The sequence below is a fragment of the Pelmatolapia mariae genome, linkage group LG2 (genome assembly GCF_036321145.2).
Source record: "Pelmatolapia mariae isolate MD_Pm_ZW linkage group LG2, Pm_UMD_F_2, whole genome shotgun sequence".
Taxonomy (NCBI): Eukaryota; Metazoa; Chordata; class Actinopteri; order Cichliformes; family Cichlidae; genus Pelmatolapia; species Pelmatolapia mariae.
Genome location: NC_086228.1, coordinates 8954232 through 9184583, shown reverse-complemented (window position 1 = coordinate 9184583; position 230352 = coordinate 8954232). Strand labels below are relative to the sequence as shown.

At 44.1% G+C, this 230352-nt stretch overlaps 1 protein-coding gene across 3 annotated transcripts; it reads left to right on the top strand.

The window, feature by feature from the left end:
* Positions 1–69346: 69346 nt before the first annotated feature.
* Positions 69347–207582, top strand: htr4 (5-hydroxytryptamine receptor 4). Of its 3 annotated transcripts, XM_063492689.2 has the most exons (8): positions 69460–69680; positions 108756–108834; positions 142462–142575; positions 149338–149538; positions 158860–159013; positions 163944–164545; positions 175533–175623; positions 203532–207582. In XM_063492689.2, the coding sequence occupies exons 2-7, from the start codon at positions 108779–108781 to the stop codon at positions 175594–175596; spliced, it is 1191 nt and encodes a 396-aa protein (XP_063348759.1). In that variant the 5' UTR covers positions 69460–69680; positions 108756–108778; the 3' UTR covers positions 175597–175623; positions 203532–207582. The 3 variants fall into 3 exon arrangements, with proteins under 3 accessions (XP_065325805.1, XP_063348759.1, XP_063348749.1); XM_065469733.1 differs by lacking the exons at positions 69460–69680; positions 175533–175623 and adding an exon at positions 69347–69449; XM_063492679.2 differs by lacking the exon at positions 175533–175623.
* The last annotated feature ends 22770 nt before the right edge of the window (positions 207583–230352 follow it).

The following is a 230352-nucleotide window of genomic DNA, read 5'->3' as shown; positions in this document are numbered from 1 at the left end:
GTAATGTATTTAATGAAGCCATGCAAATGTTACATTCATACTGTGAATATTTACACGTACTCCAACTACATACAGATGATAGGTACGAGAAATTTTCAGTTCTGAAGAACACACTTAAGATAAGATAAGATAAGATAAGAACTTTATTTATCCTGAGGGAAATTCTTTTGTCATGAACATGCTCACTGTGGCAGGAGGAAAGAAAAGAAAAAAAAAACGAGTGCACATGAATAGAATAAAATAAAATACAATAAAATAAACTCAAATAAAATAGAATACAATATAATACAATAAAATAAAAAATAACATACCTATCAATACAAGTGACATACGTCGCGCAATGAATAAAATAGTGTAGCAGCATATAATGGGAGAATGAGACAAACATTCAATCAACAACAAACAGATGAATAATAGTATTGCACAACTGAGTAAAAGACACATTACATTAATATTAATCCTAATTCATCTACAGATGACTCTTACACTGACTCCTACACTCTTAAAAAACTACAACCAAATGATTTTTACTGCAAGAGTCCCAGTCTGAAGACTAAAGCTGGTTTGTGTTCTCTGAGCAGCTGTGATCATCAGTGTGATGGATCCATCAGGGTCTGAATACACTGCAGCAGCTTCATGTCTGTGATGTAGTGGAGCGGAAGCCAGCGTTATGTTTAATCTGTTTCAGATAGTTCACTGCAGGAACCTTCACAAAGTGGATTCTGGATAAACCTTCAGGGCTCACATCAGCAGGTGGGATAGGTGAGAAAAGGTGAGAGCAGAAGAAAGTTCTCAAAGATCAGGAGCATCTTTTAGCAGTGACTCCTTCTGAATCATGTGCAGGAATTTATTTCCACCGAGGAATAAAAATTAAACAAACAAACTAAAAAACATCATAATTCATTTGTTTGAAAAGTAATCAGAATGTAGGCGCACCACTATTTAGCTTTTTGACAAAGTAACTAGTAATCTGTAGCCTATTACATTTAAAAGTAACATGCACCGTTTAAGGAGAGGAAGCTTACTACTCTGTGAAAACTTACCTGTGTGTTTGCAGACCTGAGTCCTGTGCTTACCTGCCCGTCTCCTCCTTCCTCTCAGGACACCTGTTGGCGATTGTTCATTGCGACCTGAATTACCCCGTCTCACCCCGCCTGCCTTCACTTGCTCACCTGCTTGGAAACCTGGAACTCTTTCCTGGAGAAAATGAGGAGAAACTCACCTGCTGCGAGGAGACTTGACCTGAGTATGAAAGCTTTAAATCTCTTGACTGTGTTCTGCGTTTGAATCTTTTTGTGTTTAAATAGAAACCTCGGCTATATTTGACATGAACATGCACCAGAGTAACAGCAAATATATGACCAGAAATTAGGAGGAGAATAAGATCACAGCATATACAGACAACTGAAGAAAACAGAAAAGGGCAACACCATCAAATCAAAAACGCCCGTCATCTGAGTGCACGTCTGCCTGAGTCACCCATAAGCAGAGCATCTCATAATGTGAGACCAAACTAGATTAAACGAGGAGTCCAGCTTCAGAGTTTTCTGTCTGGCTCTCTCTCCACCTCCATCACACCGTAAATGCCACGGCAGCTCCTCTGCAGCTCGGTGACCCACCGGTCTGTCAAAAAACATTAAAGCTGGTGTTTAACAGCACTCTGCCCCCATTTTTATTGGACTGAAACAATGTGGGGAGCAGGCATGCCCCGTGGAGGGATAGGATTTCACCAGCAGGTCACGTCCGAGCGTTCCAGCTCAACTGTAAGCCACAAAAACACCGTTTCCCATCAGCGTTTAGAGGTTACACACCATCAACCAAAACGTTTTGGGCTGTTGCTGAGTGTGTGGAGCTTTTCTGCACATCAGTATTGCACAAGCAACACACCTGCACACAACAAAAGTCAGCAATTCCCCATCAGTCAGACACAACCAGCACCTCACTGACTGTTTAAAGAAATGTGGCTGCCAGAGAGGGTGTAGACCAGGGGTCCCCAACCCCAGTCCACGAGGGCCGGTGTCCCTGCAGGTTTTAGATGTGTCCTTGATCCATCACAGCTGATTTAAATGGATAAATTACCTTCTCAACATGTCTTGAAGTTCTCCAGAGGCCTGGTAAAGAACTAATCTTGTGATTCAGGTGTGTTGACCCAGGGTGAGATCTAAAACCTGCAGGGACACCGGCCCTTGCGGACTGGGATTGGGGACCCCTGGCATAGACTGTACCTGCTGTCAGCACAGACACTGACAGACATTTGGAAAGGAAAGATCTTGGTTTTCACCCTGAATTCAGGACTTTGGTAATTTCTTTATTTTTTTCTGAATGACCTCAGGTGTAAAAATCTACATGAAGGTTTTCTGTGTATGAATGTCACATGACCTCAGAGGTTAAATCTCTGAGGAATGCGAGCATCAGTCTGGAGGTATCACTTCTCCAGACAGCAGCGGGGATGCTGATTATTACTTCACCTTCATTTCTCATCATACTCCCATCGCTGCGGAAGACGCGATGACCTGGAAATCCTTTGGCATGCTGCCGGAAACAGAACGGAGTCTGCTCAGTCTCATTCTGTACTTGTCTCTCCTCTGTGTCAGTCTTTTCTGTTTGCACACACGCTTGCTGCCAGTCAAACAGTTGAGTCGAAGCGTTCCTCTTTTTTCCTCTGACTTTAATCTGAGTGCTAATTTCTGCACTGCAGCATCCTCTGGGACTGGACGCTCCCCTCGCCCACATTTCATTTCTTGTGCAGATCGGGGGATTTCATTGGCGACCTTCTGATCATAAGCTGGCATCTGAGCCCCGAGGCCACGGCTGCTCGCTGTGTTTCTCTGTGAAATGACCCTCTCATGTTGTTTGGCTTCCTCGTCTGATTTGGACCATTTTACATCTGTCTAAACTGCATCAGATCGGCCTGTTCTGAAGTAGATTACACGGAGCCAGATGGCTTTGTGGTTCAGTGGCGTGCCCTTGTGAAGTGAACGAGCGAGGAGCAGCGGCGGGGAGGAAGAGGAGGGCGCTGAATCAAAACAGGAAAACAGCTCAAATATTTATGGAAAACACATTTTTACATGCAGCTGATTTCCATGTTTCACTCTCCGTGTTAAACTTTAGCAGCCTGCTCCCTTCATTCAAGATCTCACACATCCGTTCCCACAGATCGGTGATAAAATAGAGGGCAGTGTAAAAACTGGTAATATATTCCTGTCACCCTGAGATCAAACACAATAACTCTGATTCATTTTAAAAATCCTGCAGTTCCAAGTTAACGAGCAAACGGGTGCATTGCTGAGTGATTTGGATGGACTGACCCTTTAGATTACCCGGGGGCAGAAAGAAAAACATGAAAAATATGATTTCCCACAACAGAATATTAAAACAATCATTTGAACAATAATCTAGTTTATTTCTGGTCTGTGGATTCAGCCTCTCCTACAAACCAGGATCAAAGTGAAGATCTTGTGTCCAACATTATAACATGAAAGTAATGAATGGACTTTAAAGCTTCTATGTTAGTGCACAGACACACAGCAAGCAGGTGAAACAGATCAAACGAATCACCCTCTGAGCTTCCTGTTTCCAGCTCCGAGCAGCTTCACCGTCTGCAGATGAGGACGAGCCTGAAGCAGAGGCGGAGTGGACGCGACTGTGTTAAAGTGTCTGAGGAGCAAAGTGATCCCAAGTTTCCTGCACACATGAATTCAGTTTTGCTCTTCGGTTATCTCTGGACTCCTGATGTCTCAGACCACAGCTGTACACATCTGTAGCTCACGTGTGAACCGCGTAAGTAATGGGAGCAGAGCCGTCGCAGCAGTCCTCTGAGGGCCAAAAGCAAGTCTCTGCAGCCCGCGTCAGTACGCAGACTTACGAAAAGCATAGATTGGAGCCAGAGGCTGAGAGGATGGTGTGGACGTGACAGGACCACAGAGCGGCAGGGCGGGGTCACTCTGGAATTTATACGTCCACGCTTTATCTACGTGATGAAACTGTTTACCTTCAGACATCGTCAGGCTGGGTTTGGAGGATCCAGTCTGTCATTTAAAATCACAGACAGGTCTTTTTTTAGAGCAAACCTCAGTGTTTGGTAAGTGTTACCTGTGGTCACCGTGCAGGTCAGCTGATCAAGGAGATGCTTGCAGGGATTGCACTGCTAAAAACGGTTCACAGCTCAGCAAGTAAACTCAAACCTCAGTGTGTTTATGTGATGGAGGCCATGGGCCCACTGTTTTTACAACTATTTGCTTTTTTCTGGGTTTTTGGTTTGAACTGTGCTTCGTCTCTCAACTGTATCTGCCATCCTACAGTACATTTTACCGGGGTGTTTCTGCTTACATCTCAGGTTACTCCAAACTATTTAAGATCCAGATAAGAGATAAGAGTCTACATACAGCTCAGGGTCCTGCGGTCCAGGTGGAGCTGCTACAGGTCTGTCCAGGCTGTAAACCACCCGCAAAGGTCAGCCAAACGGCTCAGAGCTCCATCGTTTCTTTCTTACTTTCACGAAGAAACACAATAGACATGTGGATTAAACCCGGTTTAGCTGGTTAACAAAGATTTCACATGCACGTTTCAGTTAACAGTCTGGTGAAGGTAAAGTTTTTAGTTTGACCAAAAATGCATAAAGTTATCAGAACTTTTTCCTTGATTGGAAAACATGCAGGTATGATGTGATGCTAAATTTTCAAAATAAAAGCATGTACATAAAACACACGCAATAAAAAGCTATTAAAATAGTGCCTGCAGTGAAGACAAAGAGACATAGAGTGTCATTTGTGTTTTGTTTTGTGTGTGTGTGTGTTGTGTTTGTTTGTTTTTGTCTCTCTGTATGGACAGACTGCAAATCAATTTCCCACTGGGGACATAAAAGTTACCATTGACATTGAAATCTATTGAAAAAAAAAAAAAAGACACAGACACTATAGAAAGGTTAAATTAGCTTCCACCTGTAATATATTTTCCATAAAGAAATACTGACTGCTGTTTTTAGCTCAAACTCTAGACGTGCAGCTGCTGTAGATTTGACTACATTCCAGCTGTTTTTCTCAGTTTGGTCAGTATCTGCAGGTCAGCTGCAAACTGACTTTTCCTTATGAGTGAACATTTTCACACAAAAATGTGTTTCATAGGTTATTATGTTATTATCTAATAGTTCACATCAAATGTGGTCCACGAACGTAAAGTGAGAGCAAGCAGTCGTCGCGTCCTTCATGCTACAACAAACCTGAAGAGTGTGGCAGACTTCTAGATTTCTAGATGATCACCAATGCTCCACTTGGAGAGCTGATGTTAGGGCATGCTGAAGCTGTTCTGGACACTTGTGCAGGGTTTGCCTTTGACGGTCACCTGCCTGCCCATCTCCGTCTCTCAATGCATCAAATCTAAAGTGCAAATACATCAAAACCATCTGAACTCAGCAATGGAGCGAGAAATAAAATATGGTTTACATATCTACACCTCCTGAGAGGACAGTAATTTGGAAAAAAGCTGACACCGAGCTCTGAACATGTCTCCTGTCAAATCTCATAATTATATAATTACAAATCAAATTTAGCTTTAAATGCCAGCAGCTTCCTCCAAACGCACCACAGACTCATTCACTAAACTTTATAATCGACTCATATTCATTATGCATTAAAAAACCCACACTGGCTCTTTAATGTCATCCCCATTTCCCTTTAAAATCATCTGAGACTGAGAATTGGAAATCATTAGTGCATGGCCTGATTGCAGCGTAATCTCTAATCATGACCGAGGTGATGGTCTAATTTTACCCACCGACACGCAGCCCCCAGAGTCGGAGCTAAAAACCACATCTAAGTCAGATTTGGGATGAAAGTGTGAGGAATGAGACATACAGAGGTGATTCCTTCAGAGGCCGCGTGCAAAAATAAAACTCATCGTTGCACATTTCTATTTACTTCTATTGTTTTTATCTCTTCAGCGCCTGCCATGTCTGCAGCGCTCCACTGTTCATCTGTGCAGCTTAGATAACGCTTTTGCTTGGACCGAATGAAACGATCGAAATCCCTGCGACCAGCGATCCCTGGGAATTAAACACACACACACAGACATACGCACAAACACACACACTCTGAACCTAAGGCCAGCATTGTCCAGTGATGCCGGCCCTCTGCTGCACTGAGATAGTGTTCACTGTTTAATTGTCAGCGTCTGATGGATGACTGCACACGTATAAGCTGGAGCATTACACCAGAAAAGGTCAAATGCCAAACACTGTAAACAGCGGTTACATAAAGTTTAGTGTCAGTTATTCCAAACGAGAGCTCTCATGAAGCTGGCTGTCACCAAACTCTCCAAATTTAGTGTGTGGTGATGGTTTTGGAGGTTAAAAGAAAGCATCGCTGTTAACAAACAGCTCGATGACATTAATTGGGACAGTTAATACTTTTATTCTTACTTCTTCAGGTACCTGGTTACGTTAAAGTCACTGTTTCAGTGCTGAGTGCCTCATTTTAAATTAACATACAGGGAGACAGATGATCTAACAAGCCTAGGCTGTGCAATTGAGAGACACACCAAGGTAACAGGAAACAGCTGAAGCTAATCAAGCTTACAAAAACAGGGGAAGTAAACCTAAGACTACCAAAATAAAACAGGAAGTCACTAGCTAAACATAGAGATGGAGTCTTGACAACAGGGTTAAAGGTGACTTAAGGGAGGCACGACTAAATAAAAGAATCCAACAAAAGCATCTCCAAAATGTGTGCAGTATATTGTCCTCATGCTTTGGTTCACATGTTATTGACTGGATTTCACAAAGATGCCATTGAAGAGGACTCGTGCACTCATCGGGCAGCCATCAGCACCCCCTGGGAAAAAGTTTTGAACTTCATTAATCAAGAGATTTGGCACTGGTAAAGCTTCATATCATAGTGGGTTGCTGAGAGACCTGCAAAATAAAAAATGCACGAACCATATGAAGGCTGCCAAAGTCCCGAGTGTGAGAGAGGCCTGGATGATCCTTCCTGTGCAAGCCCACCAGAAGCACATTTTCAAAACTCCAGGTGACCTCGTTCTCTAGTTAACAAGATTTTCAGACTCGTCTGAGATTTTTAGGAGAGGCACCTACGGTATTAATTTGAAAAATCCTGCTTTGCTTTGTTCTCAAGTTATGCTCTTCACAAAGTGGGGTGTCCACGCCCAGTGGGGTAACAGTCTTTCAGGCTGCTGGGAGTGAGCTGATTGAAAGCTGGGACTGAGCCCACTTTGTGTGGCTGCAGCTTGGTATATTTCTACCAGCTTCCATGCAGACACACTTCATATATGCTTCATATTTTAAACGTGCTGAGTAAAATTTACAGACACACTGTGTGGAAACCTTGGTTTTTTCAGGTTTTTCTTATTAATGCCAGATTTTTTTCAGAGTTTATCTGAAGTATGTCACATTTCTCTGTTTGTTGTGCACTAAATGCCCAGATCGGTCTGCATTAACAAAACATATAATCAAGTGTTCACATGCAGTGATGAGAGGATGTGTCTAACGACACATTACCATCAAAGAACAGGACAGGTGAACCAGTTTCTCAGCATGACTAAATGACATCACAATGAAGAGTTTTATCCGAGTCCTCAGAGCAGAGCTGATTGATCTGCAGCCTCTGACAGACAGACAGCAGCTGCTCTCTCTGATACTGCCTCTGGTGTCTCGCCCTTTTCTTTTTTAACCTGCGGCTTTGTGTGTCAATAAAGAATGACTCACCTGGGCTCCCAGAAGACACAATAAACCCTCTAATCTCTCAGCGTCCTCTCTCACTTGTTTTTATGAAGATTCAGTGCAATTAAAATCAGCCTATGCAGATCCAATTTAAAGTCCAGTGTCTGTAGTCATGGTGACGGGATCAAATGTACACCGTATGCTGCCTTTATCAATAAAATCAAACTTTGAAGCACCTTTCATCCATCCATCCATTCATCCGTCCATCCGTCCATCATCCATCCATCCATCCATTCATCCGTCCATCATCCATCCATCCATCCATCCATCCATCAGTCAATCCATCCATGCATCCATCCATCAGTCAATCCATCCATCCATCCGTTCATCCATCCATCCATTCATCCATCATCCATCCATCCATCCATCCATCAATCCATCCATCAGTCAATCCATGCATCCATCCATCCATCCATCCATCTATTCATCCGTCTGTCCATCCGTCCATCCATCCATCCATCCATCCATTCGTCCATCATCTATCCATCCATCCATTCATCCGTCCATCCATCTATCCATGCATCCATCCATCCGTCCATCCATCCATGCATCCATCCATCCATTCGTCCATCATCTATCCATCCATCCATTCATCTGTTCATCCATCCATCCGTCCGTCCATCCATCCATTCGTCCATCCATCCATTTGTCCATCATCTATCCATCCATCCATTCATTCATCCGTCCATCCATCCGTCCATCCATCCAGTGGATAAAATCATGCATTGCTGGATTAAAAGACTTGAAAAGCGCTGTGTGATGGTGAGACGATTTCTGGACACATGCTCATGCTGTTTGCATTTGCATTCGCGGTCCAGCCACAATGTGTTTTTAAAAAACAGAAATATCTGTCAGATTAATGTAATAAACAAAACAACATCTGCAAGTGCTTTGGTCACTAAAGGTCTGTGAGCAACCAGCTGTGTATGTCCTCTCTACGAACACAGAGCAGCTTATTTCATGTGAGCACATGATTATGGACGGACTGTCACAATAATCAGATCATTATCATAAAGCTGTGATCACTCAGCTCAGTGAGGGAACAAACTTCAGACGAACAGAGTCCCCACTGAGTCAAAATATCCTTTTTATGTGTTTTAATTATGTTCTAATTGTTAAAAGAAGATTATGAATCAATTCTGTACATCGGGTTTAAGGAGGACATCTTTGATTTTCCATTCAGGACTGAAAGAAACAGCCTGATGGTTCTTTAATGTCAGCGTGTTGGCTGGGATCAAAGCAGTGAAGAGAGTGAAACATGTTTAACGATGCAGATGGAAAGCAGCTCTTCTGATTAACTGTGTTGCTTTGTGTGTGAGACCGTTGATTGTGTGTCACGCTGGAACGTCACTGCTCATCGTATTCTTGTTCTTCTCTTTCGTGAGGTCTTGCCACAGCCTCGGCCGGATGCGAGAACACAGAGATCCGAGAAAAGCTTTACTGAAATAACTTTATTTAAAATGCCTGTAAATGTTTCTGCGGCAGCTCAAACGGAGACGGCAGCAGGAGGAAGGTTCAAGAGTGTGGCCCTCGGGCCACGAGTTTGAGACCCCTGATTTATGGATTCTCAGCACAAACTGGGCAAAATCCACAAAGCCAGCTAACCCAGGTGTGGAAATCATTAGTCAGACCTGAGCAGGCTCAGTGTTGGTGAGGCGCTGCAGATCACAGCCTCAGTCGGTCCATAGAGTTTTGTGCTAAAGTGTTTCACAGGATCAGCATATTTTTTAATGTCTTCTTTTTATTTTTATTTCAATAACCAGCTCCACCTGTAAGAAAACAGCACCTAATTTGAGTTTGGCTGTGTTCAGCTGTAGGTTTAAGAAAACCACCGGGATATGGAGCTCTGACCACCTCCCGATTGTCTGTGGCAGCCAGAGCAAACATCACCTTCAGTGTCAAACTGACCCAACTTTCATGTTGGAGACATCCAAGAATATCCGTAGACATCCAGGCCCGAACACAGCACCAAGGGGGAGTTTTAGTCTTCCACTGTGCACTTCTGATGTGTCCCTCAGTGTCAGACTGTCAACAATGAGCTCCACTGAAACATCCTGAGGCTTTTTTAGGGGACGAATCAGCACAAACCACCCTAAATGTGTGCACTCGTTCACTGCACATGCTATTTCTGGCCACCAGCAAAATCTTCGCTGACTTCTGGGCCTGCTGGTCTGATTCTTGCAGCTTCATCATCTCCTCCAAAGTGAATTTTGTGTTGAAAGGCAGTTGTTTAGCATGTGGTCAGAACAGGACTTCCTGAAATACATGAAAGCAGTTCAGTCCTTCAACAGGAGACAAATGTAATCAGTTATGTTTTCCTTTTTCATTAGCAGAATTAAAAATCCCCTCTCCCCGTCCTTGCTGCCCAATACTGACGAGCGTTATCTCGCCCAGAAACAGCAAGGACATTATTAACCTCTGCAGCAAACCGAAAGCAAAGAGAAGGAGCAGATAAAGAGGAAACATGGCAATGAGGAGATAACGTTGTGCTACTTGGAAAGCCGTATGAATCAATGTGATAGATTACACTGAGCTTTAAAGTGATTACCCAACCACTCCACCGGGCATGATAAATACCCATAAACCCCCTCTGCCAATCTTCTGTAGAGGACTGGGAAGCATTTAAAGATGGACGGTCTGTTTCTGAGGATTTGGACAAATGAGAAAGCAGCTGCAGGGCAGTGGGAAGTTTGAAAAGCTGAAATTACACTGAGCGGGAGAGACGAGAGGAGAAAAGAGCAATGAAAGAGGACGAGATAAGAAAAGGACCCAAACGCTGTCACATGAATGAAAGATGTCACGGCAGCAAACAGCTCAGCGCTCCTTTCTTATTCCTGGTGTGTTGAAGTAGAAATGTCAGCTGTTCGTTTCTCTCTAATTTGGCTGTCTCTCCTTTTGTTTCTGTCACTGATTTTTCTAGCAGAGATCAAACTCCATCGTCTGACCTGCAGGGACGGGCGGGTCAGCTGATGCACGACAGTTAATACATCGATCAACATCACATTCCTGTCTCATACTTTATGCCATTTTTTCAGAAATTAGGTTGAAAGTAGAGTGTTGTATTTAAGGACCTGCTGATGTGCTCAGACCATCAAACATGTGTTCTCAGAGACTGTTGCATTGTGGTTTGTTTATTTTTAGAGAATCTTGTTGAGTCGGCCGGTGCTGAAAGCATTTGGTTTGCCCACCAGGATTTTCTGAAAGCTCCTGAATGAATTCATAAGGACTGAAAATGAGTCTTTCAACATCTTTACTGCTGAAACGAAGCAGCCAGAAAACCCGTCAAACAGCTGAGAATTACAGCGGCACAGACAATGAGCTGAAAAAATACTAAAAGTCAGAGAAAATGATTTATGCTTAATGTGTTTATGCTTTACTCAGAGAGGAAAGGACTGAATGATGAGCTCTGTCTTCATGGATATATGGGAGCTCGAGTGGAGAAACGCTTCCTCTGCTTTTCCGAAAACAGATGTTGGCACAGGCGTCTTATCATCGAGGCCAGCTCGGCTCTGATTTACTAATGCTAAATATCTGATTCTTTAATGATTCGAAAACATTTCAGTGGACAGCATAAAGCGATGGCACACTTTACAAACATGACTTTCATTTGAACTTCCACAGTCTGCACATCCAAGGCTATGATAGATTTAACAGATCTAACAGGTGAAACACGTTCATTTATTTTCTACTACCAAACAAAACCATAAATAAGCTGCGTGAAAGTCTCCTTGGGTCCTAAACACAGTTTTGAAGGAGACTGAAGCAGGGAGTCGTTAGACCTGGTACCAAACATGGTGGACACCTGAGAAAACACCATTACTAGTTGTTACTATTACAGATTACTCCTTACTTTTCTTAAAAGTAATACGCAGTATGTTACTTAATTACTCACCTCAATAAGTAATTAGTTATGAGACAGGGATGAAACTGTCTCATAATTATCAGTTAACAGTATAAACCTGAGGCTGCAGTTTGTTTTTGTTTTTACCTATGAACTCAAAGCAAAGATGAAACCATCCTAAACAGACTTCTGAGCGGTCGTCACGGTGATTCTACTGTAGAAACCTGCACAGGTAGAAATGAGACTGACTACTCAGCTCTGCCTCTGTTACCTCTAAAAAACTGTTGTGCTATGAAACCCCAGGCTGAGTGATTTCCTATCATTGTCTAGGTGTTTAGAAGGTGAGGGGTGGAGCTGACTGACAAACTGGATACTGCTTTCTGATTCGTTGATTGTTAGCCAGTGAACATGAAGTGGATAATGCTCCTCTGTCACTCCTTTAACGACAGTTTTTACAAAAAGGAGCCTTCTCCTTGCAACCTGAAGTCTTTTTACAACCAGCAGAGTCGCCCCCTGCTGGACATGAGGGGAGCATGCAGGTTTAGGCACTTCTGCCACAGCTTTGCTTTTCACTCCATTGGTCTTTGATACCGTCTGTCTCAGACACCTCCACCTCCACCCTGCACACATGTCATTGAAGCAGGAGGGGCTCTAAAGCCCCTCAACATGCTGCACCACTGACAGATGCTCACTTTAATAATTCAGCAGCATCGCTGTAATAAACTAAATGAAATGGCTTCTGTGCAAATGTTTACCTGACTTGGAAGGTGTTTCATCATTTCATTCTTGTTTTTGTTGTCATAAATTTTAATGAAGAGCAAGAAAGAAGAAAATATCGATGCAGTCAGAGAATTTTGTCTGAATGAAATTGAAATTGTACAGGGACACGATCCGAGTGGCAGCAGATGCTGAAGTTCCTGTTTCTGTCAGAAAAAAGGCACCGGCGTCCTGAAGCAGCCATATTTCTACATAATCACTTAATTAAGAGTCTAGAGTGGCTGCAGGTGGGTGTAGGCGACAGAAGAGACACCACGACACACAGTCCTAGAAGTTAATTTCATTAAGTCCTTTTTTAGGATGAACAATAAAGCAGATATTCTGAAAACATTTGAACTTCTTTAGTTCTGACACAGATGCACCAAATATCTGTTTAACATGGGAACCAATGAAAGCAAGTCAAACACACGTTTATGCCTGTTTGTTTATTCTGGTGCCTCAATGCTGGAAAAAACAGGTTTAGCTCCGAGTGCACTCGCCTCTATGAACACAAACTGTACAAGCGAAAGTTCCCCAGAGAAACAGAGAAGCGACCCAAACGTGAAGAAGAAAGTTCCTCCTCTAACATAATATCTGTCAGAGCATTTGCCCCAGAAGACCCAGACATCTATTCCCGCTAGGTGTGTCTATCACATATTCAAATTTCAGCAGGCTCCCCATGTGCTGCTGACGCCCTCTACCCCTCTGCCTCTGCCTCTCGTTCGACTAGGCCAAACCTCAGCAGGGAGACGGTGTAGTAATGAGGTGCCACAGAGTTCACAGAGTTTTTGAGACAAATAAGCAGCATGAAACCTCAACTCTCTCAGCCTTTTTAAGAAGTCGCTGACAGAGGGAGGCTCCAGCAGCCCAACCACACTCCTATTTTACACCGACCTGTGAACGTGTTTAGATGTTTCACATGTTTGTGACATCAGATCAGTAATCAATAATCCAAAACCACACAGTGAAAAGTGAAGCGCATCCCTGTCCATGTCCGTACCCGGAGCTTAAACCATCGACGTATCAGAATGCCCCTCGCTCCTGTCTCTATCACCGCAGACATTTATGCTCTCACAGTTGTGTGGGCCACTTCACGCTCGTAATCGTGATGTCATCAGAGATGTTCTCTGGCTGCGTCTCTGATGAGACGACATGACCAAAGTGGTCAGAACTGAGTGCAAAAGAAGAGGAAAATGAAGCCTGGTTGACCCAGATGATCCTTTAATCAGAAGCGTTTTGCATCTTTGATTCATCAGATCGGTTCATTGATTGGGATTTGGCGTCTGTGCCGACTGCTAAGAGTCAGTCATACTTCCTGGCTTGTGTAGCCACTAGGTAACAAAAGCTCAACACTGCCCCTAGCATCCTGGAGCACTTCTGTTGTGTTTTGTACATGTTTTGGAGTTTGTACGTGCTTCAGAGTTTTTACGTGTTTTGGAGTTTTTACGTGTTTTGGAGTTTGTACGTGCTTCGGAGTTTGTACGTGCTATGGAGTTTGTACGTGTTTTGGAGTTTTTATGTGTTTCGTCTCTAGGGGCCACCGTAAGTATACTTTTATTTATTCACTCCACATAAAATGTAATAAATAAATCATATAATACAAAAACCAACTATTTACATTTCAACTTTTAACTATTTAAATTTTCAGCTTTTTCCTTTTAAACAAATTTTAAGTGAAACAACACAAAACACTGCAAATCACAACACAATTAAATATAAACATGAAAAAATATGAAAACAAAAAGAAGATGCACATTCTCTGTCATATGGGCCTGCATGAATAAACTTTCTGAATCCTTTATCATCCGCAACTGAAAATAGTTGTGGATGATTACTATACCTTTCTAATGTGACGTTGTTGTCCCTGGCTCTCTTTCTCTCTCTTTCCCTCCCGCTCTGTTCCTGTGTTACCGCGAGTGTAACTACCGCCCCTCCCCCCTCTTCCCAGCGCAAGCACAAGGCTCGCATGCGGAGTGAAGCGGAAAAAAAGTGCGAGAGAGAGGGTGAGCGAAAGAAAAAAAAACCCACGGCTCGCGTCGTTCACTTCAAAGAGTTGGCTCTAAGAGCCGTTTCGTTCGCGCCCGACACAACATCCTTGAACATCCTTCAAAGGCGCCTCTTCAGAATACGTATACTCACAGTTTAATTTGCGTGCAGTTTGTCACAGTGTGCCTTCAGCCGGCATAACCCGTCTCCAAATATCACTTGCGAGCTGCTGCTGCTTTTGGGGTGACTTGCTGGAGCTGAAAGTGCCTTCATTTGAAATAATCGTGTGTCAGAGTCAATACCACAGCCTGTCTGTTGTTTGCTGCTGCGAGAATAGAGATTGACAGGTAGAGCTGGATTAAGTGTTTGTGCAGAGCGCTGAGGTGACATGAGAGGTAATTGGCATATTAGTGTCCCGAAGATAAAAAGAGCCTGACGTGTCTGAGTGTTTGGATGTGTCATTCAGTAACGTTGTTGGTTTCTCTCACTCAGAGCCTCTTTCATCTGTCTTAGCTGTGTTTTGTCTGAATTCACATCTGTCCTCAATGGTCTTAAATTTAAAAAGGTTCTCCAGAGGCTGAGATCCTCATCTAACACTCTGTTACTTCACTGGTATTCAAAGGATTTCTGTGTGTTACCAGTGAGGAAAGACAAAACACAGTTAAGACAGATGAAAGAGGCTCTGAGTGAGAGAAATGAAGAGCTTGTATAAACGCCGTCGCTGAGTGACACATGCAAACTCTCGCCTCTTTGACTGACAGGTGGACGGGGGCAGTCTAACTGCAGCTTGCTCACAAAGCTCACCGAAAACTCAGGTCTGCATCCTTCTGGTCACTCGAAAGCGGTGATGGCCAAATTGATGCAATAACCCTAACCTGTTTGATGAAGTTACACATGTGTGTGTCATACATGTTCTGTCTACATGTGAGGCGAGCAGTAAGTGTCACTGAGCGAGATCACATCTGTCTGTCTCCTCTAAACGGCCCTACATTAACGAGTCCTGATTAAACCACACATCTTTCTGCAGGCCAGACATCTGGCAACATCACAGCAGGGGCTACCAAGAAAAAGTGATCTGTCATCCTGCGACAGCTCAAGGGAACAACATGACATTTGATTTCATTTTCCTAATTTAGCTCATTAAAGCACACACACTTCACTACTGAATCCAGGTGGGCATAACAACCATTTACATGAGAATATTTTTATTTCCAGCTTCTGTCAGTGCAGGGATGTGCAGGTAGGCTCTCCTCTGTGCTGCTGTTGCTATGGGAATAATGTATCTAGAGTGAAAGACTGCACTCAGCTTATTTAGTTTAAGCCTTCAACTCTGGCAGCTCTAATCAGAGCTCTGAAGAAATGTGAAATAAATGTGGTCCAAGCACGAGGCTGTAATGTAATGCTTTTATTTTCTTAAGCCTGTCATGCTCCTCAACAGCACCTCAGTGTCTGCTCCACCCAGCCTCGGTCCATAAAATATTAACGGCTTTTAATCTATTGATTTGTGGACACAAAAACATAATTTGTGTTAACGCCACGCTGACTGAATGTGAACAGGACTATCTGCTGCTGGCTGACAGCTGACTGAGGACCCAGAAGCTCATAGCAGCAATCCAGAGTCAGCACAGCGATGGGAAGACGTAACGAAATCAGCCAGGGAGAAACCAGACTATATAACTGGAACCAGGAGGAAAGGAGTACCAGCAGGAAAACAAAGGAGTGAAGAAAGGCGAGGTAAAACTAGCAGGAAATAAAGAAATATCACTGAGACAGGAAGACCAACACCAGAAACTTATGAACGCAGGAGGATGAAGACACGAAGAACATAAAATCAAACAGGAACCACAGAGACTGGGGGGGATCGTAGCAGTAAAGTGAACTCCGAAAGAACATGACAAGGTGTAGGGACGGACTGCGGGGCTCCACAAACGCTGCGGAGGAAAAGTGGACGGAATATGCACATGCAGCAGCTCCTGATCAACTTTTAGATTACAGCTTGGCTTTAACTGCATGCTGTTACCTGTAAACTTCTCTGCTTCCCCTGCTTTATGTCTCTTATTGTTTGTCTTTACTCAGACATACTAAGCATTAGTGATGTGTCGGTAGCGAACAAAACGGCTCTTAGAGCCGAATCTTTGACGTGAACGACGCGAGCCGGCTCCTTATCGCGAGCCGTGGGGGTTTTTTTTTTCTTTCTCTCACCCTCTCTCTCGCACTTTTTTTCCGCTTCACTCCAAGCCTTGTGCTTGCGCTGGGAAGAGGGGGGAGGGGCGGTAGTTACACTCGCGGTAGCACAGGAACAGAGCGGAAGGGAGAGACAGAGAAAGAGAGCCAGGGACAACAACGTCACATTTGAAAGGTATAGTAATCATCCACAACTATTTTCAGTTGCGGATGATAAAGGATTCAGAAAGTTTATTCATGCAGGCCCATATGACAGAGAATGTGCATCTTCTTTTAATTTATATTTAATTGTGTTGTGGTTTGCAGTGTTTTGTGTTGTTTCACTTAAAATTTGTTTAAAAGGAAAAACCTGAAAATTTAAATAGTTAAAAGTTGAAATGTGAATAGTTGGTTTTTGTATTATATGATTTATTTATTACATTTTATGTGGAGTGAATAAATAAAAGTATATTTACGGTGGCCCCTAGAGACAAAGCACGTACAAACTTCAAAACACGTACGAACTCTGAAGCACGTACAAACCCTGAAGCACGTACAAACTCCAAAACACGTAAAAACTCCATAGCACGTAAAAACTCCATAGCACGTACAAACTCCAAAACACGTAAAAACTCAGAAGCACATAAAAACTCCAAAGCACGTAAAAACTCCATAGCACGTACAAACTCCAAAACACGTAAAAACTCAGAAGCACATAAAAACTCCAAAACACGTAAAAACTCCATAGCACGTACAAACTCCAAAACACGTAAAAACTCCAAAACACGTACAAAAGACAACAGAAGTGCTCCAGAATGCTAGGCGCAGCGTTGAGCTTTTGTTACCTAGTGGCTACACAAGCCAGCAAGTACCAATGACCGGATTTGGTGTGTGGTAGTAACAGGTAAATGAACTTTTTTTTTTAAATTATTTGAATGTATATGAGTGCTTGTGTATAAATACACAAACAATACACATATGCTTTCAATTGTGTAATTTACGTGATCTAGGTAGCTCTGTTTTGGAAGTTCAGTTAACGCTAGAAATGTGTTTTGGAGTTTGTATGTGTTTTGTCTCTAGTGGCCACCGCATATATTTATATATAAACATATATAAATAAAACCACTTTTTTTTTACATTAGTAATTCCTTTTGTGCATAATTTTATATTGTTGTTAATAATAAATTAATTAAAGCAACAAAACAACCTGAAGAGCCGGTTCGGCTCTTTTTAAAGAGCCGGAAATCCCATCACTACTAAGCATGCAATTACCCAGAAAGCCTCTCCTCATTCCACTAATAAACTCGCCAGGACCTCAGCGGCAGTGCAGGCCTAAACCTGCATGTGCAGGTGGAGTCTGCTCTGCCGCGGCTGTGATGTTCAGTATGGCTGAAGGAGAACCAAACAGTCGAATAAAGTGGCGCGTCTGAAGGAAAAGAAACTCTCTGCGCCTAAAACCACGAGCGTCGGTCGCGGCTCTGCTTCAGTGCAGTGCCATCTGAGGAAAAGTGCTGCTGTCACAGCTTTTACGAGCTTCAGCTGCAGACGCCGCTCTGTTTAAGCAGACACGATGACATTACTATGAATAGATGGCGTTCTTTATTACTGCAGACAGAAGTGTTTGCCATTTGAATTTAACAACTCAATTAACAAGCTCAAGTGGGAGCCTGCATCATAGAAATAAATGCCACTTGTCCTACTTATGATTATGACTAGGAGGCCGACGTGAATTGTTTTTCACAGCTGGGGGGTAGGGTGGTATTTATAGTAAATTAAACAGGGAGGGGGGCGAGGCTAATCAGTGAACTTGCTGCTGTGTTTAGTTTGGTTGGAACCTCGTAAAACAGCCTCATTACATCTCATACAGCATCATTTTTATGTCTATCATCTCCCACTGCTACCTTCCTCTACGGCGGAGATTTTAAAATCTTCACAGATTTTGCTTTTGTCAATCCTTTATTATTTATCTTCATTATTATTCTCATCTGGTTTTGTCAGGTAAGGATGGATGAGTCACCAGATCAAATCTGCCTGCAGGTAAAAATAAAATCATTGATGAGATCTCACTCTTTTTAATGCGACGGGAATAAAAACAGCAAACTGTGCTAACAAAACCAATGATCTTCGTCTGTTGGGTCATTTTTTACTTCCTGTTTACTTCCCAGGCTCAAGGAGGGACAGCCAGGGGTGAGGGGAGGAAGACAGGACAAGGAGAGAGCCAGAGATTAATAGTAACTAACACATAGTGAGTTAGTGAGTGAAATTCAGGGTCACCTGATCCAGTCCTAACTATATGCTTTAGCAAAAGGGAAAGTTTGAAGCCTCATCTTAAAAGTAGAGATAGTGTCTGTCTCCTGAATCCAAACTGGAAGCGGGTTCCACAGAAGAGGGGCCTGAAAACTGAAGGCTCTGCCTCCCATTATACTTTCAAATACTCTAGGAACAACAAGCCTGCAGTGTGAGAGCGATGCTGCAGAGAGTGATACATCTGTGTTTTCAGTTCCAAACTAAATCAGAACAAAGCTTGGGTTTGGAGATGTGGGAGATTTGAAATGAAGCAGGAGGTCTGGCAGCCATGCATCGCCGCACCCTCGTTAAAAATGGAAAATTACAATCAACTGAGAGACTTTATGTCAAACACAGATTTCCATTATCACTAAAGTGTCGTGGTCCCACGATCGCTGGTCCCGTCCCCTCTCCTCTTTCGGGGAGGCAGGTGTGTGCCTGAAGACATGTCTGCAAAGACCTGACCTCAGATCTGCCTGACCGTTGTTCAGAAGAAACAAAAGCAGTGTTAGTGATGAATACATGAGTTCAGCACTCCATAACCACACTGACAGGAGATCTGCTTGCACAAAGAACATCAAGGTAAGAAAAAGGATGCTTTTGAGTTTATTGTTCACATGCTGTGTGGATTATATGTTTCTGCATGTCAAACAAAACACACAGCAGTAATTAAACAGTGGCTTCAGAATCTTCTGTTTTATTTCAGTGTGAACGTAAACCTAGAGAGACCAACTTCATCTTCAGCAAAGACTCAGGTTTGTACTGCGACTGTTTCACCTGAAAGGGGAGAAATCGATAACGATGCTTCTCTTTCAGCAGCTTCATTGTGAATGATTTAGAAATATAAACATGCATACAAATGTATGAAACATCTCAACAACACGTTCTCTGTTAGTTCTAAGACAACATTTAAGGAACGTTTCTTTGACTTTCACAGGTGAGTAAAGAATATCCAGAAACACATCCACGGGGCAAAGGGGCAGGTGGGGGTAGCTAACATAAAGACTCAAAGGGATGCTAACTAGTGATGGGTCGGTCGCGAACGAAATGGCTCTTAGAGCCGGATCTTTGACGTGAACGACGCAAGCCGTGTTTTTTTTTTTTTTTTCTTTCTCTCACCCTCTCTCTCGCACTTTTTTTCCGCTTCACTCCGCACGCGAGCCTTGTGCTTTGCGCTGGGCAGAGGGGGGAGGGGCAGTAGTTACACTTGCAGTAGCACAGGAACAGAGCGGGAGGGAGAGAGAGAGAAAGAGAGCCAGGGACAACAACGTCACATTAGAAAGGTATAGTAATCATCCACAACTATTTTCAGTTGCGGATGATAAAGGATTCAGAAAGTTTATTCATGCAGGCCCATATGACAGAGAATATGCATCTTCTTTTTGTTTTCATATTTTAATTTATATTTAATTGTGTTGTGGTTTGTAGTGTTTTGTGTTGTTTCACTTTAAATTTGTTTAAAAGGAAAAACCTGAAAATTTAAATAGTTAAAAGTTGAAATGTGAATAGTTGGTTTTTGTATTATATGATTTATTTATTACATTTTATGTGGAGTGAATAAATAAAAGTATATTTACGGTGGCCCCTAGAGACAAAACACGTAAAAACTCCAAAACACGTACAAACTCCATAGCACGTACAAACCCCGAAGCACGTACAAAACTCCAAAACACGTACAAAACACGACAGAAGTGCTCCAGAATGCTAGGCGCAGTGTTGAGCTTTTGTTACCTAGTGGCTACACAAGCCAGCAAGTACCAATGACCGGATTTGGTGTGTGGTAGTAACAGGTAAATGAACTTTTTTTTTAAAAATTACTTGAATATATATGAGTGCTTGTGTATAAATACACAAACCATACACATATGCTTTCAATTGTGTAATTTAAGTGATCTAGGTAGCTCTGTTTTGGAAGTTCAGTTAACGCTAGAAATGTGTTTTGGAGTTTGTACGTGCTTTTTGGAGTTTGTACGTGCTTTGTCTCTAGGGGCAACCGTATACATTTATATATAAACATATATAAATAAAACCACTTTTTTTTTTAGATTAGTAATTCCTTTTGTGCATAATTTTATATTATTGTTAATAATTAATTAATTAAAGCAACAAAACAACCTGAAGAGCCGGTTCGGAGCCGAAAGAGCCGGCTCTTTTTAGTGAGCCGAGCCGAAAGAGCCGGTTCTCTAAAAAGAGCCGGAAATCCCATCACTAATGCTAACTAGTACACAGAGCAGAAAGAGGAGACACTAAAGGAAACAAACTAAATACAACACAGAGTGTGCTGAAGGGAGGAAATGACATCAAGGAAAGTAGAAACAATAAAAAGCTACAAAAAGGAAAAAGTCAAAGATAAACGACCCACAAAGAAGCTTCTCAAACCTTCTTCTCATCTTCACCCCTTCCTCCCGTTTTCCTCTGAATTTCTGATTCAGCAGCAACAATAAAGAAAAATTGCCAAAAAAAAAAAGCCTTTCGTGCCCTTCTGCACTTTTCTCATAGCAGCTCACAGAACATGGCCTTTGGTGCAAATACAAGAAGGAATGAGTGTCATCCATTTTCTGCAAAGGCTGTACTGAAACGGAGAAACCGATTGGCCCTTGTTCCTTTTCTTCCACCGCAGCCTGGCTGAAGTTGGCTGCACGTGGACTTCCTCCCAGAGAAATGTGGAAAAGTCTGGTTAAAGCTTCTTCAGCCAGGCGGAGACAAAGAAAGGATTGTTACCTGACCTGTTTCTGGTCATTTAATTTAATTATGTGATTAAGAAGAACATGGTAATGGATGAACCACAGTCAGGTCTATGAGTATTGTACGTTTCACTCTGTGCGGTTCTGGATCGGTGAATTAAACTAATTTATGATGAACGCCGGCGGCTAATTTCACTGTTAGTTATTCCTGTAACTCTAGAAATTAAGTCATAATAGGCTTAATGCAAAAGACCGATATTCAAGAAGATTTAGAGTCGAATCAGCTCTGTGCAGGTTCGTCTCCAGTTCATGTGGATCCCACACAGACATCAGCCTTGCGTCTGCTCCACCTCACGGTCCAAACTGGTCCCAGTGGAAGAGTGAAAGCTCCAATGTAATCCCACAGATGTTCACAATGTCTCCATGTTAGCTACACGTGCCTCCATGTGGGTATGACATCATCATGACATCATCATACTGTTAATCTCCACATCCTCCGCATCCCAATGGCGCTCTGCAGGACTGAGTTCTGTGTCTGTGGAGGCCGTCGGAGTGCAGTGAACTCATGGTCATGTTCTAGAAACCAGTCTGAGATGATCTGTGCTTTGAGACATGGAGCTGTTATCCATGGTCAGCGGCAGCACTCGGGCAGACTGTGGAGTTTAAAATACAGGCAGGATCGATCCATGCTTTAAACTCTGAGCAGACCAGCTTCTGTTGTCCAGGTTTGAGAGTCTGTGATCTCTGACCTCTGTCTCTATCATGTCTACATGGCTAAACGCTCTGAGTCACTGCCATGTGTTTGGCTCATAGGTATTTGCATGAATAAGCAGGTGAACAGCTGTACCAACAAAGTGCTCATGCGTTCTCTTAAAAAGCAAAAAAACATCAGTATGAATATTTGAATAAAGCAAATGTCTTTATTCATAAGACAGACTTTTCTGTTCTGAATTCTTGGTTAAGATATTTTCAGTTTCTGGTTTGGTTCTCTCGTTTATTCAGATTTGTGTGTTTGTTCTATTTTCTAGATTCTTGCTTTGGATTCTTGATCATTCTAATTTTTTGTTGTTTTTCACTCCTATTGAGCCTCTTCCTGTTTTCTAGTGTTAAGTTTTAGAATTCTTCTATTTTGCTTCACCATTACACTCTCTGGCTCAGCTCAGGGTTGGGCAGCACCGGAGCTCAGTGTAAACTAAAGTGCTAGGATTCAGCCACCGGTTTTTAATAACAGCTCAGACAAAAGACAGCACAGGGCCGTTTTATGCAGGAGGACGGTCTTACTGGACCAACAAGTAGAGAGGAACAGGGACAGATTGTACTTTGCACAGCATTTCCAGTCAGAGTTGAAAGCAGCAGCCCTCCGTGAAGAAAAGCAGTGATCTCCACGCTTCAGAGGACCGAGCTGGACAAATGACACAAACAATCCAGGGTTCAGTGGGTCTTAAAGCTCAGTTCACGATGTAACAGGGTGATCGAGGACTCTGAGCATGTCCTTTACGTACACAAGTTTGTCTGAGAGTTTGGAATTGACGGCGGGTGAATTGATGCATGGCTGCAGCTCAAACTATTAAAACTTGAACTTAAAGAAGAGCTTCATCTGCACAAACGCTGCTGTTGCAAACGTCTGTGTATACAGCAGTCGCAACACTCTGTCACGGTGCCTGACGTCCTTCAAACAGATCAGGATCTTTAACTGCAGTTTAGGTCATGGAGTGATAGCACTTACTGGAAAACACACGTAATGTGATGCGTAGCCCCGCTCACATGGACTGCACCAGACTTGGTTAATTAACTGCAAAAGACGTAACGAAGCAGCGCTCGCAAGTCTGACTGGGCTCAGCCTCCTGTGCAAAAAAATAAATAAATAAATAAAAAATGGAGGAATAAAAGCACGTAGCAATCTCTGCAGAGGGAGCACTGCCAACGCTTCAAACGCTGCCATCATCAAAACTAAACAGCGACTTCATTGAACCTCCTTTCAGCTGAAACTGCTGAGGAAAATTTCTGGCAGGGATTCAGCTCGAGTACGACAGCAAGACAGAGCAATTTAAAGAAGCTCTGAGGTCATGCTGCATGTTAAAAAGCTCAAAATGAAGAGACTAGTTACTCATATTTAAATACATTCATGGCTCCTGTTAACGTCTTTATTCTTCTGCGCTCGATGCTACAGTGAAACATGCACATGTATACAGATGTAATTAATTACATCCTATTAGTGCAGTCACCCTCTGATTATGAAAAACAAAAATCACTGCACCTAACGCCTTCAGTGAGGGGACCTGCAGGTTCTGTTCTATCGGAGCTTTAGATACCACCTCATCAAAGCTGCTGGTACTCTGTGACATCAGTATAACGTGCCAGACCGCCACTATTTAACAGCTACTGTGTGACAACATCTCCATCACACTGATGTGCGTCTTGCTGCCACGGTTTAGGTCCACCGTCCTGGTACATGCCCACCCACAGCACCCATTCACACCCGTGTTCCTCAGCATAGCAACAGACTCTGTTCCTCACTTTCAATGCTCTCAGTGACTTGCCCCCCTTCATCCTCATCGTATCCCTGGTCTCCTGACTTCAGACTGAACACCACGCATGGATGCCCGAGCCTGTGCCTAGTCTCTGGAACTTATCACTAGGGCTGGGTATCGTCACTGATTTCTAGAATCAATTAAATTCTGATTCACAAGGTCCCAATTCGATTCGATTTGAATCTGGGAAATTTTGCCTCAGACAGTCATAAATATTATCATTCTGATCACTTATCAGTACATATCCATATTTTTATATCTATAAAAAGAAAGCTGACACTTGCGAGACTTTATCAGATGTGTAAGCTTCACAGCAGATGCCTTTGTGTCAAAGTAACTGAGGATAAAACACAGAAAAACATGAAGCAGATTCTCCTGGCCTGGGTTTTTTTTTTATTTTTTTATAGCAGATAACCTTAAAAATATTCTGCAGTAGATGAAAAACGAAAGAAAACCATGAATCAACATCTGAACATTACCTGATGCTGCTGAAGTGAAGCAGAGCAAAGTTACAGAAGTTTTATTGGAGACACAGCTAAGCATTTAGCAAATTTGGCATAATTTTAAAAAGTTTAAATTTGTTCAGTATTGAACAGCAGAAATGAGGCTTTCTTGTCGGAAGTAACCCCCCCCCCCCAAAAAAAAAAAAAAAAAAAAGCTGCTGACAGCGCTGTAATAGTAGACTGGTGGGTAATAAGCAAGCGAATAATGCAGAAAACAGAGATTTTTAGATGGGAAACTGTTCCTGAGAGAGAGAGAGCTGTGCATGAAGTGTGCTTTTATTGTGGTGGAAGCAAAACAGCAAATGACGATGTTTATGTGAAGAGAAATGTGAAGCGTAGTTTGGATCTTCTTTTGCTGCTGGTTCAGTCAATATTGTTTGGAGAGAGATAAAACCTGCAGCTTCAGAATCTAGCGCAAAAAAGACGTAAACACAAAGAGCGGACCCGCCGACGCATCAAAATCACGCGTGTCCGTGTACTTGCTGTCGGGTGAGAAAGCTGACAGCTCACTGATTCTGATGCGTCGGCGGGTCCGCGCTCTGTGTTTATGTCTTTGTGCAGAATCCGTGTACCTACTCTCATTTTGTGTTTTAGCTGTTTGGTGGTTGTTGAAATTTTGTGAGGTTAAACCTGAGATTCTGCCGTTTCGGGCAAAATAAATCTCCATTTAAAAATCGATTCAGGATTTTAATGAATCGATATCATGTTATCCAAGCTAGAATCTATTTTAATCGATAAATCGATAATCAAAACCCACCCCTACTTATCACCACTACGCCTTCATCAGCTGGACCCAAATCATCTGCTCTCTTCTGTATATCACCTATAACCGTCATGTTTTATGTGTTTTACAATCTGGGATTTTAAATCTTTTCTAATACTCTTCTTGTATTTAAAAGTAGAATGGGAGGCAGAGCCTTCAGTTTTCAGGCCCCTCTTCTGTGTAACCAGCTTCCAGTTTGGATTCGGGAGACAGACACTATCTCTAGTTTTAAGATTAGACATCAAACTTCCTTTTTGCTAAAGCATATAGTTAGGGCTGGATCAGGTGACCCTGAATCCTCCCTTAGTTATGCTGCAATAGATGTAGGCTGCTGGGGGATTCCCATTATGCACTGGGTGTTTCTTCTTCACTCACTATGTGTTAATAGACCTGATCTGCATTGAATCATACTTGTTATTAATCTATGGCTCTCTTCCACAGCATGTCTTTATCCTGTCTTCCTTCTCTTCACCCCAACCGGTAATGGCAGATGGCCGCCCCTCCCTGAGCCTGGTTCTGCTGGAGGCTTCTTCCTGTTAAAAGGGAGTTTTTCCTTCCCATTGTCACCAACATGCTTGGGGTCATATGATTGTTGGGTTTTTCTCTGTATGTATTATTGTAGGGTCTACCTTTCAATATAAAGTGCCTTGAGGCGACTGTTGTTATTTGGCGCTGTAAATAAAATTGAATTGCTGTTTTGTGTTGTAAGGTGGCCTCGAGCCTCGAGTGTTTTGAAAGGGAGGGATTTATTGTTAATATTGCAGGTGAAAAACAGGCTGCTACGTCGGGCTAATAACTGTGAGTGAGATTCATTTTTATTCCCTAACAAGTGAAGTAATAAGAAGTGCGCACCACCTCCTCTCTAACCCCACAAAGTCCCAACCGCTGGATTTATCTGTGCATTCCTGTTGGCTCCGAGCTCTAATTTATCATTTTCACCGTCTGTTATCCCCTGGACCCAACCTCTGTCCAGCTCTTTAGTGCTGCTCAGCCTTCATTAATAATGCTGTCAGCCTTCATTCCCCCGCTGTGTAAGGCTCACAGAAGCCGAGTGCATTCCTCCGGAACAACAACAGAGCTTTCCAGTTAAAGCTTCAGCATGATTGTGGGGTTCTGCAGTGAATTTTAATGGTAGTATATATCACGTCTGTTGAAAGCACAGTGGAAATCATTGCATATTAACCCTCATGTGCTGGAAGTCTTCATAATCAGAAATATCTTTCTTCTACCAAATGACAAGCTTCATGTGTTTCTTGCTGTTTCTGCCCCTCCAGCCTCCTCTCTGGTTCTGTGGGCTGGGGCTGAGCTTCGGGAATGCTGTGATGATGATGATGATGATTGTGTGTTTGCTGTTATAGTGATAACCAGCTCTCATTATTCCTGGAATTGACACCAGGAAAGAAGCGCTGACGTGCCGGCCTGTGTGGTGAAGGCAGTTCTGCTGAGAGCAGCATTACAGAGACAGGCTTTCCACTCAGACCGCATCCAAAACTCCATCACTCACAACCCAAAGCTCTGGAGGGCTTCCAAAAACCATCCAGTGTCTGCACTGAATTATTTGTTGTTTGTGATCAAAGATAACAGACGAGGGTTAAACCACTGAAGATAACAGGATGATACCCAAACTGAGGGAAAGCAGAAAAGTATCCCAAAAAGAAAAGAAAAGGAATGTTCGCTGAGGGGAAATAAACCAGAATACAGGAGCATGAAATCCCAGAGCCTCGACAGGAATAACCTGGAGTGACACCTTCTCCTCTGAGAAGCGTGCTGAGGATGGAGAGCTGGGCATCTGGAGTGAAGACGTGGACATGGGGGGAGAAAGAAAGATGATGATGTGACTGAAAAATTCATGCTTTTAAAGCCAAACCCGCATTTTTGACCAGCTTTTATTTATATGTTGTGTTTTGTTATTTTATGTATTTGGGATGCACAAACACAAAAAAGAAAAACAAACTCAAACAGAAGTTTTGATCCAAGGAACCCTCAGGGCTGAAAAATGAAGCCAAAGTGGAGCCAGCCACAGCTGTACTCCTCCTAAAAAGGCCACCTGAGGCTGGTGCCAGATGTTTGCAGGCTGTTCTACTCTCTGGAGCTTCTCCCTCTTCATAACAGCTTTACCAGGGGAAATGCTTTATGCCCACTGCAGCAGTTTTGAATTAATTAGTAATTAACGGATGTCTGTGTGAAGCACCTGTACACCTGTCTATGGATGGAGTTGGTTAAACACTAAGAACTCCATCTGTGGCAACCATCTCCCCTCTGTGCATGTGTTTGGATGTGGGAGGTTGTGTGTAGCTTCCTGCAGCAGTATGAACTTCAGCTGCTCTGCCTGTTCTTGCACTTCAGTCTGTGTTTGCCTTCTGGTTGTAGCTGCTCGTCTGTCACCTGACAGCGTGCCATGCTGGCAGTAAGTGCTGCTGTTTTAGCTGAAAACATGACAAATCTGCTCGCCTGCTTTTCCTCGGTGTGCATTTCAAACCCTCTGTGAGGGTAACTTTGGATAAGAATCATGAACTGTGACATCGTGATCTATCTTCAAATATACTCTCAGTGTTTCTCCTGCCTCCTGGACTTGCTGAGCACATTGGTTACAAATTTTGATTTATTTCAGCAGACTACGAGTAAAAACTCAGATACTTTGGTACAAAATGAAGTCCTTGATCATTTTGAAGGGATGGGGGATCCATGCTACGCATATCTATAAGTGCAAACAGCCCAAAGCCCCTGCTGTTAATTTATGGCAACCAGTGTGGGAGAATATCAGCCCAGCTATGACCCAATCCAGCAGACGTAGTTCAACTCGGGAACAAAAACGGGAACCGTGCACGATGTGTCAGTAACGTGTGTGTCACTAACCTGTGATCATGCTCTGTGATTAGTTCGGTGTATTTTGTGTAATTGGTTAATGGAGAGCCTCAGAGGTTATTTTATATCAGGTGAAGGTGAATTCCATCCCATATGTTGTCAGGATGTTCATTTTTAACTCCAGCACACACCGTGTGGTGCGACACAGTTTAACGTCTCATGTTTGTTGTGTGTCAATTTAAGGCTCGTTATCTCATCTCCTCCTGCACATATGAAGCTTACACACACACACACACACATTATATCATGTGACTTGATAGTGATTCTGGAACGAGAGATGTGAAGTCTGAGATCCTTTTTAATTTAAAACACGTGAATGTCGGTCACGCTGCCCGGCCTCATCCTCTTCCTCCACAGGACAGCTTCCATCCACAGCTCTTCTGTTTCTAAATGAGCTGTCTGTCTGTATGTGGCGTGTAAATGAAGACCGACACTACCTGCTGCCTCTGATCAGGTTAGGATAAAATCTAATCTGCTGTCAGCTTCACACCAGGGCCTCAAACAGTGTGACAGTGATCATCTAATGTGACACAGTCACTACACTACACAAAATATTGCTTAGCCCAAGACCGGCGCTAATTTAACCATGTTTAATGACTACGGACATTTAGTTAGGATGCCTCCCTTTTGCATGGCTTGCTGCCACGGCAACCTGACTTCAGATAAATCACTCACTGGACGGACGGACGGACGGACGGACAGACAGATGGATTAGACAAGTGATATCTCGCCCTCCTCTGAAAGAAAACAAATAAAAAGTCTCTCAGACCTGTTTTGGAAGATGCGGAAGTGGAAGATGCAGACTCGGATCAGTGTGTAACTTTTATGAAAACTGATTCAATCCTTCCTTCGTCAGACTCATTATCTTTGAGCTTCTTCCTCACTCGTGTTATGCTGGTATTGATCTTTTTGCCTTCGTTACCTCCTGGTCATTCTGCCTCTATCTCCATCTCTTTGATCCAAAATCATAAATCCCTTTAGTGTCAGAATACCAGAGACTTCAGGTTAATCGCTGACATTTAGAAACCGCACTAACACTCCGTGTTAACACGCTCTGTGCTGTGTGACCCACGAGGTTCAGAAGTCCTCTTTCTTAAAGGACAGCAATCAAAGTGACATTTACTAGATGACAGCAGCGAGTGATGTCTGTCACCCTCCTCAGAGACATCCACGCCCCTCAGATTGCTTCTGTCCTCTCGAATAAAGGTCTCTGAGGGAGTGTGCATGCTTGTAATCAAGTTATCCTGTGAGTCACTTCTGTTAAATGTCAGAGCTGATGGACGTGCAGTCGCGTCTCATTTTACTCCCTGCTGAGGAAACTAGGCTTCATTATCAGAGCGATAACAGAGATCATTACTTATGTGACGTCTCATGCAACAGATTCATAATTACTCTTTTCCCCATACATGCCGCAGAGCCACAGCGCTGCTCCTCTGCTTCAGTCCAGACTTAATGTCTCAACCATACGTCCTCATGAACTTTGAGTCCTTTATAAGTAATCCCTATGATGGGGTCGTCCTCCGACCTCTGTCTACTTTCTGTCACTGTGAAACAAATCCAGTTTGGGTAATCTGCTCCTTTTTCCTGATGCAAAACGAATGACATCGCTATCATCCTCAGCAGCACGTGATGCTATCATCCTGCTGAGATCCTCCAGAGAAACAAATCTGGTACTGACCAGTTAGGTGACATAATTTCAGAACTGTGAGTGTCATGCTTAGCCAAAGATTCGACTCAGTGTTCCAGGTTTTACTGCAGAGGCTAAAATGTCATTCATGAGCAGGTAACTAAGACTGCTGGGGTTTGTCTATACACCGTGATCAGCTGCAGTCAAGTTTAAAGTGATAAGGCAGATTTTCTGATCAGACTCTGATGCCTGATTTGTTTCTGGGGCAGATGGCAGGCAGATGTGATTCAAGACAGGTGAAGAGCAGGCAGGTAAAAGGTACAGAGGAGCCCAGCAGCAGTTACCAGAGAACAGCTGTGAGAGCGGGATTAAATAGCACAAAACTCAAAGACAAGGGAAAAGACTCCTTAAATACCATGAGGTGATGGTGGATGCAGAACAGGTGCGAAGGCAAGCGTCTGGGAACTGGTTAGCTCCACCCACAGGTGAGCAGAACCAGCCCACAACTCCACCTGAGAGGATGAGAAAGAAAGAAGGGGGAAAGAGGAGAAACCTCAGGCCTGCCATCACTGTGATGGTGATGAAAATTTGATGCACTTCATCCATCAAATACCCCAAAATAAAAAGAAACACAACAAACTTCTGTTGACCTAATGTTAGAGTCTGTGGGTACATGCAGCCCTGTTCTGTGCCAGGAAACAGCCTGAACTCCCCTCCGTATCACACACATGCCTCCACTACCAGCAGGTTCAGGCTCAGTGGGCGAACATCCACTGGAACCAACGCAGGATTTGTGGGAGGCATAAAGACCGTAAACTCATCAGGACAAATGAGGATCATGAATGCTGCAGTTCATTCTGTTTGTCATGATTTGAGTTATGGTCAGTTTGTGAGTGCTTCAGCAGCCAGGCTGGTGGGTTAAACTGGCCAATTAGAGCACAGTCTGACACGATTCAACACTGAGTGTCACCTGAGGGAACATGTTTGGGAATAAATACAGACAAATGCACACTGATGGGCTGTTTTTGCAGACTGACCTCACCTTCATTTGTAGCCCTGCCCAAAGCACACCTGCACACTTTAAATTGTGACTTTTACTGTTTTATGGGAAACGTACTTAGCCTTCTTCTAATAATTAATCATTTCACTGAAACAATGGAGGAGATTTTTGCACATGGTTCTTTTTTTATTAATACAAAACTACCTTCATGCAGTCTTTTAGTAGAATCACTTATAAAGATCTAATAACCTGAATGCATAAGGACTGCTAACTGTGAGTGGGTTTCTGAGCTGATTGCATGAGTGGAATCAGGTGTGTCTTCGTGTTCTTCATGACACCAGGTTGTTGACTCAGCTGCTCGGTCAAATTTTTTCGAAACTTTCTCGCTGTGTTCAGTCTCCTCCAGCCGCTGATCCAGTCCCGGCCCGCTGGGACTGTTTCTGTGGCCAGGCTGCTCGTTAATCCACCAGCTGCCTGCTCCAAACGTCCCCACTGGCGCTCTGCATCAGCTCTCCTCTGGACTCGAGACTTAATTCTTCCTAAACCCTAATTAAGTTCTCCATGATTTTATTTTTTCTGAGCTCCGGCCTTGAGGTGAATTATTTCTTCAATTAAAAAACAAACAAACAAACCATTATGTAAATATCTAAATAAGTCATTCTCGTGACCAGGTTTTCTCCTCATCCAGCTGCGAGGTAAAGCTTACGCTCTGCGGTCAAATCAATCTTCTGTCTTATTTATGTTGTTTCTCGATGATTCCAACTCAAACCTCAGTGCTGTCCTTCAGGTGCCATTTAATTAAATCTGGATGATCTGCATAATTGTAAATGCTCAGATAAGCAACAGACAGCTGTACGTGAAATTTCCACCAGCAAATGATTGACAGATGCAGATAAGCTGGGTGAGAAATGGCACAGCGAGCAGCTAAAGAGGGAAAAGTAAATATGTGCTGAGCACATTTAAAGGATTTGTCCTCAAGTATTTTCTGTCCATCAAACAATGAATAAGAAAATAATCAGCAAACATATCAAAAATCATCAGAGCTCCATGTCACACCTCAAAAACAAGCTCAGGTTTTACCTGAACACATAAAAAAGAAGAAGACTCACTCAGAGTTGTGTTTTCCTGATTACATTTGAACAGTTTTTTCCTTGAGTTCCCTGCAGGTGATTTCCAGTTGGTAGAATATAAAATGAGGTGCAGGAAACAGCAAAATCATTACCAGCTGCAGAACAACAACACACAGAATCATTCTCCAACCCTGCTTCTTTAAGTCTCAGGAAAGTCTGAGGACCACCGTGTGGTAGAAAATCCTCACAGAACGACTGCGTGTGAATGTTACTGCTGCCGTCACACTGAAGGGTTTCATTGTGTTCAGAAGGCTATGCAACATCTCCTGGTTTATGCAAACCTTTCAGATTTCAGGAACCAGGGTTATTCCTGCAGAGACTGTGGTGGCCTTGGGTCATCTCACCCACACACCCGGGAAGAAATGAATCTATTTTAAATGGGAAAGAAGACAAAAGATGTTTCTACAGAGATTCAGAGAAAAAATAAAACATGGGAGGAAAAGTGTGAGAAGCAGATGAGAGCGGGGAGGACACAAAGCTGTCAGCTGTTACCCACACACTGCGCAGTTATGAGACGGACCGGGGGAGACCGGGGGAGACCGGAGGAGACTGGACACTCCTCCCAGCGTTTAGCAGCATTAGTGAGTCGTATTAAACATCCATTCACACCACAGTCTTACTGTCAGCTCAGCACTGATGTGATGGGACGCTGCAGTTCATTTTTATACGACATTTGAAGGATGACATGTTTCATGCTTGGTGAGGATCACAGAATCGATTACAGCCGGGAATAGATCAGTTTCTTTCAGCCTGGTGTGCACAGCAGTCCTTTAACATGGCTCCATGAGTCAGGCCCACTTTATACCTCCACCTCTCATGTCTCTGACTGCATTCAGGAGATATGATTACATTTACCCTGCCTGTTTGAGGTGCATAACCCAGAGGCTCCTTTCAGTTTGGTGGTCAGCTACATTCAGACTTCTAATTTCAGTCTCATTAAACCTCCTCACGTGAAGTGTGCAGTTTACAGTGGCTTTGCACATGTCAAGGATAAATGTAGAAATGCATTTCTGCCTGACAGAAAGCTCCCAACACTGCGACCTGCCATCTTTACCCAACACACTTTTCCAGTCTTTCTTTGTGACAGCATGTTTCTTGAAATCTGATGTCTAATGATGGTGACTTAAATGTTCCCTTTGGGTGGAGCGTAGGTGCAGCAGAAGCAGTTACTAACCCCTGACCCTGAGCTCTGAGTCATCATCAGCACTGACCCCAACCACAGCCCTAATCATAATCCTGGTCGCTAAATGAATATAACAAGGAGAAGTTTCAGATCCTCTCACTTGTTCTGAACACACACCTATCCTACCTGCTGATATGAGCCTGAAAGTTTACCCAGAATGCACTTCTGAAGTTTCCTGTAGTAAATGAGTAGCTTCTGCTGCTCTGCATCACAGACATGAAGCTGCTGCAGTTATTCACACTGATGCTCACAGAAAAACACCCCGCTGAGCTGAAACTCATCAGGTCTGTGTCAGCACCAAATCTGGACCCGGTCCTGTGTACTCTGTGCACCTGTACCTGAAAACATTCAAAGTGTGAAGGCAAATCTGTGCATGGCTTCACCAGTCAGCTGGGATGTGGAAAACAAAGAGTAAGAACATATGTAAGAACATTCCTCACAACATAAAGCCTCTGAATTTTATTTGGTGAGTTTGCACTTACAGCTGCAGGTGTGGCAGGTTTCTGATCACATCCCTGCAAAAATACAGTGTCATTATCTGGCCATGATTGATCTGAGATCAATGAGCTTGTAGTATTAATGCTGAGTCAGAGCACAGCATGCAGCTCAGAGAGCTCCAGCAGGCCCGTTTGCTCTTGTTGAATGATACCTTTAGTGGTTAAAGTCCAGCCCGTGTTTTCCTAATTTATGAAGCAGCATTAACCTCCTAGGACCTGGCGTCCACATATGTGGACATCACATTTTGGGTTATTTAGACCAAAATACTCAATTTTGCCCTACATGGGCCTGATATCCACTTACGAGGACATTATACTGCTACTGTTTTATCAAAATTTTAAACGAATATCCTCATATGTGGCTCTTATTTTTCTTAAAAACAAAAATAAGGTAAAAAAAAAAATTCTGGTAATTCTTTGTTTTTACATTCATCGTGCCCCAATATGCCCAAATATCAAAGAAAAATTAAAAATGCATGCCGTGGAAGAGTTCGGGTCTTAGGAGGTTAATGCAGTCTGCAACAATAACTAGCTCAGAGGTCAGCGCACAGAAACCAAAGAGCCGAGTGCCTGCGGGATAGAGTAAAGAGCAGCAGCTGGATCAGAAAACATCCTCTCATGTCTGATTAGTGGCTAACATCATATACCTGCGCTGCCACAGTACAAACACTAATGCATTATGGGTCGTCTCCGCTTGACCTAGTGACTCCTGCCAAACATTGCTGCTCACGAGTCAGTCGTCACTCGTCAACCAGCGGAGGGCCGATCTTCCTGCCGCGCACTCTGGAAGGATGGATAAGCATTTCTCATGGGGCCAACGCAGAGAGACATGAAACCATTTCATCATTTTGGGAATGATTCGTCGTACAGTTTTTATCAGTTTCACAAAAACGTACGCATTTCTACCCCATTTACTTTAATGGTGCACAGACCCAGGCCACTGCGGAGCCATCCCTCTGAACCGAACTTTATCATAGAGACATAATTTCAAACTTTGGACTTTTCTTGACTGAATCTGTGATTTCAGATTTATTGTATTTTCATAGGAGCACTTCATGTCTGTTTTGTGTTTCCTGTTTTACTTTGATAGACTCGCGTCCTGTGTTCAGTGTTTTGAGTTTTTCTTCCCCATCGTCTCGTTATGTCAGATTAGTTCCAGCTGCGTTTGCCTCCTGTCTCCCATTCCCTCGTTACTCCCTTTTGTATTTACGCCCCGTGTTTTCCTGTGCCCTTTGTTGTGTCGTACCCTCACAGTGTGTTTCCTCTGTGCTCCTGGTATTTCCCAGTTTAGTTCCCTGGTTTCTTAATTTTTTGGTTTGAGTTTCTGTATTAGAGTTTTTTTCCCAGCAATAAAGCTGCCATTTTGAGTCTGTCTACGAGTTCTGCGTTTGGGTCCTTCATCCTGGCCTGCCTCACATGACAGAGACTGCAAAATCCTCTAAAAAAATGTCTTTTTTCTTCTACATGCACGATACATACATACCCCACACTCAGTAATGATAAAAACTTTGAGCTGAATCTCTGAACAGGAAGTGAGAGAGTATATGACTTTACTCAGTTCTGCCAATATCATTATAAATCTATAAACATACATATTTATAATAGGATGTGTGCTAGACTTTCAATATAAAAGCTTCAAAATAAAAGCTGCTCGTTTAAATGATGTGAATGAAGTTGAGTTTGAAGTCTACCTTGCACTGTCCCTCAGTAGGTACAGTTATGACAATTATTGTGAAAACACAATGTCTTCAACTATATTTATTTATCTTGTTTAAGCAAGCACTTTGGTGACAGTGGGAAGGAAAAAGTCCCTCTTAACAGGAAGAAACCTCCCAGCTCAGAGACGGCTGGCCATGAGGAGTGAGGAGGGGAAGGCAGGACAAAAGCATGCTGTGAAAGAGAGCCAGAGATTAATAATCACTAATGATTAAATGCAGAGAGGCGTATAAACTGTTGGAATTGATATTTTTTATATTGTCATTTGTGCTAAAATATATAGATATATAATCATTGCCTTTATGTGTCCTAATATGGCTATCATTCTGAAGAAAAAGCCAGACAGTCAGAGGATTTATTTTCAACCTTCTAACATTTCCTTTATCTGTGTCTGTGCTAACAAAATGTGATTTCTTTATTTAGAGTGCAGCTTAGTCCAGAGATGAGCTATGTTATACATTTGGAAAGCACCGTGCTCTGTTTCTTTTAAAGTGCTGCCACTTTAAAAATGTGCATTTGAGACCTATTGCAAGTTCCTGTTTTTATAGTTTAGCAAGACGCTTATTTCTGCTTTTCTGCATACCTCATACACACAGTTTAAGTTCATTGAAAGGTCGTATGTCTATGTATAGTATGGCTGGAAACGCACACATGCACCTAAACACACCCACACACACAGAATACAGACACTGATGTTGTTCAGATATGCCTGCTTAAGAATGTCACGTGTATTTGTAATTGCATATTCATGAATGATTGCTTGCTGACAATAAAAAGGGCTGTAGCGAAGGAATCAGTTGGAGTTGCTTGGACAGGCGAGTCGCAGCACTGCTCTCCAACTCTCCCCTTGCAAGTAAAATGTACACTGGTGTCTGTGTGGTTGCTTTCAGTAACAGGTTCTGTTTACCAGCAGGGTTGACTTAAACCCAACATAAACACATTGAAGAAGAAACACCCAGTGCATCATGGGAATCTCATATTTAAGGGAGGATTCAGGGTCACCTGAACCAGCTCTAACTATATGCTTATCTGAAGCATAGCAAGTTGTTCATATGTGGCTCAAATTTCCACCTATCACACGCTTTACTTCATAAACCTCTAAAGAACGGTTGGGCCTTCGTGGAGGCTGAGTCAGGGAACAGTGTCTCCGTCTTATTTCATGGTTTTAAATGACATCCAGCCAGCTAGAAAAGTGTGCGTTTAAAGCGAAGTGGACCCAGCAGACAGAGACAGCGTGGACAGAGATTTTCATCTGTCTAAGAAAAAAAAGAAACGTGGCTTTTCTGTCTTGGCTTTGAAAATAAACGAATCTCAAATTCAACTCCTTTGTGATTTAGCAGCAGTCTGTGCGAATATAAAAGGTATTAAATGGTTTAAACCTTACAAAGTACTTCGTGTCATTTTTAATCTGTATCCTGTGTTTTTCTCATGTAGAATACCGATACACCATCTGAGCTATATGAATCATGTAAGAAAATATGCAGAATTCGTCACAGAGCAGAAAATAAAGCTGTCAGGAAATGTTTGTCTACGGCTGAATTACTCCATACAGCCGCAGCCCGGCTAAGACAGCGTCAGAAGAGGAAATGAGGGTGACAGTCGATTGGAAATCTTATTGATTTCAGCTCAGGCTTCTTTCACCAACAGGCACTTTATTACTGTTTGTTTGCAGGTGTGACGTGGGAGGAAGAATGAAGCTCGTCGGGTCATAAATTAGATGTATGTGTCATCATCCAGCAGCTCAGACACACAAACACAGCTTTGGCACCATCACAGAGGACGCGGGGAGCCTGATTTATGAGTGCACAGCACGGAGCCGATGTCACTTTGGAGTTTAATTGTGGGATTTTACACGCGTATCAGAGCTGAATTAAATTCCTTTCCTCTGACTGACTTCTTTAAATCAACCACTGCTACTATGCTGCTGGTGGAAAGTTTATCTAGCAGCTACAGTCCACTCTGCACTGATAAATATTTTACCAAACAGCCTTCGTGGCTTTCGGTAAAGAGGAGTCATTGACCAGCTCATGGATGGGGTCATATTCAAGGTCTGTGAGGAAGAGCCTGTGCTTAATGTTTAATCTGAGCTTGGGGTGCAACATTTAAGGATCGGTGGCACCAACCCGAGACCCCCTGAAGGTCTGTTTGCAGTTCAACTTGGTTGGTCGCATGCTGTGTCTCCCTCCATGCAGTCACCAACCTTCCCAATATCCTAGATCTTTCCCTCTTACAGTCTGCCTTGCTCACGTTCCTCAGATTACTGTTTCCCAGTTCAGTGTCTCTGCTCTCCTCCCTCATGGTGGAACTACTTTACCTCCGGACCACAGCTCAGACAGTCCACTCGGCTCCAGCCGACAAACCCTGCCCGGTCTGCTCTTTAAAACGGTTTTGTCTGCACTTGAGTCCTCCATCCTGCCATGGCCCACAAGATTTTATTGTGGATGATAAGATCGTAGGCAGCGGTAGAAGTAGTGCACCGTGCCCACTCCAAGCCCCCAGGCTCTTAATGTTTCCATGCAGTAACTGTCCTTCATCACTTTTTGTCTTCCTGATGTTTCAGCAGGCTCAGTCTGGCTCTCTGGTCCACTTGAGCCTTTAATGAGCACTTCTCAGATTTTGGCTAAAAGTTGTTCCCTGTTAGAGTCACAGCTGCTCCACTCTGTGTGTAAAGGGGAGGGACACGTCACCGCAGTCAGAGCTGGAGTCAGCTCTGACAGTGGCGACCTACAAAGTCAGATCAGGTCACTTAATCAGAGGGAGAAGAATTCAACAAGAACAGCCAGCAGCATTCAAACACATTCACAATGACACCTTCAGGTGCTAACAGAGATCTAGAGTACAGGTCTGAGCAACACAAAGAGAATGTGGCACATGAATGAAGCCTGCTGATAAAGTGACAGTTCCTGAGCCTGGTGGACACTGATGCAGTTTTTACAGCTGTCATTTTATTTGATTTTGTTTTCATGTTGAGCTCATCTTACTTTTACAACAAATGCAGCAACTTTTCTTCTTAAATGTCTTTAATCTTCGCTCCTGTTTCTATGCACTGATATCACCATTGGGTGAGTCCAAGTTTACTGATCTTTGAATTTATCTGATCATGGCTTCTTCTTTCTTTCATCAAAAGTTTGGAGTTTAAAAAGTTTTGGGATTATTTGAAGAATGAGCCACAGTAATTAAAAGGTGGAAGAAATAGGTCTTGATTGTTTAAAGAGAACGTGAGAATGAAAATAGGCTGAAAGAAAGCAGACAGAGTAAAAAGGTACAGCGAATCAAATCAGGCGTCTGCAAGAGGCATCACGCTGAGCTTTGTGGCAACAGTATGTAAATGTGAGTCATCAGTTCCAATCATCTCCTCCCTGTGAGGAAAAACTGGAAAATTATAAATGCAACAATTCAGCTTTCTACCTCTCGCCACCTACGTGGCACAGATGGTGTTTGCGAAGACATTCAGAGACCAAAATACTTCTGCAGCAATCAGACTTTGAGAACTTTTGGAGGAAAAAGTCAAACTAAGTTCGAAGAGGCCTCCGAGTGGAAGTCTCCTATTACCAGCACTCAGTCACACGTGAAGCTCTGGGCTCTGTCAAACTTGCCCCCCCTCCCCCTCCTCAGAGAAAATGATTGCTCCTAACTATGAAAATATTTGTGTTAGTGGGAAAAGTCGAAGCGGAGGGAGCATAATGGGTGAAACAGTAGCTGCTCTGAGACAGCGCGGTGGGCGAAATTACACCAAGGAAAGGTAAGAACAAAAGTCTGAAGCTCTGAAGAGAGCGGAGACACAAGCCATCCTGTTGGTGACCTTTCAGAGGTCACAGGAGGCTCTGCATTACTGCCTGGAAAAATGTTCAGAAATTAGGCCCTAAGTCTGCTTCTCTGTGCTCTTCATTGTCCTCAGCAGTGCCTGAAACACCTACACAGCTGTTCCTGCTTCCAGAGAGACTGTCTGCCAGCAGGCTTCACGTAAACGCATTGTCCGTCCAAGTAATCGTTTGAACATGTGACACACAACTTTCAGACACGTACTCACGCACGTCTGCAGAGGAGCGTCCGTGAGCATCCCCAGTACGATGACATTTAAAGAGCAGATGCTCTTCTATTTTAATCAGGCCCCTAACTAGAGCCCGACCTTCCTGCACGTCCTTTAATGCTGCAAAGTGAAAACCTTAAAATGTGTTGACACGATTCAGAGAATGTGCCTCGAGTTTTGCAAGTCCCGCACCCCAGAGGTGATGGATCTGGGCTGCTGGCCTCCTCCAAAATTAAAAGTTCTGTCTCATCAATGCAGGTAAAATATCCCCAGGTGAGACAAACCAGGAAGCACATTTGAAGTGAAGAGGAAACGTCAAACATTTAAAAAGCTAAAGGTCATCTGCTGATCCTGGGAGCTGTGCCGTGTGTGTTATTCACGTGACAAAGGACATGATAAAGATTTCGGATCCTCACAGAAATCATGTTTACTATGTCAAAAACGAGAGTAAATCAAAGAAAGTAAATAATGTAGATCTTTAAAATAAACATGGCTTCAACTAAATTGCAGTAAATACAAACTGAGTGTTTCAGAGGCAGTATCCTTCCCGGAGAAGACAGACAGGAAACCTGTGAGTACACACTCCCAAACAGGTGAGGTCATTTGCTTTGAGGTGGGAGGAGCCTGAGAAAGAGAAAGCAAAGGCGGGCCACCAACCTATGCTGTGATGGAAGCTGAGCACCGGTTAGCACGAGTTAGATATCTGAGCCACTTGGATCCTCTAAATAAGAAGGAAAGGAGCTTCAGTGCCCCTTTGTTACCTCCTTCAGCAGAGGAGACACTGGAGCATCCTTCATGAGAGGAGAGGAGGATGTTGTAGTTTCAGCATCTGCTCTCACATTAGGGGAGTTTAGTGTCAGCATGAACCAGCTGCTGTTTAAAAAACAACTGACAGCTCAGCTTAAAGCGCAGGTTCAGATCCTCTGACCTGTAGCCAGCAGTGTTGGGTAAGTTACTTTAAATTAGTAACTTAGTTACATTACTAGTTACTTCTATCAAAAGTAACTCAGTTACTTCAAGTTACTCGTTACTTTCAAAGTAACTAGTTACTAGGGAAAGTTTCTTTGGTTTTACTCAGAATTCTCTTGTTAATGTGTTGCTTCCGTAACTGGATACCCAGCGAGATTGCCAGTCTTCTAGCTTGCTTACTTGCCACAAGTGCACTGTGCCACCTACCAATAGAAAGGAAAAAATAATCTGTATATTTCCACGAGAGAAATCCCACGCCTGGACCGTCATTGATCGCCGACATGATTCTAGCCTACGTCACAGCATCATGTGCGCTTTTTACATCCAACACAAAAACTGCAGTCGTGGTGCTTTCGATTGTACTCAGAACTCGGAAATTCTGCCTTCTGAATAGGAAGATGTAGGCAACACCAGACTGCAGATGAGCTGCATACAGAGCTGGACTGGGACAAAAAATCGGCCCGGGCGTTTTGACTGACCGGCCCACCATTATAGGAAAAATCATAAAGCCTTTGAATGAAAACAAACGCTGTTGTGACAGTGATGTACACTGTTCTGATGGTATATATGCATCAATCTATCAATCGTTTGTTGTAAGATTCAGATAATTATTTATTAAAAGCTAGATATTTTAAATGAGAATAAGAAAGAAAAGTACTTCTTTGTGCCCCCCTCTCCCTGTTAATGCCCTACCTGGCCCCCCTGGCAAAACTTTGCTAGAGCCGCCCCTGCACAGTTACCAGCTGTCAGCTACATAGAAAAGGATCCTGGTGTTATTTGTCTCTCAGAAACAGTTCATAACTTCCCTTCAACTCATTCATGTCACCCAAAAGGTAAACCTGTTTCTCCATCACCTGTTCAGCTCTGATGATTCAGTAAGGACATCTCCTGGTTTCATCTTCATGTTTCCCTCTCACCAGATTACCAAACCGACATCATGACCAGCAGCTTTTACAGCTGTGGCTCCAGCAAACATCAGCTGATACTAGAAAGTAATATTAAATAAATTCTAACTACAGCTGACCAGCTGTTGTTTAACGCGACCTCCGCTGGTTTCTTCTTTCTGGCGCAAAGTGGGCGATAAACAAACAAGAGAGAAAAGCCGATCAGCTGATCATTGATCAGTTTCATGATTGAAGTAGAAATGGGAGAGGGAGGGGAGAGAATGAGAGAAGAAGAGGCAGCTGTGCAGCAAAGACACTGAATAACTCCAGCTTGGTCTGTTTTTCATTGTAGCTGAAGTACGGGGCAAACTGTGTTCCTTTTCACCTCAATACAAAACGCGTAATATTTTCTCTGAATACGGAACGATTCCGTTTTTTACGGGATGGTTGGCAACTCTAATAATTAACCTTATGAACAGAATAAAGTTCAGTAACATCATAGCACCCACCCAGCTGTATAGAAACCCCGTCATGCTAGCTAGTACGCAGTACGAAAAAGTCAGCACAACGAAAATAAACAACACCTAAACTTGGTTTATATCTGAGCCAGATAGACTGCAGGTCATAACTTCTTACCTGAAGTTCAGTTCACCTGACACTCAGACCGGCGGCGGCCTCGGGTCTCTGCTCCTCCTGCCTCCCCTTTCCCTCATCCACCTGCTGGCCTCCACCACTTGCTAATGTTACTGAATCTGTGGAAGCTCCGCGACAGCCACCACACGAAGTAACGAATAACGAGCCTATCTAAATCCCAGTAACGATTAACGCGTTCCTGATTTTGGCATAATAACTAGTTACCGTGCTCGTTACCACAATAATAACGTAGTTACTGTAACGCGTTACTTAATAACGCGTTAGTCCCAACACTGGTAGCCAGGTCAGCTGATTCATATCGACACATGTGTCAGCTGTATCATTCACTCAGGAAAATCAAGTTGCTCCAAGTACTGTACACCTCCACTGAGGAAGTTGCTCTAACCTGGTCTTTTTTATGATAACAAGTCTGCATAAAGTGCTGACAACTTTCTCAGTTTTGATCGCTGAGCTGCAACTTTGCTTGTAGTTCCCATAAACACAGATTGTCAGTGGCACCCAGGGACTATAATTAAAGGCACGAGCTGTGAAAATGAATGAATTACCCTCCACTTTAAATAAATCAATCTGTTTCACTTTGCAACAAATTAAAAATAATCACGTTTAAAAAGCAAATATTTAAAAGTCCAAAACCCGAGCATGAATTCTTCCTGCTGAAGCAGAGCACACAGTGGGAATAAGTGGGAAACACTTCATTCTGTCCATGCTGGAAATAAAAAGGTGACGCTAACAAAAGAGCGAGGCAGAGGTGGTGTGAAGCGAGCTTTCATTTCAGAAATGTGAGCGAGCAGAACAAAGAGTGAGGCAGCATTATGAATAAAGGAGGAGATTCAAAAAACAAAAAGACTCCGTTCACTTCTTATTGCGTGTCTCAGGGTTTTGTTTCAGACTTTTTTGATTGCAACAATAATCAAACCCGGTCAGATTCCTGCGGTTTCTCTGCAACCACAAAAGGAAATGCCGAATGAACAGCATTTCTGATAATCCACAGAGTTATTAATATTACAGTGTAAGGTGATTGCAAACAATGACAGCATGTTAAACTGTGACATGAGTGCAGAGAAAAGCAGCTGCTTCACAGATTTGATCACAGCTGTAGCGTGTTTCTGTTTCTTTAGTCATCAAACACAAAGACATCAAATATCTGCTCACACTCATCTTTCATGTAGTTGTTTTCTCACTGCAGCATTTTCTCATTTTTTCTTTAGCTCCATTAATCCTGGGATGAGACTATTTTGTCATAGAAGCTCAGTTAAAACTTCATTAACCTCCTAAGACCCGAACTCTTTCATGGCATGCCTTTCTCTTTGATATTTGGGCTAATTGGGACCTGATGAATGTAAAAACAAAGAATTACCAGATTTTTTTTAACGGATTTTTGTTTCTAAGAAAAATGAGAGTGACATACGAGGATATTCATTTAAAATTTCAGTAGAACAGTAGCAGTATAATGTCCTCGTAAGTGGATATCAGGCCCTTGTAGAGCAAAATTTAGTATTTTGGTCTAGATAACCCAAAATGTGATGTCCACATATGTGGACGCCAGGTCCTAGGAGGTTAAAATATAAATATGAAGATATCAAACATAAGCTCTCTGCAGTGCTGGGAATATATTTACTCGTTTTACTGATTTCTTAGTTTTTGCATATTTGGCACACTTAAATGTTTAAGATGAAACAAATTCTAATATTAGGCAAATATAACTCGACCAAGCACAAAATGCACTTTTTAAACAAATGTACCTGTGTTTTGTGAAACAGTCACACCCCCCGTGTTCAATCAGTCAGTACCATTTTTAGAAAGCTGAGATGACCTCACCGATATCTCTCAGTCTGAAAGGTTACAGAGACACGTGTAAGGCTGTGGGACTGCAGTGAGAGCCACACATGGAGGAAACCTGGAACAGTGCTGAACATTCCCGGGAGCGACCGACCGGTCTACCAAATTACTCCAAGAGTCCATTGACGACTCAGGAGCTCACAGAAGAACCCAGAACAACATGTGAAGACCTGCAGGCCTCACTCAGCTCAGTTAAGGTCAGAGGTCATGATTCAACCATAAGAAAGAGGCAGGGCAAAAATAGCCTCCATGGGAGAGTCCAAGGAGAAAACCACTGCTGACCAAGAAGAACACAAATGCTGGTCTCACATCTGCCAACAAACATCTGGATAATACTCAAGACTGGTGAGACAGAAGCTCAGGAGCACTCTGGGTATGCAGCAGGATGATGATGCAAGCACAGCGGCAGGTTCACCTCTGTGTGGCTCACAAAACAAATGTCGAGTAAAAGTCTGGACTTAAATCAGACCGAGATGTTTCAGCGTGACCTTAAACAGCAGTTCATGCTGGAAATCCCTCCAATGTGTTCTGCAAAGCAGAGCGAGAAGATCAAGCTTCTATCCTGTAATTATGTGCTTCAGAGAGGAGGCTACTTACTCTGTGCAACACTATGTGCTTTGTTTCTGCCTCTTCAGCTGAGCACAATCTGATTACAGCTTCTTTCTGCTAACAAGGGCGTTTTCACTAGGATTCGGCATCTGCAGCAGAATCAGGCTCAGTGATCACATGTATCACATTTACAGCATTGCATTCATTCTCTAAAGAAAAACCTGCAACATGTAACATTTCATAGCATGGACGTGTGAATTTTGCATGGCAGATTCTGAGGGGGTGAAGTTGGAACTTTTTTTCAGATAGAAGAACTTGAACTGAAACAGCGCAAAGATTTTGTCTCTCGCTGTCACAGAGGAATCCACAGAAAAAAGCTCAGTGACCTGTGGAGCCGCAGACCCTGGCAGTCACGGCAGCTTTGAGATGCAGATGAATAGTGAGTAATGAGCTGAATAGCAACAGATAAGAGGAAGAATGACAAAGTAATTAAATTCATTACACCAATGAGGGATGACACAGCAGGTTGACAGAGGAGGAAACATATGATGGTAATTTGTTTCAATACGAGCTGCAGATCTGTGCAGGTTTCTGTCTGTGGATGAGCTTCATTTATTAATGTGTGTGTGTTACATCTGCACCCTCCTGCACCAAACTCACAATACACATGACATCATCATCATTAACAACATTACACCTTTCTGATACAAGTTACACACACACACACACACACACACACACACACACACACACACACACACACCATATAAGGACCCGTTGGTGGACGCTCTGACCTGCAGCTGCCCCACATCAGAGGGGAAACAGTAAAAGTTCAACAGCCCAGAGGTTTCCCTCCTAATTCTACCAGTTTTCTATAAATTCATACGTAGCACAACTCAGAGGGTTGGACTTTTACTTTTTAACAGTGCTGTATGTATTTAATCAGGATGTTCCCCACACACGAAAAAACCTAAGCTAAAAGAATCATAGACATAGGAAATGAATAAACTAAGTACTGTGTGCTTGGGTTATGCATACTGTATTATAAAAATAGAGACTGCAGCAGCACTGCTTTTAGCTAATGGTTTTCATTTGTCAGATGGACTTGTTGGTTGGTAATCTCAGAGATTCTCGGTGGGCTTCATGTCTGTGGGAAAATGGTTCTTTGGTGGCAGGTAATCTGATGTGGATCAAACCGGAGTCCGATGAATCCCAGCTTTGCCATCCTGGAATATCCATCAGGAAATCCTGCTGACTCAGCATGTTCACTCAGTCTGCTCGTCTCATTTTCTTTTCATGACGCAGTTTCCTAATGCTGCTGTGAACTTTGACCTGACCATCTGAAGCAACCCTAGAACACTGCCCCACCAGCAGTGACGACGACCTGGCAGAGAACTGTTCCAGCCTCCAGCCTGATCCACATCAGATCACCATGACTCGGACTAAGTGACTGTCTGAGGACCCATCTTCAGATATGTTTAAGAAACTAGAGGCCGCAGGTCAGGATGAAACAGCCTGAAATCAGCTGAAACACAGCCATGATCCACAGAAGATTCTCACATGTATGCTCAAATTCACAGGCAGGGAGGCATTTAACCTTATCTGTGTGTGTGTGTGTGTGTGTGTGTGTGTGTGTGTGTGTGTGTGTGTGTGTGTGTTTCCTTCGTCTTTCTTCGTTGATTGTTGTGTTCGTGCTGTTTGTTGTCTCACATATTTTCATTCTCATGTCCAGAAGCTTGCAGCTGAAATCACACAAAACCCATGAAACAGCCTGTTGGATAAAAGGCTTTTTAATCATGACGCCGTTTCCTGAAACTTCGTAATATTTACTACAACTAAACATCCAGCAGCTACCGAATTGACTAATTGGAAACATGAGACGGTCCCTGGCAGCAGCAGGGACCCGCTGAGCTCTTTCAAATCCCTCCTGTTTCTGGTCAGATACTCCGGTTAAAGAGCTAATTATGTTTGGGAGCGGTCTTCCAGCCGCTTAACACACACCGAAACATACGCACAAGCATAGATGCACGGATTAATAAACTAATGGAGCCACAGTATGAGCAAAAACACTTTCACAGATGCTGTCAGACCATCAGCATTACTGCAGTAAATTTCCAGAAACGTCTCAATTCTGCTTTGGTTCTGTCAGATTCTCAAAGCTCAGTGTCCATTGTCTCAGTTTAAACAGATAACACCACTGTGACCTGCAGCTCAACAAATACCCTCATCACTGTTTTACTCCATGTGACACAGTAGAGTCACTGATTTGCTGGTACATCATAAAAATGAGCCAACATACTCACAGCTGATACCTGAGCCAGGTGTCCAACAGTTGTTAATATGACAGCTGAATATGGTGTTAATGATTCAAGTCAGTCCTGTTTTACATCCTTGGACATGGTGGAATAATAACAGTCTGCATGCAGAATGAAACACCAGAGTCAAACTCATGGAGCTTTACTTTACCTTTACTTTTGGATTATTTTGGACGTCAGTCTCATTTTCTTTGATTATTTTTAGCAACAGACTCTGAGGTGTGATCAAAGTTCTGTGAACTGAACTATAAAAGTTTGGCTGATCTAGAAGCCATCCTCTTCTGCTTCTGGAAGTCGCTTCATGCCCACCTGCACTTGCGTGACTTCCCCACAAACTCACCTGAACATCTGCATCTCTTCCAATGTGACCCTACTTTGATAGGGATGAAAGCTGAGTATAGAATTACAAGTGAAATTCGGAAGGGTGGGCAGGCCGGGAAGGAGTAGCAAGCCGTGGAGGCGTGGCCATCAAGACAGGCCTGCAACCAACCGGTGTCATACCTGAGATCTGATTGTAGAAGCTGCTGAGGATGCTGTGTTTGGAGATTTGGCATAGAGTGAAGCTCGTGGCTGGTGTTAGAAAAGCAGCACATCTCCAACTGACCGCTGACTTTTCCTGCTCCTTTTAATGCCTTTCTTTGCTCCTCCTCACTGTGACCTACACACAGACGTTCAGGACGACTACATCCTCAGCTTCATCCGGATCACGGTCTAAAGTGAATCCCTCTGCTGTGGCTTCTACTGTTAATCTCTGCTTCATCTAAATTTCCTAAAAATGGAGGAAATTTTCTTTAAATATGTAGATAAGATATATCTGAAACCCCTAAAAATGTTTTCTCTCACCTTGGTGCTGTGAAAGTGTCCATTCCATCATGGGTCAGTATCCGAACGTTCTCACAGCAGTACATCAGGCAAACACGGACAGAAAAGCCAGAACGTCATCAAAGAGTGAAAGCAATGTTCTGATCGCACACGATTGATCGCAGAGCATCAACTAAAAGGAACAACAAGTGTGCAGCTCCTTCTCTTTAATAACACAGTGACAGTGAGAAGGCAGAGCTGAAGGCATCAGAGAGCAACTCGGGCTTGGTATCTTGCCCAAGGATGCAGACTGGAGCAGACAGGGACCGAACCACCAACCTTCCCATTACTGGTCACCTTCTGAACTACAGATACCCACTGTGTGTGCGCGTCTGCGCGTGTGTGAACGATTTCTCGCCGCTGCAGGTCTCTTCCTGTGCGGATGTAACAGATGGATGCCAACGTGATTCCTCACCTGCACGACCAATTCCAATAAATTCAAGTGACAATGAATGACAAATGGCCATTGCAGTAATGTGGACATCTCTAACGGGTGACTGGTGTGATGAGCAGGGCATTCACAGGGCACTCAGAATGAAACAGCATAAAGAAAGAAGCACGTGACTCAAAGGAAAGAAGCGCTGAACCAGTTTTACACACATTTTAAATATGAAAAGACAATAAAACTGTGATTACCAGATGATATCTGTGGTCAGAAACAATGTCAGATTCTTATAGGTTGTATAAGATGATGTGGCCGTTTCTTGGTCCGGATGGTGTCAGCGCTGCGAGGGTGCAGAAGCTACATCATCATGGAGACGAGACACCCTGAAAAAATGAGGAGCCATCAGAGTTTTTCTCTAAACAAAAGAAGCAGCGACGCACCACGCTGCTGCACACGCTCTATAACCACAGAGGCTGCAAAGGAAAGAAGAGGTCCGTATGGTGAGTGCAGCAGCTGTTTTATTGTTATATTGTGTGAGAAGAACTGTGGAGAAACGCAGACTTAATAAGACAGAAACAACATAACACTGTGAGGAAAAGGGAGATGGCCAAACCATCTAATACCAGGTAAATTATGAGATTATTTGGCCCTGAAATGAACAGTTTGTGGCTGAGCGAGTCTGTCTGGAGGCCTGAGCAGAGATGGATGCTGGCCAGCGTCAGGCTCAGAGCCCACAGTCCATCCGCTGACACTGAAAACTGCAGAAAATATGAAGCAAAGCAGCCAATGATCCCCCCAAAACAGGAGCAGCAGTCACGCTTTCTGTTGCTGTGCTGAAAACCTTTTTCAGGGAATAAAGATCCGAGGCAACGCTGTTTGATTTACACTTCTGTTAACGTAGTGCCAATCAGGCTTTACTTTTCTGTTCTTCCCGAAGCGTCCTTGGGTTTGTTGAACGACGCTATACAAATCTAACTTTTCTTAAATTCACATCTTACCGAGAAGTCAACTAAACCAAGTTTTCTGTCAGCCCTGCACTCTCTTTGCCATGACCTCTCTCTCTCTCTCTTTGTCTTGGTCATAAAATGGAAAATATTCAGTTATTCTATCATATACATATATATATATATATATATATATATATATATATATGTATATGTATATATATATATATATATATATATATATATATATATACATATACATATATATATATATATATATATATATATACATATATATATATATATATATATATATGTGTATATACATATATATATATATATATATATATATATGTGTATATATATATATATATATATATATATATATATATATATATATATATATATATATTAGGGGTGCAACGATACTCGTATCGATATTGAACCGTTCGATACAGTGCTTTCGGTTCGGTACGCATGTGTATCGAACAATACAAAATTTTTAATTTATTTTATCAACTTTTCTTCTGACGATGCTGTGGATCTGCGTTCGACTACTCCGCCTAGGCTGCACTGTCGAGCGCAGATCCACTGAGCGCAGCGCAAGCTAGCAAGACAGAAGCTTAGCTCATTGCAGCATGGCAAATTGAACCTCCCCCACCCTCATTCAGATCTTGCCTTTGGAACTATTTTGGTCTTCATGTGAAGTATGACCCTGAAGGTAAGCGCATCATGGACAAAAGTAAAACAGCATGTCGGATGTGCCACGCAATGCTCAATTACATGGGTGGGAACTAATGCGTTAGCGCAGTTTGCTCGTTAACGTGTTGACGCCGTCCAGCCCCACGCACGGGGCGATCTGCGGTAGCTCGTTAACGGAGATTTGCCTTGTTGTGGCGTTAATGTCATTTCAGATTAACGCTGACAGCACTAGTGGGAACACAATGAATATGACTGCACATTTACTCCGACATCATCCTAGTGCAAAGACAAGTGGAAGCAGACAAAAACAACAAGCACGCATGCTACAAACTTTACCCGTGTCATTTAGACAGCTGTTAGCACATGATTCTCCTTATGGGGACCTGATATGTTTAATATGCTGCTTAGAGTATACCCCAGAAGAAGGGTATAGTATAGCTTTTATTTTGGAAAGAGCCATTTCTCTGTAATAAACTCTCTTTTCCAAAGATGAGGGATTTTTCCATGAGATATTTATTTTTTTATTACTTTGTCGTTTCTGCAACATTAAATTTAAAAACTGTACTTTTGAGTTAAAATATATATTTATAATTTTAATAAATGACAAATTAAAAAAGCATGAACATTCTTTTGTATCGAAAAAATATCGAACCGTGACACCAAAGTATCGAACCGAACCGAACCGTGAATTTTGTGTATCGTTGCACCCCTAACATATATATATATATATATATATATATATATATATATATATGGCATTGAGGGGTGCCATACTCTTCCAAGGAAAAACAAGAATCAAAAACCTGCCATTATTATAAGATTTGTTAATAGGAAGCAGAAAAAAGAGCTACTGAAGCAAGGAAGAAAGTTGAAAGGAACGAATGTGTATGTTAATGAACACCTAATCAAGAAAAACGCAGATATTGCAAGACAAGCAAGATTATTAAGAAAACAGAAGAAAATACAGTCAACCTGGACATCAGATTGTAAGGTGTTCATTAAGTTCAATGGAACACCGGAGCAGGCAAAGGTCTTAGTCGTTAAAGAGCTGACGGAATTAGAAAAATACGGCTGATAAAATGTAAGGCAAAGCATTGGGATGGTCGATGGTACTTTCAATGAATTGTCAAATTGGTTGGTACTTGGCTTAGACAAAGTATTGTTAAAGGTGATGGTGTGTGGATAAGATATATAATAAAGTCAGATGTCTGACAGATTTTGTAGCGAACCCCCCCGAATGAAGGATGACACTTTACTGATGACGTTTTGAAGGTTTAATGGCGGTAAACCATCAATCTCACCGTAAGAGCTGGGGATGTATACACAGAAACAGCGTGTAAGCAAAAAAAATCCACACTCTTACAATCGTAAACATTATAACATAAAGTACGTTCAACGTAACATTTTACAAATGTAGCCTCTGTCACAAAAACATCTAAACATGTCCTTATTTATATCATAACCATACCTTGTGCCTCTATCAAGGGGGCTGCTAATAACAAAAGAAATCTCCATAGGCTCCGTTAAACCATGACATTTCAAACTCCCGCGACTGCTGCTGAAAACTGCGCCAAAAACAGTCTTATAGGAAATCGTCCCATCAAAATAAAAGCTTCTACACCCAAACAGGAAGTTAGTAGTAGAAAACAACAATGAGTGTCAAAATAAGGTGCAAGGAACTAAATAAAGGCATTTAGGGTTATTTACAGATTTCAAGTAACAAATCAAATGGATGTTGAAACTGGGACACTGGGGTATGATAGCAATATAGATCCTGACTGTAATTTTTTTTACCAAAATGTTAAAGGACTGTAATTATTATACGATGGAACAATTTAATAGGAACATAGAGCGGGGTAAGAATATAACCATGGTTCATTTCAGTAGTAGAAGTCTACAGGGGCGATTTTAGCCCATTTTTGGGGGTACTTCAGCACCCCCAAAATGAATCAAAGCACCCCCAAAGATTTCTTACTTTTTTGACAATATTTGCTGTTTTTGTGACACACTACTAAAAATATAAAAGCATACAGTACTTGGTTGAGACGTAACATTTCAACAACAAAAGTATAGCTACCCCCCCCCCCCCCCCCTCCCAAAATGGTTTGTTCCAGCTCGCCTCTCCCCTACTCTGAGACGCAGCGGAGCGGAGGTGTGAGTGCCTGGTTGAAATAGGACATATTAGTTACATTTAACCTGCAGTTACTCTTTATATAGTTAGGTAGGAGTCAGACCATGTTTCTTTTTAGCCGAAAAACATTACACCCAGGTAACCTGCAGTGTTGAAAACTTGTTTTCCGACGATGTTTGCTACCCTACAATCCATCCTGCTCTGTAGTAAAATCAGCGACATTTGACCGTCCTGTTGCTCCCTTTGAAATGTATATAGCCTATTTAAAATCTAAAACTTAAAATTGTCCGTAGCCTGCTGTTGTTACCACTGTCCTGTTTGAAATGGATACTAACTAGCTAACTGAATGCTGACTGAATGCCCATTAACCTTATAACTCCTGTTGTGTGTGTGTGTGTGTGTGTGTTTGTGTACAGAGAGACAGCCAGGTTCATAATGGATATAAGGAAGTTTTTTTCAAAAAAAGGAGCAACATTCAGGTAAAAGTGTAAGATCAAATGATCCGTCAATAAAGGATAATGTTGGATCAGTGTTTCAATATTTATATCTTTTATTAGATGTTCATGTGGTTTGGTTATTTGCCTTTTGGTTGAAAGTACACTGAGAGAGGACTTTTCATTAGTGATCTTAATAGTATTTTTTTCATATTAATGTAATTTTTTCATTTAGTTGAATACAATCTATTTGTGTATGATTGTCAGTCCAAAGAGGGAGAGAGGAGGAAAGAGGGGAATAGGAGGAGAAAGTACAAGGTCAGGAAGAACCAGGTAAGAAAACAGACAGGGAACAGTGACAGGCAAAACAGAAACTATTAAACTGACAAAGAGAAAAAACCTGATTTTACTCACACAATCAGGAAGTTGTGTTCTCCCTATATTAAAGCTGCTATACAGAATCTGCAAAACAAACTGGGTTGAAACATTTTTGACCTTCTTTAACAACATTCCAACATAACATTATCATTGATTGGGGAGATTAAAATTCATGATATATTTTTATGTGGTTCAGCCACAACTCTACTAAAACCTCAGCCAGTAATAGGTAGGCCAACTTTTGGACCGTCCAGTTGTCTGTATGACTGCCGCAGTACGTGCACCACATTTTCACACTATCAGAAAGTGCCAAACAGTGCCCTGGTGGAGTGAGGAGCTGTAAAGAGAAGCAGAGTGCTCTGTTTATATTCTAAAAATGTTTTAAGCTAGCTTGTTTCAAAGATTCTGTACTGCAGCTTTAAATGTTTTCCAAAAGCACACATACACTTACCTCATCAGTGTTTCTCAAACTTTTTACAGTGTGTACCACCTGAGAAAATGTCAAGCTCTCCCAAGTACCAAGCATGAAACTCATAAATCTTACAACACAAAATTAGTATTATTAAATTAGTCAAATTAGTATCTGCAGTAAAGATTTTTTCATACATTGTATAAATTCTACCACAGGCAAAGTTGCCTCCATTTTTATATTTTTTAATTAAAATTTTGTAATAATTTATTTGTAATAACCTATTCTGTTTTGGGAGTATTTTTTATGTATCTGTATTATATTATACATACTCATTAAAAGTGAATCTCTGTCCAAAAAATGCACTCAGTTTACTTTTTACTCACTATGAGCATCATTCATTATTCTCCCGCAGTAATTACGGTTAGGATATGTATTTTTTTTTATTCCAATCCATTCTTCTTTTGCAGCATTTAAATAAACTTTATCAGATTTGATGGTTTTGTTACAGACTTTTCAAAATTTGGGGATTAAATTGTGTTAAAATGTACAGTGACAAAAACAGTGATGTCATGTTTTGTGACGAGGATCCAGGCACAGAGAGACTTGATGAATTTAAGAATCTTATGATTTAATGAAGAAATTTGCAGACTTGCATAGAGATGGTAAAATTATGATGACTGATAACGGAAACGAAGACAACAGACGACGAGGACAGGGAGGAACAGGGGTTTAAATGCACCAAGGAGACAGTCAGAGAGAACTCGGGACAACTGGAGACATTTAAGGATGCAGGGACTGACAAAGACAGGGAAGAAGTCTCATTGTGACGAGTAAAGTTTATCTTGCCTGGCTGGGCAGCTCTCTGGGTGCTCAGCACCCCCAAAGCTCTGATCCTAGAATCGCCCCTGGAAGTCTATATGCAAACTTTCAATTTATTAAAGAATATATAGCACAGTTTAATCAACCATTTGATGTGATAGCAATATCAGAGACTTGGATAAACACTGGAAAAGAAGAGGATTTTGAGATAGAGGGATATGAATTCCTCCACTTAGATAGGACTAATAAAAAAGGAGGTGGGGTGGCACTCTATGTTGATAAAAATTTAAGGTTTGAAAAAATGAGTAGAATGACGAGGTTGGTAGATGGAGTGATGGAATGTATAACAGTGGAAATAAATATGAAAAAACAGAAAAATATGATTGTCAGTTGCATATATAGAACACCAGGGTCAAAGATTGAGACTTTTAAGGACATTATGGAGGACTTATATACAAATCTGAATCAGAAAAGAATGTTTATTTGTGGAGACTTTAATATTGATTTATTGAACCCAGATCATAATAAGAGTATTGAAGAATTTATTGATTCAATGTATTGTATGGGATTATTTCCCCTGATAACAAGACCGACGAGAATAACCACTCATGGTGCAACTCTATTAGATAATATTTTTACAAATGTAATGGAAGAAAATATAAAAGGCGGGATATTGATAAATGATATAAGTGACCACTTACCAGTTTTTGTAACTTATGACTGTTGCTATAAAGTTCATAGAAATGAATGTAAGACGATATATAAAACAATTAGAACAGAAAAGACAATGCAGTGTCTCAAAAATGAGTTAATAGAACAAGATCGGACTATTGTATATAAACACAAGGATGTCAATAAAGCCTATGAGGCATTCTTAAGCATATTCATGGCCTTATTAGAGAAAAACAGCCTAGTCATTGAAGTCAACAGGAAAGATAAGTATGCAGGAAGACCATGGATGATATCGAACCGTGACACCGTCCAGCATCCTAACACGGCAAGTCTAGCTCCCTGAAACAGGCGTCACGTGTGCAGTAAAGAAGCCAAACAACTGCATGGAATGATTTTATGAAATGTTGGTGAATGTATATGTTTGAAATTAAAATGAACTGAACTGAACTGAACTGAATATATATATATATATGTATATGTATATGTATGTATGTATATATATATATATATATATATATATATATATATATATATTATACATTATAAACTGGTTATGGAGACTTTTCTAAAATCATCATAGGGTTGCTTTTGTCAGGGTTTGCTGTGCAGCAGGCAAAGTGAGACCCAAGTGCAGGACTCAAAACTCAAAAGCTGCTTTATTGTTAAACTAATGAACCAAAATCAGTCTGACAAGCCAGGAACCAGGAACCAGGAAACAAAGAACCAGGAACCAGGAACCAAGCCAAAGGACCATGGACCTTTGGACCTTTGGCTTGGAGTTTTTAATGCTGAAATGCCGCTCTTATTATCTGCCGCGGGAGTTCTCAGCTGTGTTTTTGGCCATTGTTTACATCCCACCGCGAACTGACTCTGCGGCAGCGCTCGGTAAACTCCATGACGTCATCAGCGCATTAGAGACTACTCATTTAGACGATGTTTTTATCGTCGCTGGTGACTTTAATAAATGCAACCTATGGACAGATCACCTGGACTTGCCAGAACCCCCAGACCACCCAACCCCCACCCCCGCCAGAGGTCACAATAGACCAGGTGCACAAAGCCCTGAGGAGGATCAACCCCCGCAAGGCAGCAGGACCAGACAACATCCCAGGACGGGCTCTTAAAGCATGTGCCAATGAGATGGCGGAGGTTCTTTCTTCAACTTCTCCCTCAGCCAGAACACTGTCCCCACATGCTTCAAGACCACAACCATCATTCCTCTCCCCAAGAAAAGCCCAGCCACCTGCTTGAACGACTATAGACCAGTTGCACTCACTCCAATGATTGCGAAGTGCTTTGAGAGAGTGGTGCTGGCCTACATCCAGAGCAACATCACAGACACTCTGGACCCCCTGCAGTATGCCTACCGGTCCAATAGGTCCACGTCAGACACCATCGCTGCTGCCCTTCACTATTCACTCTCCCACCTGGAAAACAAAGACTCATACATCAGGGTACTTTTTGTTGATTACAGCTCCGCTTTCAATACTGTCATCCCACACAAACTCACTCACAAGCTGGCAACACTCGGCCTACATCCCACCCTATGTGACTGGCTACAGGACTTTTTGACTGGCAGGCCCCAGTCCATCAGGATCGGCAACAGGACTTGAGCCAGCATTATTACAAACACTGGCGTCCCGCAAGGTTGCGTCCTCAGTCCCATCCTCTACACCCTGTACACCCACGACTGTGTCACCTCCAACAAAGATAACATCATTTTGAAGTTCGTGGACGACACTGCAGTGATTGGTCGCATCACTGGAGCAGACGAGGCGGCTTACAGGAGAGAGGTAGCCGGTCTGGTGTCATGGTGTGAGGATAACAACCTCACCCTCATCACTGGCAAGACAAAAGAGATGATAGTGGACACGACGGAGAAGAGGAGGCCTCACCAGCCGCTGTTTATCTGGGGGCTTGAGGTGGAGAAGGTGAGCAGCTTAAGATACCTAGGCGTCTACATCTCTGAGGACCTTACCTGGACACTGAACACCACACAGCTGGTCAAGAAGGCTCAGCAGCGGCTGTATTTCCTGAGGAGGCTGAGGAAATTTGGTATGTCAGCCAAGATCCTCAGCAGGTTCCACAGCTGCATTGTGGAGAGCACACTGTCCAGCTGCATCACTGCATGGTACGGCAACACTACTGCTATGGACCGCAAATGCCTGCAGAGAGTGATAACAACCGCAGAGAAGATCACCAGGACCCTGCTGCCCTCTCTGCAGAGCATCTACAATCGCAGAGTCCAGAGGAGAGCTGCCTCCATCCCCAAAGACCCCCCACACCCCGAACAGTTCTGGTTCCTCCGGTTTCCCTCTTGTGTGTTCTGACACAGCTTAGCAGGCTATGTTCAGAGATGCTGAGCACATCACTGGGTAGGGAGCAAGTGGTCTTCAGAGTTTTGGCTTCTGAAGCGCTGAATGAAGCTCGTCTCCAAAGCTCACATCCATGAATCTTCTCTGAGGTCTTCCTCTTTCCTCCTGCCTGGCATCTCCATCATATTCACCTTCCCTCCTCTGTGAACGTCCAAACCATCTCAGCCTCTCTGACTCTGAGTTGGCCCTCATTTCTAATCCTGTCCATCCTCCTCACTCCCAGAGAACATCTGCACATACTTCTGTTTACACCCTTTAGCACATTTCCATCTCTATCCTTAATCACGTTTTCTCTGGATTACTATGGGCTCTTTACCTCACAGCAATAAGCACAGATGCACTGAATGTATTTTAGATCAAACACAACGAGTAGTAAACCAGTCTAAATCATGCTGGATGAGTCCGCCACTCGTCCAGCATCCTAACACGGCAAGTCTAGCTCCCTGAAACAGGCGTCACGTGTGCAGTAAAGAAGCCAAAAATCAGGCTTAAGAAATCCAAAGAACCACAGAGAACTGAAATGAACCAGGAATAACTGCTGAAAGTAACATCAGACAAAACTCAAGCTCCCAGGAACCCCAGCACACGTATGTCAAAATGACCATGGAGCCCGCTGAGGTGTCATGATGAGACACCGGTAAACCAGGTGATTATCTGGACGACAACAGTCACACACACCTCCTCGTGTTTCTGAGTTCAGGAGTAGCTGCAGGACAAAGCAGCTTAAATGACATGGACGCTACATATTAATTATTGTACGGAAATATACATATCTCAATATATGATACATTACGTGGGCTTGTGAGCACTTATTAAATGTTCTTCCTTTTAAATTTTCTTGTGCTCATTTGTGTGAATCCTTCTTTCGTGCAGGGTGTCAGCCCGTTTGGCGCCCTGAGACTGTGACATAAGCGAGCGCCTCAGACTTTGGACTTTTATTAACGATGAACTAGTGAATTTCTTTGACCTCCTGGATGATTAGTCACACTGTATCTCTGATCCACGCCCTCCATAAACTCTGACTTCCAGCTCTCACTCGGATGAGCCCATCAGACCCGAGGAACCTTTAGACCTGTGTAAAAACGAAAGTAGAGTACAAGAAAGTAAACTACTAACTCTTTTACGCTACGTCCACACCTACACGGGTATTTTTGAAAACGCAGCTGTTTCGTCTACACGTAAACGGCGTTTCGAATCACTGAAAACGGAGATTTGTTAAAACTCCTTTTTTGCGTTTACGTGTGGACGAGGAATACAGAGTTCGTCACGCAACGTCAAAGGTATGTGCCTTTTTTTCACGTCATGCTGTGCGCCACGTTATTGTTTACATGAGATGAATTGCAGATAGAGACAAAAATACTGTTACTGTTAATCTGACTATCTCTCGGTTTTACACGCTTACATATACACACGCAGTTACTGTTCCTCCATTTAGAAAGGCGGAGGCGTCACAGTGTGATTATTTTACGTGTAGTTGTTTTTTCCTGTGTAATAATATTCAACATTGCTATCAATACATTTTTCAAAAAATGCCTCTTTGTGCAAAATGGGTTCAAAAACATAGATAACTGTGGGATACTGTTTGTCCGTGATTTGAACCGGGGGAACAAATCGTGGCAGGATCAGCCTGATATTATTTGTATCCCACTGTAACTTTACTGTATAAAGAGCTAACATCTCCAAAATGTCAGGAGTAGTTAGTCATTACAACAAGTGTTTGTGAACTAAAAATCAAGAATGTGGGATACTGTTTGTCCGTGATTTGAAGAGCCCAGCGCGTGCTCCCAACGAAGGGAAAACCAATTCTGCAGGGGAGACCTACCTTGGCACTTGTGCAGGAGAAACCAAAGGGAAGATATGCTTCACCATATTTTCTAGTCTTTGGCTTAGAATGAAGTTGGTTTGGAAACATATTCAGCGATGCTTCATCTCCTGCTTTGCGTTTGTGTGGGCACCCCGTGCTAGCAGTGTCCAAGCGTTTTGTTTTTTTTTCCCTTTTCACACCGCGCCCCCCCTGCAATGGCTCTGCGCCCCCCCTAGGGGGCGGGCCCCACACTTTGGGAAGCTCTGGGTTAGGGGGTTAGGGAAACCATTACGTCAATGAATAGCTGAACGGGCTTGTGTGTGTGTGAGCGTGTGTGTTTAAAGTATTCATTATTTACAGTCAGATGAATAAGACTGGATAAAGCTGTCCTTTTGAAATATTCATCCTGCCTGAAGCTAACTTGTGATGAGTGGTTATTAGCAGAGAGCTGCTCACAACCTTAAAACCTGTCGTAGAAACGCTGGTGTGAAATGACAAGAATTAGTTGTGACCCAGAAAGCTCTGGTGTTTGAAGTAATCTCGGTGAAATGGACCACAGACAGCCAGTGGTTCGCTCACGGTCTGCATCAGCTAAAATCTATTTCTGAAGAAGTCACAGCCAGGTCACAAATATGAATTTCATTTTCAGCAGCAGTGCTGACTAAGGCTGAAGCAGCCAGAGCTGGGTGGACGGAAAAGAGCTGCAGAAGGCAAAGCAAAAAGCTGCCATTGTGCACAGTGCGTGTGTTTGACGGACTAACTCATAAAACTCTATAGATATATTCAAATTTTGACTTTAATCGCCAAAGCATTCATACAGAGAGACAGGCCACACGCAAACGTGTTTTTGAAGCTGGAGCACAGGGGTAGGGAACTCCAGGCCTCAAGGGCCTGCAGGTTTTAGACGTGTCAGTTCATTTAAATGGCTAAATGACCTCCTCAACATGTCTTGAAGTTCTCCAGAGGCCTGGTAATGAACTAATCATTTGATTCAGGTGTGTTGACCCAGGGTGAGATCTAAAACCTACAGGCCCTTGAGGCCTGGAGTTCCCACCCCTGCTGTGGCGTGTCATTAATGTGGCGTGACAGCACTGCCTCCCCAGAGCTCAGAGCTCATCTCTCATGCATGCAGCTGCTGAGGTCACACATTCTGTGCTTTAAAACTTTAAAACTGCAATATTTCCAAAGCATAACCATTTTGGTGCCTGCTGACCTCCAACCCACCAACAAGCACTCTGACAGCGCAGACCTCACAGGGCATCTCGCTTGTCTGCACAGGATTTCCTTTTAAGGGAACACTTTTGTGTTTTCAATCTATTCATTTTTTAAACTAATTTTTAAACATTAGAGGCATAAGACAATTACTGTTGGTTAAAAATGAAGAAAAACCCAAACACCTGGTGTCTGAGAACATCATCGGGTCTCCATGTGAAGACAGAGCAGCTTCGCTGCTTCTTGGCTCTGACTCTAAACGTCGGTGGACACGTTTCATCCCAAACATCCTCCCTCTCAACGTGCTTTGATGGTGGAAGCTGCCACGTCAGTCCAAAGTCTCCCATCCCACACGTGTTGAACTTCCTTGACCTCTGGTCTCTTTTACTAATATTTACGAAACCGCTCAGTGACCCCTCATGCCCCGTGGAGGGGGTACAGTCATCATGAAAGAGAACACAAGAAACCTTTTCATCTCAAGAGGCTTTTTTCCTGTTCCTACTTTTTTTTCTCTTCCAACTTCAGTGTTTTAAGTTTTAGCACGTCACTGCTTTTTTATGTCATTCCCATCAGCTGGACCTGCCCACGGAAAGCGTTAATAAGACAACAGAGCTCACATTTGGTCACAATGCTTTAAAAATAGCTGTTATATCTGCAGATAGCAGATAAGTTACTGATTGTGCAGGCTGGATCATAAAAAGTATCATTTTAACTGATAGAGACTGGAATCTGGGTGAAGTATCACTAATGAGTCTTGATTGCAGTCTAGTCGTGCAGTTGTGCAGACCACAATCCTGCATCTAGACGAGGCAACAACCAAGCAGAGCATGCATACTCCTCTTGATGGCAGTAAACAGAAAATAAAGTGGGTTACAGGAAAAAGGCCCAAACATCACAACACTGTGAAATGAGGTAAGAGAGGAACGGTGACCACAGGAAGCCATTACACCCAACCACAGACATCCAGCTCCAAGTGATGTGGAGACATCAGGAGGATGAAAGTTGTTCTCTGCATCTCTTTCACAACTTCTCATGCCCTTTGTGTTGGTGTGGATCCTCGGTTCACTTTACGCACCCACAGCAGTCCAAGCCCACCTTTTCCATCACGATCAGCGTGGAGGTAAGGATCGGCGCTGATGTAGGTATGCAAGTGCTTAGACACAAATTTCAGAGCACATTCACACCATGATGCACAGCAGCAGAAGACTTTTCATCAAAGGCATTTTGATTAAAACAATTCAAAACAACAGGAGATATTAAACCGTTCAATAAAATAGCACTTTAATGAATCCAATTATCTCCTCAAACCGAACACAAGGTTCCCCTCAGATTCTGTACTCGTGATATGCGATCAGAATACCAGTGCTCGTGATTCTGCTCATCATGGGAGCACTGGATGCTGTAAGTACTAGTCCATAAAAAGAAAGTCTACATCACTTTCTGTTTTTAGATAATACTTAGGTTAGTGTTAGTCTCATCCACCACAGCCACCGTCATTTGGAAGACCTCTGCTGCGTCAGCTGATGGAGGAACTCTGATTCAAGCAGTAACACCGGCAGTGCTGTGGTTTGAATATGGATGTGCTTCAGCAGCTAACAGTTCAGTATTCAGCAGCACCTGTCAGGGTACCTGGCTCTGGTGACCCAGTGTTTATGTTTGGATTATCAATATTCTTTGATGTAGACTGTCTAATGGTCCTTTGTGTTTCTAGCTCCCCAAGTTATCTTTAGTATTTCCTGATTTCTAGTTCTTAGTTCTTGTTACTGTGCCTCCCCCCTGATCCTCGTGTCTCACCAAATCTGTTATGTTTTCATGTCTGTTCTTTCCCAGTCCCTATGTCAAGTCTGTGTCTCAGCGTGTGTCTCATGTTTCCTGTTTTACTTTGATAGTTCCTCGTCTTGGGTTAGTGTATTGTGTTTTGCCCGGTCTCATGTGTCTGTGTGTGATTAGTCCGAGTTGAGTTTTCTGTCGCTAGCTTCTTGTATTTCTTTCTCGTTCCCTGCTGTGTGTTTTGCCCAGCTGCCCGTTTAGTTCATGTGTTTCCTGTCATAACCCGACGGTTTTGCCTAGGGAAAGGACTCAAAAGCAGACTCACAGGTGAGCAGTTCAGGAAAAGCTTTATTTAACTCGGGAAGCCACGAAAGAGGGAAAGGTTTGGGAGGGATACTGAGGGACAAGCTGCCGACGGGTGTGGGGAACAACGAGGGGGAACCAACGGGGACGGGGGAACCAACGGGGATGGAGGAACCGTGGAGGGTCTATAAGGAGACGAGGAACAATAATTAAAACGAGATTATGAGTTATTGACTGGAGGGGATGACTGGAGATAGTAATTGTCCTTACTTAACAGGCCCGATACAGAGTGCACTGAGGAGGGGCGGTCCAGGGGAGTCGAGGCAGGCCGGGGGCAGGTAACCGAGCAGGAGAAGTAGCCAAGGATCACCAGGACAGGTGAGAACACTCCAAGCAGTTCGAGCCACGTCAACCTCTGTACACGGAGAGATCAGGTTACACCAGGAAAAAACAAGATCACGAGTTTAAGAAAACTAGAGGCCAAGTTACCGCCAGATGGCACACAACGAACTAGTGAGGCATGGTAGACTGCTCAGGGTTTAAGAAGCCCTCCTGCTGATTGCATGCAACGAGGTCCAGGTGGGATTTGGAAGGCTCCACCCCAAAGGGGAGGAGAGGGGACCAGCAGCCACAGATGGAAACTCCCAGGCACTCCCACGGACCATGACAGTTTCCCAGTTTGTTTTGTTCTTTTGGAGTCCAGCAATAAAACCGAGTTTTGAGTTAAATTCCTCCGGTGAGTCTGCATTTTAGGTCCTTTCCTGCCTGTCGCACACAGCAAACATGACAGCACCGCGCAGCAGCCTGCCTTCCATCAATCCAGCCACCTTCACACGTATGAGGAGTTTCTCCATCCATTCACTGATGGTTACAGTTGTCAGAGTGGTAACTACTCCAGCCTTAAAAAAGCCTCTCAGCTGAAGTTCTCTCTATGTACCTACCTGCTGTCTCCATCTGCCTCCTGTACCAGCCCTCTTCTCCACAGTCACAGAGACAAGCATTCACTGTGGAAAACACACCTGTGTGGAGGGAAGCTTACCTGTGGTTGACCTCACGTACCTGCCTCTCCTCAGCCCGACTGTTTCTTCCCGTGTCGATGGAAACCTTTCAAACCGGTAATCTGACTCTGTGTCCTATTTTGAGATCCTGAAATTTACTTTTATCGTGAAATCAATATTTTATTACAGAATTATTAAATTAGTTTTATGCACCATCCTCCAGAAATGATGCACTTTTACTTCAGTTCGTGAGTCAGCCTGACCCAGTTGTAACCAAAGAGGTTAAATTATAAACTGCACTAAATCAAACCTCTGTTTAGAACAAACTGGAGTTTGTGTTCACTTACCAAGGCGTCAGTCTGCCTTCATGAAGTCTAATCTTGACTGAGTTATCAGAGTCAGAGAACCAGAATGGCACTTAATGGATGATGATGAGGATGACATGCTCAGAAATGATCTGTGGCGGGATATGAGAGAGGGAGACGGAGACAGCAGAACGAGACGCTTTCCTCCTAAAACAAGCTTCGCTGTCTCCTGACTGATGTTAAAGTTTTGGCTGTGAGACAACCGGGACGCATGCAGGTGCTCTCTTCTGGCTCCTGTACCTGCCTTCGGAGCTCATCATCCTGCTGCAAGCAGGTATAAACTGTTGTGATTTGCAAGAACAAAAGAGTTCAGAGGGATGGTGAGTGCTTACACCTGATGGACGTGCTTGTTTGTGCTGCGAAGGACGCTGGGCGGGGCTAAAGCACAGTTAATAAAACCACCACAGAAAAACTTTGATTCGTATATCTGATGTTTAACAATTGTGTGAGCAGGATGTGTTTGTGACCAGCTTTAAGTCAACACAGCCCAGTTTGAGACCACAGAGCTCATTTCTCTGAGCGTAACTCCAGCTCTTCACATGCTGACTCAGAGTGAGCGGACGACTGTGTCGGTATTGTTTCTTTGCTCATTCTCATCGTTTGCCATCTCCGCTGAAAAATAGTGGGTGGGACCTCGGCTCGGCCTCGGGCCATCTATCCAGCTGTCATGCACCAGACGCCACTCGTCAAATATCGACAGACACAGAAGGATGATCTTTGTCGCTAGGCTGTAGTGTTATTGTTAATTATAGTTTGGCCTGAAGGTGGAAATCATTGTCATGCAGTATCTGGAAAGTTTGACACATGAGAAAATGATGTGCGTCGTTGTAGAGGCCTGTGGGTCTAACGTGATGTGCTTGTTGAGTTTTTCCTCCATTATTTGAAGAAATAAGAGACACCTGACCAGGAGCCCTCCTGGGTGCCCTGCAGGTGAGCTGCTTCAGGCATTTCGACCTGGAAAGAGGCCCCGGAGCAGAGCTGGGACATGCATGATGTGTCTCTGCTGGTTTGGGGACATCTCAGTGTCCCCAGGAAGAGCTGGGTGGAGTGGCTGGAAGAAGGAGGCCTGAGCTTCAGATTTTTTATTATTATAATTCTAATGCATTCCCTGACACTAAAACCACATTTTGTCCCCATAAGTGACTGTTGGTCCCCACAAGTATAGTAACATGCCAATTTTCTGTCCACGCAAAGATGTCTAAACATTTATACACACACACACGATGCAGGAGCATCGTCCGTCCCTAGAAAATAACCTGATATTACCGAGTAGACTCAGTTTAAACTAACAGATCAGCATCTTGAGTCTTAAGAAAAGACTCACACAGTGAGTCTCATTGAATGTTAACGTCATCCAGCTGTGAATAAAGTTTAGCTTCACTGAGGTCAAAACGTCATCACTGTGGACACACACACACAGAGTTTGCTCTGTGACCATAAAGGATTCAAATATAAGAGATAAAACATAAAAATCTTTGTGTCGTTTCCTGGGACTCGTTTACATGTTTTATTGAAAATCCCTCTGACCTGAATGAGTTTGACATCCTCCTGAAGTCACAGAGGTAACATCAGGATTAACTCTCAGTTTTTCCTAATGTATGTGTCTGTAGGAAATATATCCCTACGACAGAGACTACACACAGTTTCCCTTTGATTGAATGTTTTGACACTATGGTCTTCAGGTCCTTCTCTCTCTCTACTTGATCAGTTTTTATAGTTTTATGGTTAGACATGTTTTTTTTTATTCCCATTTATTTGTGTATGTTTTTCATTTGGTAACTTTGAGGGTTTTGAAAGACCCCTATAAATAAAATGTATTATTCTTTTTCTTATTGTTTTGTCTCGGCCCAAACCATCAGCAGACAGACGCTGTCTCTAAACGAGGTTTCAAAGGAGTTTTCTTTCTTTCTTCGTGTTTTTGTCCCCACTATAATCGAGTGACACTCACAGTGGATCTGTTGATTGGTGGGTTTACTCTGTGATGTTATCAGGTCTTCATCTCACACCATGATGCACCTTGAACTGCTGTTCTGAGTCATTTTATATGCATACGACAGAAATAAACCGCGGCGGCCTCGCATCACTGACAAACCAAAGATACCACAGCTGAACCGGTTTCACTGCAGGACGTTGATCTGATTAGCTGCACAGAAATATGCGGACATAATAAAAATATGTCACTGACACGTCATCTACTTTAAATATTTATTTTATTACCCTATTTTATTATCCATCTCTGACACATGGAAGGAATTATTTTAAAAAGAAGGCCCGAACATCACAGTTAGAAAGTAATGATCCCATAAACAAGGCCGTAACACAGAGCTCTGGGCACCGTGGGCTGTCTGTGGGCCCCTTCTGTTCCTAATCTATCTCACCATCGTTTTATTTTTCTTTTTTAACAAATAATTAAAGCAAGAGCTGTACAACAATATGCAGGAATTAGGGGCCATAATGAACCGCTCATAGACCATATTTAATAAAAATCTACGACTGCGCAGTTTGAAATCCATTTTAACAACAACAACAACAATAATAATACTAAAAACTGGAGTTAAAACAATGGAAATAACCCATACATCAAATAATAAACAAGTTTACAGGATATGAAATCAGTAAGAGGTTAAAGTGGAGAGAGTCTATGTTAAAGAGCAGAGGGTTCATTATTTGGAGGTCAAATAATTCAAACGTTGTAAATCTGAAACATTAACGAATGATGCTCACGTGCATTCCCCAGGTAACGCCGCCTGAAATGTTTTCTTGTTATCAAAGTCTCTGAAAGGACATTTAAAGACATTTAAAATTAATAAAACTATCAATAAAAGAGTGTAAATAAAAGAATTATCATTGTGAAAGTTTCACTAACAATCCAAATGTATTTGTGTTGATGAACTGACCGCACAGATACATGATGTTTTGTCAGTGATGTAGTAAGACATGAAAATGTTTTTGAGAGGAGGCTGTACTAAGACCTGCTGTTAAATAAAAGCCTCTGATGACCTACAAACATTTCTCAGTGTTATTCTAATTAAGGCCCATTGTAATATGTAAAATGCTGTGTCCTCAGAAATCCCTGCTGCACTCACAGCTGCTCCACCATACAGCAGGCTGAGTGGTGCCTGATGCTCAGCTCTATGAAACGCTTATCGATCGCTGTGGATGCTAATTTGCATCATTTGTGGGGCTGAAAGCAGGGGCGATTTTAGCCCATTTTTGGGGGTGCTGAATCAAAGCACCCCCAAAGATTTCTTACTTTTTTGACAATATTTGCTGTTTTTGTGACACACTACTAAAAATATAAAAGCATACAGTACTTGGTTGAGACGTAACATTTCAACAACAAAAGTATAGCTACCCCCCCCCCTCCCAAAATGGTTTGTTCCAGCTCGCCTCTCCCCTACTCTGAGACGCAGCGGAGCGGAGGTGTTAGTGCCTGGCTGAAACAGGACATATTAGTTACATTTAACCTGCAGTTACTCTTTATATAGTTAGGTAGGAGTCAGACCATGTTTCTTTTTAGCCGAAAAACATTACACCCAGGTAACCTGCAGTGTTGAAAACTTGTTTTCCGACGATGTTTGCTACCCTACAATCCATCCTGCTCTGTAGTAAAATCAGCGACATTTGACCGTCCTGTTGCTCCCTTTGAAATGTATACAGCCTATTTAAAATCTAAAACTTAAAATTGTCCGTAGCCTGCTGTTGTTACCACTGTCCTGTTTGAAATGGATACTAACTAGCTAACTGAATGCTGACTGAATGCCCATTAACCTTATAACTCCTGTTGTGTGTGTGTGTGTGTGTGTGTGTGTGTGTGTGTGTGTGTGTGTGTTTGTGTACAGAGAGACAGCCAGGTTCATAATGGATATAAGGAAGTTTTTTTCAAAAAAAGGAACATTCAGGTAAAAGGTAAAAGTGGTAAAAGTGTAAGATCAAATGATCCGTCAATAAAGGATAATGTTGGATCAGTGTTTCAATATTTATATCTTTTATTAGATGTTCATGTGGTTTGGTTATTTGCCTTTTGGTTGAAAGTACACTGAGAGAGGACTTTTCATTAGTGATCTTAATAGTATTTTTTTCATATTAATGTAATTTTTTTCATTTAGTTGAATACAATCTATTTGTGTATGATTGTCAGTCCAAAGAGGGAGAGAGGAGGAAAGAGGGGAATAGGAGGAGAAAGTACAAGGTCAGGAAGAACCAGGTAAGAAAACAGACAGGGAACAGTGACAGGCAAAACAGAAACTATTAAACTGACAAAGAGAAAAAACCTGATTTTACTCACACAATCAGGAAGTTGTGTTCTCCCTATATTAAAGCTGCTATACAGAATCTGCAAAACAAACTGGGTTGAAACATTTTTGACCTTCTTTAACAACATTCCAACATAACATTATCATTGATTGGGGAGATTAAAATTCATGATATATTTTTATGTGGTTCAGCCACAACTCTACTAAAACCTCAGCCAGTAATAGGTAGGCCAACTTTTGGACCGTCCAGTTGTCTGTATGACTGCCGCAGTACGTGCACCACATTTTCACACTATCAGAAAGTGCCAAACAGTGCCCTGGTGGAGTGAGGAGCTGTAAAGAGAAGCAGAGTGCTCTGTTTATACTCTAAAAATGTTTTAAGCTAGCTTGTTTCAAAGATTCTGTACTGCAGCTTTAAATGTTTTCCAAAAGCACACATACACTTACCTCATCAGTGTTTCTCAAACTTTTTACAGTGTGTACCACCTGAGAAAATGCCAAGCTCTCCCAAGTACCAAGCATGAAACTCATAAATCTTACAACACAAAATTAGTATTACTAAATTAGTCAAATTAGTATCTGCAGTAAAGATTTTTTCATACATTGTATAAATTCTACCACAGGCAAAGTTGCCTCCATTTTTATATTTTTTAATTAATATTTTGTAATAATTTATTTGTAATAACCTATTCTGTTTTGGGAGTATTTTTTATATATCTGTATTATATTATACATACTCATTAAAAGTGAATCTCTGTCCAAAAAATGCACTCAGTTTACTTTTTACTCACTATGAGCATCATTCATTATTCTCCCGCAGTAATTACGGTTAGGATATGTATTTTTTTTTTATTCCAATCCATTCTTCTTTTGCAGCATTTAAATAAACTTTATCAGATTTGATGGTTTTGTTACAGACTTTTCAAAATTTGGGGATTAAATTGTGTTAAAATGTACAGTGACAAAAACAGTGATGTCATGTTTTGTGACGAGGATCCAGGCACAGAGAGACTTGATGAATTTAAGAATCTTATGATTTAATGAAGAAATTTGCAGACTTGCACAGAGATGGTAAAATTATGATGACTGATAACGGAAACGAAGACAACAGACGACGAGGACAGGGAGGAACAGGGGTTTAAATGCACCAAGGAGACAGTCAGAGAGAACTCAGGACAACTGGAGACATTTAAGGATGCAGGGACTGACAAAGACAGGGAAGAAGTCTCATTGTGACGAGTAAAGTTTATCTTACCTGGCTGGGCAGCTCTCTGGGTGCTCAGCACCCCCAAAGCTCTGATCCTAGAATCGCCCCTGAAAGTGACATCAGAGCCTCCACCTTTCTGTGGAACAAAGTCCAAAAAGCTCAGCCACCCGGACGAATTATCGCCTCCACCCAGCAGGCTCTGTGTGCAAAAGTGACGTAAAATTTGGCTTCCGTCCACCGACGTCTTCAAGGTCAACTTCATGATAGATTGGTGGGGGGCTTTTTTAACTTAGAAACTACGAGCGTGTGCTGTGTGACGTCAGCATAGGTCAATCGACTTATCTGAGGGTCAAAGCGATAATAATTTTTTAAAACTGTGTTTCTGCCTTTGTTTATTTTTACCCCAGAAAGAGTTTGTTTAAAGTTGGTTCACAAACACTTTTTAAAGACTGTCCACAGACACAGAATAAGAAACATTACACTCTAATATTGACAGCGATCACATGGTAGTCGATCCCACTATGACCCCTGACCCGTAAGGATCATGTTAGGTCAAGGTCAGGCTTGGTCTCTCTCGCCCGATCACGTCATCAGGAACGACCAAACGGATCACGTTTGTCAAGTGACGAAGGTGGGGATGTGAGTGGGGGGCAGGCTTCCCTCGGCTGAGGCCTGAGGAGGAGGGACCAGAACGCAGCGGGTGGAGCGGGTGGATGTTCTGAGTTCAGCTCCGGCTGCGCGCACTTCTCCAGCCTCCTCCACCTGTCTGGCCCTTTCTCCGGCTCTCCGCGTCGGACGCGCATCGCCTTCTGCGCGTCCCCGCGGGTCTGCGCTCCTCGGTGCTCGTGGCTGTGAGCTCGGAGTGGAGCAGAGTGACCGTGGCTCGTGGGGATGTGGTGACATGCTCGCGCAGGAACGGTGAGTGAAACGTCTCGCTGTGTTCTGCCGTGACCTCCGCGCGCACACGGAGGAAGCGCGCAGGGATGACGTGTGTGAGGGAGTCGGAGCTCTTTGGCCGTGGAGCGATGTCACGCTCAGATTTCTGCGAGTTTCCGTGTGAAACGCAGACGTGATCACGCAGCGTGGATTACTCACCTGTCTGCGGACACTGATCGGTAACGGACTGTGAGTGCAGCGGAACCGGATCCTGTAAGTTAGCGCGTCTGAACTGCGTGTCCCTGATTGTTGGTTCTGAGTGTGGGTCCGTTTGGATTCGCGTGATTTGGGGAGTGTTGGGTTGATCCTGAGGTGACACATTCACCTGCTTCTACCTCTGACTCTTCATGTTGAATGAGCAGAGGGTGTGAGGCAGTTTTTAAAGGACCCCCGTGTGCAGGCAGAGTCAGGCTCTTCCTTCACTCTTGTCAAACTTGGACTTGGCTGTTTTTCCTTCTGCGCACTCTGCTGTTATCGTCGTTATTGTGTAACGTTTATGGCTCTGCAGGGGATTGGCACGACTCGATCAAAGGTGCAGGTTTGGAGTGTTAGTGTCAGCTGCTGTGGCCTCGGTGTGACCGGGTTCCTCCTCGGGTCAGCCGTCAGCGCAGAGCCGCTCAGACCGGCTGATTCCCTTCCTATTCCAGTGTTCAGCCTTTTCTCCTCATGGTGATTAGACTGTGCCATTTCCAGCGAAGAGTCTTCTCCTCACCAGCTCCTCTTCTTACTTTAAACTTTGTTGGGAGGTTTTAGTCCATCAGAGGGCAGAGTGTAGACTCGCAGCAGCAGAGACCCTACCCACCTCATCCACATGTTTGCGCTCCAGCCGCTGCTCCGTCTTGCTGAGCGTTAAGTGTTTGAGCGAGTGTGCTCAAAGCATTGAGAGTCATGCTGTGGTGGTGGAAGTATGGCAGCTGATCTTTTCTGTGCAGTCTGTCAGTCCAGATGTTGATACTGAATGGTGTGATGTTAAAGAACAGCAGGAGATGAAGGTTCAATATCTTAGTTCAGTGGGAGTGTGGCAGATGTTTGTGTTAGGATGACTCGTAGAAGAAGAACTTTGGCTCAAACTATACGTATATAGTGCGCTGATGATCTTAACACAATGCCGAGTGAGTAGAGCGAGTGTTGTCGGTGTCATTTCCCCGACTTTAACCTTGTACAGATGCTGTAACAGCTGCTGACTGCTGCAGTTAGTAGGAAGGACAGGTGTACGTACATTTATTTGACACTCTTACTGTCCTGTCTTACTCTTTTCTGTACTTTTACTCCTTTCATGTCAGAGTTCTTAATCCTGCAAAAAAAGCTTTGAATTGTTGTCTGATTTCTAAAGTCAGGGAAAAGTCTTCACATTCAGACAAACGAGACGAGTGCAACAATCTCGGCAAAGCTGGGAATAAGACCGCTGCAGCTACAGATCCCCAGAAATATGTCAGTGCATGAAAAATAACAGCAGACATGACGTCACATGGATATGCATACATTTAAAAACAGACGTTTTTCACTGGGCCCTGCACTCAATAAGTGTTTTTTAATTCTTTGTCTGTTTTCACTGCCTTAAAGCACAATCAACCTACACAGGTTTCTATGGTTTCATCCTCTGCATTAAGCACATTGAGCTTGCATATATGAAATGTGCTAAATAAATAAAATTGCCAGCATCATGATATGTTTTTCACGTCACTATCGATAAATATGATGAAGTAAATTGATTAAGTAAGTAAGTAAGTAAGTTTCTGATAAATATAAAGGTTTCTTTTTACTGCTGGTTAAAAAGGTTTAAATCTTTATTTTCTGTCAGAAGTCGAACATGATAAAATGTAGAGCTGCATTTTAAAGAAAAATCAAAGACATAAAATAATGATTAATACAAAAAAGTCGAACTAAAATTGTTATTTTTGTGTGTCCAAATGTTTGAAATAGAGCCAAACAGGAAACACGTACTTATTTAAGAATCATTCTCATGTAAGAGCATGACACTGACACTCAGGTGTGGAGCAGCCCAAACATTAGCGCCTGTGCTCTTCCTCTGGCTCTGTCCCAGCCGCATTATTGGTTCAGCTCGGTGCTGTTCTCTTTGTCACCGGCTGTTTGTGCTGTCTGTCAGAACATGCATGGACGAGCTCTGTCCACTTTATATCGACTATGTTTCATGTCTCTACTGCACGATAATGAATCTGATGGGTTTTTCTCCCAGCTCTGATGTTGGTTCACAAACACTTTATGAAGGCCCTTATGGAGGATAACACACAGGCTGTTAACAAATAAACATGCACGTGTGTGGTCATCTGAACAGTCTGCACGTCTAAGTGGGAAAGTTAGTGAACGCACAACACTGTCTACGGTGTGTGTGGCTGCTGAAGCTGTGTGTCTGTACTGTGAGTGTGGCTAAAGTCTAAAGAAGAGCTTTAATGTGACCCGTTTACCATCTGTGTGACCAGAATGACCAAATGCAACAGTCCAGGAGGTTGGATCAATCTCTCTCCCTCTCTCTCTCACACACACACACACACACACACACACACACACACACACACACACACACACACACACACACACACACACACACACACACACACACACACACACACACACACACACAGCATTTGCTGAGGATCAATAGCCGGTTGTCTCTGTGACGTGGTCGCTGTCTGCCTCCACCTGTGCTGTAGCTTCACACCTGGCAGGCTGACAGCAGAGCTCTTATGAGCCTAGCTGCATAATTAATTGGATTAAAATCACACTTTTGATCAATTACAACATTTGCATGTTGATGAGATGTATTTTCAGCCTCCTGGGCTCTGGAGGCAGCGGTTACGTGTTTCATGTGTGAGGCAGGAACAAACGCAGTAACTAAATCAGCTTCACTGTGAGGTGAGAAATCATAAAAGGCGCACAGTTGTTAATAGTAATGATGATTTACGATGCCAATAAAAGTGACTGTAATTAACTGTGAAACCTAAACTGTGGCCCTGCGATAGGAGCTGGGGGGCTTCCTCCATATGTTGTATTGTGGCTGTGACATTCATTAACCCGGCTGATGTGTTATCGCTCTGGCTGTTTATTGATATTCAAACCACTCGATGTAAGACGTCTTGTCAATTTTGCACAGTGAAAAAGAAACCTGGAGGATCTGCTCTACAGCAGATCTAAGAGCGTCCCTTACTGTGTCTCGATGTACGCAGAGTAGAAGCAACAGTCATTAACAGACTTTGATTAGTCGATTCCTTAATAAGCAACTCCTTTTTATTAGAGGTGGTGATTATTGAAAGACCCAGCAGCTGTGGGAGGGGCCACCACTTTGACTCATTTTACTCATGTGGAGTTTATCATAAGCACAGCTACCCGCTGCATCCACAGTGTCGGGCTCCAGGACATGGAGTGGGTCTGTTTTCTTTCAGTCGAGTGGTTACGCTCCCTAAATTTATGTCTCAAAGCAACACAGCACATGAGATGCCACAACGCTGCTTTAAATAATGGAAACATTGAAAATACTCCCAAAGAAAAGAGCCCAGCTAAAACAAACGAAAGATGAAGAAGATCACGAGCCCTAAACTCGACCTGGAAACCAAAGAAGAAGAAACCAGAACAGTACTGTGGGTAACTGCCCTCCACCACAGCAGCAACAGAAACATGACAGTGCTGATGGAGATCAGGTAGCAGGAGAGAAGGACCAAAGTGCCATGCTTTTATACACATCCATCAAGCTTCGGCAACCAATCAGCACTTAGAAAAAATCAAAGGAGAGAGAGAGCGAGAGAGACCAGTTAATATGGAGGACAACAAAAATCCCAGAAGACGATGAGTGGACCAACGTCCTGAGTATGATGGAGGTCAGCTGCTGGTGGCAGAACCTCCACCCAGACCTGCAGCAGTATTAACTATTAGCATCAGATTCAGTATTACAAACATCCAGTGCAGGTTAGGGTTAGTGTTGCACTCTCTGACAAATATATTCACAATGCACAATGACATACTGGTGTATGTCATACTGGTGACATACTGGTGTATGTCATTGTGCTCTAAATTTGCAGAAGAAACTAGAAGAAGTTGGACCATAAAGAGGCATTTTAAAGTCCAGTAACTGCACGATGTTTAGATTAGATTAGATGAAACTTTATTAATACCTTGGGTGGGTTCCTCTGGGAAATTCAGTTTCCAGTAGCACAGCACCGACAGAAGTTGCATGTTACAGATACAATAAGGGGAATGAGAGTAAGGTTATAAGCATAAATATACCATATATACACATATACACACATATAAATACAGAATATATCATATGGATAAATAGGATTGCACATTTGAGTGAGTATATTGCACAGTGATTATTGCACAGTCGAATATAAGAAAAAAAATATTGCAAATATTGCACAGTGTAAAAAAACACTACAGCTCAGTTGTTCTCGCCCTCCTTTGTCCCCCTGTTTCCCCTCCCTCTCCCCTCCAGTGAGGAGTTTAATACAATAATGCAATTCCTAGTAGATCCTACTAGTAATTAGCCTCTACTAGTAATTACTGGCCTATTTCAAAATTGCCATTTATAAGCAAATTACTAGAAAAAATTGTAGAAAATTAATTCAGGTCCTTACTATGCAGATTATAGATTGTTGACCCTTTTCAATCTGGCTTTCAAAAGCAGCACTCCACTGAGACTGCTCTCTTAAGGGTCTATAATGATCTATTAATCCCTTCTGATGCAGGGAATTGTTCTGTGATCATTTTGCTTGATCTCAGTGCAGCCTTTGATACCATTGACAACAAAGTCCTACTTAACAGACTGAAGGTTTGGCTGGTATATATGGATCTGCCTTAGACTGTTTTTTTCCTACTTATCAGATAGGACCTTTTCTTTTAGGACTGACAGGTTCACCTCTAACATTGTCCCCCTAACCTGCGGGGTTCCACAGGGCTCAGTTTTGGGTCCATTTTTATTTTCTTTTTATATGCTTCCTTTAGCTGGCATTATCCAATCTTTTAGTGACATTTCGTATCATTTCTATGCTGATGATTCAACTGCATATGTCCTCAGCCTCATCAGCTGCATAGGCTGTCCACCCTAGTCCAGTGTTTAACTCTGATTGTTTTTCAAACAGTTACCTTGTTTTAAACACAAATAAGACCGAGAACATGATTGTAGCTCCTCCTGAACTACATTCTAAAATCTTTCAGGTTCTTGCCTCTTTCTGTCCTTCTGCCAAGTCAAATATTCAAAATCTTGGAGTAATATTTGATTCTTCTCTGGGCCTTGACTCACATGTAAAATCTTTTCTCGTTCCTGTTTCTTTCATTTAAGGAACTTTCTAAACTGCGACATATGATCTCCTTAGCTGAACTGGAAAAAATTGTTCATGCATTTGTGTCATCGCCTTTAGATTATTGTAATGCCCTGTTTACCAGCTTGGACAAATCATCTAGTAATATAAGCCTCCAAGCTATACAAAATGCAGCGGCCAGGCTACTGACACGTTCTAGCAAGCGAGCTCACATTACTCCTATTTTATAAATTTTTTACATTGGCTCCCAATAGATTTTAGAATTCGTTTTAAATTCTTGTTTTAACACACAGGGCACTGAATGGCCAGGCCCCAGATTATTTATCCAAGCTTCTTACAAAATACACTGCTGCTCGTTGTCTTCGCTCACAGACTGGTTGTACACGACTGAATACGAAAGGGGACAGAGCCTTTCAGTCTGTGGCACCAAGGCTGTGGAACAGTCTACCACCACAACTATGTTTGGTTGACTCTGTGGAATCCTTTAAAGAACAGTTATAAACTTTTCTGTTTAAAAAAGCCTTCTGTTGATCAATGCGTTTTACATTTTTTTTTTAAATTTTTTTACATTTAACCTTTTGTGTTGCTTATGTTGTCTATTTATTACTTTTTTATTTATTTATTTTTATCCTTCGTGTACAGCGCTTTGTGACTGCTGTGATGGGTCACCCAGGGTCTCTTACACAGACAGCGTCATCCTCACAGAGGGTCACTCCTGACCAGAGCCTGCTGCAACCAACTGCACTTTAAGAGACCGAGCAGAGCACCCGCACACTGTGCCACAGCCTGAAACACTTAAGCCATAGAAGGAAATGTCAAACCTGAAGCTCCTAAACTTGTTTCATGGGGAAACACAGGAGCACAAAGATGTGCGTGGATGCAGAGCACGATGAGGATCGAGTGGAAGGTTGATAAAATCCTGTAAAGGTTGTTGTAAAGACAGCGCTTCACTTCCTGTTTGCTACAAATTCTTTTAATGTGGTTGGCGGCAGGAGAGGTCACGCTCATTTCAAATTAAAAAAAGACAAAAACTCGAGAAAGTTATTTGGCTGTTTGTGTTTCCACAAAATATCCAAAAATGGTGTAAAGAAAAAAGCTTTCCCATGTTGTTGGTCCCATTGTGTGCAGTGTGTAGGGTATTATTGTCATGACCTGTTAAACTGTTGTGCGTTCAGAGGTAACAAAAGGACAATTAGAAACAAAAACTGGCAGAAGGAGGAGGATAATAAAGAGGCATAATGAAGCAAGCAGGGTTAAAGAGAGAGTCACACAGAGACAGAGAGGCGGCGAGGGAGACGATTGGGGCAGCTAGAGTTCACGAAAAATACAAAAGGGGACACGGATGTGAAAGAAAAAGAGCACGGAGGGCAGGAGAGGTGAGGGCGGGGAGGTGCACTGTGGGAGACAGAGGGTATTTATTTTAGGTTAACCTCAGACACTCCGCTCGACAACCTCACTTACACTGCGAGACGCTTCATGACAACCTGCCTAAAGCAGCTTGTCATGCTGCTGTGCGTGTGTACTGTATATGGTTCTTATTTATTACATTGTTGTTATGATTGTAGTTATTCTTGTGTGACTCGTTTTCTGGGTGTCGTGCCTGACTCACACGAACACGTTTCTTCTGATGAACGCACCGGGAGCAGCGAGGGATCGAACCACCAACCTTCTGATTCCTGAGCCTCAGTATAATGAATCCAGCTGCTGGATGAATAAAAGGACTTGTGAATGCGGGTTAGTTGGACGTTGCTCTTCGGCGTGTTCTCCTCTGGCATTCAGGAGGCTAACCTCACTGAATCAGTCTCTCTGTTCATGTTACAGCTCTGCAGAGACATAAATCTCAAAGTTCAAGCTCAGGGATGGTGTCAGAGAATAAAAGCGGACGACTTTGAGGAGGAGGCCTTTGGCTTGCGTTGCTGATCAGTGAAAGAAATAAAGTGTGACAGAGAGGATCCCTGCAGGATGCACTGGGCGACTTTGAGTGTCCTCAGTGTTGGCGTGCTGCACAGCTGCATGAGCTCAGGTACTCCAAGTCTTTATGTGGACTGATTTAATGCTCCGAGCTGTTATATTCTGATCTCTGCTTAGTTTTATTGATCTGTTTGTTCAGTTATCACACGTGGAGGTGAACTCAGTGAGCTGGTACACTCTAAGTCAGTCCAGATAAGAAAGTCAGCAAAATTCCCCAAATGTGAGAAAGCAAATGTCGTCTCTCATCATTTATGCATCAGGCTGCTCCAGTCTGCATTCACCTTCAATAAGACTCAGGCCATTTGTTCCAGCTGAAGCACACAGGAAGACTCCGGGGTCTGTTTGCTTTCCTGCATCGCTGTTTCACGTTAGAGTCGTTGCTGCTGACGCGTGTCTGTGCCGGATCTGCACACGTTAAGTGCTTTTTTTTGGGAGAGCCTGAGGTGGATGCTTTTTGAGTAGCATGATATAATTCTGCTTCTGTTTGGATTTACACTGTCCTTGCCGTCTTTGAATGTGGAGAAAAGAAAGTCGTAGATCTTGTTGTCATTTTTAGGGGGTGGGCGGAGACTCTGAGGGACTTGTTCCTGTCCACTTTAATGATGCCGCAGGAGCTTCAGAGCTGCCATTCCTTTGTTTGGTTCACTTTGAGCCTTTAAGTCCTTTTTAAATCATTGAACAGGTGTGTATGTGATTTTAAAAAGCAGCTGTTGTTGCAGATTTAACATCTTTAATTTTGACTCTTTTTCTCTTTTCTGATTTGATTCTTTAGTCTTTGTTTTGCTTGTGTTTCAGTGCTGCTGTCTTTGACTCAGATATTCTGATACTGTTGTTCAGCAGTGGTAAAGGTAAAGGTTTACTTGAGGGCGTGCTGCTCCGGTCATTGATGAACTAGGACTGTGAGTGCACCGAGGGTGATTTAGGATGTTCACTGGTTCCTGAGAGCTGATTGTGATTTCACAGGTGCACAGACCCTGCCGCTCATTCTCATTTAAAGTTGCATGTACTGATATAATGTGCACACATCATTAGAGCCCGTCCTGTTCCTGTAAAGCGTCTTTAGCTGTGAGTCAGAAACGACGGCCTGAGACACCATCGTGTTTCCTAAAGCGAGGTTTGAGAGCAGCTTCCTCCTGCCACGTACGCGGTGATGTGACCCAAGTAGTGATCCGTGATCCACACTCCATTTCTGTTCTCTCAGGACAGCGAGCTGAGATTCACCCCAAAAACCAAGCAGAGCAGAGCAAAATGGATCTCAAGTGGGGGTGGAGGCTGCGTAGTGTAGGAGTCTGGAGCAACGCTGAGCAACAGAGAAGCTGGAAGTTCGGTCAAGGATGTTATCACACAGTCGGCTGCTGTTTGCTGTTTTCTTTTCAAAGCAGCTTTAATGAACTCCTGCAGGAAACATAAAAAATTCAAACTATGTGACACAGCAGCAGCACCGGAAGCTAAAAACTGACATATTTGGTGTAAACTGAGCCGACGGTTTACTCAGAGGCTCTAAAAAGCCAGGAGTCAAGCGCTGAGCTTCATGCTATTTATTTGTTACAAACATCCGAGCCTTTTGTGAGAGATGATGTGAGTGATGAGATGGGTGTACTGTAGCCCGTTTAAATGTGTGCGAGGAGCCGCTGCTTAAACTCCTCCCTGACAGCTGTTTATAACCGCGGGGTCTTACTGGCAGAAAGAGGGCAGCAGCCGGGAGGCAAGAGCAGCTATTTCAGCATCTTCCTCTTCTCGTGGACAGCATAGAGGAAAATGTAGAGATGCTGCAACTAAATTTCAGAGTTGGTGCACGTAAAGATGAAAATGAAATGTAGATCTGTTTTGCTGTGAGTTATGTGGCTGTGCAAACCCCCAAAAGCTTAAACCTGCACAGGTAACCTGATGAAATCACAACCTGATGAGCACAAACATTAATCTTGAGGCTGTCACACAGCCACATGCAGAGTTTCTGTGTTAAAAGCCGAGTTTGGTGGATTGTGCAGCGCCGTGCTCTCCGGGGCTTTCTCATTTCACATTTGGCTTTGGGAGTGAGGAAGAAGCTGCTGCTGTCTAATAAATAGTTTGGAAGGGAACATGAGAAAAGAGAAGCCTGGAGCGGGGCGTGTTTACACGATGGCATGAGTGTGTGTGTGTGTGTGTGTGTGTGTGTGTGTGTGTGTGTGTGTGTGTGTGTGTGCTGGTCACAGAGGCTGGAATCGGGTCTCAGTCACAGAAACGTAAACGGTGCAATCACAGCGTGCGGCTCAGTGACGTCACCGGAAACATCATGGTGTACAGCAGTGATCAGTGAGGACAGTGTTTACTGTCACATTCTAAGGGCAGCATACAAACAGGATGAAGCAACGACACAACAAAGTCGAACTTAATGATAATTTGCATTTACAGATATCATATTGGTTTTTAATAATCCTGCCTTTTTGTCAGGTGGCGTTACACACAGTGACCTGAAATCGTCACATGGTCAAATGATACTGTTCCAATAGAAGCAATGGGATTAAGATCAAGAGTCTATAATCATACGCTGGTGCTGGTTTTCCACGAGAGTTCTTCCTCCCGACAGTCGCCAAATGCTGGAATCACCTTTAATAATTCCAGTTTTACCTTTTATGACATCACAGATGACCTTTTTCATGAACTGACCCAAATAAATCAAAGCAAACAGAATCAAATGGCAGGGCTGCTCAGATCAACGATTCAGACTTTATTCGCACGACGTTTCATGCAGGTCGGCGAGGTTCGAAGAGCTTCACACATTATTCACAAGCTGATAAGACATAAGGAGAAATCCTGAAAAAACATCAATATGTAACCGTTCAAACACAAAATATCAGTGAATCAAACAAGTACGGTAAGAGCCAATAAAGAATAAATGAATGAAATTCACTAAAAACCAATTACATCATAAAATAGAATAAAATGTGAGTGAGTGAGTGAATAAAATGATGCAGTGTCGGGTTCAAATCATGAAGCAACGATTAAAATATCTGTTACGTTAAAGAAGGTAATAAAGTAAGAAACTGGGCTGGAGAGGAGAGGTGGGCTCTGAGCTGTGTCTCTGTGGAAGCAGCGAGGCCCTGGCCATGTCTGAAGCTGTAAAGTTGAAATCGTTCAGCTGGTCTTTGATTTGTTCCCCTAAACAAAAACATCTGGATTCATGTGTGGCTGAAACATCTGGCCTGTCGCGTTCATGTGTGTTGGAATGGAAGAGAGGACCAAACGCAGGACTCGCAGGCTAGTTGAGAGCAAGCACGGTGTTTATTATAAGGACAGGATGAACTGAACTGAGTGACTGAGCTAGACTGGAAACACACACGAGGAATCGACGATGATGAGACAAAGAAGTTAGGGAAACTCAGGGCTGAAATACACTGGATAATGGTGATGAATGGAAACACGTAAGAACACAGCTGAACTAAAGACACAGGAAGTAGAACTGAACATAGTGCACAGAGACAAAAGGCCAACACAATAAAACACGGGGTCAACGACCCAGGAAGCCTGATACAGCCGAGTCTCTGCAGTCTTAATAAATGTCCTAAAATAACAAAACCTTGTAACACCTGCACAAACAGCAGCTGACATCATCCACTCAATATAGCATGAATTCATCGGGTTTATTTCTTTATGGATGTAGTTGTCTTAGTCTGGATTTAAAAACCTCCTTAAGCTCAGTTACAGACATCACAAATTCACTTTGAGGGAGGTTACAGTGTGCTGCCCAAAGTACTGTACCCTAAAGCTTTTATTCATTTAGATCAGGAAAACCAAGGGAGAGAGAAGACGGCATGACCGCAGAGGACAGACAGGTGAGGAGGAATGCAGGTATACCTGGGAACGGAGCTGGGACCCTGTCCATGCTGTAACTGACAGCCTGTGGCGTGCTGTGGATGCTCGCTGGGATCAGGAGAAATATTTTAGTTTGTGGCGATCAGAAGCCGGACTCAGCGAGCACCAACACAGACGGTGAGAGTCTGTGTGTGCTGAGACAGCAAGGCCCGTCTGCTGTTCCCCTGACCCGAATGTGGCATCCATCCAGGATTTGAATTTCATGGACACTTCTGTGTGTGACGGCATTTTAAACTGGAGGATCTAACTGTTAACAGTCTCTCTGTGAACATTTTTTAAAAGCAACCGCTGAAAATAAACCCTTGACTTTTCCAAAGCACTCCTTATGTGGGTGGAGGAGCAGCAGCAGGTGGAGTGGCTCCCTCTCCATCCAACTGTAGGCTGTGACAGCTTTAAAGATAGGACGGGTGCCTATCTGCAGTGTGTAGAGACAGTAACGCCGCCTTGCAGACATTAAATGCTGCCTGGAGAATGAGATCATGTCCTGTGTTTTCTCTCGTCTGTCTCAGTCTGTCTGTGAAAAGATGGAGCAGCTCCAACAGATTTCCACCTACAGAGGAATAAAGCAGCAGTCACATCCAACATCTCCACATATTCATGCCATCAGTGTCATCGCTTCTGTAAAATCGTTTAACCTGTTGAGTGTGCCCGGTACTGGGGACAGAGGGGGAACATGTGGTTTCACGGGCTGTGTGTTATTTAAATATAGACGTGTGTGGCATTGACAGAGACGTCCGAATCTCAGCTCAAAGCCCACAAAACCATTTCCATGAGCAGCAAACTGCTGAAACACGAAACAATTAAAGAACCAGTAAACACATCCTGCACAAAGACGTAAACACAAGGTGCAGATTCCCCCGCTCTCTGCCAACATCTCACAGACTCATGAGATGTTCCCTCACACTCCAAATTTCCCTGAACCAAAATTAGGCATAACATTTGAAACATTAGCACGAATTCTGTCTCACCTTTGTTGTCTTGCTTCTAAAAACTCCACCGTGATAAAACCACACTTCCTGCACAGTGTGCTTCACGAGCAGTTTCCCATCACTTCTTTACGCAGCAGTCTGCCATGTGTACAGTGTGGTCGTCTGCTTTTTGATCTGAGAAAACTCAGCGAAGGAAACCTAGTTTCTGCTATTCAGTACTTAAGAAATTTCAGCTTTCACAGATGGAGACAAATTGTTGTATACTTTGGTGCAGTGAGGTCATAAATGATGGGTGTGGTCAACGGCAGCACTTGGGGAGGCTGTGGAGTTTAAACGATGCTCAGCAGCAGTAGCCTGAACATGGACACAGGCAGGATGGATCCATGCTTTAAACTCGTCGGACCAGGAGACGTTTCTCCAGCTTATGTTGTCCAGGTTTGAGAGTCTGTGTGAGCCGTAGCCTCAGTTTCCTGTTCTTACTGACAGCAGTGACACTGGTGTGGTCTTCTGCTGCTGGAGCCCATCTGCTTCAAGGTTCAGAGATGCTCTTCTGCAGACTTTGGTTGTTATTGGAGTTATTGCTGCCTTCCTATCAGCTCCAAGCAGTCTGTCCATCCTCCTCTGACCTCAGCCAGTCATTTCCTTCCACAGAGATGCTGCTGGCTGGATATTTCCTCTGAGCTCAGAGATGGTTGGAGATCAGTGTGTGAAACACTCAGACCAACAACCATGCCACATTCTTTCTTCATCTTTCTGATGCTCAGTCTGAACTTCAGCAGCTCGTCTTCACCGCTGAGCTGCTGCCACGTGAATATCTTATTATATTATTCTTATTATTGACATTACAGGTTCTGTAATCTGAAAATAAAACCCAATAAAATTGACATTATTGTTATTATCTGATCAGCTCTAGAATAAGAGCTGATTTTCAGGAATAGAGGGAATAATTGCATATTTGTTTTTGCATTGAAGGTGATCAGTGGATTGTTTCCAGACTTCATGAAACAGACTTCATAAAATTGTTTGCTGGGTTGTGTGCTCTGATTATTCTGTAGCATATGTTTGTCCAGCTGCTGGGCCATGAAGAACCTGATTGCTTTTTGGTTTTGTCTTGCTATTAATCCCACAGATGATATTCTGTAAGGTCGGTGCAACAGTCTGGAGAGAAAACTTCTTTAAAGCTGCAGCTGCAGTCACTTTTCTCCACCTAACACCTCTTTTCTATGTCCTGGTTTGGAGCAGGCCGACCTCCACGGCGGGCACAGGTTCAATCCGACTCCACCTGCCTCATTTGTCATCGAACCCTCCAGCTCTGAGCAGAAACTCTTTCTGAGTGTGCCAAAGGCTGAAGAGGCGAGGGAGATGTGTGCTCAAACCACATGCTCAGAGTCATCGAAGGCCTCATTCTGTTGTTTTTCTAATGTGTGGAAATAAAAAATCCATCACAACGAAAAACAAGAGGAGCATTTACCCTCTTTGGGTCACTGAAGATGTTTCAGTAACAGATGAGATTGCTTTGGACTTTCTGATTGTAAATGGGAGCAGCTGGGGCCCGTGTACTTGTCAGAGTCTGCACTGATCTGCTGGCACTTTGTCACAGATGAGCTCGTTGGTGTTGGTCTCTTTCAGCTCAAGTGGAGATTCAGTCACACCACAGGCGATGGAAATGGAAAGGACAAGGCGAGTGGAGAGCTGAGCTAGTTTGGATACATTTGGGCAAAAAAGAAATCCAGCAAAGGCAAACAGGAAAAAAGAAAGAGAACTTTGATGGAGAGACAATGGATCCACAGCGGATGGATGGATTAGCTGCACTTTGCCTGGAAGACACATCCATGCGTCCACATGTTCACTGCCTGGACTTCTATTCCGTGGGAGCGAAACCTGCCTCTTCAAGACTGTTAGAGGAGAGATGTGGCTAGGGGATAGCCTGTCCCTGAGCTCCGCAGGAGCCAGGAAAGGAGACGGAGCTGGTAAAATGCCAACATCAGTCTGTGAACAAGCATCTGCAAACTGCCCGAGTGTTTACTTTAGGTTGGGAGCTCGGTGCGAACTCATTGGTTTATCCTGGCAGTGCCGCGTGAGCAGTCAATAACAGGCGGCTGAGGTGGCACCAATAAGACCCGAGGACCTGACTCCACGGAAAAACACACACAACGGCGTGTCGTTAGCGTAATGCACTCAGCCTGAACTCTCGCACAGAGACTGCAGCAGACACGATAACCTGGAATCAGTGTTGTTGTTGTTGTGAACAGGTTAGCATGACGGCACGCTGATGATGTGCTCATCCCTCAGAGAGGAGAACATCTACAGCTTTGTCTGTGATTTGGAAATGTAAGGTTTCTGTGTCAGCTTTTTTTTTTAATTGCTCGTGGACTGAGCTTCAATCTCACTTCCCTTTTTGACAGCAGTCATTTAACTCAATTTCCTCTAAATTTGTGGTATATAAAAAAGAGCAGCTGAGCAGCAGGTAAAATACAAGCTTTGTGGGATGTGAGCAGCTGCTGGGCTCAGAGCATTGTTCCGTGCAGCCGCAAACGAGTTTCCAAACATCCAATCTGTTTCCTGTTGCCATTTCTTCATTGCATGAAGAGCTTTAATTGATCTGTTGATTTAGGAACTGAGGCAAGTTAGTGGTAACCTGGACTTAACATGAGACTCGACTGCAGCCAAAACCTCGGCGTAGACTGAGGTCCCACTCAGGTTGGATGTTCAGCTAAATGGTTGGATGGATGTCCACATTAAGAGTACTGCACCCATGCAGAGTGGAGCAGCATCCATTACATGGTGGATTCCTCGCAGCATTCCCATCTGCATGCATTGGACTGAGGCACCCTGTGAGCGGCTCTATTAGGAGATGATTTAGGAGAACATGGTTCCCACCGCATGCTGCTCCCCAGGAGATCAAACTGTCATCTGCTAATATATTAGCATGAATATGAATGTTGTCATGCCACAGTGGGATATGTGTGACCTGGCAGATGTTTTAGGTCATAAAAAATAAAAAATGCTCAATTTTTTCCAAATAAAAATCATTACTGGTGAGAAACTGAAGGGAAGGAACTTCCTGTTATTTACATCCCGTGAAGCTATGTCCTCTTTTAAAATTAGTTTATAGTTCCCTCAGTGACCATGGGGCAGTATGTGGATTTATTGGTGTTTATTTATGGATTTTTTAGGAGCAAATAATTTCAAAGCAGACGAGGCAATAAAAAGACTTTGTCTGGAAAAGCAAAGAGTGCTGACTAAACTGAGAGATCTTCCATAAGTAAAGTGTTTTTCGGTGATGATGCAGCAGAAAATGTGAGCTAAATCATTTCCTGATTGGAAAGCTCTGCTGATGATTAAATAAAATCTGTGAATCCTCAGAGAACAAACGGTCCATGACAGGAAGCCTTTTTTTCTAATTCAAGAGAAATTCATCTGGCAAGTCCAATCAAGTGCACCTGACGCACACTTCCACAGTGGCTCAGGCATCTGCGGGGATAATCCAAGCGCTCCTCAAGTGCCTCTTCAGTCTGAAACCATTTTCTAATGAATGTGCAAAGAGATCAGCGTGGTTAGGTCCCGGGGCGACGGCAATGCTCTAACCTGAGAGCAGAGCCATGCTGAACATGTGAATGTAGGGATTGATTAGAAGACTCCCAGCAGCATTATTTTTTAAATCCAATTCATTTTGTCAGATAATCTTGAGCTCGTGATGTCAGAGCTGCTCTCTATTTCATGTTTAAAGTTCATTTGAATGTTGCACTTTATAATATTCAGAATAATAAAGTTTATTTGTATCGATCCAGAATCACGAGGAGAATAGCTGTTTGCGTCACGTTAACATAGATGGACACGTAAACGTGATCTATGAATGGATTCACTTCCACGTCTGTGATTTAAGTATGGAAGTGTAGTACTATCACTGGTAGTTCTTCCAGACCTTTAGTTAAACAGGCTGAGACAGAGGGCAGCCGTTTCCCCTCAGAAAACACCGAGACATGTACAAACTGTGGGTTAAATTGTAGTTTGGGACTCAGTGAGGTGTCGCTTTGCTGTCATGAAGTCTAATCGTGCCTGAATTATCTGGCAGTTATGCTTCTCGAGAAGCTCATTAATGAACGATCAGGATGAGATGCACAGAGATGATCAGAGATGACGATTAAAATCAGGGATGGTTTCTTCCTGCAGTGAATTTGAAAGTTTCCATCTAATGGTCAAAGTGTTTTTGTTATCAGACAGCACGCAGTGGAGGAGGCTGGCTTCAATATGTTTGATTTTATTATCCTCCTGCAGGCAGATATTAAACTGTGTCACCATGCCTTCAGTAAGAAGCAGGCAGGAAGTGTGTGTGTCTGTATGTCTCACTGTCAGAGTGTGGATGCATGAGATCTGTTATGTGTGAAGTTGTGCAGTCTTGCTGTTGCGCTGCTGTTTCCTCGATCATGCACGTTCATGCACAAACAGAGCTTTGAATTCTGAGCAGCAAAGTCTGCGTTCAGAGCTTGAAGCGTGTTCACGTACTGTTGACCTTTGTGTATCGTGCTGATTTATTTAGTCTTTCGCTCGCTGCTTTGGTTTAGGCTCTGAAAATAATTTGGCTGTCATCGGGAGAGATGGTTTGGTTAAAATCACACCACGGCGGTGACTGAGCCACGGCAGCTGCTTTGACAACAGCAGGCAGATTTTTATTTCTGTAAAAACCTGTGAACGTGAGGAAATACAACTGGTTACTGTGATGAGTTTGCACTGTGGGGAAAGTGCTTTTGTCATAATTTCTTCAAACTGTAGGTAATCGATAAATGGAGCTCCGGTTCAGTAACAAAGAGGCAAATCCCAACATTTCATCCAAACTAAAGTTGTGGACGTGTTGAACATAAGAGTCTCTGACATTTACCTGAGCAGGTTGGACTCTTAGTTATGCAAACTTTGCTCTGCTCTGGAGGCATAAAAAATCTCACTGGTGCAGTTACGTCTCAGTGGGTGGAACAAAAGAAATGAGTCTGAAGTTTGGAAAGGTCAGAATGACCCTGTTTATCGAAGGCTCTGAAGATCCCAGTATTTGTCCTCTGTGGTGGGAGCTCAGGCTGGTCAGTATCCTCGCTTTGTGTTGCTGCTTGTGCGTTTGATGCGAAGCCCGTTGAGCAGTGCCTCGTTACTGCCACGCTGAAACGAGTCAGCCTGTGGGCTGATGAGTTGATGTAATGACTTCTATTTTCAGCTGAGACCCCACTGAGGCAGCTCTGCTTTGAAGGCCGGTCCTTCCTACACACATTTGAATTTGTTCCGTTTGTGGCACAAAAAGCCGTTGTGCCATTTCAAACAGGGACTGTTAAATCTGTTCATGCTCTGCACTGTGTGTCGAGACAAACTGCGGCGCCTAAACGACGGCTTCCTGTGACCTGCAGTATAACTGTTAACGTCAAAGCCCCGCTTTATGATGTTAACAGTAGTTGTGTTTATTTATGATGCGGGTTTATTGATCTCTGTCTTTAAGTTAGCAATAAATCAGAGGTTCATACACACAAACAGGCTATTTCAGCCACGCTCCAGCTCTATGGTGCTTTTTACTTATTCATTGTTAGGATTAATAATCGTAGGGAACCCTGTGCTGCCATTTAAGGCACATCTTGGTTTTATGGGGCATTCACCGTTTAGCGTGTGCTTGCAGCTCTAACAAATCTAAAAATAATTCCTGCAAACCATAAAATCACATCACAAATGAACTTCGGACAGTTTGAGGAGCAGGTCGGGGTGCTGCTGCTGTTTCACATGTTGCGCACAAAAGGGGTATTCTCTATTGTGTAGGTGAAGGGTTAGGTTTAGATGTGTTACCTGTGCTTGTCACACATGGAGTAATTGGACATGATGCAGACTGTGGTAGGCAGCTGGGAGGGGATAGTCCATCTGATGTCTGATGGCACTGAGCTGAAGATTTGTAGTAATAGTGTTCTAGTAATAAATCATTTGGTGATTTCATAGCACAGTGGAGTCCCAGCAATGATAGGACTGCCTGGAGGCTAGACCCTGGTGGTCGAGGTGGAGATAAAGCAGGCGGAGACTTGGATGAGGCTGTCTGAGTGACCAGTGACGGCAGAGCACAGAGAGTTTTTGTCCTGTGAAAAATAAAATCCACCCTTACTGCTTCCATCAGGAGGACACCCGGGTGCTGCTAATCAGGTGAACATGATTAATTCAGGAGTGTGAGCACCTCTATACAAGCAGAGTTTTATCAGTGTGCAGGTCTGCAGCATTCAGCTGTGATTCACGCCAGGCTTGGACTGTTCAGGCAGCAGCTTAAAGGTTAAAGTTCATGACAGCACAATTAGAATAAGACTGAACACATGTGGATAGTTGGAGAAAGCCTCTTCTCTCACCTAAGCTGTGCTCATCGTCCACATGGCAGCACAGCTTAGGTTTGCAAAGCTGCATCTGAATAAAGCACAAGACTTCAGCAACAATGTCCTTTGGACAGGCCAGACCAGAGTGGAGGTGTTTGACCAAAACCCAACTCATATCAGCACAAACACCTCATAGCAGCTGTCAGCACGGTGGTGGAGGGATGGTGATTGGAGTGGACCATATGTACCAAAGTATTGTAGAGTCAGTGCACCAGCCTTAGACTTAGGCTGAAGAGCTCAGAGCAGAGCTGCTGCTCTCCACATCCACATAAGTGGAAGAAGAAGATGGATAAATGGATGGATGGATGAATGATAGATGGACAGACGGACGGACGGACAGATGGACAGATGGATGGACCGACCAACAGATGGACGGATGAATGGACGGACGGACGATAGATGGACGGATAGATGATTGGATGGATGGATAATGATAATAAGATGGATGGACAGATGGACAGATTAAAGGATCAATGGACCGATGGATGGACTGATGGATGGATCGATGGATGGCTGATTGATGGATATTTAAAAAATTTTAAATGTTAAATTTATTTTAAAAATGTTGTGTTTGTGGCTGAGGACCTGTCTGCTTATTTTCACCACAGTTCTCACAGTTTTTGAAACATGAATTACAGATGATTAAAGTATGCCTGAAGAACTCTGGAGAAAAAAAATAGCAATCTAATGTAATGGTTTTCATGAAGTGGTTCTTCATCATTTTAAGAGCTGATTATGACTTCTGTAAGGACTCTCTCATTTATCTTTCCTGGCTGTGAGACCAGGGCTTGGCCTCAGTTGATGATCAACTTGTCACAATAAAATTAAGACCAGTTGTGACTTTGCAGCTCAGTAAGAAAACGTCCCGTTCCTTTTTCGTTTTTTCCAAATGAAAACTTTCCTGGTAAAAGCCCTTTGTATGAAGTCTTTTATGTTTTTATTGTCAAAGGTTTCCAGCTGTCAGCACAATCAATAATCTAATGTGTCAGATAGCAAATACATAGTTGCTTTGAAGATAGATGGTTTATAATACTCTGACACATGTGGACTCTGAGATCAACAGTAAGGTGTCCCTGTGCCAGGAATCACTTGCTTAAGACGAGCAGGATTATGACACTGCCATAAAGAGGTGGAAGTACGAGAATTCACAGTGACAAAAGAGCAAACAGGCCACAAAGAACTCAGAGAGAGCTTTAAATAAACCCACACATGCAGACTAATGTGACACGGAAGTGTTGGTGCAGCAGCTTGGACGGTGTGCTGTGTGGGGATGTTTGTAGAGAGAGTGTCTTTCATAATCACTTTATTGCCGCCGCCCAATGAGACTGTTTGTCTTATAAATTTGATCATTGTGAATCTTTCTGAAGCTGAATCACTACAGAGTGCTATGGACACCTTTATGAATTTGAGGTTAAATTGTAATTTAGTCATGGGGCATAGTTTTAACAACGTGTACCACTAAAGAGCCTCGAGTCAGTGTTTTGTAAAAGCACAAAATTAGCAACAGTTCACTATATAAATAAAACTGAATGAAATTTAAAGCAAAGGTGTCGATTTACTGGTCAATCCATGTTCCTACCCTCACCTGTGGTCACGAACTTTGGGTGGTGACCAAAACAATGAGGTCACCTGTATAAGCGGCAGAAGTGAGCTTCCTTTGAAGGGTGGCTGGGCTCTCCATTAGAGGCTCAGGAGCTCAGTCACTCGCTAGGAAGTCAGACTTAGAACCGTTCCCTCAGAGGAGCCAGCTGCGGTGGTTCAGAAACCTCCGTTAAACCTGCTAAGTGATTTGTTTTGGGAATGTCTGACCTGGAAGGAGCCCGGGGGCAGAACCAGGACTTGCTGGTGAGATTATATCTCTCAACTGGCCTGGGAATGATTCGGTGTCCACAAGAATGACCTGGAAGAGGCTGGGATGAGGGAAGTCTGGGGTCTTCAGCTTAGACTGCTGCCCCTGTATAGCATCATCAGATAGAAGAGGGAGAAACTCATTGGATGGACTGACGGACGGACGGATGGTTGGATGAGTTGATGGATGATGGACGGAGGGACGGACAGACGGATGGATGAATGGATGGATGGATGGATGGATGGGACTAAACTTAATTATTGGACCACACTCTGGTTTTGGAGAGACTGGTCTATTCCTCCTTCCCTTATTGTAGTGGGGTTCCAGGTCCACGCTGCTGATCCTGTCAGGGTGATGTCAAAGTTTCCAGAATCTGGACGCTTTTCTCTCAGTGATCCACCACACTGACGGTGAGGGAAAAAACAAAGAGCAGCCACTCATTGGCAGAGCTGAAACTTTGAAACAGTGAAGAAGAGTGTTAGAGCTGGGCTACATTATATTGAAGGCCCAGTATGTCACTATAATTGCTCAGTCACTCCGCAGTTATCGCAGCGATCCACGGCTGTGATGGTAATGAGTCTCCTTTGTGGAAAAATGCACAGCAGGAGTTTCCTGTGCATTCTGCTGCAGCACACATCCAGGTAACTGTGTCATTAATGAGCTGTATGTCTGTGACCTACATGCTTGGAGTTTCTATCAATGCTGCTTAACAGAAGCTGCCATTAAGGTTAATGGGACCGGGAGCTCACGCTGGCCTCGGTGGAGTTCATCCCTGCCGTTCCCCCCTCGTCTGTCTGTGAGTTCACTTTCAGTTTAATGTCACTTTGAACGGCCGGCTTTGAGGACGTGCATGTTGGACTCTCAGTTCACCAACAAATCCTTGGAAGCACAGTTCATCTTCCTTCGGTGTTCCCTCAGAGAACAGAGCGTGTTTCCTCTGCATAGTGAAATCAGACAGTGTCGATTATTCTGATGACAGCTGATGATGTAGAGGATGGCCACACTGCTTTTAATACACCATAAAATCTCTTATGGTACAAATCTTTGTAACGTTAACCCTGACCCAGTACTTAGTCAAATACACTTAATGAGACCTCAGCTGTAGATGCTGCTGATATCAGGTGCTTGTTAGGGATGCGGTGACTTTGATTCGTAGAATACTTTATCCAACCACATGGTTTTACAGACATGTTTAGCAATAATAGGGAAGATTTGTTTACTGTGTGGACTCGCCAAGCTTAATATTCATAACAGCAAGCGAGTTTGTAAAAATAGTAAAAGTTATTTATTACTGGACATGAAAAAAATACACAGGCAGGGAAAACAGGCCATCTCGAATATTCCTAAAAGCTGGAGTTTTATCTAGTTCAAGCTGTTATAAAGCGAAGGGTTTGGGAGCCTGGCTTTGACTTTGGACTTTGCCCACTGCTAAATGAGATGAACCAGGCTTGTTGGTAATGACTTGCTTAAGTGTTTAGGGTGCTATAAAAAGGCAGCCTGAAGGTGTTAAATAATTGACGAGACAAGAGGGTGCTTTGTTCTCAGCTAAAGGATCGTAAAGTCTGGTGTCCTTGTGGGTGGGTCGTCCTGTAATGTGGTGACTGGAAGTCTTAGTTTGTCTTTGTGAACAACATACTTACAGAAATCATCACTGAATCAGATTGTTATTTATTAGCAGCCACTGTTTGAATAAAAGATAAACCCAAGTGGAGTAAATATGCAAGTTATCTTCAGCTTTCTGTGACCTTTTTTATTTGTGTGCAAATCAGACTTTATTACTTCTCATCTTTGTGTTGTTAGAACAGCGCGAGCAGTGCATTATAATTAATATTGTTTTCTTTTGCCACACAGCAGCATATATCTTTATTACAGAATTACAGTCAAATTAAATAAATGAATTAATTCTAAAGGTTTTTATCTGATGGCATTTGTCTGTGTTTGGCCATACATACAAATTTTTGCTGCCATGATGCCAGGTCTCTTAATCTCAGTGAGATTTTTCCTGGATAAATAAGGACTAATAAAAAAAATAATAAAAATTTAAAAAAAGATCAGAGAGAGTTCAGTGCCGTTTGAGGCATCCCTAAAATGAGTGCGTGAACTTCATTATTCCAAACATTCATATCTGAAGGCTTCTGTAAACTGCAGATCAGGAGGGCGAATAGCAGATATTTCCCACTGATTAGCCATTTTTATGGTGCTGCTGTTGTTATTAGAGCAGTTACAGTAACTCGAGCTGCCAGGAAGTCACACGTTTCTGGACAGAATACTGTTCTTGCATCTATTTATAGAGTAGTATTTCATCAGTAGCTCCCCCTGCAGGCCTGCCAACCCCATCAGCATCGTGATTAAGTTTATCTGTTTGTGTTCGGTGAATGAGGCAGCGCAAGGTTACACGAGCGTAATAAGGATAAAACTGTTTGTCTCTGCGAGTGTTTCCATGTGAAGCCAAGGAGACTGACGAGGTAATGACTTGCTGACTTATTATATAATCAAGACGTTCAGGAGTGCTCTATTGAATTATCATCAGACCTCTTTCCTTCTTCATCTGCCATTAAAATGAGGACGAACTCTGTTTCTCAGCCATCGTGGCACTCCTGCCTTCAGCCCGACGTTTAGATCTGTGTGTGCGCTCTGGAAAGTCCAACAGGGTTTTTATGGCTTCTGCTGCTCAAATCTCCACTGAGTCACCATGAAGCACAGTGCTGAGAAAGTTCCCAATGACAGACGGACAGACGGACAGACAGACCCATCCGTCAGTATGAAAGGTCACTTTGTGATGACTACTCAGAGCTCAGGGACCAGTCTTGATTGCCTGTGTTATTGAGTGTTCTGACATTCAGTTCAAGCCAATATCTGAACAAAATCCCAGCGATGGTTATTCCTCAGCTTGCTCAGTCTGCTGTTCAGCTCAGAGCGGCTGAAGTGTGTGTTTTTTCTTCTTTCTGATTTTTTTAAGTAACATCTCAGCAACCTGCTTTTTGACTACGTGCGGATTATTATTTTGATGAATCTTTTGATCGTCTTTGTAAAACGAAGCGCTTTAAAATGTTTTGTTCAAGCAGCCGTCCAAAGTTATTGTTTACAGGGAAGTTTCATTTTGAAAGGCTGCAACTAGAAGATGATCTCTGGCTTTTGTTTTCATTATGTCTGGTGCACAATAATTAAAATTAGCAATCAGTTCTCTATAGAGTGTTTCAGGGTTACAGTGAATGTTTGAATTAAAAGCATGAATATACAAATGAGTTTATACCCATCATTCCATTTCCTGCTCTTATCTGGGTCCGAGTCGCATGGACAGCAGTCTGAGCAGAGACCTCCCCCCAGACCTCCCCCTCACAGCCACCTCTTCCAACTCTTTGGGGCACCCGAGAGGCATAATGTGTCCAACATGCCCAGGGTCTGCCCCAAGCCCTGTTTCCACTTCGATACTTCCCAAACACCTCACCTAGAAGAGACTCGGGAGACTCCCTCGGCTGTCTCCTTTGGATGTGAAGGAGTAGCAGCTGAACTCTGAGCTCCTCACCTCGTCTCTAAGGCACAAATCCATCAACACCTGAACAAGATTTGAGATGCCTGAATTCTCCACTTGGGCCAGCTGCTGGATCCCAACCCAGAGTGGGCACTCCACCTTTTCCGAGCTGTGGACCATGGCTTTAAATGGACTGGCTTTTCTATTCTACTTGAGCACTCAGTGCTTTATACCGCACACACATTCAGGCACTTTTTGCTTCATGGAAGCACTTTCTATCTAACATTCAGCCCAGCGTGAGCTGGACTTCATCACCTGACGAAGCCAACAGGACCACATCATCTGCAAAAAGCAGAGGTGAGATCCTGACACCACCAAGCTTGACAACCTCCACACTCCACCAATTTATTTACATTTTCAAGGTACCCAGCTTTTAGTTTCCAGAAATAGAACCTATTAGTAGAGCTTTGTTCTCATCATCTCAATACAGCGCAGAAATTTTGGCTTATTGTCACGCAGATTGTCTCAGCTCATAGATTTAATCATCACCAAGCATGAGATCCAAACTGGCCGCTTTTAAATCTGCAAAGCCATTAATTTGCTTGGAGAGCTGTGTGTGTGCATGCAGGGCTTTTTTCATGTGCATCAGAGATTATTTAGAATAAACTCTGAAACCGTGTGAAACTCTGTGTGGTTGTTTGAAGCCAGTCAGTGAAGTTATAATTTGTAGGAGGCAAGGAGGAGAAAGACACCTTCAATTAGCCTATCCTTATCTTTCTATGCACTCTTCCTTTAAAAGTTCAGAGGCCTTGAACTGAGACCATGCTGACATTTAACAGGACAAATTCCCATGAAATGCCACCCAGTTCAGCTGGTATTAGAAGTCAATAAGACGAAGAGGTGCAGACTCAAATAACTCAGAGCAAGGTCCAACAAGCCCCTTTCAGCTCGCTGTCCTTTTGCTCCGTTCTTCCTTTCTCCCTCCTTTCGCCTCTGATATTCATCACCTGTGTTTTATGCCTGATACGTCTTCTCCTTTCACCTCTGTTTCCCTTTTCCTTTGCCTCTTTCTCAGTCTTTAACCCTCTCAGGCTCAAATTAAGTTTTAGTTGCTAATGCACAACCAAGTCCTGCAGTGGTACTTCTGAGTAAAAAAAACCTCATAAAATATGTATGTGGGGTAATCAGGTTGTTAGTGTTTTAACTGTTGCAAATCTGCAACGCCTGCCTTGAGAGGGTTAAAACTCTCATCATAACTCACCGACTTAAATTTCTCGATCAATCGCATAACGAATGTGAAAATCACACACAAACGAAAACTACAAAAACACATGGTAGATCTCATCTATGTGTAGAAGCCATATTGAGAATGCATAGAAGCTTAATAGAAGCCCAATAGAACAGCACAAACTGGAGGAGAAGCATCCATCTTTCACTGAGAAAGAAGAGCCCCGAGAAAGCCATCAAACTCAAATTAGCATTTAAATCAAACTGGAAAATTCATCAAGAGGTAGAGTCGTGTGTCCTGGCTACACGAGCACAGGAGAGCAGGATCCTAAGCGGAGTGCTGCTCTGTCACTGTGAAGTATTACCCCGGCCGGATACCCACACGGCTGGCAGCTGGATTGACCCTCAACAACAGGCAGACAAATTTAATTACCGCTGTCAAATAAAAGCAAACGGAGTCATCTGTGGGCCTGCACTTGGAATGAAACCCAGGAGCACCCGGTCCAGATGTCTACTGGGTAATTTCTAAAGTTATGGGTTGGTTGGAGGCCCCTGAGCACACTGAGGCAGGCAGATAATTGAAGCGAAAGGAAAAGGGATGGGGTATTTTCAGTTGGATGGCAATGTGAAGATAGAAACTGACCCCCCTGTGAGGAGACAGAGCAGAGTAAAAGTATCACATTATCGTGTCCCAAACTAGAAACACCCATTAACCTCCTAAACCTCACCTCATCGCTGCCCTCTGCACTTATTAAAACGAGCTGCACAGCAGATCAAATGTATTCATCTTGTTAACAAAAAACGTCAGAATTCCCCATATTACGCAGTCTGAAACCAAACAAGCATCCATCTGTCCGTCCATCCATCTGTCCATCCGGCCATCTATCCATGTGTCCGTCCATCCATCTGTCCATCCATCTATCTATCCGTCCATCTATCTGTCCATCCATCTATCTGTCTGTCCATCCGTCTGTCCATCCAGCCATCCATCCGGCCATCTATCCATCCATCTATCTGTCCGTCCATCCATCCATCTGTCCATCTAGCCGTCCATCCGGCCATCTATCCATGTGTCCATTCATCCATCTGTCCATCCATCTGTCCATCATCCATTCATCTGTCCATCCGTTTTTTTCCACCCATCCTTATCAGCTCACAGTCACAGCTGGCACAGGGTGAGAGGTACATCTGTACAGGTCAAAGAATGAGCCGGACGCTGGCCTTAAACCCAGGACCTTTTTGTCGCCCATCCATTGCTCGTATCTGTACTAATATATTTTCTGCATTTTGCTCTGTGTTGAGATAAAATCATGCTCTGTGCGGTGCTTCATCAAAAAAACTGTCTCTGATTCCAGACTTGATCTCAACCATGAGTCACAGCAAACTCTCTAACATGAAACTGCAGCTCTTTAAGCACTGCAGTGGAAGCACTAAATCTGTTTGTTTATATGGCCTCACTCCAGAAGCAGAACTTTATTATTTATTACATTACCGCTAACATAATCCAGGTTGTATTTTCAGTCAAGCAGCAACCTCCGGGACTGAGAAATTAAGCCAACACAGAAATTCCAAAAACTGTGGTTACAGGCTGGCTCCAAAAGCCAGGCAGCCCTCAGACTCGCATGTTAAAATCCCAGATACACAGCATTAAAGCCGTGTTTACACCCCGCTACACACAAACAAGCAGCTTGGTCTCTATGAATAGTCGGGGCTGGCTGTAGCTCAGGAGGTACAGCAGGACATCTGCTAATGCTGAAGGTTGGTGGGTCCATCCCTGTGCTTTCATCAGAGTGTATATGATTACTAGAAACAGTCCGTTTAGCTCAGCCTCAGTGACAACTGCACAGGAGCTCAGTGTGTGGCAGGTAGGAGCATTTGTAATGCAATCATCTGACCAATAACAATTTGTCCCATCTACAAAGTCTGAGCTCCAGTTTTGGTGCCCAGTGAAATTTGAGGATTTCGTTTGGATGATTAGCAAGTGTCTGGGTGTCTGTGGTTACTTCTGGCTCTCAGTGGCAGTAAAACGCTCACGCTGAGGCTTCAAGGTGAGTTAAAAAATCAATAGTCGATAGTGGCTATGAACATTTCCAAAAGCAGCCTTAGAAACATTTATTGTTCCCTAAACTGAATGTTTTTCCTTATTTGGAACAGTTGGCAGATGAGACGACTGGCCAGAAAACTTTCTCTTGCCCGGTCTGGCAGGATGATGAAGGGTTCATTTTGGATGTGCAGTTGTTGCCAGAGGTCCCAGTTCAGTCTGTCGGGCTCCGATGGGGCCCGGTTCAGGTCATAGTGTGCCCTGCGTTGTGGCTCTCTGCGGAGGACAGGCAGCAGATGGTGTGGTTGACAGACCCACAGCACGAGCAAAGCCATGCATCTGGCTTTTATTGATTCTCATTTTCATTGTTTTTCACTCCAGGCTACCAAGAACTGACTGAGTAGTGACACCATGAGCTCTCATTACAGAAACAGACTCACGCTCTCACACCCGCTGGGATATTTCACAATTATGCGTCATGTGTTTCCATGTGGGCATGTTGGTTAATCAATCCAAAGTCAGACATTAAAGATTTCTCCTTTAACAAACCTGCAGCCATACTAAACATATTTCTCTTCATTACATTACTTTGTTATGTACCTCACAGTACCAGGCTGTAACAGTTTAAATACATAACAATATGAATATGTTTAAAAATATTATTACTGAACATTTAAACAAACTTTATGAGCGCTACACGTTTTATATCCACATAAAAAATAATTATAGTCAAAATTATGTCAAGTGTATTAAAATGGTTTTTAAACAGGCCAATACAGAAGCTGCACTTTGCACTCTTTTGTTACTGCAAACTTTTAAAAATTACGTTTAAGAAGGATAAATAAAATAAAGTGAATGTATTCTAAATATCAGATTATTGCCTTAGAAGGAAATCCTGCTCAGAGTGCTTGGCCGAGGTTTCTCTGTCAGACAGCTTCCTGTTGTTATTATTCTACTCTAAGGACAGAAGCGTGAATGGAGTGGTGGGGGTGATTTTATGGAGTCTGAATTCTTGCCAGCACCAGGACATAAAATACTGCAGTTTCCACAAAGCCCCTCTCATCTGACAGATATCCACGACAGGTCCTTTGGCACGGGTGCCATGATGCAGCGGGTTTAGGGTAATATTGAGACTGTGTCAAAGACCTTCAGCATCATTTAGAAGAGACATTTTTATTGGTTGTTTCAGTTCAAGCTCATATTTCCAACAAGCCAGACAGGAAAACCTAATAATTAGCCTTCCACTAAATCTAAAGGAATATGTAGTAAGTTTAAAGTGTGTCACTTCTGGGCATTTTGTTATTATTTTCATAGATGACTGGTGATGCATGCACCCATCCTGAGCTGTGAATAATGGCAGTATTAATGTCATCTTATCCCCTCAGAGCCAAATGCTGAAAAATGCACAAGAGCGGGAAAGAAAATTGGCAAAGGAAGTATTTCTGTGGTGTTAAATGTCATTTGACTCTGCAGGTCGACGCCCATCGCGCATGAAAGAAGCAAAGCTGTGCCAAGTGTCGGTCACGCTGCATGATTCACAAATATTAGAAGTGTAAGACGTCCCGCTGGTGCGACGAGACGTAAACGGATATGCTCAGACCAGCGCGCTGCTGATGATAAAAACCTGATGACACTGCCAGGAAGAAGGATGAGGATGATGGCAGGTGGATGCTGGAATGGATGGAGAGTTAAAGAAAAGCTCCCAGTTCAGAGACAGACACCATGTCTACTTTCCTTTTTCATAAAGCGTATTATAGCTAGGGCTGGATCAGGTCCTCAGTTGTGCTGCTCTAGTCTCCGGCTGCATGGTGGCCTCCCATGATGCATTGAGAGTTTCTTCTTCTGTAGTTTGTATTTTGTCCTCGACTTGCTCTGCTTTTCCTTTCTCTTCCTGTTCCCGAGCCCTTCCTGTCCTGTCCTTTATCTGATTCTGTAAAACACCTTCAGATGACTGCTGCTCTATAAATATAACTATAACTAATTCAGTCAGTTAATCTTTGATTTGAGGACAGCGAGCATGTCAACGAATAAACACGGATGGAAACTAACCGTGGATGTGAGGGAATGACAGCATTACTGAGAAACAGAACCTGCTGCAATAATCTTCATTATTTTGTCTCAATGTTGGAAGGCAAACTCAGAACTGTGAGGAAATAAATGAATTAATTGTCTGGCTTTGATAATGGGATCTTTGTTGCTGTTCATATCCCTCCTACTCCCACATCCCTCCATTACTGCGAGCAAATAAAGGCATAAATGCCAAAACATGATATTTCGAAGGTGAAAGTGTGGGTGCAAAAAGCACCAAATCAGCTGAATCCTCAGCTGGAGGCTGTAATAGTCTGCACATTATTACCTGAAACATACATTACATACACCATTTTTATGAAACGACCCAACAAACCAACTCCGATAAGAGTGTCGATGAAAAATGAACGATGCATCACCGGCCATCAAGCAGCAGAAGAACACGCTGTGTTATTTTCTTGAACAAAAACATTGATTCAAGATTCAAGCTCTTTATTGTCAATACAACAATATACTGTACACAGTATACAGAGTAATGAAATGCCGTTTCACCCCAAGCCCCCCATGGTGCATTTATAAGAATTAAAAAAATATATCTCCAAGAGATATAAAACTAGAAACTACAAGTAAATAATAACTTGCTAAATCTGGGTAAAATTAAGAGATAAAAAGGTACTACTATTAACTATATCAATGTACAATAAACAAAGACGGGGCAGAGACAATATGAAGTGGTCATGTGCAATTACATTTAAGTGAGATGACTGTGCAATAGGTATTGAATACCAGAAACTAATAATTGTATTTCAGATTAGTCTTTTCATTGGTGTTGGGACTGGATATCACAGGTTCTGCACCACCTTTAGTTTTCCCCTGCAGTTCCTCATGAGTGTAAGCAGCAGCGTCCCCGTCTGTGGCGCTGTCAGTGAGAGCTGCTGCTGTTCTCATGTCAGTTGGAGATAAGTCTCTCTGGAAAGACATTCGGGCCCTCCTCACTTATTCACTTCCTGCATTTCCTGTAAATCAGATCATATCACAGATTATCAGGATACAGATTCTCAGTGCGAATCCAGAAATAAAAGCTTTAAAGTGTGTGTGTGTGTGTGTGTGTGTGTGTGTGTGTGTGTGTGTGTGTGTGTGTGTGTGTGTGTGTGTGTGTGTGTGTGTGTGTGTGTGTGTGGGTGGGTGGATGGTAGGGCTGCACGATATTAGGAAAACCTGCGACGTGTGATAACTGTGATCAATATTGCGATAACGATATGACTTGCGATAAAATAAATAGCAAAAAAACCCAAAACCGAATACATAATTTCAGTTTTACTGCAACAGTTTTATTTAAAGAAAGCTGCTGTATTAGCAGTGTAACAACAAAGTGCACTTTAATATTGAAACATTGCCCCCATTTATCACCGTCCCTCTTCCCCGCTCTTTTTCTTTCCCTCTTTCTTTCTCCCTTTTCTTTTCCCCAGTCAAGTCTGTCCCGTGTTCAGCAAATGAAAATAAAATAAACAATAAAAGCAAAGGTGAATCAAATAGACCAATACGGCAAGGCTGGGATGGTCCATTTGGTAAAGTAAATCCATTGGGCATCTTTCTTTGCCTTTAGACAACAATTCTGATGGCAAAAGAACCAAACGGGACAGAAAAAAGAAAAAGAAAAAAAAGAAGAAGAAACATTGCCCCCATAAAAAAAATTTCTGAGGCTTGAATTCTGAAAGACATCCTACCCAGTCTCTATAATTAGTTTTAAATAAACATAACTTAAATTATACTGCAAATTATCTCAATGCAGTTGTTCATCATTTTACCACTCACCAAGTATTTATGATGTAAGTCACAACTGGAGAGGAAACTTTACTGTAGTGCTTGCGTAGTTTTCAGCTTGGCTCAGTTCAAACATGACGGTCTTGCGGCATGTTTCGTACATTTGTGGAATGGCGACATGGGAAAAGTAGTTTCGTGAGGGGATGCGGTATCTCCGGTCCCTTTATGTATCAGACTGGTGAAGCCCTCTCTTCTAACTGTATTTATAGGCATCATGTCTTTAGCCAAAAATGTGTAATGGCCTCTGTTATTTCTTTGTACCGCTTCGACGTTTTCTCATAAGGAGTTCCACTTGAAAAACTCTGATACAGAGACGGCTGTTGGACTGCTGCGCTCTTTGTCTTAACATTAGCAACCTTTGTTTGGCTAGCCCTATCTTTCTGGAACTCTTCAAACAGTTCTCTGTGGTTGTATTGAAGATGATGTTGGAGATTAGTCGTGTTTCCTCTGGTGGTTGCCACGAGTGTTCGGCAAGTTTTGCAGAGTACCTGTGTTTGGAGAACGTCGTCTTTATCAAATCCAAAGTACCTCCAAATAAGTGAGGTACTATTTTTTTTTTTTTTTAGCCACGAGTTCATAGTCAGTAGTGTTCTCGTCATGCGTCTGGCTCTCAGCCATTACAACTCTGACTCGTTGCTGCAGTGTTGTTCGCTCCCCACCTACGTAGGAGGCGGGCCTCTAATCCATTTGATTGGTTAATGCCATGAAGGGCTCTATTCGACTGGTCAAATGTGTAAAGGAGTTTCTTTGATTGGTAAATTCTTTAAAGCACGTGTGTAAACATTTTAAGGTACCCAATTATCGCAGTTTATGCCGTCTTTTGCGATGTGTCCATCGCACAGGCTGATATCGCGATGACAATAAATTTTCGATTTATTGTGCAGGCCTAGTGGATGGGTATTAACATCTTTGTGGGGACCAAAAATTGGAAGTTTAATATACTTGTGGGGACCGACAGCATTTGTGGGGACCAAAATCCTGGTCCCCACGAGTTTGAAGGCATTTTTGAGACTCAAAATGTGGTTTTAGTGTCAGGGTTACAGGGTAAGGGTCAGGGCTAGGCATTCATTTTTGATGGTTAGGGATAGGGTAAGCGGCTAGGGAACGCATTATGTCAATGAGATGTCCCCACAAGGATATAAATACACACAAACACACACACACACACACATTTCCTCTGCTCTCTCAGTCTCCAGGCCGTCCTGACGCAGACAGTAATGTTACCTGAGAAAAGCTGGGAGCTGATTGGCTGCTAGTGTGAGTCGGTCAGTTAGCAGGTGAAAGTCGGCTCTCTTCCTGTTTCTGCACGGTAACTGTTTTCCTGGCTTTGAAACCATGGCAACAGACAGCATCCTCAAGCCTGAAGGTACGCTAAGGGGAGTGGTTTCAATCTGCAGGTGAACCTCAGGTGTGCGTAGACCATATCCTAAAACTTCCAAATATTACCAAACAATGAATACATCATTATATGTTGTAAAAAGCTGCCAGACATCAGATTGTTCTGTCAGCTGATGTGAGGGGGCGGGGTTAGGGTCAGATCCGGGGGCCACAAACCTTCCAGGTGAGTTGTTTGGCGCCATTTGTTCCATGCGATGAGACAACGAAGCCCCCCAAACGCATGCAGGGTGTCCCCATGTGGCCTCGCATTAGCTCCACGGAGCCAGCTGACAGGCTGTGTGCTTCACGTGTTAAATACAGCGGCTTCACTGTCTGCAGTTTATTTTGTGGATGGCTGACATGTACATCACTCCTTTTATCGTGTGTAATATAACAACATCACGAAGCGCTGGTGTTTGTATCACCCGATAAAATCAGATTTCTGACTGTAAATGACACAAATGGCTCTCAGGTAGTAATTATTTATGTCACTGGGCCTCAATATTCAGTAAAAGCTCCAGAATACAAATATTAGATTGAATGAAATGATGTTAAGCAGCTTAACTGGATTTTTGACCTGGAGTCCAAATACTGAGAGAGGACTGTGGTCTGAGGTCGTCTCTGTGATTCTCTGACATTTTCATCATGATTTATTGTTTTGATTTGTTATATTATTATCTTTGTCTTCATTACGGAGTTCACATCCATTCAGTCTTTAAGCATAATGAAGACTGGAGCTGAACATGAATATAGACAAGATGGTAGAACAGGAAGTGGATCAATACTTGTCACAGTAATGCAGTACTGGCTCTAAAGTTTACTACAAAAGAATTGTTCTGACTTTGGTTTTGTTCGGCAGTCTCGTTAGTTTATGGGGACATTTTGGTTGTGTTGAGCAGGGAAACCTTACGTGTTCATTAAAATTAAAAAGTCCTGAATGAAGCTGTAGAAGAAGAAGAAGAACAGGCGAGCTCATGTACAAGAGATGAGCGTTCCCCAGAGGGTGTATGGGCTCATCTTCAACCTCGGTAATTCAGGTCAGCTCAGATTAGAACCCCTGGTCCTCAGCATTGAAAGGATCTGGCTGAGGTGGTTCAGACCCGGGGTTCTCCCGAGCTCGTATCTCTCCTCGGAAAAGCTGGAAGAGGTATCTGCAGAGCTCTTTTTAAACTACTCTTCTCTGATCAGGAGGGATGGAGCTGGTGTTCTCGTTCAGAGAGTCTGGAACATGACAAAGTGGAAAGAATAAAAATACACTGACTGTCTCCTTCTCCCCGCCTCCTCCACCTCTCCAAATGCTTGCGATATGGATGTTACTCCACCCTGCTGGTTATTGCACTGTTCATGGCCTCCTGCAGGCTACTGAATATCTCCCGCACACAGGAGCGTGCTGTTCGTCACCCCCCCACCTGCACTGGCTGAACTTTGGCTGAACTTCACTTACACAGATGAACCCTCCACCCTCGCGACGCTCCGTCACTCAGTCTGGACTCTTCTGTAGTTCTTCGTGTCTCGGCTGTTTGTGCACATTTATGTTTTCTGGCCTCTCCACACTAGTTTCTTCTTCTCTCACATTTTTCTTTTTCTCTTCTCACGTTCAAAGCTTTGTGCTCAGAAAGCTTTGCGTGTGCGCTCAGAAAGCTCTGTCCTAACCCAGTTTCAAGCATTTGTTTAATGATGTGTTAAAGAAACGCCGGTGATTTAAATGCCGGTTTATGGCCGTGACAGAACAGGAGCGCCAGCTGCCGATGAGCATCCTGCTGTTGCATCACACAGGAAATAAAATCACGCCAAGCGCACAAACACTTGTGGGTTATATGGAAAACCAGCTTTACTGACACTGAAGCACTAGGCAGTGATCTGTGCTCGGTAACACTCAAGCAAAGCTAAATAGGACACAGGGGCCCAGGAAGGGTCACAGGCTGTGCTGCCATTTGGAAAGTGCAGGTCATGTGATACACGGCATCGCTAATATTCAGCATTTGTGTTTGCTTCGGGCCGCTGTGGCACGAAAAATGTTAAAGGTTGACTTACTTAATCTTTTTATGCATTCATGTTCATGCTGGCTAATTTTTATTATTAGAGTTATAATAGAGTTATTGCTGTTTACTGTTTTACAAAAAGCATATTATTTTTATTAAGATGCCAGATTCCAGATATGTTAAAGGTTGCATGTTGGCATCCAGTGTGCCGGCTTGTGTTTGGCTATAAAAACATGGAAAAAGTTTAACTTTAAAGTGGTTTTTGACAGAGTTTTGTTTTTATGACAGGTGCTCTCATCCTGTGAAAATGTGAGAAACTTTTGCACGGCTGTCATCGGAAGCATCACATAGAGTTTGATGTCTCGAGACCACTTTTACGTGGTCTTGGTCTTGTCTTGGTCTCGCTGTCTCAGATTGACATAGTGGTCGGGAGATTTGGAGTCAACAGTATCCATGACACAACGTAACGTTTGATAATGTGTCATGTGCAACAGCATCAGCTCTAAGAGCCGTGCTTAGAGAGTGCTTTGTAGTGAATCAGAAGAGTCGACTTTTTTGTCTCGGTCTTGTCTCGACTTTGTCTTGGTCTTGACTCGGTCTGTCTTGGTCTTGTCTTGGTCTCGATACCCTCTGGTCTTGGTATTGTCTTGGTCTTGGTTTAGGCGATCTTGACTACAAGTCTAGCATCACATGTCAAAGTTCTTACGGATGTTATTAGTGACGTGAAGTGACATCAGGTACCACATCAGCTGGGGTCTGTGTGTGTGAGGCTTCTCTCTGAGTTCTTTAGCTTCCTCCCACAGTCCAATCATGTGCAGGTGAGGGTAACAGAGGGACGTAGGTGTGGAAGCACATTTGTGGAGCTGGGTGATAAGCTCAAACTCACCGAGACCTCCTGTGGCGGTGGTAGTGAGACGACGCCTGCATGATGTGTCGGTTATGTTAGATAACGTGATGACTCTAAAGTGCAGAGCTGTGGTGAACAAAGATCCATGTGAAAGTGTGTGTGAGGTAAATGTGCTTCGATAGACGTCACCTCGCCCAGCCACAGGTGTGCACATCCTGCTCTCAGGCCGCTGCGCCTCCTTAACCTTTGATGATTTCGGCATGTGGGCAGAGCTGTGTTAAAGTCACCCCGTGACTGGAATATCCCATAGAAACAATGGCAGCGCTGTGTGAACGTAAGAGGCAGCCCGTGGCTGAACGTGGAAGACTTCATGAGGTCCAGTCTGCCGGCTCTCGCTCTGCATGCAGGAATTCCTGCCGGACTCATCGTAACTCGGTCCAAACATCCAAACGTCTCTCTGCATTCACTGGCTGGTTGGCTTGACTCCGGCTCAGGGCTGTCATTTTAAACGCTGATGTGCACTTCTGATCCTCAGTGCCGAGACTCTCATTCACGTCGCTGTGAATAAACCTCTTAGCAGCATATTTCTGTCCACTTGTGATGTCCCGCCCACCGCTTTAGCAGCAGGCAGCAGGAACGCTGGAGGCTTTCCTGGCTGGCCTGCCTCAGCGTGTTGTCAGGGCCGACTTCAATGCCTCAAAAGGAAGCCTCGCATGTCCCAGCCCTGCAGCCTGAGCTCACCTGAGCTGCTGTCATCTCATTTCCTTCTTGCTCAGCAGTCTTTTATCTTCTTCCCTGGACTCTGTCAGCATCTCCCACCGTCTTAGCTCTGCTTGTATTTCTACTCTCTGAGCTCCGTGTGACTGGAAGAGAGCTGACAGACTCCAGTAAACCCTCTTAGCAACCTTGCCCATTAGCTCTGTCATGCGTTCAGCTCACCTCACCTCCCCGACTGAGACTATTATAGAACAGAGTCGGCAGCCCGTGGCGACCTGGAGACGGTGCCAAGGCGTTTCTGACTCACGGCGAATCAGTGATGATATAATAATGATTAGAGACGAGATGATAAAGTCCTGAACGTGAATGTTCTTGGTCAATATGTTTTTGTTGTGAAGGTGACGTGTGCTCCAGTTTATGTGAGCGCATGGAAACCCGGTTCATGACAGAATAATTAAGAGCAGCTCCAGCTGAGGCTACATGGACTGAGCTGGGTTCACTCAGTCTGTGTTAACCTGTCTGCAGATGAGTGATGGATTAGCTGGACTGTACAGATGTGTATTGTAATGGATTGTGCACGTTACGCATGCATTGAGCTGTTTGTTCACATGTGCAGGTGGCATGGCTGCATTCAGCACATCAGAGATGCTGCAGAGCTAATAAAGAGCTCTGCATCTATATTTAGTACATCACGCTTCCTGAATAAATCTCAGACTCTATATGATGAATTACCTTCTCTCTGACTGTCAGGGTTCCTGGGTCGTTGACCCAGTGTTTTCCGTTTTGTCATGTTCAGTTTATTTTCACATCCATGTTTTCTGTGCCAGCCTGTCTCATGTTCCAGTTCCTTCCATACATCATTAGTTAGCCTACACATCAGCTGTGCTCTCACCTGTCTCCAATCATTGTCATTTATTAGTCACGTATTTAAGCCCTCTGTTCCCTTCAGCCCTTGTCGTGTCATTGATGTTCGTGTGATGTTCCTGTGATCCTGATGTTCTCGTGATGTTAATGTCGCATGTTCAGATCAGTCAGCCAGCCATTCAGTTCTTCAGTCAGTCGTCCACTCAGTCAGCCATTTCAGTTCGTGTTCTGTTCATCCAGCCTGCTTTCAATAAACCCCGATCATCCTGCACCGTGAGTCCAGCGTTTGGGTCATCCTTTCCTCGCCTCCACACACGACACCCCTGACACTGACTCAAGATAGATTAAGTATGCCTTCCTTTTATTTATGCCCATCTCATCCCAGTGTGCTGATATTTAGAGGTTAAGCCTAAAACCAAAGCAGGCTGTAAGTTTCTGTGTGTCCAGGCTTTTCTCTTCACATGTGGATGGAATATGTGAACAACACGTCCTCCGTACTAACACTTGCATACAACCACAGATCAGCCACAACAATAAAACCCCCTCTAACCACCAGAGCAGCTTTTATTCTCTCTACGGGGTCCCAGTAGGAGTGGCTCTGGGTTAACACATCATTCATGATGCACAGACATTGGCTAATCATATATCACAGAGCACTTTTTAAATCTGTAATCCTCTTTGTTCCTGCAGCATTCAGTATTTTGTGCAGATTAGAAGGTTTTTCAGTCACCATCACACAAACATGCTAGGATCTTTTCTGCTGCTCGGGCGCCTTTCTCACGGCTGCCGTGTCGTACAGATGGGTCACAGATTAGAGAGAACACCCTGAACCTTTGACCCCCCTGGGGGTCAACCTGGGGCCCTGCTTTGCTGCGAGGGGCATTTCATTGGCATGGTTTGGGCCTGCGTGTCCTCGAACGGGGAGGGTCACTGCTCTTCAGTACAGCTGTTGTTTATGCTGTAATAAATGAGCCGTCTGGGAGTCGCCCCTCCACAGAGCAGGAGGGGAAAGGTTTGGTGAATCATGTGACAGTATGATTATTAACAGAGCTCAGATCAGTCTGTATCAACTGTTTCTGGACAGAATAACTGCAGCAGATCGTTGTGGCTGTGCGTGTGGTTGCACATGATCCTGGCATAATGTAATATAAACGCTGGTGTAGGGAGATTGTGTGCAGGAGATTTACAGACACAGTCTGGTTCTTTTGTTTTCTCGTGACAGAAAAATAAGTCGTTGTGCGGACATTTTTCTGCAACGCTGTGCAACGCTTTGAGCTTAGCGCGTCTGTCAGCATATGGGATGTAGATTAGGTGAGGATTTTGTTCTTTCTGCGTTTGTGCAGATATAAACGTCCACGCGGCAAAGCGCCCGTGACAGCTGCCTGCTCGGCTGAATGGGGGTAAATCTGTGGGGCGTGACCCTCCTCTGCCTCTTTCTCTGCCAGGCTGACCTTCACTGCCCCAACCCCGTTCATCCCACCTGCAGCCTCGGGCTGCCTTCCAATACTGTTTCTGTTTAATTCTGCATGAATAGAAACGAGTTTTGCTTTGATGGATTTTTATTTTGGGAACATTTTTAACTGATGCTGCACTTTTAACGTCGGCGATCTTGTCTTACCTGACTGAACATCCGGGTTTCCTGATACTCCAAAACACAAAGCATGTTTTCTTAAATGTGAGAAAGTCGTTTTTTTTTAAAGTAAAAACGACTTTCTTCTCGATGTTGGAAAAACACAATCAGCTGACAGCGTCGCATTTTCCACTGGAGAAATGAAAGGCTCATGTCTTCCTCCTCTCACCCCAACCAGTCGCAGTAGATGGCCCCACCCCTCCCAGAGCCTGGTTCTGTCGGAGGTTTCTTCCTGTTAAAAGTTTTAAGAGTTTTTCCTTCCCACTGTCGCCAAAGTGCTTGCTCATAGAGGGTCATGTGTTTGTTGGGTTCTTCTCTGTATGTATTATTGTAGGGTCTACCTTACAATATAAAGCGCCTTGAGGCGACTGTTATTGTGATTTGGCGCTGTATAAATAAAACTGAATTGAATTGCACAGCAGATCTGCTTTCTGAAATTTGATGCCCTGACTCCGTGGATGACCTCGAGACCTTTGCTCTGTGGTCTTCTTTTAGATTTTTATCTGTGGAGACTTAAAGGCCAGCCCAAGTGGCTTTGATCTCAACCACTCAGTGAGTGTCCTGGACTCTGCTGTGTTTTACGTTCTTACTCTTGGTGCTGAAATGTAATAAATGTTACTGCTGTGGTACCTGAGTCTCCTGAATGCTTAAATCGACAGTCGTTTTCATAAAACATTGGATGTTATATGCTCAGTCTTTGACCTCCAGCTGCTGGTCAGTCAGATGTTTAGTAATCACCTTTCCTTACAGACTCAGACTTACAGTCAGTTTGAAATCCTCTGAATTCAAACTCGTTCGACCCAAATCCAAAGCTGCACGTGCAGCGGCAAGACGTTCATCAGCACACGGCAAATGTCAACCAAAATTGTTGCATTTGCATAATCCTGATGTGGTTTAACTCACCTATGTTAATGTAATCTGCTGAGACCAGGACTGGTGTGATAGTTGTAATTAAAAGTTCCCTCTTTAATAATGTAAATCATCATGTTCATGTTTTAACAGTGGTCTTCTGTCTGCAGGGACTCTCAGCATTTATGGTCACATGAATGTCAGCGCTGCAGGCCAGATGCCGGCGATGGCGGAGCTCAGTGGTGAGAGGTGAGAGTTAATCAACTTTTACGGAGAATAATGATGCCATGTGTGATTACACACTTCCTGACAATGGTCACGCTGATTAATACACAACACAAAATCCACCTTTTAGCTGTTAGCTCAGTCAGACTCAGTGATGAGAGCTTTGACTGTTCGTAGATGCTGACGCTGCATGGATGCATCAGAGACGTGACATGACGCTTCTTTTTTATAGTATGAATCGAAACGTTTTCTTCATTTTTGTCAGGCAAGCTGCCTGACAAAAACGTGAGTTTGGATATGTCATCTTACTCCTATACAGGAAACTGTGGCTCTGCAGCCTTTCAGGTTCATACAACACAGAACTAAACAGCACCACTGACAACAGATATGAAACAGCATGAAAAGAGGGTGCAGAGGCCAGTTACAAAGTGGCTTGCAGATTTGCATATATGCAGACGTGCAGGCAGGCTGTGTTGTGTGGATGTGTATCAGCTGAGCTGCAGTGGTGAGCTTCACTCTGCGACCTGAATGAATTCACTAATGTTCACATGAAACACTGTGAAACATAACCGAGTGCCCAAACGCTTCATAATTAATCTCATTCCAACAGACGCTTCAGTCCTGTAAGTCACGCTGAGTGTGAAGTGCTCATAGTTTCAGCCACACGCTGGTGTCCATTATGTAAAAGCAATATTCAAATGTAGTTTGACAGCTCTGGTTTCCTCTTCAGGGACATCCTCATCTTCAGATATTTGGTTTAGCTGAGGAAACATCAGCTAGCCGGGGGTTCTCACTGCCTCTGTAGTTGTCTTTGCCTCCGGCTTGTGGGTTTGATTAAAACTCTGATCCTGCTGAAAGTGCTGGCTGGTCTGTTTTTGCTGTGCTGGGATGCAAAGAAAGTCATTTTTCTGTTCTTGGTTAACAACTTTTAGCCTGGAGGATGAGAGACGGATGAGACTTTGTTGAGAAATCATCAGTGGGAAGGCTTCCTTTTCTTTGCCTCACAGATCTACAGACACAATTCTCAGAGAAGCCAGAGACAGGGAGCGTCAGTCTGGAGCTGGAGCACAGAACCAAGTGAAAGCTGAGGTTTTTACATCTCTACATTAAATATTTCCTCTTTGCTGTGGGCGTTTCTGTGAGAAAACATCGTTGATGGTGTGATTATTCAGTGTGATCTCCACTCTGTGTGAAGCAGCACTCTGTCATCCCTCAGCACCTCTAACTGCACTAAGCTTCTGCTTCCTGCTCCATATTAGTCATAAGGTTTCTAATAATGAGGTCGGTGCATGGATGGTTATCCCACTCAGCTTATCACACTTTATTAAACACGCAAGCTCCACCCACCCGCCGATCAGAAGAAGGTTAAAGAGACCTGCTGATCGCGCCTCGTGTTGTTTTCACGTTCAGATATTTCCTGCGTGTCAACAGTGAATCTGAAACTGAAACTACGAATGCTGAACCCAAAGAAGAACTGTGACACAAACAGCAACAGCATGAAATATAAAATGTGGATCCAACATTAACGTTTCCTTTCAGCTTCATGGAAAAAGAGAGTTCATTACTAAACCAGGCACACACAGGATTTGATTCCCTCAGGACGTTTGAGTCAGAATTAAAATGATGTAAGTGAAGCAGGAGGTCGCGGTACAGTAGTTACTCAGGCTCAGCTATGAGGTAGTACTACATGACCTAGTTGTGTGCTGTGCTGTTATGGATGGGGTCCGTGTCATGTGATGACGGCCTCCAGCAGCATTTGGAGAGGCCCACGCTGCACTTGACATACATGAGATCATAGCGTGTGCCCGTATACATTAAATGTGGTCACACGAGTGGCACATATCAGTCAGAGGTGGTAGGCAGGTGACTCACCTTCAAATATGAGGAGAGATGAAACGAGTGCACTCAGAATAAAAATGAACAGACTACCTGTGGCTCTTTGACTTCCTGTCTCCAACTTATAGAATGATGGGAGCTCTGAGTGATGGGCTTAAGGTGGAATCAGGTTTGTGGTCTGATCTCCTCTCCAGCCTTGGCTTTGAGTCTTTATCCATCATCCTAGAGATGCACGCTCAGTTGCAGATGCAGGAAACATGCGAGAAAATCTTTCTGTGCACAGTTTCCTGTTGGAGCTGCTGCTGTGGGGCAGACATCTGTCTCTGCACGGCACTCAGTTTGTGTCTCACAGTATTTATCATACAGATGCCAAATGGGGTCCACTTACCTGTTGGTGAAATTTGACTCCTGAACAGCTCGGCTTCACCTTAGATTAATGTGGTAATGATATGATAATAAATACTTATTTCCCCCACTGTGTTCTGTGGGCATGTAACACATTCATAAAACTCACCAGTCTCAGGTCGGTTATTGTTTACACCTTCTGAGTGGGAGAAAGTGTTCAGTGTACATTTGAGTGTAGTAGGAGTATAAGAAGTACTTTGGCGGTCAGACTATGATGGTGAGGTCATCAGAGAGTGGAGATGGAAGTAGGAGGTGAGGACTGAAGTCCTGGAGTGTAGACGCTGTGGGTGGAGCACACATTGCTGATGTAGAGCTGGAGGATGAAGGGACTAACACCTGAAGGGTGTAGTAATAGATTACAGTGAATGATCGAGCAGGTCGCAGAGGGGAATTACCTCGGAGAGGATGGGAAGAGGAAGAGGAACCAGGAATGTGAAAAACTTCATACAGATAAACATCATCATCATCATCCATTGTCTTCCTCAGCATCACCAGCAGCTTCACTCTTATACATCTGGTCTTATGTTGTGTGCTATAACACATGTTGTGTGTTTGGAGCTTTTCAGGTGGTTTTGATTGGAGGACATGGGTTAAGACTGCAAAGCGTGTGAGATGACCCAGTTTCACACATTTGTAGTGTAATAATGTTGTGTAGATTTGTGCAGATGGTCTCGCAAAGTTATACAAAACTGCAGAGAGCAGCGCTTTCTTCATGGTAGTGGTTTTAAAATTCAGAACTAGCATGCTAAAGCTAACACAACAAGCACATGAGAATCCCTCTGGACAGAGAGGAGACACAACAGGACTGTCCTGGCTTAAAGAAGAGTGTGCGTGTGTGTAAAGGTCCAGCACACAAAAGTGAGCATTCCTCACAATCATACTTCCACTGGTGACAATTTATAACACACATTCATTTACGCTACAAGCACTGAAGTCATATGGATGTTCAGTGATTGGTTGATATTTGGTTAGAACAATATCTGAGTACCCTGGACAGTCACTGACAAAGCGTCCTGGTCAGATGCTGAGCAACAACGACTTTCTCCTTATGTTGAGGAGGAGGAGGAGGTCCTCCTCACCCTCTCTCTGAGTGCAGACACCTTCATGGACACCGATGCTCGTGGCCATCGGTGAGGGTGTGACTGTAGACTGAGCAGTAAATCACTAGCTCAGCTCTGTCGTTCCCACAGCGAGCTGCAGACTCGTGTTTCCCCGGGAACGGGAGGCACTTACACTACTCTTCATCCCGGCTGGTGTCCCCGCCATTTTCTGGCTTGAGTCTTGGAGATTCTCAGTCTCGTTCCCGCCGCTTCACTCAAACTGCCCTTCAACATTGATAATTATTCATAAATGTTATTCATCATCTTTTCATTGCTTATGAATGTGTAGTGTATGTGAGTGGTTGTTATAGTGGGGCCTTTTCACAGTGACAGCCTGAGTCGTGTGATGTGGGGTCATGTTTTGTGCTGCCGGTTGTTACTGCAGAGAGTCGTGCACGCTGACCTGAGGCTGATCATGTGACCCAGCTGTTACTGTTTGGTTTTAAACACTGACACACACATGCAGCAGTGTGTGCGTGTGTGTAATACAGCTGTTGTAACAGCTGGATATGGACTGAGCCTCAGTGCCAGCAGCTCCACCCTCACACTGGAGCTGCGTGTTTTTCTCCACTCGTTCATTTGTTCACTTAAATTTAAATTTACGTTCCACGTGTCAGGGCGTGATGCTGCGCCGGAGCTCTTTGCTGTTTGACTTTGTAAAGTAGCTCAGTGTAGGTCAGTGCTGAGCGTGCATTGATCTGAAACAATTATAATAATATTGATAATAAACTGTGTTTCAGTTTTTACACACACTGACGAAGTGTACAGAATCTGTTTTGTTCTTTATATTTCTTGCACAGTAGTCAGGTGGAGTACACACAATTTTATTGTGCATGTACAATGACAATAAAGGGCAATTCAAGTCAATTTTATTCTATTCTATGCTATGCTATGCTGTTCTATGTTATGCTGTGCTATAATCCGTGCATGCAGACATGTCCAAGAAGGTTAAATATTTAACTTTGCTTCCGTGAAATGACATGAGGAAGCTGAGATGTGCAGATTTTCAGCTGTTGGACTAAGCGTTGTTTCTCTCTCCTGAGCTGAAGCTAATGAGGGTGGTCTGTGCCTGTGCAGCCACCCTGGAAAAACCCAGAAATGATCCTATTGGCCGTCAAAGCTTGACTTTATTGATATTTATTGATTTATACTGAGGTGTGAGAGGCTTCAGGGAGTTCATCGAATGTCGTCTTCATGGGGAAAGAGTTAAAGGTTAGGACTGAGTTCTAGAAATGGACACCAAAGTTTCTCAGCTTCTGCTGTGGGTGCACAGTTATCCAGCTTATCTGAGGTTTATTTGTATAATTCAGTCATGCAGTGTGCATTTTATGCTGTAAGTCACAGACGGCCGGGCCATAACTCAGACAGTGATAAGAAAAGATAAAGTGTTCATGGAGTCCACAAAGATGTGTGTCAGAGCTCTCCTCAGCTTATATCCTGCAGTGCAGTCACTACTTTCAGCAGCAGGAGTCATCCCGGAGCGGGAAGCTGTGCTGGAGCCATGCATGGATGCGGCGCAGTCAGTCAGACTCGGAGCGCTCGGATATCAGTGAGCTTCTCTTCCCTCTCGTCGAATGAGCTACTGCCTCTTCCCGCATCACCTCAGGTGTCCTGTGACAGATCCTGTTTTCTGCATGACTGCTTCCAACAGGAGCCTCAAGCTCTAGAAGGCCCAACCCGAAGCCTCAGGTCGCCTCCGCCCGGTCCATCCGTACAGCACATTTGTCAGCGCACTTCGCTCCTTCCTTTAGTTCAAATGTTTCAGAGGCGAAAGATAAAGAGCACAAAGTCATTGTTCTCTAAATCCCACACCGCCATCTTGTCCTTTTCTCCTTTTCCTGTTAAGAAGATATTTTTCTAGCTGTGGGTTCCTCTAAGGACAGACGAGAGGTAAATTGCAGTCAACAGTATTTATTCTTGCACACCAGGAAAAATTAAACACAAAGCCGTGCGTCCTGCTGCTGCCCGGCTGGCACAACTTTAACAAACACTATCAGGGCGAGCAGACGTGCCACACTCTTCTTCTGCTACAAATTCCAGCACAGCGCTGCAGATAAAGAGTGCAGGAGAGAAATGAGCCAACACGAAACCGAGGAACTGCTCGCGCTGTGACGCAGCTGAGCTCCAGCCGAGCCCACCGAGTACGCTTTTATCAGGAACACCAGGAATTCTTGTCGTAGTATGAAAAGTAAAAGCTCGTGCCTGACAATGCAGGGACTTTGAGATGCAGAAAATCTCTGACAGTGTCAACACACTGTAAACTAAAGCAGTGGCATTAGTATTTCAGGAATAATGATCCAATCAGAGCGCCGGCAGGTCAGCACACACAACGACACACACGGCTGCTGCCGGGGGTTACACAGATATAGAAAACAGTAAGAAAACCCAGATGTAAGTCCAACATTTAGCCTGAATTTTGACTCATGACATACTGCATGTTTGCCAAGCGTGCTAGCATCAGAAATCCATTCAGCATCCCTCGCTTCTCCTCCGAGGCATCATTTTGCCACATTGATTGTTCGCTGCCACTCTGGCAGCAGCTGACGGCACAATCTCAGTGTATTTGACTGTTTTTCTGTCCATCCGTTCAGACTGCACGTGGTGGCTGTGCTGCACAGTCAGGACTTGGCAGGCGACGCACTGCACCGTCACTTTTCACAGACTAAATAATTCATTCAGCAACTGCTTATGTAATCTCAATAAGAAACCCTCCATTCATATAAAAGGCACCTGCTAATGCATGAAAGCTCAGCGCGCACACACAGCGATGCTGTCAAAATCTGCAGTGACGGGATCTGTGAAGCAGCTGAATCTCTCTTCCTTCCCACGGAGATGAGTTTGAGCCAGAGCGCTCCATCGTTCCCTTCCCGTTCGTGCCCGACCAGGTGATTATTCCGGCCTTGTGCACCTCACAGCTTTATGTTCCTTTACTGGGTCAGGATCATTTTTCACCATTTTTTGTTAGAGTTGTTGACCACTGATGACTCCATGTGATATATGAGGGGCTGCTGGCAGGAACTCTGAGGCCTCCAGATCTACTTTGTATTCAGTGTTGGGAAGGTTACTTTTAAAATGTATTCCATTACAGATTACTGAATACATGCCCCAAAATGTATTCTGTAACGTATTCCGTTACGTTACTCAGTGACAGTAACGTATTCTGAATACTTTGGATTACTTAATATATTATCATGCTTTTTACAACTACGTGAATGTACTATTGCTGTGTGATTTATTACTATTACTGAAGGTCCGCGGCTCCGAACCATAGTAAAGGGACCTCTGGCTAATACGTTGGGTTCGTGTCGGGCTCGTAGCCGAAAAATAGCTTTACTTTGTTGTGTGGGTCAACTTTGCTTGCGAGAGACAGAGAGAGGCGTTGAAAGGCTGCTCCAATGGAACTTATTGTTTCGGAGGAAAACACGAACACAGTGTACAGTCAAGTCTTAATAGCGTACTTACAACTGGGCTCGTCAGGCACTCTTCTTGGCTGCAGTGGTTATTATTATATTTACATGCTTCCAGCTCCTGTTTTTGCTCGATGACAACTCGTACTTTTCCACTCTCCTTTTTCTCCCTCCTTGCACTCACAGACACATAACGTGTATAGCAGTCCATTCTCCCTGCAGCACGGACTACACTGCCCATGAGGCTACATTCTTTAGAGCAGGGGTGCCCAATCCCAGTCCTCGAGAGCTACTGTCCTGCAGCTTTTAGATGCATCCCTACTCCAACACAGCTGAATCAAATGGTTTGATTGCCTCTTCAGCATGCCATCAAGTTTGGCAAATGCCTGATAACAAGCCATTCATTTGATTCAGGTGTGTCGGAACAAGGATCCATCTAAAAGCTGCAGGACGGTAGCTCTCGAGGACTGGGATTGGGCACCCCTGCTTTAGAGCTATTCCTGTAACACTCTGCCTATTAGCTTAGCACAACAACAACAACAAAAAGGCGCTCTCTCACCCAGGAAACACACAGTCGCAGAGAGAGTGCGTCGCCCGGTAACCATGGCAACTGTAACGCTGCCGCCTGGAACAACAGAACATAGCTGTCAAACAAAACCAAACAATCTTGACCCGTGACAATATGAAACAGGAAAGTACCGCAGTGTAATCCGTTTATTTCAACAAAGTAACTGTATTCTAAATACCACCTTTTTAAACGGTAACTGTAACGGAATACAGTTACTCATATTTTGTATTTTAAATACGTAACGGCGGTACATGTATTCCGTTACTCCCCAACACTGTTTGTATTTTAGTTCTGTATTCTTCATCAAAGATGCCTCACAGTCATAAATCGAATCTTATTTTCTAACAAAAACCGAGCAGTAAATCCTCTGGGCTAGAGCTGGGCGATATATCGAGTTTTTAAAAAATATCGATATATTTTCATACGAGATATAAGATGTGACAATATCGTTTATATCGATATAGTATATGTTACGTTATAATTATACTTGTGGAGCCGCAAGTTTGCCTCTCTTTCGTCCATTTTTGTCTCTACGCTGCGTTACTGGGCCTCGCCTCTCCTTCACTGAACACAACTCCCCCTCCACCATAGCTTCACCTGCAGGCAACGACAAGATGAACACGGCAAATCTCCGTTAACGAGTTACCGCGGATCGCCCCGTGCGTGGGCCTGGACGGCGTCAACATGTTAGCGAGCTAACCGCGCTAACGACATGCAGCCCCTAAAATCCTTTCATTTTCTCAAAAATCAACAGTGCACCTTATGTATGAATTCTGGTTGTGCTTACTGACCGCGAACCGTTTTTATGTGGTACACGGCGCTCAGCAATCTGTCAAAAAATGTTTTAGTACAACTTTGGTAAGCTACGGAGCCGCACCGCTTGATGGATTGTCGGAGCATTACGGCTACCGTAGTGGAGCCTCGCGGAGTGATACGTACTGTGCTTCAACGTAATATTACCGTATTGTGTGTGTATAAGGACTATAAATGGCACCTGTTAAGAGACACGGTTACAAAGAGGATTTCAAACTCAAGGCTGTCAGTCACGCAGTAGAACTTGGGAATAGAGCAGCTGTGAAATCTGTCTCTTTGTTATTATGCTCAGCGTCTTTTAGTTTACATTTTGACTGCACAATTGTGAGCTTTTTGTTATGCACAAAAACAACATTGTGTTCTTTTATTTATGGAGCATTATTATTTAATAAATGCTGATAATTTATTTTTGAGTAATTTCTTCATGTACATCTACGCTGTATGTTAATAAAAGTGCCTGTGTGACATCTGGGACACAGCTTTGACTAAACTCTCTTTTTGTTCTTACCTTATGGCTTAAAAAAAATATCGAGATATATATCGTATATCGCCATCCAGCTAAAAAATATCGAGATATGAATTTTGGGTCATATCACCCAGCCCTACTCTGGGCTCAGTAAAACCTCCGCTGTACCCGACCAGCACCGAAGGTAACGAGCTGATGCTGCTGAAGCTGATCGTTTTCCTATCAGCTGTTTTCTTTATGTAACCAAAGCTGCTCCGTGTTTTTCTCTCATTTAGCTTCATACAAATTTATGCGACTATAGTCTCTCAGTGTTGTAGCTTTCAGCAGGCAGTAACATGTATATACAGTTATAGCCAGAAGTTCCATCAACTCATCGTGGACCTGGGTGGGTGTTCCCAGGGTGGAGTGATGGTGCAGCACACATCTTTAATGACTTTAAAAATTGTGTTTATTTAGGATTTAATCCATACAGTGTCAAACATAGACATACACCCATACACCTCTCTGCAGTGACTTTAAGGCCTGTTAACTTCTTGATAATGAGCCTGACTGAGTCCAGCTGGAAGTTTCTCTTTGCAGCTCGTTGGCCTGCTCGAGGAATCTGAGGAACTGCAGATTTGCTCAAGTTGGGAAGGAAATTGTTTCCACACAGCTGCAGATTCAAGATCAGCAGTTCAAATAAATAAGTTATTCTGATGTGCTGGAAGAGGAGCCACACTGTGACATGATGAGGTCGGTATCAGGCACAGTTTAAAGTCAGAGCTGTGAAACACGAGTGCACGTTTTCCTGCCGTCATGACTCATGTGGCTTCTTTTTTTAAAACCTGACAGGAAGCTCCTCCTTTTGCCTGATGTTGTATGTAACGCAATAACGGCCTTATTTAACAAGCATTTTACCTCCACGCTTGTCTATACGCCTGGAATCAGAGTGAGTTGAAGTAACTGAATCTAGCACAGCGCAGCGTGCAGCGACCGAGCCTGCAGTCTGTCCTGATGCACATTCAGCTGAAACCTGGTTTAGGTTTTCAGTTTGCAGCAACATCCTGTGATATGAGTAAAGAGAGAGACCTGTGATCTCCAGACAGCCCTCTCAGAAACGGGACACCTGCTCCTTCATTACATGAACAGAGTGAAACTGGAGACGGCGTCCAGACTTTATTTAAAACCGCATCCTCTGTTATCACATCAGAGCGCTGATGCCATCGTTTATTCAGCCGCTCAACGGCTAATGGCATCCTTTGGTTTGAAACATGCTGCTTGTAGCGTCTGCTATCCGTCCGCACAAACTTTATTCACACTCTTCCATACCTGCACTGCCCGTCATGCTGCATTAAAGCTGTGCACAGATCTGTGTGCTGCTCCTGTATGTTTCACACATTCATCACTGTTTCTATATGTGAATGTGTTCGCACTTTACAAACACATCGAGAAAGTACAAAGGTCTGACAGTCAGAGAAAAGTTCTTTACACTTATAAACCCAACATCACTCCTAATACTACTACTAATAATAATACTCTTCCTCCTCCTCCTCCTCCTCCTCCTACTACTACTACTGCTGCTACTCCTAATAATACTAATCATTTAGTTTTTGTAGGAAAAGTTGAGTTTAGTTAAATCTTGATAAACGCTATCTTGTCTTCCATTACAAACTGTTGACTGTGTCCCACAACTGTGAAACATCTGGATTTTTGTCTCCTGTCTCCCATCTGACAGATCCCCTGCTCCGTGTCCGTGTCTTACACTCTTTTATTCACATCAGCTTTGATGTTCAAGTTTTTCTCTCTTTTTAAAATATTTATTATCCGTGTGATTTCATCCCCAACGTCTCTCTGATTTGGAAAGTTAAGTTTCTTCAGTCTGAATTTCATGACAGTCTTCCAACATCGTCACTGCTCTCTGCTCTTCACCTGAACATAAACCTGTTTCCTCATTTAGAGAAATGCAGGTGTGATGATGTGTGGACGGCAAGCACAAGCCGGCTTGTTTGCTATCAGTCATGTCCCGAATCTGATGGTGATTTTGCATAAAGTGTAAGAACATTTAGTGGACGAGACTCTTTAGATAAAAGACAAAAAAAATGAAATGTGTGACGACTCGCACATCTGGAAAGAAGACCAGTGGCTTCCTGCTGTTACACCTGCAGTGTTTTCATAACTGCTTCTTCTTCTCTTGTTCATTTTAAAGTTTGCCTTCAAAGCGATCGGCTTCTCTTATCTCCTCTTATGATTGTGATTTTAGAAGGCTGATGTGAGCTCGCACAGAAAACTTTATAAAGTCTGGCTTTTGTGGGTTTTTGAGTGAATATGTATGAGAGGCACACTGACGATGTGTTTCCTGACCAGAAATAAAAGATTGTCTGATTTGGTGGGTTTTTTTTTATGATTTATTAATGTCTGAATGTGTTTTCATTCCCTCCTTCTGAAAGCTTTTGTGCCAGTTTTTCAAAGTGATGAATTTGAAAGGCAAATAACGTGTCCTGAGTTGTGGAAAGAATGGCTGTTTTGACCTCCAGTCAGTTCTAATTGTTCAGCTTGATTTAATATTTGCTTAAGTGCTGCACAGTAACGAAGACAGCTGTCCTTCAGCTGCAGGACCATCTCGTCAGATCCATCTGGAGTGTCCTTTAGAGAGGACCTAAGTTCCTGTGGTGTCAAAGCAGCCATAGTTAATATTAGTTACGTGAGCAGCTCAGCGGGTGATTCCTTTCTTTGTCCTTCATTCATTATAATATTCATCCTGTGGACATAAAGCAACAGAGGAGCCAAAATAATATTGGGGAACTTTGACTGCTTGTGAAACAAAACATTACACATAGATTCATAAACCTGTAGATATGCACATGCAGCTATGAAGGGATTACCATTAAGGAAGAAATCATTCAAGCCCTACAAGGAGGTCAGACTAAAGGTAATAATCCAACATGGTGTGTGTCTGTGTAGGAAAAAGCTGCCTGCCTTCATTGTGGTTTATCAATAATCAAACACGAAGGCTGGACATGAACACGTCAGGCTCTGATCCACCACAGCGGCACAGGTTTGCTGCTCACTGCCGTCTCTTTGGTATTTTGGTGTCTGTCAGCTCGACGGCTGCTGAGTGGGCATGGAGGCTCGCAGAGAAGCTCCGTGATCTTGCTCCAACCAGATCGAGAAGTGGGTGAAAAGGTGGAGCTTAAAGCTGGTTCAACACAGACCGTAGCATTCTTTTAAGATGACAGTATGATATTGATTTATGTAGAATCTCAAAATGCCAAAAATTAATGCCGGGGCTGTATTTGTAGCACGAGAACTTCTCAAATAAATGCATGAATTATGTTTTTATTCTTATGAAATCTTTGATTGATACTACAGTAACAGTACTGTAACAATACAGTAACAGTACTGCATTATCCCCAGGCTATGTGGCATTGGGTAAAACCAGTGTTTGACATGTTGAGATGTTGCAGCAGTCAAACAAAAAAATCTGTCTAGCTTTATATAAATTCCCGTTGAACTTTTTCCTTTTGTAAGATAATTTATTATTATTTAATTAGTTTAATTCCACTCTGAGAAATGAGAGTGCTCTGAACTGAACTGTTAAACAAAGATACTAGATAACCTGCAATACACACACACACACACGGGGGAAAAAATCAGGTAACTAAGCAACAGAGAGGACACGAGCATGTCAGAACACACCAACAAAACAAAGTGCTGAACTGGTGTAAAGAAAAAAGCTGAACATGTGCGGTTGGTTTGAAGGGCTGCAGAAGAAAGCGTCTGTCTCCAAAAGAACGGCAGCACGGCAGTGGAGGGATGATGACCTGAGTGCACCAAGTATTCTAGAGTCAGCGTGAGGCCGTCTGTCCCACAGCTAAAGCTCAGACCAACCCGGACAAAGATCCAAGCTCAGCAGCACATCTCCACCAGAACGGTTGAATCAGGAAAGAATGGAGCTGCTGCAGTGAATAAATGGTAAATGGCCTGTATTTTGTATAGCGCTTTACTTAGTTCCTAAGGACCCCAAAGCGCTTTACACTACATTCAGTCATTCACCCATTCACACACACTGGTGATGGCAAGCTACATTGTAGCCACAGCTACCCTGGGGCGCACTGACAGAGGCGAGGCTGCCGGACACTGGCGCCACCGGGCCCTCTGACCACCACCGCTAGACAACGGGTGAAGTGCCTTGCCCAGTCTCGGTCTGACCAAGACTGTCGGAGCCGGGGCTCAAACCAGCAACCTTCCAATTACAAGACGAACTGCCAACTCTTGAGCCACGATCGCCCCATGTGGGGTCCAGTGGTCCAAAGTCAAGGCCTCAGCATGTGCATGAATAAATGTTGCAAAACTCAAAGAGCTGAAGCTATGCTGTGAAGAATAGCGGACCAAAACTCCTGCACAGCGATGAGAGAGACTGATGACGTCACACAGGAATCATCACTGTGAGTTACTGCTGCTGAAGGAGGATCTCCAGCTGCTGGATCACGGGGTGGACAGTAGTTAAAGTGCTTTGGCAGTGAGGACATTTGTGTCTCTGTCCACCTGTGCCACAAAGAATCTTTTCAAATCTATAGTCAGTCTAATGTTGATGAATAAACCATTCGCTGTACAATCCAGCTCCGTGCAATAACAAGACAAATATTCAGCCTCAACATGAGAGCAGAGTTTCTGCCTGAGGCAGTGACGGGTAAGCGTCAGCTCCCTCGAGTCCATCAGAGGAACGAGAAGTTCACACTTTGGAGTGTGGCGTAGCAGCAGGGATGTGTCCTCTCTGTAGGAGGTGTACCAGCTTTCATTGATTACTCTGGCAAAGCTTAGGTGGTGCACGCTGCAGGTCTCTGATGATGATGATGCATCAGGTCTCCAGAACGTCTCGTTTGCAGCTCTCCAAATTTCAGCTATTTCCCCAGATCAGGACTTTGGGCATCAGCATTTACAAGAACACAAGACTGGAAAAACATGTCACACATGTAGGAGTCTGTCAGAACCCCATGCTCACTGGAGCATCGTCATGTCTGAGGAACAAATATTATCAGTCAGTATTTTATGACTTAAATGCTCCAAGAAATTCAGCAGACAGAGTTTAACATTTGGGGAATTCCAGCCATAATTTAAGAAAACAGCAAAGAAGTGTTTCATTGCAAAAGTTTGAACTACATCACAAATGCAAAGATGATTTTGTCTTTAACCTTTGTGAGGTGACAGTTTTAGCACCATGTCAGCCGTGCATGAAGCTAAATGCTTCAGTAATTATCATGTTACCAGCTCCTCATTAAAATAGCCACATGTGAATGCGCTGTAATGTGGATCACATCATTTCTTCTAAATCAGGAAGACTCACTTTTCCCGCAGTGTGAACAGTAAGGGGAAAATGAGCTCTGCTTCCTGCAGTCACAGTCGTCTGAAGAACTCCGATACGCGATAAAGATGCTGTTCTGTGCACGAGTGAAACGGTGGAAGGAGCAGTTTCACATTAGTTTGACCCCAATTCTTTTGCCTGAGGTGAAGTCTGAAGGCCTCTCTGGACTGAGCCAATGAAATGACACAGAATGATGGATTAATGTGGGTCAGTCACACTGAGGTGAGATGTGGACAGAGTCTGCAGCTGCCGCTCCAGTCCTGCTTCTCCTCCATCACCTCTATTTGTTCATTCTCCTCTGGAGAATGTCCTGGGACTGCTGCTTTTTTTTTCTTTACTCTGTCTGCTTGTCTTTCTATTTATGTCTCCCCTTTATTAATCTTCTCAGTGACTCTGACAGTTTCTCTGGGCTCAGTGAATGCTGTCTGGGAATCCCTTTGGCATTATGTGCACTCAATATCAGACCTTAAAAAGCATCAGCAGACATTAATCCCCAGGCAGGAGACTCCTCTACAACACAAAGCAACCTCCCAAAGTCCTGCAGTAAAAACAGATCAGCAGGAATTTGTTTCAGTAGCAGTGAATTTCATTCTGTTCTACTTCAGAGGCTTCCTCTCTGAAACTGAAAGAATATAACACTGGAATCAGTCCAGCAAACTCAATTTAATGCATATTTTTATGCTTCAGGTCTGTTTTCCTTTGTTAATGCATACACGCATACATAACGTTCAGAATCAGAGAGACTTTATTAATCCCAGAGGGAAGTCGAGTAAGTTAAGTCATCGTCCTCGATGCATTTGAAAACTTTGTCAGACTGCTCGTGTGGACGCCCCATGCTGACCACACTTGTAGTTTTCCTGCTGATGATGAGAGTTCCACCTCCTTAGACCCGGAGCGTAAACAGCCACATTGAGGTTGTTTGTTCGGATGGATGGCTGCAGAGGGGGGGAGGCAAATCGCTGATGTGCAAAGCCATCTGTGTGAATATAGTCATGTGGTGTGCTTTGTGATGTGAGCCCCCCCTCTGTGAATTATATTGTCTGAGTTGTAGGTTTGCATTCCTCACCATGAAATCGATGTTTCTGTGACTCCAGGAGTTACTTATTTGGGAGATTGTCGTGTTTCTCTGTGCAGGATGTTGATTAGCTCTGAGGTATTTGCATTTTTGGATTTTACTTGAATGGATGATTGGAGTTGCAGTTCTCTGTTCAGTCCAGAACAGAAAACGTAAATGACTCTATGAATGACCTCCTTTTCAGGATGTTAATATGAATAATATGTTGCAAACGTGTGAAGCGTTTTTTTTAGGCCATGTGTTGTTTCTTTCTAATTGCCAGATGAGACTAAATTTGAAAAAGAGAGGAGTGTTTACGATTGAGTGAAATTTCCAGCAGGCCGTCAGAGCTGCTGCTGCTGTGTGTCATGATTCGAAGCAAAGACGCTGTTTGATTGTTTGACTGGAACTGAAACTCTCACGTTATTTCAAGGTGTTTGTTCTACATGCAGCCAGGTGCTATCTGATGGGTTAGCATCCATAGAGTCCATCTGAGTGTGTATTGAAGCTGATTGGTCAGAGCCTAACCAGTTGAGCCTGAGGTAGAGATGGATTGATTGTGATATTTGATGGCGGAACATGTGATGTGTATGATAGGATGGGTGGTGGAAGGGTGAAACCCATAAAAACCATAAAACAAGTTCAGGGAATTTAAAGTTCCATGAAGTGATGAAGGAGGTTCTGTAGAAACAATAACGTATCATCTGCATATTGACTGATCTAATATTATGTGTTTAATGTTCAAGTTTATTTGACTGCTCTTTAATTCTACTCATATTTGTCCACATCAACAAAACAAAACATAAGTTGTGGAGGGTTTTTTCTCTCTCTAAGTTTCTCATCTCCCTCATATGTTGGGTTTTGAGTATGACCCACAATATTCTCAGTATTGTGCCTGAATGCAAAATAGTAAAGGGTGGGAATATCAGTACACCCATAACTGCATTGGTAATGTCAGGTAGTTTCCTGGAGACAGAAACAAAGAAGCTTCCACCTTAATCTTCCTCAGTGAGTGTTTTGAACGTCTCCCCTCACATGTGCTTCAAAACAAGTAAAGACCTGAAAGTGTGTGTGTGTGTGTGTGTGTGTGTGTGTGTGTGTGTGTGTGTGTGTGTGTGTGTGTGTGTGTGTGTGTGTGTGTGTGTGTGTGTGCTGCATATTAATTACAAATTTCAACCCTTCTCTGCATGTTAGAAGAGAAGTTTATTTTTCATTACAAATAATAATTTTCATAAATAAGTCCTTTGAAATGACATTTTGAAGTTTTGTGTAGTTACACAGTTGTGGATAATTGTTGTGCTTGCAGCATAAACTGACCGTGTTACATGGCCAAGCTGTGACTCCCAATTACACTTTTTATGATAAGTAAACAGTCAAACCAAGTCTTACCCAAGCTGAAAATCAGAGTATTTTTTTTAGTTGTCAGAGGTAGTAAATAACTCGGAGCGCTGCAAACACTAGCTGTGCTTGCTTTGCGTCAGTGCAGGAGAGCCAGAGTCATTAAAAGCTAGCACAGTATTGTTTTAGTAGATCATGCAGTAAAAAGTATTTTCCTGATTTTCTGTTTCACCATCATTTCAGGACACATGCTCAACATTTAAGCGACACTCGGATACGATTCCACACCTTCTGTGACTCAAAGTCTTCTGTGGGTGACTTTAATCGCCAGGCTGGTCTGTGGGCATCTCTCTGCTGGTGGACCAAACAAAAGCAGGCTCACGTACATTTGGTCAAAACATGTTGCCTGGCAACCCAACTCGGTGTTTGACTGCGGCTGTCGCCAGTTTGAATTTTGCCAGGAGCCTTCAGGAGATGGATGCAGTTTATTACTAAGAAAGTGTTATCGTCACTCTGTCAGTATGTAAATAAGATGCTTCAAGAATTCTGCTGCACGTATCATCACGCGGCACGCTGAGTACATTATACTGAGTCTGCTGTGTGTTCCTGTTATGAGAACTCGGCTGTTGGCTGTTCACCATTAGAAGGGAATTCTTTTCAGTCATGCATAATTTTATATATTTGTGAGAACCTACACAAACCTCTGAGGCACCAAAATAAAACCTCTGGATATTTTTGGGTTTTTTTATTTTTATACCAGAAGTCCTGATTTGAACCTTATCGTTACACCATGCCTCCAAGGTAAACACTTTATATGGTTTCCGAGATAGCTGGCAGGTCGGAGCAGCAGGGAGAACCTCCTTTGTTTTTTTTTTTGTGGAAAATAAGCAGACATGAGAGCGCGAAGAACCACAGCTCCTCTGACAAGTCGGTGCCGACAACGATCACTTTCCCAGCCCGGACGGCTTTACCTCCAAAAATGGAGCTCACCTCCATTTGTTTTCTCCATCCATGCGTTCCACTTTCCCACTTCAAAAACCACATTTTATGACTCCTAAGCCAAAATGATGACAGCCCACATCTTACAGTCCACAAGGCCCTTGGTGATGTCACACCCTAAACTGAAATGGTGAACAGGGTTAACACTGAACCTGGTAAACATCAGCATGATGATGTGGGCATTATCATCGTGTACCGGTACATTACCATAAAGCCTCACTTTGTCCCAGAGTCTCCTTATGCCGTGTTTGGTGGAATAATTCATGGATTCAGTCTGTCCCACGCTCCACTGTCTGAGGAGCCATTTGTTCTCCTTTCAATCACATGGTCAGCTAAAGCTTTGAATCTAAAACTTTAGGACTTACACACTTCCTGTTCAGAGTCATTACAGCTGTCAGGCATACCTGTCAGGGCGTCCTCACCCCTTCACCCGGTCTGTGGGCGGAGACGAGGACGTGCAGTGGGTCACATGTGGTAACACCAGCTTAGACCTGGCCCCAGGTGCAACCCATTTCCAGATACACCCCCCTTACAGGGCAAAGCCTGCAGGAAGAGGCCAATGAATGATTGATAATTGGGAGGAAACGGCCTACCAAACCAGCTGATGTAAAGTAGCTGAGCTCATATTTGATTGCCTGAAGCCCGTTTCCTCGCCTTTGGGATGCGTTTATGTGGGAAGCTGCCAGAATCACGCCTCGCGCCTTCGGGAAATCGTTATGAAGACAATTAGCCTGAAATGACTTGCAGGGCTTTTTATTCCACATTAGCACTGACGGCTGACTGATGGCTCATGCTGCTCTGTCACTAATTTGAGTTTGAATCACACGACGTTTGAATTAGTCAGTGACTCTTATTATGGGGGGGAGCTGATGCCTTAGTTCAGGACTGTGACTCAGTCTGAAATGGTCTCTGTGTTCTTACTTATTTAAAAGTGCATTTTGTAACACGTGACCTTTGGCGACCTAGATTTGGCAGGTTTATCTTACTTGCAGTTGAAAGGAGGAAGTTATTTAGAGCTCAGTCTGGTTTGTTTCACTGTGCTGCTGACAGTGAAGTAAACTCACTGAGCTGTCTTTGTGTTTCATTAAATAAAAATGATAATATTAACATTTGTGCTGAATGAAAACAGAGTTTTACGGAGATACTTTTCTGTTTTAAGACGTTTTATGAAGTAAGTGATAACCGGAAGGCACTTTTCATGTTTAAACCAAAACCATGGAGTCTCCAGAGATTTGCTCTGTGATCAGAAAGAGGTCGTCGAAGTGAGCCACTCAGGATTTATTTGAAGGTATTTTGGTTTGTTTTACAGTAGAAATGACTACATGAATGCCCGTCTAAGGTGAGGTTTTCCACCTGTGTTAATCTTTTTCACTCTTTTTATTTTGTGGGTTCCCACAGTGACTGAGACTGGTTCACTCCCACCATCACGGCTGCCCAGGGAGAACTCCTGATAGATAAATCATGTCCTCTGTTTGTCGTGGTCCTGGCTCTTTTACCCAGTGTTTTATATTCGTGGGCTTCTGGTTAAATGAATGTCTGTTTGTTTGTGGTCTCGATTTTCACCTTTGTGTATTCCCTCTGTGTTTCCTGCCATGCTTAGGTTAGTCTGCACTTCCCTGTTAGTTATTGCTCCTCACTTCACCGTCTTTAGTTTTATTTCCACACCGGTGTTAACGTGTTAGCCCAATCAGCCTTTGTATATTCAGAGCCCCAGCTCTCGCCTTGCTCTTTGTGATGTCTGTTATTATTTCCCTGCAGTTTTTATCTCCAGTGTGTCTTCTGTTTATATCTGTGGACTCTTTCTTCGCCTAAATAAAGCTTTCGGGTCCACATTCCTGCACACATGACACTGGTCTGGTTACCCAATCAAACCTTCACTTTGGAGCCAGTATTGCTTAGCAAAATAAAGAGGTGTAGCCAGTGGCACCAGAGCTGCTAAACTCATCACACCCAGGAAGTTCAGGAGAAAATGGACCTCGTTACCGATGCCATTAATCTGGACTGCTGCTCGGCTGTGTCTGCATGCAGTCTGTGTTGCACTGTGTTGCACTGTTGCACTTTCATTTATCCAGCCCAGATGGACTTTGGCCATCTGGGCCAAAGTAACCCTTCCCCACCAGGGAAAGCAGAGGCTTCATCGAGGAGGAATCAGTGGTGATGATGTCTGAACATAATCACACAGAGTGGGCGTCCCAGGCCTCCTGACTGTTTCTATCTCCAGGCAGATTTCACACAGACTGCGTGGGCCTTTTCTATTCTGATGTTGGGCTGGTTCGTGGACTCTTATTGTCCTTCTCTGCCTCCTCCGTTGGTCACACATCATTACCTATCCCATTCAGGCAGACCGGGTCATCGCATTATGTTCAGGCAATCATCCTCTGAGTTTAGACGAGCTTTATGGCTGTGAAATGTGCCCAGCTATTCTTGGCCCTCGATTATATTATTACACTGAAAATATCCTCTATTATTTCCAGCAAACCTGATTTTTCGAAGGTACTTCTAATTTATAACCCATTTATGAAACTCATATGTGATTTCACAAGGCTTAAGTGAAGTTTTACATCAACTATATTCAGTAATTATTAAATTGATCATATTAGTGTTGATTGATCATTCAATTAAAAACTGACCTGCACTTTTCTCTTAATTAAGCTTCTTTCTCTGCAATATTTAAAGCTTTGGCAGCTCCACCGGTCAGTGAAGCAGTAACAGATGATGAGTCATCATCATAAAAACAGGTGCCTGAGGCCGAGGCACACTTCTTTTAGTTGTGTACGATGCGTCAGGATCGTCAGGTTAATGTAACGGCAGCACGTGTGTTACAGCATGTCAGAGGACTGTAATCAATGATGGCAGTCAAATTATCCGACCACCGTTAAAAATTGAAATATTTGTTGTGAAACGGCCTCACATTCTCTGTCTGAAGCAAGCTCCTCCCACTTTAAACCAACCTTGGCTGCCCCTCATGACTTCATACAGATCCAAAAGTAGAAAAGGAGCTACTGGAGCTACTGGAGCTCAGCAGGTCATCTACTGATTGGAAGGTGGGTTGTTCCATCCCTGGCTGCTCCAGTCTGCATGCCAAAGTACCCTTGGGCAAGAAGAAACCCAGAGCTGCTCTCTGATGTGTTCAGAGCGTGAATGTGTAAATGAGGCATGTTGTACAAAGTGCTGTAGAAAAGTGCGCCAAACAGAGCTTCATCGTCAGAGACCAACGCATGAGCTTACAAACTGATTGTTAGTCTGACATGTCTAATTACTGTCAAAGACATCTGAACACACTTTCTTCTGTGTATGAGTGCATTTTTTAGAGTCGCTGGTGGACAAAAACAGCAGACGTACCTGAAACGTGGGCAGCTAATCAGAGGTCTGCTGTCAGAATCACAGCAACAGGCCAAACTACTGTTACTATGGTTACAGACAGGCTCATCTGCAGGAGGTTTGGGTTTCTAACAGAGAACATACCGAGTCTCCGGGTGGTCCAGCAGACATACGGTAGGAGCCAATCGGCTTAAAGTAGTTTCAAAGCTGGATAGTCTACGTCTGCGTGGAGGCGATGGAGTCACAGCCATACTGTGGGTTTGGACAGTCAGCAAATTTTGATCTCAGAATCCATTTGTCTCTTTGTGTGCCTAAAATTGATCAAGCTTTATTGAACCTGAGCATGAGTAACCGCTTTGAACTGAAACCAATTTCTGTGCAAGTTGTCAATCTTTCCAAACAGCTTTCACGCCTGTCCGGTTTCAGAGCATGAATTACAAAGTCGAGCGTTGGTCTCCGTCCTGATGTTTCTGCAAAGAGAGCTCCTGCCAGTCATCTGTCAGTCCAATTGCTGAACCTGACGTGTAAGCAATGATGCTGCATCGCATATGAGCCGAGGAAAATGAGCGCGGGCAGCACTGTGACACAGTTGGCTAAAAATTCAGCTCGATGCCTGAAAGAATGGCGTTAGTGGACGGCATGCAGCCTTGGCGCGACGTGTTCAGGATACATGATGAGACCGGTTGTTGTTGAGGAACAGTTTGGATTTCAAAGCATCGGGAAGTTGAATTTAAAATGACCTTTAATTTGCAGCCCTGCTCCCTTTTAAAGAACTGGAGGGATTTTCAGTGTAATTTCGCTCTGGCTTTGAAAACGGTGTTGAAGTGGACGACTGCCATTGTGCTGATTAAAGGTGCGGCGGTGGGAAAGATGTGAATAGATGTGTGCACACACACGAGGAGGAATTTTAAGGAAGGGTGTTTCTGCATGATCGAGACAAAAGGTTTACACGTACAAGACAAATAAACCTGTGTGTGTGTGTGTGTGTGTGTGTGTGTGTGTGTGTGTGTGTGTGTGTGTGTGTGTGTGTGTGTGTGTGTGTGTCTGAATGATTGCAGTGATCATGATGGTGATTGCTTCTCTTGTGTATTCTGCAGTTCGTCTGATGCAGCTGGTGTTTTTTCTCCTGTGGATTCTTAAATTGTTCCTGATTTTCTGTTTTGTGAGGAACATTTGTCTCAAAGTTCTCAGCTGGGTCTGATTATAAACACCTTCAAACTTTTTAGATTTGCTGAAACTGAAATTCTGTGTAGCAAACTGTGATGACTGAAACAATGTATTTCTCGGCTCTGCAGCTGAAACACTTGACAGAGTTACTTGACATTTCCAATCACGATGTTAGCGACACTCAGAAAGCTTGGAGGAGCTTAATTTATCTGTGCAAACAATCCACTGAACTCTGCGCCGCTATCACCCATCATCACAGCCAGAAATATCCTGATGATGCATCGCTGTAAATGTCAGGTGCAGTCAGGTCGTCACCGCGCTTCTTTTATTTCAGTGCTTCAGGTTTCTGATCACAGACAATAGAAACTGATTATTATAAATATATATTAGTGCTTTTATTCTGGGCCCAGCGACAGACTGGTGTTTTTTTTATCTGTAGCAGAAACACACACCAGCCCTCAGCAGTTGAAATAAGTGGGCTTCTTTAAAAATGCAAAACAAGCTTAAAATCTGATAAAACATCAACAATGTGAAGGTCTCCATCCATTTGTGAGGCTCCAGCACAGAGCCACATGGATTTTTAGGAACAGCAGTGATTAAATTACATAAATGACAAGTGTTGCTGACAAACTGCGAGAAGCTCATCAGTGGAACATGCTGGACTTTCTGGCTTCTCGTTCATTAAAACAGGTGCTTTGGTCTTTACAATCCTAAACCAGCCACAGATTTGTATACAGACTAAGGTTGTCCTTCTAACATCCACCCATCTGTATATCCATCCTCCGGCCACTTCCTTCACTTCTTCTCAGGGGACACTGAGGTGTTCCCAAGCCAGTTCCGGTCATGTCCAAAACACCTCACCTAGGAGGTGATACCAGTATCAGCTCTGAGCTCCTTCCAAATGAGCAAAGTGCTCATCTGACATCATTCAGAGGAAACTCATTTCTGCTGCTTGTATCTGTGATCTCATTCTTTATATATCTCACTTTATATTGTAAGGTAGACCCTACAATAATACATACAAGAGAAAAACTCAACAATCACATGACCCCCTATGAGCAAGTACTTTGGCGACAGTGGGAAGGAAAAACTCCCTTTAAACAGGAAGAAACCTACAGGATGAACCAGGCTCAGGGAGGGGCGGCCATATGAAGCGATGGGGTGTCATAAAACCAGAATCTTTCCCTAATTAACCAGTTTGAGCCCCTCGTGACTATAAAGACAATAAAAATGTAATAAAGGAAGTTCTTTGCTGCCACACTTGACTGTCTGTCACTTACAATGTTCGTCTGTCTGCATGTACGGGAATAGCCCCCAGCTGAGGCTGCCGGAGCTGTCACAAACGCTTCAGCGCGCTTTCAGCTCTGACAGCCTCGCTTGAAAAGCACATTGTGTTTCCTACCTTTCTGCTGCTTCTCACCTGCACTCCTTTATGCTTTAAACGTGTTTCATTGGTGAGGTAAGGATAACAGAACCTAATTAGACCCAAACTCTGGTCTCACGTGCCAACTCAGAAACCAAAACCTGTCTTTCAGAAGTAAACCTCAGCAGCTGCAGCCACACTTAAAAAGCCCATCAGAGCAAAGAAAATAATCTCGAGTCCAGCGGAGAGATCGCCGCTGTGACTAAAACTCCTATCAGACCCTGACTGAGCAGCACACGGGCAGCTGTTGGTTCAACATGTGAACGCTTAAAGATAATGTTTCATTTATTGATCCTGAAGCCTGGAAAACAGTGTTTATTCAAAGAAAAATCAGACACATGCTTCATTGCCGTGGGGATTCATGAAGCTTTATATTCTTTTTTTTTTTTTTTTTTTTTTTTAGATCACTTCTTTTTTTTTTTTTTTAAACCTGTCCCGTTTGGTTCTTTTGCCATCAGAATTATTGTCTAAAGGCGAAGAAAGATGCCCAACGGATTTACTTTACCAAATGGACCATCCCAGCCTTGCCGTAATGGTCCATTTGATTTACCTTTTATTGTTTATTTTATTTTATTTATTTATTTATTTTTTTACTTGCTAGATACGGGACAGGGGAAAAGAAAAGGGAGAAAGAAAGAGGGGGAAAAAAAAAAAAAAAAAAACAGCGGAGAAGAGGGACGGGGATAAAGGGCAAAAAACAAAAACCAACAAAATAAGCAGACAAAAAATACATATATCGATCACCTGGATCACCTGTTGAGAAAGAAAAAAGAAAACAAGCAGAAGAAAACGAGAGTAATAGAATAAACAACATCACAATGATATATGGGAATATAACACTAAATACTTAATATTAAACATTATTGTGCAGCACGTAAGATCGACAGCGCACAGTGTGCTTTGAGGTAGGAGCCAAAAAGGGTGTAGTTTGTGTGTGTGATCACCTGTGTGTACACCTGTGAGCATGAGCGCGCTTGTATTTAAAAGGTTCCTTAATGTAATGATCTGCTAGAGGGTGTGGGGGGCCACAGTCCCATCCTCCAGGGCATGAAGCAGGTATGGAGGAGATCAAAACTCCAGACATCCAGAGGCCCCCAGAACACAAGAGACCAAGGAAGACCAACAGAGGGGCAGCCGCGCCACTGTCCCAGAAAGAGCTGAGGAGAGTCCCAGATGAGGGATCACTCAGCAGCCGCGGAGCAGAAGCCAGGGGGGGTTGCAGTGACGTGCCCGTGAGCTCCGCCGGCAGCCAGCTGTGCCTGAGTGACCGAGCCCCAGGCCGAGAGGCCGAGGGCACCCCACCCCCGAAGTGGCCCAAGCGAGCCCCAGGTTCCAGGCCCCGATAAGCAGCCACCAAGGAGTGAGCCGGTGTGTACCCGGACGCCCACCCCCGGACACAAAGAACCACCAACGCATCGATGTCTGAGGGCGTCTGCCACCGGCAGGGGAAGTGGTGGGGGGAGATAGGCCTCCAAACCTTGGAGGGCCTGAGATGTCCCCAGAGAGGTGGCGTCTGATACCCAACCTGACATATAGACACAGACATACAGGCACACTCAAATACAAACATCCATTCCCACCCTCATGCTCTCATAGGCAATTACTCCACACTCAACCAACGTGGAGACAGACATAAAGAGACGCTGTACACACAATCACACTCCCCAAGCGTACTCTAAGAACCGGGTCTAGGTACCCTTGCCCCTGGAGGGGGAAACTGCACCCAGACCCAGGTGGTGTTACCCTTTTCCCTGCAGTGGGGAGAAGCAGACTGCCCCGACTCCGCAGCAGCAGGGAGGCCCCACACACCAGACCCCAGTCGGACGGCCAACTCCTCCTCCTAGCCCCCCCGCTCCAGCAGGCCGCAGAGACCGGGGGTGTGAGAAGACTCCAAACCTCCCTCTACCCGCTCATATGTAGTGTTGATGTATATGTGTTCTAAGGTGCAATTAAAACCCAGGAGGGCATGGAGCTACCTGCCAGAGAGCAGCAGGTAAGCGCATAGCCCCTCCTGATAGCCCTCAATGTCTACGTGTATTTAAAATTGAGAGGTGGGCAACGACGCCAGGGGTGAGGTGTACACCCTGATGGTAATTTGGAGTCCGTGTTGTGAGCCCACCCCCAAGATCCTATATGTATGTGTTATGAGAGTGTGAGTAATGTGAATGTCTAAGTTGTGAGATAAAATTGAGGCAGAGGCAGCCAGAAGGGGACAGAGGGGGGGGATGCCTCCTCTGCACCCTGGTGACACACCCCTACCCCAAGGCCCTGCATGTGTGGGTGATTGTGGTGGAGCGGGAAGAGGGAGGCAGCTGGAGATGGGGAGGGAAGAAAGGGAGGGGCAAGTGTCCCCTCCCTGGGGCCAGCTCCCCCGCTGACCCCAGTAGGCACCCCCATGCTCTGCAACCCGCCAGGGAAAGGGGGCCCAGGCCCATCCGGACCAGGGCCCAGTGCAGCAGTGCCGCCCGGCCCCATAGAGCCCGGGACAGCCCACCCGACCCCACTACAGAGAAAACTACACCCACCCCATCATCCACTCATCTTCCAGACTACACAAGACAATAGACGCCCAGGCTGAGATCTTCCTCCACCTCTCCTATATCTCCCCCTCCTGCAGAGAGAATTCCTGAGGAGAGGAAAGCTCCTGCAAGATGTGACAACCTCCCCCACCAGTTGAAGAGTCCCCCAGGTGGCTCAATGCACCGGCGGCGCCCTGCGCCAGGACTGGGCCCCCATATACCCACCCGCCCACAACCCCAGCAACACACCAACCAGGACCCGAGCCCCCGAGGCCCGGCCAGGGCCCCAGCCCAGAGACGGAGCGCCCCCAGAACCTCACGCCCGTCCCGGACCCACCCAGGGGCAGCCAGGCTACCAGGTCAGTAACCCACGTCCGTCAGCACAGACCCTCCCCTAGCCCCACTGCACGCAGCCACGAGGAAACCGTCACCTAAGAGCCAACAGAGCCCTTAATTGGCCATGACCGCTACCCCGGGTTGAGCCCCCCAAGGAAGATGCTCCTGGGGAACCCCCCGACGCCCTAAGCCTGTCCCTACCCCCACACCAATCACAACAGTGAAGGTGGGACCAAACTATGACCCCCCACCCCCACTAGGTGATGGAGCTGATCAAAGGAGTCCAGATCAATTGCTCTGGAAGCTTTATTCCTGCCAGCGTGCAGGAGAGAACATTCTGCACATTCCCACTAATCAAATGTGCCATTTGACATGACACAACCTTTAAGGAAGTCTGTAAGGTCTCCATCCTCTCCAATCATGACGCAGACGGGGCGAAAGGTACGTTAGCGTTTGACGCCAGCAGGTCCGGACGACATAGCGGCGTGTGATGAGTTGGGAGCGAGGAGCGGGTGGCCTGGCCAGCGGGACGGCCTGTCGTGACCCCTGTTCTGACACATGTTTGTGTTGCCGATAAGCAGCATCCGACACCAGTTTGAACTCTGCCCGTGGCCTCTGATACCAGTCTGCATAATGGTGCGTTTGTGTTTGCCTGCTGAGAGAGAATGCCGGTGTCCAGACAGCCTTTGTTTGCAATTAGGGATTCCCACTGAGGCCTTTACAGCCAGACGGGATGTTTTCTTTTTTTCGGACTCAGACACAATGTAAAATTGGAGGCCTTCCTCGCTGTTTACGCACTCTTCTTGTGTGTGTGCGTAAACTTGTGGCCACGCTTGGGTGAGCAGAACAGAGAAAACGGGTTTGGATGGACAGGGTGGGGTGTGAGGCTGAAATGGCATTTGAGAGCAGACAATGGATGCAGTCTTTTTCTCACTGTTATAATAAAATAATGTGAAACAGTTTGCTTTTAGAGACAGCTCTCTCAGAGGAACATGGTATGTTTACATGATGTTAAAGAAGAATTATTTTTAGGAGCCTGCTGTAAGGGACTAACTCCTAATTAAAATTTGGGCTGAGCGGCAGCTGAAGGTCTTCCAAAGGTTAAATCAGAGGCGCCAAACTCGTTTTGGTTCATGGATGACATACAGCCTCTTACAACCTCATGGTGACCAGACCAGTAAAACCAGTGCACAAAAACCAATTAAAACCACCTCCAGGACTCTTGGCTGGAACCTTTCTTTGGTGTGGCATCGATGTCTTTGACCTGTAACACAATTACAGATCTGAATCTTTGTCTGGTTTTAGGAAAAGACCAGTGATGATATTGCTAACATCAGCTGGATTATGGGAAAAAACCCAAAGAATATCAGCAAAGTTTCGACCTATGCTTTATATATTACAGTAAAGTTTTAACTGTGGGGACCATCAATACTTCTGGAGGACATTAAAGGTCGTGGGCGTTTCTACCCATCTGATTAACCGCATAAGAATACTGTATGAAGACCAAGAAGCTTCTGGACTGAGTATGGAGACACTGAATGGTTTAGAACGTGTGCTAGAATAGGATGCATCCAATCATCCTATATGTTGAAATGTGCTCTTCTGGAATGCTGACCGGATAATCAAGAAAGATTTTTGATTGGTGGATGAAATATTGGCAACCTCAGATTTGTAGAGAACACCACTTTGCACTGTTTAATGAGAAAGCCAGAACATGGGAATACTACTCAGTATGTCTGAAACCAAAATCCTGACGACTGAAAACTACAAAGATGGCAGCTTCCACATAGATGACAATGAAAGGTCAAGAACTTTAATCTGAATGATTAATTTGACCGATTCTTGAGTGTATTTCCGCCGTTGTTGCCAGCGATGGTCACTACTAAGATCTCAGTCATTAAACTCTTAAAAACAGTTTCTTTATTTTTAAAGGAAAGTTGTTGAGTAGATTTCTGTGAACTCTGATTAAAATAAACACCTCACAGGCTGACATGGAGGAAAACATAAAAGTAATGAAAATGAGGGAGCTGAAAGCCCAAATAAGGTTTCTGACAAACGATAATCATTTCAGGTATCTCAGTTCAGATGATTAGTGTGTATTGGTTGCACAGCCGCTAATGCACCGCGAGCGTCGTCATCGTGGAAATTTGTCAAAGCCACAGCGCCGTGTCTCTGGAGGAAGTTCAGTTTGGGGATGAAATCACTGATTCACATGTTCTCACCTCTCCCTTCTTTTTCTCTGAAATTCCCCGTGGATGTGGCCAGGACTTCCTGCTCCCTCCATCTTTAACTTCCATCTCTCTGACAGAGAGCTCAGAGTCCCGCTGGATGTCTCACCCAGAAATAAATTTAGCTTGTTTCCTGACGCTCAGATGAACATGAACTTTCTAGAGAAGCATTTAAATGATGCATCAAGCCTGGCTGCTGTGCTTGAGAGACCGCTGTGCACTCAGCTCCACTCAGATTCTTTGTTCATTTTATTTGTTGATAATATTTTGTAAATGCTCTTTTTAATATTGTGTAAATGTGTGACACAGAGAACAGAAAAAAAGGTTTTGGTGTGTTTTTATGCTGTGTAGACGAGCTGCGTCACCACAGCCTGTGGCGTTTCTGCAGATTTGATTGCATCAGCTGCGGTCAGGTGGTGAGGAGGGGAAATGACTGCGAGCAGGTGGAACTAACAAAACAATCTCTGAACCGGTTCTGTCGGCCCACCTCAGTTGACTCGACAGTTCCTGTGCACGTTGTCACGTGGGATTTTTTGCTTGACACGGTAAGAGTCGGGTAGCTTCAGCTCTGAGAGGACCTCAGTGAGGACTTCTGAGAGCTCAGTCCAGCTCTCACTTACAGTCAGCTCCATGCAGCCAATCAGTGGCAGCTCGTTTAGATCAGCCACATGATATGTGATCCCCTATAGCTGTAAAAGCATTTTTTATACGTGTGTGTTCATATTTCAAAGGTTTGGATCTCCAGCGGTCACTCACCAGAGTCAGATCAACTGAGAATATCAAGCTCAGAGCCAAGAATGTGCAAAAACATATTATTTATGCGCATTTAGTCTTCACGAGGAGTAAGAGAAACCAGATGTTCGGTCATGGATGATGGAGGTATTTCCCCGCTCATCTGTCTCCTCTGAGCTCCTAATTGAGGCTGCTCCATGCTGATTACCTAGCATACCCAGCATTACTCAGGTCAAAATTTACGTGTATCTGATGTCTTTCATCCTTCAAAACCACTGCTCCACAGCTTCTCTGTTTGTCTTTCTCAGTCTCTCTGCTTCAACAGCAGAAAGCCTTTTTTGTACGTCTGCAGAATCGTTGAGGAGCAGCAGAGGAAATTCCTGCCTCCATCGTCTGTTTTTAAGCACATTTGCTTTCAAAGGACGTCAGCTGTGTTCTTTCCAAACCCTTTAGCTTATAACGTACTTGAATGAGACGTTACACTCAATCTGAAGAAGTCACAGCTTAATTAAGCACGTTTTGAAGAGTGATCAGGAGCTGGGTTACTGTGTGTGATGCTGGGGTGTAGCCTTCTGTCAGGTGTGTAGTCACGGTCCCAAACAAGACACAGATGCAGGTGTCCTGGTGTGTGTGTGCCTCCCAGCAGCTGGCCTTCATTCTCGCTTCTCATCCTGAAGACGTCCTCCATCCTAAAAACTGATGGACAGTGACGGGTATTTAACCCTAACTGGTGTTGTCCCCTTGATGTCCCCCATCATCATGTGACCACTGAAAACACGTGTTTGTCCAAACTGTGCATTTATTAAATCAGCAAAGATGCTCAGGCGAGAACCAGTGTTCTATCAGACAGAACAGAACAACCACTCCACACACTGATTGGGGTATGGGCGTTAGGGTTAAATAGGCGGGACTCTCCATCAGTCTTTAGAACTGCAGAAGCCACTTGGATGAGAGCTGAAAGGGCCTGACAAACCTGAAGAAGTGCAGTTTTCTTCATGCAACCTTGACCTGGAACACTGAGAACCTACACAGACGTCCTCTTGGGTTCAGACAGATGCCTCAGCTCAGAGACTAAACAGTATTGAGTGTGGTCCCGTGCTGACCTTGAACAACTTCAAGACATGAACAAGACATGCTCCTATCAGCACGGTATAAATAACGCAGGGTTATCACATATTTCATCCTTCTGTTGGATTAGCTGCACCTCACTGTCACTTTTCAAAATAATGGCTTCAAGAGCAAGCCGTCCTCAGGTGTGTGTGTGTCCCCAGGTATGGGTCAGGTGTGTGTCCTCAAGTGTCCCTGCTAACGTGATTGCTGCATTGTCCCTTTTTTATGGCAGCGAGCTCTATGCCCAGCCCATGAGCATAAACACTGAGAACAGCTGTAAACCTGGTGACAGGTGGATCGTCATATGATTTACTCAGACTTTACTCCCACTTTAGAAAAAAACTATGATATAACAACAACAGTGTCGTGCTTGGAAATGTTGAACCTCTTAGTTTACGTGTCAAAGCGTCAGTTTGCTGAAAGTTTGCTGTGGAAGCTGCAGGTCTGTGTTTAAGGTTCTGACAGTGGAGTTTAAATCCTAAATAAAATCCTTTTCATCGGACGGTGCGGCCTAATTGTTCATTAAGGAGCAGACCACCAGCAGCTGTAGCGAGTGAACATGACTCTAACTAATGATCAGTAAGTGTGTGCGCTCAGCACTGCTCTAGCTTCTGCAACTGATCCGTTAATTATAAAAGCAAAATGAGCTGAGACTCTCTCACCAAAGTCAATATTTGTACAGCACCTTTCTTCTTACCTGTCGCCATGTTAGAAGCCAGGTGATACCACCATAATGAGCGTATCGATGTCTCATTTAGGGGAAAGGTGTACCTGACAAACTCGACGTGAAGGATTATTGTGAAGCCTCTTGATTATTTCTTGGTAACGATGCTTCTGTTGAGAAATCAGCGTTCCCGTTTGATCTGATTAGTGCACTGGCATCACGGATCAAAGAACAAGCCTCATTTGCACACTATCACTTTGCCTTTGAACCTCGGATGCTGAGAGGGAAATCATTTGGCAGACGGGTTCCTGAATTTAGCACAGAGGCTCATGTTTGCATATTACCGATAATGTGGACAGGACATAAAAGCCACAGATAAACGTCTCTAAACGTCACTTTCTCCTGTAGAAATTTGCATTTTCTCGTGTGGGGAGATGTTGCCCACCCAGCCGTGTCAGTCGCTGTCGTTCGTTGTGTTTTCCCACCTCCCCGCCAGCCTGTGAGCTGCGAGAGAGACAGCAAACCTCAGAAGGATTGCTGTGATGCATTACCGATGTCAAACAAGTGTGAGTTAAAGAGTCGCTTTCTGAGATCTCTCAAACCACAGAAGTGGCTCCAGGAGCTTCGATTCATAACTCACACTGGCTGGACCCGAGACGTTTTCTAGAGGTTATACGCGTGTGGGGGCAAAAATGCAATGCCTGCAGTTTTAGCCTGTATTATTTATCATATCATATTCCCCATGTTGGATACTGAATACGCAACATGTCAGTTCTGTATCTATGACCAAAGACGTCTCGGTTATCGCCGGAAGATGAGCTTTTGTCAAACAGGCGACTGTGTTCTTGTGTTTATGCTCCTGATGATGACAGTTTAACCTCAGTAAATGCTGTTTGTTGTGTTTTGGGGAGAAGTGATTTGTGTCAGGGTTCCTGTGGATTATACAGAGATCGTTCGCCTGCTTTGACCTTCTCGTGTCTCAGGCTCAGCACAGCTCAACCCCAGGAGGTGGAAATGGGGTCTTTCAAACACGCTGTGTATGAAAGTTGATATAGAAAATCAGAGCACAGCTTTGAGGTGCAGCAGCGACGCTGGAGCCAGCACCTCTGCCATGAATAGCATGAATCGGCCAAACGCTGAAAGCACTTTGATTTAGGCCCCTTTGTTACTAAAAGGGCTTTGACGCAGTGGGGGCAGACTCGGGACCTCTGAGGACCTCTAACCAGGACGTTAGCATCAGATCCCTGTGTGGTCCTATGGGCTGCACATAGCTAGAAGGGCCTGGAGGCTTTTAGACCTCCTCTGTCGCTGTTTTTATTACTTTCAGACTAAATTCTCTGTTTTATCTCTTTCTTTGTAAAATCCCATGCGGTTGGTACACCTGTGCAGGTTTCTGATTGGTCACCTGCTGCTGCAGACTTTAATTATTTTGCTTCTGCTCGATAGGATGCACTCACACTTTGGTTTGTTGCTCTTGGTTCGACTATCCTGTGCTACAAAGCCAGACTAATGTATTACTGAGCTGTGTGAGCTTTCTGCTTCTCAAAGGGTTTCTCTTTTTACCTGGCTAGATCACCGTGGTAACTGGTGCTGAACTCATCACCTGGTTGGCAGCAGGTCATGTTCAGAGGTTCTGTTTAAAGCTGGCTGGAAGCACCACGTCGTCACTGATTCTTGTTTTAAGAGCGTTGAATCATCACCATGAAACGTGATCACACATAGTGTCCGTGATTGGAGCAGGGGGCACTCATGGGGACCACTTACAGCTGAAGACAGGTCACGTGACCTGTGAAACGCCCGTTTTACGTGAGCTCGCTCTGGGCCTGATGAAGAGAGCCGTTCACGTTGCCGCTGCCTCCCCTCGATGTGCAGCAGTGTTGTGCAGATGAATGGTTTCACAGAAGACGATTGCACTGCATTGGTTTCAGTGCTTCAGTGCTTCTTTCACGCTCATTTATCAATCCCAAATGACAACATGTCTGCTGCGAACTTTGGTGACGATTCAAACTGATCAGATAGTTACAGCATAAATGTGTCCGCCTTTGTTTCTGAGTGTGCAGACGTTTCTGGCTCTCGGCTTCTGCTCCATACTGTTCTACCTGCAGGGTGCGGAGGGGAGTTTGTTCCTCGCTGTGACTCCCGAGTCTCTTTTTGTTGTTGTGAAACGTATCCATGCATCCTGAAGCCTCTCCGAGTGCTTATGTAGGTGGAAGCAATCAGCGCAGCAGAGGAAGAGACCTCTGCTTTTAAATACACAGGATATCATCACTGCTGCACCTGGCTGCTTGTTTGGGTTCAGCAGGCTACCTCGGAGATGGAAATAAGTCTCATTTGCATCTGAATGTTTTCAGTGACATCCTCTTAGCCAGAGACACCAAACAAGAACAAGTAAATCCATCTTTACCTGAATGGAGCTTTTACTGCTAATGACTGGCGCCAGAGGCTGAACCTAATGAGCCGATGCGAGCAGGGAGCAGGGCTGATTTCTTGTTGCTCCACCTCGTGGTGCAGGCTGATGAAAGAAAGATTGTAATATTGTCTGTAATAGATGCCACATGAGGGGTCACTCTGCAGTTTTAACTCTCTCTCACATAAAATGAGAGCTGACGGCCTCTCTGTACCCTGCCTGATGAGTTCTGACACCTTTGTAAATATCAATAAACATTACAGCAGTGTTTTCCAAGGGTAGCTGCACAGGCAGAGACCACCCTCGCTAACTTCTTTTACTGTAAGGCACCTGAAAATGTGACAGAATCCTCTCAGTTCAGAATCCTAGCAGGCTTTTAGACTTAAACTGACATGGTGTTGTTTTATCTCCCTGCAGCGATAGCATGCCAAAGCGGATGGCCCTGATCTGCTTCCTGTCTCTGGTCATGCTGATGAGCATCTTTGGAAACCTGCTGGTCATGGTGGCCGTCTGCAAGGACAGACAACTCAGGTGGGAACGACCTTCTTCTTAAAGGCGCTTCTGTGTGATTGGCTGATGTGCATGAGAGTAAATCAGCGACAGTCAGAGCAGCACTTTTTTTTCACTTCCTGTTTCTTATTTAAATATTTTTTTGATTCCTGGTAATGTTTATTGTTGGATCTTTAGCGGATTCAGTTTTTTCTTAGCTGCTTTAGATGTGAATCCCTCCCTGTGTTCCATCCTCATGTGATGAGTCTCCTGTGTTACGTTCATGTTCATGTCTGTGTTTAGTGATCTCACTTCCTGCTTTATTTTGATAGTGTTCCTTGTGCCTTGCTGCTAGTTTTGCTTCCTCATGTCGTCCTGTGATTCGGTTCAGTTGTGTCTCGTTCTCCCTGCTGTCTCTTCTTCCTCCAGCTCCCCTCTGTATGTATTAATGGTTGCTGTCACTCCTTCTCCTTTGTCAGTGTGTGATGTGTATGTGCTATTTTCTCCTTTATGAACTTTGTGTTTGCCTCGACTGTCTGTAACATCTACAGAACCGTGGCAGAAACTGCTTCTTCGTGTGTGTCTGTATTTTCTAAAGTGGTTTCCACCATTGCAGCTCTCATCTTAATGAAGCAAAGGAGAAGGGTGTATGAACAGTGAAGGAATTAGAGGCGGAGTCAGAGGGTCAGGCTGAGGATGAAGGGTCATGTGGGAGCTGCTGTCACCTCAGTGCTTCAGTCCTCCCTCTTCACCTCACCCTTCTCTTTGTCCCTCTCTCTGTCTGACGTCTCTCATCTTTCTTTCTTTGCCCCTCTCATGACCTTTGACTCATGGGATGCAGTGTGTGTGTGTGTGTGTGTGTGTGTGTGTGTGTGTGTGTGTGTGTGTGTGTGTGGTATGTTGAAGTCAGTGAGTGACGGCGTGTCTGCTGTGATGTCTTACGTTGCTGAGGTGGGAACATTTACGTCTTTGTCCTTCTGTCCGCTGGGATCGCTCAGACAGAAATGCTCAGTGGGGACGTCCCTCTGGTGAACGTGGGCGATACAGTAAATAGGAACTCTTTGCACATCATTTACAGGAATCATGAGTATCCCAGGTAGGAACAGCTGTTACATTACCAGTGGTGAGATCAGTCACTGTGGCGGTGATCGTGCCTGTCAGTCTGTAAAGGCTCACATACAGTTGGTGTGTGATTTGTGTGGTTTTGGGTTTATATGTGGGACAAGTGCTTATGCAAACCAAAGACTGCAAACAAATGATGGACAGTGTCACATCTCCCATTATTTTCTGCAGCCTAACAATCAATCATGTTGGTTTTTTGGAGCCAGAAGTGACCATATTTGGAGGATGCTGAGCTCAGTAACATCCAGATAAAATCACTGAATCTCACTGTGCCCCAAAACGTCTTGGACAATAATGTTAGTACAGTGACATCACAGCAGCCATGGTATTGGTCACATGATGTCATTAAAAGTGCCTCAAAAGGCTCCAACAGCACAAACCTGGTCCAGAGGTCCAGTTCAGGGACTCCAGTTGCCTGTGTCGCCTCCACCTGTCAATAGAATCGGGGCTGTGTGTTTTGGCAGGTTCGCGTTGGCTTCGTTTTTCAGACCCGGAGGCTGACACCTGACAGCGAGAGAAGCGAGTCGCTGTGAGACAGACGACCGGTAGCTTACATTCCAACATTTCTGTCCTGATGGGAGTTTAAAAGAGTTTAAAGTGAAAGTGAATCATACAGCAGTCATCAGATCTCAACTCAGTTAAACAATGATGAGTGGATTATTAATTAATGAATGAATTTTTATGGTTGAAATCATTATTTTAAGGAGATGTTTTTCAGAGAATCCATGTGAATGAATAAAAAGCTGTTCCAGCAGCTCATGGACGACTCTCACCTCTCATCACCCGTCTGTTTGTAGTCTTGTTGTAGTCAGAGAAACTCAGATTACTGCATAATGCCCATACTTTATATCCACGGCTCCTCCTGAAGCTGCTTTTCATGTGCCTTTGTAAACGTCTTCCTCATCCCTCACTACAGAGTCGCTCTCACTCAGTCTGGGACCAGCTTTTCCAAATTTATAATCTCAGTTACTAAAGTGAGATTAGCTTCTCTTAACTCAGTTAATGGGAACCCCCGAGCAGGATTCAGGGTCACCTGATCCAGCCCTAACTATATGAAAGTTTGAAGCCTAATCTTAAAAGTAGAGATAGTGTCTGTCTCTTGAATCCAAACTGGAAGCAGCTTCCACAGAAGAGAGGCCTGAAAACTGAAGGCTCTGCCTCCCATTTTACTTTTAAATACTCTAGGAACAACAAGTAAATCTGGTGCTCTCGAAGAGACGAGAGCACCATGATAACATTAGCAGCTCAATATGTCACAGTCGGAATAATTTATAAATAATAAAAACTAACTAACTGCTGAGTAAGTCTCTGTTTCTCTTATAAGCTTTCATCTGTGGTTTGAAATAACCTGACCGCTTTATTCTCATAACCAGCAAATCATCAAGGCAGAGGTCGGGATTTTCCACAGCAGCCAGGTCTGTGTGAGGCAGGGAGCTCAACAGCTTAGAGGCATTTTACACGTTTACCTAATGTACAGTACACACACACACACACACACACACACACACACACACACACACACACACACACACACACACACACACACACACACACACACACAGTAAACACCAGCAGAGGGTGATTCAGAGGGTGGTAAAGCACTCATCATGAAACATCACACAAACAAAATCACTGTTACCACCTTTTGTTTTTCTCTGTGCATCATGTCGAGTGTGTGAACACACACACGCACACGCTGCCACACAGTGTGTGTGTTTATAGACACTGAGCAGCTCTGTGAGCGCTCGCTGTTATAAACGGGTCGCAGCAGAAACTTTGCTCCCACATTTCTGATTTTGTCTTTTAAAATCAAAGTTTATTTACATCATTTACAAAAGTAAGAACTAAATTAATCAAATAAAATAGTTTAAGTGAAATAGAACATGAAAGAAAAGACCTTTCCAAACGATTCATTCATTCTTTCCATTGTTTTATTTCAGCCTTTGAGATTGGTCGTTAAATTATCCCTGCACTTCATTAAAGTGCTATTTGGACTCGTGTTTTTAGTTGTAGTCATAAAGTATTTGGCTGACTTCACTGAGTTTGAAATGAATTTTTCTGATTTAAATGAATGAAATAAATAACTGTGTATCCTCCAAGGATTAATTGGGTGTAATTGCTGATTTCAGTTTTTTGTGCTGTTTTTTAAAATAACATTAAAGTTTAAATTCCTTTATTGTTATTCCAGACTGCACCTTTTTTTTCTTCTCAGAAATTCCTCAAAGGCAGTAATGAAATAAAAATCCAGTTATGGGGATTTAATTGAACTGTAGGTTTTATCATTCCCATTAAAGCTCGTCTTTGTGATTGTGTTGTTGCAGACGCCGTCGAGGCCTCCGGCTCTATCCTGCAAAACAAGATTACAAGCTTCGTGCTTTTTATCGGCATTTGTTGTAACTGCAGATGGTCATTTAGTTTACGTGGCTTCGCCATCAGGAGGCGACCCAGCCAGAAACAGTTTGATTGGACGGGGCAGAAATGTGATGAAAATGAGAGCATCTGAAATGATTCCTGCATGTTTGCTTCTCCTCTCTGACCTTTCTGTTCGAATCATCTTTTCTTAGATCTTACATGTTGGGCGTCCTCGTCACACAATCCCTGCTAATAAAGTTTATTTATTCAAAGGACTTTCAGCTAAACACAGTCTGTCATCCTGACTAAACACAGCGCCTCCTCCTCCACCTCAGGGCTTCTTAATGCTTCTAAACTGCTCTGAATTATAGCCAACACATCTCCGTGTGTGTGTGCGTGTGTGCGCAGGATTTACTGCAGGCAGAGTTGTACCGGCCTGTTCCAGAACAGTGTTTGGGTTAGGCGGATGGAAAGCCTTCGCGGCCGTTCCCTCGTACTGAGGTTATTTATAGACGCGGACATCGACAGCGCAGAGACGAGGCGGCTGACTGACCGACTTTTTGTCTGCAGAGCTGTTAGTGGTGGTGTTTTCTGCCTTTGAGTGAATTACTGGCAGGCTGAGTGCTGTGCAGCTGCCTTTTTGTCCATCAGGTTTGACTGCGGCGACCACAGGCAAACTGTGATGCCACTAATCAATAGCTGAAATTGGTTTCTTGCACACACAAGTCCAGGACTTTACAGCTGACTGAGAGTGGCGAGCTATCACCTCGTCTCAGGATTTCTTTGTTTTGTCAAACTGCAGTAAATGTGTGTGTGTGTGTGTATGTGTCTGTCCAAGGTGTGTGAGCAGTGAGGCGCAGTTTAAAACCTGCAGAGTGAAATCCATAGAATGTACTTAAAAAGATGGAAGTAAAGCTGATTCGGGGTGGGGGGGATGCTCCATCATTTAGAATGATAGAAATGATGAAAATGACGGCCCATCGTGGGGTAAAATAGATTATTTATGGCAGTTTTTTAACACCTGGATCAGTGTGATGTCATAGAGAGTGGCTGTAGGGCTTTGGAGTTGACGTAACACCACAATGCATTGTGGGAGCGCGGCGCCATTTGAGAAGGCCACGAATCAAAACAAACACACTGTGTTGGAAGGACGACTGCCAGAACCATGCTTAAAATCAGCTCAAAAGTCAAAGGACTATATCGAGATCAATTGCGCCCGGACGCCAAGTGACGGTACTTGGAAAAAATAGCATGCATTGGTAATGTGGACCCATATGAAATACGGCAGTGGAGTAGAAACCCTGAAGACCTACCGCCATTGTCCTACCCTGATACCTTCTTGTACCTTGTCTGTGGAGTCAGCGCATACACGGCGAATCATTTTCGGTATTATAACTCCCTGGAGGCGCACATCTAATTCACAAACAGTTGGGTACAAGATTTGGCCGTTTTTAAGCCTCCATGTTGTGAGTACGTTGACCATATGACCAAGATACAGCCAGAGGTTGCACATTGACTTCTCCTCAGCAGCTGCACCAAAATTTGCTCTAGATGAAAACATAAACACACCGTCTGCAGTGGAAGGCAAAAGGAGCCATCCACAAAAAAGGCAAATTCCACTCCCTACTCTGGAGGAGTTGTCACCAATAAACTACTCCATAAACAGAACATAGTTCTGCTGCGTCACACATTAGGATGTTTGTTCTAATTTTCTATGACCTCAGGGCATTGAAAATAAAACTAAAAGCCTATAAAGAGCAATATGAATTTGTTTATAACTTACCGGAATGAAAATGTCGGGAGCACACCAACAAAAAAGGATGGCAGAGAACTCGATGAAAGCTCGTCTCACCGCTGCTATCCAAGCCTGACGTCTTAGTTTGGTAACATCCGATACATGAGATCCCTCACGTTGCTTCCAGGAGGGGAAACGATAAAAAGAGAGCCCATTTTCCAGCTTATTCCCTTCCCGATCGTGCAATCTAACATTGCAACTGACAACACAGCAAGTACGAGCCATAGCTGATGTTTCCGTGTGCTTTCGCTCCTGTAGCCCTTTGTTTGGCCTACTAAGATGGCGGCTCGACCAAAAATCGGGGCCATGCCCCCTCCCTAAACCGCTCCAAAGCCCTATTTCTAATAAGGTCATCTCATTCATCCCACCTACTGTTTAACTTTCTGTTTGTAAGTGAGCCAATCACAACAAAGTTGTCTTAGAGGGGGAAGAGCTAAAGCAGCATGTTTCAGACGGAGGATGAACTGGGAGGTGTGGTGTGCAGCTCCAAAGGTTCAGACATGCTCAGCACGTGTCCGAAACTTTAACCCGGCTGTGACAAAATAAAACAGGAAGTAACAGAAGGCGGGAACACCTACACGGGGCGACACTGCACACAGGAAACACACAAGACTAAATAAACCAAATCACCTGAAGCAGAAAGCTAACAGAAAGTAGACATTAACTGGACTAAAGTATAACCAAGAGACTCAAACTCCAGCAGATAATCCAAAACATAAGAGAGAATAAGTGATTTTTGTTTGTGCATGTGCTAACATGTGCTAAAACACACAAAATCACCGTCTGGTTTGTGATGGTGATAACAGACGCCGCCACATGCTCTTTACTAAATCAGACTCATCCCACATTAGCAGACTTGTGCTGAAGCCACACCCACATTTCTCTATTTGAGGAAACACCTGTATGCAAAACACCATGAGGTGGCTCATGATGTTTTGCAAAAAAATAAATATACAATGTTCATAAAAATATAAATAGTGGCCAAGATGCAATAATAGTGGTAGTGACATTAAAGACTTGTACAGGTGGGCGTAGGAACTGTGGGAACAATTATTATGGGTGGCTATGGCTCAGGTGGTAGAGCAGATCAGCCACTGATCGGAAGGTTGGTGGTTCAATCCTTGGCTTCCCCAGTCTGCATGTCAAGTGTCCTTGGGCAAGATACTAACCCCAAATTGCCCTCTGATACATCCATCGGAGTGTGAATGTGTGTGAATGTAGTTATAGTTTGCACTTGTGTTTAGAAGTGCTTGCATGAGTGGGTGTGAATGGGTGAATGAGGCATGTTGTATGCAGCGCTTTGAGTACTCCGGGAGAGTAGAAAAGCGCTATATAAGAATCAATCCATTTACCATTTATTAAAGTCACCTGAGACAACACACAGGACACAAGACCACCAAAGTAAAACAGGAAGTAAGAGGACAGACTCACACAGTAAGTGCTGTCAGTTGGTGCGTGCGACTCTGACACTGTGAGCGTCATGGACATCCACCTAATGTTTGATGAACTAACTGATCCCGCCTCTCTTTCTTCAGGAAAATCAAGACCAACTACTTCATCGTGTCGCTGGCGTTTGCCGATTTGCTCGTGTCGGTGCTGGTGATGCCGTTCGGCGCCATTGAGCTGGTCCACCAGCACTGGATCTACGGCGAGACCTTCTGTTTGGTGAGGACTTCTCTGGATGTTCTGCTCACCACCGCGTCGATACTACACCTGTGCTGCATCGCCCTGGACAGGTGAGACCGTCTGACTGTCTGTCCTCTTTGTGTGTGCACGTCTGATCTGCTGGAATCTACCACTTAACCTGGACCGCTCTCATTCTCACTGGTCGGGGTCTCTCGTGCACGTGTGCACACATACTGAATATAACGATTGGCTGCAGGCCACATCAAACCATCGCCTTTGATTGGCTGGCTCGAGTCTATCAATTCCCACACCTCTGATGGAGGGGCTCGTTTTCTGTTCTTAATTATTCATCATCCTGCAGGAGACTGAGGTGTGTGTGTGTGTGTGTGTGTGTGTGTGTGTGTGTGTGTGCGTGCGTGTGTGTGTGTGTGTGTGTGTGTGCGTGCGTGTGTGTGTGTGAGTGAGAGAAAGAGAGAGAGAAACAATTTTGAGGGTTTTTCTCTCCTTTCAGAGACAAAAGCAGCTCTTCTTTGATTTCAGGGTGAAGACACGTTTTAACCTTTAAGTCAAATATTCCTAGCTCATGTTTTCTGTTTTTTTTTTATTAAAACTCCTATCAGATCACGGTGAAAGTTGAGGATGTAAACACACTCAGTTGGAAAGCTTCAGTTGCTTATATCCTGTTGTTGAGATTTTTGCAGACAGCTGGAGTGAACATCAACGTTTCTTCCTGACTTTTCAAACACAGTTTTAAATCCCACCAAAGTGATCCTGAGGGAACAAATTAAGCTGCACAGCCTCCTGCACCTGAAGGAGTTCTGAAAGTCAGAGTTTGTGGAACATGTAGTTGGCTTCACTGGAACTTTGATCTAATCTAATGACGTTTGAAAGTAATCAGATTAGTCGGTGCTTGCTATCTGTGTACGAGTGTGAACAGCAGCACTGTTGAAATGAGTCTGCAGCAATCACAGCTAAGCAGTGAGATGTGGGTGAAAGCAGAGCTGCTGAGACAAAGCACAGTTAGTCTTCACACTGACTCTGGGAAAAGATATAAAACCGGTTTCAGTGGCTAACACGGCCTAAATGTGTTTTTCAGCTCCGAAAATGTCCTGCATGATGAAGTTATGAGAAGGCTGGTAAAGTAACTTGAACTGCGACCCACTCCTGTGAAAATATTCACAGTATGAAGGGAACATTTTGCACGTCTTCATTAGGTTATTGTACTAAGCTTCACCTGGTTGTGAGCGGGCCAAGGCTGGACTGTTCTTAGATTTGGATGATTTCACGTGGAGCAAGCCTCATTACAAGTTGCTGTGTGGCCCTGCGGGCCGGTGCTGGATGCTGACGATCGCTGTGCTGTGTATCATTCACTAATGATGTGTCCATAATCAGAAAACAGGCAAGACTCAGTGACCTGTCTGAGGCCTGCAGGCTGAGTGCAGAATAAATGTTTAATGACTCTGACCGTTAGTTATCTGTTTCACACCAGTGAGCTCCGTCTCTCACATGTGTGTGCATGTATTTTTAATGCAGAGCCACAAACAGCAAAGGAGGAAATGGTTTCTTCATTAAATTATCTGGCTGCAGGAGCTTTGTATTCCTGTGTATGTACAGCTGTCTCTGCATCCCGGCACAGCTTCAATTACCAATTCATAGCAAGGCAATTGCCCGTCATTACCCTCGAGCGCCCTGTCCCCTGTGAATCATCAAATCTACTGTGCGCTGCATTTTCCTCCCCTACCTGCTAATTAGCTGCACACACACTTCCTGCTTTTAATGTGAGTGACAGAGAGGCATGTTCTCATGCATCATTCTGTTCGGCTTCTCGATTATAAAGTTCCTGCTGTTCCGCACGCGGCCAGCCGAGTCTGTCCTTTCCTAACAGTAGCTGAAGTGCACACGCTACAAATCGCATATGTGACACAACCGTCCACACGTGTGAAAACATACCGTCATTCTGATTAAGAGTTACAGGTAATGTGATAATTAATGAGCAAGGCTGGTGAGCTTTAATAACATGTCATTACTGTAAGAAGAGGCAGCAGCTGCTTTAGAGCAGTTTGTAAACCGTTGAGCGATAATCACAGGTCGTCATGTGTCTGCTTGTTGCGCTGAAAACCTGACAGATGTCACCGTGTGAAAGTGCAGCAGTTTTCTATCCGTCAGGCAGAGAGAGGCTGGAGCTCCATATGGTGGCCAGATTAAATGTTCCTCTGATACTGTGTAGCACTGGTTCCGTTACAACAACTGGGAAGTAGAAATTCTTCATATGCAGTTTTACTTCATATGAAGTTTTACTCTGTAAAACATTTCATGTAACGTCGCGTCTGCTAGCACACTTTAGCCCCGACAACAAACCTCTTCATGAACCGACGGGTTTTCCACCCGGACAACAAAATTGAAAAACCATATCGCAGAATTCATAGCGCGGCCCAGCCAATTCCAGTTTCCAACAATGGCGGCAGCTACTTAGTTTTAATATTACTCTTATTACTCTTTCTGTCTCACACAACGGGGCACACTCCTGTCGAGGTAGAAATCAGAAAAACATTTATCGACAGAGACACTGTGAATGTGTAGAATAACCACGGCACAGAAACTGAAGGAGAAACTGTGGAGCTGAACCAGAGGGTCCTCATTTATAGTTAGCATGAATATATAGACCTGATAGAGAGTGTTGTAAAGTACAGCTGAGCTCATGTTGAAGCCGTGGTTGGGCACAGTCTGCAGGTCCTTATAAAAGCAGTAATCCTGTCCAGTAGGTCCAAGTTTGGGCAAAGCACGCCGATGCTCTCTGGTCTCAGGGTGTCACATGTTGTTCTGGACTCTGAGGGTTAGCCTTTTTTGGAAGTGCATTCGGGCAGCGTTTCCAGACTAAACTGCAGTATTTGATGTTCTGGGAATGCTAATGAGAGCCAGTGCGCTGCTCTGGACTTTGGACCACTGCAGCAGCTCCGTTCTTTCCTGTTTCAGCCCCTCTGGTGGAGATGTGCTGCTAAATTTGGATCTTTTCTCCTGCTGTGCTGTCATGAACTTTAACCTTTAACCCTTAACTGACAGCTACAGAGTCTGAGGTTGTGCTCCTGGGTTTTTGTGATGGACATGCTCTGGTTCTGGCTCTGCTTTCAATAAAAGAATGCTGAACAGAAACCTGTAACCTGAATCGCTCTAGGCGTGATGCTGGGTTATTGCTTTAGTGGCGAGGATACAGGCCCCGAGGATCATTTTTATTGGCTGGAATGACTGTTCATTAGATGTTACAGACACAAACCGAATCCTGAACTGTTATTCACAGAATTACAAGGTTAATGTTTAAGCATTTAAACATTTAAGCATCGAGTCTGATTATAAATCATTATATCATCACATCAGAAATCACTACTTTAACATAACAGCTATGACGTACGAGGATGTCTTCATATCCCAGCCAGTGTATAATGAGGTCCATCCAAAGTCCTCGAGCCTTCAGGGTCATTAGTCCGCTGTGGACGAATATGCAGCAGCTGTTTGGTGAAGGCTGGTTCTCCTGGTCCTGCACACGTCTCAGCCGTCCTTGATGATTTTATTCAGACTCGTCCTTAGCGGCTGTAGCTGCTGGGCTGAGCTGGACCTCTGGACCGTGTTTGTGCTGTTGGAGCCCTTTGGAATATTTTAATGACATCATGTGACCAATAACGGGGCTGCTGTGAGGTCACTGTACTAACAGACCGTCCAAGAAGTCTGAGCTCCGGTTTTGGAATTTTATTTGAATAAACTGGGAGATATCCATGACTTTGCTTAGCGGTACAGTCTATGGTTCCAGCTTGCTATCCAAGCTAGTGTCTGATCACTGTATCACTCCATCCTCTCCACAAACAAGATCCTTCCAGAAAACTACCAGTGTGGGGTAAAGCGCTAACTGACAGACGACTACACCCATCTTTATACGCAGGAAGTGCGTACGTGGAAGTGCTTGAACTGAGACACAGCACCTGTTTCCAGCAGTACTGCTGCCAGAAGGCCACCAGAAAGAAAAGCACAGGTGTGGCTAATAACACGGATTACAGAGAAGCTGGAATAAAACAGAGTTGCCCACTGTTCACTGCTGTGGCAGTAATCCATGACAGCCTGACTGGAGCCACCCGGATCCAAGCGAAATGGAATTCAGCCATTATCCAGTCATTTATATTTGAGCTTAACTTGTCCAAACATGTTGAGTGAACGGGGCCATTTGAACAGCAGCTGGATTCTTGTTCCCTCAGCCTGAAACAGGTCAGAGGTCGCCGTGGCTGCTGGAAGAAATAACTCTGAGATTCTGAAAACACTCAAGTTCAAACAGAAGCTGTGTGTGTGCGGGTTGGAGGGGTGCAACAAAAAGAATATCAGACATCAAGTGTTTCGCTAATTTTACAAAAATATATATTTGAATGGAGCTGGAGAAGAAAAGAAGAGAGCAGCTGCACAAGAAAGCTTCTTATTCATCTGCTGAGCTGAAAAGAAGTGAATGAAGACTAAAAATAGCAGAAACACCTCAAGGACGATGCTACGAGTAAAAGGCACAAAAACACTCAGAGCTGAATCAAATCATTTTAAAGAACAGGATAGAGAACGGTCTCTATCATCATGAATTCTGCTTTCACAGAATCTGATCAAAGATGTCATCACATTAACACATTAAACAGATCTGAGTCTTATAATATTACTGGAAAGTTTTGCTGTCAGCGGTTTGTGAATGATCCAGTCTGAAAGCAGGTCTGCATACACTCGGGGTTCTTGGTTAGCTTAGCATTAGCATGCGGTCAGCACAGATGTTTCTGTCCTGGACAAAGTTCGCACTTCACATTTCGTATTTGTCCTTAATGCTATAAAAAAAATGCGCTGTCAACCGTGAGCTGAAATCAGCTGATTGCAGCAGCTGTCCACCTGACGTTCAGACACGTAACTGAAGAACCTTTGTAACGTGAGTAACAACATAATTGTAACTGTAGTGTGGGTTCTGAATTCATCACTGGAAAATGTAATGTGATTGCACCCAGCTCTGTCAGTAACATAACTCATGAAAGTAATACAGTGTTCAGAGATCATCCAGCCCACTGACCATCAAAGCCACAGTGAGAGGCAAATAAAAGCAGCCGAATTTAACAGTCATTTTGTTTTTGTCTGCACAGCAGAATGAGGTTTATCAGGTTGCTGTGGGCCATGGAGAGGAAATCTATAGCGAGGTCTTAAAGCAAAGCATCATACTTTTTTATTGAAAACTTCATTGCTCTCAGACACGTGCATCTTCGGTGTAGCAGGAAATTGTTTTAAACCTGTTTTCCTATTTTTACATTTCCATCCTAGAAGATACGCATGTGAAGGAACATTTGGCGGCATGCGGGTTTGCTTGTTTCCAGAAATCAGCTCTGATATTCTGAAATAAATGATGAATTAAAATGTAGAAAATAAACAGGGGGAGTGAATTATAGGCCCGCGGTCACGACATTTACCTGCACTGTGTGTCTTTGTGCTTTTGTGCTCACTGTTGGCTCTTTGTGTGTATTTCAGCTTTCATACAATACTGGGATTGACAGTGGAGCTGGACACACCGGGGAGCTGTGTCATTCAGACCTCCACATCCACACTTAAATAATCAATCTGCAACCTTTCTCCACGACTATTTTAGGGATTCAGATAGAAAAGGCCCTCTTGACCTTTTTTAATGCCACTGCACATGCAGACCACACTTTCACTCCAAATTACCGATGGCTGTGAAATGCCAGTCGCCACAAGTAGGTAATGAGGGAGGATCACAGCAGAGGAGGCAGAAATAAAATGTCCACAGAATACAGCTGTGATACAGCAGCAGAGCAGCCTCAGTCAGACTTATGAGGACACACAAAGGTCACAGAAATACCAAGTTTGGAGTTCAGCGGACAGACCGCAGTCAGGCCGGGCGCTGATTATTTCTAGAAGCTGCAATATTTGCTTTTTTATCACTTTGGAGCAATAGAGCATCGACACGCAGCAGCTGAGCACAAACCTGAGCTCCAGCCAAAACTGAGTGACGGCGAAGTCTGTGACTCACACCGCACTGTGCACACCACAGAAACACTCAGTGACAGTACATGAATATTTGAAATAAAATAAAAGTTTATGCTGTGTGCAAACATCTGCATACAGCGTGTTCTTTTCTCTGTCACAGCTGGAACAGCTGTCCGGTGTAAGCAGAACAAGCCTGTGTGTTACCTGACGAGGACAAAATGTGAGAGCACAAGATTGTGTCAGCACACGCCGTGGAGTCAAGTAGAAATCGTACACGTTTGCTGACCTGATCGATGAAAGCTTTGATTCCACCATCATAGAGAAAAGCTTTCTGTGTGTTTGCTGCTTGAAACAAGCTTGACGAATGCTGAGCGTGAACTTTGTTCTTAAACCCAGAGTGCTGAAGTCAAAGGGGTCGAAGTAGCTGAGCAGCTGCCGGACCCAAATGCAGAACTCAGGAGTGGAGCAGATTTGCCCTCTAAACACTAAACAAGTGAAAACACTTCCAGTGGGACCTCAGAGCTGGGAGCTCAGCTAGAAAGGTACGAGGGATGGCGTGACAAAGACCAGGGGGAGACAGACACAGTAAATGCACAGCAAGGCAGAAACATGGCAGGAACAAACCAGGGACAACAAGACAGAGGAAGCAAAACTGAACATAATGCACATGAGGTGAGGGACTATCAAAACAAAACAGGAAGTAACTAATATAAACACCAGGACTAAGATACATGGGCTTGGCACAGAAACAGAGGTGAACAGGCATGGAGACATGAGTGACTGGCACAGAAAGACTGAACAGGGAACAAGGGGAACTCAAGAAAGAGGAGAACAAGACGACTAGACCAGGGGGAGACAAAAGGAAAAAGCAGATGAGACGGGAACACAAAGAAACATGGAAGGGAATGACGAGACACGAGGCTTAAACTATACACAAGCACAGGAGACAAACAACTACCAACGGACAACACGAAGTAACAAAACCTGGAATCACAAGCAGGCGATTACTAGACAATGCACAGAGAACACGGGGAAACATGATAACGAAAACAACTGAGAACAGAACCCAGATAAGAGAAACTCGAAACACTAAGAAATGATCTCAACCTGACACAGAGGGACGAGAGACCAAATACAGAGATGGATTAGACAGGAATACTCAGAGCAGAGCCAGATGAGAAACCAAACTTCAGAACATCAAAAAACAGAAAAACCAGGAAAGTCACGCACAACAAGCTGGATGTAGTTATGTAAATACACACACACAGAGATTAAGCACACTTTAATCATCCCTGAGGAAAGACAATAAAAACAGTAACAGGCTGAACTAATTATATAATACATCATATTACAAAGTTTACGAAGTATAACAAAGAGCTCTAATATATATACAAATTTTTCAAATTAAATATCAAGAATATTACAGAGCTGAAATATATAAGTGTGGCAGGGCATGGTCTGTGGTGCAGCTGTGGGGGAGGCGGACACACCTGAGCAGCATCAGCAATCACGCTCACTGGCTTAAAAGTAGAATGAATTGCGTCCTAGGGGCCTCGTTGTTGTTGGTGTGTTCGGCTGGCAACTGAAAAGCTGCAGCCATGTGTAAGTTACGACAACCGGAAATAAAAGAAAGTGTTGAAAAGTCAACGTGTGCAATATGTGGTCGGGTCTGCCATGCGTCTGTTACAATAAGATGGACATGTTACTTTACCCTGTAAAACTTGTGAGCATGTGCAAAAACTATTGCAGTGTATACTGATTGGTTAAACTGCTGTTTTATCACCTGGATATCAAACACCACCTTTAACGCAACAGCTTAAATCAAGTAGAAGGACTCGTGGGAGTCTTCTGTTCTGTATTCCTCATATTTTGACTTCTAGTTATATTTTTGGACTTTTATAGCATTCTCCTGTTTGTTGGTGGTCTGCATTTCCCTCTTCAGTTCTTATTGTTCACTTCCTGTTTCACTTGCATTTCTGATAATTGAGTACACCTCTGTCTTGTTTCCTCCCAGCTGTGGTTAATCCTCATTACTCCTCAGTGCGTGAGGGTGTCTGCTTACCCTCACTGTGTGTTTTCGGGTTCCTGTGTCTGGGTCTTCACCTTCTAACCATCCACACAAGTTTGCAGACTCTGCAGCTTCAGCACAGGAAGAAGTTTTACACCTGAAACGAACACACGGCGGCTCACAGAAGCACTTTGTGTGCAGGAGGTCAGGAGGTCCGTTTTGGTTGGTTCACTTTATCTGTTTTCTGTCACGGTGGAACAGGCTTCAGCTCAGTGACCAGATAAAAGTGCAGATATGGAGGCTTTGTTCCCATGAGGAACGCCACATCTGTCATCGGAGCTTTGATAAAAGGATTAATCAGCCTCTTTATCCTCATCCTTCTCATTTCTCTTTTCCTCTTCCTCCTTTGTTTTTATCTTTCCTTCCTTTTTTAATAGCTTCCTCTCCTTCCTTTTGTTTCATGTCTCTCCCAGTCTGTTGCTTAGAGTGAGACGTGGAGCTTCCCTCAAGTGTGTGAAGAGGCAGAAGTTTGAACATCAGAGGGAGGAGTATGTGTTTAATAGAGCAGGGTTAGAGTTAGGCCAGAATCAGCATTATTATTGATTTTAAATCATATTTAAAGGAATACCCCACCACAGGCCCAGCCCTCTGTGTGCAGTGTTGGGTTACTGGCAGATGCAGCGGAGGATCCAGGTTTGTGCCTCTGGGAGACAAGTGGCTGAACAGTGTGAAGAAAAGGCCTCAGATGGTCGGTGATGGTGTCAGCATGGCTCCTCTGGTCTTCAGCTGAGCCTTCGGGATGCAGAATGGGGCAATATAATTGTGATCGAAGGGTGGGATCAAAGCAGAACAGATGGAGGACAAAAGCAGAAAGGCGAGACGTGAGGGCGGGATGAGAGAGGAGGTACAGAGATGATGATGATGGATGATGATGAGAGACAGGCTCTCTCAGTGGAAAGAGACATTACGGGAAAGTAATGGGAACAGTTTCATTCCTGAAGTCAGTGCTAATTGGTGGCTTTTATTGGTGGTTAGCATGTTTTTGTAAACGTTGGATTGTGGAAATGTCCTCTTGTCTCGCTCTCTGAAACTGGAAAAGAGAGCCAGGAGGTCGGGGGGGACTGAAGCCAGTTTATTCACAGTGACTCTTTGTGTTTTTGGCTCTATTCATGGATTTGCTCATTTATTCCAGGCAACAGAAAATAAAATAAGAGATGCTCGGACTCGTCGATTCCTTTAACTTTCACATGCTCTACCTGCAGCATTAATATCGAACCATTTCACAGCTCGCTTCCTTTTCTTCTTCTTCTCTTTTTCAGGTTGGGGGTGAAGCTGTGTGTTTGTGGCAATTTTTAATGAGTGTGTGTGAGTCTGCTTCCTGTAATCATACTTACGCTCTCTCTCTGTCATCTGCCTGCAGATACTACGCTATCTGCTGCCAGCCTCTGGTCTACCGGAACAAAATGACACCCATGCGAGTGGCTTTAATGATCGGTGGCTGCTGGGTCATTCCCACTTTCATCTCCTTCCTGCCCATCATGCAGGGCTGGAACAGCATCGGCATCGACCACCTGGTGAGTGCTGCGGGCTGGCGTCCGCGTGGGAGGGGGGTTTGTATTCACAAGTTCGTGGCAGTGAAAGCTGCCCGAGGAGACACAAAGACGAGCCAAAGATGGAAAAAAGCTGAACAAAATATGTTTAGCATAAACAGAAAAAAAATGGGATTCTGGGAAGTTTTTGTTTACACGAAGAAGAAATGCTTCATGCGTCCCCATGGCAACAACAACAACAACAACAGCATATCAGACACAGAGACAGACGGACGAGGCTGCCGACACCACAGACACAGGGTCGAGTCATGTTTAAGTTCAGTTTAAGATCCGCTGCGACACAAGTGCCGCGCGAAGTATGGAAACAAAATGACGCGCTCACAGATTCAGTCTGGGTGAGCGGGTTTCACTCAGGCCGGCGTGTATGAGGCTTTCAAGAAAAACCTCTTTCCTTTAAATGTTTATTTCTTCTTGCCCTCTGAAAGTTTTATCTGAAAAAGAAAATTCATAAAATTACTGAGTTCCTAAACACTGAGACGAGCACCCGGGACACTCTGGAAACACTAATTTTACCTGGAACATCCCAGAATATTTACACGTGTGTTTCCCTCCCACCAGCCTACATATTCCTGTGTATTATACTGTGTATGATTAACATCCAGGTGTAAGACAGATGGAAACAGTGTGAGCAGAGAGGTCATTGTGGAGCTCAGCAGCCTGACAATGACCAATGACCTCTCCGCGTGTCAGGAATAACTGACGGAATATTAATGAGCTCACAGCTTTGGTGTCATGTGCAGAAACGTGTGCGTCTCTGACTTCAGAGGTACACCTGTGAAGCTGCAGGTATGTAGCGACTTCTGCTGCAGGTTAGGCTCACTGACGTGAAGGCAACATTCAGCGGCTCGATGACCTCTGACCCCTCAGTGTATATCCATGAAGTAATTAGAATAGTTCCTGAGACCAGCATCACTGCCTTCTGATGCACACGCAGTCATTCTGACTATAAGCTGCCTTAAATACGACAGAATGCTCTGAGTTCAGGGGTAAAGAGTTAACCTTACTGCCAAACCTCTGCAGTGTAAGCATGTCAGATATACTGTGTTCTCTGCTGTTTAAATGTGGAAAATTCTGCTTTAACCCATCCATCTTCCACTCAATGAAAACAGTCCACTGAGACTGAGGTGTTTCGCTCCATATAAGCCACAGTGATCACAAGGAACAGAGCCGATTCGCTCCTGGGCCCCCCTGCAGATGTGGATCAGGCTGCCTGACGTTGGGACGAGAATGGGGCAGATAACACTCCCACTGAGCTGTGACTCAGTAAAAGTGATTCCACTGTGTCCGACACACAGCCTGAAGAGCAGCACTGGCTCACAGAGCATCTTCATCCTCTCCACCATCTCCACCTGATCATATTTACTGTCTGTATAAGCTAAGATAAGATAACCTTTATTAGTCCCACACGTGGGAAATTTGTTTTGTCACAGCAGGAAGTGGACAGTGCAAAAGTTATGAAGCAAAAATTAGAATAAAATAAAATAAGAATAAATACAGTACACAACTGTACAGAATAGAATAAAATAGAATAAAATATACAATAAGATAAAAATAGAATACAAATGCTATATACAACTGAGTAAAAATACAACGATGCCAGAAAAGATTATTGCACTTAGTGTTATTGCACATTTGTGGATGTGTGTGTTTGATCAGTTAAAGTCTTTGTTGTACAGTCTGACAGCAGTGGGGAGGAAAGACCTGCGAAATCTCTCCGTCCCACACCGTGGGTGCCGCAGTCTCCCACTGAAGGAGCTGCTCAGTGCTGTCACAGTCTCATGCATGGGGTGGGAGATGTTGTCCAACAGGGATGACAGCTTAGCCACCATTCTCCTGTCACTCACCACCTCCACTGGGTCCAGAGGGCATCCTAGAACAGAGCTGGCCCTTCGGATAAGCCTGTTCAGTCTCTTCCTGTCCCCAGAAGAGATGCTGCCGCCCCAGCAGACCACACCATAAAAGATGGCTGAGGCCACCACAGAGTCATAGAAGGTCTTCAGGAGTGGGCCCTCCACTCCAAACGACCTGAGTCTCCGCAGCAGGTACAGTCTGCTCTGCCCTTTCCTGTAGAGGGCGTCTGAGTTATGAGTCCAGTCCAGTTTGCTGTTCAGATGAACACCAAGGTACCTGTAGCTGTCCACAGCCTCAATGTCCATACCTTGGATGTTCAGTGGTTGCAGTGGAGGATGTTTGTGCCTGCGGAAGTCTACCACCAGCTCCTTTGTTTTACTGGCATTGATCTGGAGGTAGTTCAGCTGGCACCAGTCCACAAAGTCCTGAGTCAGTCCTCTGTACTCCTTGTCGTCCCCATCAGTGATGAGGCCGACTATAGCAGAGTCATCAGAGAACTTCTGCAGGAAGCACTGGGTGGAGTTGTGGGAGAAGTCTGCAGTGTAGATGGTGAAGAGGAACGGAGCCAGAACCGTTCCCTGTGGGGTCCCCGTACTGCAGACGACCCTGTCCGACACACAGCCCTGAGTCCTCACATACTGTGGTCGGTCGGTGAGGTAGTCCAAAATCCAGGTAGTGAGGTGATGGTCCACTCCAGAGTTCTCCAGCTTGTCCTTCAGAACCGAGAGAAGAATAGTGTTGAAGGCACTGGAGAAATCAAAGAACATGATTCTCACAGTGCTTCCAGCGGTCTCCAGGTGAGCGAGGGAGCGATGTAGGAGGTGAATGACGGCATCATCCGCTCCAATGCCAGGCTGGTAGGCAAACTGAAGTGGCTCCAGTGATGAGCTCACAAGGCGCCGAAGCTGAGCCAGGACCAGCCGCTCCAGGGTCTTCATCAGGTGGGATGTCAGAGCCACCGGCCTGTAGCTGTTGAGGTCCTTGGGGCGTGAAGTCTTTGGCACTGGTACAACACAGGAGGTTTTCCAGAGCTGTGGGACTCTTCCCAGCCTCAGGCTCAGGTTGAAGAGGTGCTCCATCACACCACACAGTTGGTCCGCGCAGGACCTGACGACCCTCGAGCTGATGCCATCTGGACCCGCTGCCTTCTTGGCTTTAATCCTCCTCAGTTCCCTCCTAACCTGGGTGGTTGAGAGAGACAGGCTGGAGCCTTGTGTTGAGTGTGTATTGGATGCTGTTGTTGGGGGTGGGGAGGAGTGAGCAGGGTGAATAGAGGAGGTGTGAAGTGTCTGAGGTGTCAGAGGTGGAACAGCAGCAGTGGGGGTGGGTGAGTCTGCAGCCGATGTTGGAGACTGCCTCATGGCTAAATCAAATCTGTTGAAGAAATGATTCAGTTCATTTGCCCACCTCACATCCCTCCCAGGCAGAGAGTTCTGATGTTTGTGGCCTGAATTGGTTCTGAGGCCTCTCCAGACTTCACCAACGTTGTTTTGCTGAAGCTGGTTCTCCATCTTCTGCCTGTAGCTGTCCTTCCCATTCCTTATCAGTCCCCTCAACTCTCTCTGCACCCTTTTCAACTCCTCTTTGTCTTTGTATAAATCTGATTCAGGTGAGAGCAGGTTACTACCTCTGTGATGAGTGGATCAGTCAGTGTCAGGTGATGCAGTGTAGCCGTGACGTGACCACACAGTCAGTGAGATGTGTGGGGGTGTGTGTGTCCCTGTGTGTGTGTCCATCCTGCCTCACACACTCATTTATATTCCTCCAGCTGTCTCGGCTGCTGCTCGCTGTTTTCAGAGATGATGGGCTCTGGTGTCATAAACAGTCTGATAAATAAAGTCTTTAACAACATGACCATCGCGGGAATCATTCTCACATGTGTGTGTGACCGAAAACAAACACAGAGGGAAGGTTAGAGAGCGAGTGCACGTGGAGACTGTGAAAGAGAGAGAGATTGTCCCCTGCCACCATTAACCTCGCTCGCCCCGTCCATCTTCATCCAAACGCCAGCAAAACTTTCTCTGAGCTGCCTGTCAACACAAGGACCGGGGTCACACAGACACACACACAGTTAGAGACACACACACTCACACAGTGGCAGCGGCTCTCGTGGGGCTCATTAAGCTGCTGAGTGTTGCGAGTGATTTTGGCACAGATCACGTGGAAACGAGTGTTTTGTGCAGACCTGTCAGGCAGCTGGAGCTCGTGTCACTGCTGTTTCTGATGTGCTGATGACTTTATGAAGACAGCTCTGTGGTTTATCCTGATCATTTCCATCAGTGAGGTTTGAGTCTTTCAGGTGTTCCTTCATTGTGTCACCTGAGCTTTTTCTGAAACACTCTGCCATACTAACATTTACTGTTATTATAACAATGTTCTTTTAATGTTCTGATCATTTCAGCTTTGTGTAACTGCATAAATTAGACCGACGTGTCCTCATAGGAGTTTGGAAGTTTCTTTCCATGCTTACATTAATTACATTTTAAGGACACATGCAAATGTGCATAACCGGAGCATAAGACTCTACCAACAAAATGTAAGCAGCATATTTTATAGGTATAAATAACAGATATACCGTGTTTCTACACTGTAAATGGACCCTTTGATCACATCAAATGCCCAAATCCTGTATCACGCCTGTGACTAGACAAACTAGACTCATGAAAACTAAAAGGACTAGAATAAAATAAAAATGATCGACTGCAGAGAGCGCTTTGGTTCCCGTTAGTTCAGTCATTACGGGCTTTGATGGATGTGTTTCTGGAGACAGACATCCTGCACTGATTTTCCTGCCTCTGACACGTGCCCTGCATACAATCATTAAAAACGGTGAAAGTAGTAAAAGCTAAACTCAAATAAGAAAAACTACCCAGGAAATCGAATTTAAAACCAAAGGTCAAATGAAATGAGAGTAAAACTAGAGAAAAACAGATAAAGTGGAATAACTGCAGCTGGTCGCATGTTACGGACAGCACGGTCAGCTGGTCGCAGCAGCAAGCTGAGCCTGTGCGCGCACTGACTTTTCTCCCTGCTCTTTCACCAGATTAACGAGCGGCGCTTCAACAACAGCAGCAACACCACGTCCTGCGTCTTCATGGTCAACAAGCCGTACGCGCTCACCTGCTCCTTGGTGGCCTTCTACATCCCTCTGGTCCTCATGGTGCTGGCCTACCAGAGGATCTACATCACAGCCCGGGCGCACGCCCTGCAGATCAGCATGCTGCAGCGGGCCGGAGGAGCTGGTACCAGTGCCGCCGGGACTTCTGGTGGGGTCGGCGCCGGTGCACCGGATTCTGCCGACCATCAGCGCAACCACCGCATGCGAACAGAAACTAAGGCGGCAAAGACGCTGTGCATCATCATGGGCTGCTTCTGCCTGTGCTGGGCGCCGTTCTTCGTTACCAATGTGGTGGACCCCTTTATAGACTACACCGTGCCCGAACAGCTGTGGGCTGCCTGCCTGTGGCTGGGCTACATCAACTCCATGCTGAACCCCATCCTCTACGCGTTCCTAAACAAGTCCTTCCGCCGTGCCTTCCTCATCATCCTGTGTTGCGGGAGGCAGAGGTACCGCAGACCGTCCATCCTCGGCTCCGGCGCTCCGTGCACGGCCACGCAGATCAACGGCTCCACGCACGTGCTCAAGTAAGTCCTGTGCCACCCAGAGACCGAAGGTGTGCGGTCATACTCGGCCCGCTCATTTACAGTCATACAGCACAGTGTTTATTGGTCTGCACACAGATAAGCTTGACCTGGATGCTGTGGGGGTGGGTGCTGTTGCCCCTTTTTTCTCTAAATGTTGGGAAAACACTCAAAACTAACTGAACATTTAGGAAAACTTGCACGACATCTGGTGCACGCAGCCATTTTAAAGTTTGAATGTAGCTTGTTGGTATTACAGCACATGTAGCGCAGGGTTTTACAGTCACCCCAGACTTTAGTGTATTGCTGCAGTATTTCTGTTTATTGGTATTTCAGTAGTAATCTTTCATCACGGCTGCAACCACTTCATGAATTGTGCACATAGAACAGGGTTGAATAGAGAAAACTGTGTTTCCATGTGTGTTAGAGACGACCTTATCTCCGTAAGTACCCTCTCCTGTCCCTGCACACTCAAACGCTGCCTTGGCTTCTGACTCGTCCACCTAATGCAGTGTGTGAAGGTAGAAACGTGTTTTACAGCGATAAGGACACGTGTGTTGAATATTTTATTTTTTCAGTCTGTTTTAATAGAAGGATCTTATCTGTGTTTGGGAAAGACAAATGATGCAGTGCAGTCCTGTTTCTGCTGGAAGGATTGAGCAGAGGCTGTTTATGTGACTGAAAGATGAGTCGTATGTTTAAGAATAAGACAGGAAGCTGTTACATCTGCACCACCTTTCATCTCCGCCTATTACACAGAAACATATGGTGTAGCCATAGGTGGACATCATGTCTTCATACAGGACACAGGTTCATACAGATTCTGTCCCTCTGTTCCCTTCATTATCCTCAGCCCAGGTGTTCTTAGCTCCTCACTCCTTTTAATCCTGCCTACCTCCTATTTCAGGTGCTGTGCAGTATTGCAGGACTATTTCAGGTACTGTGCAGTGGTTCAAGTATTTCAGGTGCTGTGCAGTGGTTCAAGTATTTCAGGTGCTGTGCAGTGTTTCAGGAGTATTTCAGGTACTATGCAGTATTTCGGGAGTATTTCAGGTACTATGCAGTATTTCAGGAGTATTTCAGGTGCTGTGCAGTGGTTCAGGAGTATTTCAGGTACTGTGCAGTGGTTCAGGAGTATTTTAGGAGTATCTCAGGTGCTGTGCAGTGTTTCGGTAGTATTTCAGGTACTATGCAGTATTTCAGGAGCATTTCAGGTGCTGTGCAGTATTTCAGGAGTATTTCAGGTACTGTGTGCAGAATGTGAAACATGCTCCTGCTCGGGCAGACTTGTTGAGCTCTACACGACTGTGAGCTACGGTTTTTGTGTTGTTTCAGTTTTCTCATACCTGTTCATTGTCTGCAGGACACACACATGGATGTCAGATATTACTGGAGCCTTCATGTTTGAGTCGCGGGGCGTTTCTGTGTTTTCTGTCGGCTCTGCTGTGTTCCTGCCGCTGTGGAATCAAACTGTTTTCATCCACAAATGTTCAATCTTAACATCAAATTTAATTTAGTCTGCAGAACTGCAGGCTAAATTAAATTTTGCACTCCTATTAATATTCTATACCTCCATAACAGAGTTTTCCAACAGCGCATGTTATTTGCTTTCAGTAGGAAGAATCCATGGCGTTCCATAATGAACGTCATTAGAAGTTGGATTTCCTACCTGGTGACTTTTTAAAATATTTGTACTTATCCTGTACTAATATTTGACTGTAATACAGGTGTTATAGGCGTGTTATTCACCACACACACATAATTAAGCCTCCTGGTGATGACACTCCACCGTGCAGCACCACCTCTGGACTGGAGGACATTCATTAGTCGTAGTTTTGCGCTCCCTGGTGAATGATCAGGATCTGTGGGCTCTATGGAGGCACAGCAAGGTGTTGATCTAATGTACTGTATACTATACTGTATCTGGTGCTTGTGTGACCTCTCAGATTAAAAATATCCACATTTCAGAGTCTGACAGTCACGCTCAAACGCCCACAAAGAACCTAAACATACAAATGTGATTCCCAGGATACCAGCTACATCTGCACACACCTGGCAGGTGACAAATAAATGATGCATCGCTCTGTCCATCATTTCTTTTTCTTTTGGATCCCTTTGGGATCCAGGATTGTCCTCCTCATGTCTCTGCGTTGTACTCTGAATGCTCCACACTGCTAAAGAACGTTTTCAGCTTATTACCATCAGTCTTACCTGAATTACCTGTTGTTGCTGTTCCCACAACAAGTGATGAATATGGCTGATAAGACATGGAGAAAACAGACGCAGCATGCATATTTAATATTTAGCATCATGTTGCGGGTAAACGATGACCTCGTCTGCGATGCTGAGACTCGAATCAGCTTCTGATTCACTGATCGCAGATAAAGCAAATCAAAATGAAATGTAAAATAATGAAAAAAGAGGCAGAGAACATTTCCCTTTTCTGCTCTGTTTCTTTTTCTTTCTGTCTTCAAAAATCTTTTTATGAATAAGTGGATGTTAATGTGAGCAATAAGGACATGTTTTTCTAACATTATTAAAATAATCTGGTTTCAAAGCTTCCTGCTGGTCAGAATCGGCATCCGCGCACCCCGACACGTCATACTGCTGAACACTTCAGGTTTAGAGCGTCTCTGGTCCATTATGAGATGGTGGGATTGAGCTCAGTCCTCAGCAGCTGCTTTTAGGAGGACTTCACCCGGCCTGGTGTTGCTGCTGATGCATTGCTGTGAGCAGTCAGTGAAAAGGTGGCATCCTGCTTTAAAGAGGTCTTGGACACGTTTGTGCCGCAACATGCGGGAAGTGAATTCATTTAAATAGTCCGAGTGAAAGTGGCTGGGAGGAACGCAGTTATTAAAATCGCATCAGGCTGTGTTAACATATCACAGCATCAAACCAAGCTCAACAATAAAACAATACAACGGAGTCGGTGTACACCTCGTTCATCATCTTCATCATACCCGTTGGGTTTATTTATGTGAAAAGCAGACTGGCGTCACTTCCACCACTGCACTGTTTCACACTCTGTGAGGTTTAAAGCAGTTAGACAGAGATAAGCCCGGGGACGACGCCACAGCAGAAGCACCTCTGCCTGTATGAAGGGAATAATTGTATGGTAATTACACCACCGTGGTTTTTATTTCCAGGTGACTTCACACTAATGAAAACACAATTATGTATATTATGTTCCAGTCCTGATGACAGATCCCCCTGAAGCCTACACCGGCTGTATTTTACAGCAGCCCTTTAGCCTGACAGAGGAGGAGGAATCACTGCCAAATGCAAAAGGTGTGTCAGCACGCTCTGAGATGGCTTCTTTGTCTGTAACATTACAGCGAGCACTCAGGAGCGAGACCCACGGCAGGATTAATATGTGTCTGATTCACACAGGGCGCTGAGTCGAGCTCTCGCTGCGCTCTGACATTATCCACAGGAAGTGACGACACACTCGTCTTCAGCGACTCCTCCATGCAGAGTCACCCTGAGCCTGTGCTGTCACTAGGTCCATCTTAGTGTGTGTGTGTGCATAGGTGTCACTTCATCTAACAAACTGGGCGTGTGTAGGAGGATGTCATGGAAGCTGCCTTTTGGGAAATGACGTGTTGATAGACGTGGCGCTTGGTGCTCATTTGCTCTGAGTTCATTCCGGTTCAACCCAGCGTGCTCTCTGTATCAGAGCCAATCACAGGCTGCAGGAAAGTCATGACTCAGTCAGGCAGATAGTGACACGGCCCGTTACTGTCCCGTTGTTACTGTACAGTTATGAATTTGACTGAGACGGCTGATAAACGTGGAGGTGAAAGAAGCTGACGCATACGAAGAAACAAATGAAGTTATGTGACTTCTCGCTCCTGCTACAGGAAATAAATCTAGTGGAAAAAATCACATGTAACACAGTGGATGAACACAAACATATTAGATGCTATAAATAAGAAGAAGAAAGTTTGGAGCTGCACGCAGGAAGATGAATGTCTCAAAGACGAGCTGGGACTTATAATTTGTTTTGATCTGACGGTAATAATTAGAACCAGCAGAGACATAACCAGGACACAAACACTGAGTCAGGCCGCTCCGTTCACACAGAGCTGCACACAGTTACAGAGGAAACCTGTCGCAGTGACAGCAGCGTGAACACGACCTGCGCTTTGGCTCCTGTTCCACACTGCCTCTTATTCTTTACTGGCCTCTTCATCAGGCTTCACTGCTGCATGCACAGTCAGCAGACTGGTCCAGTTTTACTTTGACGATAAAGTAAGATGATGAATGTATGTGTTGTTGTGTAGTGAAGATCAGCTGTTTGTTTGATGCACACTGTGATTATGATGAAGCACCCGAAGGAAAACATAATACACAATACTTATAGTCTACACACACACACACACACACACGTTAGCCTGCAGAGTGTTTGCAGCTCTCTGGGGTCATATATCTGAAAGTCGTTGGTGCTGAGAGAACAAACTGGATAAATGATTCTTCACAAAGATGAAAACAGAAAAACATTGACTGTGCAGAAGGAAAAAAACAGAGGAAGAAAATAAGTATGAGAAAATGATTTAAAAAGAGAGAAACATGAAGAAGGAAGCAGGAAGAAGAACCAAACGGGAGAACGTAAGGAGTTAAAACGAGCCGGTGCGATTTAAGAGGAGAGAAAAATGAGGAAGAGGAGGTGCAGAACAAAGAAAGGCCGAGGAAGGTGCTATCAGCGAGAAGAAGAAAGAAAAAAGCAAAGAACATGAGATGGAGGGTAAAAGCATCCTGAGGAAATGAAAGATAAATGGAAATATTTCAGAATTTAATATCCGAACATTTATAATTGTTCTGGTTCCGTGACAGCAACCTGAAGCACATTTTACCCTAACTTAATGGAAGATCTCCATCATTAGTGACACGTTGAGTTTGAGTCACAGAGGTGGTTAAACACACAGCAGCTGCAAGCAGACCAACGGCGAGGCAGGAAATCCAGATCATGGTCTAAACACGAGCCACCGCCATGAATTATGAATATAAAGCCAAGTTAATACAGTTTGTGGACTTTTTCTGAAGATGGTAACAAAATTTACCTCTGGGTTGGTGCTGTGATGGTGACCAGGGAGTCATTTTAGCTGGATGCTAACAAAGCCTGCCTCGCGGTCCACCCTCATCACAAATACGACGACCTTTGGCTCTAAAAGCTGATTTTACGAGTTTAAACTGGTGTGTGACATCAGCTTCATTTCTCCTCCGTGTACAGTCTCTGGTGCTGATGAGCCTTCGGGTGGTTTTGTTTTCCAGCAGCAGATCCTAGCAGACTCTTCACACACCAAACATCACAAACCAGCCGGTGAGAGGTGGACATGTGGACAATAGAATAGAATAGTCCTTTAATTTTCCCACAAGGGGAAATTTGGTTGTATCAGCAGCAAAAACACACATATACAAACAGAACAGGACACAGAACAGAAACACAATTTTTATATATTTACATCATGGACAATAGTTACCAAAGCAGAGTACTGTAGGTTATTAAAATTAGAGTACAGATAAGTGGCAAACCCAGGTTGTAGTGTGCAAACAGAGCAGGATACTGAAAGATGTTTAAATAGTTAAGAATATTTAGAATAATTAGAAAAGTACAGATTGTGTATTGTACCTGTGCATTAAAAAGTATACATGTAACTTCCAATAAGTGAGTGTGTATATATAAACTGAGAAAAGTAATGTGCAAGTTATAACAGTAGAAGTTGTTACAGCACTGATGTAAACATCTATGTTTGTTGGGAGCAGTTTTGATTGTACAGTCTGACAGCTGCAGGGAGGAAGGACCTGCGGAAATGCTCCTTCATGCATCTAGGATGCAGCAGTCTGTCACTGAAGGAGCTCTGCAGTTCAGCAACATTTACATGCATGGGGTGGGAGACTCTGTCCCTCAGAGAATTTATTTTGGCCAGAGTCCTTCTGTCTCCCACCACCTGCACTGCACTGTTCTGGGTGCATCCCAGAACAGAGCTGGCCTTCCTGATGAGTTTATCCAACCTCTTCCTCTCAGCTGTCGATAAACTGCTGCTCCAACATAGAACACTGTAAAAAATGACGGATGACACCACAGAGTCATAGAATGTCTTAGAAGCGCTCCCTGGACTCCAAAAGACCTCAGCCGCCTCAGCAGGTAGAGTCTGCTCTGACCCTTCCTGTAAAGAGCATTAGTGTTGTGACTCCAGTCCAGTTCATTATTCAGGTGAACACCCAGGTGAACACTCTCAATGTCCACTCTCTGGATGTTCACCGGTGTCAGTGTGGTGGCTTTGCGTCTCCGGAAGTCCACCACCAACTCCTTGGTTTTTCCGGTGTTGATCAGCAGGTGGTTCTGCTGGCACCAGTCCACAAAGTCCAGAGTTCACTGTCTGTACTCTGAGTCATCCTCACCTGTGATGAGGCCGTCAGAGAGCTTCTGTAGGTGGCAGCATGGGGAGTTGATGGAGAAGTCTGCAGTGTAGAGGGTGAAGAGGAACGGTGCTTTTTAAGCCTGTATCACTTCCACTGAGCTCCCTCAAACGAACCTCCAAAGCTGTAGAAATGTTCCCGGTAATGACTCCGGGGCCTCGTGCTGACTTATGAATGTTGTATCTGTGTCAGAGCGGTCGCACAGCGCTGCTCTGAGAGACCTGTTCTGATATTCACACTCAGAGATGTTTTTTAACGTCATCTTCGGTCTTTCTCTCCACATAAAGAATTCCTCCGCAGTTTTTTGTATTTCTGTAAAAACATGAGGCGCTCTCCAACGACGCACAGCCGAGGGTAATCTCCTTCTGACAGACACACAAAACACTGAAACACTCTGTACTTCAATTAGCAGCTAATTGTCTTTTCAGATGGAGAAAATCAGCGCATTAGCATCTCATATTGGATAGAAAAGTGGCTCATTTAAACACGGCGCCTCATCATATTAAGAGAGGGATTATTGATGTGCGTATTATGTGACTGATGCAGCTGAGCGTGATACACTGAGACGCACCACCTCAGGCTGTCTTCAGCCAAAGTGTCAAAGTTTTCTAAATGAAGACGTGATGAGCGTTATTCAGAGCAGGGCGCTGTGGAAGCAGTGACAGATCTGGGAGAAGGGACAAAATCTTCCATGAAAGTTTAATTCTGACTTAATCAAAGAAGTCAACGAAATGAAAGACGCTGTACGTCTTCACCTTTGGCCTCTGCTGTGTCCTTGCCGTTGCTTAGGATAAAAAGTGTCATTTATCGATCTGTGCGCTGCTGCCAAAATGGCCATTTTCTGCCTCATTGGAACTGTTTCTATTGGATTGCAGGTAGAACTGTTAGGTCATAATTGAAGGCAGTTATTAGTGTGATTTAGAGGGAGGTTCCAGTTCTTTCAGGCAGCGTTTTAGTTCATCACAGCGAGGATAAACTGCTTCTCATCTGCAGATGATTTGATTGCAGATCACAGCTCTGCAATCAAATGCTTGTAAAGGTGGAGTTTTTTCACACGTGCTACATGCTTGGTGTAGGTGATTTTTGAGTTTTGCATGTGTGGTTTCCATGTATGCAGATATGAAATACAAGCAGGCTGACTAAATTTAGCAGGACAATGACTTGAAGAAGAGCAGGTCTTCTAATCTGCTGAACTGCAAATGACTCAGTTTAGCCATTCTTAAAATGTGCATTTGGAGGGAACAATTACAAACTTAATAAAAGCACATTCACCTTTCTTCTGACTGCGCTTTTTAAAATTCTTAAAAATCTAGCAGCGATGTAAAGCTGATTTGAAGTGCATCTTTGATGGTGCACAGACACACTACATACAAATCTGCTATGCTCTATATACTATATATACCGACTATATATACTCGCAGGAGCAGAACAAACATCTGAATCCACTGGAGCCAAAACAACAGGAAGTCTGAACTATTGGGAAGAACTGAGTGAGAAAGACCTGAGTGAGGTGGACCTGATTGACAACGACCTGAGTGAGGTAGAACTGAGTGACAAAGACCCAAGTGAGGTAGAACTGAGTGACAAAGACCTAAGTGAGTGGACTTATTCTGGGTGACTTTCAGCTTTTACTCACAGCTGCTGAATTAACAGCGCAGGCTCCGAGCCCCTTCACTGTGCCATGGTTTTCATTTATTTGTGTCCTTCTCTCTTTTTCTACTAATTATTCTTCCACTTTTCCACCTTTCCTGCATACTTCCTGTTTTGTCTCCATTTCTTTCCACTCTCTTCATATTTTCATCTCTTTCTTTTTGCCATTCTCCTGATGTTCTCCCTGTTTGCTTCTCTCCTACTGACAGCACATTTTCAGTGTGTGTCCCTGTGTTTGGTTACACAATTTACACAGATACTAACCTGAAGCAATACCACACACACTGTCCCATGTGTGTGTGGCTAGTGTATCTTTGCATGGGCACTCCTGCAGATGATGAAAAGAGATGCAAAATTTGTATTTTTGCATTCTTGTTCCAGTTCTTATATTTGTTTCTGCATCATGTTTCACATCTACATTTTTGCTTGTCTGCGTGTGTGTGTGTGTGTGTGTGTGTGTGTGTGTGTGTCTGTCTGCATGTGTGTGTATCTGCATATGTGTGTGTGTGTCTGGATTGCATTGTCTTGCAGATATAAACAAAATCAGAGAAAATCCAAACAGGAAGTGCCTACAAGCTCCGGGATGAATGCTGACAATGCTGTCGGCTGCATTCAGCCCCAGACTCACAGCTGCAGCTACTACTGCACATGCTCACACTGAGGCTCTGCCTGCACATATGACAGCTTCAGTAACAACTTGTGATAGGCTAAGCTGAGAGGAGTCAGCTGAATTTAAGTCTGATCTTAAGACTCCAAGCTCAGGTAAAGGTGAATAATATAGCATGATTTCAAGCAACTGCGGGCCAAATAACTGCTGGCAATAGGAAGTAAAGCAACTACTAATGAGAGTAACAAATACAGTTGATTGACATGTCAGGGTTAAGTAAATGCGTTAGAGGGTTGCCTAGGAAACCGGAGCCTGGATCATCTGTAAGCAACCGTACGTCAGTGATGTGTGATGAGCTGATGGCTTCCACTGTGGACACTGCTTAACTATTATAAAAATTCTAACCAATGAAATGTCAGCACAAGGACAGGACAAGGTGTGCCTTGAAGGGGTGGGAGGGGCTTATAGCGGAGAGGCTAGAGGAGGAAGCCCGTATGTGTCCAGACTCTGGGCTGTGTCTGTCCTCGCCGTGTACATGCCACAGCTTTAAAGCAGCATCAGCTCGTTCATGTATTCAGACCCAGAAACAGCCGGACTCGTGTCCATGTCTGACACTTTTGGACAGTTTTCTGTCTCGTCGTCCTGGCTGCCGTCTCTGTGGGAAGTTTTTGTGGAGGCTGTTGCATCTGGATCTAAAAACCATCCCTGATTTCCCTTCAGAGCGTTCTTCTTATCCAACTCTGAAGTGTCTCCAGCTTGTGTTTCCAGCTGGTCCGAATTTTATTTCATTCATCACTGCAGTCATGGTGGATCTCTGGCTACGATGCTTTCAGCATCAAGCCCAGAGGAGTTCATCAGGTCATGAGCACGAGCAGCGTTAGAAGCGTGGTTTATTGCCCTCTGTGAGCCCTCTAACCTTGGTGGATTTTAACCCAAGCTGTGTGGCTACATCCAGATAAAATCCTTTCCTGATTGCCAGATTTGGCTCCTTCCCTCATCCTTCGGGTTGAAAGGTTGAAGCTGGCGTTACATTGGAGTGGTTTTCCAGACAGCGATGTAAAAACAGCCAGTGCTGGAAGCATTGATGAGCGATTGATGATTAGAGACAGCACTGCAGATATTGTCAGATTTTCAGTATTTACCAAAAAGTATTTAAAAAAAACATAAAATTCAGCTGATCGAGGCTGACGCTGCAGCTCCCAGAGCAGGTTATAGCCTTCGTGGAAGCACCAACACCCCTAAACCGCACTAATACACAGCTGTTCGGGCATTTACATGTCCCTCGTTTACCTGTGCCACAGGAATCACAGTGATGGATGGTGTTTACAGGAACAGCACTTTCAGTAGTCTGCAGAATCTTTCAGCCCGATGACCAGAAATCCCCCACAGACTGCACATCTCACATCACAGCTCTTCTGAGGTCTCGCTGTGTGTTTTCACCACCACTCACATTTTTATCACTGAGCGTTTTATTGTGGACAGGGTGTGTGTGTGTGTGTGTGTGTGTGTGTGTGTGTGTGTGTGTGTGTGTGTGTGTGTGTGTGTGTGTGTGTGTGTGTGTGTGTGTGTGTGTGTGTGACTAACCTCACCTCTCACACTCAAAGGCAGTCATCGTGATCAAGCTGCTGTAGAGGTCGTCAGTCTGCAGCTGTGCTGATGTGCTGGTATTTTCTTTTCTCTGAACGCTCTGCAGAGAAAATGTGAGAATCATTGGGACCATCACACCGCACCCTCCACCACCCCAACCGCCCAACACCCCCAATAAGCTAATATAAATGAGAAATACATGGCAACAACCCAGCGGAGGGAGTGTGGTGTCGGCGTGAGCTTTGTTTATCCTTTCAGTTCTTATTTTCTGAACATGATGCACACACACACACACACCTGTGCTGACCGATGGCTAGTCTGGGTGTAAACTAACCTTGTTTTTCCCTTTCTCTCTCCCTGCCTTTGTTTACTCCTTTCCTATTTTGTTTCCTTCCCTCTCTCCTTCCTCTGACCTGCTGTTTTTCTGCTCATATTTTCATTTTTTTTACTACATTATGAACATAAATCACAATTTTTTTTCTCAATTTTATGCCATCCGTCTTTCATAATTTCTTCCTCCTGTTATTTAACTTTGTCTTTTTCTTCTTAATGTCACCCTGTTTCTACTTTCTTGCTCTTTATTCCATTCGTCATCATTCGTCATTTATCTCTATATTTTCCTTTTGTCATTTATTTTCTCTCCTCACCGGCTGCACCTGCCACCTCTGATATTGCTTTGTCATCCTTCCTTTGTGTTTTTCCCTCTTCCTCCTCCTGTCTCTCCAGCGGCTGTTCCTCTGCCTCCAAGCTGCTGCTCTGGTTCTGCAACACCAGACCAGTGCCTGTCTAGCTGCTGTCTGTCTCAAGGCTCTATCAAGTGAGTCTGCTGCCTCGCGCGCACACACACACACACACACACACACACACACACACACACACACAGGTCAACATCTGATCTGAGATCACTGAGACTCATCGATTTCCCACTGTGTCGATCACGATAAACAATGATGCTGAAACTCATGCATGAACTTTTCAAAACAGACAGAAGTTATATGTGTGACAAAGCTTTAGTCATACTTTCCTTTCATAACTCAGCATGTGTGTATTCATATTTTTTTCTAAAGGCCTGAATATTTTTTAACATCAGGCGTGGGTGAAGGTTTAACCTCACCGTCCTCAAGAGTTCAAGCATGACCTTTTACAGCTGCGCACCCAGAATATCAATAACAGTTGTACAAGCCGTGAGACCAGTTTTCCCGTGCTTCACTCGCGTAGGTCAGTTTGAAGAGGAAAAAGAACTCCACAGGACTCCGATGTAAAAATTTGTAACAAAAATTTATTCCACAGTTTGCGTCTTACAGGAGTGGTCAGGTTTAACTTCAAACTTCCTCAACAAAATAACCTACTACGGTAGGAAAACCGTGTGGCTCTGTTCTACCGTGCTGCCGCGTATAGCTTATACCGTATTAACTCCTTTTCTCTCTCCCCCCTCCCGCACCGCATGCGCTAATTTGCATACAGCCGTGAAGCCCGGATTTTACTATAAACACGAGTCCTTAAGGCACATGTATTCATGGTACTACGTAACCAAACCAACACAGCAATAAAATAATTTTAGTTCCACCATAAACATGCATTTACTTCCTAAATTATTAATTACACAAGCAAGCTTAACAACAGCGAAATATAACTACTAAAACATATGAACTATCTTAACTTGGCTCCCACATACCGGCCCCTAATTGTGACTTTATTACACAATTACCAAATTAAACTTGTGGAGCCAAAGTACACAAACTTCAGTCTCTGCAGCTGATTACTTCAGTCCGATTCCTGCAGAAGGCAAATCTTCGTAATGGGCCTGTCCAGTACACCCGTTTTGGTTTTGAGCCTAACCTGCCGCACCATTCCTGCCTTGTCCGAGATGGTATGGATTACCTTCCCTGTAATCCAAGAGTTGCGTGGGGCTGTATCGTCAACAATAAGCACAATGTCTCCAACCAAAAAGTTGCGCAATGGACGGGTCCACCTTTGCCTCTCTTGAAGTTGCGGCAAATATTCCCTTGCCCATCGTTTCCAGAATATTTCCGCCATGTATTGCACTTGCTTCCATCTTCTTCTTGCGTAGAGATCTTGCCTGTCGAACAGTCCGGGAGGAAGAGATGGTTTGTTCCTGAGAAGCAACAGGTGATTGGGAGTGAGTACTTCCAGATCATTTGGATCGCTGGACGCTTTGGTTATTGGCCGACTATTAATAATGGCCTCTGCCTCACACAGAAGTGTATGCAGGCTCTCTTCATCCAGTGTCTGCAGCCTCAAGGTAACGTTTAGGATTTTCTTCACTGACTTGATTAATCTCTCCCAGACCCCTCCATGATGGGGTCCTGAGGGAGGGTTGAATGTCCACTGAATGCCTTGTTGTTTCAGGTGGTCTTCAATTTTGGACACATTCCATTCAGCAATGGCTCTTTTAAGTTCACGCTCTGCACCAATGAAGTTAGTTCCATTGTCAGAACGAAGGATCTTTATCTGGCCTCGTCTGGCTATGAAGCGACGGAGAGCATGGATGAAGGAATCTGTGTCCAGTGAGGCTGCCATCTCTAAGTGTATCGCACGAGTAGTTAGGCAGGTGAAAATGACTCCATACCGCTTCACCGTACTTCGACCACGTTTGATCTCGTACGGACCAAAGTAGTCCACTCCACAGTTAGTAAATGGAGGGTCATCAGGCAGAACTCTGTCTCGGGGCAGGTCGGCCATTTGCTGCTGTCCTGCAACTCCATGCTCACGCCGGCAGGCAATACACCTAGCAAGTATTTTTCTTACTGCAGAGTTGGCACCGGGTACCCAAAATTTCGTTCTCAACTTGGAGATAACATGATTGCGACCACAATGAGCCAAGTTCTCATGTATTTCTCTGAGGATAAGCTTCGTGACGTAGAGATCCTTGTTCAGGATTGCTGGCCGCTTAGACTCCTCGGGTAGAGCCGCTCTGCTGAGTCGCCCTCCGACCCTGAGGATGCCTTGTTCCAGTACCGGACTCAGTTTGAAAAGACTACTAGTCCTCTTTACCCCTTGACCTTTAGAAAGCGCGGTGATCTCTTTGGGAAATGTCTTCCTTTGACAGTAGCGAATGATTGCTTCTTCAGCCTTGGCAAGGTTCTCTAAGGTTAGCTTGTTGGTGTCCCCTTGAAACAGGCTGTCCTTGAAACCTTTCATATCCCTCTCGACTACAGGTTGAGCTTTAACAGCACTCAACTCCTTCCTTTTGCGACACAGTTGCAGCAGAATGCTCTTGACTTTAAGCATCCATGCCACCGCCCTTTTGAGTCTAAACCAGGATGAGAAGTACTGCAAGAACTCCAGCACTACATCTTCACATTCCTTGATTGTACTAGCACACACCAGGTTACCCTTTACCTCTGGGTCATCTGTAGTCAGGCCTTCAACTGGATGCACCTCTTCTGGCCACTCTTCCATGGGTTTGGTGAGAAAGTCCGGCCCCTGTAACCATGTGTGGGCCTGCATGAAGCTCTCTGCTTGGAGCCCCCTTGATGCAAAGTCGGCAGGATTCAGTGAGGTGTTGGTGTACCTCCATTGCTCTGGACTGGAGCATTTCAAGATTGCATCCACACGGTTAGCAACAAAGGTACGGAATCTACTTGTTTGATTGCTGATATACTTGAGTACCGTGGTACTATCTGACCAAAATACAGATGGTTGGAGTGGAAGCTGCAATTCAGATGTCAGAACCTTGTCCATGCGTGCTGCCATTGTTGCTGCGGTAAGTTCCATGCGGGGAACTGTAATGGGCTTCAGTGGGGCCACTCTTGCCTTTCCCAACATGAATGCGCAGTAGACTTCGTTACGGCTGTTCCTCTGTAGCAAGTAGCTTACTGTACCATAGCCCTCTTCACTGGCATCAGCAAAATGTTGCAGCTGATTGTATACTGACTCTCCAAAGCCCACAGGTTTAAAACATCTTGGAACGCTTATGTTCTCTAGCTGGTGGAGCTGGGTCTTCCACTTGAGCCACCTGTGAGCTAGATCTGCAGGTATGATGACATCCCAGCCAACCTTTCTCCTGCAAAGCTCTTGCAGAATCTTCTTCGCTTGAAGCGTGACTGGTGACAAGATACCCAGTGGGTCGTAGACAGAACTCACAATGGACAAGAGGTTCCTCCGAGTGGGTGCCCTGTCCGGCATTACAATCTTGAACCTGAAGCTGTCAGATTGAATACACCACTGGACTCCCAGCGCTCTCTCAATGGGAAGTGTGTCCTGATCCAGATCGAGATCTTTAACCTCTGAGGCCCTTTCTTCTTCTGGAATAGCAGACAGAACTGCTCTGCTATTGCTTATCCATTTTGTGAGCCTGAATCCACCCCTCTGACATACAGCTCTAAGAGTGTGGTACAACTGTATGGCTTCCTCTTCTGAGCTCACAGCCTTCAAACAGTCGTCCACATAGAAGTTGTGCAGCACTGCGTCAACCGCTTGGCTGTTGGCTGGATCTTGGTTGTCTTCAGCACATTTGCGCAGAGCAAAGCTGGCGCAGCTTGGTGACGAAGTTGCACCGAAAATGTGAACCACCATCTTGTACTCCACCATTTCCTGAGTAATGTCACCAGATGTCCACCACAGGAACCGAAGAAGGTCAGAATCTTCATCAGGCACCTTTACTTGGTGGAACATTGCTTCCACATCTGCCATGATGGCCACTTCTTCTTGTCTGAAGCGGATAATTACCCCAAGAAGGGTACTGGTCAGATTTGGTCCTTGTAACAGTCGATCATTTAAGGTGGTGCCTTTGTACGATGCTCCACAGTCAAAGACCACTCGAAGCTTGTGTTTCTTGGGATGGTAAACTCCGTGGTGCGGTAGGTACCAAACCTTTCCATCATCCCGACCAAGGTCCTTTTCTGGCACTTTCACTGCGTAACCTTTGGTTATGACGTCACTCATGAAAGCCGAGTATTCTGCGTGGAATGAAGTATTCCTCTCCAACTTCCGCTTTAGGTGTAAGGCACGTTGCTCAGCCACTTTGCGGTTGTTGGGCATCTTAAGGTGCTTGTTCCGCAATGGCAGAGCGATGCTGTAATGTCTGTCCACAATAGTAGCTGACTCTGTCGCTATCTCCAGAAACTGCAAATCCTCCCTTGACATTTCTTGCTTCTCGTTTCTTTCACATTCAGGGAAGTCACTTTTAAACTGCTGGTCCCAGAGTTCATCCAATTTGCTAACTGATATGCGGTTTGCTGCAACCTGAATCAGTCCGCATGCTGCCCTTTGTGACCTGCTTCCTTGGAGGGGTTCGCTGATGGTCCAACCAAGCCTTGTCTTCACAGCATATGGACCGCCATTCTCGCTGGCTATAACTTGCCACGGTTCAACAGCTTTAGGTGCATTAGCCCCGATTAGCAGTCCGATCTTTGCTTTAATCCTAGGTATAGACACCTGCTGAAGGTAGGTCCACCTGTTCACGTAGTCTTGAGAAGGAGCGTTGTCAGCAGAAGCAGGAATGTCACTGTGACTGTACATTTCTGGCAACTCAAAGAAGTCGTCACTGTCCAAGCTGCTTATTTCCAACCCAGACACAATGTGGCTACTGACGACCTGTTCTTCTCCCATTGTTTTCAGCAAAATGTTTGTCTTCCTGCCAGACAAGTTAAGCTCATGCATTAACTCTTCAGTACAAAAGCAGGCAGTACTGCCAGGGTCCAGGAAAGCATAAGTGTGTGTCACCTTTTGTCCTCTTTTAGGTTTCACTTGGACTGGAACTATTGCCAAGATGTGCTCTGTTTTCTCTGCAGCGTGAGCAGGTGCTTCCATTTCAATAAATCCATTCACGATTGACTCTGTTTGGTCTTCTCTTTGTGATGATTCCGCTTCAGGAGCTGCCCTTTTGCTTGCAGCACTGGGCTTAGTCTTCATGTGTAACACTGTGGGGTGCAGTTGTGCACAAACCTGACAACTTGCCTTTTCTTTGCACGAACTACTCATGTGTCCCTGCTTAAGACAGCTGAAGCATAGTCCTTTAGTTCGCATGAAATCAATCTTTTCCTTATGAAGTGACTTCCTCATCCTCTTGCACTGTTCCATGGTGTGCTCTTCACCACGACAGAAGAGACAGGGTTTGGAAAATGCACACACCTGAGTTTCGCTGACCTTGTTCCTTTCTTTAGCGGGTACGTCCTGTGTAGTGGTGATAGTTGCAGCTGTGGTGAGTCCCTTTCTGATTCCACTTTTCCTTTGTAACCTCTCATCCACTTGCCCTCTAACTTGGACCTTTAAGGTGCTGTCCTTTATATCACCGAACAATGGATGCAAAACTTCTTTGGCCTGCTTATTGACAAACTCTGCCAGATCTGCAAACTTGACTCTGCGTTTTTCCTTGTCTAGGACCCCACAAGCAAATGTTCTCCACCTTTCTCTCAGCTTGTACGGAAGCTTAGACACGATAGCACGCATGTTGGCCGTGTTGTCCAACTCCTCCATGTACTCCACATCCATCATTGCGTTATGACATCCAGTAAGATAGAGGCCGAAAGCGTGAAGAGCCTCTCCATCGTCTGACTTGATGGTTGGCCAGTTCAGAGCCTTGTTAATGTATGCCACTGATATCTTGTAGGCATTTCCAAAGTGCTCTTCCAACAGTCTCTTAGCCGTTTGATATCCATGTGTAGGTTCCATATGAAGACAACTCCGTATCAATTCTCGTGGTTGCCCACTTGTGTACTGTTCCATGTAGTACAATCGATCCTTGTCGCTCTCTGTTCTATCCTCCACACCATGTTCAAATGCTCGCATGAACAGCCGATACTCCAATGGGTCCCCTTTAAACACAGAAATGTTCTGCGGGGGCAACGTAGCTAACTTCTGCTGCTTAGTTAGCACTTCGACCACATCCTGTAGTGCACTTGGTGTCTGTGATGGCTGGGAGGTAACAGTGTGTGTTTGCTGTGCATATTGGAGAATGTTCTTCTTCTCTGCTTGTCTTTCTCGTGTGGGGGAAGGACTGTTGGACCGCTGTGAAGTAACTAAATCTCCAACTCTATGCGATGCCACGTAGGAGTTCATTCCATCCCGAGTGGACACACGACTGGATGCCTTGGACGCACGACTTTCATATTCCGATAAGATCTTGATCTTTGCCGCATTTGCTGCAAGAGCTGTTTGTATTTCTAACTCCTCCTTTTCAGCTTGGAGCTTAGCCTCCCTTTCCTCCAACAAGCGTTTCTGCCTTAAAGATGATGCCTTAATCATTAAGGTAGCTCGCTCCACCTCTGCCTTCATGCGTGTGGACGACACCGATGACGAAGCGCAGGAGCCACGTTCTGAAAATGCCTTATCACTACGTTTTGAGACAGATGCATTAGATATGCTGTCAGATGGATTCACATCTTCATTGCATTTTTCAGCCTCCACAGCGCGCATGGCCATCTTGTCCATCCAAGCCGAAGCTGTCTCAGCAAAAGCCTTAAAGGAATCAGCCTTAGGTTCGAACCATTTTTCCTGGTCTTTAGTTAAATCCTCCTCTGGCATTTGTTGGAGCACCTCTTTAACATTTGTGTTCAAACCACAAAACTCTCCAAAACGCTCATTAAAATCCTTCATTAACTGTGTTGCTTCTGCTAGGCTTGCATCACATTCACTTTCCATCAGCTGGCGCACTTTTTTCACTGTGCCTGTTAATTTGGCTAGCTTGGCCTTCCGTAAGTTAACAACACGTTGCAGCCTTTCCTCCATGGCTTTAGGTGTGATTTTCACCGCTCTAGCTTCCATTTCTGCTACTGTGCCTTCTTCCTCTTCGTTCATGCTATTAATTTCCCGAATAGCAACAAAAAAATGCCTTATTTTATCATCCAAAAATCATGCAGGTTGGCTACCACACAGCTCAGCATCCACAATGACTCAGCATTTTTTCCTCGTGAATTAGCTCCACTTACTCACGTTTGTTGTTGCTGCAGCAGCTTGGGTTTTTTCCTTCTTAGTTGCTTGAATTAATCCACAACGAGCGGGTTTTCCTACAAAATGTACAAGCCGTGAGACCAGTTTTCCCGTGCTTCACTCGCGTAGGTCAGTTTGAAGAGGAAAAAGAACTCCACAGGACTCCGATGTAAAAATTTGTAACAAAAATTTATTCCACAGTTTGCGTCTTACAGGAGTGGTCAGGTTTAACTTCAAACTTCCTCAACAAAATAACCTACTACGGTAGGAAAACCGTGTGGCTCTGTTCTACCGTGCTGCCGCGTATAGCTTATACCGTATTAACTCCTTTTCTCTCTCCCCCCTCCCGCACCGCATGCGCTAATTTGCATACAGCCGTGAAGCCCGGATTTTACTATAAACACGAGTCCTTAAGGCACATGTATTCATGGTACTACGTAACCAAACCAACACAGCAATAAAATAATTTTAGTTCCACCATAAACATGCATTTACTTCCTAAATTATTAATTACACAAGCAAGCTTAACAACAGCGAAATATAACTACTAAAACATATGAACTATCTTAACTTGGCTCCCACAACAGTAATCAAAGAAGGGAGAGATTTATTCACCAACACAGACTTTTACTTTCCTATTTGATTTACTTTTTGCACTTTATGCCCTCCAACCCGCAGGGTCAGCCTGGATCTGGTATGAAAGTACAACCAGCACCATCTTTAAAGGCCATCAGGTGTGTTTTGAACACCACTTGGACTCAAATGGACGTAACTGTGATGTATTTCTGTTGCATCAGAGTTTTTACAGTTAAAAAAGTTTGAATATTGGAAAGTGTGAGTGCCAGAGACTCATAGATGATTCACTCTGGCTCAGTCGTGGGAGCAGTCAGATTATTACAGCATTTATTAACCAGGTATTTCATTTTGAACATACATGTGTGGACTGCCGACTGCACGTGTAGATGTGTAGATGCAAAGTAACTGAGGCCCTGCTGGAATCATTCCTCTTAAAGGTCACTGTGCAGGTTTTTACTGTGTGCAGCATCTTTCTCTGCGTGCAGGTTTAGAAAGTCTGCAAACTAACCTGAGCAGTCTCAATATCTTAGTCAGACGTAGTTTTCCTCCATGCTTTGCTAACCTGCTCTCACAGATGATGTGACTCACAGCTGGACTCCAAACAGCTGGAATTATAATTCTAGTTATTTTGTGTAGGAAACCTAAATCACCTGCAGGCGTGTGAAAGGCTTATGTGTTTTATTGCGCACCATTTCCTGATGCAAATCTGCACACAGATATTTTATCTGAGTGAAATAAATGAGTACTGCTAAAAAATCCCAGTAGATTCTCATTTCTTTGTCCTAACAGTAGAAAATATGCATCACCAACAAGAAAAGTAAAGCTCAGGTAAACAGAGCTCTGCTGTGGTGCACGACTTCAGTGTACGGCCGGGGGTCTGTGTTTTAGCTAAATGTTATTGCACAAGTTGGGACTGGAGACATCCTCATAGCAGTGTGTGTGTGTGTGTGTGTGTGTGTGTGCGCGTGTGTGTGAGAGAGAGAGATAGGCTGGCAGTGTATCTCAAGAGATAATTGGTATTGATAACAGCAGTCCATCTTTTATTTTCCATTACCTGTGTGTGTGTGTGTGTATTTGTGTACATGCAGATGTAGGAGTGTGTTTTATCTCCGCGCCTCTTTCGGTTTATCTTCTCTTCTCGCCCCTCACTCTAAAACAGCAATGCTATTTGGATTTCTATTTTGAATGTAGCTGTGTATTCAATGCCCTTTGTTTTTCTTGTCCTTCCTTATCAGTGTGTGTGTGCGTGTGCGTGTGCGTGCGTGTGCGTGTGTGTGTGTGTGTGTGTGGCTGCTAATCTTCCCTGCCTGTTGATCGGCTCGGGGCCGATTGTCTTCGATCGGTTTGGTCTTAAAAAAGCTCCAAACAGCAGCGCCGCTTTTTATCTGTTAGTTAAAAATCGTCCTCTTGTTGCAGCAGACTGTTTGAAAGGCTACCTCCTTCCATGAATGCCTCTGGAGATGGTTTCCCTGAAATGTTTCTGAATGGTTCTCTGCCGGCTTGATCATTACTTTACCCTGTGAGAAGGATGAAGAGTGGTGATTGTGAGGATAAGTGATGTGATGATAAGAATGGCAGTGAGGGGGGCTTTTCATTCCCAGCCAGCTCCAACAAAAGAGTTCTTGCTGCAGCGATAACAGTGTAATCGACTGAAGAATTGTGTGTGTGTGTGTGGTTCCTGTTTTAAAGCTGAGCGTCACTGGTATGAGAAGAAGAAAATTAACAAAACTCCAAATAAAATTCCCAGGCAGGCTGATATTAACAAAAACTAATAATCTAATAAACATCTAATAATCAATATTTAAGAACTGATATTAAGATTTTACTGATTGCCCCTGAAGGGCTGGTCTTAAGCTCACCCTGTATGAGCCCCTTGACACTCCTCAGGTGTGGCTCTGCTGGCCTTTCCCACCTCCTCTTAAACCCGACTAAACCCCAGAAAACCTCCACACAGTCACATCTCCGTCTGCACGGCTCATCTGCAGCCCATCTGAGTTTCCCAGTGAGGGAGACGGACCCTCAGACTGCAGCCCAGAGTGAAAACATTGTTCTGTTTTCACTGTGAGATAAAAGTGGTTTTAGTTTCTGGTGATAAAACTGCAGCTCTGTGATATTTAACATGTTCTGTATGCCACCAATATGTTTTTCCTTGATTCTGGTGATTTATAACCCTCGAAAAACATATCAATAACCAAAACATACAGGAACGGTGCATGGTGAGAGTCCAAGGGGGGAGGGGCTGCAGAGCCAAATTTAATGCTGAGCTCACACTTGTTTTCTAACCTTCTTTACAGATGAATAGAGGATGAAGCACAGAGGCTGTTTTAAATTGATTCAGTTTACCTTGGCTGTTGTGTTTAATGACTTTAGGGATTCACATTTATATGTTTTTATAGTATTTGGCTGTTTAGTGTTTGCCCTCATTCTCAGAAATTACAGTGGCAGTTATTTAAGAGAGAGAGTCTCTGTAGCTTGTAGCAGACACTACATATAACAGAATATAACCTAACATTAATATGTTATTATATTCTCTTTTATCTTTAATGCATGCAATAACGTGGTTGTTAATAGGGTAGGGCAATATGGCCAAAAATATTTATCATGATATATATTTGAAAATTTGCGATAACGATATAACTGGTGATATAACTGATGATATAATTGACGATATAAAATACTTTGCAACTCCACAACTTTATTAGTACAAAAAAAAGACATCAATGTATTTTTCACTTAAACAAGCAGATGGGGTTTTTTGTGCATTAAAGCTATATAAAAATTTAACAGTGCAAATGCAAATTCCTTGCTGACAGTTTAACCAAAAGGCATTTCCAGTGGAAATGGGCTGACATATCCTGAGCATAACCATGTATAATATCCACAAAACTTAAAAAGAGGTTATACACACACAATACGGTAATATTATGTTGAAGCACAGTATGTATCACTCCACGAGGCTCCTGACTACGGTAGCCGTAATGCTCCTACAATTCATCAAGTGGTCCGGCTTCATAGCTTACCACAGTCGTACTAAGACATTTTTTGACAGATTTTCGAGTGCTGTGTACCACATTAAATCGGTTCAAGGTCAATAAGCACAACCGGAATTCATACATAAGGATTATAAGGGGCACTGTCGATTTTTTCAGAAAATCGAAGGATTTTAAGAGCGACTTATTTTCTGAAAAACACGGTAATAACGACAGCCCACTTGCATGCTCTACCAAAAATTGTGCTTTGTTGTGTATCTGACGGATGAAAGCCAAACCAGTTCCACGTCACTGAAGTTGCACCATTTTTACAAACCAATTCTGGTTCATCTGTTTCATCCAACGATCCGCTTTCGCCCTTCTCATTCTCCATCGCCACCATGCTTTTTCTGTCATGTGTGTATGAAAACAGGGGCACTGCGCATGCGCGTTTTACCCATATTCTATCGCGATGTTTCATTTTCTTATCATTGCCTAACATTATACTGGTATTAGGGTTGGCTGTATGCTCAGGAGGTAGAGCAGGTCACCTACTGATCGGAAGGTTGGGGGTTCGATCCCTGGCTCCTCCAGTCTGCATGTCAAGTATCCTTGGGCAAGATACTAACCCCAAGTTGCTCTCCAATGCATCCATCGGAGTATGAATGTGTGTGAATGTAGTTAGACTGCATTAAGTACAGAGAAAGTGCTTGTGAGAATGGGTGTGACTGGGTGAATGTGGCATGTTGTATAGAGTGCTTTGAGTACTCCGGGAGAGTAGAAAAGCGCAATATAAGAATCAGTCCAGTCCATATTACTGTGAATGGTATGATATGGCCCAGCCCTAGTTGTTAATACATATACGGCTGTGCACAGTCAGGATTATTCTTTCTTTACCTGTAATCAGAGTTTTGGTCTGAAACTGGTCAACTCAGGTAAATGGTGGCATTTCCTGATTTCAATGTATTGCTGTTTTTACTTTTTCAAACCTCTCAGCCATAACAGGTTGAGGGGGCATTATCCTCAGGCATGGGCAGGCATGTAATAACTGGTGAACGAGGTGTTTGGTGTGTCATGAGGACAATGAGCAGAAGATGCAGCCAGGCTCCCTAAGACCTGCAAACAGGTGGAGTTTCCTTTAAAGACGCCTGGCAGACAGAAAACTCCTCTGTCATTTTATTTTTGGTCATTCAGAGCAGAAATATCAGATTACACAGCAGATAAACCACTGGTGTCATTTTAGATGATAATTCCATGTTTATTTGGAACGAGAGTAGGAAGCTGTATGGAGAATTAGAAGAACCTTGACAAGACTGAGAGGTTTCAGACTCCAAAAAGAGAACATCTTTTTTATTTACCCTGCACTGGCCACTTGAGTCTGTCTGCCTCTCTCTGCTGTTGCTGGCAGGATGCTCAGGTCTAATTACACCACTCCTCAACACTTCTCACCTTCCTGAGGGCTTTCAGACTGCCAGACCTCTTAGTACTGACACACACACACACACACACACACACACACACACACACACACACACACACACACACACACACACACACACACACACACACACACACACAAAAAAAAAAAAAAAAAACTCAAATCAGGTTGTGCACTGTGTACCTAAAGAAACAGCAGTTAGAAGATGCCATTTCTCCAGCTTATACATCCCAAAGTACTGATTGGTCCTCCTTCATGTGGACCTGTATTTGTGTACAGCAACAGTCTGTCCTCAGATCCATTGAACTACTTCAGTTACCTGGTGGCTCACCAGTAATAGGATTTAAAATAGCTTTAAATAGCTGTGTACGAGTTGGTGTATGAACCTGTGTGGTATATGGTGCTGTCTTGTTTTGTCAGTTTCTTTATTATGATTTTTTTTTAAACAATGTGGTATAAGTGTTTTTGAATCTGCAAGTGGCAAAAGATGCATATTCTCTTTATTTCTACTTTTTAATTGATAATTTTTAATTTGCTTTTTCTATTTTCTTAGCCTAAAACATGCTGACATACAGAACAATGCTCTTTGCAAACCTCTCGCTGTTGTTTTTCATTCTGTTGTGACTTTTGTTTTCTGTCCCTTCCCGGAACGAATCCCAGGGCAAAACTAAAAACCATCAGAGTATCATCTGACCAGCACTGACTAGCCATCACTGGGTGTTCTAAGGGTGCATATATGTGCATATGTGATATGTGAGTAAGAGACTACTGACTGCTGATGTACTTGCATCTGGACAAATGCGACTGAGAGACTTGTTGCAGACCACAGCGCCATTTTCAGAGCTATAAGAGTGAAAGTTATCATAGCTCTTTAAATGGTACTGCTGTATGCACTCAGATAAGCAGCCATCTGAAACCCAGCAACATCATCAGTGTGTCGAAGCAAGACGTCCAACCAGAAGGTCTCCAGACGCTGCAGATGAAACAACTCGGATTTCTCTCCATGTTCCAGGAGAAGGAAGTTCCTCTTACTTCGTGGCTTCTGTTGTGGATTTGTGTCTACTAGTGCAGTTTTGCATGTTTAAGTATTCAGAATAATGTTAGTTTGGAGCCTATCCCAGCTGTTAGGGTGAGAGGCAGACAGCAATTAGAAGACAATGAGCAGAAGCCTGTCCAGATGTGCAACCTGGACAGGCTGCACATCTCGCACAATGCAATCCAACTAAAGTCAAACTGAAATTTCTGTAAGAAATTTATGCTAAAAGCTTCATGAACAAAATAAAAGTCCAGCTGTCTTCAGCAGTTAAGACTACAGTGGCTTGGATAACTGAGACCACAGACAATGGAAACTGATATTGGAGCTTATTAAATGTTTCAAACCTGCACACCAGAAGTAAAAATATTAATTAAAATCAGAAAATAAAGATCAGCTTCAGTACTGGTACAGGTTTCTGTAACTTATTGTCTTGGTAGAACCACCACCACAGTTGACCCCCATTAGCTGGTTCTGACACCTTGAAGTCCTGACTTGATTAGTAGGCCTTAAAGCTCTGTTGCATGAAGAGGTTTGGTACAGTTGTAGCCGACGCTCCTTCACCACCTATCCCCAACAACATCGCTGCTCTAAACCAGCTTCAGCCTGAGCTCTGGTGCTGTTATTCAGCAGCTACAGTAGAACTAGTTTCAGCAGTAAGTACTTTACATGTGCACTGAGCAGCTAGCTGTTTTCAGTCGGTAACTGCAGTAAACTGGGCTGCAGGGCTTTTCTCTTCCTAATTAAATGGACTTGCTGTGTGGGCTGCTGCCTCGCTAACTTCACTTCTCTCTTCTGTGTTTGTTCCTTCTCTGTCTCTCTGTCAGCTCTGCCCAGATGAAAGATGGCAATCCCCATAAACAACATAGATACATCTGGTTCACATCTGCATACACACACAATTTAAATTCAGGATAAACAGTCCATATGTGGTTCACGGCTGCCACATGTGGCTGTCGGTTAGTGTCCATCACCTCCATCTAAACATCTGTGGTCCTAATGAAGTCTTTTTAAGTCTTGTATGTACAGTACATTTGAGGAAGGGGTCTTATTGTGGCCATTCAGAAAGGCAAAAGGTATATTCACCAGTAGTTCTAAACCCAGAAGACAGGATTTCCATCAGAAATATTGTCTTCTCTGCAGTTCTATAAACTGAACTGAAGACAGCTCTTCATTTCATACAGGTTCCGCCTTTTGCAGGACCAACTGTGTATAAGAAATATGGAAGATGAGTGCTGTGTGTTTACAACATTACATAAAACAAAATACAGAATTATTCCTATAAGTGAAACTAAATAGAAAATGTTACCTACTCAGTAGCTCTGGCCCTGCAGTGCTTCTGATTCACTCCTCAGATCTGAACCAACCAGGTATCAATTATCACGCATCAACCTAACCCCTAAACACAAGCCAATCAGAGGCTCTGTAGGGCAGGCCTTAAATTTGTCGAATTCACATAGTCTTTAAAGTAAAAGCTACCTCGAGCGTCACACTGACACATGCCAAATTTTACTGTCTTGTTTTAAGACCTTGGTGACCTCATAGCTGATTACGTCAATCATAATTTACGTGTGTGTTATATAGTTACACAGTTATCTAATCTATTTTAATGTTGTTGTCATTAAAAATCGATACTCAGTACCGTCAGATGAGAGTAAATTCGTTATGATCTTGAGGATCAATTTAGGAAACACCAAGGCTCAAGCCGGCCATGAACTGGAAACTGAGATCTACTGAAATCAGAGCAGTTGTCCGCATGGACGAGCCAAACACCTTCTGGAGAAAAGTTTGATGATCAAATGAATGGGGGTAGCATCATGCTCTGGGCTGTTTTGTTGGGTCTGGTACATTGCACACAATGGATAGAATATGGAAGAAGGACAACTGTAAAATTCTTCAATACCTCAAATCAGCAGGTAGATGGTTTAAACTTGGATTTTGTTGGTGTACCAACGGGGCAATAATCCCAAGCACACATCACAACTGGTTTCTGAATAAAGTAGGCTAACATTACGCTTCTGGAATGACCTTCCCAAAGCCCCGATCTCAGCTATTAATAAAGTCAGAATCTATACCAGGAATCTAGGTAAATGAAATCTAAGAGTTCTGCCAAGAGGAGTGGTCAGAACAACAACAGCCCGAAAACATAATTAAAACTCCAAAATAACCCTGACGCTCATGCCAATGATGAGTGGATGGAAACATCTGACCACAAAGGTAAATGGATGGATGGATGGATGGGCAATTGTGTGGATAGATACATGGATGGTTGTGTGGATGGATGGATGGATAAATGGGTGATTGTATGGATGGATGGATGGGTGGATGATGATGATGATGATGGATGGAGTGTTGAGGGTTCTTTCCTGTAGACATGGACACTTTCTTTAGAGCATGTAAAGATTCTTCTGAACCAAAGCTTCGAGCGTCACAGCTGATCAGCACTCTGTACTTTGTTTAGCACGCATTAACTAACAGCCTGATGCGTCATCAACACCAACACTGTGACCAGTCTCTATTTTCCTGTACTTCTCACATTATTGAATTTTTATTTCTGGGAGCAGAAGAAATCATTCTTATTTGTTTCTGACACCTGCTGGCATGAGTCACAGCAGCGGCATCAGTGTTTGAGTTTAGAAGGTCACACATGAGCCGTTGCTAAGTCTGAACTTTTCTTCAATGCTGGTGGTGAAATTGAATAGCGCATGTTGGCAGGGGTAATGCTGTGGCTACGCTGGGCAGTTTGTGATTGGAATTACACATGAAAGCACTCATATATATATATATATATATATGTATATATATATATATATATATATATACACATATATAATATTAAATTTTCAATTTTTTAGGCTGCACACTATGAGGTGGAAAACAAAGAATCTGTTCCCTTCTCTTTGTTTCACTGTCATGCACAAACACACACACAGTCTTTTTGTCTTCTATTTCCTCATTTTACTGACACACAAATCTGAACACAAACCCAGTGTGGACACACAGACACGCACAGAATCTACCGTCTTCTGTTTATGGAGGTCTGTTTATTTTTCAGAGCGTCGTATAAATATGAAGATATTTCCCCTGGTCTCGTGGGACTCCAGGCTTCACAAATGTAATGTTTTTCTCCCTGCCAGGTAGAAAGCTCGGCTTGGCAGGAAATTTTCCATTCTCCTTCCTTCACTCACCGAGATCTGAGTAAAACGTGCAGATGAAAAGAAAGGGAGCTATGTGGTGATTGATTTATATGCACCAGCAAAAACGAGTCAAGCAGTTTTTTTTTAACTGCAAAGTGGGCTGGTGACAAACTGCGAGTAAAACAAAATTCAACCATGGAAACATAAACAACTGCAGTTCCTCTGGTGTCCAGCAGAGGCAGCGGTGAGTCAGTACCCATAGACTCCCATGTTAACAGGCAACTAACAGGCAATCCAAGAAGTCTGAGCTCCAATTTTGGTACACAGTGAAACTCTAGGATTTTGTTTGGATGCCACTGATTAGCAGGTATCTGTCTGTGTCATGCTGCCATACAGTCTGTGGATGCAGCTTCTTATAATGTAAGAATTTTTATGAAGTGTGCTTTGGACACATAACCATCCACTCTGACCTCATCTATGTGGCACAACATGAAGATTAAATCCACTGTTTTCCACACTGTAATAAATCATCTTATAGACTCGTTTGGATAGCAGCTGTGAGTAACTCTACAGCAGGAAAAGATGGAGCTTCTGTCCAACAGACTGACCAGAAACCTGCCATGACAGTCTTGAGGCCTCGTAGTGAAACTATGTGGCTGCAATTGTTCTTGTTGGTTGGACAGATACTTGTGCTGTCAGTTGTTTTTGGCCTTACTTCATATATAAGGAGACGGCGACATAATTTTGGCCATCAACGAATGACAATGACTCTGTTTAATAGTTTCTGTCTTTCAGTCCTCTCATGTGCGACAGTTTACCTTTTTATTAATAGTAAAAGAAATAAAGGATTTTTATATCCTATGAGGGAAAACTTTTGCAAGCCACAGCCGATAGAGGTTATTATTGCCTTGTATTCTTGCAGTTGCCGCTGCTAACGTCTGGCCTATGACAGCTGGGATAAATGAGATGGATAGATGGAGACCTTCATAGATTGATAAAGGTTCACTGCATGAGGTCAGGATGTATTTTTCTAAGCAGTTGTTCAGTGACATATTTGTAGCTTTCATCTGTGGCTCGGTCCTCTAATGATAGTCCTCCTGGGAGTTCGATATTCTCTTATTGAGAACGGATCAAATGACAGCTTGGCTGCAGAATACGATACAAGTGTTCACTTGTATGTTTAGCAGAACAATATTGTGTGTATACAGGAGTTGTCTAACACCTCAGAGTAAATCAAAAATATGCTCTTTGAAAGCCAGTCTCTGTTTGAGGAAGCCGCGTGTGAATAAATATCTGTGAGCTCAGCACCGATAAACGTGGCGGCGCTGAACCGACGGGACGTAAATGCTGAGTGAGTCTTCTCCCGGTGACACAGGGCGATCGTTCATGCAGAAAAAGTACCAAGCGTTGGTTTTAAAACCAGAGGACCGTGGCAAACATGACATATTTACAATAACATGTCAAAACAAGTGTTTACAGTCCAGTTAGATCATGTCATCATCCTGGGACCAAGAACAAGTACACAGTATGCTTTCAGACTTTTCTGTAAACTGGTGCTTGGATTCATCCCCGGTCGCACAAACGAGCAAACAAAGACTGGTTGTCAAATCCACACAAATATCAAGTTTTAATTTGAATCAGGTTTAAATTCGAATGCTGCCGAGTTCTCTGAGAAAACAGCCGGTCCATTTTTAGAAAGCTGTCGGCGGAGCGTGAACCACCGCTGGAGGGTTTCTGTCAAATCCCAAAGGCGTTCTCATTTGTATCCCAGTGCTGAAAGCGTCTGAAGGCAAATAAAACATCTGTGTTTTTGTTGTTCCTGTGGACGATGAAAGTTTCACCACTGAAGACGATGAATTTTTAGATTTCTGTGATTTTTTTTTTTCACAAACAAAACTTTTGTGGAGACCCAGATCTGTCACTTCCAGTGTCCTTACTGGTCCCTCTGGCTTTATTCATGCTCTGTTGCTTCAATAAAACACTTGAAGAAGGCATGCACTGTAAAATGGAATGAGCTGACTTGTCTGTGCCACAAATATATCAAATAATGTCAACTTTAACTGATGTTTTATTAACCGACATATTTTAACTTTGAATCAGCAGTACTTTACGTACCACAGAGGTGATACGTGCACATTCATACGTATCCCCTCATGTTATCATATTTCATAGTAATGTAACTATTATAGTTTATACTCTCAGCAGCGTATCAGAGACAGCACGTTGCACGTTTGTGCCTGTTCGAGGTTTTCCCATCTTTGTTCTGATCAGTGCTGGCGTCATTACTCAAAAAACATTATATTACACATTAAGCATTACTTTTGATCACATTTATGCAGCGTTTTATTTTAGTGTCTCACCAGAGAAAGTAGTTTCATCAGTGTGTCTTACATTCATGTTACTCTGTAAACACACAGTCTCATAATTACATTTAATAATATAAACCCGAGGCTGCCGTTGCACACTGCAACACAAACCCCATCCTAATGACAACACACAAACGATCTCTCATGTTCATATCCACGCTGTAGGCTGCACCACTGTTTCCTCCTCCAGCACACCGACTGAGATCAGCTGACTGCGGATCACAGGCAAGCAGACTAACAACTCCAAGGAACTTAACTACTGAGAACCGGGTCTCCATTCCCATCTCCAGTTCTCGTGCATGCACATGGATGGGTGCTTGTGTATGGTACAAATATTGTGATTCAACTAAATTAACATATTTAATATTTCCTCTTTTACAGTGTGATGAATCTTTATGTGGCATTTTAACGCTGTAGCAGGCACACGTTGCTGCTACTGCTGAAAGTCTGTGTAGAAATGGATTTAACACAAGAATTCAGCGTATTGTGCAGAAAAGGTGCAACATTTCCAGATAATATATACAGAAAAGTACGGTAGATGAATAAAGTTGCATAAAACTGACCACAATCATGTTAGCTCGTCATGTTAGCCTCCAGCCTGCTGCTTGCAGTCTTGTAGATCTCAGAGGTGTCAGTGTGAATCTTCTCCATCATCTGAGGACAGAGAACTCTTTGGTCGCTGGAGATTATTTGTCCTGACGACCAAAACGACTGGTTAGCCAACAACAATTAATCAACATCAAACCAGTGACGTGAAAATGAGTCGCTTTCATTGCATCTCCATTTTAGGGATAAGTGTTATCATGGATCAGCAGTGTACAGTGGAAACGTGCTGAAGTCAACAACAAGCTGTTTGGTGGTGTAATGCAAATACTTTTATTTAGTTATACACATGCTTTACTGTAGTGACAAAAAGGAGTTGAGTATTAATAAAAGTAATTTTTAAAAAAGTAAATTTATCTCGTTATTTTAAAGCAGTGTGTACGTGCAGTCGCACACGTGCAGACACATGCTGCTTTTTCCTCCTCATTCCAGTCATGTAAGCAATTAGCCGAGGAACGCTGCAGACGTCAGTCATCCAGAAATAATCAAAACTCTGATCTGCTGAGAGCCAGCACTCTCATTCCTAGAAAACACACACACACACACACTATGCGAAAGTCACCTGGAAGCTCAGACGGCTCTGCTTGTATATTTTTAGCATCTTTCAGCCACCCCCATGTTGTGTACAGTATGCATGCATGTATAGATGCAGTCAAGCATGCACGTGTGCTGTGTTTACTTCCCTGCGACCCGCCTGCATTCTTCCCCCTCCTCCTGCCTGTGAGTGTTTTCAGCCTCGGTGCTGCTCAGCTCAGCGCGCCTCCAGCGTCTCTGTGATTTAGACTGTGACTCACTGTAGAGAGCTGAGAAACCAAAGGACCATGGGGCTGTGCAGGAGTGTCTATATATTTGTTAGGTGTGTTTTATCTGCTGAGAGGCTTCCACACTGACTTCTTCATATAAGTAGCAGCACGTGCCTCCATCCCATCGGTACGCTTCATGACCACCAACAGAAGCGCTCGTTTCCTTTGAGAGAGGAATACCAACCTGTTTGTGCCAAAATAAGATTTTTGGCCCCGCCTTTCGAGTGATTTATGAGGACAAATGAAAGTGTCATAAATCACTGCTTTTTATTTGAGTTTTATAGTTAACACTGAGTTATGATAAACAGCTCAAACCACTCGAGTTTATTGACTTTAGCGTTTCAGAGTCATGTCTGGAGCTCTCCTCTTCTGCTATAACTCCTCTGTAGTACCAGAGACTCCTGGTATGACCACTCACTGCTGCAGGCTCGGTGCTGGTCCAGCACCGAGCCTGCAGCTCTTTCCCTCACTGCCTCATTCTTTGAGATTTTGTTACACCATTTAAAAACCAGTGACACAAAGAAAATGTGGCTGGTTGTTTATTATATTTTTAATAAGAAGGTCTGTGTTTTCATGTTAAGTTTTTACAGTTTTTTCATTTTTTCTGTCTATATTTTATTTACTGTGAAGTTTATTCAGCTTATTCCGTTGGGGGTCACAGGGTGTGGGGACTGCCCCAGCTGTGATGGGTTGAGAGGCGGGGCATACCTGGTCAGGTCGCTGAGGACGTCGATTTCAGTGAGTGGTCAGGTGGGACCCCAGGTGTGACGTTTACAGTGAAGCACTGAGTGTTCACCTTCAGATGTTTCAGAATAAGAGCCTGTTTAAGTGGTTCTGAGACTTTCAAGCAAAAAGCAGAATTGCAGTTCTGTTCTATGCAGTTAAACTTGTTGTACAGAGCAGATAAAGGCATGCCGGCGACTGGCTGGTTTGTGCCACTGTTCGTATGAGCAGCTGTTCTGTTTCAGGAAGCTGCTTCTCACTGACACGGTCAGAGTCGCCCCTCAGAGCCCCGGGTCATAAAAACTGAGACCGTTTACCTGCAACGACAGGTAAAATGATTTGCTCTCCTCTCTAAAACGAAGTTCAGCTGTTGTCTTTGACAGAAGCAGAAGAAAGGCTCCGTTTGCAGCGAGCTGCACTTTAATCCCACGCAGCTCAGTGGGGAGCTGGCTATCACCGTGACGGCAGAGAAGATGTGAGGGACAGTGATGTATCGTGTGCTGCGATGTGCACGTTGGGCCCGGAGGAGGCATCCTCGCAGCAGCTGATTAGACTCTGAGCAGCGTTTCTGCGCTTTATTGTTTTCGGCTTTAAACGCTGCAGGGTGAAACATGCTGATGAGCTGTCTGAGCTTTAACAGGGAACGCTGACCACACACACCTCCTGCTTTATCTCTGTCAAACTTGCTGCTTCCACTTTGTTGGACTTAATGAGTCGCAGCCATATTTTTACATAAACATTTCATTTCAGCGCTGCAGTCAGGCTGTCTGTACTTCTTTGATTTAAAGCTGAAGCTTCATGAAGACCACAGAGCTGGTTTTTAATTAGGTGATCAAGATTAAAATGAAGCATGAGTGACTCAGATTAAATGCATTTATAAAGACACCTGTACTGGGTACAAGTACATGAGGGAAACACACGTTATAAAGACGTGGCTAAAAGAGGTGCAGGAGACACAGTGAGCCCATGGGATGTTTGGATGCTGTTCAGCAGGCTAAATCTAGAGTGGGGACAGTCAGGAGCACCCGACCAGCTGACCGGAGGGACCTGTAAGCTGGAGAGGAGTGTGAGAGGTCGTAGACCATGACGGGCTTTTAGACAAATGGGAGGATCCTGAAATTGATACCTGGGTGGAAGCCAGAGGAGAGGAGCCAAAGCAGGTGTGTCCCAGGAAATGAACGACAATCTTTTTGGCTTGGACGCGCTGCCTGGCTGATCTGATCCTGTGAAAAAAATTGGGGGAGCCAAAGAGGACCATCTCTGCTTTAATCTTAAGGAGGTTCAAAAGGCAGGAGCTGCAGACACACCGAGGAACACTTCTGGATTAATCAGCTCTCACAGGCGTTGTCAGCTCCGTTTATGGTCCTCAGTTCTTATTTGCTCCTGAATGTCTTCCTCTTTTACTTTACTTCCTGTTTAATTGTGAAGTTTTGTTCTGTTTGTTGTTGAGTTCTATGAGTTGTGTTAAATGCGTGGCAGCATCTCTGCAGGATGTTGTTAAATGTCTCTGTGGACTGGTCCAGGATGAGCTCTTTAGTAAACACAGGTGTATTTCCTGCTGAAAGGAGTTTAATCGAACTGATAAACGAGGAGAAATAAAGGAAAAGCTGAAGCTGTGTGTGGCACTGGGAACACAGCCGCCGTCTTTCTACTCGCTGTTAAAAGCATCGATTCAAACATCATGAAAGAGCTGTGCAGGTTTAAATGAGCTGGGACGGGGCTTTGTTTGGCCCTTTTTACCCTCTCTTTTTTAGCTTCTGTGAGCTTTGAGCAGAAAGTTCCAGTCATCGTCAGAGCGTGTACAAGACATGGTGCTTGATGGCTGTGCAGACAGCACGTACCTCCAGGATTTCCTGTGTCTGTTTACCTGCGGCAGGTCGAATCCTTTCTAAAAATGTGAGCAGATGTAATCCTATAAAAGTCCAAACTTCTGATGCCCTCTGCAGACCTGACGTCAGCTGTGTTAGCACTTTCAGCCTTTTCCTTTTGGCTCTGAAGCAGTGAAGCTTTACTCAGGAAGTTTGGCGGCTTCTTCCAGCCCAGAGGGAAAAGTTTGCTTCCAGAGGTGCTTTGTAAATGAGTTCCTTATCACCTCTTTTTTGTTCCCAAACTGGCGTTACTGCAGTCGAGGTGATGGCGTTCTGCGTGCTCGGAGTGCTCGTGCTTACCTGCTTAGTAACAAATAAATCTTCCTGAAGGTCAAAGGAGTTCACATCAGTGCTTTATGTAGAATATATTTCCTCTCCGTGTTCAGTCCTCTCAGAAACTCATATTTCTTATGCCAGACTATATCTGAGATGGAAACAGCCATTCCTCGTGGGCGTGAAGTTTGAATAATTTTTTCATAAAATTCTCCGTCTCATTCAGTTTGGTTAGCTCAATACAGCGTAATCTCTTTCCTATTCAAATTCCTGCCTATTGTATTCCTCTCAAATCTATTACACACACACACACCTCCCCCGCCTTCATCAGCGCCCCAACGTGTTTTCAAGTCTCACTTTGCTTTCTTAACAGTTAAACTGCGGAGAAACAGACCACACACACAGACACACACACACACACAGAGCTTCCTGATTGTGACGATCACCTGTGATTGGAGGAAACAGAGCAGGGACGACACATCAAGCGGCCGTCCGTGGGGTCGGATCGTTGTGGAGACGCTGGCTGCTTCAAATGCTAGAACATCTCAGCAGCTGATTTCACATCGGTTCGGTTCGATGGTGAGGGTTGGTGATCCTCACCATCAGCAGATGTGTTCCTGTCAGAGACGGTGGAGAGAAGGCGGGGCCACACCTGTGTGTCTGCAGTAACCTGAAATTAAAACCAGACAAGAGTTTGAGAGAGCTGGAGTAAAGCACATCCCTGAGCCTGTAAATTAAACTGTAAAGGTGAATTACATGAAACTGGTGCGCACCTGAATATAAGTGTAAATATTAAATAATAATTCCAACACAGAGGTTTTTCTTCCAAATATCAACTTTTCACTGAGGATATGCTAATTAACCTCTGACCTCTGTAGAGCCTCTGTGAGAGCACTTTGCTGGAGGCCTCCGTCATACACGGACTCGACAAAGGTAGGGGAGTTTACGTGTCAGCAGCACTGTTCACTTCTAAAAGGTTAATGTCGGGTTAATACGAGCGCGTCAGCCTCTAAAGAGGAGACTCCAGCAAACCGGGAACTCATTTCTAATCTGTTTTTTTAAACGACTTATTCCTGACATCATTTTTCTCCCTTGGGTGGCCACAGTCCTTCTGATCATGTCTCAGTTAGACGTGAGGTTTAAAATGTGCCGCGGCACGCAGCGATTTGAGGCTTCCATACTTGACGGCGTTAAATGACAGGTGAAAAAACAGAAACTGTTATTCATGCGTCAGTTTACCACGCCAGACTGGCCATGCCCCCATAAAGGTGTTGCATGACGCTGGGTTTGCCTCCATCCCAGCTGCTGTTTGCTCTGTTTGAAGCTTTGTGCTCTTGAAAGATGCCGTGACATTCAGGGTGATTTATTTACCGCTGCACACCTGACTGACGTGAAACTGTGAGTGTCAGAAGCAGCTGCACAGTGATTGGATGAGCTTTAACAGCATTAATAAGCTGACACAGAACATGAGGAGGAATGGCGACACTGAAACTCTGAGTCTTGGCTCTAAATTCAGTTATTCAATTTTATCAAACTTTCTTCTGATTTCAGCTGGAAAATAAATGAAAAATGAGACAATCCCAGAGTTTGGTCTACAGAGGCACAACGATGCCACCATCTCTTCCTTTTTCCGCAGATGTGCATGCTCGCTGTTTTCATCAGCCCGGCTCCACATCAGGGAAATCGGGAACTTGAAGTTTCCTGTGAGCTCAGAGAAAATGTTGTTTATTTTCTGTAATTGTGACACAGTCCAGATCACAGCGTATAAAATATGTGTTTCTGCGTTATCTGGCTCATATTCGTCTTCACCTCCCGCCCACACGGGCCATCACGTCCGTTGCTTAGCACGTTCAAAGTCTTGCTCAGGGGCACTTCATCAAGATGAATGCTGGCCACACCGGTGCCCAGAATGTGCAGAAATGTTTAGTCTGCCTGTGATCCGGGCCTCGTGTCTCCCTCCCCGGCCTCTCCGTCCTGCTCTGCCAGTTGGCCCGTTGGCTCAGCTGTGTACAAACAAAGCCTCGGCTAAACACAGGACGGATCCGGCTCCACAGTTTCACTTCTTCCAGATATGAAAGTGCATTCCTGCCTATGGTCGACTTCCTGAACTGCTGTCTGTATTCATGCAGAGCTGAGCGGCTTTTTGAGCTTTTAGTTTTCTTCAGTTTGAGCTTTTCAACGAAACACTGGGATGCTTCATTTATTCTGATGAATGAAACTGCTGCTTGTTACATGTTAATGCATTATGGTTGGTTTCCTTGTATCTGATTGGGCTGTTTCACAAAGGTGCTAGCTGGACTGACGTCTGTGCAGCAAAGGAGAAAACACAGTCTGCTCACATGACGGCTCGCTGCCACAGGATCCACAGTTACGTGACATGAGGACGCCTCTGCAGGGCATCGAAGGCAACGATGACAAACAGAAGGCGAGCTTTAATTTAACGCCAATGTGGAAAAACAAAAAACACAGAAGCTCTGTCACAGTCTGAGGCTCACAGACAAACCAGTGAACAGGCCGAGGCTGGATAATTGGGACTAACGGGGCAAATCTGAACCGAGCACAAACCAGACCTGCAGCCTGAAATTCAGGAGCAGAGGCCAGGAAACAACCGGCAGCAAACCCGAGGATGCAAGGTGAAGCAGGAGGGATGCTTCAAGTTCAGCTGGAGGTTCAAGGTTCCTGGAGGATTCCTTAGACCTTAGTGAAAACAGGACCGCAGCCTCGCCGTGATCACGAGCGATCCGTGAGACTGGGGTCAGCTCTTCAGCGACTACGTCACTGTGGGTGGAGGAATTTCTGCTTCAGACCTCTGAGCCTTGACTGAATTCCTGTGATTTTTGCAGGTAATCGAGTGCAATTGGCACCGTGACCACATTCAGTCACACACTGACTCCATCTCATCCCCACCACAGTCACTCTGAAGGTGACAGCTGAGTGTGTGAGACACTACAAAGCCTAGCACGTTTCACATATAAAATGCATAACTGAGCATATTTACTCTTCTAAAAATGACTAATCAAATAAAACTAATGCTTAAATAATTTTTCCCTGAGACAGTTTAACTTTATCTGTCTTACACGTCTTTTCATTTAAGTGAATATGGAACATTTTCTAATATGTTCCTTTTATCTTCCTTTGTTGTTTTAGTGTTTATTGCCTTTAAAGATATTAATGCACCTTGAAGCAACTGTTATATAACTACAATACTCTGCTCTCTGTACACCTGTCCATGCTCCTGATTGGTTACGTACTGTAAACCTCTTTCACATAAACACGTTAATAATTAGACTGAATACCCATGGGGTGATCCATTGAGGTAATACCCACCTTCATCCAGCTTCATGTGACGTGATGATGTCACATCCTGTACATGTTGAACTTTATCAGTAGTGCAGATGCTGGCAGGTAAGGGGGAGGGGGGCCCTGGAATCAAAGTGAGGGTCCCGATTCAGCCAGCATCTTTGTTCCCCCCTCAGCGAGGCCGGCGAGGGCTGAACGCCGCAGTGTGGCAGCAATTTGGAGTAGTGCTGTGACAAGAATGTGCAGCTGTCTGCATTTGAGAAGCTTTAAATGTTCGCGGCTGTCTGGAAGGCGCATTTCACGGCCAGTTAGTCGGCAGGAAGTGTGTTGGGCCGGGGTGTTTGCGTAAACAGCTCGTAATGGTTTTAGCCTGCGCACACACTGTCTACGTACACACAACATGTATGCAATCACGTACTCTGTGCATGCACAGACCTGTGAGTGCACACAGTGCGTGCACACAGGTGCCGCGCATGGTGCACACACATTTCTTGGAGCAGGGTTCTGAGTTTTCTCTGTGGGTTTGTGAGTCCTCCTGCTGGAAGGATCTTTTGTGCTGTGAGCAGCTCCAGGCTGCAGGAGGAAATCGTGCTGGAATCAGCGCGTTCAGAACGAGACTGAGCACATGAACGTCAGCCCTCACATTGAACCCAGGACCTCCTCCCAGCTGGGTCATTTTCTAATATCAGAAACCTGTTTTTTATTAGCTGCAGAAGGCACAGCTTCACTGGCCTTTTCAAACTTAAAGTTCATTCATGTTTCCTTTTTCTCTCCTCAGTAATACTAATAATAATACTCTCAGCTGATTCACAACTGAAAATGCAGCACACCAGAACAACATGCTCGATTATTACATTCGTCCACATTAATATGAAACTTATTTTAGGTGATCTTTTTTCTGAGTCTGCATCTCACTTGTTTTGCACATGTTTAAAGATGGTTGCTCCCTCCAGCTCCTCTCATTATTTAGTTTTTTATATCGATATGAAGTGCAGCAGTTTGGTTTCACGTTTGTATTTAGCTCTGGTTTGGAGATGGAGTGTGTTTTAGCTCAGCTGGTGAACACTCAGTGACCCGGTGTCTCACTGTCCTCCTAGTCTGACTGCTGTCGGCGTTAAAAAGCTCCTCAGTCCTGAAACACTTCTTTTCCCATTATGACAACGATAAAAGGCGTTAGCTGAGGTCACTCCCCGGTCTGACGTCCCTCTCTCTTTAATTAGAAAGTGATTTTTCCTTTTGTGTGCGACCGCTCTTATTTATTTGTGTTGGAGTCCCAGAGCTGCTTCATCTGAGTCCAGCTCGGGTTTCCCGTCGTCTCCTCTGAGTGTTGGTCAGGTCGCAGATGGTTTAACGTAACTCCACACCACTTATCTCATCCACTCTGCTCCAACTTCTCATTCAGACCCTTCCTCCACTTTTCAGGTGTTTTACTTTTGCTCCGATGAGCTCATGGATTTTTGTGGTGGCCCAATCAGTGTCAGCTTTCAGCATAAATGCGACAGTAAAGCAGAAGCCTGTGCATGTGTGCTGGTTTAGTGTTTCAGACAGACTCACTGAAAGCTCTTTCCTCCTCTCGATGCGCTCCTTATTCTCCGTATTCTGCTTATTTGAATGGTCTTACATCTTACCGTGACGTGCTCCTCAGCAGACACGGAAAGCTGTGTGAATAGTGGAACAGATTTGTCATTTTGGAGGCTGCTTCTTTCTGCCTGTTAAATTAACGCCCTCCGTCTGTGTTTTCAGGTATTGCGTGCTCCACAATGGGAACCACTCAGAGCAGGAGAAGAAGTCCCTGCACACCCACATAGAGTCTCACGAGTCCTGCTTGTGACCAACGACACGGACACCGCCGCCTTCACACATCTGGAGCTGAAATCCGTCATCGATGCTACGAATCCAGAGCCCAGCAGGACTTTAGCGGTGTGTCAGAGGGGCGGGGCACTGCCAGTGGGCCATCTGGTTTCAAAGCTCCACCGAGACTTGACCCGCCCGTGAGGCGTGCATGTAAAGCCAGCGCTGTGTCGCGTTGGTTCTGTCGTCCGCAGAGGCCGGGTGACCCCAAGCGGAACCAGGACGGCGATGACATCAGCGGGCCGCTGGCCACCACACATGGCGGTGGCGTCTGTAGGAGGATGTGATTAATGACTTGGAAGTGAATCATGTGGCCAAAGCGTTCTGATGACACTCAGCGGACCCGTTTGTGATTGCGTTGATTCCACGATCTCCCTGTAAATGAGCCTTTAAACCAAGTGTTTCAGTTTCTAACTGTGCTTTTTCTGAATATCCACACAAAGTCTCATGAATCCTCACTCGGCCGAGAGCAAAAGGCTGCGTTTAAGCCTTGATTTAAACTGTCCAAGTGCATTATTACAGAGGCTGGTGTGCTCATACGCCACCATCTGAGTGATTGTCTCTCTTCCACAGTGAGAGCTGCAATGAGTGATTGGAAGTGTTGGTCGTTTCGGTGTTGTCAGAGGTGTTTGTGAGGCTCTCAAAGGTGATTCAGCCCGTGTTACATCCATCCCACCCTGACGCACCACGTCCCCTCTGCATAAACAAGTGTCTGCATTTGCTCTCATGAAACCTGAACAAGCCAACCGCTCGCAGTCACGTCTGTTTCCCTGCGTGCCTCCATGCAGGACTCTTCCTGCTGCTGCTGCTGCTGTTGTGTTTTTTCTCATTAGCACGAGAAATCGGATTAAAGGCTGTCACACATCGGCCGTGTCATTTCACACGATGAATTTGTCCCATTTGTTTTTCCAGATTAAGCTGAGTCTGACCAATCGGATCACTGCGTTTGGTAACAAATCGCAGCATGTGAAAAATTCCAAATTTAGTTTTTTGCAACGCGCTCGGTGCGCAAAGGCCTCAAGTCGAGGAAGCTTCCGTTAACGCGGCCTAGCACCTCTACAGTCTCTGAGCGCTACGACACGCAGGACGCCAGTTAAAAGTAAACTCACCAGAGCATGAATGTCACCGCTATCGTCCCCTATCACCCTCACTTGTGCTGAAGGTGGCTGAGAGACTTGGGCATGTGAGGCTCGAACTGCAGCTCTGTGACGTGTATATCTTCATTTTACAGTCGGTGATTTCTTAGGCGCTCACAGGCAGGTCTGACGCACCCGGTTAAATGGTGACCCGGCTCCAAAACACACACAGTGTTAGAAAATAGCAGGAGGCGAAAGAGAAGCACGATCCAGAGGCAGATCCTGTGCCTTGGCGGGACAATGATGAAATTAAAGTTGCTGCCGCGGCTTCTCTGCCACTGATTTAAATTGGCCCTTTTTGCTAACATTGTGGTCGTGACAGTCCAACGAACCCAGGTCACTCCAGGGCTGCTTAGTATCTGCTTACTGTGGAGATTTGTGGTCCTCTTTTGGTCAAAATGTTCTTCACAAAAAAATGATTGAAGGTTTGACTGTGAGCAAACATGAAAGTTTAACATTGGAGCAGGCTCTCCTCCTGCTCTCTTTACTGGAAACAGTGGTGCTGGAGCACATTCAGCTAATTCTACTTCTTGTTTCTGGCTCTTCTTTTTTTTGCTGATAAAAACATCTCTCACTGCACAGAGCTGTTAATAAAAAGATATCTATAAAGCAACAAAATTCAGAGACCAAGGCTGATGTCATACAGAGGCAGAGACAAACAGTCCTCTCAGATCTCTTAATCAGAGGGACGCACTGCTGAGCGCTGATGCTGCGGCACAAAGACATACGAGGGGCTCTTGACACGGAAAGGTAATTAGACATCATCAGAGATGGCTAAGTGGAAATATCCAACCACGTTCAAGCTCCCAGACTGACATCAACACCCATGTTGTTCCGGCACGCGGGTGGATGTCAGCTGCAGTTGGATATGTGCAGATGGTGAGCGTGGTCATAAACACAGTTTTTCGGTTATGCTTTGGCCTGCAAATGCACGGCGAGGCCGGTAACGTGGGCGTGTTTTGTTCCTACGCGTATCTGTGGACTCGAGTATCACTTTAAATTTAAAAGACATTGAAATTAAGGCCTCATTGTTCCGTGTTTACACCAACTCATAAGAATTCATGAGAAAACAGCGTGCCCAGACCGTGGTTAGACCTCGGTTCATAATGTACTTGCAATCGATTCTCCAAAATTGAAAAGCAGTTGGCTTTCAGGGCTCAGACGCGTTCCACCTCTGCCCACAATCCTTTGCAATTTGGAGTAATTTCCTGTAACCGGATCAGATGCTGTTCTCACTGCTCGCCTCTCTGAAGGTGCAGCTCCAACCCAGGCTGCCTGTTTCTGTGCCTGTGTCCCTGAGAGCGGGAGAGCAGGGCAATAGGTTCGTAAAGGGCCGTGAAGATTTTAGCAAACAGAAAATATTCTTCAAAGCTGCTTTTGTCATGAAAAGTTCCTGAACTGTTCCTGATGTGGAGCCCAAACAGGAAGTGTGCAGTTTATCAAAATGATTTCTCATTTATTGTTATTGTTATTATGAGTGTGACACCAGAGTCCTCACACAGCTGATCTTTAAGTCGTCCAGTGTTCTGAGCATCGGTGACATGAAGCATGCGTGCGAGATAATCCGAGCCAGTTGGCGAGCAGCAGCATCACCTCCTTCTAAAGTGAATTCTGGCTTTAAGCAGCTGATCCGTCCCTCACTAACATCGCTGCAGATGGTGTCTCTGAATCATCAGTCTTCCTTTTAACTGTCTGTCTGTGACATCAGTCGGTGCCCGTCCTTGTGTGTGTTGTAAACCTTAGCTCTCCAACCTTTGCAAACTCTAGTGGGACAGTTTTTTTTAAACAGACCAAAAGCATCACCTGTCTGTTTGGAGAGCAAGTGTGAGGTCAGAGGGCCATGCAGCCAAACTGGAAACGCCTCCATGATCCCACGTGTGAGGACATGTAGGTCTTATCAAGTCTGACGACAGCCTTGGATTAGCGCTGCGTGCTCACGCTCAGAGTTCTGCAGAGGAGCTCAAGTCTCTCGTTTAATGTTCGGCTTTGTGACTACAGAGGTCAGTTTCTACTCTCCGTTTCTACTCTCACTAGAGCCTAAAAGCACAGGCAGCAGCAGGATGTAGTGGGTATTTATTAATCTGACCACACAAAGTTTGTTCCTGCGGTTAAAGGAAGGAGACAGATGAGTTAAATTTCAGCCTGTTCAAAGCATTTAGAGAGAGAAACACAAAAACACAACAAATCTTATTATCTTGGGGGCTGTGACTGCACTACACCTTCAGTGTGTTCATAACCTCCAGTTTATCCACTGCGATCAACAGGGTTCTTCTTTCGTGAGCTCACACATCATCTTGGGACCGAAGTTCTCGGCAGAGCAGGCGGAGGACGCCCCCCACATGCTTCAGCGTTTCATGGCTGCTGTCCAAGTCCTGCTTTATAGGAAACACAGCTGGATCTTTCATTGATAGCGTTGACAGAATCAGGATAAAGACTTCCAGCAGAGTGCAGAATGTATGCATGCAGCAGGATGTGAACAGCAACTGTCGGCTGCTCTTCTAGTGCGTCTTCCTCCTGCTCTGAATCACGTCTGCAGAACCCGTCAGAGGTTTGGAGCAAACCTCTGACGGGTTCTTTAACTTCTGTTCACAGCCTGCAGCATGAATGTGTATATAAACTAAACATATAACTCCCATAACCTGTCCAAAGGAGACAAAATGACTTTTATAAAACTCTTCAGTATTTATTTTGACAGAACAAAATGGGTATTTTCATGTATTAAAAGAGCAGAAAAGCTTCTCTTTCAGGGAGCTGACATGTGTATGACTTTGTTTCTGTTGCTATGTGACAGTTCTGATAAAGGAGAATTAAAGAAACGTTGATAAGCCTGCTGTTGATCTTCTTTGTGAGTCTGAACACAGAGACGGCATCAGTCGACTGATCGAAACGTAATGAAAGTGCTTCGTTACCGCCGCCGAGCTAAGCTGAGCTCGCTTTCTTTTTTGATACGTGAAGCTCATAAAGATGAAGTTTCAGCTTAGCGAACTGAAACTTGATGATAAAGCCCAGAGAGGACTTCATTACTAGTCAGTGATGAATGGAAGTATTGCTCACCTCTGCTTTCTCACTCTGTGTTTTACCATTTAAACCAAAGTCATCCTTAAAGTGCAGATGAGACGTGCTCAGGGCTGCAGGTACACTCATGTAGATGGACGCCAGAGGGCATGTGATAGTTCGGCCGGGCTCGGCACACGTGCATCTCCCACACCTGTGCATCCAGCTCTACAGTCGAGGTGCAGGTGTAGCAGAGCTCAGAGGGTCAGGCGTGCTTATTGTTTTGGCCTAAGAGTCCCAGCTGTCCCCTCAGAGGACTCACTAATGATCATGTGAGTCTTCATAGCCAAGGTGTGGGGTAATGGATTACTAATTACTCTTTACTTTTCTTAAGAGTATGATACTTAATAACTCACTGAAGAAAGTAATTAGTTACACTACATTATTACTCTGTAAGATGACCTGAAACTGTCTCATAATTATAGTTGTAAATCTGAGGCTGCGATCCCACCCACAGACCCTGTGCTGATGAGGAGATGCCCCATGTTTTTTACTCGCTGTGTGTGAACAAAGATGATGGGGGTGTTGACTTTAACCCCCACCCACAGCTTAGTTAGGTCATCTCAACAGGTCACATGACAGGGTTGGTGATGGTGTTATTACACTAGATCAAGTAATCACATTACAGTTACAGTTACAGTTATTTCATAGGTTCTTGAGGTTCTTGAGTTCTCTGAATCAAACAACATGATCAACAGTGGGGTTAAACAGCTGTGTCTTTGAAGGCACCACAACTGAATCAGGTGGATCATGGTCCTTTCTCCACCCTGCACCGCCTCGTCCTCTGACACAGAGGCAAGGCCATGCCCCTTCTTCTCTAATGTTTTGCATTTCTTGTGTCAGTGCGTTTGTGTTGCAGGTGGCTGATGGGCAGGGCATGGTCAGGTGAGTGATTGGGACCACCTGGGTCTGGTGGTGTGGTGTTTCCAGTCTGAAGGCGCATTATGTTCCTCCCCCTGAACTGCAGACGGCTTCTACTGTCCACACACACGCACACACACACACCAGTGTACTGACTCACATACCTTACAGCATTTAAGTCTGTCGCTGTCACCTCCTCCTAAGTCTTCATCAGAAAAACAGAAAGAATGAATAAAAACATTTTCACACACAGCAGATGATGATGATTATAATGGCCCAGCTTTGGTCCTCAGACATTTGGAGCTGAATGTTTTAGCAGAAGAGCCAGAAAGGGGTTTTTTTCTGTTCTGTCAGCAGGGGGCGACTGTCTGATTGTAAAACAATCTATGAGAAACCTCTGAGCTCAGCAAACAGCTTCCTAATTGGTCGCTGCTTTCGGTCCCGTTAGAGTCACAGGAAGCAGGGGGTTCAGGGCGGGGCTACACACTTGCCCCTCCATTGTCACAGTTGCTATGGGACGTCCATCATTATGAAGCGTGATGATGAATAATGCCCAAAGCTTTTAGTTCAGGGGTCTCAAACTCGCGGCCCAGGGGCTGATTGTGGCCCATGTCACCCGTACATTGATGTGAAGAAATATAATTCACTTTGTCCCTGAAGTGACTTTTTTTTGTTAAAATAAGTTCTTTAAAAAGCAAAAAATGATTTAATATGAATGCAATATGAGCAGAGAGTACAAACATGCTGAGGGAGTGGCTGTGTTAGTTCAGTGAGAGAGTCACAGTCTGTACACTTATGTCTGCATTTTATTTTGTTAAATACAAACAAAATGATAGCAGAAGTGCTGCCACGTATCTGGAAAGACAGAGAGGAACAATGTGTTTATTTGGTAGTTCAATGAAAGGCTTCAGTTAGTTAAAATCTGCGTTCACGTTTGCAGTTTTGTCTTGTTATACCATATTTGAAAAAAACAAATCATTTTCAGAAATATTTATGGGTGTTTTCTTGTTTGGGATGTTTGTTTTGTATTACTTGAACACTAAAGTGGCCGTCTAATCAGACAACAGTGCCTGCAGTGGCCCACCGCTCATTGAAGTTTGACACCCCTGATTTAGAGCTTCAGCACTGCTTCAGGTTCGGCTCCAGAGGTTCCAGGTTCGCTTTAATCGTTGGAATTTTCTTGAATGTAGCACAAACTTATTTTATTTATAACTTTATGTTATTGCTTTGGATGGTCAGCAGGCTTATTCAGAACCCTTCAGCTGTTCCTGACTGTGGTGAAACATGAGGAAACTTTTCATCGATGCTGTGAGGCCGTAACAGAACCAGCCCCCCCCCTGGTTCTGGCAGGGACCAGGGGGGACAGAGAACTGAAACACAAATAGCTGCTCACAAACAGGGATTCATATACATTAAATACTGAACACAGCTTCTGATGAAACCTGCAGGTGTGCACGCACCGACATTAACGATAACTGACTGAAGACATGTCATCTTCAGCTATTTCACTGTATTTACTTCAGCTTTTAGATTCAGACTTGTGGTCCGACTGCAGGATTCCTGCATGTATACTTCTGAAAATCTTACCTCCTAATAATCAAAGGTCAAAGGTCAGTGTTTGAGGTTGTTGGTTTTTTTACTGTTGCATGTAATATGAGTGGAAATCAGCTGTGACTGCTTAGATTCAGGGCTCTGTACAGCAGATGAAGGATGAAGCTGAGGACGTGGTTTTCTGTGTGCATACTGGAATAATGCACAGAAGCTCAGGCCTTGGAGCGTGCTGCATCCACAACAGCGTCTCAGACGCAGACGTTTGAAGAGCCTGCTGTGAAGAGGACAGACTGGAGAAAACTACAGTTTATCTGCACCAACAGCTGCAGGGTGAGATCTGCCACAGCAGACTGCACCGAGACTTGGCCTGCTGCAGACAGAGACGCCTGCGGTGACCCTCCAGTCATCACTGGAGGAAATGCAGACTTGCTTTAGCATCATTCACCTATAAAAATGATTTCACTGACACTGAAATTATTTTTACATTTTCTCTGTTGTGCACAAATACAAAAAAAGGAAAATAAATGAAGGCAGAAAATGATTCAGGCCTGTGAGTCTGATACAGCTGACGCTCCTCTGTGCAGGTCTGCGAGCGTGCAGCAGCATCAGGATGGTGTGCAGAACCAGCACATCTGTGTACTGTGTACTTTATCTGTGGTGCTATTAAAGTACTGCATTCTGAGGTTTAATATAACGAAACATTAAGCATGTTTGTCTCAGCAGTTTTCCACATGACTGCCTGCAGATAATCTGTGTTAGCCCTCACGTCTGCCCAACATTCAAACACAGCTGATGGAAGTGATCTCGAGCTCTTTGCCAACAGCAGATCTTTGCCAATCAGAAGCAGACAGAAAGAACGAGAACAGCAGGCGCAGAGCTGGGGCTGAGACTGGCAGTCAGAGACGGCGAAGTTAATGAAGCAGCCGATCAACATGCCGAGTCAATTCAATCAGGAGGAGAAAATCCTTCCTGATGAGAGTTTAATGTGGTTGCCGGCAGCTCGTTGTCTGTGGACCCAACAGAGTGCACAGGAAAAAGAGATGTGACGGAGCTGACCGTTCCCATTTCCATTCAACTACACGCTGACCTCTGCTTAGTGTTCCCAGAGCACGGGGAAAGCATTCTCCACTTCTGAGAACGCCTTCCGGCTCACTGTGCCCTCTGCTCACGTTCCACCTGAACACACTGACCAAAGCCCAAACAGAGTCCACACAGAGTCCACACATATTCCACACAGAGCCCAAACAGAGTCCACAGAGAGTCCATGCAGAGCCCAAACAGAGTCCACACAGAGTCCATGCAGTCCAAACAGAGTCTACACAGAGTCCATGCAGTCCAAACAGAGTCCGCACAGAGTCCATGCAGTCCAAACAGAGTCTACACAGAGTCCATGCAGTCCAAAAAGAGTCTACACAGAGTCCATGCAGTCCAAACAGAGTCCACACAGAGTCCACGCAGAGTCCGCACAGAGCCCAAACAGAGTCCGCACAGAGCCCAAACAGAGTCCACACAGAGTCCATGCAGTCCAAACAGAGTCCACACAGAGTCTACGCAGAGTCCACACAGAGCCCATACAGAGTCCACACAGAGTCCATGCAGTCCAAACAGAGTCCACACAGAGTCTACGCAGAGTCCACACAGAGCCCAAACATAGTCCACACAGAGTCCACACAGAGTCCACGCAGTCCAAACAGAGTCCGCACAGAGTCCAAACATAGTCCACACAGAGTCCACACAGAGTCCACGCAGTCCAAACAGAGTCCGCACAGAGTCCAAACATAGTCCACACAGAGTCCACACAGAGTCCACGCAGTCCAAACAGAGTCCGCACAGAGTCCAAACAGAGTCCAAAAAAGAGTCTACACAGAGTCCACACAAGCCCAAACAGAGTCCACACAGAGTCCACCTAACCTCTTCAGACTCTGAGCATGCTCACATGAGCAGGTGTTAAGCAGGCAGAAAAAGAAGCATTTACAGCCCACCTGCTCCCAACCAGGTGATATGTTACCATGGTGATCTAACAGGTCAGACCTAACAGACTGATGGGTCCATTCATTTCTGACTCTGAGCCGAGGGGCATAGGCACGCCCCTCGGCTCACAGTCAACCTGAAGCAGAAAAAAAGACGATTCATCTGCTCCAAAACTAAAAAGCTCAAATGACAGTTCAGCCGTGCTTCAGCACAGAAAGGGACATTAGCACACTAGTAACATGACACACTGAGGCTGTTTTTCCTGATTAATAACAGTCAGTATGTAGGAAAGAAAGGAGTGTGCCTGTCTGCGTGTTTTCATGCAGGTATGTTGCAGGTCCTGCAGACAGAGTGTGCAGAGAACTCCCCCTCACAGTAAGAGAATCTAAGAAGCTAACAGTAACTGTAACAGACTAGTTACTGTAACAGAGTAACTAGTTACAGTAACTTTTACTCTGTGACAGGTGTGTGTATGCTGATAAAGAGCGGTGTCCGCTGAGACTGATGGAGAAAGGCAGGAGCAGAGACAGGTGAGCGGGCAAACTAGATAAACTGGAGCAAATTATCTTTGGATGTGATCATCGTCCACGTCTGGGCTGGATGTGAGCGCTAAATCTCCACAGGCTTGTAAAGCATGAAATCAATTAGACGTGCAAAGACTTTAGTGAGACTATTCCTGATGTTGGAACGAGACTCAGATGACCTGTGGGATTCATCAAGGCTGTCTGATTGGATTGAGGCTGCGAACGGAAATAAAAGCAGGATTCACAATGGTGAGGGATGACACTCAGACGGTTCTCGTGACTCAGACGGCTGAATGGTGGGGTCAACAACTACAGTATAGGTGATGCGGATGAACTGAGTGGGTGTGGACTTTCTCTGGTTGGATTGAGTCTGTCTACTGTGAGAGAACCACGAGTGAGCCACACAGTGAGTAGTTTATATCTTGTTTTAATCTGAAGGTTTGCCTGCCTGATATCTATCGCCTGTATCTAAGCTCTCACACTTGCCTCTCATGCTGACCTGCTCTGTGTGTTTTAGTACTTTAGGGCCTCGGAAGGTCGTCAGAGAATGAAGGTACGTTTAGATGTAAATGTCCTTCATCAGACAAACATCTGCTGCAGCTCCCACACTGTGTGCTTAAAGAGGAAACCCTCATTCCTCTCCTCTGGTCCATCAGACTGACAGTGGGCCATTATTTCTTCATCCACACTGAGTCCTTTCATTTCTGGAACAACATATTGAATGGATTTTCACAGCAAAGGTCCATTTTCAGCCCCCGCTGTAATTGTTCTGGCTTTAGAAACAAAGAGAGCGGCTCCATCGTCGGCTGTCCTGAGTGCCTGACATTTACAGTCTAGTGGCAGACGAGGTGAAAAGGCACAAAATGCCTTTTGATGAGCTAACAAATAGAACAAAGAGGCCGAGTTCTCTGTGTGACGTGATGAAAACAGCTTCTGTGAACTCTGCATCCTTCACATCCATCTGTCATGGTGTTCTGCAGTCCAGACTTCATCACTGAAACCTCATCCTAAAGATTTTCATTTTCATGGACACTTCTCTCTGTCTTTATGTCCTCGCTTCATCTTCATCACAGTCCAATCCAACCGCTGTCCTCACAAAGCAGCAAAACTGCACCTGCTTGCGGCTCATTCATCAAACAGCTGTCAGATATTGGAACATGATTCATGGGAAATCTTTGAAATGATCTTTGGAGACGTTTACATACCAGCCCCTGCTTTTTCATGCGGGGACATCTCATACATGACTTTGAAGTCATCCATTTATCCTGTTCCTTCATGTCATCGGTAGCGTGTGTGTGTGTCATGGAGCTGGGGCATCTCTGCTGCTGAAACTTCAGGTGGATATAAGCTGCAGTTCATTGTTCAGCGCTTAGCCCACAGCACTTAATGCACCCTTCAGCTCAGGTCTCTCAGAAAGGTGCAGAGACTCTGATTGGTCAAATCCCAAACCACCCAACCAATCCAATCAAACCACCTGGAAGTCGCAGTGCAGCATGTGGGACGTCTGCGTGATACATAAACTCACCTAAAAAGCTTTATTTAAAAAGAAAGAAACAAGGACAGAAGTCAGGCTGACCCTGCTGTGTGTAGGTTCAGTCAGATTTGACTGCACGGCTGTTTAGTCTGAAAACCAAAGAGCAGCCAGCATCCAAGGAGGTGTCTGAGAGAGAGGAGAGCCACCCAGCTCTGAGCTCTGAGGGCTTTTACAGAGCACAGCACTCTGGGAACTCAGCCACACCTCTCACCTACCACTCTAACGGGCCTTAAGGAAGGACTGGAGTGGAGTGGGTCGTCACAGAGGTAAGAAAGTTTGTGTGATTACTTTAGCTAATCCTTCAGACTCAGGGCAGCGCATGCATTGCTGATCGCTGCAGATCAGAACTGCTGTCTGAGCATCAGGATGACTTCTAGCTGTTTGTGACGGGATGATCAGTGCTATCCACCCCACCCCTCCCTGGTTTTAATGTCGCCATCAGACGATCGTGGCAGTGTCTCAGACATGAGGATATGTTGGGTCATAGGAAGTGCTGGGTCTGGAGGTGGAGCTGTGCTCAGCAGAGGACCAGACCAGGACCGCTGAGACAGTTTACATAATGATGATATTATTATTATTATTATTATTATTATTATTATTATTATTGGCTGTGTATAACACTGTGGTGCAGCCAGGCCTTCAGTAAAAGGAGAAAAGATTTCAGTCTGAGATTAGATGTGTTCATTTTGATTAAAAAACTAACAGGACAATAAAAACCAGCTCAGACTGGGTCAGCAGTTTTATTTAAAAACTCCAGATTTTGGATTTTGGGTTTTTCTGAGCTGAACTGGAACTAAGTTATAGATTGACTATAGATAGACTGTTTCTAATGTTTAGGTCATGCGTATCTGTCTATCTGTGAATCCAGGTTTGGTGGACACAGCTCAGGCTGTTCATGCTCTGTATCCATCGCCCGAGCTCTCGGGTTTATGTCTTTGGAGAGGTAAAGGTGAGGTTGAAGTCAGCAGAGTCAGAGAAAGACGAGAGGAACATCTGTAGTTAGAGGGCAGGAGCTGAGAAGACTGTCTCTGTGTTTGTCCCTCGTCGGAAAGCCAAACCCAGCATGGAAAAGTTCAGCTTCTTGAACGGCTCCGATTCAAATTAGACTCTAGCTCAGGCCCGTAAACACGGGAACTCTTACAGCAGCTTGTGTTTCGTGACGTTTTGCCAGATTTGAGGTTTGGCCTGCCGTGACGAGTCATATTAAATCCCGCTTCCTGGTTCTGTTTACCGAGTCAACATCTAAAAAATCAGGAGGAAATCCTGGTTGAATGTTGAATGTAAACCCAAGCTGCTTCAGTGTGTTCGTGCCGGACTGAAAATTAGGAACAGAACGCTGGACGAGCACATCATGAGCTCAGAGGGCAGCTCTGATTATTGAATGAAACACAGTCAGTTTATTTTCAGGATCATCATCAGCACCACTTGCTGTCGGGTTCTTTCTCCCAGCAGCAGGACAAAGCCCTAACCCTTCCCCCCACAAAGACGACATCTGATGACCTCCCCTTGCACATCGGTGTATATCAATAAAGTTTTGGTTTGGCGCCCATTAGAGCAGGTTCCTGTTTTTTTCCAAGAGTAACTCCAGGAAGCTGCAGAGGCAGAAACCACCCTCACTAACTTCTGATCCACACCAAGTCATTGTTTTCTATAAGCTGCCTGAAACATGAAGCCTCCACCCAGAGTAGAGTATTCTGACCTCAGTAAACACTTCCCAGGTGGGTTTATGGTCTCAGTTACTAGTTTCAAGATTTAGTCAATCCAAAATTACATTATTTGGTAATTTATGGGGGCCACGTTGTGTCCCTGTATGAGCTGCAGTGTCTTTGGTTTCTCAGTCACATCCAATGCTCAACCAATCAGTGAACACCATTTTCACCTGAGTCTACCTCCCTCTCTGACTGTGTAGAAAAGTGATTTTCTCCTCATATACAAATTCCTGTTTTTGTTTTTTTTTTGGTACCATATCACCCTATTAGAGCACTTCACTCTCACACTGCAGGCTTACTTGTTGTTCCTAGAGTATTTAAAAGTAGAATGGGAGGCAGAGCCTTCAGTTTTCAGGCTGCTCTTCTGTGGAACCAGCTTCCAGTTTGGATTCAGAAGACAGACACTATCTCTACTTTTAAGATTAGGTGACCCTAAATCCTCCCTTAGTTATGCTGCAATAGGTGTAGGCTGCTGGGGGATTCCCATGATGCACTGCATGTGCTGCATGTGGTGTTTATGCACCACAGGTACTTGTCACTATCTTATGTCTTGTCTCTCCGTCAGTTTATTGGTCCTGCCTTCCGCTGCGCCTCTCTGAGCCTGCTGTTGTCCTGTTGGAGGTCTCTTCCTGTTTAAACAGAGTTCTTCCTCCCCAGTGTCATCATGTGCATTTAAAGAGGATCGTCTGATTGGTCAGTCTTTATCTGAGCGTATAAAGAATCTTTAGATAACTGTTGCTGTGAGGTGCTGTGTAAAGTATTGGGTGCTTCCTCCAGCCCTGTGCGAATGTCTTTGCTCCGCTGCCTGTGGTTAGTGACGATTGGTGTATTTGTGTCAATCCTTCGTCCAAATATTTGCCTCCTTTGGCTGTAAATAGCGCTGAAGCTGCAGGGGTGAACCTCCACTTCCTTTTGCACTGTTTAGTTTATTTCGGGGAGCTGGGTTGGAGTTTAGAGTCAGCACTTCTCTGACGCCGTGTTTGTTATTTTGGCCTCGGTTCACCCCGGAGAGGCTTTCAGTTATTGTCACATTTTTAGCTGCTGTTGTAAACCAGTGTTCATCCTGACTTTGATTTGGGGCTTTGGTCGGGAACACCCTCGTGTTGTGCTCTTACCACCGTGGACGGAGACATAACAACACGACAGCCTGACATTTAAATAATATCAGAAGAGCCTAAAGTTAAGATTTAAAACTGGTTCTTTAACCAGGTGTCTGTTATGTGCAGACACAACACCGGTTCATCCTTGAGTTAGGAGTCTTTTTATGCTTGAATGATTCACATGTCAGAGTTCAGAGGCTCAACAAACCAAAAAATTCCTGATTTCCTAATTTTTGAAAGAGCACTTTAGAAAATTAGAACCAAGTCTTGAGTGGGTGATTTGGGACTTTTGCACAGAACGATATATTAAAGTTTCAGTTTTATTCAAATTTTTAAGTAATTCAAGGATTTAAGTCTTAGTATTTCAGCTGATCGACACAGGTAAACAAACCTGTCCTCACCTTTAGAATTATTTGACCTCATGCAGCCTTTTCTCACACTTTCAGCCTCTTCTAGGTTTCAAAGTCTTTTTCTTTGCAGACAGACGGTACTGTCAGCGTGCTGACAGCATCCTATGAGGGCGTCTGCTGTCGCTGAGGTGCTGAAGGTTGTTTTCTGTCACAGCATGTCAGTGTGGATCCCCCTACAGGGGGAGCTTTTCATAATGTCTAATATATGACATTAAACATAATGTATTTCTTTATTAAACTGACAGATATTGTGATGTAGCACATAAATACTTGGAAGGTCTGATTTGTCCTGAACTTGATTAGATAGCGGGCAGGGCGTCCTCTACAAGTATCAAAAAATAAAATGTGAATTTCTTACTGACTTTTCTAACTTTTCCTACTGTCGAAAAGTGATCATCTGATTATTGTTGTTTTCTCTGTATTAGTGTCGGGTATTAACCTTAAATTATAAAGGATCTTGAGGTGCCTGTTGTTGTGATTTGTCACTATATAAAGAAAACTAAATAGAACCTGAGAACTGAGCTGGTGGGCAGTGAGAATATGTGATGAGTGGATTAATAAACTTTGTGAGAGTTTGTGCTAGAATTGTCCCAGAAACACCAAACAGTTTGTTGGAAATCCAGATAAATATGATCTTTGATGTGTGACAGTATCAGGTACATGTGTTAATGTGGTCAGAGGTGTGAAAGGGCTGCATGGATCAAAGGAGCTGTTCTCTAAGACATTAGGCAGATATATCATTTATCAGTCCTGTTGGAATAACATTGGTAACACATGCTTTACAGAGCTGAGCCTGATTATCTTCATCTGGACTGACCATGCTTCCCAGTGCAGGAAGATCGAGTCTGTTTAGTCAGAGTACAGAGCTCAAAGTCCATAATATTAAGAACATTTCAGGCTGTCTTTCATGTGTCTTTTCAGTTTCTGTAATTGAGTTTAAAATAGTTCATCATGTCAGTATTTTTAACTCATCTTTCATGCGTTGACAATTCTCCCTTAGATAATAAGACTGTTTGTTGTGACTTTCTCCCTCCTCATTCAAGGCCACCCGCGTCGACCGAAGATTGTTGACTTTTCCCTAACCGGGTGAAGGGACACTTTCTCTAGGCGGAACACCGAACACACACACACACACACACGCACACATACGCATGTACACTGACACATACCTACACTCACCCCCCCACCCCCTCCAAACGCCTTCGAAGCTATGTCTTCTATGTTGTGAGATGTGATGATTCATGTGCTATGTGCTGAGGTATTTTTTTTCTGTTCTCAAACTGATCTCCCTGTTGGAGCTCAGTCTGGGGGGAGTTCTTTTTTTCTCCTCGCCTTTCCTCATGATGTGCATTTTCTATGGTTTCAGTTCAGGTCGCTGCTCGTGTGGTCGACCGGCCAGTGCTACCTAGGCTGACCTGTCTCCCCGATGTGATGTTTGTGTATTGTATGTATGGTCGGCAAGGTATCATCTATCTTAATTGCCCCTTGGGGATAAATAAAATTTTTTTGACTTGACTTGATTTTGACTTAACATTTCTGCAGTGAGAAGACTTCATGTATCTGTGCCAAGGCCAGTGTTGGGAAGGTTACTTTTAAAATGTATTCCACTACAGAATACTGAATACATGCCCCAAAATGTATTCTGTAACGTATTCCGTTACGTTACTCAATGAGAGTAACGTATTCTGAATACTATGGAATACTTAATATATTATCATGCTGTTTACAACTACGTGAATGTACTATTGCTGTGATTTATTACTGTTACTGAAGGTCCGAAACGTAGTAAAGGGACCTCTGGCTAATACGTCGGGTTAGTGTCGGGCTGGTAGCCGAAAACTAGCTTTACTTTGTTGTCTGGGTCAACTTTGCTTGCGGGAGACAGAGAGAGGCGTTGAAAGGCTGCTCCAACGGAACTTATTGTTTCCGGAGGAAAACACGAACACAGTGTACAGTTGAGTCTTAATAGCTTACTTACAAATGGGCTCGTCAGGCACTCTTCTTGGCTGCGGTGGTTATTATTATATTTACATGCTTCCAGCTCCCGTTTTTGCTCCGTGACAGCTCGGACTTTTCCTTTCTCTCCCTCCCTCGCTCACAGACACATAACGTGTATGGCAGTCCATTCTCCCTGCAGCACGGACTACACTGCCCATCAGGCTACATTCTTTAGAGCTATGCCTGTAGCATTCTGCCTTTTAGCTTAGCACAACAACAACAACAAAAAAGCGCTCTCTCACCCAGGAAACAGGCAGAGAGAGAGCGCGTCACCCTGTAACCATGGCAACCGTAACGCTGCCGCCTGGAACAACAAAACGTAGCTGTCAAACAAACCCAAACAATCCTGACCCGCGACAATATGAAACAGGAAAGTACCGCCGTGTATTCCATTTATTTCACCAAAGTAACTGTATTCTGAATACCACCTTTTTAAACGGTAACTGTAACGGAATACAGTTACTCATATTTTGTATTCTGAATACGTAACGGCGGTACATGTATTCCGTTACTCCCCAACACTGGCCAAGGCCAATGTGACATCACAAAGCACATTTTTGCTCCAAAGGCAAAAGAAAATTAAAATTAAAATTAAAAATACTTGACAATCAGGACAAAATTCCACACAGATTTCCAAAACAGATTGCATGATATTCGAAGGTTGAAAGATCATCTTCAATATAAGCTTTTCTGTCTATGACTCACTGTCATGATCCTGGATCATGTTGACCCAGCATTCTTAGTTTTCGTGTGTTTTTTGTATTTTGTTCTTTATTTATGCCTTGGTTCCTAGGTTGTTCTGTTAAGATGTTGCTTATTTGATTTCCCCTCGTGACTTTACCCCCTGTGTGCCCCCTCTGTGTATCTGTGAGTCGTCGTTTCCCCTCCTTGTGTTTTATTCCATGTTTTCCCCAGCCCGTTATGTCTGTGCTCTCCCCGTGCTCTCTCTCTCCCCCTGGTCTGCCTCTGTGTGCTTCCTGTTTTACTTTGATAGTCTCCCGTCAGTGTGCGTCAGTGTTGTGTTTGCTCCTGCCGTGTCTCGTTATGGTTATCAGTGTCACCTGTGTTCCCCGTGTGCTGCCGCTTCCCTCATTAACCCTCTGTGTATTTATGTCCACGTCTCCCTCAGTTCAGTGTCGCGTCGTCAATGTCTCTTCTCTGAACCTGTGTGCCTTTCTCTGTGTTCCCTCGGCCCTCAGTTTAGCATTCCCAGTTTAGTTCTGTTTCTTTGTGAAGCCTGCAATAAAGCAGAGATTTTGAGTTCAGCTTTTGTCTCTGTGAGTTTTGCATTTGGGTCCTCATCTGCCTGCACACAGCTAGTTCATGACACTCACTGTCAGCCTGTCTGGGTGTACCTGTACCTGATGTCACCTGAGGGAGGCTCCACTCCCCGCCTGCTCCCTCATTGTATAAGTAAGAAAATGGATGGATTAACTTTTCTGGCAGCATTTTAGTGCAATGAAGTAGTGAACAGTAGAGATTTTGTGAGATGCTGAATTGGTGGTACTGATCTTTGGTGCCCATCTGCTTTGATTCTGAGTCTGTTTCTCAGAAGGACGCAGCCTGCTGTCGTTCCACACATCTGCTGTGAAGGTGGTGTTTGTGTGTGTTTATTGTCATATTCTGAGAGCATGGTGTAAAATAATGTGCTTTCATTGTGAACGTCAGAGGCAGTGGAAATAACAGGAAGTCCCAGTGGATTACGCGCTGGCGGGGCGATAATGGGGCGTCGCTGTGGGGTGTCGGGGTAAATGGATTCCTCTTGATGTAGCAGGTGATCGTAGAGGGCGGCACTCAGCTGCCGGTGTTCTCATCAGCTTGTTGTGACCTTGTTCTGCTTTCACTGGTCTGTTTAAAATGCTGACTCATGCAGGAGGTTAGGATTCGGAACATGTGAGAGAAATCACAGGAATCAGCAGCATTGGGGTTGTTACTCATGAAGTAATCTATTACACATTACTCTGCACTTTTCTTAAAGGTAACACAGTACATTAGTTAATTACTAGCTGGAGAAAGTAACTCATTAGTTAGTTTTTAACCTATGAGCATAAAGCAAAGGATAAAGCGGTCGTCACGGTGATTCTGATGTGGAAAGTAGAAACAGAGGCTGAAGCCTGACTCCTCAGCTCTGCCTCTGTTACCTGCTGAAGTTCAGGCTCTAGCAGCTGGGCCGGGGTCTGCATACACTCAGCTTCAGTCTGGGTTCTTGGCTAGCTTAGCATTAGCATGCTGTCTGTGAAGATGCAGCGTTAGCAGATGTTTCTTTCCTGTATGCTGTTAGCACTTCACCATGATGCTCTTGTTCTTTTTTGCAAAATAAAAGTAATGACATTCACGCCCACGTTGCGTGACCATTGGGAGTTTTTTACCAATACCTGCTTCAGTTCACTGAATGTCATTGGTCTGTTGGTCTGTGGTCGCCATATCCCTGCGATTCACTTCCTGTGTGTGGAAGCAGCTTTAGATGAATGGAGATGAGAGCAGCGAAGGTTCACACAGATCTTTGGTGTTGAAGTTTCAAAGTGTTCGCAGCATCAAACCAGAAAAACCTCTATCATGTTCTGGGAGCATCTCTTACCTTTGGTTCATGCTACCATCCTCTACTGTTTCATAAATGTCCTCGGAGATGAGTTCCCACTTGGAGCAGCACTAAGAGTCCTTTTCAAAAACTGTGTAGTGAAATTAAAGTTGACGTAAGCTATCACAGTAGTAAGCAGAAGCTTCCAGCTTCCAGCAGGGATAACCTCTCTAACTCTGCTTTGTGTTGTGTAGAAGAAAGAAACGAACATGAGCTCGGTGAAAGCAGAGCACTTCCATTGTGGCTGCTGTCAGCGTCTGCTGTGAATTACAACAAATTCGCACAGATTTTCAGGAAAATTAAAGTTTAGATCAAAGAGAGCATAAACACGTTAAAATTATCAAATGCAGTAGTTAAGACCGAGGCCACATTTCCCACTACAAACTCATATCTGCACTGCAGCCTAGGTTACACACATTCATGCTCACTTTACATAAACCAACAGTACTTAATATTTTTCCATATTGTGGTAACTTATCACCATCTGCTTAAGAACCAAAAGCAGCTAATATGCAGAGAGCAAAGTAATCACGTACTTTACTAAACTGCCCAAATTGAAAGCAGAAGTACAGCAACAGGAAAAATGCAAGCTGTGCTGTCCTCACCCTCAGTTTTCACCAGGGAGATAACGATGGTCCAATAACCAGATTTATTTTCCTTTTTTTGCTGGTTTATCAAAAAGCTTCAATATGATCAACCTATCTCTAATAATTGGCTATGTACCACAGGCCTTCAAGCTGGCAGCAGTTAAACCGTTACTTAAAAAGCCATCTCTAGACCCAGCGGTCTTAGCTAATTATAGGCCAATCTCTAACCTTCCTTTCATATAGAAAAATATTTTTGAAGGAGTAGTTGTCAAATAGGTAACAGATCATCTGCAGAGGAATGGCTTATTTGAAGAGTTTCAGTCAGGTTTCAGAGCTCATCACAGCACAGAAACAGCTTTAGTGAAGGTTACAAATGATCTTCTTATGGCCTCTGACAGTGGACTGATCTCTGTGCTTGTCCTGCTAGACCTCAGTGCAGCGTTCGATACTGTTAACCATAATATATATATATATTTTTTTTTTTCCCCCTGTCCCGTTTGGATCTTTAGCCATCAGAATTGTTGTCTTAAGGCCAAGAGAGATGCCAAGCGGATTTACTTTACCAAGTGGATCATCATGGCCTTGCCATATTGGTCCATTTGATTGACCTTTATTATAATTATGTATTTATTTTATTTTCGGTTGTTACAGTCGGGACAGACATGACTGGGGGATAGGACAGGGAGAAAGAATGAAAGAAAGAGGGGGAGAAAGAAAAATAGAGGGGAGAAGAGATGGTGAGAAAGGGGAGAAGAAAGAAAGGGAAAACAAACAAAACACCTGGATCACCTGTATGGAGAAAAAAAAACAGAAGAGAAAACAAACAAACAAAAAACAGCAACATAATAAATACAGCACCATCACAATAAACTAGCTAGCAGTAGATAACAGTAGATACTAAATATTAAATGTTATTGTGCAGCACGCAAGATAGACAGCGCACAATGTGCTTTGAGGTAGCAGCCAAGAAAGGTGTAGTTTGTCTGTGAACACCCGTGTGTACACCTGTGTGGATAAGCATGCTTGTATTCCAAAGGTTTCTCCATGTAACGATCTGCTAGGGAGTGTGGGGAGCCATAGCCCCGTCCCCCAGGGCATGAAGCAGGTATGGAGGAGATCCAGGCCCCAGACATCTAGAGGCCCCAGAGTACGAGGACCCAAGGAGGACCACCAAAGGGGGGGAACCGTGCCACCCTCCTGGGAAGAGCTGAGTAGAGCCCCAAACGAGAGGTCACCCAGCAGCCACAGAGCAGAGGCCAGAGGGGGTTGCAGTGGCGTGCCCGCGGGCTCTGCCGGCAGCCAGCTGCGCCAGAGAGGACCGAGCTTCAGGCCCAGAGGCCTGAGGACACCCCACCCCCCGGAAGGGGCCCAGCCGGGCCACAGGCGCCAGGCCCCGCCAATCGGCCACCAGGAGTGAGCCGGTACATACATGAGTGCCCAGCCCCAGTCGACAAGAACCACCAGCACACCAACGTCTGAGGGCATCAGCCACCGGCAGGGAGTGTGGTGAGGGGAGATAGGCCTCCGTATTTTGGAGGGCCTGAGATGTTCCCAGAGAGGTGGAGTCTAAGACCCAACCTGACATATAGACACAGACGAACAGGCGCACGCAGACTCAAACGTGTATTCCCACCCCACCATAATATTCTATTAGCGCGATTAGAACATGCTGTAGGTATTACAGGCACTGCGCTGCAGTGGTTTGTATCATATCTATCTAATAGATTCCAATTTGTGCATGTAAATGGAGAGTCCTCTTCACACACTAAGGTGAATTATGGTGTTCCACAGGGTTCAGTGCTAGGACCAATTCTGTTTACATTATACATGCTTCCCTTAGGCAGTATCATTAGAAGACATAGTATACATTTTCACTGCTATGCAGATGACACCCAACTCTATCTATCCATGAAGCCAAGTAACACAGGTAGTTAAACTGCAGGAACGTCTTAAAGACATAAAGACCTGATGACCTCTAACTTTCTGCTTCTAAATTCAGATCAAACTGAGGTTATTGTACTTGGCCCTGAAAACCTTAGAAATATGGTATCTAACCAGATTCTTACTCTGGATGGCATTACCTTGGCCTCCAGTAACACTGTGAGGAACCCTGGAGTCATTTTTGACCAGGATATGTCCTTCAATGCACATATTTAACAAATATGTAGGACTGCTTTCTTCCATTGGTGTAATATCTCTAAAATTCAGCGTCAGAGTGACGCTGAAAAACTAGTTCATGCATTTATTACTTCTAGGCTGGACTACTGTAATTCATTATTATCAGTATGTCCTAAAAACTCCCTGAAAAGCCTTCAGTTAATCCAAAAGATCTAAAAGATTAGGCTTCAAACTTCCCTTTTTGATAAAGCATATAGTTAGGGCTGGATCAGGTGACCCTGAATCCTCCCTGCTGCAATAGGTGTAGGCTGCTGGGGAATTCCCATGATGCATTGAGTGTTTCTCCTTCAGTCACCTTTCTCACTCACTATTTATTTATACTTGCATAAGTATACCTCTCTGCATTTAAACCTTAGTTATTATTCATCTCTGGCACAGCGTGTCTTTGTCCTTCCCACTGTCACCAAAGCCCTTGCTTTGTCTGATTGTTGGAATTATAACCTGTGTTTCTCTCTGTTATTGTATTGTCGTTACCTTTACAATATAACGTGTGTGTGACTGTTGTTGTGATTTGGAGCTATATAAATAAAATTGAATTGAACTGTGTGCTAGGCTTTACCAGAGATAGATTAACGGCATTATCTGACCAATAATTTGGCTGCGGTGAGCTTAATTGCACAAACAGAAGAAGAGCTCTGAGCTTCAGCTTTGATTGGATGTTTCTGATTAGCAGATATCTGAGTCTGTGGATGCAGACGCTCTTGTCCAAATATGGTCCCTTCTGGCTCCCAAACTGAGCTAAGATAAAATGTTACATCCATCTGTCGTATACAGTTTATGTTCCAGCTATACATAATGCGGTGCAGCAGCATGCCACGACTTTCTGGATAATGAGATGTTGCTGAAATGGGCAGCCTCAGAGGAAGATGGAAATGGATGGAGTGTAAATGTTGTTCTGTAGATTCCATTAGCATCTATATTTGCATTAAGGCTGACCCACTAAAACACACAGGCCAGGTTTGAATGCATTAGGAAACCTCCGTAACTAAAAGCTTTTTCTCCTGGAAATGAAAGTGAGGATTTGCTGAAGAACAGAGAGGAGACGATTTCTCTGTGTTGCTGTAGCATGGGGGCTGAACCTTTGTGGGGAGTCTTTCTCATTAAACAGTCATTTGTGTGTAATGTTAGTGAGCAGACCAAGGTCAGAGATGATAGAGTACACCTCAGAGGGGGCCAGGCACTGACAGAGGATGGAAGGAACCGAGGATAAAAGGCACTTACTTTCCAAACTGACAATATATTTTACCTTTTTCATAAGAGTACAGTGAGGTCGGACTTGGCAGTGATTTTAATAAACTAATAAATATTTAAGAGAGTGACAGCAGAGCAGTGAGACCCCGCTGTGTGTGATGCTTTACTTACAAAGGAAGTCTTCACCGCTGCACACTTCCTCCTGAGAGGAAGCTGAATGAGTCACAACTCCACAGATACATGCAGGAGTCGCTTTAACGAGCTAACGCAGCGACCACAGGCAAGCTGGCCCACAGGCCCAGCTGACTCGTGTTATTCAGCTGACTTGTGGTCAGAGCCTCTGCTGCCGGACCCAGAGCCTCATTCACAGCTGATGAAGCGGCGTTTGGTTGAGGTGCGTTGAGTAGCTTGGAGGGACCTTCATGTGTCTGTGTGTTGCTGTCATCTGCTTAGCACCAGAGAGTGTCCCTTCCGGCCCAATGGAGGCCGCTTCAGCGGCTGCAGTCATGGCTCATTAATCCTGCGTGGATTAGACACTTCTTGGCTTCCTGTTAATTGCTCAGAGATCGTCTTCACTCATGATGACTCTCTGCATAAGAAGTGACCACTTTATGTTTGCTCATGAAGAGAGCAGAGAGACAGAGTGCTGTTAACCAGAGCAAGGATTTTTTTTTAGCACAGCTTTTCCAAACATGGTTTTTTAATGTGAATACTAACATGACTTTACTTTCAACAGAAACAAGAAAACTTCCAGGGTCACGATTACCCCCGATGCTAACAGTCCTTTTGGCTGGATAACAGCATGCAGTCGTCTGCTGTAGTCTTCACTCATCTCCTCAGCGATCCCAGCTCAGGCTCCTCCACATGTGATCTTCTGGCGTGGACCTTGGTCTCCAGTTCAGCCCACAGTCAGGGCTTTGTGCAGGCTGGTCAGTAACGCTCACTTTGGCCTTCTGGAGGTCGTTCTTCACCAAGAGCGACATATGTTTTGGGTGGTTGTCGCGTTGGAAGACAAACTAATGACTCAGACCCAGCTTAGCCGCTGACTGCTGCAGATCTTCATTCAGTCTTCCTCCCACCTCAATGAGATTCCCGGGTCCAGATGCACTCAAGCATCCCCACAGCGTAATACTGCCACCACCACTGTAGGGGTGCTGTTCTTTGGGTGGTAGCCTCCGTCTTCTTTCTCCAAACATGAGCAGCGTCTCTGTGTCCACAGAGTTTCATCTCCTCTGACCAAAGGATGCTTCAGTCTGCAGAATCTGTCTCCGGGTCATCCTCAGCGTACTTCAGTCTGACTGACTGCAGTCTGTCACTGCGTCCCTGTGCAGGGTTCTAGTGACTGTCTTCTTTGAGACTACGATTCCTGACTCAGCTGAGTCATCCACGAGTGTCCCTGCAGTTGTTCTGGGCTCTTTAGACCCTCACTAGTTTTCTTTGCTTCCTCTCTTTGAATTTCTCAACGATGCCTCTCACTCCAGTTCTTCACACTTGGAGCCGCTGTAATGACTTTGTATATCCACCCCTGCTCTGTGAGCATCAGTGATTCTGTTTCTCAGGTCTGGACTGGTGATCCTCAGTGACGGCTTGAACCCTGCTCAAGTTTTTATACCAAGTGTAAACTGGAAGATAACCGTCAGTTTGAACTGGATTTTACAGCTTTGAGTGTTACAGAGTTAAAGCACATCATTACATAGCAGTGCTTTGTGCTGTGGCTCAATGAAAAGGTCCGTTTTTCAGTAATAATTTTCACCCTGCTCACTTTTTTTCCTGAAATCATTCTGTTATTGTGTGCAAAAAGAAATCATTTATGCTTTCTGAAGGAAACCAGTATGTGCTGAAATTCTGTTCCTCTGTTAAAAAGCACTCTGCTCAGGCTTCTCTCTTCTTACTTGTACAGGTACATGTTCCTCCTCACAGTGCTTTTCAAAGGTAAAGGCTGTGGCTGACGGTGTTTCTTATTCTGTCTGACATCACAGGAATTGTGCTGATGCCACCAAACCCACCCATCAGGAGAGCCAGACAGTCTGTCTGTCTGTTTGTTCTATAAAGGATTTCGCTGGGAACATTACTTATAACACAAAAAAATTACATCTTTTAAACACTTTTATGAAGCTTTATACTCGTCACAGATTAATCCCTTCAACCACCTGATGGTAACCCATCATTATCATCTACTTCCATTTGTAATACGTTCCAGCGAAATGGGTTTTATCGAGGGTAGAAACTCAGCGAATAATACTAAATATAATAGATTACTGCTCTAACAAATTAGAAAGCACAGTTATCTCCCTAGATTCAGAGAAAGCATTTGACTGGGCAAAGACTTCCAGGTTTTTATTAGCAGTTCTACATGAATTTGGATTTGGTTCATTCTTCATAGACTGGATTAAAACACTGTACAGCTCTCCAAATGTTTGTGTTAGGACAAATGATCTTACTTCACAGAGCTTCAGCCTACAACGGGGCACCAGACAGATCAGTCCGCTTTCCCCCTTGCTTTTTGTTATTTTTATTGAGCCATTAGCAGAAGCAATCGGACAAAATGTAGATGTCAAAGGAGTTCAAACTTAAAATACAGACCATAAGATAAGCCTGTATGCTGACGATGTCTTACTTTTCCTCACAATCTCACAAACCTCGCTAAAGACAATCACATTTATATGTGTAGAGATATATATATATATATATATATATATATATATATATATATATATATATATATATATATATATATATATATATATATATAAGTTCTCATCCATATCAGAGTACTCCATTAACTGGGGTGAATCAACAGTTCTGCCTCTTGATGGTAATTTTCAAAAAGCCACCACTCCTCCACTACAGTCAGGTAACATTAGATATCCAGGTGTAAATCGTTCAGCCAAGTTCTCAGACCTGGTACGGTTGTATCCTTTTTTAAAAGGGTAGAGGATGATCTTACACCAGCGGTCCCCAACCTTTCTTGCGCCACGGACCGGTTTAATGTCAGACAATAATTTTTGACGGACTGGCCTTTAAAGTGTCGCGGATAATTACAACAAAATAAAATGATACAACCAAGACAAAAACTGTGGTATTTTTAAAATATAATAATAAATGCGAATTCACTGTGTAATTGTGTAACTTTATTAGCAGCGTCCTCCTGAAATGCGCCAACAACATTGAGAGTAACATCCTCCTCTCTGCCCCGTAATGCTCTCTGGTTGCTATGGTAATGCGTTAATATTTCTTTCAAAATAAGACACACAACTACAACACGGGAAAAGACCCAGGGAAACCAAGTCAATGATAAAAACCCTGAAAAACATAAATTTCACACCTGAGCCTCAACTCTCGCAGCCCAGTACCAAACAACTCACGGCCCGGCCCGGGGGTTGGGGACCGCTGTCTTACACGAACTTTACCTATATATCACTCATGGGAAGAGTTACCACCATTAAAAGGATGATTCTGCCAAAAATAAACTATTCACTGATAAACCCTCTCTAATTGGTTTAGATCACTAGACTCCAACATTTCAAAATTTCTATGAAAAAAACAAAACATTATGTATAAGTCTAAACTCTACAAAAACCAAAACACAGTGGTGATCTACAGCTGCCAAATGTTTATCACTACTTCTTATCCAATAGATTGCTTTATGTTTCAAAATGAATTAAACCAAGCTTATTAGACAGCCCTTGGTTAGACCTAGAACAAGCATTCTATGGAAAAGTAAAAATCTCTAATCTGCCTTTCATCAGCTCCACTATAACTGTTTTAAAAGCCTTAGCATAAACACCTCTGACAGCCTGGTGGGAATTTAAAAAAAAAAGTCTTCACTTATCGCATTTAAGCTAACACCCATTTGGAAGACTCCAGATATTTATCAGAAAAAAAATCTAGAACATGTTATAAAAGATGGAAAGTTTATTTCATTTGAAGAACTTGTATGAAAATATCAGCAACTGAAACCCATCATACAGGAAAAAATCAATTCCAGTTAACAGAATCTAAAAACTTACATTTTGTTAGAGCAATATCAAATTTAAGTATAGTTGCATCCATTCAAACTAACGGGGATTTGATCACATTAACATGTCCATTTGTCGTCATATACACTAAGCCTTTTTACACCTAATATATAACTTATCCTTATTTTTTCTGGCTGCTTCACACATGAAAAAAAAATGTTTTCCATGCATAAACTTTCCATTTCATAAAAATACAGCAACACTTGTGTCGTTGCCTCTCGTACATAGTATTTACACGTTTTCAATTTTAAAAAAGTAAAAAGAATTTGCTGCTGTCATGTGAGGATACTGAAAGGTTTGAGTTTCCACAGG

Bases quoted from the DNA above. Each gene is read 5' to 3' on its own strand.
- htr4 (XM_065469733.1), top strand. From the start codon at position 108,779: ATGAATGTCAGCGCTGCAGGCCAGATGCCGGCGATGGCGGAGCTCAGT. The intron at 149,539-158,859 runs GTGAGACCGTCT...ATCTGCCTGCAG, and splicing joins TGCTGCATCGCCCTGGACAG to ATACTACGCTATCTGCTGCC. The intron at 159,014-163,943 runs GTGAGTGCTGCG...CTCTTTCACCAG, and splicing joins GCATCGGCATCGACCACCTG to ATTAACGAGCGGCGCTTCAA.